Raw genomic sequence first — 288358 nt, 5'->3', positions numbered from 1 at the left:
TTTTGTGCTGAGACTTCACTGACAGGCACAACAACGATTCTCATAGTGTAACATTACATTGCAACATTTGTAACAGAATACTGCTCCATGAGTAGTACTAACCCTCCCTTCCCCACACACTAACCCTCCCGGTAAGTGCCTAAACCTAACCCTCCCCTCTTAGTGCCTACCCCTAACTCCCCCCTCCCCCCGGTGGTGCCTGAACCTAACCCCCCTGCCTGGAGCCTAACCCTAACCTACCCCCTGCGATAAGCCAATAAATGACCCCTCTGGTGATCTGAGCCTCTTTACATTGCATCAGGAAGCGCTGTAACAATACATAGTGCACTGAGAAGTCATCAGAGCGCAAGACATGAAATTGTGTGGACTGCGCATGTGCATGCTTATAGAGTCGCACATGTGCATTACACCAGAAGGAGTGCCTGGTGCCATGCCAGCCTTTATATACGCATTATTAGGGCCGTAGAGCAGTGATGAGCACAGGTGATGGGTAATGCGTGGGCCACGCCCGCCTGGGGAACAAAAATTATGAAAACTACTATGTGCACCGAGGAGTGGGGCATTCTTTACCTTTTGCTGCTGGTCCCCAAGCCTGGGCCAGGGTAATTAGTACCAACTCACCCCCTTGTGAAGCCCTGGAGCAGAATACCATCCTTCTATGCTTTTCCTCCCCTGATAAATTCCAAAGCTCTTTACTGCCATAGTTGCCTAAGGAGGCTGAGAAACTACATCATATGTTAGGAGCCATTGGATAAATCACTGATTGCTCTACAGAATGTCTCATTTTAAGTAACATTAAAAATAGAAATGGCTGAAAAAGGGGTTATTTTTATTTGGATTGGGTCCAGGATGTCGACGCTCAGGTTCCCGGGAGTCAGAATACCGATGCCGGGATCCCGACAGGGTTAGGATACCGGACAGGGTTGGAATGCCCGCACCAGCATTCTGACTGGTGTCGGGATTCTGGCGCTGGCAATCTGAGCTCCGGCATCCAGCACGCCGGTATTTCAGCTGCATCCCCTTCTCTTCATACATCTTCCCCATGTAGCTGGAATTCAGCCGCTAATCTACCTTGATTACCAATATAGATCAGAAATGGATTGTTATTATGTGATGTCCTAAAGGAAGATGAGGGTGTTGAGCACTGACTTCGAAAACTAACGTACCCAGATCATGGGAGCGCTATTCCTGGTCACGGTAAAGCACTCCTAAAAATATCAGCATTAAAATCCCTAAATTGACTTATTCTTGTTAGATCACAGCTGACGATCTCTAGGTGGTGTTACAAATACACAATTATGTACCTTTTGAGATGACAGATCCAGGTAATAAATCTTGTAGCTGAGACAGTGATGGTATAGTAAAACCAGAGACATATGTGATAGGGATTATCATACTCATTATTCCCACCACACTCTTTCTCTAAGTAATTGTATAAGGGCTTTTGGCAGCTGCCTAGGGCACCGTGATCTAGGGGGTGCCACTCAGTCTGCCTATCACATAATTAAGGATGTTAGACATCCTTGTTGTACTCAGTGCAGGCAGGCAGCTGGTGAATTTATAAGCTGCCACCTCCATTGGTGATGGTGTGGGGCAGTAGACTGAAGTTTTCCCTAGGGAGAAACCTTGCACCAGCCCTGTATACGGGTAATACTAATCACACACTGGTGCATATCAGTCACAGGAGCCCAGCATGAATACTTTTTGCACCTACAATGTCGATACCAGGTAACTGTCTTACTACCGTTGATTAGCTCTATGAATGTACGGATTGTGCAATGTGTACGCCCTGTCCGTTGTACAACACATTGTCTGCACAGCAGATGGGATGATGCAATGCAATGCAATGTACGACGCCATGCAGCATGTAAACATTCTGTATATTAGCCATCGCACACCAGACCGTGTAGCGTGTACAGCGTGCGGATGTGTCGTTGCATCACATCATTCTGTCGCTGGCTAAACACATCGTACAGTGTGTACCAGCTTTGTAGATTGTCAATACTAGTATAACGTGAACCCTGGGTGTGCGGATTAAATTCAGGTTCCCGTGGCTATTACATACAGGGCACAAGCAGCACCACTGTATCAGTAGCCCGGAATAGAAATTGCTGAGATTGTAATGTCTCTCATTTCTGATCACTATGCTTTATAGTAGAGGATCTGTATATGCTGTAATCTTCCCTTTCAATGACCTCCTAGCATAATTCTTTGTTCTAAAATCCAATTATTTCCAAGTACGTTAAATAGAGACCAAGTTCATCTACATTACTTTTAATATCTTAGGAATTAAAAAAAAAGGCAAAATGAACATCAGAGAATAATTTATAAACAATTGCTAATAAAAGGCTTATCATTGTTTAAAGATGAACTTTGCAATAACCTCTGCTTGATATAAAAATAAATATATTGTATTTATTTACTACAGCTACATCTACTGGACAAATATAAGAGGTGCAAGCAGCTAAATAAGACTGACTGTCCTAATTATTGTAAAATAAATAAACTAAACAAATCCAAACAAGACAATTGCTGATTTTGTTAACTGTTACAAACTTTTTCTTTTGCACTATTTTCCCTGAGGACAAAGCAACAAGTCTTTTCTAGGTAGGTGGCTGGTAAAATTGTCATTTATATTGTAGTACAAATAACACTGAATAGAGCCTAACTATTGTACTTCCCCTTTAAGTCAAAAGCTTCAGGGTTTTGAGAAATTGCTACAGAGTCATTAAATATCTGTGACATCCTTGCAGAACTGGAGGCTCATGCTGGGTTTAAAGCAGGGGCGTATCTACCCATTGGCCAGGATGGCAATCCTGGCGCCGGCCAAGGTGGGTGCTGTCTGGCGGTGCCACCTGTGGCCAGGTGGCGGACTGCCAGGACTAGAGTCCTGGGCCCGCCCCTCATTCCTATGCAGCGCAGACGTCCAGGGCCAGACAGCCGCTGGTGCTTGCACTTGACGGTGGCTGCCTGCTTTAAATGAATAAAGTATTTATTTTTGTCTTTCAGACAAGGCACGCGTGACGTCATGACGTCTCGTGCGCCTCATCACTGCACTGAGGACCTGCACTCAGCACCTGCACTCAGAAAATTAAGATTAAAAATAAATGATGTAAGTGTCTCTGGTCTGCGGGGGACTGGAGCTGTGGAAGGGGACTATCTGGTCAGACAGAAAGGGGGGAAGGCTGGCCTCATTAATGCTCCTGGCATCCTCCAGTGTGGTCCGGTGCCCGGCTTTTTGTGCAGTGAACTCCACTCTGCTCCATTTCTCCTTGTTGGCCCCATCTTGGATCCTCTGTGCTCTGCATGCTGCAAGCTCCTGTGCTGCAGTACTGAGCCTGATTGTTGACTGGATGTCTGGGGAGCCTGTCCCTGGGACTGGTCACCTCCTGGTCAGACAGAAGGGGTGTGGGGGGGGGGGGGGCTGGATTTGTAGACATAAGGGGGTGCTGGCTGAATTAGAAGGAAGGTCTCTGGGGAATCCGACTGGGAGAGACATGGAAAGGTTACTTTTTTATTATTATTATCTCTATCATTTTTTTTTTTATTAAATAAGTACTAAGTGTACTAAGTGTAATTATTCTGAAAATATGGGGGGGGGCGCCTGTTACTTTGCCAGGGGTGGTCTGACCCCTAGATACGCCCCTGGTTTAAAGCTTCATTTAATTGCATTGTAAAGCTGCAGTTTTACATTTCACATATGACCTCCTGTGACTTCCAGGACTAAGCTGGAAATTACAATGGCCCTGAGCTCCACATCCCAACAACTGAGGCTGACAATGGACACCTATAATACAACCTGCCATTTATACAGAATATAGTAATGTCAATAATGTGCAGCACGTGGTAGCATGGATCCAGTATGATTTACCGCCGGCCGCATGGTAGTGAATAGTATTTTTTCTATTTACTAACCTAACCTCATCTTCCTAAGCCTAACTTCTCTTAGGGGTGCCTAACCCTAACCCCCCTCTAAGTGCCTAAACCTAACCCCCCCTTCCCTGCAGCCTAACCCTAAGTCTCCCGGGGGGTGCCTAACCGTAACCCCCCCTTCCCCTAGCCTAACCCTAACCTCCCCTGGGGGGGTACCTAACCCTAAGTCTGACAGTTGTTGGGACTTCAGCACCTGTCATTAGACACTTGCTGGGATTAGACAGTCGGGATGCCGACGGTCGGCATTTAGACCGTCAGCATCCCGACTGCATACCGGTAGCACAAGCCTACCATGAAATATCAGCAGGGATTGGGCTGAGTATCAGGATATGACAGCAGATATTATTAACCTTAGACAATAATGATGCCACTGAGGCTGTTTCTAATAGATATTGGGGAAAGCACATCCTTATCTAGAAAAGTCGGTACACACTACACCAACGCAGCTGTCAACTGAGCAGCCGATTGGCTGCTCGATATGTTGGGCCAGACATCACAACTGGGAGGGTATTTAAATTGCCCTCCCAGTTGTGATGTCAGTGTCGCAAATCATTGTAAACATATGTAAATGCACCGATATATCTGCATGATATTTCAGCAAAGACTGTGCTGCAGTGCTGACCTGGTATGCCTGTCAATGACATAGTTGACAGACTTAACGAGTGTAGACACCTGCCAATGCACCACCAATATATTGTTTGTCTTTTGATCTAACAATATATCTAGTAGTGTGTAGCCAGCTTAAGAGTGAAGTCAGATAGTAAGGGGCACTGCAGGTGGTGGTGTGTGTGCGTGTGTGTGTGTCTGTGTGCGTGTGCGTGTGTGTCTGTGTGTGTGTGTGTGTGTGTGTGTGTGTGTGTTTGTGTGTTTGCTCTTACACAGTTCTTGGGCTCATTTGGAAAATATGTGGTTGCAGATTCTGATTTATATCCACAATCCCATCTGAGCCACATTAAAGGCTGGGTAAGGTGACTGTGCTGAACAATATTGTAGGGCATGTTGGGGCGTGGCCTCGTGGGAAATGCCGCGAATGCGAGCCACGCACCCGTTTTCATCATGCTGGGGGTTTGCCCAGTGCTCTGGGAGCTGCTGGACAGGCCCCCAGCCTCTTCAAGAGCCGGCACTGTGTATATGGATGACGCGCACATCATCCATTCACCGCTGCTCAGCTATGCAGAGCAGCGGTGTTAGCGGGTCCTCCCCAACTTCCCCCCGCCTGCAGGACAGTGCCTCTAAAACGTGACTGTCCCGTTGAAATTCGGGACAGTTGGGAGGTCTGTTTATATGGCCCAAGGCTGCCCATCATCTAGATTGGTCATTAGTGCCAGTTGTGTCTTGGGGCCCCATTTACAAAGGCAAAGTAAGGGGGAAAACAATAAATACTGAATAAATACTTGTACATATTGCTTCTAGATATGCATAAAAGGGGCTTTTCTGTTTGCTACCAGCATGCACTAATAGAAGGCAAGAATATCGGCGCCACTAGCAGCTATTGGCACCTATAGTGGTGCTAAGTTACCCAGTTATTACTAAAGCTGGGTACACACTGACAGATATATAGCCCATTCCATTGAAGGGATGATATATCTGTAGGGCATCGGTGGGTGTGTTCAGACGATATGTCTGTGAACGACATCGATCGCAGACATATCACATCTGTCCTGCAGCACAGCTGATAGATCTCGCAGATATATCGGAATGTCTGGCTGTGTGTACCGGCGAGCCGCCAACCGTCTGTACACTGGCTACGAGGACCCACCGCAGGGGCGGACTGAGCCGGGTGCCAGGGTGCCATCTGCTCCCCATTCTGGCACAATTTGAGTGATTCAAGACTACTCTGTACTATAATATTTGTAAAGTAAACCAGTAGTGGCTTACAGAAAATGGCTGCCCCTACAGCAGACTTCAAAAACATGGCAGCCACCGACCAATAGAGAGCCAGGTTTCCTTTCCCAGGAACCCAAGGGGCTGGAGGTTTGAACAAGTGGGCGGGGCTTGTCAATGGAGTTTGCAGGACACCGGCTGCCCATTCCTTCCCCAGATTAACTGCTGCTGCCTGTAAAGGGAGAGGGACATTTCATTCTGCTTGGTCCCTACTGACAGCAGGTAAGATTCAGCATTGGACCATATTCGCCTACTTTTGAAAAAGCATTTCAGGGAGATTGTGAAAGTACCACCTATGAGCGTTGTGATAAAGTGGGCGTGTACTGCTACATCTGAGAGGCGTGTCATAAAATTGATTTAAATCCAAATGTAAATGAGCCCCAAAGTAGTTAGTAAGATCTGCTTGGTGATGAAAACACACTGATATTTTTCAGAAAATACATGTAGCCATAGGGATCATTGTGCCTTATAACCATAAATACCGACTATGTTGCCCCCCTCCTTCGGAAGGGGGCAGCCAGGTCGGCAGAGAGGGGATGTGACGGCCGTGAAAGTGGGCTGTACGGGGGGCGTGGTGGCATGATTGCATCATCAAGGCCCCGCTCCCTGCTATACAGTGCAGATAAAACAGGCATTGTATAGTGGGGGGCCGGACTGTGGTGGTCCGGGTAGTGCGGGAGACTTGACTACTTTTCCAGGTGGCCAGGAGCATCCCGGCCATTTCGGGAGAGTAGGCAAGTATGCTTATAACCAATGCAGGGAAATTATACTAATGATCCTATTTGAATGTACAGTATGGGGGTAAGGTGCAATCAGAGAGATTGCTAGACTTTGCAGGGAGACAGGGAGATTGCTACTATTTCAGAGAGTCTCCCTGACAATCAGGGAGAGTATGCATTGGGCACATCATAGTACTGTGCAGCACTGGGCACATCATAGTACTGTGCAGCACTGGGCACACCATAGTGATGAGCAGCACTGGGCACACCACAGTACTTTGCACACCATAATGCTGTGCAGCACTGGGCACACCATAGTACTGTGCAGCAATGAGCACACCATAGTACTGCCTACCCTCCAACATGACCCCTTCCATCCGGTACAAAATGATCTGCTCCTGGACTTCCCACCTAATTGATGATTGCACCCACCTGTGCTCTGCTGAGCTAGTTAATAGATGAGACAGGTGTTTCACCACAGGTGGCTGCAATCATCAATTAAGAGAGAAATCCAGGAGCAGAGCATTTTGTTGTACCTAATGGAACGAGTCATGTTCTGGTACTGTGCAGCACTGGGCACACCGTAGTAATTATAGTAATGTCAGTGATCGCAAATACGTGCTATAGCACATATTTTACCCGGTACTGACAACCGGGACTCACTATTAAATAATGGGCGGGTCCCCAAGTACGCAACGCGCTGTGCTGCAGCGGCGCGGCCAATTCCTGACAGCTACACTCACTGCTGTCATTGAGAGACAGCGCTGTCATTCAAATAGGCGCCGGTCACAAGTAAAACGGAGCTCGCGGACCGGCAGCCAATCAGCAGTGGCTGCCGGGCCGCGAACTCCGATTGGCTCAGTGAGTCCTGTGTCATTGCTGTGCTGCAGGCCCAAGATGGCGCGGTGCAGGATTGTCCTCAGCGTGTGGGGGATCATCATGCTGGTAACTCCCTCACTGCCGTGAAATGTATACCGAGGTGTCCCCTGTCTTATATCCTGTATACGGGGTGTCCCTGCCATAGACAGGCCCGCGGAGAGCCACGGCGGGCCCGGGTAATAGGGGGCATGGCCTAATCCAGGAAGGTGTGGCCACGCCCCCTTCCCGGAAAAAAAAAAGATATGCAGCACCGCCTAGCGGCGCTGCGCGCTGGGGAGGGGTGCGCTCTGTGCCCCCTCAGCCCTGCTCAAAGCCAGGGGGGGCGCGATCAGTGTGATCGCTCCCCCCCACAGGCATAGGAGACGGCTGTGGCTGCTGCTCAGCAGCCACGAGCAGTCTCCACTGCAGCTCAGCACACGCTGTGTGCTGGGCTGCTGTGAGGGAGGGGGAGCGGCGCCATACCCGGGCCCCCGCTGGGCCCCTCAGGAAGCCCGGGCCCCGGTAATCTGTACCCGCTCCCCCCCCTATCGGCGCCCCTGGCCATAGACCCTATTTAACTTTTCATTAGGTTAAGCTTATTTCCCCTTTATTGTAAGGACCTGGAAGTGATGTGAGGTGAGGGCGTAAGTGTGGTTCCATGGCCATAAAGGCCAACAAACTAAAGGTGCATACACACGTAGCGATCAGCCAGCAATACGATATCGCTGGCTGATCATCCTGCACCCTTCCTGGTGTGCTGGATGATCGATATCGATCATCCAGCACACCACCTACTCACCGACGACTATAGTGACCCACGATGAATGATCGCGGGTCCCTATAGTAACTTGCTCGATTTCAAGCAAGTTGACCTACATGCATGGCCGATGGATGATATTGCTATCATCCATACATGGCCGTGCATTGTTGGTCGTCGGTGAGTTGGTAGGGACCTAAAAATGAATGATTTAAATGATAACGTTGTCGTTATCATTTAAATCGCTCATTTATATCGCTACGTGTGTACACACCATAAGAATTTGTCCCCTCGCTGGCTCGCTTCACTCGCCACGCTTCAGCCACGGTGGCTCGCTTTGCTTGCCACAGGTTTATATTCCTCCTCTATGTCCATGTGGATAGTAGAGAATGACGGACAGTAACTGATGACGCCAGGGTCCGCTCTGTGAAGGGCATCTAGACACTACCTTTTTCATTAGGACAGAGAAGCTCCATGAATTCAATCATATTTGTTATCTTGCAGTTACCTAAAGCTGTCTGCTGGCATATTCTCCTAGAACTATCCCATTTACCTCTGAGGAGACCGTTCATATACTGTGTGGCATATGGTATACAGGGCATCACTGTGTGGCATAATTTTTAAAGGGCATTACTGTGGCATAATGTGTAAGGGGCATTACTGCGTGGCATAATTTGTAAGGTTCATTTTTGGGGCGTGGGTCTGTCTCAGGGCACTGCATTATAACACATTTTCCTTTATTACACATTTTAACCCTTCACTGTGTGTCTAATATATATGTACTTCACTTTTTTATTTTCATTCTTTATATGCAGCAGCAGCTGCTCCTAACTATCTCTTTACACTGCACTTTTCTTACTATGGTGGTGCCCTGGGGCGGCTTAGCCTGGCCGGTTTTGGGGGTCCTGCGCTCTGGATTTGAACCTTAGTATGTTAGGGACCTACCAGAAAGAGGTTACCTGGATATGGTGGGTAGGCCCATAAGCTTGGCCATGATTATGCTAAAAACCTCTATTGATTGCAAAATTTTATTGCATTTATATATATATATTATTGATGAATTGGAGTTGTGCACCTGAGATTTTGTCTGTTTCTGTGCCTGCAATTAGTCTCATCAGGTAGCACCTCCCTGTCACGACCCTGTCTAGTTGTCACCTTTTTGTCTTGGGACTTACCCCTGTCAGATCTGTGTGTGTAATTTGCCTGGAGGATTTGCTCTGATTATTGCACGTGGCCTCTCCTCTGTCTGTGAGCACTGCTAGCCCTGATTGGAATCACAGGTGTGGTTCTGATTCTCAGAGCTGCAAAGATGAATACTTCCTCTGCATGTTGTGCCTTCCACCACTCAGAATGCTACTACCAGACCACCTGTCCGTATCCACCAATTGCTGCCAGACCCATGGTATATATATCCTCTCCTGATAGCATTCTGGGCCAGAACATCTCGTCTTCCCGTGGTGTATGGTTCATGCATTCAAGTTTGTCCCTGAAACCTGCTACAGCAATCCCTGGCGCTATCCAGAAAACCTGTTTCAGCTGTACCTGGCAATCCAGTAAATCTGCTGGCAGCAACCCCCGGTGCTTCCAGAAAACCTGTTACAGCCAAACCTGGCAATCCAGTAAGCCTGCTGACAGCAACCTCTGGTGCATCCCGAAAACCTGCTACAGTAATACCTGGCATCCAGACGTCCTGTTACAGCAATACCTGGCCTGTGCTCTGCTGCTAGTCCTACTCCTGGTTGGTCCCTGGCACTCTGTAAACCTGCATCGTGTTACCCTGCCTTGCTTCCTGCTGTGGATCAACTCCTGCCCCTGTTTCCTACCTATTCCCTCCCTGAACCTAAAATTCCCAAACCTACCCATTCCTTCCTGAAACCTGTTATTTCCAATTATCCTGTCCAGCCTGCACCTGAGTTCTAGCCTTTGTCATAGTAATTCCAGATTACCCTGTTTAGCCCTCGTCTCAGCATTACCGACTTTCCTTCAGCCATTGTCACATTCCAGTCCTGAGTCAAGTTCCAAGCTCATCAGTTCAGTCCACGTTGTTCCAGTCCTGAGTCAAGTTCTCAGTTCATCACTTCAATTCAACAAGTCTTCCTGCCGGTCCCAGTCCGATCCCTCCAGTTCCTGTCATTTATCATCAAAGGCAGTTTTCACTGCTACCCAAGTCTTGTAAATAGAGCTATTTACATTATCTGTGATTCCAGTCATGCCGGCCTCCGTTGAAACTAGGGATGAGCGGGTTCGGTTCCCTGAGAACCGAACCCACCCGAACTTCGGGGATCCGGGGCGATCCGAGCCCAAGCTCGGATCTCCCTGTCTGCCCCGGATCCCTCTCCCGAGGCAAAACCTCGAGATCTGCTGTCGGATCTCGAGGTTTTGCCTCGAGCGGCCATTTAAAAAAAAATGCCTTTGCCTTTAATGGGCAAAGTGCTGATTGGCTGACAGAGCCGTCTGTCACGGCTCTCAGCCAATCAGCATTATGGTGCTCATTTGCATGTAGCACGGACTCGTGAGATCCGTGCTACATGCATCTGTGTGATTGACAGTGACACAGAGCACAGATGGGTCAGTGAGACCCGTCTGTGCTGCTGTGTATTTCAATGACACAGATGCACGCACGGACCAGGAGATCCGTGCTACTTGCATCTGTGTCATTGACACAGAGCACTAACGGGTCCGTGAGACCCGTCTGTGCTGCTGTGGTAAATAAAAAAAAAAAAACCTGTGTAAAAAGAGAAAAAAATGGCGTCCTCCCCCCCAAAAAAAGAGCAACCAGCCCCGGGCATTAGTGACCCAGTGCTGGGTGTGCTTAAATACAGGGGACAAACGACATAGGGGTCCCCTGTACTTAAACACAACCAGCACCGGGCTAGTCAGAACCAGAGCTGGTTGCCAAAATACGGGGGACAAACGACGTAGGGGTCCCCCGTATTCTGCGCAACCAGCTCTGGGCTCTGATCCGGTCCTGGTTCTGGAAATACAGGGGAAAAAAATGAGTAGGGTTCCCCTGTATGTTCCAGAACCAGCACTGGACTTTTTCTAGCGGGGGGCTGATGCCACAGCCAGGGGAGCCCTTTCACCGGGCCCCCCAGCCGCAGCATCAGCCCTGTCCGCTAGTCAGCCCAGGCCGGGGATCCCTGGAGAGCTGGGGACCCCCCCAATAAAGGGGTCACCCTCTCCAGGGCACCCCAGGCCCAGGCTGATAGCCCGGGGCTATCCCCGCCACCCCTGGTGGCGGTGGGTGGCGGGTTGATTGTGTGGTGTGGTGTAAATAAAGAATATCAAACATTGTCTTTACAAGTAGAACTGCAAGTCCCAGCAAGCCTGCCCCGCATGCTGGTACTTGGAGAACCACAAGTACCAGCATGCAGGGCATTAAGGGCCCACTAGTACCTGTAGTTCACCTGTAAAAAAATGTTTAAAAAAAACACAGGACACACACACCGTGACAGTATAAGTTTATTAAACATACATACACACACACACACACACACACATGTACACATACTCACCTATGTAACCCTGTAGCATCGGTCCACTTGTCCGGTAAAGTATCCCTAGGGGACCTGTGAAAAAAAACATACTCACCATCTCCTATGCGAGGTTCTGTCCTCTTCGTTCCAAAGTAGGCATCCCCGGACTTGGCAAAAAAAAAAAACGAAAACGCGATCCACGAACTTAGTACCGTTCTATAGAACGGTACTTCCCGAATGAGAGCTTAGCGGCGGGGTATCACCATGGAAACCCCGCTGCTAAGCGTTCATTGGCTGAGAGAGGCCATCTCCCGTCTCTCTCAGCCAATGAACGGCTCCCTCCATTGTAGTCAATGCTGGGAGCCGCAAGGTTATTAAAGTTTACCCTGCGGTTCCCACCATTGACTACAATGGAGGGAGCCGTTCATTGGCTGAGAGACGGGAGATGACCTCTCTCAGCCAATGAACGCTTAGCAGCGGGGTTTCCATGGTGATACCCCGCCGCTAAGCTCTCATTCGGGAAGTACCGTTCTATAGAACGGTACTAAGTTCGTGGATCGCGTTTTCGTTTTTTTTTTTTGCCAAGTCCGGGGATGCCTACTTTGGAACGAAGAGGACAGAACCTCGCATAGGAGATGGTGAGTATGTTTTTTTTCACAGGTCCCCTATGGATACTTTACCGGACAAGTGGACCGATGCTACAGGGTTACATAGGTGAGTATGTGTACATGTGTGTGTGTGTGTGTGTGTGTATGTATGTTTAATAAACTTATACTGTCACGGTGTGTGTGTCCTGTGTTTTTTTAAACATTTTTTTTACAGGTGAACTACAGGTACTAGTGGGCCCTTAATGCCCTGCATGCTGGTACTTGTGGTTCTCCAAGTACCAGCATGCGGGGCAGGCTAGCTGGGACTTGCAGTTCTACTTGTAAAGACAATGTTTGATATTCTTTATTTACACCACACCACACAATCAACCCGCCACCCACCGCCACCAGGGGTGGCGGGGATAGCCCCGGGCTATCAGCCTGGGCCTGGGGTGCCCTGGAGAGGGTGACCCCTTTATTGGGGGGGTCCCCAGCTCTCCAGGGATCCCCGGCCTGGGCTGACTAGCGGTCAGGGTTGATGCTGCGGCTGGGGGGCCCGGTGAAAGGGCTCCCCTGGCTGTGGCATCAGCCCCCCGCTAGAAAAAGTCCAGTGCTGGTTCTGGAACATACAGGGGAACCCTACTCATTTTTTGTCCCCTATATTTCCAGAACCAGGACCGGATCAGAGCCCAGAGCTGGTTGCGCAGAATACAGGGGACCCCTATGTCGTTTGTCCCCCGTATTTTGGCAACCAGCGCTGGTTCTGACTAGCCCGGTGCTGGTTGTGCTTAAGTACAGGGGACCCCTACGTCGTTTGTCCCCTGTATTTAAGCACACCCAGCACTGGGTTACTAATGCCCGGGGCTGGTTGCTCTTTTTTGGGGGGGTGCACGCCATTTTTTTCTTTTTTTACACAGGTTTTTTTTTTTTTTTTTTACCACAGCAGCACAGACGGGTCTCACGGACCTGTCATTGCTCTGTGCCAATCACACAGATGCATGTAGCACGGATCTCCCGGGTTCGTGCTACATGCAAATGGGCACCATAACGCTGATTGGCTTCCTGTCTGCCACTGCAGTGCCACTCCTAGATGGGCCACGTGTTTGTGCCGCCCCCTTGTGTCGCTTAGCATAGTCATCCAGCTTCCTCGGTACAACCTTTTGGCCTAAAAACAATATTGTGAGGTGTGAGGTGTTCAGAATAGAGTGGAAATGAGTGGAAATTAATGTTATTGGGGTTATTAATAGCGTAGGAACAAAAAAAGGCCCATTTATGTGATTTTAGCGGGTTTTTTTTATTTTTTAAGAAAAAATCCAGATCCAAAACACAAAACCCAGAACCCAAAACACGGAAGGGTGGTTTTGGCAAAACCAATCCAGATCCAAAACACGAAGAAAGATCCAGATCCAAAACCAAAACACAAAACACGAAAAGTGTCCGGTGCACACCCCTAGTTGAAACCCGATCACCACCTGAGACAGGTAACTCGCAGACACCAATCATGACACTCCCAGTGTATATATAGTCAGGTTGTGCAGTCCAGAAATCTTTTCCATATACTCCATTTAATGTGCTTTGTTGCACATCTGAGGGAAAGGAGACGCCCTCATTCTGGACTGGCACCCTTCCTTATTGGTTTAAAAGCATGGAGTATAGTAATGTATATGCACACTGTATTAGGCACAATTCTAGGTAAGTCCTACAAGTTATATACTGTAGTGCAATTTTGGTTCATTTTTGGGGCGTGGGTCCCCCTGGATTGCGTTGGTTGGTCTGTCTCAGGGCACTGCATTATAACACATTTTCCTTTATTACACATTTTAACCCTTCACTGTGTGTCTAATATATATGTACTTCACTTTTTTATTTTCATTCTTTATATGCAGCAGCAGCTGCTCCTAACTATCTCTTTACACTGCACTTTTCTTACTATGGTGGTGCCCTGGGGCGGCTTAGCCTGGCTGGTTTTGGGGGGTCCTGCGCTCTGGACTTGAACCTTAGTATGTTAGGGACCTACCCGAAAGAGGTTACCTGGATATGGTGGGTAGGCCCATAAGCTTGGCCATGATTATGCTAAAAACCTCTATTGATTGCAAAATGTTATTGCATATATATATATATATATATATTATTGATGAATTGGAGTTGTGCACCTGAGATTTTGTCTGTTTCTGTGCCTGCAATTAGTCTCATCAGGTAGCACCTCCCAGTGTATATATAGTTAGGTTGTGCAGTCCAGAAACCTTTTCCATAATTTGTAAGGGGCATTACTGTGTGGCATAATGTGTTGTAAGGGGCATGACTGTGTGGCATAATTTGTAAGGGGCATTACTGGTATAATGAGTAAGAGGCATTACTGTGGCATACTGTATAAGGGGCACTACTACTGCATGGCATAATGTCTTATAAGGCGCACTCCTGAGGTGTAACATGAGTAAAGGGCACTGCTGTGTAATGTAATGTAATGTGAATAAAGGATACTGTAGAATGAAAAGCTAAAATAGCCATCCCAACCGATGGACCACAGTGTCCGGCACGGCATCTATTCACACTGCAGAGAGAGCTTTGGGGCAGCCCAGCATCTCCGTGAGTGCTGGGCACACCCCCTACAGTAATGAACAGGGGCGCATGTCAAGGATTTTCTGAGTGACCACATCCCTTTTTCGGGTTTCACACCTATGGCGCCGCCTCAAGTGTCCCTTTCTGACAGGTGCCCTGCCTTCCCTAGCGTGAAGACTATGGAATGCAACAGATACTTGGAATATCTGCTGTGGTCCCCTGTACATACATCCTGGTATTTCTGAATATTTACATATCACCTCCGATAGCGGTTGTTTTCTGGGATATATCGCACATATTCTTTGATAAATATGCCTCTTATTACCTAATGCCGTATTCACTATGGGTTTTTTGTATAGACAAGTCATATCACATGTAGGATCATGGAGGCATTAAACATGCATTTAAGGGGCATGTGGGGAGGTAGTGTAGGTCTGATGCTGTTGGGGGTATCAGATGGGCAGTCTAAGGGTATGTGGGGAGCTCTGAGGAGCATATGGGGAGCTCAAAAGCATAAATTATGATGGAACCCAGAAGTGGTCAGGTAGGACCCCATTTTTTAACGTGGTGTGTGTGCCCGGGAAACCACATATTTTGTGACTCAGCGCAATCACTGAATGTGCAGCACTAGGCACACCATAGTACTATGCAGCACTAGGCACACCATAGTACTATGCAGTACAGGGCACACCATAGTACTGTGCAGCACTAGGCACACCATAGTTCAGGCACAATAGTAAAGTGCAGCACTAGGCACACCATAGTCCAGGTACACCATAGTACTATGCAGCACTGGGCAAATCAAAGTACCAGTGGTGATTGCTGCACCGCAATTTTGCCCACCCGCGGGACACTGTCAATGCACGTGAGTAAAAGGCACTGCTGTGTAACGTGACGTGAATAAGGGACACTGTAGAGTGAAAAGCTAAAATAGCCATCCCCATCGACGGACCACAGTGTCCGCCATGGCATGGGATGGCATCTATTCACACAGCAAGGAGAGCTTGGGGGCAGCTCAGCATCTCCGTGAGTGCTGAGCATGCCCCCTACAGCAATGAACAGGGGCGCATGTCAAGGATTTTCTGAGTGACCACACACCTTTTTCGGATGCTAAAAGTCGCCAGCCAGCCCCTGCCCATCGGTGACTGACATTTCAACTGGTTCGATAAATTTAAATGTCCGCCCAGTTGTGATGTTAGCGCAGACACATCAGCCGAATGATTGGTAAGTGTGTATGCTCTTACCAATCGTTAGGTAGGTCGGTGGGTCACTTATCATCGAGTGTCTTCTCTTCTCCAGAGCCGGTTTTGTCACCTCTAGCTGCTGTAATGTGCTTCTCCTCACGTGAAAAGAGGGAAGCAGGAAGTGATCTCTGTCCACTTGTTATTAAAGATTGTACAAATACATTTCCATACACCGGCAGCTGCTCGCCAGACATCAGGTGAGTCCACTGCAGCTTACAAATACGTTATAGAAGATGCGCTATGCGTCTGTGCTGAAATCTCTGTTGGGAGTGACCTTTCATTCACCCTCTTTGGAGCGGTGCTTCTTAGTAAACAGCGCAATAGCCACTTCCTACTTCGCCACTATAACAGGAGAGGCAGGAGTGGTATTTAGTCACAGTAAATGGAGTTTTAGTACATGTGGTATCTCGGGAACTCTTACACTAGGGAGGATGGGGCACCATTGTGGCATACTATGCTAGTGAAATAGCTAATAATCCCTGCACTAGTCTCTCTATTGATTTATACATTTAAATCCCCCAACGCTAATAACAAACCTCAGGGCCATCACCAACAGCTAAAACACCTACACAAAGCACCCACTTAGTCACCAGATGTTGCGATGTCTTTCTTTTCTCTTCTGCATTGTGCGGAATGGTCTACTATAGTCATTTGATGCCCTCCATGCCTCGCCCCTTCTCTCCCTTAGCTCATATCTACTCTGCCTCATGTCTTTTCTAGACATGTGTGAATCTACATGTCCCGTAGCTCCCTTATATTATGTTTGTACCCCTCCCCTCATTTTGTTTTGTCTCTATTGTTCACTGTCTCATTTCTGTCCTATTATCCATGTGCCCCCTCAAATCATTATTGCCCCCACTAATATCCAAAATATATCATTAAACTCCCTATGGTTGATATGCGCACTATACCTTTCAGACTTAACACAACTAAAAACTTTTCTAAAAATAAACACACGGACAACAGGAGTTGGATTTAAAATGAAAGCTCAAATTTATTTGACATTAGATTATTAATAATTAATATAATATTGAATTTGGGCTATCTAATTAGATAATTAGAAGTTGCCAATTGAAATTGATTGTGAGCTTAAAGTTAGTATGGTGGCAGACAACGAAGAACGGACACTCCCACAAAACACACGCAGAAACAAAAACACATCACCGTTGGTGTTCAACTCTCCAGCATAAAGCACGCCTGGACAGGCTGTGTCATTTCCCGGAAGGGACGTTTCTGGCCTATCATTGAACAAGGAGAGCACACCCATCTAATTTGTATAACTAGAAGCAGACTACCATTCTTTCCACCACAACACACCACAAACAGGGAGAGAGGGTGGGATTTCCAGAAATAAAGAGGAGGAGTCTTTGGATAACAGACCTAATATACCAGCAAGGCCAAACACCCAAGGAACCCTATGGGCTAACACTAATGACTAACACCAACATCATAATTCTTAAAGGTATACTGCTACCACAACCACGGGGTTTAAACTGGCTCAGTCAGATTGCACCTGCCTTACGTTGTCCTTAACTGTCTTCTTTATTATTACCAGTTATTTATATAGCGCACACATTCCGCAGCGCTTTACAGAGAATATTTGACCACTCACATCAGTCCCTGCCCCAGTGTAGCTTACAAACTATGGGCCTGATTCAGAGCCGGACGCTATTTGTCCAGAAAATAGGGGTGGATATTCAAATGAACCGTTCGCTGTTTGCGGTCTGTTCACGCCTCTAGGTCTGAATGAGCGAACAAAACTTGCGGTCGTTTTTTGGGAAACTACGCCCCCTGGCCGCTCGCATCCTACGTCATGTGCGCTATTTATTAGATTAATCGAGTACATCGACCAGGGTATGAACTGCTCGCTATTCTTGTGGTTGGTTTTTGCTACCACAATTTTGCGAGCAGTTCAGGCTATAAAATAACCCAGTGACGTGGTCAATGACGCTGCTGTATTAATTATGCACACCCATAAAACGCCCGTTTTGACCTTTAAGCACGCCTGCGATCGGATCTCCACTCCCCGTTTTCAAGCACCTTCCCCTGTTACCACCCACATACGCCTCATTCTGTCACTCAAATTATCAGGCATTCGCTATTTTGCGAGCACATGAATTTCGTCCGCACTGACTGGTTCGCGCATGCGTATAAAGATCCGTACGCATGCGCAGTTGGGCAAACATCGCTCGGAGCGAACAAGCTGCCGCTTACGAGCGGCTCTGAATCAGGCCCTATATTCTCTACCACACATATAAATTTTTGGTAGGAGCCAATTAACCTACTAGTATATTTTTGGAGTGTGGGAGGAAACCAGCGCACCCGGAGTAAACCCACGCAGGCACATGGAGAATATACAAACTCTGCACAGTTAGGACCATAGTGGGAATCAAACCCACAACCTCATTGCTGTGAGGTAGTAATGCTAACCATTACACCGTCTGTGCTGCTAAAGCTCTGACTTGTCCCCATAGTAATCTACCATGTGCTCCATCACATCTCACACAAAAGTTCACCTTTAGAGCAAAGAGGCTGTAATAGCTGGACCTCAGTATGAGCAGCATGTACTACGCATCACATTTTGGATGGAGTACATCCCGCCACTTACCAGAACAAAGTGGGGTTAATAACGCCAATATGCACTTAGCATTGCAATCACAAAGCACAGAGCTGTCCTTTGCGATGATAGGACTTCCAGTTTTATGACCTAGAAGTCCCTCGGTAAGTCCCTCTGTGCATGCGCCGGGTGACTTGCGCAGAAGGGGACACTGGTAGGAATCCGATTCGATCTATCTGAGCAGTGGTGGAACTAGAGAGTGGTGGGCCCAGGTGCAAGAATATGCTTTGGGTCCCCCTATGCAGTGCCTCCAGTATTGGTCCCCCTATGCAGTGTCCTCAGTAGTGCCCCCTATGCAGTGCCCCCAGTAGTAGTCCCCCTATGCAGTGCCCCCAGTAGTGGTCCCCCCCTGTGCAGTGCTCCCAGTAGTTCCCCTTATACAGTGCCCCCAGAAGTGGTCCCCCTATGCAGTGCCCCCAGTAGTAGCCCCCTATGCAGTGCCCCTTATACAGTGCCCCCAGTAGTGTTCCCACTATGCAGTGCCCCCAGTAGTGCTCCTTATACAGTGCCCCCAGTAGTGGTCCCACTATGCAGTGCCCCCAGTAGAGTCCCTTATACAGTGCCCCCAGTAGTAGTCCCCCCTATGCAGTGCCCCCAGTAGTGCCCCTTATACAGTGCCCCCAGTAGTAGTCCCCCCTATGCAATGCCCCTTATACAGTGCCCCCAGTATTAGTCCCGCCTATGCAGTGCCCCCTGTAGTGGTCCCCCCCATGCAGTACTCACAGTAGTGCCTCTTATACAGTGCCCCCAGTAGTGCCCCATATACAGTGCCCCCAGTAGTGGTCCATTTATGCAGTGCCCCCAGTGTGCCCCTTATACAGTCCCCTTAGTAGTAGTCCCCCTATGCAATGCTCCCAGTAGTGCCCCTTATAGTGCCCCCAGTAGTGATCCCCCTATGCAGTGCCCCCAGTAGTGATCCCCTTATGCAGTGCCCCCAGTAGTAGTTCCCCCATGGAGTATCCCCAGCAGTGGTCCTCCCTATGCAGTACCCCTTATACAATGCCCTTAGGTGTGCCCTCCCTACATATAAAAGACAAACACACACACACACAAAAAAAAACACTTACCTGTCCTCCAGCTCTGCACGTTGGGAGAGACGCCATGACATCTCTCCCATCACCCACTGCGGGAGCCGGAAGGCGGAGCTCATGAGTGAGCTCCAGCCCAGCTCACTTCGTGGACGCAGCAGCCAATGAGTGTCTGACTCTCATTGGCTGCTATAACAGTGTAGTGTGGACTGCTCTCACTGCGGTCCACACTACACTTAAATACTGTGGGGCCCGGGGGACACTGGCGGCGGGTGCAGCGGCGCTGTTGGATGCAGCCGGCTATTAGCCCCTGCACCACAGCAACATTGCGAAGAGAAGCCCATAGGCTTCTATTAGGCAACGCCATCTATATCTGATTTGTTTCTCCTCTAATGATAAAAAGGGTGTGATATGTATTACCGCCGGCCGCATGGTTCAATTCCCGATAGCGGCTGCACGACAAAAGAGGAAATCCCGATCGTCCTAAAGGTAAGTATTTACTAACCTAACCCCCCTAACCCTCCTTAGGGGTGCCTAACCCTAACCCCCCCATTCCCCGCTGCCTAAACCTAAGTCCCCCGAGGGGGGTGCCTAACCCTAACCTCCCCCCGGGGTTGCCTAAACCTAACCCTCCCTCCCCCTAGCCTAACCCTAACCTCCCAAGGGGGTGCCTAACCCTACGTCCCCCCCGGGAGCCCTAAACCTAACCCTCCTCCCCCCGTGGCTATCCGTTGCGGCGCCCGGCATCTGCTCGATCGGGATGCCGGGCGCCCGGTCTCCCGACGTCGGCCCAATGACAGGCGTCTAGATTTACACTCCTGTCATTCGTCCCTAATCGGGATAAAGCAGTCTGGAAGCCAGAGGTCGGCATTTAGACCGTCGGGTTCCAGACTACATCCCATAAAAAAGGCCCTTCTGGCACTTCTGGGAGCAGTGTCATTGTATCACAGCTTTCCCAAGTGTGAAGAGAATAGGAATGGCCCCAGTGATAGAGGAAACACACTGACAACCAAGACACAGACAGCAATGTGTAATAGGGAAGGGGAGATGTGGCAGGGAGGTTATTTAAATAAAAAAGGGTCAGTGGTAAATGGGCATAGAAGAGGGTAATAAAAATAACATTAAAAAGTGGCCACTGCCTCCACTTGGCCACTACAGGCTACTGACCCAAAAACACAGGACTGCTGGCAAAGCAAAGAAAAAATACAAGTCAAAGGTATGCCATGTTGATCATATAAGACAAAAGAACTACAGAAAGCTGACATGGAGCCCTTCTGTTGTAGGTGATGTAAGCAAATTATAGAAGGTGAAGGAGCAAGATGAGGGAGCCCAAGTCCTCCAAGCAAGGTTTCTGTCCTCCCTGCAATCACCATGCAGAGAGGCATGAAGCCAGTGGCATTGTAATAGAGGCAGAGGTGGTTTCCAGTAGCATCAGCTGTCAGAGCAAGATTAAAACCTCATGGAGCCTAAGGCAAAATACTGGTTGGGGGGGGCCATCTCCTTTATTAAACTGTACTTGGTAATAGGTCTCTTAATATATCTTCCTGTTAGCGCATACGTCTGTAGCGAGGGATTCCTGACCGGCAGTGTCCCAAAACTCTATCAGTGTATTTGCTAATGCGATTTTGATGTTGATGAATTGGAAACATAATGCATCAAAAGTTTCCTATTTAGTAGTTCAGCAAAAATTATTAAATTCCAAAAGATTGTACTGACCGGCCATCCTTCTGTGGTATCCGAAAAACTGGGAGCACCACTTACGATAGTATGCCCTAGTATCTAAATATAATGTAATGTACTGTATATGCATGCAGCTCTGCACTGTTTGGCATTGGTGACAGTGGACATTGAGAACAACTGCAGAAGCGGGCAGAACGGACAGTTGACTGGAAATGACAGTGGGCTGCTCTGGCTCACAGTCCCGGCAGAAAGGGTCCAGGACACGGATAGAGACTCACCGGCCTTTGAACAGTGCTGAGGCAGCATTTGGCCTGGTGAGAGCTGCGCTGGGTGACTTAGTGGAACGACGGTAGTCGGCTCTGAATTGCTGGTAATGGAGCTGAGAGAGGCTGCCCAGTGAGACCTGCTGCCTTCTGGATAACAGTCAGGGGGAGGTGGAGACAGACCAGAGGAACCAGCCTTCCTGAGCTAACCTGCTGGGAAGGAGGTGGTACAATAAACGGAGGAGCTGATTGGAAAGGGTAGTGATTCCCCCGTGGAGAGACTTCCATCTCCGGATAATCAGCTTCAGGAGAGATCTGTAAATACACCAAACACTGCCCTGAATTACTGCCTCATTACTCAGCTGTCAGATCTTAATGTGACACATAGCTGCCTATTCAAGTGATCCTGCATTTCCTCACTTTACAGTGCCCCTCTTTATAGAAACTAGAAGACTAGGAGCAGTTACAGTAATTATTCATGAATAAGTGATTGTCTTCAGCTTGCTTATTGCCTTAATCAGCTAATAACTGCAAGTCCCAGCAGACAGACCCAGCATAGTAAAATCTGCCACTGACAACTGTTGCTAACGATAACCTTTTTCATTGATTGCTCCAAATATATGGTGTCACAAAAAGATGGATTTTACGTCCGCATGGGCATAACTGTGCCGAACGTAATTGGTATAAGCATGTAACTTGCCCTTTTGTTGACCTGGTTGTAATGTTACTAGTGTGTGTAGAAAATGACAAGCCTTTTAACTAAGGTTGAAAGAGAGGTTATAGGAAGTTGTGTTCCTGCCCAGCCACAAATGTCCAATGACACTGTTTACCTTGTATGTACAATCTGTCTATTCTCTGTAGGAGAAATGCTTTTCAAATTGTATAACAGAGTTAATGGACTGGCTAGTGTTTACTTATTGCCCTAGGCTCAGGGTACAAGTTGTTAAAGTCTGTGGTTTCCTCACTTGAAGCAGGGTTCAAAGAGTGGAGTTTGGTTATAACCCCACAGGGGGTCAGGCTTACAGGCCAAGGAGAGACAGACCGACCAGCAAGGTGTCAAATCTTTCCCCTAGCCATCTGTAAGAAGTGTCCAGTTCTGTGAACACAGGCCTAATCTCTGAGCTCCAAACAGGATGGAGTGAGCAATGATTAATTAAATAAAATAACCCCTGCTCTGGTGACCAAGAAACCCTGTGTTACAGTCATGCTCCAGAGGTGTATGTTTTATCACTTAAGCCGTGTGCACGTTTACTGACCTAAGCCCACTTCTCAAACTTCAGAAATGACTGGAAGGTAATTAAAATAACCCCTGCTCAAGTGATCAAGAAACCGTGTGTTTCAGTCACCTAAGCAATGGAAGGGTTAAACTACCCCAAGGGAGGGGAGTGACCCAGAGCTGCCTGGAGAAACAGGCATAAATCTGTAACTGACTTCTGGGTCAACGTTCATTTCTGACGGGCTATCATGTGGTACAGATTGAATCGGAGTTCATCACTGCCCTGTCCCCCAAATCACATAAGACAATGGTGGTTTGTTTCTTCCCTTTTATTTTATTTCTGAAATTGTAAGTAACTTGTGTGCAACCTTTTATTTAATTTTATTATGATCTTGTAACTTTTTGTAACTAAGCTTTGAAGGTATTCTTGAATTAAAACATTAATTCTAGTTCTGGAACTGTGGGCCTAATTCAGACCCGCTCGCGAGCGTAGGACTCTTGCAAGCGGGTCGATGGTGCCTAATTGTGCATGAGCACGATGGAGGGAGCTCCGTCGTGCGCATGCACGAGACCCGGCGCGCGACGGGGATTCCGTCGCTCGGGGTCTCGCACCAAATGGGGCGTGCTGTCGATGATGAGCGACAGCACGCCCCCTTTGGTGGGCATGCTGGGGGCGTGGCTGCCAGACGGAGGCGTTCCCATGGGAACGCCTACCGTCTGAGTCCGGCCCCACTGACATCAGTAGTGATGTCAGTGGAAGTGATTTTGGCTCTGATAGAGCCAAAATCACTCCAGGGCTTGTGACAGCGAGACCCTACCGCAGGGCCTTGTCGCAAGCCCGATGGTCGCGATGGTCTTGAACATCGCGACCATCATCATGGACGCTCGCTATAGCTGTGGGTGGTAACCCACAGCTATGTGAGCATCCATGAGGCTGCTCCAAGTTGAGGTAGGAGGGCCATGATTCAGAGCGAGCGCTCTGGTCAGAGTGTCCGGCTCTGAATCAGGCCCTGTGTTTTTATGACCCAAGGCCTAAACTTGGCCCACGTTCCCTATTTCTCTAAGTGTGTATGCAGGTGAGAGCAAAGGTTCACCTTATGCTGAAGCATTAAAGTTACTTTTGCTGGTGGCAGCTTTCAGGTATTTAACCACGCATGCTGAGTTAACTGTAAAAGTCACGGGTGGCAATTCTCAGATTGGCATATCTGGAGAGATAGGCCGGAGGTCCGTGACATATGGGTCCTTCAAACCTTACCAAAATATATTTATTTGTATCCGATCATATCCAAGGAGCATAGGATTACAAATTCGTCAACAGTGCCCCACCTTTACAGAGCTACATAGCTGACCAGCCATTTTTGAACTGAATTGACTGAAACTCTTAAGGTTATAGTTTAGGTTAAAGTAACAACTGTAGTGTGAGGTTATATAATTGCTTAGTCAAGTTATCTTTTGCAAATTGGTAGTACAGTTATTTAAAGTGTTAAAGTCTTTAGCTATTGTCCTGATTTAACCCACTTAATTTGCAGATGAACAGCTGCAGATCCCGCTCAGTCCCAGTAAAATAAATCTCAAATTGTCATGTGTATGTCATCTGTACAAAATTGTATCTACATGTATTGTCTGTTATAATACATTAATGGTATATTTTTGCCATCATTTTAAATAGTTTGAGAGATTGCTATTGTTACTCAATAGAAATTTACTTGACAACAGCCGGCATTGTTTATTATAATGGCACTTTACCTCTGACGCAGAGTGTGACCATCTATTCCTTCTGGTAAGATACCTGAATACCACTAAACCACGCTACACTACATGTCGGGGTATTAAGCCCTCTATGCCCTGAGGCGTTAGATCCTTACACAGATGTTATTGTCTTAACTGACCTTAATGAAGACATGGACAACTGAAGTGGAATCAAAATTGAACAAATATTTATTAAATACAAATCTCTTTGGTGGCGAATGAAAAGCATTGCTATCCGAGCTCTAGCCCACGAATAAACTATGAATGAGGCTACCTGAAGGCCTCTGACGCAACCTGAGCTACGATAGGCTACACCCCCTTTCATTTGGCTTAGTACTACTGAGCCCCACCTCTAGGAAGAAGCCCAGGTCCCCCCTTAAGGGCAGAGACAACTTGCCCTGGGAAAGGCAGGCGCCCCGCAACTACCACTTGCGCCCTGTTGGGCCGCTGAGAAGCAATGCTTTTCCGCCAACGCTAGGTCTAACAGAACCGCAGCACGCCACCAAAACTACAATTCCACCCCAAATGCGGAGAAAAGGCTACACAAAAAAAGTCATGCCCGCTTCATTAAGGTGCACCCCGTCTGAACGAAACAAACTGGGGTCATCATATTTGACATAAGGGTGTTTAATGACAGAACCCCCTCTTGCTGCAATGAAGTTACCAACAGAAGCATTGACTTTCTTCCTCGTCCGGTCTAAGACCGCCGCGCTGTAAGGGCATCGCCACACTTGACGTTGGGTGATGTCAGACCATATTATTCTAATGGGACCCCATCGAGACTGCACCTCTTCTAAATCAGCTTTAATACGAAGTATAAGGCTGATACCTGTCCCTCTCCCCAGATCGTTGCCACCGGCATGCAAAACCAAGCACCCGGGTGTCCCCCATTTTGCAATGGACTCAGTGACAAGTGGAATGATTCCCTCCCATCTAAGCCCCCTGACACCTAACCACCTAACCTCCCGACCGCCCAATAGACCTGCTGCCCTGGTGGATAAATGCGATTGCCCCGCCCAGTAAATGAAGGAATGCCCGATAAACCAAATAGGCGAGCCGTCTTGAGATGTATCTGTAATCAGATTAATCCCAAAACAGTTAATGCTAATCCATTAACAAGGACATACAGGCCAATACAACAATTTCACAACAAACAACACCAATATGAAACATAATTGGGCAGCCGAGGGAAGGAAGGGAGGAAAGGAGGGGTAGCGCGATAATGAGGAAAGGAGCAGGCGACCCAGGCGAAGGTAAAACCATCTAAAAAAACCCTCGGGGGTATAAATTCTTTGTTATTTTTTTTTTTTTTTTTTTTTTTAATTTTCTTTTTTATTTTTATATTTCTTTCTTTATTCATTCATTTTATTTTGTTTCATTTCTTTCTTTATTCATTCATTTTTCATTTCTTTCTTTCTTTCCCCCGAGGTAAAAAAAATTACTTTCGGCCAAATCCCTTCACACCCCCACAATGGTGACGAGTAAAAGTCTGGGTCAACCCCGCAGGGAGCGCATTCCTAGCTGCTGGTGGTAGGCCGGATGTACCGCTTGTAAGCGGACGATTTCCAGCGGCCAAGCGACTGAATGCTGCTAACTGACATGCCCTCCTCCGCAGTGAACGTGGCAGCCCCTATCCTAAAAGAATGAGTGCCGTACGCAGACGTATCCAATTTTAAGGCCAGTAAACAACGCTTAAATACAGCTGAAAATTGAAATTTTGTGAGGGGAGAGGCATTAGCGTACGCCAGCCAGTGAGAACAGCCGTCGGGGCGTAAACTGGCAAACTTAACTGCCAACGAAATGGGGCACGCTGTTGACTGAGGCTGCTCCTTGAGGGTGATCCATCGTCCCCGGCCCAGCTGATCGGTTTTTGAGCGGTGAATTTTGCACAACAGGGAATCTGCCTTAAGGACTACATTCTCCGCTAACATTCCAGAATCCAACGATCCCTTGGATGACGCAACCAGCTTGCAGATTCTAAAGGCCCCGTAAAAAGCCATTGAAAAAGCAACCTGGAACAGGGCTGCCTCGTGTGGATCCGCAGCTACCGTCGTGACTATTTCGACTAGCGAACGCAACAACGAAAGGTCAATGGGCCGCCTCCTATCCTCCTTGGGCTTGTCGCAACGAGCCCATCCTTTCATGGCTTTAGAAACTAAAGGATTTAGTTGGATCTGTTCTGCCATATAGTTTTGAAAAATAAGCAATCCCAGCTAGGGCCGTGCTAGTGGACGGCCTGGATCTGCCTCCTTCGTAACAGCCCCATACAAAAGCGCTAAGACATTGCTATTCTGTCTTACCTGAAGCAACCTCTGACCCGAGGAAGTGCTCCCAATCCCTCCAGGCCGCAAGGTATGCGCGACGCGTAGACTGCGCTAATGCCATGGTCGCCAGCCCTTCTATGCCGGCTCGACAATCTGCCACACAGAAGGAGGACAAATTAAACCTTGCAAACTCGCCTTAGGAGCTAAGCCCCTAAACCTCTGGAAACGTGACAATGCGTCTGCTATACAGTTGTCAGTCCCCGGGACGTGGCACGCCCTAAAACCAATATTCGCCTCTAACCAACGGAGGACCAAATGCCTGACTAAGCGCAAAGCGGGCATGAAAGACGACTTTTGGTTATTAATGGCTTGCACAACCCCCAAATTGTCGCACCAGAACACAATGTTCCGATTACTCAATTTGTGGGTCCAGAGCTCAACGGCAACAATTATTGGAAAAAGCTCCAATAGAAGCATATTAGCCGTCAAACCCGAGGCATGCCAAGCCTCCGGCCAAGGCTCGGCGCACCAATCGCCATCAAAATAAGCGCCAAAACCGAATGCCCCTGACGCATCTGTGAACAGCTGGAGACACTTGCTATTGACGGGCGGGGAGGGCCAAATCCTAACTCCATTAAACTTGTCCAAGAACGACAACCACAAAGTCAGATCGTCCTTGATTTCCCTAGGCAGTCGCAATTTGTAATGGGGTAAAGATATACCCGAAGTGGCCCTCTCCAGCTTCCTACACAAAACTCTCCCAATTGGTATCACACGGCATGAAAATGCAACAACCCTAACAACGATTGAACTTCCCGTAACGAAACCTTATTTGCTGCTATGCAATGACTAATCTGCTCTCCCAACCGCTGAACCTTGTCCCCAGGTAAGCGACAACAGCCGGCCGATGTGTCTATCTATATCCCCAGGTAGGATAAGCACGTGTCTGGACCTTCTGTTTTCTCATGCGCGATGGGCACCCCAAGGGTATGGAACAATGAGTTAACTGAAAAAAGCACATCGCCGCACGTGGTATGACCCGCTGGTCCCACAACTAAAAAATCATCCAGGTAATGTGTAATACCTGCATGACCGGAACCCGTCTGAATGCACCATTGAAGAAAAGTACTAAACTTCTCGAAGAACGCGCAAGAGACTGCGCAGCCCATAGGCAAACAGAGATCCACATAATAAGAACCGTCGAACTTAAAACCCAGCAGCCGGAAAGATTCGGGGTGTAATGGCAACAAACGGAAGGCAGACTCGATATCCACCTTCGCCATTAGTGCCCCGAGCCCAAAACTTCTAACAAGCCGTAGTGCCTCGTCAAAAGATTGGTAACTCAAGCTACAAATGTTAGGCTCGATGGTGTCGTTAACAGACCGGCCGACAGGGTACGACAAGTGTTGTATGAGCCTGAACTTACCCGTGACCTTTTTGGGGACTACACCCAGTGGCGATACGCACAAATTGGGAATGGGAGGTTCAGAAAAAGGACCGACCATGCGCCCCAATCTCAGTTCTGCACCCACTTTTTCTCTGACCACGTCGGGGTACATTCTGGCCGAGCGCAGGTTGCGAGAAGCTACAGCTGTAACAGGTGCTACAACCGGGATGCAAAAACCGTGAAATAAAAACTCTGCAGATGCCCTATCCGGGTAAAAACTTAACCATCTGCTCAACGCTGGCAAACGAATCGGGGACAGAGCCAACTCCAGACTACTTGGCGATGTCGCCGCGAGGGGTGCTTGAAGACCCGACTGTCTTAGTGCAATCTTTGGCGGAGTGGTTTCCGCTGCTGCTAGTACAGGAGTGACGAAAACGACACTTCGCACCCCTGTCGCATTGTCCACTGTTAAAGGCAAAACATTTCCCTTTAACGAAAGGAATGGCCTGCGATTTGCCTGCGACCAGATTCTTATGCTTTGGGGCGCGGTCGGCCACGAATTTTCGCTGCTGCGTAACGTCGAGCCATACTTCAACATCCTTGAAACCCAAAGCCATGGTTTTTTTACCGTCCTGCTTCCTACGAAAATCTTCATCGTAGGAACGCCAGGTGGTGCCGCGGGCCTTAACCTGCATGCCATGAATGAGATGAATGTACCTAAGTACATTCAAGTGCTCCGCCGGCCTTGTCTCTAGGTAACAAGCACCGAAAACCAGCATGCCAGTCATCCAATTGTCATAAGAACGGTACGCTTCTTTGCCCATTCCCCCCGCGGCTTTAGCTGACGCTAAGCCTTTCCTGCCTAACTCCGTAATTGTAAAGATGTCTACATAGCGACCTTTATTAATCTTCTCCTTAAAACGCTTCCTAACACCTCTAGTGATAGCCGTATTGGAGCAATGTACTAAATCGTCCTCCGAAGCCGCAGAGGCTGCTGGCGCCCTGGCTGGCTTAACCCCTACTTCTGTGTCCTTTCCTTTAAAGTGCCGCTCTAGCATGCGCATGAGCTTGCGCGGCCTCTTAGGTGAACCTGAGGTAGAACTAGAATCGCTGGTGCTTGAGCTATTGCTGCCAGGTACAATATCATCACAACCCTCCTCACCAATGCCGGCGACCGCGGCCGTAGCTCTTTATCTGAAGCTTGCGTCTGTGGGGTCTGCGGGGTCCTGAGCGTGTTCTCCACTCTGTTCTCTGGATTTTCGGAAGGGGCTGTAAAAGAAAGAGGAGCGGCAGTATCAACAAGCCCAACCCCGTGTGTCGTATTAGCAGCAGGAACTGTCCCTACAGATTGTGGTTGCTCAATCATATTTAACGACCCGCCGTCTGAAGCAGGGTGTGGGCCGATGAGAGGGGGTTGGTTAGAACTTGGCGGCGTAGCAGACCCCCAACCTGGAGGAGCCCAATAGGGGTAAGGACCAGTCGCAGCAGACCCTTGCGCCAAAGGCTGGTAGAATGTGGGCTAATACGGAAACATTGAGTGTTGCGGTGCGTGCAAAAAGGAGGCTGGCATGGGTGCATGCATCCATGGGGATGTGACCTGTGAAGTGTGTGGAACACCCGACCCACTAAGGCCAGGGTGGGCACCAACACCTACTGCTGGCGAAAATGCGGGAGCGTTAGGGACGAAAGCCTGGTGTGCGACTGCGGAAGTTGCAGCTGGAGCGCAGCTGGTATTAGCATAACTGCCCTGTGAAAGCGCAGGAGCCTGCACCGTGGCCAGACCAGTGAGAGCAGGTGAAATGCTCGCCTGCAGGGGGGCTGCAGATCAGGAGTAGGGGGCAGCGCGTCATGTGGGCTGCCCTCCTGAGGCCTGAGCTGTGGGGGGCCTGATAGGGGACAGCCACCAAGCAGTCTCCCTCATCGTCTGTGGAGACTGCTTGGTGTGAGGGGGGGAGGGGGACCTGCGCCCGGGCCTGGGCGCCTAACATGGGAGCTGGAGGGGGAGGGCGCAGCCCGCTGAATGCGGCGCCGATAACCGGCGTGGCTGGGGCGGGGTCATGTGACCCGCGAGCCGGGAGAGCAGGGGCAGGCTGGCCGGGATTAATTGCTGCGCCCGGCAGCACGCGCGGCTGGTGGGGGGGGGGGAGAAGAGGGAGCCGGCGGGCCGCGCGCGACCGGGCTGCTGGAGGCGCCCGGCGCGGGGACAGCGCGGCTGTCGCCGCGGGCGGATGACTGGGCAAAGGGGGGTTGCGAGCCCGCGCTGCCCAAAACAGGTATGTGGGAAGGAGGTGGAGGGCGGGCGGGCGGGGCTGGACGCTGATAGTGGGTAAGCAAGATCAGCCAGGACAGAGGGGGGGGGGGGGGGCTGAACGCCTGGGAAAAGACATGGTGAGAGACTGTAAATAGAAAAAGAATAGACAGGGAAGAAAGTGGGGAAAAAGGAAGAGATAGCAGGAAGATTGTAGTGTTGAGTGTCAGGGATGAAAAAAGGAATATTAAAGCATTAAATAATGAGAGTCTGAAAAAACAATATGGCCGACAGAGATAACTATGAAATGCACTTAACTCTGAATTTGCAAGTCACAGAGGAAGTAGAAACTGCTTCCCCTTCTTTAAGTATGTGAGCTAAGCCCTCCCCACCAAATCTGTGATAGGCTGTTTTAACCAGCCTAGGCCTGTCAATCATAAGGCAGATTGACATGAAAACCCAATGAGCTTCTCTAACCCCCATATATAGAGTCTTATGTAGCATCAGGCATATGCTGCCTTCAGCTACCTTACACTTCAGTTTAGCTAGGAGGCGTTGGACCTGGCTGGCCCTTTGTCCATCCACATCTCTTTTGAATGGTGGCTACCAGGGCTAGATCAGCTATAGCAGAACAGAAGGAGAAATGTAAGGGATATAAAGTGGGAAAGTGGGTGGTGGGAATTTGAAAGTAAGGAGGAAAAGAGTTCTGTGAGGGGTACAGGAGAAAAGTGGGTGATGTGTAAATGGTACAAGAAGGCGAAGGGGCCAGATATGGTAAGAGGGGTAAAGGAAGACAGACACCCAAGGGGAAGGCAGATAGAATCTGTGCAATGCTTACAGATACATCTAGTAGCTGTACTGAGAGGGGGAGAGAGAACATATCAGCTCATGCTTTCTAATAAACCCCATTGGCTCAAACCGAGCTTTATACCTCAGTACCATAAGCCACAATACCATCAAAGTTTAAAAAGGTGAATTTATTTTTATTGAATAAAAATGTTTCATAAAAATTCTTCAATATATACATATATAAGGTGCAATAATAAATAACAAGAATGCATATAGATATGTTGTCTAATTCATTAGAACACGGAATAAAGTGCAATGGCAAAAAGTGCAATAATATATTGTAAGTCCCCCTGGATCATATTGTTATAAGCAGGTGGTGTGAGTAAACATAAATGAAAGTCCCAGATCCTGAGAAGCCAGGCTGGTTTCACTGCACACCACCACACTTAGCCTGTATCATCTGGCAGAGTCCTCCACGAGGGTTCTTTCAAAACAGCATAGTGGTACTGGCAGATCCTCCTTGATCCTTTTTCAAGTGCAGAATACTATGCCTTCATCCCGCTGTTATTTAAGGTGCTATATCCAGAAATTATGTTTCCCCTTATCCGACATGGCTTCCCGCGGTTTGCGTTCCACCGCGGAAGCCGGAAGGTGTCACAGCTTGTGATCCAAACACTGGAAGTAGATGCTGCTAGTGTGTGGCACACTATCCAGATGGCAGAAGTGCCTCTGTTTGCATCCACCTGGTATCCATAGTTTTACAGCCTGCGTTCCACCACTGTTTTCAATGTATTTTCCTTTGATTGTAGAAATGCTGAGTTTCTTTTTCAATTCGGGTAAATACCAGATACCCCATGAAACTAATATGGTACTGTGTATTGCCATATAGTCCATCCCTAACTTGGCGTAAATAGGAGATACCCTCGCATTTGATGTTTATAAAAATATATCCATAATACATGAAAAAGAAGAACAAATGGAGAGGCAGGTAAGTATGCATATAAGGATAAAATATACACTCTAAAAAATATATATTTGATAAATAAATTAAATTAAAAACAGGAGATAGAATCATGAATTTGCATAAAGGCAAAAAACATAATACGACCATTAAAATTAAAAACATCACTTATTCTAAAAACCATTTTAGCTCAAAATCTGAATTTAATCCTTGAGGCCGAAGGGTATCTAATTTATAGATCCAATGCATTTCTTTTTGTGGAAGCCTCTTATCCAGATTTTTGGCTCTCCACCTCTCCTTAACTTGTTCTATGCCCAAGAACCTTTTAATACTGGTTTCTGATTTATTGTGAATAGTTTTAAAGTGCTCAGATGAAGGATGTCCCAAAAGTCCCTTTCGGATGTTATAAATATGTTTGGACATTCGTATTTTTAAATTTCCAGTGGTTTTTCCCCATGTATATAAATTCACATGTACACTCTAGCATGTATGCTACATTACGGTATTGGCAAGTTATGAAGTTATTACGTTGTGCCAGTACCGCTATGCTGTTTTGAAAGAACCCTCGTGGAGGACTCTGCCAGATGATACAGGCTAAGTGTGGTGGTGTGCAGTGAAACCAGCCTGGCTTCTCAGGATCTGGGACTTTCATTTATGTTTACTCACACCACCTGCCTATAACGGTATGATCCAGGGGGACTTACAATATATTTTTGCACTTTTTGCCATTGCACTTTATTCTGTGTGCTAATGAATTGGACAACATATCTATATGCATTCTTGTTATTTATTATTGCACCTTATATATGTATATATTGAAGAATTTTTATGAAACAATTTTATTCTATAAAAATAAATTTACCTTTTTAAACTTTGAAAGTATTATGGCTTATGGTACTGAGGTATAAAGCTCGGTTTGAGCCAATGGAGTAATATTAAGTTTAACATCTGTCAAAAAGGAGCACCCTCTATTCTGTCAATACTTTACCTGAAGTACTTGAATCTTTAGGTTTTGGTGTGTAACCGGTCAGTTGATGGAAAAGTAAGCTGCAGACTATTTGTTTGCTGCACAATTTTTTCCCCCTTTCTTTATATATTTTAGATAAATGATAGAGAGAAATCTGATTGGTTGCTGTGGGCAACTTTCCAGTATCTCTCCCAAAGGTTTGATATGGCTCCACTTCAATTCAGGACAGAGCTATCCCTTAGTATGTGATGTACTCTCACTGCAGCAGAACTTCTCTGCCCACTTTCATTAAGTACAACAGATTTTCTCATCAAATCCTCAAGCCACTTGTTGGCTTTATTTTTAATGGTCAAAATCTTCCTAAATGCTGTGTCATGGATGGTCCTCTTCACTGTCTGTAGGCAAATGAAATGCCAACTTTTCATATCCACCAACACCAAGAAGTTTGCCATCAAGTCCTGCTTGTGAGTGGGCTCCAGAATAATTCTCTTGTTTTGCCAGCTTTCGCAAACAGTGAATGAAGTGCAAAGTAGAAGGCACCCAAAGAGGTGAATGCTATAATGATCTGGAGATCCTGGGAGCTTAACTTGTTCCCGAAGTCTCAGACTTGGATATATATATGGGATACTTAAGTATCCCCACACAGGGAATACCTGTGCTTAGAATACCGGCACCGGAATTCTGGCACCTGTCAGAATCCCAGCTCCTGCACCCCGACTGCTGGTATTCCGAAGGTAAGTAGCGGGGTTGGGGGGAGGGTTAGACACTAGGGGGAGGGTTAGGGTTAGGCACTAGATTGGGAAGGTTTAGGGTGCGAGAAGAGGGAGGTTAGATTTAGGCACTAGGGGGGAGGTAAGGTACTGGCACAGGGGAGGGAGGGTTAGGACACTTTCAGCCATGTGTCGGTATCCTAACCTTATTGTGATTTTGACCACCGGGATCCAGAGCGCTGGCATCCTGTACCCATCCCATATATATATATATATATATATATATATATATATAGATATATATATATATATATATTCAGAGCTGTATCTAGACTTTTTGATGCCCTGTGCCAGAGAGTGCTTTGGCGCACCCCCCCCCCATTTTTTAAATAGCACCTTGAAAAGGGCCATGGGCTCATGGGGAAGGGCCAGGGAAGAGATAGGGGAGGCCAGGAGATGCTGGGGATAAAAGAAGAGGAAGCTACAAGTGAGAATGATAAATAAACAGGAACATTTACAGGCACAAACAGCGCCCCCTGCCCTGCGGTGCCCTGTGCCATGGCACTGGTCGCACTATCCTAGTTATGGCCCTGTATACATTAGGGGTGTGCACCGGACACTTTTCGTGTTTTGTGTTTTGGTTTTGGATCTGGATCTTTCTTCGTGTTTTGGATCTGGATTGGTTTTGCCAAAACCACCCTTCCGTGTTTTGGGTTCTGGGTTTTGTGTTTTGGATCTGGATTTTTTCTTAAAAAATAAAAAAAACCCGCTAAAATCACATAAATGGGCCTTTTTTTGTTCCTACGCTATTAATAACCCCAATAACATTAATTTCCACTCATTTCCACTCTATTCTGAACACCTCACACCTCACAATATTGTTTTTAGGCCAAAAGGTTGTACCGAGGAAGCTGGATGACTATGCTAAGCGACACAAGGGGGCGGCACAAACACGTGGCCCATCTAGGAGTGGCACTGCAGTGGCAGACAGGAAGCCAATCAGCGTTATGGTGCCCATTTGCATGTAGCACGAACCCGGGAGATCCGTGCTACATGCATCTGTGTGATTGGCACAGAGCAATGACAGGTCCGTGAGACCCGTCTGTGCTGCTGTGGTAAAAAAAAAAAAAAAAAACCTGTGTAAAAAAAGAAAAAAATGGCGTGCACCCCCCCAAAAAAGAGCAACCAGCCCCGGGCATTAGTAACCCAGTGCTGGGTGTGCTTAAATACAGGGGACAAACGACGTAGGGGTCCCCTGTACTTAAGCACAACCAGCACCGGGCTAGTCAGAACCAGCGCTGGTTGCCAAAATACGGGGGACAAACGACGTAGGGGTCCCCTGTATTCTGCGCAACCAGCTCTGGGCTCTGATCCGGTCCTGGTTCTGGAAATATAGGGGACAAAAAATGAGTAGGGTTCCCCTGTATGTTCCAGAACCAGCACTGGACTTTTTCTAGCGGGGGGCTGATGCCACAGCCAGGGGAGCCCTTTCACCGGGCCCCCCAGCCGCAGCATCAACCCTGACCGCTAGTCAGCCCAGGCCGGGGATCCCTGGAGAGCTGGGGACCCCCCCAATAAAGGGGTCACCCTCTCCAGGGCACCCCAGGCCCAGGCTGATAGCCCGGGGCTATCCCCGCCACCCCTGGTGGCGGTGGGTGGCGGGTTGATTGTGTGGTGTGGTGTAAATAAAGAATATCAAACATTGTCTTTACAAGTAGAACTGCAAGTCCCAGCTAGCCTGCCCCGCATGCTGGTACTTGGAGAACCACAAGTACCAGCATGCAGGGCATTAAGGGCCCACTAGTACCTGTAGTTCACCTGTAAAAAAAATGTTTAAAAAAACACAGGACACACACACCGTGACAGTATAAGTTTATTAAACATACATACACACACACACATGTACACATACTCACCTATGTAACCTGTAGCATCGGTCCACTTGTCCGGTAAAGTATCCCTAGGGGACCTGTGAAAAAAAACATACTCACCATCTCCTATGCGAGGTTCTGTCCTCTTCGTTCCAAAGTAGGCATCCCCGGACTTGGCAAAAAAAAAAAACGAAAACGCGATCCACGAACTTAGTACCGTTCTATAGAACGGTACTTCCCGAATGAGAGCTTAGCGGCGGGGTATCACCATGGAAACCCCGCTGCTAAGCGTTCATTGGCTGAGAGAGGTCATCTCCCGTCTCTCAGCCAATGAACGGCTCCCTCCATTGTAGTCAATGGTGGGAACCGCAGGGTAAACTTTAATAACCTTGCGGCTCCCAGCATTGACTACAATGGAGGGAGCCGTTCATTGGCTGAGAGAGACGGGAGATGGCCTCTCTCAGCCAATGAACGCTTAGCAGCGGGGTTTCCATGGTGATACCCCGCCGCTAAGCTCTCATTCGGGAAGTACCGTTCTATAGAACGGTACTAAGTTCGTGGATCGCGTTTTCGTTTTTTTTTTTTTGCCAAGTCCGGGGATGCCTACTTTGGAACGAAGAGGACAGAACCTCGCATAGGAGATGGTGAGTATGTTTTTTTTCACAGGTCCCCTATGGATACTTTACCGGACAAGTGGACCGATGCTACAGGGTTACATAGGTGAGTATGTGTACATGTGTGTGTGTGTGTGTGTGTGTATGTATGTTTAATAAACTTATACTGTCACGGTGTGTGTGTCCTGTGTTTTTTTTAAACATTTTTTTACAGGTGAACTACAGGTACTAGTGGGCCCTTAATGCCCTGCATGCTGGTACTTGTGGTTCTCCAAGTACCAGCATGCGGGGCAGGCTTGCTGGGACTTGCAGTTCTACTTGTAAAGACAATGTTTGATATTCTTTATTTACACCACACCACACAATCAACCCGCCACCCACCGCCACCAGGGGTGGCGGGGATAGCCCCGGGCTATCAGCCTGGGCCTGGGGTGCCCTGGAGAGGGTGACCCCTTTATTGGGGGGGTCCCCAGCTCTCCAGGGATCCCCGGCCTGGGCTGACTAGCGGTCAGGGCTGATGCTGCGGCTGGGGGGCCCGGTGAAAGGGCTCCCCTGGCTGTGGCATCAGCCCCCCGCTAGAAAAAGTCCAGTGCTGGTTCTGGAACATACAGGGGAACCCTACTCATTTTTTTCCCCTGTATTTCCAGAACCAGGACCGGATCAGAGCCCAGAGCTGGTTGCGCAGAATACGGGGGACCCCTACGTCGTTTGTCCCCCGTATTTTGGCAACCAGCTCTGGTTCTGACTAGCCCGGTGCTGGTTGTGTTTAAGTACAGGGGACCCCTATGTCGTTTGTCCCCTGTATTTAAGCACACCCAGCACTGGGTCACTAATGCCCGGGGCTGGTTGCTCTTTTTTTGGGGGGGAGGACGCCATTTTTTTCTCTTTTTACACAGGTTTTTTTTTTTTTATTTACCACAGCAGCACAGACGGGTCTCACGGACCCGTTAGTGCTCTGTGTCAATGACACAGATGCAAGTAGCACGGATCTCCTGGTCCGTGCGTGCATCTGTGTCATTGAAATACACAGCAGCACAGACGGGTCTCACTGACCCATCTGTGCTCTGTGTCACTGTCAATCACACAGATGCATGTAGCACGGATCTCACGAGTCCGTGCTACATGCAAATGAGCACCATAATGCTGATTGGCTGAGAGCCGTGACAGACGGCTCTGTCAGCCAATCAGCACTTTGCCCATTAAAGGCAAAGGCATTTTTTTTTAAATGGCCGCTCGAGGCAAAACCTCGAGATCCGACAGCAGATCTCGAGGTTTTGCCTCGGGAGAGGGATCCGGGGCAGACAGGGAGATCCGAGCTTGGGCTCGGATCGCCCCGGATCCCCGAAGTTCGGGTGGGTTCGGTTCTCAGGGAACCGAACCCGCTCATCCCTAGTATACATATATATATATATATATATATACTGTGTATTAGGGATGTGCAGGCTCGGATAGGTTCGAGTTTGCACGTGGAGTTCGGATTTTTCCCTCCAAAAAAATGGAACTCAGAAAGAGGCAAAACGTCATCTTGCATGGACGAACATCATCATTCCTGGACAAAAGTCCAGGAATGATGATGTTCGTCCGTTGAAGATGACATTTTGCCTCTTTCTGAGTTCCGTTTTTTTGGAGGGAAAAATCTGTGTATATATATATATATATAATGTATAGTGTAAACCAATAACAAAAATGTTACTCAGACATAACTTGTCTTAAAAAATACATCATTAAAACAGCTTATCTCAACAGCCACTACCTCTACTGCAAAAAGAGATGAAGGGTATCCGTTCAAATGTCGACACCAGAATGGTGACATATAACATTGTAACCATGGTTGAGAAAAACTGATCTACAGTAGACTATTGAAAGCTAATTGCTGGTTGCTTGATAGTTGGGTCACGGTGCCTTTAAAGTGTCAATCAAAAGGTTGTTTTGATGCTTACACATGAAATACAGTTATCCAGTTATCTTACGCACACTAGTGATGACAAATTTGGTTGTTTGGTTACATCCAGCGCTAATATGGTTATCACAGAAAGTGCTAAAAATAAACACCAATTTTACTAGTTTTCAATATAAATCTCCTTCAAATAAATATTACCATCTGCCGGAAGCAATTTGGTCGATGAGTAAAAATCCACTGAACAACTTATTCCCCTCTGGTGAATGACATTCCGCCTTGTCTGTGATCTTTTATTGTAAGAAGTCAAAGGTTCATAACTTATGCAAACTTTTATTTATTTAACATATATCATGAAAATAACTCTCGTAAAAAGGACATCTGGTATTTCATGTACCTTGGCTATGTATTTCTGAAGGCAATCTTTCATTTCATAATCTGTACTGTGAACCACGCCAGGGGAACCCCACGGGGCCACTTGTCAAACATTTTTACGTGACAATTTGTTGACAGGTCTGGATATTTTATAGAAATACATATTTAATCTGAGCTAAAATATGTGGAGTACAAATAGAAAAAAGTTATGGCTAAAGCTGCCAACTTCATTATAGGTAAAATAAGACATAAAATCTAGAATAAAACATTCAAGGCGATCGACGTGGTTATCCCCATGCCTAAACCTGTACATGTGCAAAAGACTATTGCTTTATAATTACATAGAAATACGTAACACCCATCACAGAAGGTTTACTTAAAATATAATTTATGTTTGTGATGTAATTAATAATGTTAATTATTAATATTAAGAAGCATGGTTTCATGATAGCCATATTTGAGCACACTTATTTATTTATTTTATTTCCAGTTATTTGTATAGCGCACATATATTCCGCAGCGCTTTACAGAGAATATATGCCCATTCACATCAGTCCCTGCACCAGTGGAGCTTACAATCTACTGTATATTTGCTATCACATGTACACGCACACACATACACACTAGGGTTAATTCTTGTTGGGAGCCAATTATCTTGCTAGTTTATTTTTGGAGAATATACAAACTCCACACAGTTAGGCCCGTAGTGGGAATCGAACCCATGACCTCAGTGCTGTGAGGCAGTAATGCTAACCATTACACAATTTACTTTATTTGTGGGTCAGTCATGAAGCACAAATGAACCATCACTAATTAATTAGTTTTACTTAAAAATATATATATATTTTTTTTTTTAATGTGTGGACAACAGCCCTAATGTGCAGAGCTGGCAAATGCAAATGTAGTATGCCAACAAGAGTAGGCTGGACCATAAACTGGGAATGTGGTGCTCATAATTTTACCCCAGTGTTGTCTTCTAACTTGTGCAATCGCATCTTGTTGACCATGTGTCCAAGTGTCCTGTGTGTCCCCAATCAGATAATTCCACCTTGGCAAATTCTGATTTGCCCCAGTTGGTCCCGAGTCCGTAGTCTTATGAGAGGGGGTTGTATTCATGTTGTCGACAATTACAATGTCTACAGTCGAAAAGGTCAACATGGTTAAAATTGAGGACAACCAACATGTCGACGCCTGCAAAATGTCAACATAGTTAAGATATCGACACGGGACATGTTCAAACAGTCAAAATTTCGACAATTGAAATTTTAGGAGCAGTGTTCTGTTTGGTAGGGTTTAGGGTTCGGCTTAAAATAGGATGTCGACTCGACATTATGTACCAGTCTGGAATTTGTCTGACAACATTTTGTCAGCGTAGACATTTGGTTGTAGTCATTATGCACGTCAACTGTTGTCTGTCGACATATCATACATGTCGACATTTTGGGTGTCTTTATAATGACTGTCAACATTTTAATTTGCGACAAAACATACTGAACCCGGGCATTCTACCTCCTATGAAAAACCCGTGCTGACAGCACCGGACTAACCCCACACTCTTGGGTGGTGGGAGTGGGATAATATAAAGGGAAATTATTCTAATTGGTTTTTTTTGGCTGGCAAACTACAGAACCCAGCAATCCCTTTCATGCCTAAAGTTTATGGGCATGCTTACACATGCAGTGCTACAAACACCATCATACCCATGGCTGACAGGACAAGCTGGCACTTGGAAAAGCACAAGTTTAAGAATTTTAACTTACTTTTATAATGTATATAGGATTAAAATTTTTGATTGGATATGTAGTTATGTAGAATTAATGTTAAAAACCTTGATCTATGGACACAACGTATGAACACTTCATCAGGAAATGCAGCCTCAGTGCCTGAATTAATGCAGCATCATTAAGTGATAGTTACTGAAAAAATGTATCAGCTGCCAGACTAACTCTAGGTGAAAAAGTAGATTTCCTGTCTCATAGCAGCTATGTGTGTTTTCATGAACATCTGTGTCTTCTGGCAGCAATTTGGATGCTGTCATGTCTGTACCTTCACTCTAATTCCCTGCCAGTTGTTCCTTTGTCCTGAAGGAACCAGCTGCTATTGTTTATGCATTGTGCCCAGTCCAGAAAAAAGCTGCACATGTACTAACATCCATTGTAAGCGTGGTCATGTTGTTCAGAGTCATTCATTTCTGCATGCGGTGATGGCACCTACATCCGCTGGGTCCTACCACACTATCACACTGTAGTGCCCCCAGTAGGTCACGTTATGCTACTGTAGTGCCATTAGTAATCTACATTATGCCACACTGTAATGCCCATAGTAATTCCCATTATGCCACACTGTAGTGCCCCCAGTAGGTCCCATTATGCCACACTGTAGTGCCCCAGTAGGTCACATTCTGCCACATTGTAGGTCTCCCAGTAAGTCACATTCTGCCACATTGTAGTGCCCCCAGTAGGTCACATTCTGCCACATTGTAGTGCCCCCAGTAATTCACATTATGCCACATAGATGCGGGTGATAACGTACCTAGATTTGTCAGCCTCAGACTAACACTCTCCTGGTGGTGCTCTGCAAGCAGGTCCTTTGATAAAGCTGTGATTTTGACACAGCGAAACGCATCAGAGATTGGCTGCCACAGACAGGTAAGCCCCCCCCCAACAAGCTCGGGTGCCTCTCAGTGCCTCCCTGTCTGTGCCACTGCAGCAGCTTCTCTCACCGCAGCCCAACACATGCCGCGGTGTGCTTTGCTGCAGTGTGTCCAGGGAGGCAGTTGCCGCTGAGCTCCTCTGCCTGCACTTGATGGGCGGTGGATGGGGGGAATGATGGCACTGATTGCAACCCACCCACCCTGGAACTGCCCATGGCTGAGGGGAGCAAGGTGCCCCCCCCCCCGTTATTATTAATTCATTATTTTTATGTAGGGGGCATGGCCACACCCATATGAATAGGCCGCACCCCTGCAGTACCGGGGTCTGGCACCGCTCTCTACAGCAATGAGAGCAGCCAATCAGCCACTGCAGGAGTTCAGCTGTCTCAGCGTAGCCAATCAGAAACACTGTCAGAACATGCAGAGGTCCTGATCCAGTCATTCACTATGCAACCGCAAAACCCCTGCACATCACAGCAGTCGCCGTTATGGGCAACAAATATAAAGACATTAAAGTGAGTGCGCTGGAGCCAGATAAGAGCTGATTTTGCAGCATGGGTTGTTGTCCCTGCAGCCCCTGCTGCCTACACCACTGGGTCACACATGCGCAGTAACACTACCGGAAGAGAACCGAGCAATGGAAACTTGTAGTATCAGACGTTCTACCAGAAAAATATCCAAGATAATGATTTCAATTTGGCAAAATCATAGATTTATTTTTTTGTGGAGTTACAATATATAATAGTTAACAGAGAAGCCACAGGCTGGCCTTGATTAAAAAAAAATAATTGTAAAATCTCCTTAGATATATCTACATTGTAAATGATTGTGTACTTATAGAATATAGTGTAAGTCTTTAGGTATGTATATGCTCATTTCAGAAAAAACGTTGGATTATTAAAATCATTTTCTTTGCAAATCCTTCATACCACAGGCTGGCGCTAGGCATATATTTAGAAACATTCAATAGATGCATACAGATATGCCTAGCTATATTGTTGCCGCGGCGAATAGCGACTTGCCTAGTGCGAGACATGCGCCCACAAGTGGATATCGGATATGCGCACTGTGTATGCGACCGCACCTCCATAGCAATGCATGGCGTGATCACAGTGTGTGTCATAGAGTAGATGCGGGGAATCACATGGCGCGATGCGTGCGCACTTTTGTGGCACGACCAACCACAGTGTAACTGGGCGCATTCTGTATCTCTAGCCAATGGGCGAGCTTAAGCCACAGTGCCCAGAGGAAGCCCCGCTCCCCTGCAGACAAGATCAAGACAAGATTCCCCCCCTTCCCCCAGAGGCATGAAGTCTTAATCCTTCTGGGAAAGCTTGATAGGTAAACCCACGAGGAGCCATATGAAAGGATAGTGATAGATTACTTCCCTCAAATCACCCTGATCATTATATTGTTATAGTGCTGTCCGTACTACAAGTTCTAATATAGATTGTTATGTTCTGATAAATAATTTTATGCTTTCAATAAAAAAACTCAGTATATAAAGAAAAAGGGGATGTAGTTACCATCTGGATGCCAGCTGATGAAATCCCGAACCGCGAACAGAAGAATGGGCGCGAGAATCCCTACATGAGGGGAGATGCCAACACTGGATTCCCGATTGTTAGTATAGCGGGTCCCCTTAGCTGTTAGCAGTGGGAGGGTAGAGTTATGTTTAGGCACCACGGGGGAGTTAGGGTTAGACTGCGGGAGGGGGGAAGTTAGGGCTAGGCTGCGGACGGGGGGGGTTAGGGTTCAGCAACCCCAGGGGGGGGGTAGGGATAGGCACTAAGGGGGGAGGGTTAGGTTTAGGCACTAGGGAGGGAATGTTAGGTTTAGGCACTAACCAGGAGGTTTAGGGTGCGGGGTAGGGAGGGTTAGGGTGCAGAAAAGAAGGGTTAGAGGGTGAAGGGAGGTGGGTTACCATAATCCCCTGTCGGGATTCTCCGCATAAGTCTTTTGACAGCCGGCATCCCGAGTTCTGGGCTCCTATACCCAACCCGAAAAATAAATATGATCAAACAGTTTTTGGATTCAGTTTCCCTTTGTTCATTTTGGAAATAAAAGGCAGATATTCAATGTATGATCCGTCAGTGATGGCATTGCCTGAGCTTATATTGTTACAGTTCAGTATTATGTGACTGCTCTGACAGACACCTAGACATAGAGCTGCCAAGAGAACATCTTCACTTCCAGAAATCAGCTGACACATTATCCTCTTCCAAGGATAATGAGACATGTTCCGGACAGTGCTTGAGACAGGTATTGTGTTATGGGATTTGGAATGAAAACTTAAAGGATTATAAGTGAGAGAAAAAGAGTACTTAAAAATTAAATAGTTCAATATTTTAAAAATTTAATATTCCATCTATCATATAGGCATTGTATTACGTGCTTGAGAGACTTAAAATAAGAAATCTTCTCATTGAAACAGAAATCTATACTAATATAATAAGAACGTCGTGTCTGTCTGTTTCTTCCAAGTTGGCGCAAAAACTACTGAACCGATTTTCATGAAAACTGCATCATTCTGTAGTGGAAACTCCTAGAAATAACCTACACTTTGTGTCATCTTGATCCGTCAAGTTACGCTAAGCAATAACAAAAGCAAAATGTATCGACATCATCAATGCACAAAGCTATTTCTGTCACGGCCAGGGTATTTCAGCATGGCGCTAGGCGGGTGTTACCTGTGAGGTCGTTGTGGCGCGGGCTGTCTGGTGGCGGAGCTGGTGTCTGGCGGGGGGCTTTGGCTGCGCGCGTTGTTGTGCGGCCCTGTTGTCACTCTGCGCTGGTGAGGCCTGGCGGCGTCTCCGTTCCGTTTGGCATGGGCGCCGCCATCTTGCCTTCTGGCCATGTGATGCGGCTGGCCAATCCTGGTGAGTCACGTGTTCCCTCCGGCCAGTAACAGCACGGCATGGGGTATTTAGGAAGGGTCAGTGCCTTCCTTCTTTGCCAGTGCAACGAGTATCTCAGCCTAGCTGAGAGGGAGTTCTCTGTGCTTTCCTGTTCCTGTGAATTCGCTGTCTGCCAGTCTGCCTGTCAGCTCCTAGTTCCCACTGGACTACCCCGCTTCCTCCATCACCCTTGCCCATACCTGAGTGCCTGAGACTGCTGACATCCTGCGCTTCAGTTCACTACCTGCCAACCTGGCTTGATTATTTTCAGTTCACTACCTGCAAACCTGGCTTGATTATTTTCAGTTTCACTACCTGCACACCTGGACAGCTCTAATTATTTCTACCTGGACATTAACCCTTTTGCTCCCACCACAGAACTCTTGTGCACATTTTTATTTTCCTGGACTTTTATTTACTGCCACATTATATGTCTACTCAAGCACTTATTAAAAATCCTAGTTTTATTTTCAAATCTGCTTCTGTGATCGCTCCTGCTACCACCCCGGGTCCACAAGCAACCCAGAACATAACAATTTCATTGTGGACGAAGCCACGGGCAAAAATTTTTATTTATCACGTTTTTGTTTTTTTGTTGTTTTTTTTACGTAGAAATTTAAATCATAACACTTTGCAAGACATAGCTCCCTGCCCAGCTAAGCCTGTGATCTATGGGGGTGCCTTACTGACAATGTTGTTTTCTGAAAGAACAAGTTGTTAACAATAAGATTCAAATTAGAGTCTCCAGCAAGTATGTGTCATTGTTATATAATCAGAACACTTCACTACACAACTATTCATTGTACATATTTCACCATTAAGGGATTGGTATACATTTTAGATAAAGTGAACCTGAAACTATGGATGCTGAGAAACCAGATGGGCACTTTCGATCAGTTAGATCTAAATATTGCACAGTACTTAGCATGGTATACATCTTTTGCTAGTTATCTTTGTTTGGGTTATTACTATGCATGAACACGTTTGTAGCCATCGTTGATTGACATAGATTCATTGTTTGGAATAAATTGAGAATTTCCAGGGGAAATGTGGAGAGTTGACCAGTCAGGACCAGTTTTCAGACATGCTCTAAAAAATTCCACTTAACTTCTATGGATTATTACATTTGAAGAGACCCAGTTTTAGTTTGGATCATCTATTAACCCCTGGAATGATGTCACCATAGAAGCTTCAAAGACTACAGAGAGGTGACGGAATAGCCACATACAGATTGATATAATGGATTCATACTCTATTACATGTCTACACGAGAAAGTAACGACATCCAGGAGATCTATTTACATACAGTATACTTTGTAGCTTTTTAGATTTTAGATACATATTAGATCTGGTTGAATAAAATGGAAGAGGAAACATTTTTCTTTAGTGTGAAGTTTTTTATTCACAATAATCAAAAGTTTGCCACAAAATGTATTTATTTATTTTGTTACAATCTATTGGAGGTGTCGGAGAAACACTGTTCTACCAGCAGTTGATATTGCCCTGAGGAATATAATGTTGTGAAACACGTCTTGGCATGTGGTCCTACTGTGTATTAATTACTATGCATCAATTCATGTAGATTGTGTCATACTAATGAGGGTGGCTATTATACTGTGACAGGGACCAAGAGACTACATTTGTTTATGTGTGTATGCCATGAGAGCTGATCAAAGACTGCTCACACAAACACCAGTGAATGCAAACACACTGGCTATGTATCTAGTTGTATTTAACACCAGGTGCTGTGTACAACTACACAGATATATATATATACAACAACTCTGAATAATACAGCTTTTATACCTATATTCCAGGTCTGACCCGGAGGTTGGAACAGAGGAGCTCATTCAGACCCGTTCGCTAGGCTGCGCTCGTTCGCTCTCTGCATATGCAAATTCTGTGCATGACCAGCAAGGCAGGTGATCGAACGGCAAGGCATTAGCACGCCCATTATGTTTTGGCATGCAATCACTTTGTGTATGCAGACGCCCACCAGCCATTCTTAAGACGCCCACTTACGCACATCATCTCCAGGAAGTGCTTGAATTCATTGGTACATCGAGCACCATCGGATGCGATCGCAGCGCTTAAGGTTGCCTATACCCGGCCGCAAGCAGTGCGATCACTTCAGAGTGAAATCCCACCAAGTGACGTGTACTATGACGCTGCCTTTTAATTATGCATACCTCTGAAATGGCGTTGAGACACTCAGGCACGCCTGCGTTCACACCTCCACTCCCCCGTTTCCAGGGGTCAGCCCTGTCGCCACCGACAAACTGCTTGTCCTGCCACTCACTCTGTCTATGCGCAGCGAGCGAACGCATCCTGATCTCTCGTATTGGTTCACGCACACGCATTGCGAAGCGTATACATGCACAGATTGCGACTATCGGCCAGCTCCGAGCGTTCGCATCATAGCGAATGGGTCTGACTCTGGTCCAGAGTTTCAAACCGGATATTATATCAGATTGTTCTTCAAATAACCAGCCTAATATGCATAAGGTGTTTACACATATAACACTATACAGGTTGAGTCTCCCATATCCAAAATGCTTGGGTCCAGGGGTATTTTGGATAACGGAATATTCCGTATTTTGGAATATTTGCATATCATAATGAAATAACTTGGGAATAGGACCCAAATATACACACAGAATGCATTTATGTGTTGTATACATCTTATACACACAGCCTGCAGGTCATTTTATACAATATTTTCAATAATTTTGTGGCTCAAGCAAAGTTTGTGTACAGAAATGAAATTCATTTATGTGTCATATACACCTTATACGCACAGCCTGCAGGTAATTTTATACAATATTTTTAATAATTTGTGCCTTAGACAAATATTGTGTAGTTTGAACCATCAAAAATCAAAGGTTTCACTATCTCAGTCATGCCAACAGTATTCCGTATTTCGGAATATTTAGATATGGGAGACTCACCCTGTATTGAGAAAATTGCTGGAGGAGAATCTGCTACAATAGTATGTACAGGTTGAGTCTCCCATACCAAAATGTTTGGGACCAGGGGTATTTTGGATAACGGAATATTCTGTATTTTGAGATTATTGCATACCATAATGATATATCTTGGGAATAGGACCCAATTATACATACAGAATGCATTTATATGTTATATACACCTTATACACACAGCCTGCAGGTAATTTTATACAACATTTTCAATAATCTTGTGGCTCAAACAAAGTTTGTGTACATACATGAAATTCATTTATGTTTCATATACACCTTATACACACAGCCTGTAGGTAATTTTATACCATATTTTTTTAATAATTTGTTCCTTAGACAAAGTTTGTGTACATTGAACTATCAAAAATCAAAGGTTTCATTATCTGAGTCATGCCAAAAATATTCCGTATTTCGGAATAGTCCGTATTTCGGAATATTTGGATATGGGAGACTCAACCTGTAATGTGTAATATAGCCAGCCCTCATAAGAATAACAAATATTTATTGGGTGTAATATATTAACATATTATTGTTGAACTGGATTACCAACATTGAATTAATCAACACTCAATATAACACAGATGCTGCTAATGTACAACAACAAATAATCACACAGTGGGTCAAATTGTTTTTTAATCACTTTATTCACCTTTTTATACACTTACCGTTGTCTTTAAATATTTCACTGATTTAGCTGACATATTTTAATTGTATTCAATAAAGGTTACATTTTATTAATTAGTGCGCCAAACAACGCTTTTTTTCTTCTTTGGCGTTTTAGGTCTTACGGTTGTCAAAAGGCTGCATCCCCTTTAAATATACACAAGACTTTCAGGGGTATTCAATATGAGTGCGATAACATCGTTTTTGCGTTAATATCGCACTTATGACGTCATTATCGCAGGTTTTAGTTTTACACCGTATTCAATTTCAAAGACTTTGATAACTTTTCACCATTGAATAGGTGTCGAAAAAAAGTGCAGAATTGGGGTTTAGGGGTGCAGGTTTAAAAAAAAATAGCTTGCACCCTTCAGAATGACCCCTTGAAACGATCTGTGTCAAAAAAAAAAAAATCGGGACACCCCAAAAAAAGCACTTAGAATTTGGGGGCCAAAAAAAAAATGTTGGGGAACAAAGTAAAAAAATAGCGAACTTGACTGTGGGGGGGTCCCCAAGTATGCCCCAGGTGTTTTTTTCATTGCATCTCCTTGCGGCAGGTGGGTTTTTCATGATTTTTTTAAGTCTCTCTAGCAACTTTAAAATATGCTGACCCCCATTTTCAAGTACCCCAAATTTGCTGGGCATAGTTATTTTTCCCCCCAAAAAAATCTAAATGCTCTTCTGCACCACTTAATTCAAAGTCGCATTTATGCACTTGCAGCGGCTATTAGAAACCCCGACTTCCTTCAGGAGTTAAAAATGGGGTATCCATAGTGATCCCCAAGGTCTAGACATCATTAGGGGGGTCCCTAGAATATTTCCCAAAAATTCCCGTTTTTGTTAACCTTTAAAAAAAAATTGTAAAAATTTAGAAAAAAATGACATAAGGTCCCCCCCCAAAAGCCAAACCAGCCCCAGGCTAGCCAGCCAGTGGTGGTTTCTAAAAATACGGGGAACAAAATGTGTAGGGTTCCACCGTATTTTAGAAACCAACACCAGGCTGCAGGGACTAGTGCTGGTTTTAAATATAAGGGGCAAAAATGACGTGGGGTACCCCCTATATTTAAGACCAGCACCAGACCCAACCGACCGGGGTGCAATGCCACAGCCCAGAGACCCAATCACCGGGGCTCCAGGTCCAAAGCATTACACCCCAAGTCGGTCAGCGCAAGCCGGTGATCTAGGGGGAGTCGGGGACCCCCCAAAAAAGGGTCCCCCCTCTCCCGAGCACCACAGGCTTACGCTGAAGCCTGGGGCTCATCCCTATACCCCTGGAGCGGTGGGTATGGCGGTAATAGGGGGGCCAAATAATGTAACACTATTGTACTTTACAGTGGAACTAAAAGTGCCAGCATGCCTGCCATTTTGCACTTGTGGAACTACAACTGCCAGCAGACATGCGGCACCTGTAATTTCACTGTAAAATAAATAGTTAAAAAAAGACAAAACACACACACCGTGCCCAGTATAAGTTTATTACATACACCTACCCATTCACACATACTTACCTATACCAGATGAATCTGTCCTCTTCTCCAGTAGAAATCCTTCAAATTTGGCCCTGTAAGGAAGATTTCATACTCACCTACATCCAGCGCTGGTCTCCGCAGTAATCCATGGGCTTTTGGGGGGGGACCTTATGTCATTTTTTTTGCAATTTTTTACTAATTTTTTTTACAGGTTAACTAAAATGGGAATTTTTGGGAAATATTCTAGGGACCCCCCTAAAGATGTCTAGACATGGGGGATCACTATGGGTACCCCCATTTTTAACTCCTGAAGGAAGTCGGGGTTTCTAATAGCCACGGCAGGGAAAAACACCTTGCAAAGCTATTTAAAAACCCGACTTTCTTAAGCAGGCAAAAACGGGGTTACCCATAGTGATCCCCCATGTCAGGACATCTTTAGGGGGGTCCCAGGCATATTTCCTGAAAATTCCCATTTTTTTCCTTAAATGGGCTCAAGGGTCATTTTTTGAAAAACAGGGATAATTTTTCTAAGCACTATAGCAAGTGAAAAAAAATGCAGAATAGGGGTTTGGGGGTGTAGGCTTATAAAAAATAGCCTGTAGTTTTGGTAATGTCCCCTTAAAAGGAAATGTTCAAAAAAAATGTCCTACAAAAAATCGCGACACCCTTAAAAAAATAAATTTGTGTTTAAAAAAAAAATAGGGACACCCCAAAAAATTAATTTAAAAATTGGGGTGAAAAAAAAATGGGAAAAAATTGTTTAACAATAGGGAAATAGGTTCAGGGCTATTCTGCAAGAATTATAGCGGCAGGTGCACAAATGCAGAATTTTTAAAAACTTACTTTAGGGGCTTAAAAATATGCTAGTACCCATTTTCATGTACCCCAAATTTGATGGGACCACTTAAAAAAATGAAAAAAATAACCTAAGTGCTCTTCTGCAACACTTCTTCAATGTCGGGAAAAAAACACCTGCTGCGGCTATTTAAATCCCCGACTTTCATTTAAAGGCTAAAACGGGGGTACCCATAGTGATCCCCCATGTTTTTACAACTTTAGGGGGGTCTTACAAATTTTTCATGGAAAAAATCGTAACTTTACACAAATCCAACTTCGGAGGTTCCCGTTTTCGATAATTGTATATTGAATACGGGGATAAGCGGGAGCGCGCCCGATACTTTAACGCAGGTAAAAACTCCGATATGAAACGTTAACTTCGACAGTGAAGTTAGCGTTTCATATTGAATACCCCTCTTTGTGGTGAACACTAAGGGGCCAAATCTAGTTGGTAAAATACTAACAGTGTTGGACTTGTGCAAGGATCCATTATTCCAGTTTTCCCTGAATTTTGAACCAGGATAATAGATCTTTAAGATGTGATGTGAAGAATGTGTAGCCCCCAAATTCACATTACTAAGGAACTGCAGCCTACAGATAGAATGGTAGGGATAGAATGAGTCACAGATGTGGTCAGGGACAGGTGAAAGGTCAGAAATTGTTTTAAATCCGTACAAAGTCGCAGATGAAGCAAACAGAGCTTGGAGCAAGAAAAAGCCGTGGCCGCTACATCATAGCACTTCGTATAAAGATACACAAGTGTACAAATGTCACCCATCAAAGTCATAACTGGATTATAGCAAAGTAGTTTTGTCACTTCCAGTTGTTGTTTTTTTTATGAGAATAAGAGGCACATATTGAGCAAGAAAGTTGTTTTGTATGAGGACACACCTGTATGTTAGAGAAGAATGAGAGTTTAGTTAACGAAAGATAATGTCTATTCCAGTAATCACCACTAGGAGGCAGGACAGACCATCTTCTATCTACATGTGTGCAGTTCATCCATCAGCAACAAGCTTTACAGGAATACTTTCTTTTTTTTTACTACAGTCATATTAAGTCCTAAAAGAGTGATCATTCATTTTCAAATTTCCTATAAACTATTAATAACTTTTCTCAGTTTTATAAATGCCCAGAAGGGATAGATTGAGTCCTTAAAATTATAATATTTCTCAGGCAGAAATGAGTAAATAATATGGCAAAATCTGCTAAGGAATGAGGTTTATTCAGGGAACCGGCGATACAGGTGTCTCCTCATACAAGGTAATGACCGATGTATTCATCTTTCTGCAGAAAGTTAGAAATACTAGACTTGTGTGTAAACCATACTTGCCAACTCTCCCTGATTGTCGGGTAGACTCCCTGAAATAGGAGCAATCTCCCTGTCTCACTGAAGAGTCCAGCAATCTCCCTGATTGCACCTTACTCCCATTATGAAGCTGTTATATAAAAGAAAATACAGAGGTATGTACATTCAAATGGGATCATTATTATAATTTCCGTGGATTGGCTATAAGGCACCAGGGGCGCCGAGAGGGGGGGGGAGCGGGTACCGATCACCCGGGCTTCCTGAGGGGCATGGCGGGGGGCCCGGGTCTGGCGCCGCTCCCCCCTCCCTTCTCTCTCTCTCAGCAGCCCAGGACACAGCGTGTGCTGAGCAGCAGCCACAGCAGTCTCCTTTGCCTATGGGGGGGAGCGATCACACTGATTGCGCCCCCAATGGCTTTGCACCAGGCTGGGGGCTTACAGCAACCCCCTCCCCGGCGCTGCAAAACTTTTGTTTTGTGCATGAGGGGGCATGGCCATGCCTCCTGCGATTAGGTCATGCCCCCTCTGTACCTGGGCCCGCTGCGGCTCTCTACGGCTCTGTAAGGCACAATGATCCCTATGGCTACATGCATTTCCTGAAAAGTATCAGTGTGTTTTCATCAACACATAAATCTTACTGACTGCTTTGGGACTTGTTTACATTTGGATGTAAGTCAGTGTTAGGACACGCCTCTCAGATGTAGCAGTACACGCCACTTTACCGCCGCGCTCATAGGTGTTGTTTTCACAATCTCCCTGAAATGTTTTTCAAAAGTAGGCAAGTATGGTGTATAAGGGAATCACCTGCCAGATAGCAGTCACATTACAGTAACATATAATATATGTAGCTTTGGCTGTTCTGTTCATTTCTAACATTTGAACCTTTATTTATCTATAAAAACTAATGCTTTTTTTAACTGTATTTTTACATTAAAATGACTCTTGTGTTAATTATTTTTTTTGTAAATCACCACCATATCCAGAAGGCCGTACATAGGGTGGTAAACAAGTACATGAGAGACTAAATAAACATATAACGATAACCCTGTAACTAAGGGACATAGGGATTTGCAAGACTTAAGCTAGGTACACATCATACGATGGTGCGAGCCAGCAACGGGGTGATGAGATGTAACAATACATTGTGTGCCATACGATGGTGCAATGTATCGTGGATTGGCCGTACACACTATACAATATGTACGATATATCGTTACGAGCTGTATTAGTACGATATATTGTACAAAACATCATATAGTGTGTACCCAGCTTAAGAGGGAAGATTTCTTTTAAAACAATAAGGGGTATATTTACTAAAGTAGCAACCAATTGGATTCTAGCTATCATTTTCTAGAAGGTTCTAGATTATTGATAAGTAGAATTTGATTGGTTGCTATGGGAAACATCTCCACTTTTGTAAACCCGCACTAGTAAATATACCCCTTAAAAGTACAATTTTCACAAAAACTATTTGTTTAACAGGTTACAGGCTTAGATACATTTTTGCTGTAATTTAAATATCTTATTGAGAAATCAGTAGCACATAGTCTCCAAACTGTATTTATTTGACAATGTGGCCTATGTATCAAGCCATTTTTTTACATAAAATTCTATGTATCGTTTATTACATTAGTTCTATGTACTAATGACACATTGCAGGAGATTTCACAGAAATCACAACACATACACTTAAATTTTTATGCAGCAGCTGCAGGTTGGTAATGGAAGCGGGCACCTCACATTATTAGGCCCCGCCCCCTCATACCATAATGCCGCGATTCGCAGGTAATACGGGACCTGCCTAGTGGCTCCTCCCCCACTTCGCCCGCTGCAAGGGGAATTTGTCCATCAGGGAGGGTTCTAAGTACTCAGAAACCCCCCTGGGTGTGCTAGTTGTGGGTGCCCTCTATGTGTGGGGGCCCCAGGATAACCACCCCTGTTGCCCCACCCCTTAATCCAGCCCTGCACACAGTGCCAGGGAGCAGGTAAGTATGTAGTGTGAGTGCGGGTGAATGAGTGAAAGTATAATAAAGTGTTAAAACCTTCAGTGTGTGTCACGCAGGCACTAGAGGTTCTATAAGTGCAGCAGCTGAGGGGCCGCCTGTTGTATACCCCTGGTATAAAGGCTCCTTCTACTTTGTATATTTTATCTATTTTAACATTAAGCAAATTCTGTTGAGTTTTAAATATGCTATCCAGAGTTCAGCCAATCGAGGGACATTATCTCACATAATTGTCCTTCTTTCTGCCTCTAAATTCCTGATTATTATGGTAAAACCAGAGTGGAATAATTAATGACTTCTCTGGTATTAATTACTGTGTGCGGGGGTCAGAGAAAGAAGAGCTGTATAAATGCACTATAATCACACGCTCTCTCTATGGTTCCCTTGAACTCGTGTAGCTGACAAGTCTAAGAATACTTTTTGGGGGAAAATACAGATGTATGTCAGCTTTTCGGCAAAAAAAATATATATATTTTTAGAATTTATTTATTTAACTGTACTTAAGTAATCTCCAGAAAATGACTTTTCATTTATATTGAATGGGCGCCAATTTGTGTCTTCACACGGATTTCTCAAACCACGGTGCAATAACCCCCCCGCCCCCAATACATGTTTGCAGAGTTTATCTATGTAAGGAATAGTAACTGAAAGAGGTGATCATAAAGGAAGCTTCTGACACAGATTGAAGCTGCACACAGTCAGTCACAGGGGCGTCTTTAGAGAGGAGGGGGCGCATGTGCATCCCCCATCACAGTCCCCCCACTTTTCAGGCCGGCAGCTGGCCGGCCACCGCAGAATAACTAGTCTCTGGGCACTAGAGTGTGCCCAGAGTCTACTGCGCATGCACAGATCGCCGGGGAAATGGCGCGGCCCCCATTTTCCTGGTGATTTCGCACTGGTCATTTTCTGGCATTTTGAGCAGCTCTGAGAGACCCGACGCGGACCTCGGAGAGGTAGGTTTTAGATAATATGGGTGCAGGGTGTGCGGTGCGGGCCCCCCCTAGACCCAGGGGCCCGTGTGCACCGCACACCCTGCACCCATTATAGATACGCCCCTGGTCAGTCATTAGAGTCAGCTACAGGCATTTTTATTTAACGTTCATAGGGCATGATTCAGCAGAGGACGCTAATGCAATTGTAACTGGGATTTCGCACAAAACGCAGCTGCAAAATTACGCTAATATTTGAAAAGCTTACCTGGACATAGGGATGACCACTGCTGCCTTCTCATATGTGTCCGACGTCGCATACCTGTATAAACATCGGTAACATCGGCGCAGTTTAAACAGCCATGTGGCCATTGCGGCAGGTCTGACCTGTCTCATATACTACAGCTCTCCTCGCACGCAGAGAGGTCTCATACTGCAAAAGCAATCACAATGGATAATTTATGCATGCCCATAGAACGGCGTTTAAATGGTCAGACATGTCTGCGTTCACCTAACTGCCCCTCTGTTACCTCCCCCAAATGCTGATCACATAACGTTCACTTTGCAAGTGATTCCTATGCGTGTAAGTATTTGCAAAGCGATTACTACGCATACGCAGTGCGACTTATACTCACGCTCAAAGGTAAATAATCGCACCAATCTGTGTAAATCGCAGAATAGCTTCCGCTGCTGAATCAGGCCTAAAGGGTTAATTTTTTGCCACTGATAAATGGATCTCAGAATATGACCTTTCCAAAATACACTCAGAAATGTTATCTGCAAAATAATGTGATTGTAGCTGTGTAACTATAGGTTTACCAGTATATGCAGCTGTTTGGGGCCTATAGGAGGTGACCTGTAGCGCACCAAGGAGAGATAAACAAGTAATTGCTCCCCTATGTCCTAGGGATCCGCATCTGTCCTTGTAGATGTGAGAGGTGTGGAGGAGGCTGGTGCAGGGGAGTCAGGCACTTACTATACTCCTCATGCTCTCACCTTCAGGACGCTGGATGATGTGATGCATACTTGCCTACTTTTTTTTCTCTCCTCTCCGGGAAATGCCCAGAGAGGAGATGCAGGTGATCTTTCCAAAGGCAGCTCTACACATCATGTGGCCCGGCCCCTGTCGCAGCACAATGCAGTAAATCTCAGGTCCGTGGGGAGGGAGCGAGGTTGAAATTACGTAATAGAAACGTGACATATTGGCCCCGTCCACTCCCTACGGTCCTGCAATTCCCGATATTATTCTCCCCATTCTTCCCACTACATTAGGAAGTCGGCAGGATGTGTGAGATCCACCCACTCTTCCAGAAGAATACCCAAACAATTGTGAGACTCCCTGATGTTCCTGGAGAATAGGTAAGTATGCGTAAAACTGGTCCAGGGATGCAGGTTGGAGGACTCTGTCTGATCCTAATGTATCCTTCCTTCTCAAAGACAAGACGGACATAGCAGGGAAAAGACTGGAACCACCTACAGTACTCAGTTGCCAGATCTGTTATTCATCATTACCAGTGGCGTAAGTTCATCCCAGATGCCCGGAGGCAAGTTATAATTTGGTGCCCCCCTAAAATATCTATCTATCTATACAGTATCTATCTATATCTACAGTATCTCATATCTATATATCTATATATACAATATCTATCTATCTATATCTACAGTATCTATCTCATATCTATCTATGTATCTATCTATATATCTCATATCTATCTATCTCATATCTATATATCTATCTATCTATCTCATATCTATCAATCTATCTCATATCTATTTATCTATCTCATATCTATCTCATATCTATTTATCTATATCATATCTATCTATCTCATATCTCTTTATCTATCTCATATCTATCTATCTCATATCTATTTATATATCTCATATCTATCTATCTCATATCTATCTATCTATCTCATATATATCTTATATCTATCTATATATCTATCTATCTATCCATCCATCTATCTATCTATCTCTCTCATATGCACAAAAACACTAATATAAAATAGCCTAAAGTGGGAAGAATATATTGTTGTGCAATGGAGGAGGTGCCGGTTCTCAGGACTAAACACCCAGGTTAAGTTGCGAGAACCAGCATTCTCTGACTTAACTGGCAACTGTCGGACCAAACAGTGCGCTGAATTGAACAGCTCCGGGACCTCCCTTCCAGGGCTATTCAGCATCTTGCTGAATTGAATCGAGCCCTATATTTGTTGTGTATGATAGTAGATGGGAAGTCGGAACTACTATGTTTGATGGATTATTTTCTAAGTGATAGAGCTTATCCTTCAATATGTGACGTATCCAATGTGTTTATCAGATATCTAAACTAATTCCAAAGTGAACTGTTCATTTGGAGTCTGAAAATAACTTCTGTATCAATTTGAGAGACTTCTAATATATTTAAAAGATATTATGGATAAGCTTTGTCTACAAAGAAATTAAGCAAATCAGCAGTTTGTTTCTGTAATAGCTTTGTTGCATATAGTTGTTCCATTTCTTCAAATAATTGCTTTTGTCGGTCAGATAATAACAATCTGCTGCACTTATTTTTACACAATGTTTCTGTGAATACATTCTTGCCACTCACAAGAGCAATGCTGAGAAAATAAATCTGTGAGAAGTGTTAAGTACTAGTGAATTTCAAATTAAAATGACTTGATGAATATGATTTATAAAAGATGTAATGGAGTCAGTATCCCCATCCCAAACAGAAACAAAATGTCAATATATCTGCCATTGAGCACTAAATTCAACCTAAACTAATGAATTCATGATCAAACAACCCCATATAAAAGTTGGGGAAGCTGAGAGCTAGTTCAGTGCCCATGGCAGTCCCAACTCTTTTTAGGTAGAAAATAAAATAGAATCCTAAATAAATGTGTGATAAAATAAATGTAATACATTTGAAAATACACATGCATTGGTCACCTCCATACATACACCCAGGAATAGAAATGTATTAACTGCAGAAACCAAATCCTAATGCAGGATTTTTGTATGCAAAGACATATCATATGTGAGAAATGACAATACAGTTTTCATGTGAAGGATTTAAGTACATTTAAAAAAAGATACATAATATTTTGAATGTATAATTGGAGAAGCACAATGTGAGGTTTCATTAAAAAAAAAAACAACAACATATGAAGGTAAATTGGCGGTAGGGGACTAGAAATGTGATGAAGAGAAAAGTGACTTGTGGATAATGGGAAAATTATATTTTGGGTATAACTAGTTTCTGGTCAGCGGCAGAACTACTAGCAGAGCAGCCCATGCTGCAAGGGGATCCTGGTAATTCTGGTTCATCTGAGGATTTGTGGTGGCCTAACACATACGTAGTGAAGCCCCAAACAGCAACCTTAGTCATGGAAGCCACAAACAAGGCTTTATGGCACATGCGCAGGGAGGCACATGCCAAGTATAGCACAGCTAAAGTGTCCAAAGCAGATTGGTCACCATCATGGGCCACAAACCCACCAAAATATTCCCATGGCATCCATTGTTTGAAAGTATTGATGGTATCATAATGTTGTTGTATGCAATGTCCTGACATAGTACCATTACATATTTATTAGCACTGACCATTCATCAAAACTCAGGGGCCTATGTACTAAGCCTTGGAGAGAGATAAAGTGAATAGAGATAAAGTACTAATCAATCAGCTCCTGTAATCTTTCAAACATAGCCTATAAAGTGAGAGTTAGGAGCTGATTGGTTGGTACTTTATCTCTTTATCTCTGTTCACTTTATCTCTCTTCAAGACTGAGTACATAGGGCCTCATTCAGAGGCGGTCGGAGGATGCAAGCGGTCGCTCAGAAACTGGGCGGCCGCTTGCATCCTGACCGCCCGCCTGTTTCGGTCGTTAGGCTGTGGGTTAACACCCACAGCTCTAACGACCGCTCCGGTGATGGTCGCAATGGTCAGAGACCATCGTGACCATCGGGGCTTAAGACGAGACCCTAGGGTAGGGTCTCACTTGTCGTAAGTCCTGGAGAGCTTCTGGCTCTGTCAGAGCTGGAAGCTCTCCACTGACATCACTAGTGATGTCAGTGGGGCCTCCCCCAAACGGTAGGTGTTCCCATGGGAACGCCTCCGTTTGGGCTGCCACCCCCCCGGCCCGCCTTCCAAACGTGGCGAGCTGTCAATCAACATCGACAGGTCGCCCCCTTTGGAAAGAGACCCGCTACGACCGGCGCTGTCGGTCGTAGCGGGTCTCACGCATGCGCACGAGGGAGCCGGCTCCCTCGTGCGCATGCGCACTGGCCAAACATCGAGGTGGTCGTAGACCGTATGGCCGCCTCTGAATGAAGGCCATAGTCCCCAAAGTACTCATCGATTATTCCCCACAATGGTTTGATGAGCAGGACACTGATGTTATCCATATGCTATGGCCTCCTTATTCACCAGATATGAACACAATACTGTATTTATGGGATATTACGGAACAACACCACCATCCCACCAACCTGGTATCAGATGAATGACTTTCCCGAGGGGCAGGGGTGCTGCATTAGTCCGCTATGATTCCAAAGTTTGGGAGGCTCGACCCCACAGCACATACAATTGTATTGGTATGCTATTTTATGTCCTCTACCCATGAATCATAGTAAAACATTACAATAAAATTGTATGCAGTCTCATTGGTGCATTTTCTAAAACCATGAAAAGCAATAAATCATTACATGCCTTTGTCTGGCTTCATATTTGATACAGTTCTAATACATGCTAATATATGACTATGTTGAAAAGTTATTATTGTGGTTATTAAAATAAACATTTCTGTGATTTTGTTTGCTGAATAATGATGAACGAACTGGAAAGAGTGTCTGGAAAACAATTAATCTGATGTAGTTTGAGACGGTGCAACAAAGAAAAACAAGGAAAATAAAAATCTTTGATCAGCTGTGAAATTTGTTCTAGGAACAGGCCTGTGCTGGCCGTGCCTCTTCTCCTCTGTTACAGTTATTCACAGCTGACAGGCTTATATTAAATAAAGTTTAAAGTGGTCATTAATAACCACAAGAAGTCAAGAACTTTGAGTCAAATGTATAAACACCAGGAGATGAATTATTTTATATCCCCAAAGATTTGCTAATTTATCTGTATTTCATTTTGAAAGTAAGTAGCCTTTTCTTTTTAAATCAGTTCCTATTATTAGGACTTACAGTATATTCCAGACTCTTCTAATTTCTTTTAGATATAATGCGTGCCACTTTTGCTAGTTCTCCTAACAGTAAGTGGCAGCAGTCACAGGAAAACATAAAGCACATAGCTCTACATGCTCTATAGACAAGTTGGTGTGAGTTTAATCTGGGTAAATGTATGATGGGTCTGTATAAGGGGTTCGTCATATGTCTCCATTCATCATGTCAACATAAAAATGTGGACATAGTCGTTGTGTTATCACTGAAAATGTCAACACATTCATATTGTCGACATTAACCATGTCAAAATTCAGCATATCAACACCCCTCTGAGGAAATCCCAGGTAACAGGCCGAAACACGTTAGAGTTCCTAATCGGTCCTTCTCTTTCAGGAACCCCTCCATTAGTTTTGCCTACAGCACCAAACATCTTCTATGGGATCCATAAATATCCCTTGGTGGATTAATTGTTGAGCAAAGCAGGCAGCAGATACGAGTGCAACAGACACGCTGACCTCTATCACTTGGTGACTCTGACAATAAGAGTGGCAGATCCAAACCACTATTCCACGGTGCAACAAAGATCCATCCTGGGCCAAAGGTGTGGCTGGGACGCAAACCATTACAATTTACACTGCACCCTTTGCAGGCTATTCCCAGGTCCAGCCATTCACACCAGACCCTGGTCTTCCGTGAACCCGGTCTTCCAGCATTGCAGTGGATGCTTGGAGGTGATGTCATCTTCAGGCACTACTGGAGCCAGCCAATCTGCCTGTTTGAGGCATGACCCAGGTCATTGTGACCTGTACCGTTACACAGTCCTTCCAGGGTTCGACGGCCTTGATAGCTACCAGGGTTGGATTCCCAGGTCACCCGACCCAGGTTATTTTTTAAGGACACTTTTACACCGAGCCACCACCCGACAATAACCCTGGTTATTTGGGCAGTGGAAAGACTATTGACTTTTATTAATATTCTTTGGAGGGGATTACGAGTTCATTCTTATGTATTTTTAGATTTTATGTATGTATTCAATGTTGACATTTTCAATGTGTTGTCATTTTAACCATGTCGACACGATGAATGTAGATTATTTGGTGTCGACACTAGGATTATCCACATTGTCACTGAAGACTTCCTGACTGCATACCCTCTACAAGAAAGATATTGTCGAATTATAATATGTGTCCAACCTTTGTAGACAATTGTTTGTACTTTGCTGCCTGCAAGTGTCAGCACTCTAGTAGTGTGTCTAAGATTAACTGAGCCGAGATACAGTCCTCCCCTTTCTGGGAGCAGGATATGAATGGTTACAGGGCAAGAAATCACATCCTGGTTATTGGGCCAACATCAGCAGATTGCACAGCTAATTATACCGGCCATACACCTACACGATTTCGGGCTGATTTCCTGATTTTTGATGAGTCATAAGATGGATCTCGTGTATTATTTTAGTAAGATACGATCCGATGCGCACTCCCTCAGCTCCTATAATCGGATCTTATGATCAGATGTGCAGCCCATAGGTTCCATCGTATCATGTGCAGATCGTGCCGTTTATTTTGTTCATGCGATCCATTGTGCAGCAATTCAAGTCATTTCAATGACTGTTTCCCTTATGAGCCTGTGAGACACAGGATCAATCTTACAACAGATCCTGTGCTAAGAAAAACAACAAACATCCTGCCGGGACTGCCAGGGAGCTCCGGGGAGTCACAGGGAAATCGTATGATGAATCTGATCTTATGTTGGTCGTGTAGGTGTATGGCCAGAATAAGTGTAAGGCAAGTGGATAACAGGCCTTAGTTAGCCAATTCTAGCTGACCAGAATATTTCCACTTCCAATAGTTCTCATGGACGAGAGAAGAAAGGACCCAGTGATTGGACACTGCCATCACCGTGAGTTTCCTTCTTCACTGAGTCTACAAGATGTACCATGTACTTCCACCATCTCTCTCGCTATCAGTGAGCTGCACTTCAGCAATTATCAGGATCACATGACCGTCATACTTCCTACACTCACTGAGGAGCATGGCTGGTGTCTGTCTGGTGTGACAGGGTATAACCTCCCATACCACCAGGTATATTCTCCACACAGAAATGTCATAACATGTACGTCCCTATCTTTGTAACACTTGTGCTGTACAAGTTGGCCTTATAATAAAAGGTGCACTGTAATGGGATGTAGTCAAAAAATTTTGATGTCAACATTGTCAGGCAACATGTAATAAGTAGTGTCAACATTGTCAGAATGTTATTATTATATTGTATTATTATTGTTATTAGTTATATTATATTACTATTGTTATTAGTTATAATATATTATTGTTAATGTTATTAGTTATTATGTCAGACTGTTATTATATATTAGGGTTAGGCTGCGGGGGAGGTTAGGATTAAGCTGTGGGGGGAAGGTTGGGGATAGGCTGAGGGGGAGGTTAGGGTTAGGCACTAGAGGGGGGGTTAAGGGTAGGGATTAGTATTAGGGGAGATATACTCACAGGAACTCTGGAGGATCACAGCTCTGACCCAGAGGTGATGGTCACATGACTGCCGGGACCCAGAAGCCGCACTGGACTTGCTGCAGCCATCGGGAGCAAGGAAAGTCACCGCTGGGCCACTAGGGAAGATATGTCCACATTGTAACCTGTCGACATTTCATCACTGTCTACATAACAAATGTCGACATGGTCAACACTGACATAATGATCATGTTGACAGTCTCATGCTGGCATGATGAATGTTAACATTATGACTGGCGACATACAGTACCATACTCCTGTAAAATGAGTTCTGTATTTGGAGACGGTAGCGCTACAGATTGCCTCAGGTGGTATAGTACGTTGGCTTAATACTCTTTTTTTGGGACCACTTCTTCTACACGTAAGAAGGACCCAATTTGCAGAGTGTTCCAGACCCAACCCCTCACTGTGTAACTCCATTTTACAGTAACATTGCGTCAGTTATTGTCACTGAGACTTTGGAGTGAGATTATTTTGAACGCGGTGGGGCTCAGAGGCCATGAACACACTACTATGTCACACTCTGTACACCGGATCCCCTATGGTGGAGGCCTAATAGCTTGTGGTAGGAAACATCTATTGTACCAGCAAGAGGGGATGTAGGCCTAATAAATCTACATTAGATCAGGTCAACGATAGCCAATTAAACTACTTATAATTTAATGTGCAATGGAATTTCTCAATTTCTATGTTCCAAAGCCCTTTAATGAGATTACGTTGTTTGTCTTATTAATGTACGAAGTGTGAATCAATAGGTCCAATAATAAATATGTTTAATATGCACAAAATGTACATGTACTGTAACTGATGCTTGACAAATACAGTATGTAGGTCAGCCCAGAAGAATGTCAGCATCAAGAGAAGACCCATTTAATTTGTGTGTAGGAACATCTGTTATAGGCCTTGGCTATAATACGCTCAGTGGCCTCATTGCTGGGTAGGTTTCAAAGGTAATAGGTTCCAGCTCAGCTACATGCTTCTTGTTTGGTCTGACAGTCAAACAATTTATTATAAACAGATGCACAACAAGGGATATGTAAAAGTCAAACATTTATTTTAAAACCCTCATTACACAATATCACGTGAGTGGAATGGAAAGAAAATACCCAGTGTTGCTACCACCTTGTCATTTCTGCAATTATTTATGTATGTTGATGTACGTACAAGTGCATAGTCTAAAAACACCACACAAAAGGTCAAGCCATTGCTTGTATAACGAATACATTAGAACTATGTTAGTAATACATCTAGCATGTGACTACACGGATAGAATCGCGTTATCAACTGTTTTAAATTGATGGAACTGAACAGCAGATTTGCTTCAAGGAGCCATGGCCACTGGTCTACTAACATATCTGCTGGTCACATCTGTGGGCTGACTGATGAGTGAACACGTTTCCTGGCCTAAATACCTGCCCAGGTGGCCACTGTTTGTGTTACCCATCCATTTGGTAATATATATATTTTCAGGTAAATGATTATTGTTGTTTACGGTATTTATATGGCACCACAAAGTGAGTCAGAGGGTGCACATAATGTCAGTACAGCAGGTGGCCAATGTTTTCAGGCTGAGCATGTGTCAGAGTCACTCTGCGCTTGTGTCCCGCAGGGAGCAGCAGAATGAATTTAGAGCTGGAGATTTCAGTGACCGTTCCTGGGAAGTGGTTAAAAGAACGCAGATACACTGATAGAGGCAGCCATGTTCAGACAGATAATCTGCTCCTCCATAGGGCTGGGACAATATTTGATGATGCATCTTAATACGCACAATAGCAGATTAATGCCACAGATGGTGGGCATCTCTGTATGAATGCCATCAGCCACAGCATTAATATAAAGATGCAGTTGCACTGCGGCTGCAATAGCGTGTACCTCTGACCTGGTCTGGTGACACCCGGTGCTCACTTTGTACCCCACTCGCGTCTGAAAAGGGGGTGTGGCTTAACAAAAAAGGTGTGGCCTCATGGGAAATCCCTACGGGGGTGTGCCCAGCATACCCGGTGATACTGGGCTGCCCCTGGAGACTAGTGACTGCACTGTCGGCTCCTCCTCTGTGAAGGGAGCCGAATGCTGCAGGAGAATGTCACACTGCAGCACCCAGCTACTGTCAGGTTCTGCACATGCGCAAAACGGGTCCTGCGCAGACGCAGACCCCTCCCCAGATGTATGTACATCTCTGAATCAGGCCCATAATTTACAGCAAAAATAAGTGCACGCCAAAATTAGAGATGTGCGGGTCCGGTTCCCAGAGAACCGACAACAATTGAATTTAGGGGTTTCGAGTCGAACAGAGTCCAAGTTCGGAATCACTTTGGGGAACTGAGGCGAACTGAGTCTCGGTTCCTCTGATAACGGAACTCGGATTTCAAAAAACAAACTCGGGTTTTGGATTGCATGCTAACGTCATTGACGTAATTTTAGCTGTTTTTCTTTTTTTTTACAAAAAATACAGATCCAAAACACGTGATGGTTGTTTTGCAAACCAAAGCGCGAAGATGAATCCGGATCCAAAACCAAAACATGGGGGGTCGGTGCACATCTCTAGTACTTCCATGCATGCGCAGAGTCTCACACATCTAGAGATGCAAACGCCATAATCATGTTCCCCGGCGTGTACTTACACCTGTTCTGGAGCAATCCTTACAGGAGCATATGTGCATATTTGCAGCTAAGCATGCGCCCCATTTGCTGTGCATTACCTATGTGAGAACGCCCACTATCACCGCAGATCTGCTCCTCTAGTCATAAGGTCTGATGGATGAAAAGCGCGCAGTCACCTAAACTCAATCTGTATCGTTTCTAAGAGACCACACAACTAGATTGTGTATACAAAAACGTAGGTATTTTATTTAAAAGAAATTAAATTGGTGAGCTTTAGAGCAACAACATTACGGAGTACAGATAACTTAATGGAAGTATGAGAATTACGTCTTCTGTTACATATAAGAGAAATGGCACATAGAGTGGGTATTTCCAAACTCAATGTGAGGAACCCTCTAGGGAATATTCCATCCTGCTGGCTGTGAGATGACTTATCTGAGACAAATTGAGTCTGGCACTTAGGTATTTCTTCCCTGCACTTTCCCTGAGTTTCCCTGGGTAGCTCAGTTGCGAGATGTGGGAGAGGATGAATTTAGGGAACATGATTCTTTTTTCATCCTTAATACACACGTAGTTGGGGCACACTATACTATACTATACTTGTGGGACTGTGTTTACCACTTCATGTCTGGATGATTTTCTCCTCTTCATGACCAAACCAATGTGAATATTTGGGCAACGAGCCGTTTCATGGGCAATAATGTTTTATTTCTTGGTATACACGAGTGAATTGTATTGTTGTGTATATAACTAATGGCGCTTCCTTTTTGTGCAACAGTGGAATAAAACACATTTAATTTCATCAGCACCAGGTGTAGTGAAAACAGTAAAAAAATGGGGAGAAAGAAATCCTGTGTGCCCCCTTGACCCTGGCAAAAGGCGCCGACAGGTCACAACTAGCGCAATAATCCGGCATTATCTTCAGAAATATATGACATCAGCGCAGGACCGGTGCAAGGTTTCTCGGCACCCTAGGCAAACCTCCTGCCTAATGCGCCCTGCACCCCCACTCACACACAGAGCACCATTACTCTTACTAACACACACATCATACATTTCTTGTTAATATATATATATTATATATAGTATTATATAGTATTACTTACAGTCCACAGTAGTCTTTCCCTTCCCACTCCCAGGCTCTCAGCCCGGGCGGCATCCGTTCCTTGCAAAGCAAGGGGGCGGGCGCAGAGGGTGGCATGTCAGCGGCAGCACTGACAGGCAGGCACCCTGAACCCTGGACATATCGGGGCGGGCAGACATTGTGCTGCTGCACACTGTCTCAGTCACTGAGCTGCGGCTAGCTACACAAGTGCCGCGGCCGACGCTCGTAGTTCACACAGGCAGCCATGATTAATTTAGATATACTGTACTGTCCACAACACAAGCTCATTTATGAAAGGCGCCCTCCAGTGGCCGGCGCCCTCAGGCAGCTGCCTAGTGGTGGTGCCGGGCCCTGCATCAGCGCCACATTTCTGGTGATTACATTAGAAGTATGGCTCCGGCGCCATGTTTTTAAAAATATCAATGGGATAATAATGTGGACGGCAGAAGAACATGCACGAGGTAAGAAACTGAAATGGGTACAGGGCAGTGGCGTATCTATAATGGATGCTGTACACACTCTGCACCCATTTATTGAATACTTACCTCTCTGGACTTCCACGTCAGCAGTAGCATCGCCACCACAGCCATTTTCCAAGTGTTTTGCCATGCACAGTATGGAAATCACCAGGAAAATGGCTGCCGCGCCATTTCCCTGGTAACTTACACATGTGCAGTAGACTCTGGCACAGACTAGTGCCCTGCTGCACTCAGTGTGCTGCCCACCACCTAGTAGAGAGGAGGGGGCCCCGGACGGAGACTGCACACGGACCCCCTCCTCTCTTAATGTGCTCCTGTAAGATGTGGGTCCCCCTGGACTCAGTGGCCCATGTGCACTGCATCCATTATGGATATACCAATAGTGCAGGTAGGTCTGAGATATATAAGGGCAATTGTCATTCTGTTACATACTGTACCCACATTTATCTTGAGGCTACAAAATGTGAGAGTGGCACACAATTACTAAACCCGTTTTATAGATTTAGCATGGGTGTTAGAGGAGATCAGTTTTCTTTTTTTTCTTTATTTCTCTAAAGAAAATGCTTTTATTTTTTTTACTATTTTTGAGGGGGGGGGGGGTCAGTATAGGGAGGACAGGGTATAATCGGATCACCCCTGCATACCATAACTATTTTACCTTACAAGCAAGGTTACACTTCATCTGACAGGGTTAGAGCTAGCTAGGAGATAACCAGTCTGGTGGAATGAAATACAATTATTATAGGAACATTTCCGTATTGTCCCCAGGACGATGCTCCTTAGGCTCATTCGTGTTGGTTTGCTGGTATATGCAGTCACGGCAGAGTCAGGGGATGCAGCACTAATGTGCTACAGTGTATACTGTAAAGATGATTATATTAAGATTTAATATACTTGAATAATATACTTATCTATCTGTATATATAAAAGGCTAATGCTGCTCCACACCTCTATGGGGGCAATTCAGGTGACCCCTTTCAGCGCTCATTGGCCCTCATTCAGACCCGGACGCAAGTGGCCGTTCGTACGTTGGGCGAACGTAAAAAAATATTTAAATTCAGGCACACGCTCGTATTTTCGTCCGCATCAAAACATCCTCCCCAAACTCAGGCGACCCCTCCTCTAACTAACGAGCGTGCCAAATAGCGAGCGTACATCCCCGAAGTGGTTTGAAGGGAACGCACGCACTAGTACTACCCGGAAGTTGGACTGTGACATTTCGATTAACTGCTCGTTTATTCTGCCTACCTCCCTCAATCGTAACATGCCAATCAATATATCAATTAGCTTAATTGTTTTTTTTGTTTTTTTTACACAATGCAATAAACTTTATTTATGTCCGTGTTTGTGTTTACCCGCAGAATACGTACTGCTTAAACATTCGCTTTTAATTGTCAAAATACATGTTAGCCCCTATTAAATAATTGGTCTATTTGTTTTTAGACCCGCATATTTCCTGGAGTTCATTTCTTTATGTAAATTTGCTTACGCATGTCACTGCATTAAGCCTATCATAAGTCTCCACAGATTTCTGGCCCTGTCGAACACATGACTCATACACTAACCAATAGAATTGCTCCTGTTAATTTCCTAAATACATTAGCCAATCATAAAATTTGGGAGCACTTTATCAAAAATGATTTTTATGAAAAACTCCATTGCCATCATGAGAGCCTCCGCATTCACCAGGCGCGAGCTGCTGGTGCTTACGGAGGTGATGGATAGGCGGATCACCAGCCAGCCTCCACCCATCACCAACCGCGAGAAGCGATCCGCATATGCGGAGGTTCGGGCCCGCCTGCGCTCCTTCGGCTCACGCCGCCATATCGGGCAGCTGGAGCACAGGTGGTCGGACCTGCAACGGCGGACGCACCGCTTGCTGGCATGCTTTCGCATGCAGATCGCTGAAAGTAAGTTTAATGGATTGTGGTTTTCATGTTTGTCTTTGTGGCCCTAACTGCATGGCCATGTTTTCCCTGTCTTTCATATTTATTCATTCTCCTCATAATTTTTTTTTTTTTGCTTTTGGGGGTGCATTTGAAATTGTTTTTGTGCGCGGATTTGTGTTGGAACTAACCCCAATTTGTTTCCCATCTTTTAGGGGCCCAGCGAAGACTACGCCATCAGCGTCCCGCCAGACGGCGATCACGGCCACTCTCCCCCACCCCCAGCCAACACTCCAACTCCACTCCTTCCCCTATTCCCCACTCCTCCCCAGCCTTCCTACACCCTCAGCCAGATTTTTCTGGACTCCTTCCCCTCCGTCCCAATTCCCCCTCTCCTCCAACCACCCCTCTTCGAATGACCCCCTCCCCGGAGTCGGTCATTACACCGCCCCGATCTTTGGGGAATGGACCCACCTCCGAGGAGGACAATGGAGGGCCTTCTGTAGCTGGTGTTGGGTCTTCCGGTATGTTGTTTTTTGCAGTTTTTTATCGTCACAAACTGTTTGTATGTATTCTTGTTTTTTTTTGTTTTTTGTGTTTATTTTCCAAAATTAAGTGGTTTTGGCCGATTGCCGTTACCTGTTACTGCTGTTTTCAACATACACATAGCACACCTGTCGGAATTTGGACATAGGCCTTGTATTTTTGCCCTACACCATTTTAGTGTGATGAGTTTTAATGCAGTTTTTTTAAAATGTTTTTTGTTGTTTTTTTTTTTTTTTTTTAATGTGGTTTCACTATTGTTGTATTAATCCCCAAACTTTTCTCACCCACAGAGGAACAGAGGCTTCGGGCCAATTTATCCGGCTGTGTGGCCCAGATGCACAGCAATATCGGGGTGCTGGTGGTCCTTGACCGTATGTCGGTCCTCCTTAGGGAGTAGTTGTTTTTTTTTTCCCCATTCTGTAAATAAATTGTTTTGTTTGAAGTTACGTTCTGGCTCATTCGAATTTGTCAAAACCACATATTGTTTACCCTGACATAAGGAGAGTGTTCCTGCAAGCATTTCAAGTTTTGGGCAATAAGAGTGTGTGTTGTATTTTTTTGTCAAACAGCCACAAGAAACACCTAACAGTACAAATCTGATTTCCCTTTTTTGGTGTAGTCACAATTAGATATTTCTACATTTTACAGGTTCCTAGTTGGTGTGCAAGCAGCTTAGGGCAATATTATGAAGCAAAAGGATTGTACAGGTTTCCTTTTGGTGTTGGTTTGGACCCTGAATAAAGAAAACATTTTTGCTCAAATGGCGTCAGTACTGGATTACCCCTTAGTCAAATGTAACGTGTGTGAACCTGGTTACACTTGGTGGTAACGTTCCAAAAAAGGGACAACATTTCACTCTCAAAACATTTATTAGCAACATAACTGAAAATTCAAAGTGGTCACTCACAAACAAAACACACAGTGATAATCTCAAATACAACACATACCAAAAAACCAACATCACAAAAAAAAAATCAAGAACTGGTTGACGAAGGACCATGCCAACATGATTCCACATATATGGCGTGGCAATAAGTGTTCCAGAATATATCCACAAAATATCCACATACAGGTTTTGTAAGGGTAGCAGGAAGTAGTCATCGTTGGAGTGCCAAAGCTTATGTAAAAAAACAGAAGAGGGAGACAAAAATTAGCCAAAAATTAGATGTTCTCAAACAAACCCAACCACATTAGGTATCAACACTGTTTTTTTGCAAATAATTACCTAAAAAATCTGGCCACCACATCATCGCATATGGCCCCCCCACATACTGACCTCCGACCAACCTCGGGGGGGCCATCCTCAGGTAAGGCATCCTCTGGCTGCATTGGGACACCACTCCTTATGGCGATGTTGTGAAATATCCCACACAGGACCACAATTTTCGAAACCATATCCGGCAAATACATGAGTTCACCACTAGAGCGGTGGAGGCATCTGAATCGGCCTTTTAAAAGGCCGATACAGCGCTCCACCACTTGCCTGGTGGCTGTAAGTGCGGAATTATACTCACTTTGTGGCCCTGGTGTGGGAGCCAAATAAGGAGTGAGCAGCCAGGGCGTGCAAGGGTAGCCACGGTCTCCTGTGAAAACGAAAAGACAACATCAGGCTCACTCTGTATGAAGCTTAACATTGTTATGTACTAAAGGTCTCCACTTACCCAGAAGCCACGCATCACCAGCTTGTAGGTTGTTTAATTTGTGCCATATCCCTGATTGCCGGATGACGAAGGAGTCATGTGCACTTCCTGGTAATTTTGCATTCAGGGACAGGATCTGGAGGGAGGCATCACATACCACCATTACATTCAGGGAGTGATAGTGTTTACGGTTGCGAAATATTGCCTCCAGCCGTGCTGGAGGCTGAAGTGGTATGTGAGTATCATCCACAACCCCTATGATGTGTGGGAAGCCAGCTATTTGGTAAAAATTGTCCTTGGCCACACTAAGGGCACCCATATCCAAAGGCATTTGAATAAAATGATGGAGGTGCTTGAAAAGTGCCTCCATCACTGCCCTCAGGATCCGGGAAAAGGAGGATTGTGAGATGCCCGCCACTATTCCCACCGTTGTTTGGAACGATCCTGAGGCACAGAAATGTAACACTGCCATTAATTGCGTAAGTGGTGGAATTGCTGTAGGACTGTCAATTTGCCGCTCAAGATCATCTGGCATTCCAAAACGGGTGACACGTGTTCGAAATATCTGGGGCCTTGCACGCCTACGATGCCTACGCCTGGGACGAGATTGAGGTTGGTCGGCTTCCGGGAGCAGGGCCAGAACAATCCGACCCATATCAACCTGAAATGACAACACTGGAATGTCAGCCTTTTTACCCCACCCAATAAAAATACATGTAACTTTGCTTGAAAATACCATCCATTGATGCTTACATGCCGGGGTATTGTCATGATATGTTGTAACTGCAAATAATAACATCAAAAATATACATCATTTTATGCTGGCCATGTCATTATCACAAATTTAAGCAAGACAAAACATAAAAGGGGACACACACACATTTGGGCAAAGAGCAAAACGACGTTGCGCACACTACGTCAAATAGAGGCCAAATGTAAGCAACCAATGCTCCAGGCAAAAAAAAACATTTTTAAGGGATGAATACACATTTCACAAAGCGCTAATTATTTTGCAAATACATGGAACAGTAGGAAGTAGTAAAAATGCTCTAATTAGTTCGCAAATACATGGCACAATAGGAAGTAGTAAAAATGCGCTAATTAGTTCGCAAATACATGGCACAATAGGAAGTAGTAAAAATGCGCTAATTAGTTCGCAAATACATGGCACAATAGGAAGTAGTAAAAATGCGCTAATTAGTTCGCAAATACATGGCACAATAGGAAGTAGTAAAAATGCGCTAATTCGTTCGCAAATACATGGCACAATAGGAAGTAGTAAAAATGCGCTAATTAGTTCGCAAATACATGGCACAATAGGAAGTAGTAAAAATGCTCTAATTAGTTCGCAAATACATGGCACAATAGGAAGTAGTAAAAATGCGCTAATTATTTCGCAAATACATGGCACAATAGGAAGTAGTAAAAATGCTCTAATTAGTTCGCAAATACATGGCACAATAGGAAGTAGTAAAAATGCGCTAATTAGTTCGCAAATACATGGCACAATAGGAAGTTGTAAAAATGCGCTAATTAGTTCGCAAATACATGGCACAATAGGAAGTAGTAAAAATGCGCTAATTATTTCGCAAATACATGGCACAATAGGAAGTAGTAAAAATGCGCTAATTAGTTCGCAAATACATGGCACAATAGGAAGTAGTAAAAATGCGCTAATTAGTTCGCAAATACAAGGCACAATAACGCCGCAAAAATAATGTTCAAAAAACACAGAGTTCGATTTTGCAAAAAACAACGTTACATGTGGAAGGCCAACCAAAGTTGCGTACAGACAAACAAGAACATTTCCTAAACAGTTTAACACATGAACTTACCAAGAGCTAATATATAAGAAACCGGACCAAAATGTCTTTGGGGCAGAGCCAAAATAAAACCTAAGAGAGATGAAATGATGGAAAAAACTTATTAGAAAAATCGACACCAGAATGAGAGACAAATTGACCCAAAGTTATACTTCCCCAAACTTACCAAAACTGGAAACGACCAAAAAATTCAAAATTTAAATAAAAGGAACGGAAAACAAAGAAAAACCGAAAAAATAAAAAAAAACACAAAAAACGCAATCTCCGAAACCAGCCAACAATCAACTCCAACCAACGTAACCTCCAACATTCAATAAACGCCACCTCGAGTCGAGACGCCCCAAGCCATAAATAGTGTTTCGTTTCCCGTACACATTAAGGAAGGATCAGAGGAACGCACAATCAATGATGCGGCCGCAAAATAAGGACGCATGTATAAATACGTCACGAGACAAAAACACAATTCTGGTGTATTTCTAGTTTGAACATCACACATGGATACAGACCAGGGAAACAATGGACAACAGTCAGGCGGTAAGTATTTCATGCATTTTGACTCAATGATTAATTATAAACATAATATTGTGCAAGTTGTGAAGTTGAGAATTCTGCAAATTTAGCCAAATAGGTGAGGAGGATGACATGGAAGAGGCTGCTGGGCCCAGTATTCCGGGCAAAGCTGCCAAAAAGAAAAGGCAGCCACAATTCACAAGAAAGGAGATGGAGGTTTTGATTCAGAAGTGTGTGGACATCCTGCCACGGGCAGATAGGAATATGAGTGCAAGCCAGAAGTGGAGAATGTGGGAAGAGGTAGCCGTGGATGTCAATAGGGTGGGTGATTATGTCCGTCTAGCCCGGGATGTCAAACGGCGGTAAGTAAACACTTGACCACCCTAAAACCAAAAACCAAATCAAATAAAAAGTAATGGTTCCAATTTAACCCACAGATGGCAAGACTTCAAATATCGCCTGAAACAAAAAATGGCACACAGGGCTAGGCATGCAAGGGGGACAGGTGGAGGTCCCACCCCTGTGTCATTGGAGTTTACTGATTTAGAAGAGCTGGCACAGGGGTGTGTGCAGCCTGTGGAAGTGTTTGACGTGTCCAACATGGATACGGACATGCCAGACTTTGCGGCTCCTCATGTTGTCCCAGGTAAATGTTGTGATGTCACCAACTGTGAAATGTTATTGTGCCAATATGTCGATTCTAATGTGAGTCTTTTCTAATTTTTCCAACAGAGACACAGGCGGATGAGTCTGCTCCAGAGGGGAGCCTTGGCCGCAGAATTTCTGCTGGCTCTGCAGGGGAGGAACCAGTACATCCGGCTGAGGACCCTGCAGAAGCCAGTCCAGGGCAATCCCCCTCGCAGGCAGTGTCCCTCCTCACAGAACTCAAATTAAAATCGGATTTCCATACGGAGATTCTGCAGAGGATGGACGCCAGTCTGGTATGGGTGGCTGAGGCCCTGGAGCAAAATGCTGCGGCCAACGTGACCATTGGTCAGGCCCTGGCGGAAAATACCAGGGCCAACATCCGCATCGCCACTGCCCTGGAGCAGCTCGTTCGCCAGCACATGGTGGAGCCGACCTCCCTTCCTGCCGGAACATCAGGATCCTCCACCTCTGGCACAACATCAGCCAATCCTCCAAATGTGCCTAGCCCTGTGCCTAGTCCAGAGGCCACAACATCTGCCTCCGGACAGGCCAGCCCGATGACATCCCGGACCCGGTCTGGCGCCCTCCCTCCCCCAGCCAAACGGGCGAAAAAACGGTGACACCATTGGCTACTTTTCCCACACTCCTTCTGTGCTTGCCTCATATTCCTTTCTGGCCAAAACTTCCCTCTCCTTTCTTGTGAATTGTTTTTAATTTTTGCATTTACGTTTACCCAAAAATTATTGTTTGCACAATTAATAAATATTGTGGAACACTGCCGAAAATGTTGGAGTTCAATATGTGTTTTTTTTTTTGGGTGGATACCAATAAATTTACCAGAAATGTACGACTTTGTATTCTGACATTATTGAAAAAATGGGTTACATTTAATCCGGGCACACAAGCCAACAACGTTCAAAATAAAAAATTACACATTGTAAAAAAAGTGCTCGTTAAGGAACGTTTAAAACATTACCTAAGGAGGAATAAACACCTTGCAAACACAAAATGAGGGACCAAACCTAAACATGATGACATTATTGTTACAATAGTCCAAAAACGAACACATTGCGGCCAAAATACACCCCCACAAATGTATGCTAATTGATTGTGTAATCCTGACATTAGCAGCTATGATTTCCAGCTGCGTTCGGTTTTGTGCTATCCAGAAAAACTGCTTTCAAAACACATACCAAGCCGGTTTTCAATCCAACACTAATTGAGTTTCTGACAAGCCGTGATTAATCGATGCTACATCGTGGGGTGCCGGGACGGAGGAGAAGGCCATCGCCACTGTGGTCGAGTTATCCAGCCCCTAAGCTGTGCGAGCATTTTGAAGGGAAAGAGGATCATCCAGTGACGTATGAGTTGGTACGAACACATTTGACGTTCGCATTTGTTAATGTATGTACGCCCCAAAAACGCCTCGCCACGCCTGCGTTTTTCCATCTCCACCCCCGTCAACGCCCAAAAACGGCCTGTTCTGTCAATCACATTTGTCATGTCACTTCCTGTACGCTATTTGATGAACGAGACAAAAAAACTCGTAATCTGCCGTACGCACATGCGCAGTGTAACACCGACGCATGCGCGGTTACTCAACATCGGAACGCAACGAGCGTACTGCCTCTAACGAACGGCTCTGAATTTTGACAGGCTGCTAACTAGTATTACATAATAGACATTATTATTCTTCCTAGCATTTCCTCATAATGAAATTCTTCAGATGTCTAAATTGTCTTTCAAAGTATCTTCTGACATTACTGCACATAAATGACTTCTATGTTGCAATGTGCATTTGTATAGTATTTTTATTACATATGTTCTTATTACTGTATGTATTATGTCCACGCGAAACATGGAGGTAAAGAAAGATAAAATGGTACGAGCGCGGGCACAATAGAATCTGACACCCCAGTTCTATGCATCCTGTCTTTAATATGCTCTTTGACTCTTAGACCTTATCAGAGAATCTAGGTTACTGTTTACATCTGTTTCAATTTAATTTCCAGTCAGAATGTATTTGGCAGTTGCTCTATAAACAATTCAGCTCTCAGCTGGACCAGAATCAGACAATATTGACTGTACTGTATGAAACATAGCCGAGTGGGAATCCATTGAGCACTGTTGATAGGAGAGAGCTTGGCTGCTTTTTTTCTTACAGACTGTGAGATCTGTGATGAGGGAAACTGCAATCTGGTACATGGTATGCATTAAACAGAACATTGTTTGCATTCATGTAATATGGGTGCTTGAGGAACATACTTAAGCATTACATTCTCAGAAACAGAAAATACATACTGTATTTCTGCCTGAGGCACCAAAATCTACATTTTTACTAGAGTGTTTTTTTAATAGGAGTACAACCATGTTATTGTGTATAGGAATGGAACACATTGTTTGCAATTGCTCTGTACACACATCAGCTTGCACGTCAGTGGAACGTCTTCCGCTGACCTCCTCACCCAACATGCGTTGCTGGTTATCACTGCATGTCAAATGTCATCCCGTGATAGTGGCATTTTTATAACTCCAGTGGGTAACCGGCTTCAGTAGATAAATAAGACATCAATTTGGGGAATATTCTTCTAGGAAATGCCATTATGTATCGTTCTTTGCTTATCACGTTGTTTCAGTCCTATCCTGCGCTGATGAGCTCTAACAGGAGTTATGGTTTGCATATTCTTCTATAAACTCATTATATTAAACAGTGACTCCAAATAATGCTATGTAAATGCCATCTCCCAGAAGTCTGTTCTGCTGGTTTTGCTTATTTGCATATTGTTTATAGGTGAGAATCACTTAGAAGATGTAATTATGTAAAAGAGGTTCGGTATATTATTAGAATGCCATCGTGGTGATAATGTTGACAGACATGTCAACATTCAACATGTCAACATGGCCACAGTGTCGTCTATGAATTTCTCAGGTATCTCTAACGCTTAACACTAATGTCGACATTTTCACTATACCGCCATATCATATATCAACCTATTGGCTATGTCGACATTTTCCAGGTGTCAACATGTTAGATGTCGACATTCTGCTGTTGACATCATGAATGTCAACCTAGTGCCAAAATCACAGTAGGACTTGCATACGGCAGCGATACACAATGTATTACTGGCGCTATTTACCATGCCAGTAAAAGAAAAACCCTTCTCAGTGATGACAATTTTCCATTCGCCAATGAAAGAAAGAACGGTTTCCTCACTTCCTTCTTTATGCTATGCGCATGTATGACCAATGTATGACTAATATAACATGTGTATAGCGATATGGCCAGATAGGGATCCAGTCAGTTCTGGATGCCATGTACAAGGTAAGTAACACCATCCTGATATGGTGTTATCTTGCATCAAATAGGAAAGTTATTTAATGATAGGGACAGTTGTAAGGTGACGGGGAAACTACTGCATTATGCAACACTTCAGATTTTCCCATCTCTCCGCACTTTAGTTGTAGTTCTGTGAGAGCTGCTAGCAGGTGTGCACCTTGGTGTGTGATGGACAGACGGTCTCATCATGTTGTGCACCACCAAGCCTTTATGAACTGCACATCCTGGGGCTGATTCAGGGATACAGAAAAGTCTGTATTGTGGATGGATTAGGTCATTTTTTGCACCGTGCTTGAGTCCAAGCACTTTGGGCAGTTTAGAATTGTGCACATTTCAGCCACATCTCGGCTGAGTGGATGTAACTGGGCGGTAGCTGAACGTTCTTCCCATAGGCTAAGTGTTCTGAGGACGTGTCGTAGATGTGCAAGTGGAATTGCGGGCTATGAAAGGCTCAGAGTATGCAAAGCTGTCTGATTTCAAACTGATCTCTTGCACCAAGGAAAAGGCTAGTGCAATTCACCATTGGTGGCGATGACAGCTACTTTTATAAGGGACGGATAAGGGCTTAGAGCACATAATGCGGTTGCATCTGTGGACAAATTATGTGCAACTCGCTCACCGCTCCCAAGTGCATATCTTAAATGATATTGATTGCATCCATTCTGCACATTACACAGAGTAATACAGTAATATGTGGTGCTAGCCATGTGAATGACATTGCCTACAGCTGTAAATAACATCTACATAATGATTTTATTAAATACAGACCATCATATTTATGCTATGGAATTACAGTCAACATAGTTGTTTGTGCTGACATAGTAACTCTTTGTTATACTGTGATTGTGATTATCCACAGAGGACTGAGCTGGCACCAGCTGCAAGTTCATTTCAGCACGTCGCTTAGTACATCAATATATGTATCATTACAATAATTCATTATAAATTATATGTATAAACGTATTTTTAGTACTTTTAAATCATACTCATATCAGTTGTAGCAAAGTCCTATTCATAGGTTATATTATAGCAATGACTGATTTTTTTGGTGTATAAATAAATCAATTAATAGATCCTACACATCATAGCTACACAAATTACCAGTAACGTCGTATATTGGATGCGGTGGTTCATTAAATCTCTCTTTCCTGGCCATGTTAGGAGTCTGGCTAGGAGGCACCATACCGTTTAGGTCTGCATCAGTCCCAATGACACTGTAACCAGGTAGAATGCTCACTCACCTTTACCTAATAGATGTTATATGAAATTGTTCTGGTCAGGTGCGTTTTAAGAGAGGAGGGGGCCAGTGTGCAGCTTCAGTGCGGGCCCCATCCTCTCTCTTGCGGTGCCACAGCGGGTGGTGTAGCAGTAGATTCTGGCTTAGTGCCTGAATCTACAGCGCATGCGCGGGTCTCTGGGAAAATGGCGCTCACTCCGTTCTCCCAGGGATAGCAGTACTGTGCATGTGCAAGTCACCGGGAAAATGTCCGCCGCCTTTTTCCCAGTGACTTTTCCTTCTCTGCAGCACTATCGGAGACAACGGACAGGTAAGTATAAAGGGTGTGTGGTGTGGGCCCCCCTGGACCCTGGAGTCCATGTGCACCGCGCACCCTGCACCCATTATAGATACGGGACATCTCTCTTTTACAGCTCTTGTACTCACTCAGCCACCATGGATCTAATCTGTGGCTCCCAGTGCTCACACACAGGGCCTGATTCAGACCTGCTCGCTAGATGCGGACGCTCGCTCCGAGCATATGCAAATTCAGCTAAGTGACGTCAAGGCAGGCGATCGCACGGCAAGGCATAAGCACGCCCACTATGTCTTGGCGTACGATCACTTTGTGGATTCAGACGCCCACCAGCCTTGGACTAGTTTGCGCACTGCGATGCATTTGCATGCACAATTGCATAACATCGGCCAGGAACGAGCGAGCGGCTTCTTGCGAACAGGTCTGAATCAGGCCCACTGTCTCCAGTTCTCAGTCTTAGCTGGTGCTTCAGTGGGTATTCAGTGGCTTCTATCCAGGGCCGGCTCCAGGTGTTGCCGCACCCTGTGCGGAGAGGAACTCCGATACCCCTTCACCCTGCTCGCGTCCAAAAAGGGCGTGGCCTAATTACTATAGGTCACGCCCCCTAAGTGGTATTTAACATCAGGCTGGGAGCAAGCCCAGCACTCCTTCAGTAGCCCCAGCCCTCTCACTGCACTGAATGGATGCCGTGCGCATCCATTCCTCTTCTCTGGGACCGGCACCTCCACACAGCTGCAGCAGCGGGAGTGCCCAACCTCCCGACCACCAGTGGGACACTTTGGCCGCAGGTGGAACAGCGGGGTAGTACCCGAAAAACTGTTGAAAATCGGGATGGGTGGGAGGGGTGGCCCTCTATGGGGGGAGCCACTGTTTGACCGCACTGGCCAAACAGGCCTCGAGCCAGCCCTGCTTCTATCACCTCACCACTTCAGTGATAACAATTTGCCCAGTCTATTGTCTCTCACAGCAGACCTGCAGCAGCTCACCCTGCTCTGCTCCTCTGCTCCTCGGCATCTCCCACTCTCAACTGGACATGTGCAGCCACAAACACCCTGTCATGTTGCTGGCTTGCCTCAGTTTTGGCGGTAGCAGCCTCCTACAGTATGTTGCAACATCTGTTGGCACCTGTCGGAGCCAGGGGTATCACATCTATAATAAGTGTGTGTCTGTGAGATTTTTGTGTTACCGCTCACATCACGTTTGTAACAAGGACAGTACATACATAGGGTATTCATGGTTCTGACTCGGGGCATCAAAAGCATCTTATCCAGGGCCCCATGCCGTGTTAGTCCAGCTCTGGAAGAAGGAGGTAGAAGGTAGAGAAAGGCACCACCCCCTCCTTTACCAGAACAGCTTAATTTAACATCTATAAGGTCAGTGAGCATTCTACCTGGTCACAGTGTCACTGGGGCTGATGCAGACCTAAACAATGTTATAATTTGGTGCCCCCTCCTAAAAAAAAAAAGGGAAAATAGATATGGTGCATAACTATCTATCTATCTATCTATCTATCCACACACACAAAACACTAATATAGAATATGTGAATTTGTTTCTATTAGACCTATTTACTAAAGTAAACTTGCAGGATATCCCCCAAAAACATTTTTTCGGGTATATACAGCTATGCATTAGTCACAGATAAGATAGTGACCTGTATAGTGCAATTAGCATGAGGCTCAGAGTCCTCCTAATGGAGGTGAAAGCCATCTGATGAGGGGTGGGGTGCACTCCTGATGCCCCAGATAGAGGGGAAAGCCACCTGATGTGGGGGCTTTGAGGTCTGAGTTTGAGTCAAGATACTGTATGACTGCTACTGTGCTGGAACTACAATCACAAAATGCCCAGTCTACTGCCGACTACTTCTCATGCCGGTAAGTTGCTCCACCAAAGATCTGCCCCCAGACTCAGTCGCTGGTGCCCCAGGCCCCCACCTCCCATGCTCTTACCCCCAGTTTCGTCTGGTGCATCCTTGTTGACATCCAGCTCCTTGAAGATCTGCAGCCGCACTTATGCTTGGGCCCGCCGCACAGGTCTGTGGCTAGAGCTTCCACCAGGGAGTAGGATGGGGAGTTGTAGGTGAGGGGGCCGCCAGAGTTACACTGGCATGAGAAGCTGCTGCGGAGCAGCGACATTAATGAGCGGGGACAGGCTATAGATAGATGAAAGCAGCATCTGATGGTCTGACACGGAGCCCTCCACTAGTATATGGTTATGGCAGCTTCTAGGTGCCGGTAAGAGGTGCCATGTATTGGGCAGCCATGAAAGTACACTTCGGGTACATATTTACAGCCCTAAGTGGGGTGAATATATTGTGGGCAATGGAGGAGGTGCCCCTTCAGTGCTAGCGGCCAGGCGGCAGGCGCCTCCATTGTCTCCCATAGTTCTGCCCCTTTTTACTGGTAATTTGTGTAAATATCATGTGTAGGATCTAATAATTTATTTATACACCCCAAAAAATCAATCATTGTTACAGTATAACTTATGAATAGGACTTTGCTACAACTGATATATGAGAACGATTTAAAAGTACTAAAAAATATATTTATAATGAATTTTTCTAATGATACATGTATTGATGTACTAAATCCTGGAGATAGATAAAGTGAACAGAGATATAGTACTGTACCAACCAATCAGCTCATAACTTGTATTTTTCAAACACAGCCAGTAAAGTGACAATTAGAAGCTGATTGGTTGGTACTTTATCTCTCCGTTTTATCTCTCTTCAAGGCATAGTACATCTCACCCACTTTACAACTAAGTGTAATTCAGCTAGCATGAACTGCAAATGGTGATGTGATCACACTCAAATACATACAATATAATACATTACATGCAGCTGTTATTAAAAACATTTGAGAGGTCATTATGTAATTAACATACAAAACAACTATTCGGCAGATAACTGAATCGTATTCGTGTATGTGTGTGTGAGTGTTATGACTATGAAGATAGCACAAAATGGGTTCCAGTCAATAGATCTACACTAAAAAGATCAACAATGTCTAGATAGACACCAAATGGTAGGCATAAGGGAAATATAGGTAGAGACTGGTGCGCACAATCTAAGCAGCCTGAAGATCTTTTGGTGTAGGTGTATCACCTTATGTACCTTTCTTTTTTTTTTAATCACATAATTTTATTGGGGTATCAATACAAGAGAAACAGAAAAAAAAAAACAGTGCAGTCCCCAAGGGGGATTAAGGAACAAAATAAACAGTAAATATTCATCATACAAATAGATAGGTAACAAGTATAATGATATACTGATATTGAAAATGAACTTTTCCTTTTTTCCCTCCTTTTTCTTTGTAATTCCTTAAGAAAGTAGCACAGAACAAAGAAACAAAATATCAAGAGAAGGAAAAAAAAAAAATTATATAAATAAAAATCAGGGAGTGGAGAGGAAGAGAGCGAGCTGGGGGGATAGAATAAAGAATTTGAGAGGGAGAGGGAGAGAAAAGAGAAAGAAAAGAGCAGAGGGCAAATAATTATGAGAGACCAGGAGGGGTCACACCCTGGAAGCCATACCAGGGAGACCAGATTGCGTTAAACTTGTCCACCGTGTTGTGTTGAAGGCTTGTGATATATTCCATTTTGGCCACAAACCAGATGCGGTTGAGGAACTGTTGACGAGTAGGAGGGAGTGGTTGTTTCCAAGAGCTAGCAATCTGATACTTGGCGGCACAGGAGATGTGTAGGGCCAACTTATTCTCATGATTGGAAAGTTGACAGATCGGGGCACACAGAAGCAACGAAACAGCAGTAAGAGGGGAGGCATAGGGAATCATTGACAATATAGTAGATTGGACCATGGACCAGTAAGGGACAATACATGGACAGGACCACCAAATATGGTAGAAAGAGCCGACTTGTCCACATTGTCTCCAACAAAGGTTAGAAGAATTAGGGTATATTTGGTGAAGACGCTCCGGGACAAGATACCATCGAGTGTACACCTTATAAGAGTTTTCCTTAATGGAGACACTAATTGAGCATTTCTATATATTAAGGCGTATAGCCTCCCATGTATCTTCTCCCAGAGAGGTACCCAAGTCTATCTCCCAACAACACTCATGGGTCTCTAGGGGCGGGCTATCCTGATCTAGTATAGAATGATAGATCTGAGAAATTAAGCCCTTTTCCGCAGGTCTATAAATACAAAGGCGTTCCATAGCCGTGGGTTTTCGTAAAGCGTCAAGAGAAGAGAGGGACGAATGGACAAAGTGGCGAATCTGGAGATACTGGTAGAAGCAGGACTGCGGTAAAGAACGTATCTCCCGTAACTCAGTAAAAGAATGGGGGGCAAAATTGCCCAGGATGTGATGAAAGCAGGTGATGCCAACTGCAGACCATGTAGAGATCATATGGGGCGAGTGGCCAGGGAGAAAAAAAGGGTGAAACTAGAGAGGTGTCTGAGGCGAGGGGTGAGTAGACAGAGAGAACTTAGTATCGAGAGAGTCCCATACAGCTAAAGTAAGAGAAACTGATGGGACCAAAGAGATAGAGAGAGGTCTGAGTTTTCTGGGGAGCCACGGTAGGTTTGAGACCGATGGGGTTTTGGTGAGTGCTGATTCAAGATCAACCCATCGTTTGGTTCCCTTTGGAGAGTGCCAGGAGACTAATTGACTAAGTCTAGAGGCTTGGTAGTATTTGGATAACAAGGGGAGACCTAGGCCGCCAACTGAAGTGGTCTTAAAAAGGACTGCTCTACGTATACGAGGTCTTCTGTAATTCCAGATAAATTTACCATAACTTGCCTGTAAAGAAGATAGAACGCGGGGAGGGACTGCCACAGGAAGGGTTTGGAAAAGGTAGAGGAGTTTGGGAAGGACATTCATTTTAATCACGGCTATACGGCCTGTCCAAGAGATAAATAGAGCGCCAGTGTAAAAGATCTTGTTCTATGGCTCTAAACAGAGGGAGATAGTTTGCCTTGTAGAGACCGTGATAAGATTTTGTCAGGTTGACACCTAGATATTTAATAGATTCCAAACGCCAGTTAAAATTGAAATTAAGACGGAGGAGCTCTAGAGACGACCTCGGAATATGGGGGGTAAAGCTTCTGATTTGTCGTTGTTGATTTTATAACCGGAAAATTGTCCATAAAGGGAGATTTGGGAGGGAAATCAAGGGGTTGGTGAGAGTAAGGAGGACATCATCGGCAAATAGAGAGATTTTATACGAGGAGTCGCCTACTTGAATGCCAGAAATGTCTGGGTTCCCTCGGATCTTACAGGCCAGGGGTTCAATAATTAGAGCGAAAATCAGCGGGGATAGAGGACACCCCTGCCTAGTGCCATTTGAGATGGGGAAGGGGTCAGAAAGAAGACCCCCTGCAAGAACCGAAGTAGATGGGTTATGATAAAGGGCCCTAATGGCCTGGAGAAATCTACCATGAAAACCGAAGCCAAGAAGAGTATTAATCATAAAGGGCCAAGAGACTCTATCAAAGGCCTTTTCGGCATCAAGAGCAAGAAGGAGAGAGGGAAGTTTAATAGAGTTTACATGATGTATAAGATCCACTGTACGCCTAGTGTTATCGAGGGCTTGTCGGGAGGGGACGAAACCTACCTGGTCCGGATGAATAAGAGAAGAGAGAATGGGGTTTAGTCTATTTGCCAAGATTTTTGCAAAAAGTTTGAGATCCGTATTTAGAAGGGAAATTGGTCGATAGTTAGTTACCAAATGGGGGTCCTTACCCGGTTTCGGGATAACTGTTATTTTAGCCCTGGTGGTATCAGTGGGAAAAAAGTTACCTTCAAAAATTTGATTAAAAGAGTTTGTGAGATGGGGGATTAGAGAGCTCTGGAATGTTTTATAGTAAGAAAAGGGGAGACCGTCCGGACCAGGTGCCTTCGAAGGTTTCTGATGTTTAAGTGCACAGGTAACCTCTTCCTCAGTTATGGGTAGGTTAAGTGATTCAGAGGTGGAAGCATCGATGTGGGGTAGATCACAAGAAGTCAAGTAGTCAGTAATGGAGATGGGGAGGGGGGGTGGGGACGGATCGTGATCTGTAAGGTTATAAAGATAAGAATAATAATCTTTAAAGATAGAATTGATTTTGGAGGGACTGTATTGAAGAGATCCAGAATGGTCCTTAAGCGCAGGAATCGCCATAGCAACCTTGCGAGCCTTTAAACGATTGGCAACAAGAGTGTCCGCCTTATTGCTCTTTTTATAGAATCGCTGATTCAGCCATCTAAGAGATTTTTCAATTTTTTCAGAAAGAATCGAGTTAAGGGCAGATTTTGCAGTGGTGAGTTGTTTATAGAGAGCATCAGTGGGCGTGCGCTTATGGAGAGACTCCAAATGGTGAACCTGATCTGTGAGAGATCGGAGAAGATGCTTGTGTTCTTTATTTCTGTGAGAAGCAAAGCTAATGATGTGCCCACGAAGGACGGACTTATGAGCCTCCCACTCCATGGGAGAACATCCGGAGCTGGAGACATTAAGAGCAAAGTAGTGCTTTAAGACACCTATAATTTTTGTTTGGAAGTGAGGGATTTTAAGAAGGGTCTCATTCAACCGCCAAGTGGGCGTGATAACCGGGGTATCTAAGAAATCGAGGGAGGAAGTAACGATAGAGTGATCAGACCAGGAATTAGGAATGATACTCGCATCTGTAAGGTGTTTGGAAATGGGGAGACTACATAAAATAAAATCGATTCTGGAATAAGTACGATGGGGGTTGGAATAGAATGTGTAATCCTTAGAAGAGGGATTGAGGGAGCGCCACGTGTCAAATAGACCAGCCGATTTCATATGTTTATTTAGAGTTTTAGATATAGGACAAGTGGAAGGGCGGTTCCGAGAAAGAGACTTATCCAAGGTCGGATCCAGAACAGAGTTAAAGTCGCCACCAAGAAGCAAGTGACCACTTGTACGACGTTTGTACAGTATTTTAAAAAAGGAATTAAAGAAACGATGTTGGCCTACATTAGGGGCATATACTGTGGCGATAGTCACCTCTGTGTGTCCGAGCCTGCCAGTGAGAATAATGTATCGACCATCCGCATCGGTATATACAGATTCTTGGGAAAAAGGTAAGTTATTTTTAATGAGAATGGCCACACCATTATGTTTAGACGTACTGGAGGAATACAACACGGTGGAGAAGTATCTGGAGGTAAGAGAAGGGTGGTTTGGTGAGCGGAAGTGGGTTTCCTGCAAAAGGACTATGTCGGCTTTTATTGATCGAATAGTGCGAAACAGGTGGGAACGCTTTTGAGGAGTATTGAGGCCGCGGACATTCATTGAGGCTATAGTGAGAGGCATATCGGGTCAGTTTTGTGTAGGCTAGGAAGGAGCAGTGGAATGGAAGGGTCCCAGCTCGCAAGGGAAAATGTAGAGAAAAAATAGAGTGAGGGAGAAAATAAGAAGGGGGGAGAAAGAAAAAGGAGAGAAGAAGGAAGGGGAAAAAAAAAACAAAAAAAACCACAACAACAACAGGAACTGAGTACGAAAACCCTACCTACAAAGAAGGAGGAGAATGTACTCAAAAGGTTGGACTTAGAAATCCAGAGAGGAGCAGGCTAAAAAAGCCAAATAACCCTCTAATAGAGTAGAACACAACAAAAATAACAAATAATGTTGACAGTGTCGCAATTAGAGAAAGATATGAATCTCCTAAAAAAGAGAAGAAGAAAAGAACAGAGAAGGATTTGTATGGGATCAGAAGCATCCCCCGGGTGCAGAAAGGGGCGAGAAGGGGAAAGAAGTAACAGATTGGTAATTTCAATCACAAAAAGAGCAAAATTTAGAGAGACATACAAAAAATAAAAACAAGAGAAAAAAAAAAAAAAAGGGGGAGGAAACATATATAGGGTGAAGTTATAGATTACAATTGTAGTAAGGAGAGCAAGGCAGAAAAACGCTACAATATCTCCATGCTCTAAACATCATAAAAGATAAAACATAATAATAATAAACAACTAGCGGCATAACAGATCTGTATTAGCTAGTATCTAAACTGAAAAAACAGCTAAAGATAATATACATATATGGGAAATGGATACATAACATAACACAGAGTTGTCCCAATAATAGCAACAAATGGTAACCATAAAGATTACTATAATTACAAAGAGAAAAAAAAAATGAATAAAGTAAATGAAAATATACAGTAAATAGCATAACGGATCAATATTAGCTAGTAGCTAAATAAAGAGAACAGCTAAAGATATATGTAAAAAAATAGCTACAGAAGATAATACCGAGTTTTTCAGATATTAGTAACAAATGATAACCATATCTAGAAAGTAAATAAATAATCTACAACTCAACTATATTACTTAGAAGAGAGACGAGCAAGAAAGGGGAGAGGTACGGGGAGGGGTAAATACAGAGCGGAAACCAGTAATCAGATCATGGTTGTAAGTTAGTAAAAAAAAAAAAAAAAAAACAAGACTTAAGTGTGAAGAATAATATAGCAGAAACAAGGGACAATTGTTGATGGGTAAGGCACTCACGAAACGTCGGGGTTCCCTTCAGGGGAGGGGCCCGATTCCTCTAGATAGTGAAGCAAGTCCTTACATTCACGAAGATCTCGAATGATAACAGTCTTGCCGTTCAGGTCTACAATAAGCTTAAAGGGGAACCCCCAGCGATATCTGATTCTTCTATCACGAAGAGCCTTGGTTAAGTCCCGAAAGTCTCTTCTCTTGGCAATCATCAGGGGTGAAAGATCCTGGTAGAATTGGAGCTTGGCTGATTCGAATAGGATGTGTGGTTTACCCTTTGTAGGGTTGAGAACGAGTTCTTTGTCCTTATAACTAAGGAACCTCATAATGACGTCACGAGGATGGTCGTTGTCCCTGGGTTTCGGCCGAAGAGCCCGGTGAGCCCTTTCAAGTGGTAGTGAGCGTGAGCCAAGGTCAGGGTGTAGGAAAGCGAAACGTCTATACAGATATGATTCCAGAACATCAGGAGAAACCGATTCCGGGATGTTACGAATGCGGATATTATTCCTACGTTCCCGGTTTTCCAAATCTTCGTTTTTAGAGCAAAGGTCAGAAAGTTCACTGACGACATGATCCATTTCTCTGCTAGTTTCATTTAAGGCTTTCTGAAAACCGTCCTGGCGAGACTCAAGTTTAGTGGTTCTTGCAGCCAGAGTTGAGACTTCAGCTTTAATAGAGGCAACTGCATTGTCGAGTTTGGTTTCAAGAGAGTCCTTAAACTCCATAATGAGGGAGCGAAGAGCTAGAATGTCTTCTTTAGTGGATGGGGTGGGTGAGTGAGAACCATCCTTATCCATGGCAATGAAAGGGGGGGAAGGGGGACCCCTTTGTTGAGATGATTTCGTACCTCTCGTGAAGTGTTGCGAAATATCACTTCCCCCTTGTTTAGGAGTCTTGGTAGTAGATTTCTGCATGTGTGGGCCACCAGTGTCAGGGTTGCCGAGAGAAGAAAAAAAAAAAAGACCCAGAGCCAGTAAATGTATATATATAAAAAAAAAAAAAAACAGGGAAAAAATAAAATATATAGGGGATTAAAGCACCCAGGAGATGGGGGACATGCCCACTTAATGTGTCATTTTATTCAATTAGTCAGGAATGAGGACCTGACAGCTGAGAAATATAGAACTGTGAATAAGTTATATAGCCCTATTCAAACGCAGCCTGATAGTGGGTAGTAGGAGCTTAGTAAAGAAGTACAATGGGTGGAGATATTACAGTAAAAACCACAAGATGGAGCCTGAGTCTCCAAAGTGGAATCTTATATTCTCATAAAGCTATTACTCCTATAGGCATAAAAAGAGCTATATACACACCCATAGATATAGATAATAATAAAAATGCCCCCTGACTGCAATATTCAGGGCTAGTAGTATCACCATGTAGTAAAAGTGCGTGGCCAGGTGAAGTAGGATGGGCTGCAATATGATATGGAGAGAGCACCCAGGGGCCAGGGGTGATCCAGTAGGCCAACAACCACTACCTGCACGCAGGGCAGAGAGGACACAAGCCTCTGACAGTGCCCCAGCGGCGAGCCGCACCGAGGACAACAGACACAGGCCAGCCCACTATCAATGAGCCCCAGGAGCAGGCCCCGACAGGCACACCAGGATTCAGCACAGCTGGGAGGACCAAGATGGCTGACAGTCCCCAGCTCCGGAGGTCAGCTCCGGCAGTGAGAGAGGGTCCAGATCCTGCGACAGGAGGCAAGGTACCTGGGGGGGGAGATCGCAGGTCTCCAATCAGGGCAGCGGATGGTGGTGAGTTAGTGCTGCGCCAGTGCTACGCGCCTCAGCGCCGTCACCTCCGCGATCGTCAGGGAGGCCTCCAAACTCGAGGTCCCAGCTTGTGGAAGGGTGGAGGGCCACAACCCGCGAGGAAGACAGGAGATCCTGCCCCGGCTCCGCGATCGCCACCACCCGATGCGCGCCCGGTGTAGGATACCGGGGAGACGCTCCCAGAGCCAGATGCCAGCAGCGGAAGCACTGCAGGGCGGCAAAGAGAAGGCGAGCGCCGGGAGCCCCTGTGCCAAGCGTCTTCTCGAAATGGCTGCCAGGCCACGCCCCCTTATGTACCTTTCTTAAAACAACATATACCATACAATATCACCAAAAACGTATCCACGGGCGCTAAATAAAATTCTTTGAAAGAAGTCTAGTATGGAGGGGGACGCTACATCACGCATTCTGCCCGGACGCAATATACAAGAGACTAAATTCCGGTCAGAGGGCCTGATTCAGAGCCGGATGCTCTGACCAGAGCGCTCGCTCTGAATCAGGGCCCTCCTACCTAAACTTGGAGCGGCCTCTTGGACGCTCGCATAGCTGTGGGTTACCACCCACAGCTTATGCGAGCGTCCATGATGATGGTCGCGATGGTCAAGACCATCGCAACCATCGAGCTTGCGACGAGACCCTGCGGTAGGGTCTCGCTGCCACAAGCCCTGGAGTCAGAGCCAAAATCACTCCTACTGACATCACTAGTGATGTCAGTGGGGCCGGACCCAGACGGTAGGCGTTCCCATGGGAACGCCTCCGTCTGGCAGCCACGCCCCCGGCACGCCCACCAAAGGGGGCGTGCTGTCACTCACCATTGACAGCATGCCCCCTTTGGTGCGAGACCCCGAGTGACGGCTACCCCGTCGCTCGCCGGGTCTCGCACATGCGCACGACGGAGCTCCCTCCGTCGTGCGCATGCGCATTTGGGTACCATTGACCTGCTTGCGAGCGTGCTGCGCTCGCGAGCAGGTCTGAATGAGACCCAGAGTCGGAAGTTCGGACATGTCCACGTGCACACCAAGGAAGAAAACTTGTGCATAACACGCGAGAGTGCAACTTCCGGCCATAACCGGAAGTTAGGTTCCAAACCTTCGCAAACAAGACTTTTCTGTGGCTTAATACAAAATGTGGAGTTTGGGAACATTGGGAAGATATAGGATTTAATAGCTAGGATAATCCACGTCTGGAATTAGGTCAAATTAGGGAGGTATTATAGTAAGTATAAATACCCAGCAGTGTTGAATCCTCTGTATGCCTTGAGAAAGATAAAAGGTATATCGAAACGCGCTCACTTAAGACTTTGGAGGTGGTTTCTGGGGACACCTGAAGGACTGCATTAATGCTCTTATTGCGCACTTTCTGCGGGGTGGACCAGTACATCTGGTGAGAGGCCATCTGATTTCCTATATGTTTTTATGTATATTTCAAATAAATTGATTGTTTTACACTATATTGGGTTTTTCATCTATCCATATGTCCCAGAGTTATGATTGGTGATAAAGAAGTATCAATATACATCATCTGAGAGTGGGAGTCTCAAAAAAATCAACCCAAAAGCTTATGTGTCTACCTAGTTTGTAGACCTTGTTTCCTGGTACGAATCTATAATTATTATATCATTTGGTACCTATTGAATTTTGACGTTATTACCCTATGTGTGGTTTATGTTTTCTTCCCCCCTTTGAGTAATAAGACTTCAGACTCCAAAGAGGAGGACGTCCAATGTGGGGAATTTCAACATCCTAAGAAGTTTGATTTAGCGCCCATGGATAAATTTTTGGTGATATTGTATGATACCAAATGGTAGACAGTCAATTGATAGACAGGGACAAAAGGTCGACACTAAAAGCTTGAGATGGAAAGAGATAAAGGTGTACAAAAGGTTGACAGGGTCAAAAGGTTGACATTGAAATAGTCAACACATTTTTGGTATCACTGGTGGATACCCTGATGTTAAAAAATATCAGCGGCCCGATGTTTTAGTACTACGCATGCACAACACTCAACCATCGATGGATTAAACATCAATGTAAAACCCATCAACCATCAATGCCAGAGCCATCTATGGCCATCACTACCTTATGGAACTCAGCCAATGCTTGCATGCCCTTTTATTCTGCCTTTGAAAGCATACACAGATGTTAGCGCAATATGCACCTGGATCTTCTTATGAATGGAGGTGTAAAATCTATTTTTGTGCAGTAGAATAAATATGATTCTAGCCAACCACAAGCCGTGACACATACATGCAAATTGTTTGGTTAAAGGATATATATATATATCATTCTTGCCTACCCTCCTGGTATGGCCTGGAGGCTTCCGAAAATCTGGTGGCACTCCTGGCCGCCCAGAAAGGTGGACAAGACTTCCGGGGACGTTGACACAATTTGCATTGAATTGCGTCATCGTGGCTTCAATCTCAGCTCCACGATGCCGGTAGTCTCATCATTGCATAGCTGGGGGCAGGGCAATGACGACGCGGTGGTTTAGTCATGCCCCCAGACCTGTCCACCTCACCACCTCAACTGAGCACTACACACCACTGCCCCAGACCTGCCCACCTCCGCCCCTGCAGTGCTGACCTGGCTGCCTCCTCTAAAGGTCAGTATATATATATATATATATATATATATATTAAGCACACCAAACAGAATTATGACAATTGTGCTTCTGCTCCAGGTCTGAGCTACTTTTCCATAAACCCATCATCCAATACAGGTTTGGTTCAGCATGCGTCAAGCTGTTTAAAACAACTCTATGGATAAAGACACAAAACTTTCAAACCCCCAGGCAGTTGTTTAGCCAATAAAGGATCCTGTCACCTTAATGTCATCTACCATTTCGTGTACCCATGTACTACAAAATAATTTGTCTAATATTTACATTTATTCATATATTTGAAACAAAAACACAAGGCATGATTAGGAACAAAGACATTTTATATTGCTATTGAGAAATACTTACAAATCACCTGGGACACAGAGCAGATGTCAAATATATAAAACTTTAGGGGAAAAAAAAGAGGAAATCTGAAGGAATTAGGAGTTTATGGCCAAATGAACAAAATATATTGAACGAAAGGTTATGAAAGTTGAAGGAACATCTGGATTTGCTTGCAATCATTTAGCATGTAATTCTCCTAATATGACCATAAATAATGGCGGCATATTGTATTTCAATCATGGAAACCTTATTTTAGTCTGGTCCTGCTGGAAATGGGGACGATGGTCATTATAGGGGCTAAATAAATTTTTTGATATCTGGTAGAGATGAAGATCATCTATTACAATGGTAAGAAGCAGAATTGAATATGTATTGTGAATCCAGTGCATTAATCTCATCATCATAAACTCTAAAACCCATGTCTTATTTATTCCCATCTCATATTGTACAACAGAGATGCTTTTAGTGCTTGCCATGCCATAGGTGATTTTAGATGGATAAAAAACCTCTTCACACCTCTATGTTGCTTTGGGAATTGCAATAAAAAAAATATCCTTCAAGCAGACAAAGGATAAACAGTCAGGAGGTGATGACCTGCCTTTGGTATCTGAGATCGGTTCTGGAACCACTGCATTTAGTGAGCTGTGCAGGTTGTTCAAGAATAGTGAGTCCTAGAGAAGTGGTGGAACTCACCCTCCCCCTTGGCGCTTTACTAAAAAAATGGACAGCGCGCATCTTGCTGAAAATGGGCGTGGTCAAAAAAGAAATGGGCGTGTTCATACAATAGTATTCCCAATTCAATTACACCACACAGTAGCACAATCTTGATTCACATAATACCACATAGTAGTGTCCCTTATTCATGTATGACACACAACAGTGTCCCTTTTACACAATGCCCACATTTGTGCCCCATATACACAATGCCGACAGTAGTAGTACCCATTATACAATGCCCACAGCAGTAGTGCCCCTTATGCAAATTAAATGCCCATTGTAGTGGTGCCCCCAGTAGTGGTGCCCCTTATGCAGTGCCCACAGTAGTGGCGCCCCTTATGCAGTGCCCCCAGTAGTGGTAGTGCCCCTTATGCAGTGCTCCCAGTAGTGGTGCCCCTTATGCAGTGCCCCTAGTAGTGGTAGTGCCCCTTATGCAGTTCCCACAGTGGTAGAGTCTCTTATTCAGTGCCCCCAGTAGTGGTGCCCTTTATGCAGAGCCTACAGTAGTGGTAGTGCCCCTTATGCAGTGCCCTCAGGAGTGGTGACCCTTGTAGTAATGCCCCCAGTAGTAGTGCTCCCTGTGTAATGTCCCCAGTAGTTACACCCCCTATAGTGCCGCTTACACACACACACACACACACACACACACACACACACACACACAAAAACAAACAAACAATACTTACCTTAAGCCCTGCTCCTGCGTGCCCCCGGTCCACCTGGCTGCTCCGAGTCCTCTCCCATAGTGCCCGTGGGGGAAACGGAGCCGGATGCCAGAGCTCAAGAGTGAGCTCCAGCTTCTGGCTACCGCTGCGGGGACGGAGCCAGGCGCCCGCTGGTAACAAAATCTTAGCGGGTGCCCGGCAAATGGAGCCTCCCTGAGGCGCTGGGCTAGGGTGGGTTGGAGGAGGTGGAACTGGTTCCGTCTCCAAATAGAAGTTAGAAGTGACGGACCGCCCCGTTCCGGCCCACTTTAACCCCTGGTTAAGACTGAAAAGACGTTTGCAGCTGGCTGGAGAATTGTGATAGCAGTCACTTAGCTGCTTCTTTCACTGTCCACTTTATTAGTAATAAGGGGGCTGTGGTGGTAGATTCTATAGAGGGGAGAAACATTGTGTGGTTATCACATTTGTGTGCATCTGAAGACACCGGCATGGTCTGTATATAATTTGCATATAAGCATTTTTCCAGCCATTTGCGATAGTATGCTATTTTTTCTGTTTTCTATATTTTTACTTGTTTTTTTTACTTCTCAAGTACTCGATTAATGTCTCTCTTACCTTATTGCCAGTCTCTCAGATAAAGATCCCCACCTATCAATTGCTTGTGATAGTGTTCTACCCGCTGTATCTTATAGCTTGGACTACTGGGTTTGGATTTTTGTAACTTATGGCTGTGACTACCGATTTTGGGTATAATTGATTATGGATATGACTGTTTGGTTGTGTTCATACTTCCACTTCTCTGCTGCATTAAACATTAGAGATGGCTATTGAAGGCTTCACCGTCGATGGTCTCCATTGATGCTTCTATCACTTTACATCAATGCAGTGAAGCCATCGATGGAAAACCATTGATAGCTCGAACCATTGTTGGGCATCCCTGCTGTGAGACCCAGCAGTCAGTTAGCCAATCAGGGAAGGGGGCATGGGTGAGTGACTTACTTCCTGCACTGAAAAAAAAAATGCTGAGTCTCTGCCATTGATGACGGAGAACCATCGGAACTCATGCAAACCATACGATCGATGGCCATCTCTATACAGCATACATAGGTAGCTTTACCTAGAGTAGCTTTTTATTGGACTTTTAATCAGTGTTTCTCCTAATTCCCACAGAAGCGTCCCATTCCTGCCATAGTCTCATTCACTGCTTCACTCTGCTCAAGTGGCTTATATACATTGGGCCTGATTCAGACCCGGACGCTAAGAAGCGTTCGCTCGTAGCTGCAGCATTGTGCTCATGCATCGCAGTGCGCAAACCACTGCGAAAGATCGGGAAGCGTTCGCTCGCCCATCATAGACAGCCCAGCTGAATGAGTGACAGGAAAATCAGTTTATGGGTGGTAACAGGGGCAGGCCACTAAAAACGGGGGAGTGGAGGTGCGAATGCAGGTGTGTCTGAGCATCTTAACGCCGTTTCAGAGGTGTGCATAATTAACAGGCAGCGTCATAGTACACGTCACCTGGCTTGTTTTTACACTGAAGTGCTCGTAGTGCTTGCGGTGGGGTAAAGTCAACCTCAAGTGCTGCGAATGCTCCCATGGTACCTGATGTACAGGCTGGTTGCATACACTTCCTTGAGATGACGTGCGCAAGTGGGCTTCTTAAGTCAGGCTGGTGGGCGTCTGCATACACAAAGTGAACGCACACAAAGACATAGTGGGTGTGCTTGCCGTGTGATCGTCTGCCTTGGTGAGTGTATTTCGAATTTCCTGAGAACGAGCGTACGCATCTAGCGTCCGGGTCTGAATCAGGCCCATTGTGTCTTGACCCTTAATTAATGAACTGTATAACCATGGTCGTAACTAGGTAGTTGAAGGCCCATAGCAAAAGTTTGTGAGGGCTCCTATGTACCACCCAAATGTGCAAAATTTATTTTACACATGTAACTTTGAAAAGAACGACGGGCCCCTCTCAGCTCTGGGGCCCCATAGCAGCTGCACCCCATGCACCTGTGGTAGTTACACCCATGTGTATAACATTGCCTTCTTCTGCATACCAGCCATGACTATGACTGCATACTGGTGTAAGAAGCGGAGGCTTTTGCTAGCAGCTGGATTCTCAGCGGTTTTGACCCCAAATTTTAAATGGCAATAATATTAAAGGCATAACATGCCTGGTTTTGCATTTAATATTATTGCGGTTTTACATTTTTAGAGTCAAAACCACAAAGAATCGGCAGCTTGCAAAAGCCTCCGCTTAGAAACTGGAAACATTCTTTTCTAGGTTTACTGTCGTTTCCATATTGCCATACGGTACCGGTTATTTGCGTCTGCATCTTGATCACTAGTCATCGTGAATTCTACCTGGATCATCCCGTGTTTTGCTTATTAAATCGATTCAGTTGTACTATATATCTACTTTGAAATATCACAACTGCCTAATATTTCTTATCTGCATTAAACAGATGTAAAGCAAGGATAGGAGATGGGAGGGAGAAAGGGACCTGCTTGTAAGAGTTAACACACTAAAGAGTGATGGATGAGGTGGAAAATGAGTGGATGGGGCAGGTGTAACATGAGGAGGAAGTTGAGGAAGGATTTAAATATCAATGTATTTGCAGGTATACTACAGGATGTACAGCATATGTGTATCAGATTTTACAAAAAGGTTTATATAATAAATCCATAACTATAAAGGAAGCTGCTAAATAAAACACCAACAATAGCATTGTTTTATCCTATCCCAAAATTTCATAAACATTTGACACCTCAACCTGGTCACCCAATAGTATCAGGTATTTTGTCTGGGATACAACACATATTTTACAAATATTGGACCATGGGAGACAGGCTTTAAGAGGTGTACGATTGACGTACAATCATTATATACCACAATCCACATGATAAAGGGATTGACGTTATTAGAAAAGTATTAACATAAGATATCACCATAAGTGAGGAGAAAACGGAATTCCTCTGCGAGTGTCTGAGATTCGTTTTGAAAATATAATTATTTCATATTTCTAGATGAATGGTTCATGCAGGTGTGCGGAACCGCTATGGGTACAATTTGTGTGGAAAAGCTGGTGAACCTGTACATGGACGACTAGAAAAAGGCGAGAAACTGAAATGAATTTGGGGGTGGTGACGGGTGGGTGGTCGGCAAAATGCAGGCGTGCCAGTGCTTTTGTATGCTATTACAGGGGCGTGCATAAATTAGCCACTGCAATGCCATACACAGCTTGGGCTTTCATTGCGTGCACTCTCCACAAAGGCATCTGATCACGTAAACAACTAATCGACTGGTACAGGTGAGTATGTGTCTAATTTGATAAAGTTTACCTGAGTGTGGATGAGAAAAAATATTGCCCACCTCAAGGTAACTGCAAGTCGTGCAATTGATGCAACGATAGCAGCCTGGCTTACGAGCCAGTAGACCAGTGATTCCCAACCTCGGTCCTCAAGGCACACTAACAGTCCTGGTTTTAGTGATATCCATGCTTAAGCACAGATGGTTAAATCAAAATAACTAAGGTACTAATTAAGTCACCTGTGCTCAACTATGGCTATCCTTAAAACCTGGACTGTTAGTGTTCTTTGAGGACCGTGGTTGGGAACCTCTGCAGTAGACGTTCAGGTTTGGGCGATTTTAATTCATAGACATCGGTTTTCACTACTCAATCAAGGATGTTTTTTGGGCGCTTGTAGCATGGCATTAAAGAAGTGCCCGCAAGAGCTGGTAATGTAGGGTCTTCAGCCACAATGTGCCACAGTTCTTTAGCTGATTTCGTAATCTGTGGACTCAAGGAACTTAATTTATTAACCCATGTAATCCGTTTATCTTGTGGTTTTTTGGGTATTATCTGCAAAGTGTCCTCTCTGGGAATGGCAAGGACACGACGTTTAGTTTTTAGCAACATCGAGGCGCTGCAGCCTCTGACTTTGAATTGTTCCATCATAGGGGGTAGAAAAGTTCATCTTAGTAGCGCTTACTCACCGGCTAACTCATAGACATCAGCCGGGTACTTGTCGCAGTGACAGCGCATCCAGGGAAACTGCTGTGGAGAACTACACTTATCAGCACTCAATAGCCAGCGTACTCACAGTATCCGCCCGCTGTGGCATGTAGAACCACACGTCCCAAGCTTACAGCTCAGCTGTTGAATCCAGCTCCACTTGTACCGCGGTCTCTTTATTATCCACTGATCAATATCAGTGGATATTGATCAGTGGATAATAATAAATTATATAAATGATTACATTCTGTATTAAATATTGATTATATACAAGCGCTCTCTGTTTCTATATATTTATTGACTTAATTAGTACCTTAGTTATTTTGATTCAACCATCTGTGCTTAAGCATGGATATTACTAAAACCAGGACTGTTAGGACCTTTTATTTTTGATGGTTCAATGTACACAAACTTTGTCTAAGGCACAAATTATTAAAAATATTGTATAAAATTACCTTCAGGCTGTGTGTATAAGGTGTATATGACACATAAATTAATTTTATGTATGTACACAAACTTTGCTTGAGCCACAAAATTATTGAAAATATTATATAAAGTTACCTGCAGGCTGTGTGTATAAGGTGTATATAACACATAAATGGATTCTGTGTGTATATTGGGGTCCCATTCCCAAGATATTTCAGTATGATATGCAAATATTCCAAAATACGGAATATTCCGTTATCCAAAATACCCCTGGTCCCAAGCCTTTTGGATATGGGAGACTCAATGTACACAAATATAAATTATATAATAAAACAAATGGGAATACAGTAAGTATTCAGATATGGTGCAAATCATTAAACAAAAAACTTTTCAGCTCCAGCAGGGGCTTAAAATAGAGGCCACACACCAAGTAATGCAAAACTTATCAAGATAGGAGGGACGGTACTCAAACAATTCTATTCTGAAAAAAAATGTTGCTTAGAACGAATGTGGCACTCATTGCTAATGCACCAATAACTAGACATGTAGTTGCCCGAAATACAAAGAGAACAGAATTTTACAAACATTGCCCTGCATCTGTGGGTCTGGAACACTGTTCTTCTATTCTCAGATATGAAAGATGTAAGGATTATCACATTTGAGAATCTGTATGGAAAAATAAAAAAAAAATTAATAGATTGTTCCTATGGTTACACTGGTAACGACTTTCCCTTTTTAGGTAAAATATCCATAATTTCAACACACAACCAAAAGTTATGTTACTCTATCTGCTTTTTTCTTGGCTTGCGCTAGGATCCAACAAGTGAGTCATATATTTCAGAAACCATACTGAGATGTAATTTCCTCAGACTGCTTTGAATGGTTTAGGACAATTTCACATTATGTAATAAAAACTTGCTGTCAATAGCAGTCAAGAAGCCTAATTACATCCCTAGATGTTTAAGAGGTTTGATTAAGGGGCCTTCGAGACATAAGTTCCCCACTTGCGTGAATCTTGCATATGACATATGACAGAAGCATTGTTGGTTATAAATCTACATTTGGGAGAATAACGTTGAGAACTTTGTTAAGTTTATAACTGCTCATATATTTCTAAGATAACAGCAAAATAGATAACTTTAATGCACGTGAGTGTTTCTAACTTTTTTCAACAGATGTTTAAGTTTTCTGTTCCCTTAGCAATATGGAACAACTATATTCTACTACAGAGAAGGAACAACACTTAGAACAACAGATAAATATAAGCAAGTAGATGCAATCTATTCCAGGATGGATTTTGACAGTGAGAGTCCAGAACTTTATTTTTTATTTTTTTTTATTACTTTCTGTTTACTTTTGTTTTATTAACTTAGTTTTTGCAACTGACATTTGGCAAATTCTATAAGCTTAAAGTAATCATATTTATCCTTTTATTTTTTACTCTAAAGACCAAATCTGTCTTTTGTTTTTGACCTTTTACAGATACCTGACCTTTTTCAAATAAGTTGTTGCTTTTTTCATATACCCAAAGTTTTCTGACCTATCTGTAATTGTTGCCCTGAGGACTAGAATGGGTTGAGTCAGAGTTGGTAGCAAATTTAGCCTAATTAAACACGTAATAATGTCGTATTTCTGCCGCTGTGCTAATCCGTAGAGATGCCAAGATCTTCTCTCCCATTGTAGGCTCTGGGATGAGGAGTTGGTTTTTTTACTATCTGCACTGACCGTCCTGGCCCTGGTGTTACCATAGAAATGAGACTCCACACTTGGGGCAGATTCTGTGTCGCATGCAACTGTGCCCGTGTCTGTCTTTTTCCGGTGGCGCATTTGCCAATTTTTGCAAATGTAACTACAAGTCCTTCCCTTGTGTACATCCATGCGCCTGAATGTGCAAAGACTGAAACTCTAACTTTGTAATAAACAAACAGGGTAATACAGGGTAATATTTAGCTTCGTCTAGGTGTAGGTTGGGGCTCCAGGGAGCACCTGCAACCGTCCAGCACCTGGATCATCAAGGAGCCTGCAGTCCCGAGAGGAGGCTGAGGCTATTGTGCAGTAACCCCTTTTTAACCTGGAATTTGGGTCGGGGGCTACCAGATCTCAACCCCATTGGGCTACAAACTTAGGGGCATATTTACTAAAGTGCGGGTTTTTAGAAATAGAGCTGTTGCCCATAGCAACCAATCAGATTCTAGCTATTATCTTCTAGAAGGTGCTAGATAAATGTTAAGTAGAATCTGATTGGTTGCTATGAGCAACATCTCCACTTCTAAAAATTCCACACTTTAGTAAATACATCCCTTAGTACCAGTTACTTGGCTGGTACAAAATAACAAACAATTCTTATCTCTCACACAGGTACGGTAAGCAATAGCATGTATAACTGATGTGTCCTGGAATTTCCAGTATTACTCTAATAGAGACATATAAAAGACAGTATACAAGATGGAGTCACTGGGGTTACACTGGCCCAGAGAGCTGGATGGCATCTGTCCCCGGCCTGTCTGTTCTGCCATGAGCTTGAAAAAGGCTACAGTAGTAGCCGAAACGCGTTGCTGCTCTCCATATAAGCCACTGAAGCTATTACCCATTTGGAACCAGGTGCCGCTACATTGAAAATTAGCCTGCAATTTTTTCCTGTGAGATTTGAACCACCGCTAGACCCTATCAGCATCCTCCGGTGTCCACTCCAGATACGGACCTGAGTCACGTGGCTGCTGACAGAGGTCCCGGCGGCTGTAAGCATGGGACGGGTGCTGACGCCGAACAAGAGAAAAACAAGCGGTTTGCAGACCTGTCGGACATCAATACTTAGCACATCTTGCTGAACTGCACTGACAATTCTCAGTTCCAATCTCCTCTGTGTAAAGGACGGCATGGTCCCTATCTACAGGTACTTATTGACAGCCTCAAATATTTAAGTACCCAGCAGAATTTTGCGTGACTGTCTATTGCACAATAGGGTACTTTTCTACGCGCTATATACAGGCTTACTTCTGGAATATATGGTCAGCCTCATTATCCACGCTTGAGACTGGCCACATCATTTATGACTTTGATACAAAACTGGCATTTTTTCAACGGGTTCCACTAATATCATCATTGATACATTCTTGGGAATCAGTGGCTACAGGCTTTACTAGTGCCTTAATAAACTCACTTGCTACAGCATTATATAGCCCACACCTATACAGGTATATGGTGTAGTCACTACCACAGGAGAGTGTGTATAGATCTGGGAGCCTGATCAACTCCTATATTTGCATGCTTGTCAATTTCCTGTTTGCTACATACCTTTATGAGCTTCTAGCAGGCTGACTAATTTGTCATATTTATTGTGTCTATCATGTGTTTTTGTTTTTTGTTATTATTATTATTATCTTAAGCATTAAATTCTTTTAACATATCAATGTGTTGTTCCTATGTCCCAACATAAATACCAGAGCGCAGTTTCTTTTCTCTATTGTTCTGCCATGAGGACCACTGGAGCACTATGTGACTATGTCTAATGGCTGAGCAGTAGGTTGAGAGTGCTCCCCGGTCTTTCCAATTGTGTTTATAAACACACATACAGTATGGGGCAATGAATGGAACCTTCCATAGAGACAGATGGGGAGTTGCCCATAGAAACCAATCATCTTCTAGCTATCATTACCTAGTACAGTCTATAAAATGATTGCTAAAATCTGATGAACAATTCTCCAACTGCCCTCTTGAGAAGGTTTAATACATCTCCCCCTCAGGCTCAGAGAGGCTGGGCAGCGTTCTTGCTTTGCTGACCGCTTGCCAGTCAGATACATCAATGCAGCTTCTTATGCATCTGCAGTAACCTCCGAGGCGATTTTGTACTGTTAGTTACACGCTGCACTTCCATTAGTGAAACGCCCATTGTAGGCTGAGATAATCATCATGAGAGCGTTGAATACGTAAAACTTCTGATACGTGCACTGCAGCGTACACACAAATATTGTCTACACCTGCACCACTATAACAAGACACAAGAGTTTCTCTGGCCGCACTCTGACTGACCTTTGTCTTCTGCCTGCTCTTTGTCGCAGCTAAGTGGCTCTTCTTCCCTTCAGTGCCATGCCACAACATAAAAATATTCAGTCAGGACCTGGATATTACATGCCAGCCACCAAGGAGGAGGGGGAATGACCGCGGGACGACAGACAACGTGCTGGATGGCACACACCACCCTGCAGTGTCAGGGCCCGCCAAACCTCAGTGCTTCCTGCACCCAGCTCCCTACGGCACTGACTAGAGCGCTTCCTCTGTGTATTATGCAGGGATTACTGCTTTATCAGATGGGGCTAGTAGCCTCACATTTTACAAACCACGTCTATGGGTTTTTTCATCATGGACATTTTTCCATTGCAATGTGCTGGTAGAAAAGCCGGGGCCCTAAAGAGTGGTTAATTTCCTTTTCAAAAATGTTCAAATACAAGCAAAATTCACAGCAATTTGCATTTTTTGTGCTGCAACTCATCCAACCTTAGGAAAGAATTAAGGGTTTTGGGACCAGGTTTAAAACAAGCAGAGAAAAAAACAAGCAAACTGTGTACCCTCAACTTTTATAAAAGTTTACTGATTTTACTAAACTTCCACTTGACTTTTGAATATAAAAGGTACTGTATGGATGTACAACCTATCCCATGACGCTGTGGACTTTTTAGATGCCAATTTACTGAGGAAGAGTTAGATTTGACCCTCAACTCGTTTCCTGCCTCTAAAGCCCCTGGGGTTAATAGAATATCAACTGAGGTGTATACAAAATGTAAAAACGTTTTTATCCTTCGCCTTCTGGGGACCTTTAGAGCCGTTTACGAGGCTGGAGTTCTCCCTCTATCCATGTCTGAAGCCCTGGTGGTTGTGCTTCGGAAGCCAGGAAAAATCAACTTCTGTCATTGGGCCCAATTCAGAGATGTATTCTAACCCAATGGTTAGCGCACACCTCAGATTCTTACAGGACCGCGCATGCACAGGATCTATGCTGCACATATGCAGCCCTCCATATGCGAGTCCACTCACAGTGCCTGTTTGCACTCACCTAGCATAAGCAGTAATCAGGCCTCGTACACAAGGTTGTAATTAGGGGTGTGCAAACAGTGTTGCTGTACAGAGCACAGGGTTCTGTGGGTGGTATCCTTCTCTGCCACTTGGCCTTTGCTTCTGGTTAGCAAGGTGACTGGAATGGCACCCTGCAGCCACTATCCTTTAGATGCCCCAGGCACGCACCATGGCACCTGTGCTACTGCTCGGAGCTTCCTCAGGAGGCTCCGGGCAGTGCTACAAGTCCCGGAGCTGGCTGCCCTGCCCCCTATGTGTGATGTCATGCACTCAGAGGGCGGTGGTGGCACAGATCAATATCTCACCATTGTCCACCGGTGGTTGGCAATGTAACAATGTGATGACCGAGTACGTCTGTCACAGATATTTGGTCTCGGTCAGTTCTCCTGTATTGATATGTGCCTCAGATTTCCCAAAGAAGATATACAAAGTGCAGACTTTATTTGCTGAAGCAATGGCACATCCGTATGATCATAGGATGTCTAATCTCAGGGGTGGTCTGCTGTCTCTGCATATCAAGAGGTCACTGAGAGGCATTCCTTGATCTTATTGAATTTAAGGTGCTGCTGGCAGGTTAAGTAACCTATTAATACCTCAATTAAATTCTAGGATGCTTACTGGACTGAGTGTGAGTGAGATCACAGCATACTAGGTCCTGTCCTGGTCTGCAGCTACTGATCCCAGACTGTCCTCAGACTGGCCCAGGGACACTGCCCATCAGACGGTTTTCACTCAGGAAAATTTGACAGTTCTTTATATTAGGATTTGATTAGTACTAGTTATGGTGTGTGCTCACATGTCCATGGGGGATGGAGAGGAAAGGTAATGGAGAGAGGTCTTACTAGTCACACCCCCCTCCCCTCTGATCAGTTTGCACCTGGTACACAAAGAGCTATATTTAGCTCAGTGTGTACTTTCTTCAGTGGGATCGGAATTTTTAAGCAGGACATAAAATCGCGTTTGAAGCCGTTTGTTGGCTTATGCTCCTGTCACACTCCTGCATACACACTATACAATTATCAGCCCGATCGTACAAATTCCGGTTGATCTGCCCAATAATTGTATACTGTGTACCCAGCTATTTCTGCACGTCTGTCACTCTCACAGATGCATGCAGGACAGATCAGATTTGTTTGCACAGTAGCTATAATACAATATTCAAGTATTTTATTTTAATGGAGTTAGTGTGATAATCCCTGTAATATTCACCATTTACTAGTAATTCTCTCTCAACACTATGCTCTTAATATTATGCATGAAGGTCCTGTTTTAATTGCCCATAGCCACTCAAAGACCTAATCTGCTCATATCTGAAAATTTTGAGAGAGAAATCAAGATATTGTGACAGTCTAATGTTGTTTAATTAATTTGCCTATTCTGTTTGTGTCTCATATATTACTTTGAGTCTTATTTAGAAACATGAATATTAGGGAAAAAAATATTTAAAAAAAAAAAAAAAATTGTAAAAAAGTTTTAAAATAAAAATACAATTAAGTACAATTTACTAAATTTTATTTTCTGTATTCTAGGTGGGGGAAAATAAACAATTTTATAGGTAAAGTTTCAAAAACGTAACAGATAAATAATGGAATATTCAAAGAATTGTCAAAGCGAACTAAACAAAGATATTCAAGAGTAATGAAGAACACCTGTGCCTGAATATCAATCCAAAGCATACACACAATGGACTTGTTAAATGAGGAAGAACCTATTAAAAGAACAGTACAGTAGTCCATTTTACTATAACTGAGGTGTTGCTGTACTAGAGGTTAATCTAAACATGACCGGGAAAATCTTTCGGGAAATTGTAAAAGTAAGTGGAACAATTTTAGGTGTATTTTATTTAGTATCTGACGTGCACAGTGAAAATACAGTAAATTAATTTTAGCTTTTAAATCCTAGATTTGAACCAATGGCTGAATTTTTACTATCCCCCTTTTTTTTAATATATATTAAAAAAAGAAGTGTAATACTATAAAGCTGTGTGTACATACAGATGTGTCCTCATACACCATGTTGCGCACGTTGCCCGGCACGACTAAGCCACTCAGAGTTGTAGCGTATAGTCTTTTCTTTAGATTTTGCGTCTTATCCGCATCGCAGACACAGCAATACACCCCTCAGTGTGCTAGAGATGCTGGACTGCGACTTTAATTGCACAGGAACGCATTTTAAACACGTACAAAGTCACAGATGAAGCACAATGGAAATTGGAGTGAGAAAAAGCCGCGGCTGCTCCATCGTAGCACTTCATATACAGATTCAGACTCAGTCGCACAAATGTACAATTGTCGCTCATCAAATTGATCAGTGTAATATAGCTATATAGTTTTGCTGCCCCGTTGTTTTAGTTGTGCGAATAAGATGCACATTTTTTGCAAAAATGACGCTTGGCACAGCAGAGTCGCCTATGATATGGTGCGCCGAGAGGGGCTGCTTGTTGTGATTGAAACCACAGTGTATGAGGACACATCTGTAGGCAATTAGCACCTCTGTTGATTTCTATCATATGGGCATACAAAAAGGCTCCGATACAATCACACCCGCCTGCCAAAAGCTCCTTCTGTCTGACAGTGCTTGAAATCTCTATGATTCAGGTAGTGGGCTAATTCAGAGGTGGACATAGTTTCGATGTTTGCGCAGTTGAGCGATGATTTGCTTCTGCGCATGTGTGAAAAGTCCTGAAAACCCCGACGGCGCATCCTCTGAGTGTACGCAGAGTCTGCTGTTGCATAAGGAGTCGAGGCAAATCTATGGGTGTTCCTGGGCGGTGAGGGCAAAAAAAAAAAAGGCCATCTCATGGGCGTGTCAGTGTAAGCGGCTGGGTTTCCAAACTCTGAGCCGCAGCCACAAAGGCCATGTATAGATGGAGTTACGAAAGAGACACTGTGCCTGCCATAGGCTGGTGCAAGTGTCGATGGGGCATGTGATGGTGCGCCGATGGTGGAGTGTTTCGAACCATTGGAAGATTTGCACCATCTATGGGCATTAAAAGTGGGCATTTCTGGGCATGCAATCGCTGGCGCTCACAAGGGAGGGCTGAAAATAGCATTTGCATATTACTGCCGCTGTGCGACTCCACAGAAAGTCGCAGTCATGGCTGCAATAGAGAGCATCTCTGAGTCAGACACAGTGTCTTATCTAGAGGTAACATTCTGCCAATTATTCTATAGTATTTGTTGAAATGGGCATATTTTACCAAAGTAAGTAATACAAGAACTGAGAGCCTAATTGAAAAGCGCAGTAATAGTAGCGATGTCTACTGCTTTCAAAAATGAGTTTATGAAAACCTTTTTGACTGTAGACCTGTTCTTTATCTTTTTTTAAGCTAACATACTTTTTGGGACAAACTTAAGGTTAATATGTATAACTTTCTCATTGCAATCTGACTTTGAAACATTGTGCAGTGTTTTAATAAATGTTTTCGGTCTTTCAGCAGTGTATCGGTTGACTGCAAATAGGGAGGCCAATCCCGGGGCTTTTTTTCAATCCCGGGATTGAAGAAAAACTCAATCCCAGGATTGGCCTGCTTTAAAAAATAATGCCCCACGCCCAGCCCCAGTTACTTACTGGTGGGTCTGGTCCACCCGGCGCTGCGCTGCTCACTGTGCCAGCCGGGGGAAGGGGGGCCGGGAAGCATCTGAGTACTCTGCTGGCTGGTCAGCGCTGCTTGGCATTTAAAAAAAACAATTATGGCCAATGTCAGGATCGGGATTGGAGGCTTTCAATCCTGGGATTCAATCTTGCCCATTTTAGCCCCAAATCTTGATATCCCTTCGATACCCGGATTGACCTCCCTAACTGCAACTGCACTATGGCATTTGTTTAATAAAACAGAGCTAGGTGCTCAAATATGTTGCAATCCATAGCAACCAGCCAGACAATTGCTGCTGTTTTGTAAATTGCACTACAAATGTGTAAATGTGATTATTATATAACACCATTATCTTATTATATTTGTAATATTCACTGCTTAATTTTCTATGAATAAAAGATATACCGGTACTCAGAAAACAGGTGCAGACACTCTCCTACAGTTACAAGTTGATAACAGATGTCACGGACCTGGTAAGAGATCCCAAGCATGTATTATGATGCCAGTGAGACAGGGACAATAACAGGCTGAGCGTTATTACTGTACAGAAAAGCAACAGGGGAACGTTAAAAAACCCCAAAAACTCAAGTTTAAAAAAAATCTAATGACTGCACCACATACCAAATTTTGCATTTCAGGCACCATTATCCTATAGAAAAAACATTGAGTGACTATACAGTATGTGCGCTCATGTACTGCATGTAAGGAAAAAAATCCCAATTCCATTACGTTATATTTTGGAGCTCCAGGGGCAAAGTGATTTCGGTTTTTCTGAGAGGCATTAAACATGCTTTGTGCTCGTGTGTGTGTGTACGTCACTGTAACAAGTGTTTTTAGAGGACATTTTATCTCTAAGTAAATGTGCTGAACAGATATATGCACAATGTTAAATTCATTCCCCGTTTATTTAAATAATACTTAAAAATCTCCATAGCACTTCGTAATTTTACATCATTTACAGCATAATTTAATTGAGGTAGTGTCCAAGTACGGTTATATATTCCCATAAGCAAATATATGCCAATATACATATATAATGTAATATAATAAACATTTTATAAATTGTGCCTCCTCCTGGGTCTTATTAGAACTGCATTTTGTTTGTGTTTGTTTCATTAATTTAACATAACATAATTGGCTGGAAAAATACCCAATTCCCCTTTTATTTTTCCCTCCCACCAATCGTACTGAGAGTCGGTCTTTGTGGTCACTGTGATCCTATCTCCGGCTTGGAATGTTAGGTCTCCTGGCTGTAGGCCTTCGAATGGGTAGATGGCTGTGGCAGTGATGTAGTCTCCTCTTGTGCTCCCTGGGAAACAGAAGATATATTAATGACTTATTGTATGAGAAGACATTTCACATAGATATGTATCTATCTCTGTCTGGAAGGAAGATGCATCTAAATCTTTAGTATATAAAGAAACACCACAGCACAGTAGGATATGTAATCTGCTGGCTTATTGGAGACCCACCTTTCTCACAGTTTCCATACTCACTTCCTGACTAATATTGATAGGCTTTGCTCAGCTCACAAGATAGTTGCTTTTGCTGTGCGTGTGAGGGACATGTCGACTTTAATATAAGACCTAAAACAAAACTTGCCACACAATCTCATGTATGTTTGTGATGCAAGTAGCTTTCCTTGTACTAAAGCAAAATAATCTTAATATTGCCTACAGTACACACCAGTTTCCATGTCTGTAAAGCTGGGCATACACTATACAATTTTCTGTCAGATATCTGTCCAATCTGGCTGGTTGGAATGAAAACCTGGTAATGTATGGGAGCAAACGACAGTCGACCATTTGCTCACAAACACTGGAAAATAGCCAAAAATGGTCGTTCAGACAAATTGGTTAAACACACAAATTTAACCAATTTGATAATTTTTTTTGTCCTTTTTTCAGTGTTTAAAACCATATGATCGACTGTCATTTACTCCCATACATTACCAGGTTTTCATTCCAACCAGCCAGATTGGACAGATATCTGACAGAAAATTGTATAGTGGATGCCCAGCTTTAGTTGGAGATAAAATACATGGGAGGTATGCTAGTCCCTCTAATTCACATAATTATGCCAAGCACATAGGAATAATATATATTTATCTCTGTGTAGGCTATAAGCAGACATGGGGTCCTGTGTCTGCTACTGTGTTACCTGCTTTTTGTTATATTTTCGACCCACTCTTAAAACTGGCCACAATCACAATATATCCTGCCCCAATGGTTTCACAATTATTACAACAAGCCCACAATCCCCACTTACTTATTTGTGTGAGGATTATCTAATCTTAAACAGATTGAAGGGAGAGCTTTGGGCAAAGAGGAATATATTATGGAGGAAGAGAAGGAAAACAATGGAAACTCCACTAATTGTGAGACTTGCAAGCACCGCAGTAATAAAGAAAATGTCACTAACACAAAAAAAAAGTGTATAAATATACAATCTACAAATAGAAATGTTAAATACAATGAATAGGTCTAGTATTATAATAGTATATTTATTGCATTCAGTTCCTCCAATCTCTCTCCAGTCAATCAGCATTGTGAAGGAGTAATTCATCATTTGTAATGGCGATACTGGAAATGGAAGCAACATTCACTGTTTACAGCAGCAGATAATGTGACGCGGTAGGAAGCCGATTTAAATATATTTCCTCCCCAGAACAAAACTAAAATAAATCTACTATGATAAACTGTAATGATGTACAATCTAGTTATTTCCCCAATCATGGTTTCACCTAAATGAACAGATTTAAAAATAGACAGATAAAATGGGTTTTGACGAGGACGTCTCACAAGTAATCTATAAAATGCTGTCTTAGTAAAAAGACCTTGCAGTGGCAATTTGTTCTTGTCCAGGAATACAGTTGTACTGACAAGTATTCTTATTCCTATGGACAGAATTGCTTCCGCACGTGCCAGCAGCTGTAGATAATTTGGAAGCAGGATACTAGTCATGTATAATTTGTAGTTGTCTTGTTGGAATTCACAGCAGCTATTCGCTGGGGTTTGCAGATTTCATTTACATTAAAAAACTAATAACAGTAGTAGTGACATCGCATAGGGCAGGAAAGCAATACACATATTTAAACTTAGTTACTAACAGTTACCATACTGAAGTCATTAATTTCACCAACAACAAACACACTGTCTAACAGTAAGAGCCAATGACCATGATAATAATACCCCTTATATCAGTCTGTAGGGTGAGCACGATGTTTCAGCAGACAGCGTGTAGTGCACCATCTCTGCTTTGTGTTTACACACACTTACAGTATGCATCCGCTCTCCTGTCTATTCACACTTACACTCACTTTCACACATCACTTTACACTTGGACACATCGGTTCACACTTACACACAGACTTTTCCAGCCCCTCACAGGAGCCAAGAGAAGTTTGGAAGAGCTTATGTGAGCTGAAGTTTTCTAGATATATCAAACTCTTTATAACTCCTTATAATTACCCTTAACAGCTCTAAATGTCAAAATAAATACAATTTATAGTAATTGAAGTCATTTGCAAAAGAGCACAGCATGTGTGACACCACAGCTTATATTGTTATGGGTCTGTGCCTATACTGGTGCTCGCCCCCACAAAGCTAGTTCATTACACAATACACATAAGCACATCTGGTGTGTGAGAACTTTGGAAGGGTGAAGTCAGAGGCGCATGTCTTACACCCGTGGAATGTCCCTACAAAGCACAGATTTTTTTATGGCATTTGGCGCCTGTCTCCTAATTTGTAACTTTGCAATATTTCTTCTATTACACTGCTTGGTCATCTCCCAATTATGTGACTCCTGAAAGGAAGGGGGCTGCATCCAAAGACAAAGGATATAGAATTGACAGAGGCAGGGGCAGTTTAAGAGAGGGGGGGGGACTCGTGTGCGGGTCCCTCTCCTCTCTACTGCGCTTGCACAGGTCTCCGGGAACATGGCGCCGACACTATGCTCCAGGAGACACCTCTACTGTGCATGCGCAAATTACAGGGAAAATGGCAGCCACAACATTATCCCGGTGATTTCTGTGTGCAGCACTGACAGACGTGGGACTCCGGAGAGGTAAGCGTAATTATATGTAGGCATGCCATATCATTCCTCTAACTCGGGGAACACGTGACTTACACAGGTTCTGTGGCTGATTAAAACCAGGTGAAAAGGAGAGGAAGTCAGCCGGCCACAGAACCTGTGTAATTTGTCGGTGTCCTGTATTAAAGAGATTATGGGCCATATTCAATTTGGAGCTAAAGCGATACTTTTTCGCCGCTGACGTCATTTTCGCCGATTCCACTTTTCCTCGCATTCAATTTGTCCGACTTTTCGCCGGTGTGAAAAGTCAATGCATCAGACCCGGGGGAAAAAGTATCGCCTATGAATAGGTGGCGAGACAAAGTGCAGAATTTGGGTTTTGGGGTGCAGACTTCAAAAAACCATCCTGCACCCCTTGGACAGGCCCCCAAAGGTGATCTGTAATTTTTTTTATTTTTTTAAAAGTACCTTAGGACACCCCAAAAAAAGTACTTTCGTTTATAGGGGCGAAAAAAAAAAAAGAAAGCTGGAGGACAAACTTCTAAACTAGCGAAATAGACTCAGAGGGGGTCCCCAAGTATGCCCCAGGTGTTTTTTGTTTGCAGGCAGTAGCGGCAGGTGGATTTTTAACGTTTTTTTTAAAACTTCATATTAGCAACTTTAAAATATGCTCGCGCCCATTTTCATGTACCCCAAATTTGATGGAACTACTTATTTTGCCAAAAAAAGCCCCCTAAATGTTATTCTTCACCATCTTCTTAAAAACGCAAAATAGCATTATAGATATGTCAATGGATAGAAGCATCTAAAAAGAAGAAGGATATGTGAACATTAACTAAAAACTACTGTATTCCACCTCCTCAAAAGTGGAGTGAATTTAAATCCATTTATGAGCTAAAAACTGACTATGCCCTCTCACATAGCAAAGGCAGGAACATCTTTCAGCATGTGCATACTCCTTCCTTACCGATCATAGGGCCTGATTCAGAGTAGTACGCTAACCCGATGGTTACCGCACATGTCCGATGTTTGGAGGACTGGGCATGCGCAGCAAGTGTACTGAGCATGTGCAGCCCTCCGACTGCGAGCCTGCTCACAGTGTGTCCCAGCCGCAGGCTACGGCATTTGGGAGGTGAGGCGGGGACGTTCCCTAGTAGCGTTCCTGGAAACGGGGGCGTGTCACAGACTTCCTGGCCTCACAAGCTGCCAGGACCCGGCCAGGCTGCGGGAAGCTTTAGCTCCCGCAACCTGGCCAATGGAACATCAAAACAATAGCGACCGATGACCGCGATTGTCTTGATGGTGACCCCAGGCTGCGACCTGGGTCACAGAGCTGGGATCACACAAGTGAAGCAAGGAGGTGTGTGACACCTCCTGCATTTGCATTTTAAATGGACGGAATTGCACAGCCGCTTACAATTCCGTCCATCTCTGAATCAGGCCCATACAGCCTGATTCAGCTTTGGGAATAGAGTAAGAATAAGCAAGTAACTGTGTTCCTGGACAAACATTGTTGCAATGCAAGGGGTGCAAATACTTAAAAAAATGTTTTGCATGCAGGGTAAATACTGGCTGATTTTGCATGTAGCCCACAAATGCTGCACAGCTTTATTTTTACACTGCAACTTAGATCTGTTAGGACGCGACCCTCCCAAATCTAATCTCTTTGCACATGTTACATCTGCCCCACCTGCAGTGCAGCGTAGTGTTATCAAGATGCACAGTTATTTGCTGTATCTCACTCTATTCCCAGAGCTGAATCAGGCCCATACACTTATGTTCAGTAAGATCGGGAACATGCGCCAAATACAGTTTTGTGAGCTCACAGTGGCCATTGTGGTGAGGGTTCTTGCTCTGAGTGGTCATTGTATGTGTGACTGTGAGAACAGCACATAAACAACATTTTACCCATCATTACGACAGTGCATATTTAATACTGTATATACAGATGTGTCCACATACATCTAGCCTCCTTGTGCATTACACAGCCCTTCTAGTCGCGCCAGACCATATTTTTAGTGTGACTTTTTCGCTTAAAATGCATTGTATTCCCAAAGATATGAGAATAAGAACCACAAGCAGCTTGTGCTGAATAAAATGATATGCGGCATGCCTATATTCTGTGTGCTACGTTACAGGGTCACAGCCGCTGACACTGTAACATAACATTCTGCATGCAGATATAACCGCAGTCACACGCAGAATATATGCATGTTTATTTTAAGTGGGCATTGAGTTATTTGCACTTTGCAATACTTACAGGCATATGGGATTGTGTACAACTAACAATAAAATGTATATTTTGCTTTTCAATCATAGCTGCCTATTCTCCTGGGAGGTCCAGGAGACTCCAAATTTTTGAGGAGCTCTCCCAGATTCCTTAGAAAGTAGACCAGCTTTCCATATCGGTCTGTTTCCCAAGAGAAATGATGGGGCCCCGGGTCTTCATTATTAAACTCACAGAGGGCCACAAAGTGGTTCACTGTGCCACACCCCTACATACCTCGTCATCCCGGGGAAAAATAAAGTCAGCAAGTATGTTTTAAAGAGGTTAGCATCTTAGTATCTATTTAAAAATGTATAACCTCAAACCTGGTTGTTTGTAGTGGCAGATGTAATTGGCTTAAATAACTAGTTTACTGTATGCCTTAAATCATTACTCTGGGATAAAAATAGCTTAGAAAAATGTAATTTATCATGACAGTATGTCTGGATTGTTGGGTCAGTACCAGACCAGTACTATGTGTTTCTGATTCAAGAGCTCAGAATACGTATTTTTTTACATCCTTGTTGTAGTAATTAATTAAGTTATAGTTAGTGTTGCGACTCCGGACAACATGGACTACAATATCCCACTCTCAGAATGCTGATAGACAGACGCAGAAATACAATAAGTTTATAGATCTATTCCTATCATGTTTGCAAGGAGTTTAATTAATAAAGATTTTCAGTCTATTTTTCTTAATTTTTATTTTTGAAAAGATGATGCCATAAAGCAATGGTAAATATGCACAGATGTATAGGAGCACTCCAGCCTTACATAACAGCTGTACTATTAACATTCATAAACACAAGAATTAGGAGTGAACAGTGTTGTTAAGAAAAAAAAAAAAAAAAAAAAAAAAAAAAAAACCTTTGTAGCGATCCCTACTGTTTAACATGATCCTATATGACTCTAAGGGGGTGATTTAATTATTATAGCTTCCGGCTAAAGTGACTGGGAGCCAACCTTCTCCCGTGCTAAGTGCCAGGCACGCTGCAGTGAAGGCAGCAATAAGTGCAGCCTCCGAGCTGATCGGCCAAGACAAGTAGCTCCCGGTCACTTTACACGGGTACTACAGGGACGATAAACAATTGAATCGCCACCACCAGTTCAAGTCCTGAAATGCCCTATTTCAGGGAAAGACAGTGGGCCTGATTCAGACCTGCTCGCGAGCGCTGATGTTGGCCAAGTGCACATGCGCAGGAGGGAGCTGGCTCCGTCGTACACATGCATGAGACTCGCATAGCAACAGGCAAGCCGTCGCTATGGGTCTCGCTACAAAGGGGGCGTGCTATCGATGTTGAGTGACAGCACACGCCCTTTGGTGGGCGCGCCGGGGGCGTTGCTGCCCATACGGAGGCGTATCCATGACATCACAAATTATGCCAGTGGGAGTGATTTTGGCTCTGATAGAGCCAAAAGCACTCCAGGGCTTGCGGCAGACGAGACCCTACCACAAGGATCTCGTCGCAAGCCCGATGGTCTTGACCATCGCGACCATCTTTTTGGCCGCTCGCTATAGCTCTGAATCAGGCCCAGTGTCTGACTCAGAACAGGACGGACATAGGCAAGAATGTGGAAATTTGCTTCCATGCACCTTATGCAAATACTCGCTGTTTGTGTCCGTGAGGATAGATCCGTGCAATAGATATAATGTTACTATTTACTTCCATGGAACCTACCAATTCTATTTCATTTACTGATTTAAAATGGCAGAGTGGGGATATGATAAGGAGGACCAATCAAAAGCTGCAATCTCTTTATTGCAGCCCTATAGTGAACGATTCGCTCACGCAGCTTAGCTTCTCTAGGAGAAGAATCACGGAGACATGGTGTTGTAGTTGTAGTGTAGCTTTAAGTGAAATTGATACATTTTTATATTACAGTGTAACACATGCAAAGTTTACTAAAAAAAAACCCACAATAAAATAAGATGCTGTTGGGATAAATTCAGTTTGAAGACATTAACACTTCCGAACCTATTGTATCTACTATCATCTTCTTACAGAGTTCAAATGACCAGGTCACTTTAACAATTTATTTTAGGAAACCAAACCATTTATATATATGTACTGTATGTGTCTTACTATGTCTTAGTCACATTTCATGACTGCCTCCCTAAGTCAGCGTACCTATAATTAGGTGACAACGTTATTATCTCACACAAGATGGTGCTAAAGTGCCACATATTCTATGTGTCTCAGGAGTTCTATCCCATCACATCCGCAGGACTGTTACTAGCCATACCGGCTAGTACAAACATAGAATATCCAACTGTATTTATTAAAGTATTGCTCAATAAATAAGAGTTTGTTCTAACAAAGAATAGAAATAATATAAACGGATATACAGGGATATAATTTGTAGGGGGACACAAGAGAGCAAGTCCAGAAGCATAGGGGAATGGGGCGCACCACAACCCCTGCACCCATATTAGTTAAAACTTACCTCTCCGAGGTACTGCGCCGGGTGTCAGCGCTGTACAAAAAGCCGGAAATATGGCCGCCGCTGCCATTTTTCTGGCATTTTGTGCATGCGCAGTAGACTCCGGGCATACTCTAATGCCCAGATTCTACTAATGCTCCAGTGGTCGGTCAGCCGCGTCAGTCGGCTGCCGGGAAGAGTGGAGGGGGCCACGGACGGGGAATGTACATGGGCCCCCTCCTCTCTAAAGACGCCCCTGCATACGCACCTTGATGGCAGTGACATGCGGTGAGGTAAATGGCTGGGGAGGCACTGGCTGGTATCAGAGCCAGATTTACACATACATATATGAACCAGAGGGATCATGTGAGCATTATACAAAGGTGCAGCAGTATATAGTGCTGGAAACTTGGTGAGTTTTGATCAGGGATGTGCGGAAAAGGAAGACAGGGGAGGCAGTGCCTCACCTGACATACACTTTTTACTCCAGAGTTTTGACTATAAAAATCATTAGAATACAAATATATTTATAATATTTTCTGTAATTACTCCGGAGTATACCTAAGTATGACAGGAAAGGCTCTGCCTCACCTCACCGCACTTCCCTGCTTGACGGAGAATACTAGAGCAGACGATTTGCTCCGCATGTGGCCCCTTCTTTGTCTGTGAAATGGGTGCTCCTGGGCGGCAGCAGGGAGGTTCATGTGCATACACACAGAACAGATATGTCTTGTGGGAGCATCAGGAGAGTGTGGTGGGCGCATAGGCAAACTTCCGTGCTTGTTTGAGGTATGCGGATGGAAGTGGGACGCCTGTTTCTGAGCTATCTTTTGACCCAGTATGGAGTGGCTGTAAGTGTCGATACCATGATGGCTGCAGACTCAAAACCTGTGGGTGGAGCGATGTACTGTGTATGCATTGAAGCTGCAAGGATAATTGCATTAGCAAACGTAAGTGTGGTATATCTGTCAGCCACAGACATTTGCAGACTCTGAATCAGGCCGGCTGTGTGTAATGCTGTAAGAAGACGATTTAATGTGTTTTCTTCTTACTATAGCAATTCACATCAGTTTAGTAATATTTCTATAATGTTCCTTCTTGAAATTTGAAGATTTTCCAGCAGGATTCCTGAAAGAGGACTGAATTGCACATGTGTATGGACTTATTAACAAATAAGCACTCTATAGGAGGTTCTCCTGATACATTCTACCGAAGAATACAGCTTCCATAGAAAGTTGTTTTACTAACTGTAGTATACACTAATGTTTAATTTAGCTGGAAGTACTTCCCATCCACGAATGATCTAATACAGTGGTTCACAAACTTTTTTAAATCACGGTGCCCTAGACTATCAGCATTGTTTTCACGGCATCCCTAAGCCAAAAGTTTGTTATTGAGAAATTAAAAAAAAAAAATGTAGTGTACTAGTAAAGTGAAGTAAATTGTGCTGACCTGTTATTCTTAGGTTCAGTTATTTGGTTGTGGACTGGTTTGCACTACTTATTATTTATTTACCAATTATTATTATAGCACGCACATATTCTGCAGCACTTTACAGAGAATATTTTGGCCATTCGCATCACTCCCTGCCCCAGTGGAGCTTACACTCTATGGCCCCGATTCAGAGCCGGTCGCACTGACAGAGCGCTCGCTCTGAATCAGGGCTGGTCTATTTTTTTTTTTTTTTTTTAGAACGGCCTCTTGGCCGCTCGCATAGCTGTGGGTGACCACCCACAGCTATAGCGAGCGGCCAGGAAGATGGCCGCGATAGTCAAGACCATCGGGCTTGCAACGAGACCTTTGTGGTAGGGTCTCGTTGCCGCAAGCCCCAGAGAGATTTCGGCTCTAACAGAGCCGAAATCTCTCCCACTGACATCACTCGTGACTCCCCCGGCCCGCCCACCAAAGTGGGCGTGCTGTCACTCAACATCGACAGCACGCCCCCTTTGGTACGAGACCCGGAGCGACGGCTTGTCCGTCGCTATCCAGGTCTCGCGCATGCGCACGACCGAGCCGGCTCTGTCATGCGCATACGCTCTGGGCCACCATTGACCCAGTTGAGAGCGCTGAGCGCTTGCGACCGGGTCTGAATCAGGCCCTACATTCCTTATCACATGCGCACACACATACACAATAAGGTTAATTTGTATTGGGAGCCAATTAACCTACCAGTATATTTTTGGAGTGTGGGAGGAAACCGGAGTACCCAGAGGAAACCCACGCAAGCACAGGTGCACTTCTGCTTGTCCACGTATTTAAATTACATTGACCATAAATAATTTGTCTTGGTGCAGGACCAACAACCTGAGGCACCCTTGCAAGTGTCTTGAGGCACCCCAGGGTGCGTAGGCAGTAGGCACACAGTTTGGAAACCACTGATCAGGTTTTTGTAGTTGCACATAGAAGACATCCTACCACTGCATGTGGCTGTAAGGTGGCACAGCGGTTAGGAGACGCTAACTACGTTTATACAAAGGGATAAGGCTTCAGAAGAGCAGTTATAGCTCGGATACCAGTGGGAGTCACCCCTGTATTATGGAAATTGACTAAGAGACATATGATGAAAGGGTACGAATATATTGGAATGTTAGTATTGATGGTGCATTTTGAAATTTCGGTGGACTTTCCTATTAAAGAGCAAACCAATTCTTGGCAGTGTGCGATCTGCAACTGTGCACATCACTGAGAATGATGGCACACCAACATCACACATTTTCCTGCGTACCTCTATTTGTGCCAATATAACTATTACTTTCAAATCTTTAGAAGTTAATATTTATTTAAAAAGAGCATTTAAAATAACTTTACATAATAACCAAGTTTAGGTGAAATATCATGATGTGGTTTGTAGTTCTATAAGGTACACTGGTTGTGTGTAATGTACATAGATGCACATGCACAGTACCAATGTGTCCCTGGAAATCCCAGAAAAGGACTACCAAAACGAACCATAAAAGGTATACCATGTTGTTGCTTACGTGTGGCTCCGTCGCATAAAGGGGCGTGGTCATGATTCTTGTGGGTGTGGCCTAGCACTGTTTAGAATGATGCTGCAAGTATCTATTCAATTGCTGCTCAGCATAGCACAGTGAGAGCATGCCCCCCTCCCAGCAGGACACTTCTGCCCGTGGTGAGGTGGCGGGACAGTGCCTGAAAAGCAGGACTGTCCTGCCAAACTCAGGACATTTGGGAGGCATGAATATCTCCCTACTCCAGCAGACAGCAGTTTCAAACTCCTCTCAATATATTCTCTATGCACATTTCACATGTTCCCCACCTGTATGCAGTGCAGCATGGTTTTACCAAGATGCAAAATTCCTTTTTTTTTGCTCATGCCTCAGAATCAGTACAGGGGGTATATTTACTAAAGTGCGGGTTTTTAGAAGTGGAGATATTGTCCACAGCAACCAATCAGATTCTACTAATCATTTATCTAGCACCTTCTAGAACAAAATAGCTAGAATCTGATTGGTTGCTATGGGCAACATCTCCACTTCTAAAAACCTGCACCTTAGTAAATATACCCTCTGGTGTCTTGATGGGATCTTAAAACAGGGTTAAAAGCTACAGTCGTTTGAGCTACTGTATGTCACAGAGTACGGACAAATGTACTATCTGTATTGGTATATTCAAAGTAAATCTGCCAAACGGTCAGTCACTCTGTGCCTCCTGTATCAGATAGGCATGGCACATGACAACCTTAGGCAGAGGAGCTAAAGAGAGCATGGTGAACATATTTATTTAATCTTAGTAATTTCATGAATACGCCGCCTTTGGTATATATTGCACTGCAAGAGCTTTATGCTGCCTACACAATGATTGTAGAAAAAGAAAAACGTTGCACATGTATGACACACTTGCATAGGTTCGTTTTTAAAGCAGCAATAAAAGTTTTAAATAATATTCAGTGCTAAGGAATATGTGCTGAGATTTTATCGCTTTTCCTGGGCAAATTTGTCTTGGTTTCAATAGAAGCTCCTAATCCCAATGTTTTACCTCCCTGCAGTAAAAGACATCCACACTGCAGACTGGAGAAGATAATTGAGGATTGGATTACAATGAGCTGTGTGTTTTACATCCCTGCCGAAGACTTTTTTTTTCCTGTTATAGAGGTTTATATTGTGTACAATAGACCCAGCGACAGAACTGTGATTCATTTCTCTGCAACCGGAATTTAGACTTAAAGAATAGAAGATATCAGAGGAAACAAAGGCAGCCCCAGAATACCTGGAATCATTATTCTTTCAAGCTGAACCAGTGTATTTAAAATTTCAAACATCCTACTAAAGAATCTTAAAACAGGAGTATCCAAGCAGCTGTAACAAAGATAAAAGTGGAAAGTGCCCAAATACTGAGACTGTTTTAGAATTTTGAGAAACACTTAAATCCTTAGCAAAAATGAAGTACACTCTGAGAGATCACAGAAATAATGGAGGATTATGGCGTCTGGTTAGACACTCCTCCATTATTTATTATTGACACCCATGCATGTTCCCTGCTGCTGAAAGTGTGTATATTGTGAGAAAATGGTTTTATAGAAAGACAAAGTCATGTAATGGCTTCATTGGCATCAATAAATATCTAATTCTACCATATCACCTTCCTGCTTCCAAACATAGGAGACATGTCCTGCCAGCTCTCTTTTGGGACCCAGCTTCATAACAGTACAGTACGGTGAAAAAGTCTTTGGTCAGACCAGTTTTAGCGCTTAAGGGTATATCCAATTAGGTGCGAGAATAGCGAAAATCCCGCGCCTGCTGAGTTTTTCCCGCAGGTGTGGGGGTTTTTCATTAATGAGCGGGGCTGGATTTTTTTTTCTCGCAGCCCCAGAGCATGACCAATTTTTCCTAAAATCCATATTTTTAAGAAAAATGGTCGGGAATTGCTCTGGACCCTGCCGAAACCCCCCAATGACTAATTAAGCTATTGGAAGCTTCCAATTAGCTTAATTAGTCCAATGGATACTCACCTTCTGGCAGTGCTGTTCTCTCTTCTGCATCTCTGGCATGCTGAAGGCACTTCCCCTGACGTCAGCAGACTGGGTGAGCATGTGAGAGCGCTGTCATGACTGTCAATATGTGTGTGTGACCCAGTGACCCCCTGTCATGAGTGTGTGACCCCGTCCAGTGTGTGACCCCAGTGTGCTGTGCAGCCACTTACCTCACTCTGGTCAGCTCTTCCGGTGCAGCAGACAGCAGCAGACAGTCTCGGGAGGGAGAAGCAGCAGCCGGGCACAGCAGAGACCGGAGCCGCCGGAACAGGAGAGAACTTTGTTTTTTTTTTCATGCTGAAAACCCTGCATGTGTTTTTTTAAGATTTGATACTGCGGGTATTGGGAGCGTGCATTCCAGCGGTAATCCAAAATTGGTTGCCAGGTGATTTTTTCGGGGTAAACCTTGTGGCCAATAGAATATGCCCCTTAGAGTTGGCAACAGTAGTGCCATCGTCTGTATGGATAAATATTATTGTAATGCCATTCAATTGGCAATGAGTATTTCACCAACATCTGATTAATTTGATTCCTATAACAGAAAAAGAGAATTTTCTTCTACAAATCCATGAATTTCCCCAGGAAGGAATATTACAATGTTATAGACCACAACTTTAGGAAGTGGGTGATTAGGAGTTATTCCAATATAAGGTATGAGTTTATTTTCTTTATTTATAAATCACTGAGACAAAGAGCTAAAGCAGTCTGCAACTTGTAACACCACTGTCTTACTTGTTACTCTTCATACTGCCAAGTGATATAATAAAGGGCCAGATTCAAAGATGGTTGGTAATGCATCCACCGTTGCAGCCATTCTCGCAGTAGCGTTTGTGGAAATATGGAAAAGCTAATCTCATCCTTCCTTTTGTGCGGGACGGTGTGAATAGGAGCAGTGGTCTGTGCATTTGCGATAATATGAGATATGGTAAGAACTTACCCTTGTTATCTCTATTTCTACGAAGTCCATAGGGTTCCACAGGATACCTTGGGGTATAGGTGTGACGTCAGTCGCAGGGCACCAAAGAGTTAAGCTTTCAGCCTCCCAGGATGCACTAGGTCCCCCTCCTATACCCCGCCCCCAGGCCAAGGCACCTCAGTTAGTTACCAAGCCATAGGCCGGAGGAGGAGAAGGAAGAGAGAGAACAAAGATCTGGACACATACAAGAATCACATTCTCACCAGAGGGAGACGGAAAACCGGTGACCAGAGCAAAGCCCATCTGCAGCACAGGTGCGACAGGGCGGGAGTCCTGTGGAACCCTATGGACTTCGTAGAAATAGAGATAACAAGGGTAAGTTCTTACCATATCTCATATTTTCTACTTCAGGGTCCATAGGGTATCCACAGGATACCTTGGGGATGTCCCAAAGCAGTATCCTTTAAGGGTGGGGACGCTCCTGTGCAGAAAGGAGAATCCGCCGCCCGAAGGAAGCATCCTGAGAGGCGAAGGTGTCAAACCTGTAATACCTCACGAAGGTATGGACAGAAGACCACGTAGCAGCCTTGCAGATCTGAACTGCCGAGGCACCACGTCAAGCTGCCCACGTGGTGGAATGAGCCTTCAGAGAAGGAGGGACCGGTAGGCCTTCATGAAGATAAGCTTCAGAAATAGCCATACGGATCCAGGCTGCCAAAGTTTGCTTTGAAGCAGGCCAACCCTTTTTACAGAAGCCATAGAGGACAACAAAGCGTCCGACTTCCTAAACAAAGAAGTGCGGTCCACATAAGTCCTTAAGGCCCGCACAACATCCAAAGAGGCCTCACCCACGGAAAGACCCGGTGAGTTAAAGGCCGGAACCACTATTTCCTCGTTAACCTGAAACTGGGAAACAACTTTGGGGAGAAACTCGGGCCGAGTGCGGAGCACTGCCCTGTTCCCATGAAAAAAACCAAGAAAGGGGGTCTACAAGAAAGAGCCCCTAACTCAGAAACACGTCTGGCTGAAGCAACGGCCAGAAGGAAAACAGTCTTAGCTGTTAGCCATTTAATATCCACTGAGCCCAGTGGTTCAAACGGCGGTCCTTGGAGAGTCCTCAGGACCACAGCCAAATCCCAAGGCGCCACAGGTGGAACAAAGGGCGGCTGAATACGGAGAACACCTTGCATAAAGGTGCGCACATCCGGGATTGTAGCAATCCTACGGTGAAACCAGACAGATAGGGCCGAAACCTGTACCTTCAAAGAAGCAAGGCGAAGCCCATGATCTAGTCCCGCTTGCAGGAAGGCGAGAATCCGAGACAGACGAAACTCCCGCGGTGCATAACCTCTCGGTCGACACCACTGGAAGAACGTATGCCACACGCGATGGTATATCCTCGCGGAAGACGGTTTCCGAGCTCGTAACATGGTACACAGCATAGAGCTGGCAAACCCCCAGGACCTCAGCATGGCCATCTCAACAGCCACGCCGCCAAAGACAGCCGAGTCAGGTCCGGGTGAAGACAAGGACCCTGAGACAGAAGGTCCGGTCGTAGCGGCAACCGCAGAGGACTGTCCACGGACAGACCCTGAAGGTCTGAGAACCAGTGCCGTCTGGGCCACGCGGGAGCTATCAACAGGAGCGTCCCTCCTTCCTGTTTGAATTTCCGGATTACCCGTGGAAGAAGGGAGACCGGAGGGAACAGGTATGCGAACCTGAACGTCCACCGGACGGACAGAGCATCCACCAGAGACGCCCCTTCGTCTCTTGTGCGAGACCCGTACACCGGCAACTTGTTGTTGTGCCGGGACGCCATGAGGTCGATTTCTGGAAGACCCCACCTGTCCACCAGTAGTTGAAAAACGTCCGGGTGCAGGGACCATTCCCCTGGATGAACGTCCTGGCGACTTAGAAAGTCCGCCTCCCAATTTAGCACTCCCGGGATGAAGACCGCTGATATGGCCGGAAGATTGCGCTCCGCCCAAACCAGGATCCGAGAGACCTCTACGAGAGCCGCCCGACTGCGAGTTCCTCCTTGCCTGTTTATGTAGGCCACGGTGGTAGCATTGTCCGACTGGACCTGCACCGGGTGACCCTGGAGAAACCGCTGTGCCTGCAGGAGAGCATTGAAGACCGCACGGAGTTCCAAGATATTTATTGGAAGCTCCGCTTCTGTCGGTGTCCACCTGCCCTGGAACAAGTGTGGACCCGAAACTGCTCCCCAGCCTCGAAGACTGGCGTCCGTTGTCAACAGGACCCAATTTGGAACCCAGAACGGACGTCCCTTGTTGAGGTGGGTCATCTTTAACCACCACGCAAGGGACAGGCGAACCTCCGGGGTGAGCACAATCGTCTGGAACTTCAGAGACTGAGGCAGCCCGTTCCACTTGGACAGGATCAGGTGCTGCAGAGGTCTAGAGTGAAACTGGGCGTATTCCACCATGTCGAACACCGACACCATGGAGCCCAGTAACCTCATCGCCGAGTGTAAGGACACCCGGCGGCTGTGCAGACAACTGCGCACCCTTGACTGTAAAGCAGAGATCTTGTCCTCCGTCACGAAGATCCTTTGCTGTCCCGAGTCCAATAAGGCTCCAAGATGCAGAATCCTCCGAGACGGGATTAGAGTGGACTTCTGCCAGTTAATTAGCCAGCCGTGCCGTTGCAGCAGTGCAATGGTCAGGTCCAAGTGGTGTAACAGGAGCTCTGGAGATCCTGCCACCAATAACAGGTCGTCCAAGTACGGCAACATGCGGACTCCTTGCAGCCGCAGAGAAGCCGCCATGACCGCCATAGCGTCCTGTATGTCCAATGACACCATGTAGTCCCCAGGTTCCAGCGCCAGAATGATGGACCGTAGGGTCTCCATCCGAAACTTCGGGACCCGCAAAGACTTGTTGAGTGCTTTGAGGTTGAGAATCGGACGATATGACCCATTGGGTTTCTGTACCAAAAATAGATTTGAATAGAAACCCTGGCCCCTCTGGGAGAATGGAACAGGCACTATAACTCCAGCCTGGAGCATAGTGTGCAATACCTTCCGCAGCTCCGTAGCCTTGTTCCGGTCTGATGGTAGACCCGTGGTGAAGAATCGAGCCGGGGGTCTGTGCCGGAAGGAGAGGGCGTACCCGTGAGAGACCACCTCCAGAACCCAAGTGTCTGTCGTAGTGAACGACCAACACCGGGAGAACTGCAGCAGGCGGCCTCCCACCCTGGGATCCCCCAAGGGGAGACCCGGACCGTCAGGCCGCAGGCTTGTCATCTGGCTTGGGGGCCGGACGTCTGGTACTCCATGCCTGTTTCCGGGGCTTGCCCGATTTCTTAGGGCCAGCCTGTCGAGGAAACGACTGTGGTTTGGGCCTGCCCTGGGCCCTAGATGACCGAAAGGACGATGGTCCAGAACCAGAAGGAGCAGCGGCCGACGGGAGACAAGCAGATTTGGCTGCCGCCAGCGTGGCCACAATCTTATCCAGATCCGGACCGAAGAGAACTTCTCCGGTAAACGGCAACGCTTCCAGACCTTTCTTGGATCTGCGTCCGCCTTCCAGGATCGCAGCCACAAGGTGCGACGAGCAGCTACCGCTGCTGAAGAAATTCTAGACACCAGAGTACTAATGTCTAGAGCCGCCTCGTTGATGTAGGTGGCCGAATCACGGAGATTGCCAATCAACTCCGCTTGTTCGGCCGGACAGTCGGATTCAAAAGAAGCCTCTAATGAATCCGCCCAGCGCTCCATCGCTCTGGCAACCCAGCAAATGGCCATAGCCGGCCGTGCTGCCCCCCCTGCAAGGGAATAAGCGGACTTCAGGCAGATTTCTACCTTGCGGTCCGTAGCATCCTTAAGGGAGGACATGGATGGCATCGGCAATGTGGCACTACGGACAAGACGGGTCACGTGAGAATCCACCTGTGGAGGGGATTCACACTTAGCAAAATAATTATCCGCGAACGGATAAGCCACCGCCAGGCGTCTCTGCGGCTGGTATCTTTTGCCAGGTTGTTTCCACGCCTCCTCTAAATGGTCCACCAACTGACCCGAAAGAGGAAAGACTGTGGCATCGCCCTTCACATCTTTGAAAAAGGCATACTTAGATTTAGCCGCTGGGGGAACTTCGTCCTCAATCACCAAGGCTGTGCGGACCGCCCGAATAAGTCCAGGAATATATACTTTGGACTTAGCATCAGCGTCCTTAGTATGGAAAGGTTCCTGATCGTAAGGATCCAGAATCTCCCCATCATCAGACGTCCCTTCGTCATCCTCATAAGGAGCGGACAGAGACGCCACCGGCCTTTTATGAGGCCGCATCACAGACTCCCCTTGCAATACATCCGACAAGTGCTGTAAAGAACTCGTCAGGGAGTTAACCCACGCTGGCTCCTGAGAACCCGGGAGCGGGGAAATAGGGAGACTGTGGGGTACCACCAATTGTCGTGGGAACCCCTGCATGGGTGACGACACCACAGACTGCTGGGACAAACCCATCGGAGTAAACGCGGGCTGCGGAGCTAACTGGCCCACTAAAGCTGTTAACGCCTGAGCGAAACAAGCCCAGGGCGGCTCCTGTACCGGTGCTGTAACCGTAATAGGCCGCGCCATGGACAACACTGCCGGCAAAGGCCCTCCGCGCTACCCTCCCCCTCCGCTAACGGTACTTTGCACGTGGTACACTGTAGCCGGAGGGGAAAATCACTTTCAGACATGATGGCACCACGTATGTGACCTCTCTCACCAATTAAGTATTAAATAGGCGAGAGACCACCCTGCAGCACCGCACCGCAAGGGCTTTAGCAGAAAGAACAGGGACAGTAATAAAGCTGACAGTTTAGAGAAGAATAGTTACAGGCAGCGCTAGCACAGTCACATACAATGCAGAGAAATAACAATTCCTGCACTAACAGCGCTGATCACTCAACTACACAGACACAGGGCCTGGTAGGACACAGCGCTGCATACACAGACCTGAGCCACAGCGGAGGAGAGGTATGCGGGGGGACCCAGACCACGATGCTTCCTTCCAGACTTCCAGCAGCGTTCACCATGCGTTGCAGAGAAGATGGCCGCCGAGGAGCAGAGAGAAGCTGGCCTGGGGGAGGAGCGCTGACACAGGACCAGTCAGCACAGTGCAGAGAGGGCTGTGTGCAGCGGGGGAGGCGCCGGCTGTGAGACAGGGAAGGCGCGCTCCCCTGGCATGCATTTAACCCCTGGGACGCCGCAGCGCTACCGCTCTGCTGCGGTCCGCTGTCCCAGGGGGTAGTGGAAGCGCAGGTTGGTCGCCTGGCTCCACGCTGCAGCCAGTCCCCAGGGAGCCCCCTGCCTGGGGACTTAGGACCATGTGATCAGCGGGGACCCACCGCGGGACCCCACTGCTTACCTCTGTCCCCCTTGAATCCGGCCATGGTCCGGAGCATCTGGGGTCACCGCTAGCTGTGACCCCAGACGCCCACCAGCATCCCCGGATCAGTACCGGCGTTCTGGTACCGGCGGGGTGTAGGGAAGACAGCATGGACGTCAGGACTGACTGTCCATGCTGTTCATCCAGTTGTGCAGCCACAGCTGCATGAAGAATAAGCTTCAGGGGCTCTTCTAGCCCCCACTCCAACAGGTGCACCCGACTCCGGCCGGGCACCAAACTAAACTGGGGTGCCTTGGCCTGGGGGCGGGGTATAGGAGGGGGACCTAGTGCATCCTGGGAGGCTGAAAGCTTAACTCTTTGGTGCCCTGCGACTGACGTCACACCTATACCCCAAGGTATCCTGTGGATACCCTATGGACCCTGAAGTAGAAATGGAGTTTGTAAACACACAGACACTGACGCACCATTGCTGCTGTAGCCTAGGGTCTACTCCAGCTACTCTCCTCATATACAGCTAAACATGACCCCTGAAGCTGTGGATCTGCGATTGGGAATGCAGCGGAGTTCCCAGACACGCCGGTGACACTACCATGAAATGGTTGCGCTTTGCGATCACTTTAGGTCACCTCCCAGTCTCCTCCTGATATGGCCAGAGATAGCAAACCCCTTCTCAGGTCTGAGCCTATGCAACTGTGAAGGCATCGCTCACATTGGTTCACGCGTACGCAGTAAGGGTATTTATGACTCTTCGCACAAGCGCAATAGCAAAACATCGCTCAACTGTGTAAACATTGGCACTGCGTCAGTCTATTAATCAGGCCCAAAACACTAGGGGAATATACAGGACCATACAGATACAGTCAGATTGCATAGATACTTATTTTACACACTGCGTTGACCTTGGAGCCAGTTGTCAGAGAAGACAGTGTACGTGGCGAGTATATATCCTCTTCATTAAATGTTATGCAGGAGTTAGGCTGTTAAAGCCAGCAAGATGCCAAGTGTGCTTGCAATGGATTTATTGAGTGCTCATTGATCTAAACAAAACACAGGAGAAGGTGCAGCCAGCGATGACCGTAATCAATCGTAAACAAAAGTCCAGGAATGATGATGTTCGTCCATGTAAGATGACGTTTAGCCTCTTTCTGAGTTCCGTTTTTTTGGAGGGAACAATCCGAACTCAACGTGCAAACTCGAACCTATCCGAGCCTGCACATCCCTAATTATATATATATATATATATATATATATATATTACACATACACACATATATATATATATACATATACAGACACACATAAATATATATATATATCTATACACAAATATACACACATACATTATATATATATATATATATATATATATATATATATATATATATATATACACACATATATATATATACACACACACATATATATATATACACACACACACATACACACACATATATATGTATACATATACACATACATACACAGACAGCATATAGATGCCATATATTAAGTGAATTGTTAGAAATCTAACAAAATAAATAAACATTTTTATATATGTATGTTTTGAGATCTATCTTTTCAGCCATAACAAACCACTTTTTAGAAATAAGCTCAGTACCATTACTGCATTGGCCTTTATGCGGTTTGTTTTTTTTGAAAACTTAGGCCCTCATTCAGAGCCGTACGCTCTGAGCAGAGCGCACGCTCTGAATGAGGGCCGGCCTCCATGAAAATGGAGCGTCCTTCTGGACGCTCGTATAGCTGTGGGTCACCACCCACAGGCTATACGAGCGTGCATTTTGATGGCCGCGATGGTCGAGACCATCGAAATTGCGAGCCGGAGCCTGCGGTTGAGGTTTTCAACCGCAAGCTCCGGAGTGATTTTGGCTCTATCAGAGCCAAAATCACTCCCACTGACATCACTAGTGATGTCAGTGGGCCGGCTTTTGACGGGAGGCGTTCCCGTGGGAACGCCCCCGTCAGGGAGGCATGCCCCCGACACGCCTACCAAAGGGGGCGTGCTGTCAATCAACATTGACAGCACGCCCCCTTTGATCGGACACAACGAGCGAAGGACTTTCCTTCGCTCGTCGCGTCTGGCGCATGCGCACGACGGAGCTCCCTCCGTCGTGCGCATGCTCAGTCCAGAACATCGACCCACTTGCGAGCGGACAGCCGCTCGCGAGTGGGTCTGAATCAGGCCCTTAGCCTTTTAAAGTATCTTCTGCTATTAAGAAATGGTGACGTTTGTTTATACATTAATTTTTTATCAGCGCCTGAATAATTGGGAAAATACTATTATCCAAATACATTTATGTAAGGTAAAATACATATGACAGCAAAGTGAAAAATGACAGCATAGTAACAAATAGATGAAAGGTGCAATGTCCGAAACGGAAAACATTGATATATGGGTTTAAAAGCCCAATATTTTATGGTGACATGAAAACCATCCTCTGAAATTGTGCTTTTTTTCCTGAATACAAAGCATTATATACGTCATTATCAGATAATGATCCTAACATTTAAATCAAAATGCTTTCAACCATAGTGCCATTAACAGGGGTTTCCCCTGGCAAAGACCAAAGATAATCCAGATTAGCTTTTTAGAGTGGGCTTCCCAGGCTGTCACAGGGAGAAAACCATCTGCTCATTCTGTGTATAAATAGTGATTAATCCAGCTCAACACTACATTAAATATAAAGAAAAAAAATAAATAAAAAGACAGCGGACTTTGATTAACCAGGTCCACAGGGGAAAAATCTATGTCTGTTTTAAATTTCCCCAGTAACATTCAAATCTGAGGATGGAATTTATTTTATTTTTTTTTAAATTAATAACAGTAGGAAAAGGCATAATTATAGTACAATGCAAAAAAAAAAAAAAGGCGCAAAAACCCGGCAAGACGGGAAGCCTATTCACAGGTACTAAAACATTTGTGTTTAATGCAGTATTGTTTGAACTATGGGCCTGATTCAGAGCCGGACGCTCCGACAGAGCGCTCGCTCTGAATCAGGGCCGGCCCTCTGGTTTTGCAGAACAACCTCCTGGCCGCTCGCATAGCTGTGGGTGACCACCCACAGCTATAGCGAGCGGCCATGATGATGGTCGCGATGGTCAAGACCATCACGACCATCGGGCTTGCGACGAGACCCTTGTGGTAGGGTCTCATTGCCGCAAGCCCAAGAGTGCTTTCGGCTCAAGCAGAGCCGAAATCTCTCCCACTGACGTCACTTGTGAGGTCAGTGGGGCCGGCCCCAGACGGTTTGCCCGTCGCTATCCAGGTCTCGCGCATGCGCACGACGTAGCCGGCTCCATCGTGCGCATGCGCACTGTGCCACCATCGGCCCGCTTGCGAGCGCATAGCACTCCCGAGCGGGTCTGAATCAGGCCCTATATTTGTTTATATATCAAAAAAAATTTAATGATTACTTAATTATTCTAAAATATATATTATAAATTACGTTTTATATTATAAATAATATACTGCTTATGTGTTCGTGTGCATGTTTTTTGTTTTTTTAAACTACGGAATTGAAAATCCAGATTTGGCCTCGCGGTGGATGGAGACTGCAATGGTCTCCAGATGTAGGCTCCTTCAATGCAGTTAAATCTACTACTGCACTTTTACCCAGGGCACTGGGCAGTGTATGTCCAGAGGGGGACTAAGTGCAGGAGTATACTAGGCAGTGCCACTCCTTACCCAGCCATTAGTCACACCACGCACTAGTATCTGCAAGGAAGAATCCTTTCTCCAATCACCTGTACTGCCGACATCAACCCCAAAGGCACTTTAGCCTCCGCTGTCTTGTGCTGTGAAATATGAAGCACGAAGAAAGCTTTTACCACGGAAATCTCAGCTGGAAGCAATCCCATTAAAAGTTTAGATTAATTCTTCCATAGAAAAAGGTGTACTTCTATGAAATAAGAAATGCAGAACATAGCCATTCAAAATGATAGATAAATCTAAATGAAAGCTAATTAGACCTAAATATTCATCTGCGAAAGATTACGTCCCATGAGTCACGGATTTAAAGAGATGTGAATATTAAACAGACCGACAGACATGTTACTGTACCAACAGGTTTAAAATAGCACGATGACGGATGCCGAGACCAATTAGAGGAATCTTTAACAATGGCAACATCATAGACAGTATAGAACGGAAGTGGGATACGGTGTTCTTGCTTCTATTAGAGCGATCTATAGACACAGTAAAGAATGTTTATGAAAGAAGAAAAGCGCAGACCAGCAGTACCTGGCACTCACTGCTATAAATGGTCACAATTCCAAATACGTCACACAACGGCATTGGCCCTGAGGCCCAGTGAAGTTGCGGCTTCGTCATGGATGCAAAATTGGAAAACCAACTACAATAAGGACAATAGGTGTAAAATGTGATGCTCAGGATTAAGGGGCTCTGATTCAGAGATGGACGAATTTTGTTACACAGCAGCTGTGAGAAAATATGCAAATGTCGCAGCCACCAGGATTTGTATTATACGCAGTTACGGTCACAGATCGCACCATTATCAGAGTTCTGGGTAACCCTGTGGTTACTCAGAATGGCTGCCAGTACTGTATGGTGTACATGATCACAGTCTCAGGCACCGAGTCGAACTGAAAATGGTTGCGACACGCCTGTGTGTTCGACTTGCCACTCCCCCGTTGCCGCCCGCAAATAGTCCCTGCCTGTCAATCACTTTGCCAATAACTCCTCTCTGCGGGCGACTGTAATGAAACTTGAGGCATGCGCAAACCACTGATAATTGCTCAGCTGCGTAAACGTCAACACCGCGTCCATCGCTGAATTAGGCCCTGAGATTAAGGTTTCCCATAGAACTAAACTTACAGGAAACAGGGCAATGATAAATCCTTGTTAGTGTTGATGTCATTTAAAAAAAAAAAATAAGGAAACCAGCTGTGCAGGTAGTCTGACCATAAACGTAGGGCTCAAGTATCTCTAGTAAATCTACTTAATATACCACTTCCCTTAACTGGTAGTACAGCAGACCGCCCCAGGGCTCCCTTAACACTAAATAGTCCCTGTTGATATATTTCCAAGCTGTGGACATGTTAATGCAGAGCCTGTCAGCTTTTGCCTCACAGTCACTACATAATCGTTGTAAAATTATGCACATAGAGGGTTTGCCACTTAAATAAGTTTACAAAAGGTCCTGCACAGCTGGTGCCAGGAATACATACGATCACAAATGAAAATGTAGACCTAATGTAAACAAGATCTCAGGTCCTGACCCGACAGGTGTCTGCTTAAGGGGTTACATATGTACCATGGCATGCCTACGCTGCCCATTAAAGTGTCTGTGATTGTGCACCTTGGACTGATTATAGCTGTACAGACTCCTGCTTGCCGTCGGACCAACGTTGCCTTGACACCTGCCTGAGATTTCACTACTCAGGTTAATAGTTACCTAGTTTCCTCTCTGCAATATTAGCAGACCTGAAGGTAACCTTTACATTGTTCTCTTGTATGAAACATGCAACTTTATGGGCATGATGATCCCGAATTACATCCGCAGAAATATAATCGTATATTTACCCATAATAATAGCTGTACATTCGGTGCCAAAGAGGGTTGCAAAGTGTTCGTTGTGAGCTGCTTGAAACCTATTAGATGCTGAACAATATATACCTCCCAGTATATATTGGTCAGCATCTATATATACCTCGAAGTATAGATTGGTCAGCATCTATATATACCTCCCAGTATATATTGGTCAGCATCTATATATACCTCGAAGTATAGATTGGTCAACCTATTAGATGCTGACCCCTCAAACCTCTCCTAGTCTGACATTGTCAAAACCAGCAGTTCACATTCAACGTCGTTTCTATGTAAAACTCTTTCTAAATTTGGGTTTATTCATCTATGCAGGGCAACAGCCTAATATCCTCATTCATAACTAGAAGCTATTGCAAATACGTTATGTATGGGATAATCTCTGCAGAGAATTCCCTCTTAAGTACCAGGTTGAAAAATAATTTGGGTACATTTTCTGTGCTTATTTATAGATGGTGATGTAACAGACATGTTAATCCATCTGGTGGTCCCCTCCTGGCTTTTCATTTTTATTTATAAATACATGTCAGATGACTACATGGAGAAGCGACAGGGAAATAATTCAGCTCAGGATTAGCAGAATGACAAGTACTTTATAGGGATACTTTGTAGCTGTCTGCTGAATGTGTATAGGACCAGCTACATCCTTGCCTGTAGCGCAGCGAAGAGCGCCATGCGCGAGACACACCCCTGCGATCAGAGACGCGAATGTGAGTCTCCATAGGATTGAATGGGAGATGCACTCCCACGTTCGGAGACACGCATTCGCGTCTCTGTAGGATTGAATGGAGACACAATCCCGCGATCGGGGATGCGCCATAGCATATTGTGGCGCATAACTCGATGCGCGCGCACGTTTGTGGTGCGATCAGTCAAAGTGAATCTGTGCGCATCTGTAGCAGCAGCTTATGAAAAATATGTTTACATTATCCTGTTTAGGGTCTCCTGTAAATCAAATGATGTCCGTCCAGGTGTCACTATTGCCTGTGGGGTTTCATCATTGTCACAAGGGTTCTTTGGTGTAGTATATTAAAGTTACAGGCACGTGTTCTTCTTCATTACTCAAAAAAAAAACATACGTTAAATATGTGTGAAGTCACCGTGAGGTATAGAACAAAATGTAGTGAACAAAACTTTACAACTTTAATTGACTGGAAATCACAACGGCAATGCAGCATTGTTAATAAACATGGAAGAGATAGTAGGAATGGTGCAGCGCTGGATGTACGCCTATTGGTGGAGTCTACGGAGCAGGTTGTCGCATTATGAATGAGCCAGAAATGATTGTATGATAGTACGAGTATGAATATTTGCGTGCATTTTAATTGCATCTACATAACTAGAGCGACATAACACGGCTGTCATGGGGCTGTATTATGAAGACCAAGTTTAGTGAGGGCATGTCGACATTTCTGCAGGTTATGAAGTCCTGGTTCTAAGTAGGCAGCCCAGACGGTGTAATGGTTAGCATTACTGCCTCACAGCACTGATGTCGTGGGTTAATTTGCCACCACGGCCCTAACTGTGTGGAGTTTGTATATTCTCCGTGTGCTTGCGTGGGTTTTCCTCCGGGTACTCTGGTTTCCTCCCACACTCCAAAAATATACTGGTAGGTTAATTAGCTCCCAACAAAATTAACCCTAGTGTGTGTGTACGTGTGTGAGGATGTGATAGGGAACATAGGCCCTCATTCAGAGCCGTACGCTCTGAGCAGAGCGCACGCTCTGAATGAGGGCCGGGCTCCATTTTCATGGAGCGTCCTCCTGGACGCTCGTATAGCTGTGGGTCACCACCCACAGGCTATACGAGCGTGCTTTGTGATGGCCGCGATGGTCGAGACCATCGCGACCATCGAAATTGCGAGCCGGAGCCTGCGGTTGAGGTTTTCAACCGCAAGCTCCGGAGTGATTTTGGCTCTATCAGAGCCAAAATCACTCCCACTGACATCACTAGTGATGTCAGTGGGCCGGCTTCTGACGGGAGGCGTTCCCGTGGGAACGCCCCCGTCAGGGAGGCACGCCCCCGGCACGCCCACCAAAGGGGGCGTGCTGTCAATCAACATTGACAGCACGCCCCCTTTGATCGGACACAACGAGCGAAGGACTTTCCTTCGCTCGTCGCGTCTGGCGCATGCGCACGACGGAGCTCCCTCCGTCGTGCGCATGCTCAGTGCATAACATCGACCCACTTGCGAGCGGACAGCCGCTCGCGAGTGGGTCTGAATCAGGCCCATAGATTGTAAGCTCCACTGGTGCAGGGACTGATGTGAATGGCCAAATATTCTCTGTAAAGCACTGCGGAATATGTGTGCGCTAAATAAATAGCTGGTAATAAATAAATAATAATAAAGAAGTGTAAATTACACCTGTTTGGAGGCTTCTCTCTGCATGTAGTATAAGGTAGGTGCGCATGCACACCGATAATATCCAACCAAGCATATGTACAGGGGACAAGAGAACAGCAAGATGTGTACAACTCTGCATATAGGCAGATGTATGAATTGTTTCCGTGCACGCAGTGCTGTGTAACTCTGCATCAGGCTATTGACTTTAATGGCACTGTCTATACCTATACTGAGAAAGCTAAAGCCAAATAAAATCTAACATTGATTTTATTATCATCCGGAGCCACATTTTCGATATACTGTAAAACATACAGAGTAGGAGTCTGGAGCTGTGTCTCCAAGCCAAGAGAGCAGCTGGTACACGGCTGCAATCTGGTAACAGTGAGGGAGGCACGTGCCACCACTGAAGACATAAGAGGGGAGTGGTGCCATCAATATATAGATGGAGAAGTACAAAAGGACACACAAATGAATCTTGGATCAGGGTGGAGCTCGGATAACAAGATGAATACAGGCTTTCATTGAAAAATACTGTCTGACAGCTGAAGTGCTAAGCTCAGCTGGGATCCAGGGCATTCATACTCACGTTCATTCATATTATAGCTGGAGAGGTCAGGGTAGCTTCTCTGTGTAGGTCTCGCAGCTGAAAGACATATACTTACATTACACCACCCTGCTGAATAAGGTTAATGATAGGTGGTAACACATTTGTATTATACTGTGTACCGTGAAAACATCTGTCTATCTGGATGACATATTCTATTACTCACCTAACATGATTAAGTTTAAATACAGAACTTTACACAATCATTCGGGTTCTAGAAGCAGTGACACAAGTTACCCTATGCTTAAAAAAATTAATTTGCTTTAGGAGAAAATGAAGTGCGAGGCCTGAAACTAGTCGGCTGCGATGGGCCATACATTGTACCCCATTATGGCACATTTGAGGTACCCCATCATTGCTGACTTTGCAGTGTAGTGGCTACGGTAGTATGTGCATAGCTGTACATTACGGTGATGTCCGGCAGCACATCGCCCCTACTTGAATTGACCGCTAAGAAAGAGCAGTACATGTCTAGAAATAACTTGAGTGTAGGTGCTATGGGACATACTTTAAATTAAAACTTAATTCTGGTCACATTTATTACTGTTAACACTGGTTTGTCACAACCAAAAAAACAATACACCACCATTTCCGCTGGTAACCATTGTTAACCCCCATGACACAGCTGTGATACAATTGGGAACCTTTGTTAATATTCACATAGACAGTCATTCTCTATGCAAATCAATAAAAGTATAGCTAAACACATTAACAACCTACAGATTCGTGTTCCATACAGCGACTTTATTTTATGCCCTGGACGTCGTTCTCATTATCTGGTCTTATTTGTATGCATGGAGGAAAGAGCTTTTCATTGTGTAATGTCATTCTCCAGTAAATATTCCGATTCTCTTTGTATGGGAAACTACACAGCACCACTTCTCATTCCAATATGCTGATGTAAACCAGTACACGTAGTACTGTGCCCCTGCCCGGGAAGCAGCCGTGAAGCCGATGGACGGAATCCCGACCGTCAGCTTCCCGACTGTCTAACCCCAGCAAGGGGTTAAATGACAGGCGTCGACATCCCAACGCCTGTCATTTTACCTACGCCAGGAGCCCGACACCCAGCATACCGATCGAAGGTAAGCCAGGCGCGGACAGCTGCACGGGGGGGTTAGGTTTAGGGTTCCCGGGTGGGGGGGGGGACTTCGGGTTAGGCACCCCCCCGGGAGGTTAGGTTTAGGCGGCGGGGAAGGGGGGATTAGGGTTAAGCACTTGGGAGAGGGGGTTAGGGTTAGGCACCCCTAAGGGAGGGTTGGGGGGTAGAATTAGGTTAGTAAATACTTACCTTTGACGAACGGAATTTCCTCCTCTGCCGAGGTGCCGCTGTTGGGATTTGCGGCCAGCCGGTGGTAAATCATATGTATTCCCTGTGCCCCTTCTCTAGGTTGTATGTGTAGTTAACCCTGAACATCTGGCATTACTCTGTATTTATCAGAAGCTACACAGTACTGTTAGAGTTAGAACAGCATACATAACAACTATATTTGTATGAATGACTACACAGAACCACCCTTATAGCAATCAGTATAGTAATTAAGGCACAAAACTAATATATGGATATCACATCCATTTTAGGTAAATGGTTGAGAGCCCCTGAGCGGATGGAGAAAGCGCTCAATTGCATCCTAATAATCCTGCCCACAGCACTGTATGTCTAAGGAAGTGCTACACAGATAAATGGGATCAGAAGTTTGACTGCGCCGTCTGGCTTAAAGAAATATGTACCATCTCTATAAATAAGAAATAACATTGCATGGAAGTAATGGAACTCTACATGACCTCCAGCAAAAATAAGTATTTGCAAAAGAGGATAGATGTGAGTGTCTTTCTGTTTATGTACACTGTTAGTGTAATGTACTTCCAATGAGAATGGCATGGTTACTATTAACACTACAAAAGTATCAAAAATGAATATAAGGAGGGTATAGCAATCAATAATTCTAATCACTATCTTTACTTTTTATGTATCAGTCGGTAAAAATTGCCAATCATACCATAGGTATTGCATTATGGTTTTATAATCACCTAACTCCCTTTTTAGAGCCATGCACAGTCGTAGCAAACTTCTTGCACATGAATCCTAACCCAAATGTAACAATAACATGCACTACAGGACCAAAAGTATGTGGACACCACTTCTAATTAGTGTGTTTGGCCATTTCAGCCACACCCATTGCTAACAGGTGTTTACAGCTGTGCAATCTCCATAGCAGTAGAATGGATCGTACTGAAGAGCTCAGTGACTTTCAACATAAAACGGTCACAGGCTCGGCGACAAAGGGGTACAGGCTTGTACTTGTACCAGGCCCCGAGATTCTGAGGCCCCTTAGGAATCTCGGGAGTCCAGTGTATGCGTCCCCCTTGCCTGTGCTTCTGCCATATTCAGCAGGGCACAGGCACAAAGAGGGAGTACAGTGGCTGGCGCCGCAGGACTGGAGAGGAGCTGAGCCGTCCGCGAAGAGGAACAGCAGGCAGCAAGTGTGTGCTGGGTTGGGAGAAACGGGGGTTGGAGGGGCTGGAGATAAAGTGACACAAGGGAAGGATGTAACTGAAGACCTGAGGGCGGGGAGACACAAGGGGTTGTGCTGAAGAGACACAGTGGGAACAAGGTTAAGATACACAGGTAGTGATGGGGCTGAGAGAAGATGAAATTGAGAGACACAGGGATAGTGCTGGACATGGCAGAGGTGGTGCTGGAGCAGCATGGGTAAGATTGAGCCTTGAGGGCGGGGATGAGGCTGGAGCAACACAGGCGAGTATGAGCCTGGAGAGACATGGGGGGATAATGCTGAGAGACTCAGACGGAGATGAGAGACATAGGGAGGGATTACGCTAAGAAACACTGCGGTTGAGAGACACAAAGGAGATGAACCAGAGGCAGAAATACAGGGGTGTTGAGACTAGATAGAGAGAGAGAGAGACATAAAGGTGATGAGGCTGGAGGCATAGGGATGGCGCCCGAGAGACACATTGGGGATGGGGCTGGAATAGCATGGACGAGGATGAGGCTGGAGCAACACAGGCGAGAATGAGGCTGGAGAGGCATGGGGGTAACGCTGAAAGACACAGGCGGGAATGAGGCTGGAGAGACAAAGGGAGATTGGCCAATGGCCGATCAGCCTGTACCTACAGGGGAGGATTGGGGGGTGCCAAAAATATGAGTGTGCTGGACACCAAGATTTCTCCTGTATGCCCCGTTTCCATCAAGTCAGCTCAAAAATCTGCTCTGCTAGAGAGGCCTCTGTCAACTGTAAATGCTGTGAAGCGGAAACATTTTGAAGCACTAACAGCTTAGCTATGAAGCAAAGGCCACAAAAGCGCACAGAATGTAACTGCTGAGAGCTGAAAGTGCCTGTCCTTGGTTGCAAAACTCTAACATGTTCCAAACTGCCTCTGGAAGCAAAGTCAGCACAAGAACTGTTTGTCGGGAGCTTCATGGATTGGTTTAACATGGTCAATCAGCTGCGCACAAGCCTCAGATTACCATGATCACTTACAAATATCAGCTGGAGTGTTGTACAGTACACTACCATTGGACTCCGGAGTAGTGGAAACGCATTCTCTGGGAGTAACAAGTCATCATCTGGCAACCTAACGGATAAACCTGTAAAGTTCGGTGTAGGAGGAATGCAGACTAATGGTGCATACACGCGGTCAGATTTTTCTTCAGATCTGAACGATAACTATTTAAAAAATCGTTCATATCTGAAGGAAAATCTGACATATCTGACATGCCTGAACGATGAACGATACACGTTCCCGAAGGTTGGATAACAATATCTGACATCTGATGTGTTTGCCTTCAGATTTGGACGATTTCAGTCATTTTAATGTAGTTAAAAATCGTTCAAATCATTCAAATCTTTGGTAAAATCGTTCATCTGACAGATCTAACAAAGCTGACCGTGTGTATGCACCTTTATCGCCCAACATCGGTGCATAGTGTGGCTTAATGGAAGTAGAGACTGTTGTAGCAATAGGCGTGGGAGACAATCAACTCCAAATCAATGACCGTGGTTCTAGAATTAAATGTTCAACAAGCACATATGGTTGTCATATTTGGGTGTCCACATATTTTTGGCCATGTAGTGACTTCATTGGTCTGGGAGAGCGCTACCATCCAGCTGCCGATAGCGGTAAGACATACTCTCTCCTATACAAATCATACGGAGAGAAGGATATTCCATGTCTGCCGCTTAACTTTCATCTGTGCCGACGGACACACTCTCCTACGGGGAGACTTCACAATATACTAGAAGTCTCATATTACACCTGGTTTCTACTTAAGTCTATTATTGCTGGGACGCCAGCAGGACCTAATACCATTTCTTACACCTACAGGATAAAGACAACCATACTAATTACTCATTTCAGGTGTCAGAATGCAGTATTTTTGAACTATATGTACAAAAGACACATTCAGCAATATTCCATTTTTTGATGTGATACAATGGAACGGATGTGTTTCTAATTATTAGACACATGCTTAATAGAAGATCTACCTTCTGATACAAATATTTATGCTGCTACTATTCATCCATTTGTTTCCTTTTTTATGTCCAGTGTCTTTACATGTTTCATGTATTGTTTGTATTGTGTGTATTAATTTTTCAGAAGTAAAAATATTTTTATTATACAGTGTGTGTCCCATTGTATACAAGAAAATTTTATTTAGTCATATGTGATTACAGCGCAGTGCCTGTGTCGTTGTACATGTAGTGTAGCATACAGCATCAGCCATTATGTATAAACAGAACCTGCTACTTACCTTCTGTACCATTTCCAGCTGGGTGAGAACGCAGTCTACTTGACTTTGATGACATTTCTTTGGCCTTTAAAACAAATGAATATATATAAATAACATGTTATTCCCAACTGTTAGTAGAAAAGAAAACACACATACAGTATATGAGAAAGAAGGAGGCTTTTATCAAACACAAATAGACAATCTATTTGCAGTGTAGTGTTAATATGTAAAGAGACTTCTCTCAATGACCTGCTGTGACTATGGTTACAAAATGTACTAACCTACCTTTCCCAAGAGCATACGAAAATGTGGGTGCTTTATTCAGCCCTCACCATCTAAGAAATTTTCAACGCCCATACCCACCTGAACACAGCACGTGGCCATTTAAAAGATATCCTAGGGGAACATTCTATTGTAACTTAGACATTAACTTAACCCTGAGGTTCCCAAACACGGTCCTCAAGGCTCCCCAACAGTTCAGGTTTTAGAGATATCCATGGTTGAGCACAGGTGGGTAAATCCAATTTACTGATATATACATATATATGTAGCACCTATCCTTGTGTATCAACACCTATTTCCCTATAGATTGTAAGCTTGCGAGCAGGGCCCTCTTACTTTTATGTCTGTCTCTTACAACCCAGTTTTGTTCTATTAATGTTGTTAAAGCGCAACGGAATATGCTGCGCTATATAAGAAACTGTTAATAAATAAATAAATAAATAATAAAATCTCTAAAACCTGAACTGTTGGGGAGCCTTGAGGACCACGTTTGGGAACCTCTGACTTTGGGCTGATTCGGAGTCAGATGGATCTCTTCATAAGGATGCACTTGCTGCATATGGTGCATTTTATTACATACAGAGAATTATTTTACATGCCGAGCATTGTATTACATAACGTGCATTCAATTACATACCGCGCATTCAATTACATATGGAGCATTCTATTACATACAGTACGGAGCATTCTATTACATACGGCGACTTCAAACCTGCTGGAAATTCGCAGGATGACGCCAGTTTTTAAGAAACGGAGACTATTACATTCCCTCATGGTGTGAGGGGTGGGGGAACAGAAGCAAGGAGGAAGCAACAGATGAGGAGATAAATCATGCAACGAGCAGGGTCCCACAGCTGCACGTACGTAGTGGTCTCGGGCTCCTATTAAACTAGTTTGGGAAAATTACGATACTGAATACACCTCTATATGAATCAAAGTTAAAGCATCCACACTGTTTAGTACGACCATATTGCTCTCACACAGTTCAGTTTATCAGGCTCCCTATTGCTAAAATGGTAAGTTTAACATTACTCGAATTGTATTGTAAGACTCATTTCATATGACTTCTCATACTTATGTTCAAGTGTATCACCATTCAAAAACCTGAAAGCCTGCTGTTTGCTCTGGTGCATCTGCAAAGCTTGTTCCCACAGAGACATCAAAGACCCTTATCGTAAAAGCTATTGCTTCTTATTCGCTCTTGATAAGATTTTGTAGCACTAAAGTTCTTCAGGAGATTAGTAATCATCAGAATGTAAACCACATTGGACACTGGTGAGAAGAAATCTTTAAAAAATTAACTTGTACTAGAAGACAGAGATTCCCTGTTAGACGTTTAGTGAAACAGATGGGAAAATGAGTCCTCTTCTTTCCACCTGTATCCTCTTACCAGTGAGAGTGAGAACGCCTTAATATGTTTTAACCATGAGGCAGATCGAATCAATTAGCTCCATTCAATACGATAACTGGAATTTTAACAACAGAAACGTCTAAGTTCATAGCCATATGCAACAACTCATATCCCACCTTCTTTTGCTCTCTGGACATTTTTCTCATGTTAATACGCTGTCCCTCATTTTCATATTTTTCAGTGAAAGAGTCAAGAATTTCGTACAGTTCTTCAGCTTGAGCAGGTCGGGGAACCTCACCAAACAAAATCTCAAATGCCCGGATGTCCTCCTGACAATAAAATCTGCAAGAAAGGCAATTATAGTGTCACAGCTATAAAAGATAAATGTCCAAAAGACATGCCATAATAATAATACTGAGCAACCTGATAGCTGTGAAATAGAAGAAATGACAAGCAGGTCTGTATTTTTTGGGGAAGGTATGACATTTAATAGTTTGTGGTAGTTTTATGTGAAAAACCCAGCATGACACCTAGAATGTGTATGCAAAATATTCTGAGAAAGTAAAAATGTAAATGATGTATGATCTATGATGCAGCCTGGGATTCATTAAGCCAGGATTTACGTACATTATTCCATAATGGATTACCAAACTAGTGGACTGTGACACTGTGGCACAGCTTGCTGCACCACGGATACAAGCACACAAGGAAGACTGTTGATAACGCCATGTGCAGACGTCAAGGTCTATTAGAGAAGAGCTTTTTCCAAATTTTAAAAATATTTATAAAATTCACAACACATGCCTTTATTAATATTATATTTCAGTATTTCTCAATAGGATTTCTCGCATTCCTGTTGGCAAGTGTGCATAGCAAGCACCAACTTCACAGTGGAATTAGGTAAAGATGCACATGTACAGTAACATACGTTCCGTATTCATGAAAGTATTCTTCAACCCAAGTTGGTGGCATCACAAAATTAAAAAATAGGGCTCCCATGTTATATAAAGGAAACTGGTACACACTAACCCTGTGACACATCTGAATAATGATTGCTGGAATATTAGGAAAATCTATAAAAAAAAAAGGTTACCCAATAACTTTTACAGTTGTGTTACACCTCCAAATCTGTCCCAATCTCCACTCTGGCTCACAATTAGTCCTCTCGTTTCTGCTGTACCCAGTCTAATTTAGAATGTAAGCTCTGTGAGCAGGGCCTGTCCAGCATTTTCTCTACTGTTATGTTGTGTACTTTACAGTGATCACAAATACGCAATATATTGCTTATTTTACCCCAAAATGGCTAACTAGGACCCATCTTTAAAAGATGTGCGGGTCCCACAGGACGTGCTATGATTGGGCTCTGTGCACCAGCACCATAGCCAATTGTTCGCTGCCTTTAGTGTTTCCCCAGCCAATCGCAGCCTGCAATGTCTCCCTCCCTCTCTCCCTGAACGCCAGCGCAGCACGCCGCTTTGCCATTTCCTCCAGGTCAGTTTCCAGTGGTGCCTCTGCATTCTCTGCACGGCGCACTGACCCCGGGAGCCGCCACCAGCACCATGTACCTGTGCTGCAGCACCTGGCAGAGACTGGCCCCACTCACCCAGCACAGTGCCGCCAACCCTCCTCCTCCGCAGAGGTGAGCGCAGCTCTCACTCTATCACTGCCTCATGATGTGTGCTCTGTGTACGGGCAACGACCCAGTATGACACCCCATGCCTGCCTACACTGCCCTGGCCGGCATCTGTGCCTGGGGAGACGGTCACGCGTATGCAGGCTTTCACCCTGTATGGTAGGGATGTTCACATGCAGACTAGCCTACTACTGAGCTCATTGTGATACCATTGTGTGTAGAAGTGTTCATCTCCCCCTGCAGTAGTGTGTGTTCCCTGTGTCTGCAATGCAGCGCTGCAGGCCTTATATAGAAGATATTAACTGAGCTTGGTATATCCTGGGAGGATCAGTCTGCAGTTTAATTTAATGTAGCACTGCCCATAGCACAGTCTGTGCTTAACCCCCTTTTTCCCCCAGCTGCTATCAATTCTTACCTACTCCCAACTCCCAGTACTGCCGGTCCCTAACCACGTCCTTGCCCCAGCTGTTATCTACCCTTACCCCCTCCTTCTTCCCCCAAAGACCAGCACCAGCTGCTATCTACCTTACTCCCTCCCTACCTCCAGTACTGCCTACCCCTAACCCAATCCTTGCCCCCCAGTACTGCCCAAGCTGCTATCTACCCTTACCCCCTTCCGTACCCCAGCACTACTCGTTGCTAACCCCTCCTTGCCCCCGGTCCCTCCCCAACTGCTATCTACCTTTGCCCCCAGTACTGCCTGCCCCTAACCCCCTTCTTGACACAATGCTGCACCAGCTGATTTCTACCCTTACCCCCCCCTGCCCCCAGCACTATCTGTCCCTAGCTCCATCCTTGCCCCCAGCACTGCCCCAACTGCTGTTTGCACTTACTCCCTCACTGCCCACCCTTACCTGCTCTACCCCCACTTCTCGCTGTCTCAACCCCTAGCTCTACCCCTACTGCTGCTTGCCCTTAACCCCTTCTACCCCAACTGCTACCTGCCCCCAGCACTGTTCCAACTGCAGACAGCCCTCACCCCCCATAATAAGTGTTGAGAACCAGAAACAGTAAAGTAGGACCTCAATTCTTTACAGTGAGGAGTTCCTGGGACCCACAATTTTTTTTCGCTCAGTGTGATCACTGCCTTATATGTCCCTGTTTTATGCATCTCCTGTTTTCAACACTATCTGACGATGGAGAACACGGTGGCAAATTACACATCTACAATCATAATAATAAAATGTGGAGCAAAATAAGGAAGGAGGACGTCCAAATAGTGAAGTGCTGCTACATAAAGCTTATCTGGAAGACAGAGATGATCTTCATCATTAAAAAGACTTCTTGTGCTCCAAAATAAATAATAATAATAATAAACTTACAATGTATCATTACTAGAAATATATAATTATGCAAGCTTAGGAAAATATACATTAAGATAAAGCAAAGACAGCGTATCTGTATTGCTGAATAGGTAGCCAACCTTTATGGAATCTATCTAGTTCATCTGTAATGCTCATTGGCTTGGACAGCAAAGAATCCAAGTGAAAGGATTGTTAGGCAGAGCTTCCAAGCTCATCATATTAATTATTTTGCCTGTTCACAGACTTCCTGAATAAATCAAGAAATTGAGAAGAAAATTACAAAGACTTGTTACATTTGGGATGCGGTTAAGATCCTGACAAGCAGGATGCCGCCTGCCGGAATTTCGGCATCGGAATCCTGATCGCACCGGCGCCGAAATCCCGACATGACTCTGGATGCCGATGTCGGGATCCCGGCAGACAACATCCCGATCGTAAGGACACTGGGGAAAGGTAAGTACCAGTGGCGGGGACGGGACGACTTAGGTTTAAGCGCCAGGGGTGAGGTAGCGTTAGGCTATGGGAGGGGAGAGGTCAGGGTTAGGCTCCGGGCAAAAAAAAAATATATATATGACCACAAATTTGTAGTGCAACTAAACTTTTGCTGAGGTTACAGAGCCAAAATGCGTAAGAACATGAAGTGAGCACTGGTCTGCCTCTCCTTGCTATACCGTTGAGGCAGGAGAGATGCTAGTTTTTCTTAAAATACAGCTCTCATTTATATGCAATTGTACACTGTTGTAAAAGCATTATAAATTACACTATATACAAGGCCTGATTTAGAGGTAGACGAGGTGCCGATGTTTGTGTAGTTAAGCGATTTGCTACTGCGCATGCGCAAAATGTCCTGGAAACCCTTACGGTGCATACATACCACTGATTGTACGCTGAGAATGCTGCTGCGTATGGGATCGCTCCCATCTCAGTCATGGGAGGTGACTGGGAGGCAGCATGAAGTGAACGTCCATGGCTTTCCACTCCTCTCATGGGCGTGTCGTGGACGAGTCAGTGAACGTGGCCGTGTTCTCAGCCACAGAGGCCATGGTTAGAAAAGTTCAGAAGGAGACACAGTGCCAGCCATATGGATTCGTAAGTGTCGATGGTGATCACGGTGGTGGCGCATTTGAAACCACCGGCAGATCTGCACTGTACACAGCATTGAAAGTGGGCGTCTCAGGGCTTGCACTGTCTGGCGCACATGAGTACACAAGGGGAAGGCTGAAATAGCGTATATGCATATCACCACCGCTGTGACTCTGCGAATGCATTAGCATGCACGTGTAAATCAGGAACACAATTTGGTATTCCTTTTTCTGAGATCCGAAAGAACATAATTAAGCTATATCCATCATTTTGATATGAGGAACCTTGTGGACCTAAAGAATAAGTCAGATAAGCCTATCATCTCTCTGTCACCATTGGACACCCGTTATTTCCATTCTCTTTACTGGATACAGATCAGTTAGACATGTTGCTGTCAGGACTCAGCAGATGGCTCCCCATCATTTACCTGTAAGATGGGTGCCTTTCTTCCAACAGGGGTCTGGGCATCCCTGCAGCTCTATGACAGTTGCACAGTGCTCCAGAGTTCAGGCCCGCTTTGTCTCCAGTACTTTTCCCTCCAGTTCTGTGCACTGGACGCAGCCATCTTGGAGTAGGTCAGCTGGCCATCAAACAACCGATCGTGCAACAGGATCATGTGATCGAAAGCTGCCAATCCCAGTGCAGCAAGTGGTTTAAAAGGCCTTACTGATGCACTCACAAATTGCAGTGCAATGTTGGACATACCCTGCGTCCAGCTGTTCCCTGAGAGATCTTCTCCTGATCCTATTAACCCCTGCAGCACCAGTTCCAGCTTGATTAACCCCTGCAATACCAATCCAGCTTGGTTATCCCTTGCAGCACCAGTTCCCGCTTGGTTAACCTATGCAGTACCAATTCCAGCTTGGCTAAACCCTATAGCACCAGATCCAGCATAACCGTCCCCAGCCGGTGTCCAAGCTGGCTGGTCCCAGCATGGCATAATAGCATAACTGGTCTCAGCCCGGCATACCAGCATTCCTGAATCCACTCCGATATGTAAGTTACCAATCTCAGCCGAGAATATCCGCACAACCAGTTTTAGTCCACACCTCATGCAAAGGAGCTATATATACATACGCCCGTCCAGCTTCCACCAGTCCCAACATCATCCCTGGGAACACAAGAATTCAAAAACAGTTGCATTGCTGCACAGCAATTACTTCAAATGCATGTAGTGTGCTTGCGTGGCAAAAACTACAGGCAAAAAAACATGCTAATGAATAAGTGAGGTCCTGCTTTGTACCAGTGCCATACCGGGGCACTACCTGAGCTGATCGTCGTCGCCTTCCACCCCCAGACACGTGACTTCATTATATCACAGTATTGGAGGTTGGGAGCAGGAAGCTGGGCTCCTTTACGGGCAGTGGGGTGCCCCTCTAAGCACCCTAAATCTGGAAACAGGTGTCATCAGGACAGCGACCTTGCCTTGTGCCCCGGGCAGTAGAACCAGTCGCACTACCCTCGGCATGGTCTTGCCAAATGTATGATCACCAGCCCTAACAAAGATCCTTACCCTAGCCCATGCATAAACCATACACCCAACCTTATCTCAAAGGGACTTTAGAGCCTCTGAAAACAATGAGTCTGTTATACCTCACATGAGTAGACAAAGTGTAACACTCCGACATACGGAGATTTCTTATTCTCACAGTATACAGCACTGTCCACTTAAAATGATCCAGGATGCTCTGGACAGTAAAGGCTGAGGATTGTACAAGTGAAAGCAGTATACATTATTCATCCATCAAAGATGCATGTAGAGTTTAGTAACTAAATATAAGTGAAGGCAGCTATTGTAATAACGTATGGACACTTTTGTTTTGATCTATACGTGGCTTGGATGTTGATCTATTAAAACCTCAAGATACAATAAAATAAAAGATATTTGAAACCCTGGCATGCTAAGATCTAATTGAGGACTGATTACCTTTAGGAGGGATTAGCCCCCTTATCCTCTTGTACCCAGCAATGGACTGTGACAGCTAACCCTGAGAAGAAGTGGGAAGAGACAGCAGGAGAGACATCCTGTCAGCATCAATAGCTATTGGTATTTGCACTTGGAACAGATTGTGAACAAATTCCTGGGTACAGTAAAAACACCAGGGACTATCGAACGTATGGAGGGAGAAAAACTAGTGCCTGGATCGACAAGGGTTGCGTTACTGGTAACCTGTGGAAAATGCATTGTATTTATTTTGCTGCATATAATATAAAAATACTGGTCTCTGCGTAACTCTCTAAAAGGAAAATTTGTTATTCATTTATATATACTTCCCAAGGGTTGAATTAAACACTGTAGAATTCTGAAGCATTAAGAAACTGTATTTCAGAATAATAAGCAGTTGATAGAGCTGGGAGTGCATGATATAAAATACAGTGTAAGCCAGAAGCATTCCTCTGCTGACCACTGACCGTTAAAAAAGTGGTTCTTATTCCCAGTATAGGCAGCAAGTTTGTGGAATGCAACAATATTTAGGCTATTAGGTCATTATGAACTAGTGACATCACTGAGGGATGAGCCATAAAGTGCTCCAGGTCTCAGTGGCATTACTGGTTCCAAGTGAATTGAATATCCATTCCACCCACAAAATGATTGGCCCCTCTCTGAGTCGGCAACACATACACTTAAATAAGTAAGGGACCCATTTATCAACGCGTTTTATTATATGCAACGAGTTTTAAAACTTGTTGTGTATGATAATGGTGCTCCAGCCAATCAGCTCCTACCTGTCATCCATTTGAAAAATGACAGTTGGGAGCTGATTGGTTGGAGCGCCATTTATCATATGCAACAAGGTTTAAAACTCGCTGTGTATGAGAAAACACGTTGATAAATGGGCCTCTTAAGTTAGGGCAGATAAGGTCTGTGAAACTCACCAGGTACCTACCTTTCCAATTAGAATTAAGACGGGTGCTTATATTAGTGCCATGACGCCCAATTGCGCATCCCACCACAGGCAAAGCCCGCACTTACTTGCGATTGGTTTCTTTTCTTTCAATCAAACCAGACCCTTCCAAAGATATTCCAGCAAACAATCCTCGTGACTTGCAGTATGTGTATACAGCTGCTGAACTCCGAATGGCGACATCTCCCTCCAAATTTCTGTAGAATCAGCATTACAATAGTGAACACTAAGCAATGTGCATCACCATTTTGTAAACAGGGACAAAAAGCAGGAAAGAAACAACGGAAAGTTCTTACTTTTCATGAGATATAACCATATACAGGTTAACTCTATCGCCTGGCCAAAAACATTTATACCAAGACATTACCACTGTGCTGCAGTTTAGCAAATGATCATTAGAGAGTCATAAAACAGTTTTATCCGTATTTCAGTTATTACTATTTGTAGTGACAGCATATTAATATCAAGATTGTCATGAAGAAGGATTGCGTGTCAATGAGTTGTCACTAATGAAGTTATGGATATAGATAGATTAATATATATATATTTAATCTATATATATTGGTATCGAAGAATTGGCACTCAGTCAGTTCAATGCAAAAGACGTTGTATTGGTCAAATGTTTTCAGGGTAACTACCCCAACATCAGGACGGGTTGTTACCCAGAAATCGTTTGACCAATACAACATAGTTTGCATTGAGATGACTTAGAGTGCCAATTCTTCGTTACCAGCATCAAAGACGCAGTATCGAATCATCTGCGTGGCCATCGGTGATCTGGGCAACCCTCATGTTACTCAGGATGACTGTGAAATTCAAGCTGCTGAAGCCAGTGAAGGATGCAACCACTAGCTTTAGCATGTATAGAAACGAGGCCGACACTCTGTTTTCTATAACACCTTCTGTTCTGCCCACAACCGCTAGTAGCCAACGTTGCTGGCGTTTGGGGCACTGCGGGCGACATCGCAGCCCCAGATCTGCACATGCATAGTGCGGCTTCTGTGCATGCGCAGACCCAAAAACATCTAAGATTAGCAGAGACCATTGGGTTTGCGTACATTTCTGAAATAGGCAATGTGTACTGAAGGCCTAGGGATTGTAGTGTTTGTATGAGAAGAGAGTGGTCAACAGTGTCAAATGCAGCACAGAAGTGAGTAATGGTCTTTAGACTTTACAGGGAATTGGTATGAAATACCACCGGCCGCATGGCCGGCGGTTCGATTCCCGGCAGCCCGACATCAGCAGAGATCCTGGCAGCGGAAGCCCGACAGCGCTGGAAATCCCGATGGTGGATAGGTAAGTATTGTCTAACCTAACCTAACCCCCCTAACCCTAATCCTCCTTAGGGGTGCCTAACCCTAACCTCCCCCCCAAGTGCCTAAGTCCCCCCCGGGGAGCCCTAAACCTAACCATCCCCCCCGCGGCTGTCCGCTCACGGCGCTGGGCATCACTACGATCGGGATGCCGGGCGTCAGGTCTCCCGGCGTCGGGGAAATGCCGGGCGTCAACATCTAGACGCCCGGCATTTCACCCTTGCCGGGATATGACAGTCGGGAAGCCGGCTGCCGGTATTTAGGCAGTCGGCTTCCCGATTGCATACCCTTTACAGTGATCAGCTCATTCTCCAAGTCAGTGCTGCCTCTGCGGAGTGTTGATAATGAAAGCCGGCTGAAGTGAGTCCAATAAGTTGAGCGAGTGAAGAAAGTGTGTGAAGCTAGTGTAGGAAAGTCTCTCAAGTAGTTTGGAGGGGCATGGGAGCTAGGAGATGGAACAGTAATTTGAGAGAAAGTAAGTGTCAGAATTACTGCATGCTTGATGGAAAGCTACCAGTAGAGAGAGATTACAGATTTTAGTTAAGGTTGGGATGAGCACACAAGACAGAGCTATGCTGATATGTAAGGGTATATGATCAAGAGGGGAGGCAGTAAGGTAGGAAAATGAGAAGAGTATATATACTTCATCTTCATTTGAGGGATCACAAAAGGTGCCATGGGGTTCAGGGAATTAATTGAGCAGGTTGCTGCAGAGGGAGAGCATACCATTTCCTTTTGGATCTTATCAATCTTGTTCTTGACATAACAAGCAAGTTCTTGTGCACTGAAAGTAGCTGGTGGGCAAAACACAGTAATAAAAAAAGGGGAAGGTAGGAACGAGAACAGATGGAATCTATGACCAGCATTGATATGGAGCCACCTTATCTTTGAGCAACAGAAACAAGCCCAAAGTCACCTCAGACCAGAGCAGGGGTAACACTCCTAGGACACTCTCTTCTGGATGCCAAGGACGCCCCATCGCTTGTCAGAAGTGATACCGTTAACACCCAGTCACTCACTAGTACACTGAATTTTAGGTCACTGGACACATGGATTAAAGTAGAAACTTTTGCCTAAAGTACATTAACTCACCACTAGTTTATTGCATTTTCAGACATAGTAATTTACATTACATTAAACTACTACGTTACATTAAACTACTCAATAAATTTGAGGTGTAGACAATTACTAAAAACAACTGTGACATACTCCTTGGTTAGCACTGCAGCCATGGGTTCCAACAGCTTCTCTGTGTGAAGCTTGTATGTTCCCCCTGTGTTTGCATGGATTTCATCCATGTTCTCAAGTTTTCTCCCATACTCCAAATACATACTGGGTTTTCTCTGGCTGCAGCCCAACTTGGACCCTGTGAGAGTGTTACTGTGTGTGTGGGATAGGGGTTTTTACAATGCAAACTCCAATGGGGCAGGAACTGATGTGAATTATTAAATATTCCCTGTACAAAGCTATGTTATATATGGACACTATAGACACAATAATAATTCAATTCTTATACATTAATGCTTGTGATAAGCAAATAACATTGTAAATAATCATGTGTGTAATATATTTCATTCAATTTTAATTTAAGTCCAACCTTTGTTTCCCTAATAAAGGTGAACCCTTTAAATGAGCCTAGTGTGATTTCGGAGCCTTGTGATGGCCGGGGACTTGCCTCTATCTGGGTAGGGATGAGCCACATTTCCTCCCTGGAGCAGACACTGAGTATCTTTCTGTATCACACTGCCCAACAATCAGTACATGTACAAATGAAAGAGAGCTGGCCAACACAGAGGATTACAGTGTTGGCAGAAGGCATGTATGGCAGTAAGCACTTTGGGTAGCAAAAAAACAAAAACTGTAGTAAGTAACTAGAACAAATTGTAAATGTCACTTTTAGGTGACTTTGCCAAACAAGGGTACAAAACCAAAGAAGCCCCAGTGCCCAGAAAGCAGAGTTATCTAATAGTCTGACTTTTAGGTATATGTATAATTTGTCACAACCCACTGCACAAATAAAATATTGGCCATGCATACAATAGGTCACTCACTATCCTACTGAAAGTGCAACAAAAACAAAAGTAATGATAATAAAAAAAAAAAAAAAAGCCAAAACATTGGAAATATGTACTTTGGGCCCGATTTATTACGGATCGCAACTGCAACAGTGTACGCAGATCGGTCGATGGTGCGTACTGCGCATGCATCACAGTGTGTGAGTTAGAACTGCGGTTACTCTGCGTTCACCTACACAGATACAAAGCCATCGCAGACAGAGGGACGGGAAGTCAGCGCTTGGGGTGGTGGTCGGAGAAACGCAGGCGTGCCAGTCCGTTTGAATGCTGTTGCATAGGCGTACATAAATTAGCCACCGCGATGGCATACACAGCTTGAGTACTCACTGCATACAATGAGGTTATCAATTTCTGAGTAAGGTCAGACCTATTGCAATTGTGCGCGAGTTCTGTTACTCGATGTATACGCAGGATTGCAAGGCATTATGGATATGTGAAAGCGGTAGTGGGCATCTCTATGCTGGCTTTGCGCATCTCTATAATAGCTATGCACTTGCAGTCATTAGCATATTTTCGCATCTGGGATAGCAATAACGTTCCAAAATGAATCAGGCCCTTTGTGTGTATAGCATGAAAATCTAACACCACAATCGATGCCTGATGTACACAGAAATTAAAAGATGAAGAAAGTATAGTTTCGTACAACAGGAACATCCTTACCTTCCTAAAGGTCCAATGGCGACCGTGAAATTCCCCCCAAGTGTTAAGTTACCTCCTTTGGCAAAAGCCTCAACTGCTCTTTTGTGGTTCAGGATAACTACTAAATCAGACACCTGTAAAATCAAAATAAGTTATTCTTTATTAAAATGGACATATGATAGAGAAAACACCTGTGTAACTCCCTTACATTTCTGCTTTAAATACTCCTTAACTGTACAGAACGCTTTGTACAAAAAGCATATTAATGCTGGGGCCAGTGCACAGTTACACATATGCCCGTTTTGCGGACGGATCACTACGCATGCTCCATAGCCGTGCAAAGTCATACGCCTCTACAGTATGAGCGGCTTTGAGTCATACCCATCTCACTTGCAAACCCGCTTATGGGTGAATGGGCGTAACTGGGCGTTAATGGGGTGTTTAAGTTTAGTGAGGGTGTGTCGAACGCATGTAGACAGAATTGCAGGCTATGCTGAGTTTCGCATATGCAAAGAACTGTCTATTTCCGGTGGATCTCTTGAACCAGGTATAGAACTGCTGCAAGTGTGCACTAATAATAAAGACAGCTATTTCACCAGCATTTGGATAGTGGCAGTGTGGCCGCCAAGATGCACACAACACAACATACAGGTGAATGTATACATTGAGTTCCGCGCGCGTAGTGAGAGTATAATTGTGGCCGACTTGCTTGTAAATCTGAATCTGCTCCAATATAACCATGCAAACTGGGACAGAATAAGAACCCAATTCGCAATTCCTTAAATTGCAAAAGAGAACAATGCAGTGATACAGAAGGTACAGGCATATGTTCTAAACCAGTGGTTCTCAAACTCGGTCCTCAGGACCCCACACAGGTCACGTTTTCCAGGTCACCCAGTAGGTACACAGGTTTATTCATTACTCACTGACACATTTTAAAAGATCCACATGTGGTTATAATTATTTCACTTTTGATTCTGTGAAGAGACCTTGAAAACATGCACTGTGTGGGGTCCCGAGGACCGATTTTGAGAACCTATGTTCTAAACAATGCATCTGTCACATATATGGGGTGTAATCTTTCAGATGCACTGAATGGACCAATCACACATCCAGTTTCTCTGAGGACACAGAGATGAAGTTCCTTGTGGGTGGCAGTGAATATGGGGCCTGATTCAGACCCACTCGCGAGCGGCTGTCCGCTCGCAAGTGGGTCGATGTTATGGACTGAGCATGCGCACGACGGAGGGAGCTCCGTCGTGCGCATGCGCCAGACGCGACGAGCGAAGGAAAGTCCTTCGCTCGTTGTGTCCGATCAAAGGGGGCGTGCTGTCAATGTTGATTGACAGCACGCCCCCTTTGGTGGGCGTGCCGGGGGTGTGCCTCCCTGACGGGGGCGTTCCCACGGGAACGCCTCCCGTCAGAAGCCGGCCCACTGACATCACTAGTGATGTCAGTGGGAGTGATTTTGGCTCTGATAGAGCCAAAATCACTCCGGAGCTTGCGGTTGAAAACCTCAACCGCAGGCTCCGGCTCGCAAATTCGATGGTAGCGATGGTCTCAACCATCGCGACCATCACAATGCACGCTCATATAGCCTGTGGGTGGTGACCCACAGCTATACGAGCGTCCAGGAGGACGCTCCATGAAAATGGAGCCCGGCCCTCATTCAGAGCGTGCGCTCTGCTCAGAGCGTACGGCTCTGAATGAGGGCCATGGTACAATAAGGGCTCAGTACAAAAGGGTAGTGATGGTACCACGTAGGTCATTGAAAAGCATGGGGCACACAGCTACTCTAAACTGGTGAATGACCATTGCCCAAGAGCAAAAGACTCTTTCAGAACCAGAAATAGGGGGTGTTTAGTTAAGATAAATGGTAAAGGCCAGTATCGGTGGTCAGCAGCTGATTGATCCATATGTTTCATGTCTCCACCTCACACTGTCTCCCCTCATCTCAACCACATACTGTACCACCCGTACCTACACATAAATGCCAGTCACGAATGGTGGCTTTGAAAATGGCAGCTGATAATTACAGTACATTGCCTACCAGCAGACACAATTGTTATTCTGCTACCTTTTGCATCAATCACACCTCTTAGATAGTAAGATCATTTGGGAAGGGCGATCTTTACCCTCTGTTGCATCAGTCAATGTATGTTATTTGTTTCTCGATTTCCTCAGAGCATACTGTACTTGTTGATTTTGAAATGACCTCTCCGGGAGGACTGCGGAGAGGGAGGTCCAGGTGGGTGGCCAAGATTACGCGTTTCATAACAAATCACATCCTAACATCGCCTGCCCCAGTCATTTCAACTGAGAGTCACCAAAATGCAGGAAAATCTGCTACTTTCTCAGCTGGAAGGAGACTCTCCCCCAAATGTGTGGAGTATTCCAGAAGCTCCAGTACTGTTTGGGAAATTCTCAATAAAAAATTGTTCTGTATTTTAAAATATAAAAGTAATACACTCAAGATGTAATGTAAATCATTCATTTATCAAAGGGAATAGGGCTCATTATCATATCTCCCTACTAATCTAAAGCTGGGCATCCACTATACAATTTTCTGTCAGCTATCTGTCCAATCTGGCTGGTTGGAATGAAAACCTGGTAATGTATGGGAGCAAATGACAATCCATCATATGGTTTAAACATTGAAAAAAGGAATTGTTCAAATTGGTTAAATTCCTGTGTTTTAACCAATTTGTCTGAACAACCATTTCTGGCTATTTTCCAGTGTTTGTGAGCAAGTGGACGACTGTCATTTGCTCCCATACATTACCAGGTTTTCATTCCAAACAGCCAGATTGGACAGATATCTGACAGATAATTGTATAGTGGATGTCCAGCTTTAGGTGCAACAGCCAAATCTGATGTTACATATTCTTGGAGAGGCTCTGCCCATACTTATGAAGGGAATCAGTATGATTTAGGTCCGGCGGTTCAAATCCCGACGCCGGAAGACCGGAAGTGAAGATCCCGACGGGGTGAGTAAATTAACTAACCCTCTCCCCTCCTACCCCTCCTTTAGTGGTGCCTAAACCTAACCCCCTCCCCCTAGCCTAATTCTAAGAGGGGTATTCAATATGAAACGTTAACTTCACTGTCGAAGTTAACGTTTCATATCGGAGTTTTTACCTGCGTTAAAGTATTGGGCTTGCTCCCCGCTTATCCCCGTATTCAATATAAAATTAACGAAAACGGGAGCCTCCGAAAGTTGGATTTGCGTAAAGTTACGAATTTTTCCTTAAAAAAATTGTAAGACCCCCCTAAAGTTGTAAAAACATGGGGGATCACTATGGGTACCCCAGTTTTAGCCTTTAAATGAAAGGCGGGGATTTAAATAGCCGCAGCAAGTGATGCAGAAGAGCACTTAGGTTTTTCTTTTTTGTTTCTTTAAGTGGTCCCATCAAATTTGGGGTACATGAAAATGGGTACTAGCATATTTTGATATCCCTAAAGTAAGTTTTTAAAAATTCTGCATTTGTGCACCTGCCGCTATAAATCTATTCTAGAAAACACCTGCCGCATACTTGCAGAATAGCCCTGAACCTATTTCCCTATTGTTAATCATTTTTTTCCCATTTTTTTTTTTTTCACCCCAATTTTTAAATAAATTTTTTGGGGTGTCCCTATTATTTTTTAAAACTTTTTTTGACACAATTCTTTTTTAAATGTCATTCCCAGGGGTGCAGGCTATTTTTTTTAAGCCTGCACCCCTAAACCCCAATTCTGCACTTTTTTTCGACACCTATTCAATGGTGAAAAGTTATCCCCGTTTTTTATGAAAGACTTTTCGAACCTGCGATAAGTCTTTGAAATTGAATACGGTGTAAAAGTCAAACCTGCGATAATGACGCCAAAAGTGCGATATTAACGCAAAAACGATGTTTTCGCTCCCATATTGAATACCCCTGTAACTCTCCCGGGGGTGGGGGTGGCTAACCCTAAATCCCACCTGGGAACCCCTAACCGAACCCTCCCCCGCGGCTGTCCACGCCTGAAGCCCGGCTTATCTTCGTTCGGTATGCCGGGCGTCGGGCTCCCAGCGTGGGGATAATGATAGACGCCTATCATTAGAAGCCTGCCGGGATTTGACCGTCGGAAAGCCGGCGGTCGGCATTTTGACCGTCGGCCTCCTGACTACATACCTTATGCAGGATGGACCCTATGTCTCCAGTATCACACTAGTATTTGTGTTGCCGCAACGCCTATTCTGGTAATGTCACCTAAGGATGGTATTACCAGGACAAAAATTTTTTAAAACCTTCATGTGCACACTAATAGTAAGAATGATGATGTGTGCTTTAGTGGAGGCACATGACAGAACCCTGAAATTAATGATGCAGTGCTGTTACATGCAGCATATAACGCTACATTGCGTCATCATACGCCGGATCGTGCAGTGTGTACAGTGCACGCAATGTATCGATACATCACATCGTTTCATCGATGGGTCGCAACGTTGCATAGTATGTACCTGGAAAAATACAGTATCTGGATTTTAAAATGTATTCTGGAGTACATGACACATTTACAAAATATAAATTATGTGCACAATAAAAACCTGAACAGCCTCTATCCAACAAAAACAACAGGGAATTATCCTCTGTGATACATAACTTTAAGCACAATTGCAGTTTACTACATTTTAAATATATTCTTTGTTGCTACAAGTCGTCCATTCCATGGGTGACGCCTGAATCAGTCGCTTGTAAAGAAGCACTCACGGGGGGCAAGGGTAAGGAGGGGAGGTGCACGTGCATGGATCTTACATAATGTAGCAAAATTGCTGTGTAGCCATTTATATTTTGTGTTATGTTGAATATCTAGTGTCAAGTTTGTAACCAAAGTTATGGCAGCTGTGTAGTTCTATAAAGCTGCAGTATGAAAGGGTTCTATACCCAAACTACCTACACAAATAGGTTAGAGCCCTTCAATAGGTTTGTACCACTGCGATAATTATACAACACATGGCTCACAAAGTGGATCTGTCCATTACATACAGTGGATCAGACCTAACACACAGATGTGCTCATACAATTGTTTCTGAGGGTGCATCTTGTGGTGAACCTATTTTAAGATGAGTGCAACTTTAATTCTAGCGTAGATACATTTGACGCAATAATATGTCCATCATTATCATCATCAAATGAGAAGCATGCACCAGGCAGAAGGGACCAGTGAGGATACACCACCTGAAAAGTGCACCTTACAGATAGGTTTTAGTCAAATTCGGATACTTCTTTATGGTAGCATTGCATTTCTACGCTCTGAACTTACACGTGATGCCTTTGACTCCATTAAATTAATTATCTGGGAGTGCCAGTTCTTCCAGGACACAAAAGAGTCACTCAGAGGCTTCTATTAAAAGGTGAAACAGTGGTGCTTTTATTTCAACATTTCGGGGGAAAGACTCCCCTTCCCCCCAAACGTTGAAATAAAAACACCCACAAACCCCCCCCCACACATAACCCGTATACCAAAATACAGACTAAGACATACCTGAACCCTAAACATGGATATCAGGAAACAGGCTGACGTGATCCCGACAGCCGGCTTCCCGACTGCTTTATCCTGGCGTGGTTTAAATGACAGGCGTCTATATCTTTGTGGCCGGCGGTATTTCATACCGATTCCCTAAACATACCCCAAACATCTTCAAGGTAAAAGCAAATAAACTGTGCGGCTCACAAGCCAACCCTTGTCTAGATGTTACCCTCTGTCCCGAGAGGTGAGTGCATTTAAACTGCAATTTAATGGTGCATTGGGCATATATGCTAGTGTAGGGACATACAGAGAATTGAGATCCCTCGACGATGGTTTACATCAAAATAAGAAACAAATGCCCCAAGGCTTTATTTGCTATATACACCCAGATTTGCAGTATATTATTCTACCCCTGGTATATATAGTGATACCCTGGCACCTTATTCAAACTGCAAAACGGGCACAGGATTCATAAGAAGTGGGCGACTGCATCTAATATGTCACTGACGAGACTGCAAGATGGTATAAACCATAGATTTGTTTTTCTTTTTTTGAGACTATGGTATCATGCACAGGATTATATAATTATTATTTTTTTAACATTACACAATCCTTTACTTCCTTTATACCAGGAGTGGGGAACCTTTTTTTCTGGCGAGAGCCATTTTGATATATAGAACATTATTTGTGGGCACGGTGCAGGCCACGCCCCCTCTGTGTGGCATCACCGGTGATTACAGCAATGCCCGGAGCATCCTGATAATGCCCGGGGAGCTGTAAGGGCAGCGGTGTGACCGTCTGAATTGTCCTAAAGACGCTCCAGGCGGCAATGCTGCATAGAGTCTTCCTGCAGGGTGCCATTCTAGGCACCCCCCTAGCCAGATGAGGCTAGCAGAAAAAAAGCTCAGAGGGCCAGACCAAATGATTAGCGGCCTTTATACGGCCATCGGGCCTGAGGTTTCTCCCATCCCCGCTTTATACTCTACCATAACCGTTTGTTCATCGGGCCAGATTCTGTTACATCCCTATATAATGAGTTCAAACCACATTTGCGCTTTTCTTCAGTGCATGTTGGAGCGTACAACCTAGTGTGTCCAAAGAGCTATTTCCTAGCCTAACCCAAAGTGTGTGTAATGTGCTATAGGCCATGCTGTATGCCTGTGCATAGGTTAAAGTCAGAGTGTATTTTCCAGCAGAGGAGGAGACCTATTCGCTTTGGAGAGAACTGGGGACATAATTCCAAACTAACCAAAATCATGATCACATCATGATGATCCCCACAATTGGCCTGATAGAGGTCACACACACAGCTCCATGTGCGGCTGAACCTCACGTATTGTAGCACACTGCGCATGCATGGTAGCAAAAATACATATACGTATGACCGGACAATTCTGAGTTGGACTTATCTTGGCCGTTCCATACATGAAATGGGCGATTGTGGGTGTGAAATAGGTGGACTCATGGAAGAGAACGTCTTGTGGGAGAATAGCCACCTATTCTGAGCAGAGCATATGCTGTTATCATTTGCACCAGGCATGGGGTAGGTGTAAGAGCTAATGATGGTGGTACATACACCTGAAGATGTGCGTACAGTTTCATTAGCATTCGGTTAGCAAAAGATCAGCATTACAAATGGGGTCGCATACGGAAGCCGCGTGCAACGCAGAATCAGGCCCATTGTGACGGTGAAAAAGCTCAACTTTTACAGAGCATTTTGCCTTGCTCAGAATTCCTCAATAAAATGCTCCGGCATATTATATGTAGTATATAGTCTATGAGACAGTTCAACTGTACCCTTATTATGAATACAGTATGTATAGAAAACAGCGTTACTAGTTTTAAAGTAGAATACTACTGATCAATACACAAAGGATATATTGCTAATTTTACTGATCAGTGCTAGAAAAACAAAAACAGAACAAAACCTCTACTTCCTAATCCATGGCCCCCGCACGAGGTGACTCACTTCTCAGCCTGTGACATCAATCAGATAACTTTGCTATTGACTTGCAAGCGCTCGTCTTACCTTGTTACACACTTGTTAATGTTTTTTGAAACACTGCATACTGTAGGTTATTTCAGGAACGCTGCTGGCAGAAGTTGCAGCTACAGAATATAGAATTTATCTTTGCTAATTACATCACTAGTAATCATTTACTGTATCATCACTATTATTTGAACCAAAATGATCTAAGTCCAGCACTTCACTGTTTTAGTACATCCAGTGGCCAACATTACACCAAGAAGAACGGTATTGTGAGGAAGGGGGCCCCCTTAAGCCACAGGTTCTAAAACTCAGCCCTCAGGACCCCAAACAGTGCATATTTTCCAGGTCTCCTCACAGAATCACAAGTGAAATAATTAGCTCTACTTGTGGATCTTTTAAAATTTGTCAGTAAGTAATGCATACACCTGAGCACCTACTGGGTGACCGGGAAAACGTGACCTGTGTGGGGTTCTGAGGACAGAGGGCCTGATTCAGAGCCGCTTGTAAGCGGTCGCTCGCTCCGAGTGATGTTCGCACATCTGCGCATGCGTATGGGTCGTAATGCGCATGCGCCAACCAGTCATTGCGGTCGGAAATTGTGCGCTCGCAATACAGCGAGGGGCTGCTAATTTGAGTAACAGAATGAGGCATTTGTGGGTGGTAACAGGAGAAGGTGCTTGAAAACGGGGAGTGGAGATCCGAACGCAGGCGTGCCAAACGGTCAAAACGGGCGTGCATAATTAACAAAGCAGCGTCATCGACCACGTCACTTGGTTGTCTTTTAGCCTGAACTGCTCGCAGTGATTGCGGGAAGTAAAATCTACCACAAGCACTGCGAGCAGTTCAGACGCCTTTCGATGTACTTGATTAATCTAATAAATAGCGGAGATGACGTATGATGCGAACGGCCAGGGGGCGTCTTTACAAAATAGCGAGCGCATGTTTCGTTCGCTCGCTCAGACAGAGGCGTCAACAGACCGCAAAGAGCGAGCGCTCAATTTAAATAGCCGGCCCCTTATTCTGAACGACCGTTCGCAAATAGCGTCCGGCGCTGAATCAGGCCCAGAGTTTGAGAACTACTGCCTTAAGCTAATGGAAGGTGAGAGGATTTCAGCCTTGGGGGATAGCAACTTGATGATCTACTGCAGTGGTTCTCAAGCTCGGTCCTCAGGACCACACACCGTTCCAAGTCACCCAGCAGGGGCACAGGTGTGTTCATTACTCATTACCGATTTTGAGAACCTGTGATCTACTGCCATCATCACAGGCACTTTCAGCATCTTTTCTACAAATTCTATCATTATGACTATTTCCAGAATCATGTACTGTACATGCATTCACTCTTGAATATTGGGTAATTGTACACTTTTGCCTGCCAATACTATTACGTAATTTGAAAGCATTGACAAGTCTGAAAATGTCATAAAAAAAATATATATATATATATATATATTTTTGCATATTTGTACATTTTATTTATCTTTTTAAAACACTGACAAGTTGAGTTTGTATGCATTAGCCACACCAGTAAATAAAGGTCTTGTTGGTCTATAGGAATGTGTGTCATTATCAAAATATGTCGATTATATCCCTTTGATGTTCTTTTGACATGTGAAGCAAGGGATTGCACTTTAGTCTTATAAAAACCATTAATGCCTAGTTCAGCTTGATGCAATCAACTTGTGTGGTTCATTTCAACTAGACTGTTTTCCGCCTTATGAACCTCATCAAAGCTTGACAGATTGCGGATACACACTGACATGTAATATTCTCAGGTAGTCTCTAATGACCGGGAGCCATATACGTTATGCAGTAGTTTGCAGGAATCTATGGCTTGCAAAGCTTTATTTGTCCAAGGGAATAGGATTGCCACCTAGCAACAGCAGGTCATTGACGGCAGGGAAAATAAGAGTTATGGTAGACTTACCTTTGTTAACTCTTTTGCTTCGAGGTCCATAGGATCCACAGGGATACCATGGAGTGTAGGTGGTTGGAGCTAACCGGGCACCAAACAGTCAAAGCTTCAGCTCCCAGAATGCCCGGGCCTCATCCACTTATACCCCACCTCCAGCCAGTTTTGTGAAAAAGCCCAAGGCAGGAGCAGGAAAAAGGAGAATTAAGAACAGTACACACGAGAAACACTCTCACAGAAGATGAGGGAATCGGTGACCAAGAGAAAAATACCCAATGAAGCCAGGTGCATCAGGGTGGGCACCCTGTGGATCCTATGGACCTCAAAGAAAAACAGTTAACCAAGGTAAGTCTACTGTAACACATTTTCTTCTTCAGGGTCCATAGGGATCCACAGTGATACCATGGGGATGTCCTAAAGCAGTTTCGCCTAAGGGTGGGGACGCTCCTGAGCAGAAAGGAGAATCAGTCGTCCAAAGGAAGCATCCTGAGAGGCATAGATGTCAAAGGTATAGAACCTGAGGAAGGTGTGGACGGAAGACCACGTGGCCGCCATTCACAATTGTTCAGCAGAAGCGCCACAGTGAACCGCCCACAAAGGTCACACGGACCAAGTAGAATGTGCCGTAACCATGTTTGGAACATGAAGATCAGCTTGCCTGTCAGCCTGAGAGATTGTCATGCAGAGCCATCGGGCCAGAGTCTGTTTATTAGCTGGCGAGTCCAGTCTGTGAAAGCCATACGAAAAAAGAGAATCAGATATCCAAAAGGAGTTGGTACGATCCAATCCACATAGATCAAAAGAGCACAAACCACATCCAGGGAGGATTCACTTGCAGAGAGTTCCGATGACTGGAAGGCCGGAACACAATCTATTCATTCAAATGGAATTGGGATACCACTTTAGGAAGGTAACCAGCCTGGGTAAAGAGGACAGCTCTGTCCAGATGAAAAATCAAAAAGGGGAGCGACAGGAGAGCCCTGCCTAGTAAGATTATCTGCGGTCAGAGCAGATAGCGAGGAGAAAGAGCGTCTTCACTGTCAGTCACTTGAGGTCTAGAGTCTAGAGGTTCAAAACGGAGGAGCCTTTAGAGCCCGGAGAACCAAGGACCAATACCATGGGGCCACCAGAGGGACAAAAGGAGGTTGAAGGTGGAAAACACCCTGCAGGAACGTTCTAACATCAGGCAGGGGAGTGATACTTCGCTGGAACCAGACAGACCACAGAAACCTGAACTCTAAGGGAGGCCAGGCAGAGGTAGAGGTCTAACCCTTCCTGGAGAAATGCAAGAACCCAGGAAACCCTAAAAACCTTAGGGTCATAGCCTCTGGGGGGAGCACCATTAAAAGTAAGAGTGCCAAACTAGGCTTATGCACCCTGAGCATCATCTGGACCACAGAGCTAGCGAAACCTTTGGCTCTTAAGACGGGTGATTCAACAGCCACGCCGTCAAAGGCAGATGAGGTAGGTCTGAGTGCATGCAAGGACCCTGTGCTAATCTGGCCATAGGAGGAAGTGGAAAAGGAGTGTCTATGGAGAGACCCCATAGGTCGATGAACCAGTGGTGCCTGCGCCAGGCTGGAGCCATCAGTATCACCGTGACACCTTTTTGCTTGAATTTTCGGTGAACCCTCGGGAGGAGGGAGATCGGAGGAAAGAGGTATGCGAGATTGAGGTCCCACCGCACTGCTAGAGTGTCCTTGAAGGTGGCTGAGGGGACTTTGGTCCTGGACCCATACCTGGGGAGCTTGCGATTGTGACGTGAGGCCATGAGGTCTACATCTGGTAGGCTCCATTTGTCAACCAAATGTTGAAAGCCCTGTGGATGGAGAGCTCATTCTCCGGGGTGTACATTCTGACAGCTTAGGAAGTCCGCTTCCCAATTGAGGACTCCGGGAATTAACACTGCGGAAATTGCCAGGAGATTATGTTCGGCCCAGACCAGGGTGCGTGCTACTTCCCGCATGGCTGCCCAACTTCACGTGCCTCCCTGATGGTTGAGGATGGCTACTGCAGTTGCATTGTAGGACTGGATCTGAACTGGCCTGCCTCATTCTTTGCATTGCTGAAAGCTCCAGAATGTTTATGGGCAGGCAACTTTCCTGGGTTGTACACCGACCCTGAAAGTTATGATGACCGGTTACTGAGCCCAATCCGCGAAGGCTGGCATCTGTAGTGAGAAGCTCCCAATTTGGAATCCAGAAGGGACGACCCTTGTCCAGATGGGACGTCTGCAGCCACCATGAAAGGGAAAGTCGGACCTCCGGAGGATCATCTGGGACCGAATAAGATGATACTGCCAGCTCCACCGGGAGAAAATCAGTTGTTGAAGGGGCCCTGGAGTGGAACTGGGCGTATTCCACCATATCGAAGGTGGATACCATAGACCCTAGGGCCTGCATTGCTGAGTGAATGGATACCCTTCGATTGCGGAGCAAGTTGCGCACGCGCAAGTGCAGTGCCGAAATTTTTTCCGCTGGCAGAAAGATCCTTTGAATTTGAGAATCCAGGAGTGCCCCCAGATGTATCATCCGTTGTGTCAGAGAGATGGAGGAATTTTTCCAATTGATGAGTCAGCCGTGTGTTTGCAGGCAGTCCACGGTCAGCTGGAGATGGCAGGGCCCAAACTGGTAAAGTTGCAGGACAGCAAACCATAGGAACCGTTAGTGGGTTGGAGTAATACGCACATGAAGGTATGCCAGGACAATTGATTGTAGAGTCTCCATGTGGAACTTGGGCACTTGAGATTCAAAATAGACCAATGAGACCAGTTGGGCTTCTGAACCCCCCAAAAAACAGTGGAATAAAAACCAGTTCCTCGATGACCCGAAGGAACCAGTATTATCACACCTGAATGCAGCAGGGAGTGAATGGCTTCCTGGAGGGCCACGGCCTTGATGGGGTCTGACGGGGGACCTGTACAAAATAATTGCTCGGGAGGACGCCTCAGGAAGGTGAGGGCGTACCCCTGAGACCAGCACAGGCGCCCATTAGGACGCCCAACACTGCTTGCTCTAAAAAAAACAAAATAACTAAGAAATAATAAAAATAAAGCTTGGGGCTGCCTAATGCACTAAAGGTGCAACCAGCTCCTGCCAGCACCAAACTCAAACTGATCTGCCTTTGGCTGGGGTATAAGTGGAGAAGGGCCAGGGCATCCTGGGAGCTGAAGCTTTGACTGTTTGGTGCCCGTTAGCTCCAACCACTTACACTCCATGGTATTTTATTTACTTCCCTGCTGATGGAGCAGCAAAGCCACTTGTGCGCTCTGGCACCAGCACAAAGGTCACATGCACACCCACGCTCCAAAACAAGCAACAAGAAGGTGGATACTCTTGCCTGGTGTCAGCCAAGACCAAACAAAGGCAAATAAGAAACTTTCGTTTTATGGAGAAACAAAACATTTTTATTGACAGGAACTTAACTGTTGTCAATAAGGCTAAAGTGCATTCAACCAAGACCACAAAGAACTTCAGAAAGGTAAAGGACAAACTGTGGAGGATGGAAACAAGGTATCCCATTTGTTTCTCAACTTCTAGATCTATAAAATCTTTTTTTTTTTTTTTTTTAGGACAGGATTGTGAAGAGTTAAATCTTAATGTGCTTCTGGACCAATATATGCACCTTTGGAAGGCATATAGTGAACCAGAGAAAAAGGAGATTTGAAACTCATCACCCTTATGAATGTAACTTACTACCAGTAGCATATTTCAATTAGTATTGCAGTGATACGAATGAATCTGCCACTGGTATTCAGCATTGCTCACCTCTCCAGCTAGGTCCGGCAAAGTCCAGCGACGATCTACCTCCTCAGTGGTGTCTTCTGCTCTGTTGCTGGCAGCCTATATCTGCCAAAAATGGGTTTTTGTGTTATGCTCTTGACACTTTCACCCGGTGGGTACCCGGCAGTGCCTGGAAGGCTCTACTGAAGCTGGAGAGGATACTGCGGGGTACCCATTACCGGCAATGGGGACTGTATCGCTCTTGCCATGGAAAGAGTGATAAACAGCGATATTCTTAGATTATTGCCGTTTGTTAAATATTGAAAGTAGGATATAACAATTTTTAGCACTCACTAAAGGCGTTGGGTCTCGTTCATAAATATTACCGCATAACAAAAAACAAATAGCTACAGCAATTGGGTGGGAAGCTGTTGCTTGATAGCTATCCTATTCCCTAGAATAAACAAAGTTTGCAGGTCATAGATTCCTGCAAACTACAGTTTGTTCATCAGGAAGCTTGCCACCTAGCTACAGCAGGTGAGCAGATTACCACATACTGTACCTGGTGGCTGTACAGAGGAACTTGATTTATTCTAAATCAGTAGACCACCAGTAATATTTAGCAAAGGTTCTTTCCTACGACCATTGGGTTGCATGCATAATCGTATGTAGTGACAAGCCCTTTGAGGCAGCTTTAGTAGCCACCACACCACACAGGGAATTACTAAAAAAAAGAGCTGTGTGGGATGTCTATGGTAGAAAGAACTATGGGCCTGATTCAGATCCGCTCGCTATATGTGTTCGCACACATCACACGTTCGCCATCAGCTGCCAAAGTATGCAAATCCCGCGATCGCACGCCAAGGCATTAGCACGCCATGTCTTGGCGTGTGATCGCGGTGTTTATGTAGACGCCCACCAGCCTGTCTTAAGACGCCCACTTTCCCTTACCAATACACATCATCTCCAGTAAGTGTATGCAACAATCGGTAACATCGGACCCATACGCAGCACTTGTGGCTGACCATACCCTACCGCAAGCGCTTCAGTGTGTAATTCCACCATGTGAAGTGTACTATGATGCTGCGTCTTAATTATGCACGCTTCTGAAACGGTGTTAAGATGCACAGACACGCCAGCGTTTGCACACCACTCCCCCATTTCCATCGACCAACCCCTGTCACCACTCACGAACGGCTCATCCTGTAATTCAATCTAGCGAGGCATCTATCTGCAAGGGGCGATCGCTTTGCGATCACATGGACTGGTTTGCATACGCGCACTGCCTTGCATATGCATGCGAACGCAGCCTAGTGAACGGGTCTGAATCAAGCCCCAAGTTCCTTTGTAAGGCCAAACGCCACATTTATATGATATGGAGTAAGTACCTTCCAAGCTGCTTTGCCGCTTTCAGTTCTAGGAAATTTATATGCAAGAGAGATTTGCTGGAGACTATTCTCCCTTGATTGCTCTGTCCTGAGTAGAGGCTCCACAACCCTAAAGGGATGCATCCAAGAATACCTTGAGGACTGGGGAGGCTTGTATGAGATATCTTGGGGTTCAGATAGGTAACAAGCACCAACTCTGTATCTCGAGCCCATCAGTAAGGAAGGTAAAAGGTAAACGATCAACCAAATGGATCTTAGATTAAAGACTAGCAGTCTGAAAGTAGCAGTCTAGGGGGAGCCTGGGGGCAGCTCCACCATCTCTGAGAGTGCTGGGCACACTCCTTTCTCCGAGACTCCGCCTAATTTTTGGCCGCACACACAATGTCCCGCATCGAGAAACACAAAAGTTGGGAGGTGTGGTAATGCAACCTTTAATATTGATAGTGTTAGGTAGGTCAAACGCCATTTTGGCTAAAGAAGGGGCAAATAATATAAAAGTAGCAATGGAAGTTTCCAGTGAAGGCAGACGTTCAGCATTTGATGGAGCAGAGGAATTGGGAAGGAGAGTCCATTAATAAAAGAGACGCTTCTCCTCTTATATACTATTATATTCTGTGTAGTAAGAGACACTTCGCTATATATGTCCTTACACAGCTTTACTGCCATCGCCGGGCGTCTTTTTTGCCAAAAATAAGTGGCAACGTGTTGCAACTAGGACGCACCAGCTGACTGTGCTAATTAATTTCATACAGTATGTGACACTTGTATTTCTGAATGCGACTGAGTCTCTGAATCTGTATGTGAATGGCTACAATGTAGTGGCTGCAGCTTTTTTCATTCCAAGTTCCGTTGTGCTTCATATACAGACTCAGGTGCACACATATAGACAAGTGACACATACCAAATTAATCAGCTTGTCATCCTAAGCACATCACATTGCGACTTAAACAAAAAAAAGATGTCCGGTGCTAGCAGAGTGGGTGAGCTGAAGAGACGGAAGATGGTGCTGAAGAGATGCGGGGGTAATGCTGGTGAGATGAAGGGGGCGATGCTGAAGAGATACAGGGGGCAATGCTGAAGAGATGCAGGGAGGGTTGGTGATGAAAAGACACAATTGGGGTTGGTGTTGGATTGATGCAGGGGAGAATGAGATGCAGGGGAGGGGGTGTTGTTGGAGTGACGCATGGAGGATGATGCTGGTGAGACATTGTGGGGAGCTGGACAGATGCAGGTGGATGAAGTGGTAGAGATGTAGAAGGATGGTATTTCTCCAGGACATTTGATCAGGGAAGTTCACATTTTGCACTGCCCCCAAAATTCTATTACTATTCATTATCTGGTTGAACCTCTGTTGTATGAAGATGACATATTATTACTACACAAACGGGTGGATATCTTACCACATGATCTCGTAAATCCATACTGTATGCCGGCTCAAGACACTGTCTGCCTAGAAAGGTTTCAGAGAAAGCACCATATAAGTAAGAAAAGACTCAAGCACAGGAGATACAGAAGTGTAACAAAAAAAAAAAAGTGACAGGAGATATGAGTTCCACCACCTCTCAAGGACCACTTTAAGCTCTGGTTTATGGGTAGTAATTCTAGGAGGTAGGGGTTTCTTATTCTTACAGACTGAAGTGTAATGGTTGCAAAAATCATCCTGTGAGACAAAACATGAAGAATGTAGGGAAACAATCCTACAAAGGGCAGTGGAGGAATAATACGAGTTATGGTAGACTTCCCTTTGTTAACTCTTTTTCTACGAGGTCCTTAGGGTCCACAGGACCTACCTTGGGGTATGTGGTTGGAGTGAACCAGGCACCAAACAGTCAAAGCTTTAGCTCCCAGAATGCCCTGGTCCTTCTCCATATATACCCCGCCCACAGCCACAGTCATTCAGTTTGTAAACAAGCCCAATGGCAGTAGCAGGAAAAAAGTAATGGTGCATACACACGGTTAGACTTGCTAGATCAACGATGAACAATTTGACCAACGATTTCATGAACGATGAACAATTTCTGACAGTATTAAAATGAATGAAATTGTCCAAATCTGTCTGCAAACAGTCGATGTCCGATATAGTTATCTAACATGCGGCAACGCGCATTGTTGGTCTAAGCATGCCCTAAATGTCAAAGATATGAACAATTTTTACAATCGTTATCATTCATATCTGATAAGAAATCTGACCGTGTATATCCACCATTAGAACAGTACACACGAGAAACACTCTCACAAAAGGGAATGAGGGAATCAGTGACTAAGAGAAAAATACCCACTGAAGCCAGGAAAGTGGAGAAGTACAAATGACAGTAGAAACACTCTCACAAAGATGAGGGAATCCGTGACAAGAAGGAACAGATCCCAACTAAGGCCAGATGCGTCAGGGTGGGCACCCTGTTACCTCGAAGAAAAAGAGTTAAAAGGTAAGTCTACCATAACTCTTATTTTCTTCCTCAGGTTCCATAGGGTCCACAGGAACTACCTTAGGGATGTCCTTAAGCAGTTCCCTTAAGGGCGGGGACGCTCCTGAGCAGAGAGGAGAATCTTCCGCCCAAAAGGAAGCATCCTCGGAGGCAAAAGTATCAAATGCATACAATTTGATTAAAGTGTGGACAGAAGACCAAGTGGCCGCCTTGACAACTGCTCCGCAGAGGCGCCATGTCTAAACACCCACGATGGTCCCACAGATGAATCGAATGTGCCGTCACCGTGTTAGGAATAGAGATCAGACTGTGTATAAACCTGAGATATAATCATACGCAGCCACTGAGCCAGAGTCTGCTTGTTAGCTGGCCAGCCTCACTTGTGAAAACTATACAACACAAAAAGCACATCTGATTTCCTGATGGAGTTAGTACGATCCATGTAGATACGAAGAGCTCGAACCACATCCAGGGAAGCTTCACCTACAGAAAGGTCTAAGATTGAAAAGGCAGGAACTACAATCTCTTCATTCATATGAAAACGTGATACCACCTTCAGAAGGTAACTCGCCCGTGTACGGAGGACAGCTCTATTCTGGTGGAAAATAAAAAATGGGGAGCGACACGAAAGCGCTGCCAAATCAGAAACTCTGTGAGCTTAGGATATATCGAGGAGAAAAAAGGTTTTCGCTGTCAACCATTTGAGGTCCACTGTGTCCAAGGGCTCAAAGGGAGGAGCCTGCAACGCCCTGAGAACCAAGGATAACTCCCACGGTGCCACCGAAGGGACAAAAGGTGGTTGAAGGTGGAGAACACCCTGCAAAAATGTTCTAATATCCGTCAGGGTAGCGATTCTGCACTGGAACCAAACTGACAATGCAGAAACCTGAACTCTCAAGGTAGCCAGGTGAAGATCGAGGTCTAGTCCAGCCTGGAGAAAAGCAAGAACTCGGGAGACACTGAAAACTTTAGGGTCATACTCTATGTGGGAACACCATTGATAAAAAGAATGCCAAATCCTGTAATAGATGCGGCCAGAGGAAGGCTTTCTTGCCCTGAGCATTGTCTGAAACACAGAAGCAGAAAAAACATTTGCTTTTAAGACAGAAGATTCAAGAGCCATGCTGTCAAAGGCAGACAAGGTAGGTCCGGATGTAGGCAGGGACCCTGCACTAACAAATCCGGCCATAGAGGAAGTGGATTGTCTATAGATAGACATATCAGATCGGTGAACAAATGGCATCAAACAAATTGATTATATGTTTCTGTAATTCCTTGCAAGAGGATATCACTCAAGAATGTTAAAATCAGCCGAGGATAGAGTGCTAGCATTACCAAGGGTGGATTGTTTGCAACAGACCAGAGAAAGGATCGCGGAAATAAGATGTTGTAATCATGCCAGTGTACAGGTGTGGAAGGAATATTAAGGTCTATGTAGCCCATAATGATATATCACGCCTCAAGGAGAGTAATCCTATGAATTTTCTAACATGTAAGCCAGGCACTCACAAAAGTGTGGGATGTAGCTCTCTGGAAATAGGAGACACAGTTGCACATCCACATTCAGGCAAGAGGTTCCATATAAAGTACCCACTCACCTGTTCCAGTAAATTTGTTATCTAGTTTATTAGAGGACCCTGCGGCTTGTTACATATATATCGGGGAAACCACTCGCCAGTTCAAAGAACGAATGGCGCTACACAGGTCTGCCATCCATGCAGCGATTGAAGGAAAGGAGTCAGATCAACCAGTTGCTAGACATTTCCGTGACCATAAACACGGATTGTCTACAATAAAGTATAAAATGATTGATCATGTGCCCTTACAGCTTAGAGGTGGTGATTGTGGTCGTGCATTGTTGCAGTAAGAGTCCAAGTGGATTTATATATTTAATACTGTGCAACCTCATGGTCTGAATGTAATGCTGTCTTTATGTTTTGTGTGACAAGATGATTTTTCCAACCATACTTAGTGATACTGTGGTTCTCCTTACCAGGCCTTTTTCTGTACTTTATTAGTGATCTCAGTGCATTTTTCTCCTCACGTGTCTCCAGATGTCACTGAAACCACCCCACCTGCTTCCAAATAACACAACACTTGCCACTCTTACCACCCCACATGCTAGAACACATGCCAGTCTGACCTCCCATGTAAGTGCATAACTAGAACTTTGTGGGCCCCATAGCAAAAATTTTGAAGGGCCCTCAATGCTTCTAGAGACACACCTCTATCTGCAGAGCTCTACCTATTAATGCTTTCATAGGTTGACAGTCAAAATGTCAACAATGTAATTTCAGCCCATCACTAACCTTCACCTATATTGCACCCTAACCCTAAGAGAAGCCTAAACCTACCTGCAGCCAACCCTAACTGCAGCCTATTCCTAACCACAGTAGAAAAAGGAAAAAACAGTTGCAACGGTCTGTGTACTGGGAATTCTCGTTTGGTAGAAGGGAAGGGAATTGGGGAAGGATTTATGCACTGGACTTTGTTTTATACAGTATATTAGTAATCACTCTAAATCAATATCGATATACTATACCAGCAATGTTGTAGTGTCACTGAAATAATGTCCTTGTGCGTAATACTGTGTTGGTGGTGCTCCCAGGAATTAATATAATGCTATATTATATTTGGTTTTGCACAGGTAAAGAATAAGAAAACTGCCTTTGTGGGGCACTCTTATGTTAACAAATCTATGATATGTTTATGGATATTAAAACATACCTTTTATTCAAAATATACTTGTTAATATAGGTGACGGATAATACCGTCAATACACCAAATATGTTTAGGAAAAAGAAGTTAAATTCTAATATATTCACTTCATCAAATATCTTCTAGTTCGTAATTATATAAAAAAAATGTCAAAGTTTAGTATTAATGCGCGAAACTCAGCACAATTATTTATAGGTTATTAGTGTGTATATTATAGATTTTTGTTCAATAACTTCAAATGCTACCTGAAGGAAAAAGAAATATAACCAACAGGTGGTTTTATAGTCAAAATAGTTCTGATATATGTGCTTTTCTAGCTGCAAAAAAGGGACATGAAACAATTATAACAACACAATCCAAGTTGCTAGGGGTTACCTAACAATATTCACAAATCCCTGTAAAGTGACAGTCAGTTGTAACATTGCTATATCCCTAGAGGTAACAACGATTATAGAAATGAAAAAGGATGTTAAATTTCAGAATGATAAGAGACATAAGAACGTGTAGTTAAACATCGTGTCAAATCAATCTTCCATATAATTGGTAATCCAAAGCACTAAACAGTGTATGCATGTAGATCCTTGTCTTAGTCATTCTTATTGCACACGTCTCCTGAGATATACATAGTAAATATCAATAATGGCTCACTGTCTATATTAGTCAATATCTTATTAGACAGATTAGCAACTTTAATTGACTTCAAATAACTTTCATAAATTTGCACTGGTTCCATGAGGCTTATCGAGCATGTGTCAATATTGATTTTTCATAATCATGCAGCAATATGTGTTTTATATCAGCAGATTTTAAAATCTCATCTTGAAACTGACTATTTTACTAGGAGGGTCCGCACAGCCACATCATCCAAACGAGAATGAAATTGAAGATATGGTTCATATCATTTGCTGCTGTAAACAGTTAAACTTATTTCCTTGCTTTATGCAGACAGGTAAAAGAAACAGGTTATATTACTTTATCGCATAAGAATAAGTGAAAGTAAGACACAAAAGTGCCCCCCACTTCTGCTTTCACTTGTTTCACGCATTGTTAATACTAGATCTGACATTTTTTTCATATAATTGCAAACTGGGAGCTATTTGGTAAATGAATATATAAGAATTTAACTTCTTTTTCCTAAACATATTTCGCCATTTTGTCTGTTTATTGGTGTATTGACTGTATTATCAGTCACCTATTTGAACAAGTATATTTTGAATAAAAAAATGTTTTACTATCCATAACCATATCGTAGATTTGTGAACATAGGAATGCCCCACAAATGGAATTTTCTTTTTCTTTGCCTGTGCAAAACCAAATATAGTACAGATTGAGTCTCCCATATCCAAATATTCCGAAATACGGAATTTTTGTACTGGGAATTCTGTCTGTACAGCTGTTCACAAGGTCGGGTCTGTATCCCACCAAAGAGGTACAGTATACAATAAAGCCAAATGGAGTGCTAGTAGAGAGAGTCTATTTACTATATAGGAGGCCTTTGATACATTTATTAAAAACACTCAACACACAAAAATAATATAGCTATGTAACACTTGTATTTCATAAAATTGCCAAAGCAGTAGATTGTTAACGGCATTGTTTATATGGTGGGGAATAAGTGATATTCAGGAAATCCCAAGTAGACTTCTAGACCAAAGTACCTACAAGGACAATTGTCCAACGGGAAACAGTGGATGGGGGGGTTAGGAGGGGATAGAGCAGGAGAAGGGAACGTGGGTGGGTGTGTGTGTGTGAGAGAGAGAATGGGGGGGTTGGAGCTGTTAAGGGAGAGAGCAGGGAACCTGTGTTGGAGAGGGGGGTGAGGGGTGAGTTAACGCGGATGAGGTGGGCTTTGAGCTGTGCTACATGTGTCTCTTTCTGTGACACTGTGCAGTTCTGTCTGAGTGGGAGGGTGGCGGGAAGTGGTGAATGAAGGAGCTCTGTCTCGCGCGAAGATATCCTATTCTCAGTTACAGAAGCGCAGAGCTTCTCCAAGCCGTGGGCCTCTGACCAGAGCTGTCAGGCTGCCAGTGCCTGTCAGAAAGTATAGTGAGTGATGGGCTAATTGGGCGTGGCCACATCGGCATTCAGCCACACCGTCCAGTCATAGGAAGTCACAGTTTACATATTGGGCTGTTAATCATGAAATCGGTAAAGGTGATATAACAGGTAATTATAATGATAGATTCAGCACCTACATTTATACAATGAGGTAATTTTTACCATTAATTCGGCATCTAGTCCTATCCCTCACCATAACCGCAGCCTAACCCTAACATTATTACAGTGTTAACATTGTGATTATCAACATCTTGAAAACTCCAGGCCCCAAGCATTCTGGGATAATAACAGATGCCATACTTGTATCCTATTAACGTAGAGTGATACCAGTGCTGGGTGGAATAGCCTGAAAAACAAACTACTGGTTTTAAAACAAAATGAATACGACCACCCAACCATCAGCATATGTCAATCAATGTGGAGGATTAAATGATTTGAGAGCAATTGACATTTGCAATGAACTTCCGTACATTACACTCCTTAAAATAATTTAAATATCAACATTTGACACCTAACTAAACACAGTCAATGCATTTCTCAGTGTTATTTTTGGATAAAATGTTGGTTTTGAATTTCATATGTGATATTTACATTATGTCCTCTATAGAGTAATAAGATTGAACCTGCTTATATTTATTTATTCATTTTTGCTGTGTATTACATTTAATATAAAATTGATGAGTTTGCCATTCTACTATATTAACCCTACAAATCTCTGTTTTATCACTTGTTACTACCAGTAGCTCACGGTCTTAATTTTAGTAGCTCACCTAGATGCAGTACTGCTGAGTCAACTAGGAGGAAGTGACCTCTGACGAGTGCTCCCCTGTGGTGTCAACAAGCCACAAGAAAGCACGTCAGGGGATTTCCGCAGACTCTACAGCAATCCCCTGACATGCTTCTCCCGTGGTTCCACCCACGGTGTCTACTCTACGGCGGAGCGAGCAACTCCCACCCTAGCAGAAAATCACACAGCAGCCCTGCCTATATCTTTTGCTCCTCTACTGCACGTACTTCCTTGGAGCCGGTAATTAACAGACAAATGTGCCTGTGCTTAAATTTTTATTTACAAACTACAACAATATCACTGTAATAATTAAATGCATTGTTATTTTCTATAAAACATTTTTTTCATTTTCATTAAATGACCTTCAATTGTTCTGTTATTAGCCAGATTTTTATTTTATCCAATTTTAGTAGCTCTTCAGGAGGATTCATTTTTCTAAAGTAGCTCACACCCCAACTAAGGTTGGCGACCACTGGGGTAATGTTTACACATTTCCCTGGTGGACATTTCTGCAGCATGCCTGAGCGCAGTTCTAGTCCCCAGAGACAATGGGTAGTAGGCATGCAGCTGGACGTGTGCCCAGATACAGAATTGTAAAACAAAAGTAGACCGCTAATGACAGTGGATTCAGAAGATGCAGTTCCGGTAGTGCCATAAAATACAGCCTACCATTAACATAGACAAGCTAGTCCAGAGGTTCCCAAACTTGGTCCTCAAGGCACCCCAACAGTCCAGGTTTTAAGGATATCCGTGCTTGACCACTAGTCGCTTAATTAGTGACCACAGCCAATTATCATAGGATAAACATTACGGAAAGCTGATTGTGTTGAGAGTTTGAACCCCATTTACTCCTACACAGGGGAGATTATTATCATTCTGTCATGAAGATGGGCCTATATTAATGTGGAGGTCTAGGGCTTTAGCCTCATCCTCTCCATTGTTAATCTTTTCCTGCCCTGATATAAGTGCCTGAGCAGGATCCAACAGTCTGTTCTTCTTGGACATAGAAAGGAGATAGGAACCATTAACTATGGTAATAGAAAAATAATGTAATCAACCAAATATCCAATGCAGGGAAACTGATTTACATTTCTTTATCATGAAATGCATATTGGATTCCTTTCCTCTTCTGTATGCATTAAATTCAGTACTTCGTGTTGAGTTTGTTCTATTTTCATAAATAGTAAAAAAAATGCAGAATAGTAACATTCAACATAAGCCACTTGAGCAACAAGAGAACATACAGAAAAATCAATTTAGAGGTAAACAAAACTACTCAGGTGAAGATCACAATTGTAGAATAATATATTAACAAGTAGATACGTAAACTTGGCAAAGTAACAGTATCGCGGGATCGGACGACATACAGTCTAGTGTGTACTCGGCATTAGGAAAAACAAAAAATAATAATAATCTTGCAGAACTCAACTTTGATAACAATATAAAGTTCGAAAACAAACCGGTAACTTTCCTGTGATTTGACAGCACCACCAGCAGGAAGTGGAAGTATCACAGATAAATATAGATAGGACAGTGGGTAGACGCTGTTGCGTACCACTTATAACAATATTGGTTAATCACTGGTAAATAGATATAGAAAAACTGTTCCTCAAAATAACAACGTGACAATTCCTAGCATGAGAACAATGTTCAGATTGAATTGTGGAGTTTTACTTATAGGAAATTGGAAAAGTTAAGTGTGCTGGTCTGCTGCAGCACAGAGAACCAGATGTTTCTAGGAGTTACTCAGCCGGAAGTCTGTCTGGTGTGCCGTGAAACAGATTTGCTCTAATCAAGCCCTCCTGGATTTCCATTAAGACAGTGATTAGAGATTCGTGAGATAGATATCAAAAGATCAACTAACTTCATTACAGGCACATTATTAGATCTCATTTACACATCTGACTTTCAGAACCGGACTAAATTTTAAACTACGTCAAATTAAGGTGATCAGAATAAACGTCTTGAAATAATGTTGCATTTGCAGCACCCATTTACAATGAATGTAAGTTGTATTATTATTTGATAATAAATATTTTACAGTAACTATTGCTTACACAGCCTGAATAGCATATGTATCCTGTTACTATGCACAATGGGTCTCATTAGGTCGGAGGAGTGATTGCAGCTAGAAATTGCAGTTTCACACTTTGGCAAAACCATGCTGCGCTGCAAGGGGGCAAATTTACAATAGGTGAACAGGTTTAGAGATGGGAGGGGGCAGGTCGCAGGATGTAGTCACCATCCAGATGCAGACAAGGTCGGCAGACAGAATTCTGCAGCCGGAATCCCGACAGCAGTCAGAATCCCGACAGTGAGTATTAGGGTTAGGTTTAGGCTGCAGGAGGTGATGGTTAGGGGAAGAGTTAGAATACTTACCTGCATGTGCCAGGATTTCCACCGTCGGGATTACACTGCCAGGATTCTGCTGGCATTATCAGCGTCAAGATCACGTACACAACCCCCTAGCGCAACTAATTCTCAAACAAGCATTTTACATTTGCACCCTTTGTGCTACAAAATGGTTTGCCCATGTACAAATTTGCAACTATTAGCTGGATTTGCCCCTATAAACTTGTGTTTAGATTTAATAAAACAAGATGTATAAAAAATGTTTAATGTTTAAGCCCACAATAAAATGATAACGTTATACCAAATGCAATTAATATATTACAAGCACCAGTAGTAGACCTACTTTTGCTGTTAACAGTTGGCATTGGCTTACCAGGGACATGAAGTCTAAAGGCCCCCATACATCTGCGATGTATTGGGCCAATTCCCTGATCCCCAGACGCTGGGGCATCAACATGTTGGATTTCACCGATTTGCCAATCCCAATCAAAATATAATTGGGATCAGCAAATCAGGGTTTTTTTTTTTACATGAAGAATTTTACAGATTCCCATCGATCGCGGCCAATCAGAATTTTCAAATCGACGGATCGGTGGTTCAGGTTCGAAAGGGAATCTGAGAAATGGCCGGCAGATGTATGGGGTCAATTCAATTAGCGTCGAGTCCCAATCTCACTTTGGAGTTATCGTTAAAAAAAAAAAGTCCGCAAAACAAATGCTGAGATTTGGGATTATTTTGGAGGGTTTATGAGTACTAAGCAACCAGTGGCAAATTCACTTTTACAAACTTTGGAATACAGTTTTTCAGACTGTCGTTGGGGCTTGAAATGCAGATTAATCAATAGTGTCTCAACTAGGATTAGAGGGATAACAACTGGGCCTCACCACCATATGATATGCAGGTTCACACTTTAAAAAGTTTCTTTCAACCTCTATGTGTCAAAAAAAGTGCCAGAGCAAACTGTTTATCAATGAGGCCATTCCGGGTGTTTCCACTGCCACTATGAGGGTCAGACATCAAAGACAGAAGGCAGACAGGTAATGATGGAGGCCCAGACAAGAGTAACAGTCTAAGGGAACAAGAATTGAGAGGCATGGGAATAAGTACAAGTTAATGAGGGACAGATGTGCACCTTTGGAAAGGTTTGCCCGGCAGGCAGAAGAACTATGTAAACGTGGTATGTATTGTGTTGGTGAAATGATCTGGAGGGGTAATGTCATGGGGTCCCAACTAAGATTTAAACTTTTGCATGTTCCCATGGATTTAAATGAACACTAAGTCAAATTGCAACTTATTTGTAATTAGAAAGACCCACAAGTTACATTCTAGTGTCTAAGCAACTTGTTAGAATTACACAGGAGACATACTTATGGTAAGGATAATAAAGAGCACAGCAATGGGTCACTATTAAAAATAAAATATGACATCCAGTATATATATATATATATATATATATATATCTATATATATATATCTATACACACACACACACACACACACACACACATACACACACATACATACATACATACATAGTCAGGTGCATAAATATTGGGACATTGACAGAATTTTCATATTTTGGCCTCTATTCACCACCACAATGGCTTTGAAATGAAACAAACAAGATGTGCTTTAACTGCAGACTTTCAGATTTAATTTGAGGGTAATTACATCCAAATCAGGTGAACGGTGTAGGAATTACAACGGTTTCTATATGTGCCTCCCACTTTTTAAGGGGCCAAAAGTAATGGGACAAACTAAACAATCCTAAATCTAACTTTCACTTTTTAATACTTTGTTGCAAATCCTTTGCAGGCAATTACAGCCTGAAGTCTGGAACGCATAGACATCACCAGACGCTGGGTTTCATCCCTGGTGATGCTCTGCCAGGCCTCTACTGCAAATGTCTTCAGTTCCTGCTTGTTCTTGGGGCATTTCCCTTCAGTTTTGTCTTCATCAAGTGAAATGCATGCTCAATTAGATTCAGGTCAGGGGATTGACTTGGCCATTGCATAACATTCCACTTTTTAGCCTTAAAAAACTCTTTGGTTGCTTTTGCAGTATGCTTCGGGTCATTGTCCATCTGCACTGTGAAGCGCCGTCCAATGACTTCTGAAGCATTTGACTGAATATGAGCATACAATATTGCCCGAAACACTTCAGAATTCATTCTGCTGCTTTTGTCAGCAGTCACATCATCAATAAATACAAGGGAACCAGTTCCATTGGCAGCCATACATGCCCACGCCATGACACTACTACCACCATGCTTCACTGATGAGGTGGTATGTTTTGGATCATGAGCAGTTCCTTTCCTTCTCCATGCTCTTCTCTTCCCATCACTCTGGTACAAGTTGATCTTTGTCTCGTCTGTCCATAGAATGTTGTTCCAGAACTGTAATGGCTTTTTTAGATGTTGTTTGGCAAACTCTAATCTGGTCTTCCTATTTTTTTGGCTCACCAATGGTTTACATCTTGTGGTGAACCCTCTATATTCACTCTTGTGAAGTCTTCTCTTGATTGTTGACTTTGACATATATACACCTACCTCCTGGAGAGTGTTCTTGATTTGTCCAACTGTTGTGAAGGGGTTTTTCTTCACCAGGGAAAATATGAGATATGGTAAGAACTTACCTTTGTTATCTCTATTTCTACGAAGTCCATAGGGTTCCACAGGATACCTTGGGGTATAGGTGTGACGTCAGTCATCGGGCAACAGAGTTAAGCTTTCAGCCTCCCAGGATGCACTAGGGTCCCCCTCCTATACCCCACCCCCGAGCCAAGGCACCTCAGTTAGTTACCAAGCCATAGGCCGGAGGAGGAGAAGGAAGAGAGAGAAAGAAGATCTGGATACACACAAGAATCACACTCTCACCAGAGGGAGACGGAAAAACCGGTGACCAGAATAAAGCCCATCTGCAGCACAGGTGCGACAGGGCGGGAGTCCTGTGGAACCCTATGGACTTCGTAGAAATAGAGATAACAAAGGTAAGTTCTTACCATATCTCATATTTTCTACTTCAGGGTCCATAGGGTATCCACAGGATACCTTGGGGATGTCCCAAAGCAGTATCCTTTAAGGGTGGGAACGCTCCTGTGCTGAAAGGAGAATCCGCCGCCCGAAGGAAGCATCCTGAGAGGCTAAGGTGTCAAACCTGTAATACCTCACGAAGGTATGGACAGAGGACCACATAGCAGCCTTGCAGATCTGGACTGCAGAGGCACCACGTCGAGCTGCCCACGAAGGACCCACAGACCTAGTGGAATGAGCCTTCAAAGAAGGAGGAGCCGGCAGACGTTCATGAAGATAAGCTTCAGAAATAGCCATACGGATCCAGGCTGCCAAAGTTTGCTTTGAAGCAGGCCAACCCTTTTTACGGAAGCCATAGAGGGCAAACAAGGCGTCCGACTTCCTAAACGAAGAAGTGCGGTCAACATAAGTCCTTAGGCCCGCACAACATCCAAAGTGGCCTCACTCACTGAAAGGCCAGGTGAGTTAAAAGCCGGAACAACTATTTCCTCGTTAACATGAAACTGGGAAACAACTTTGGGAAGAAATTCATGCCGAGTGCGGAGCACTGCCCTGTTCCCATGAAAAATCAAGAAAGGGGGTCTGCAAGAAAGAGCCCCTAAATCAGAAACACGTCTGGCCGAAGCAATGGCCAGAAGGAAAACAGTCTTAGCTGTTAGCCATTTAAGATCCACTGAGCCCAGTGGTTCAAACGGCGGTCCCTGGAGAGCCCTCAGGACCACAGCCAAATCCCAAGGCGCCACAGGTGGAACAAAGGGCGGCTGAATGCGTAGAACACCTTGCATACAGGTGCGCACATCGGGGATTGTAGCAATCCTACGGTAAAACCAGACAGACAGGACCGAAACCTGTACCTTCAAAGAAGCAAGGCGAAGCCCATGGTCTAGTCCCGCTTGTAGGAAGGCGAGTATCCGAGACAGACGAAACTCCCGCGGTGCATAACCTCTCGGTCGACACCACTGGAAGAACGTATGCCACACGCGATGGTATATCCTCGCGGAAGACGGTTTCCGAGCTTGTAACATGGTACGCACTACAGAGCTGGAAAACCCCCTGGACCTCAACATGGCTGTCTCAACAGCCACGCCGTCAAAGACAGCAGAGTCAGGTCCGGGTGAAGACAAGGACCCTGCAACAGAAGGTCCGGTCGTAGCGGCAACCGCAGAGGACTGTCCACGGACAGACCCTGAAGGTCTGAGAACCAGTGCCGTCTGGGCCATGCGGGAGCTATCAACAGGAGCGTCCCTCCTTCCTGTTTGAATTTCCGGGTTACCCGTGGAAGAAGGGAAACCGGAGGAAACAGGTAAGCGAACCGGAACATCCACCGGACGGACAGAGCATCCACCAGAGACGCCTCTTCGTCTCTTGTGCGAGACCCGTACACCGGCAACTTGTTGTTGTGCTGGGACGCCATGAGGTCGATCTCTGGAAGACCCCACTTGTCCACCAGTAGTTGAAAAATGTCAGGGTGCAGGGACCATTCCCCCGGATGAACGTCCTGGCGACTTAGAAAGTCCGCCTCCCAATTTAGCACTCCCGGGATGAAGACAGCTGATATGGCCGGAAGATTGCGCTCCGCCCCCATACCAGGATCCGAGACACCTCTACGAAAGCCGCCCGACTTCGGGTTCCTCCTTGCCGGTTTATGTAGGCCACGGTGGTAGCGTTGTCCGACTGGACCTGCACTGGGCGACCCTGGAGAACCCGATGTGCCTGCTGGAGGGCATTGAAGACCGCACGGAGTTCCAAGATATTTATTGGAAGCTCCGCTTCTGTCGAAGTCCACCTGCCCTGGAACAAGCGTGGACCCGAAACTGCTCCCCAGCCCCGAAGACTGGCGTCCGTTGTCAACAGGACCCAATTTGGTACCCAGAACGGAAGTCCCTTGCTGAGATGGGTCGTCTGTAACCACCAGGCAAGGGACAGGCGAACATCCGGGGTGAGCACCATCGTCTGGGACTTTAGAGACTGAGGCAGCCCGTTCCACTTGGACAGGATCAGGTGCTGCAGAGGTCTGGAGTGAAACTGGGCATATTCCACCATGTCGAACACCGACAGCATGGAGGACAGTAACCTCATCGCCGAGTGTAGAGACACCCAGCGGCTGTGCAGACAACTGCGCACCCTCGACTGTAAAGCAGAGATCTTTTCCCCCATCACAAAGATCCTTTGCTGTCCCGAGTCCAATAAGGCTCCGAGGTGCAGAATCCGCCGAGACAGGATTAGAGTGGACTTCTGCCAGTTTATTAACCAGCCGTGCCGTTGCAGTAGCGCAATGGTCAGGTCCAAGTGGCGCAGAAGGAGCTCCGGAGATCCTGCCACTAATAAAAGGTCGTCCAAGTACGGAAACATGCGGACTCCCTGCAGCCGCAGAGAAGCCGCCATGACCGCCATCACCTTGGTGAACACACGCGGTGCTGTCGCCAGGCCAAAAGGCAACGCCCGAAACTGGAAGTGGTCGCTGCGGATTGCAAACCTGAGGAACTGTTGATGGCGCAAAAGAATAGGGACATGCAGGTAAGCGTCCTGTATGTCCAATGACACCATGTAGTCCCCAGGTTCCAGCGTCAGAATGATGGACCGTAGGGTCTCCATCCGAAACTTCAGCACCCGCAAAGACTTGTTGAGAACTTTGAGGTTGAGAATCGGACGATACGACCCATTGGGTTTCTGCACCAAAAAGAGATTGGAATAGAAACCCTGGCCCCTCTGGGAGAATGGAACAGGCACTATAACTCCAGCCTGGAGCATAGTGTGCAAGACCTTCCGCAGCTCCGTGGCCTTGTTCCGGTCTGATGGCAGACCCGTGGTGAAAAATCGAGCCGGGGTTCTGTGCCGGAAAGAGAGGGCGTAGCCGTGGGAGACCACCTCGAGAACCCAAGTGTCTGTCGTGGTGACCGACCAACACTGGGCGAACTGCAGCAGGCACCCTCCCACTTTGGGATCCCCCAAAGGGAGGCCCGGACCGTCAGGCCGCAGGCTTGTCATCTGGCTTAGGGGCCGGACGTCTGGTACTCCATGCCTGCTTCCGGGGCTTGGCCGATTTCTTGGGACCAGCCTGTCGGGGAAAAGACTGTGGTTTGGGCCTGCCCTGGGCCCTATAAGACCGAAAGGACGATGGTCCCGAACCAGAAGGAACAGCGGCCGACGGGAGACATGCCGATTTGGCTGCCGCCAGCGTGGCCACAATCTTGTCCAGATCTGGACCGAAGAGAACTTCTCCGTTAAAGGGCAACGCCTCCAAACCCTTTTTGGAATCAGTGTCCGCCTTCCAGGATCGCAACCACAAGGTGCGACGAGCAGCCACCGCTGCTGAAGAAATTCGAGACACCAGGGTACTAATGTCTAAGGCCGCCTCGTTGATATAAGTGGCCGAATCACGGAGATTACCAATCAACTCCGTCTGATCGACCGGACAGTCGGAATCAAAGGACGCCTCCAATGAATACGCCCAGCGCTCCATCGCTCTGGCAACCCAGCAAATGGCCATAGCCGGCCGCGCTGCCCCCCCCGCAAGGGAATAAGCGGACTTCAGGCAGATCTCCACCTTGCGGTCCGTAGCATCCTTAAGGGAGGACATGGATGGCATCGGCAATGTGGCACTACGGACAAGAAGTGTCACATGAGAACCCACCTGTGGAGGGGATTCCCACTTAGCAAAATAATTAACCGCGAACGGATAAGCCACCGCCAAGCGGCTTGTATCGCTTGCCAGGCTGTTTCCACGCCTCCTCTAAATGGTCCACCAACTGACCCGAAAGAGGAAAGACTGTGGCGTCACCCTTCACATCCTTAAAAAAGGCATACTTGGATTTAGCCGCTGGGGGAACTTCGTCCTCAATCACCAAGGCTGTGCGGACTGCCCGAATAAGTCCAGGAATATACACCTTGGACCTAGCGTCAGCGTCCTTAGTATGGAGAGGTTCCTGATCGTAAGGATCCAGAATCTCCCCATCATCAGACGTCCCTTCGTCATCCTCATAAGGAGCCGACAGACGCCACCGGCCGTTTATGTGGCCGCATCACAGCCTCCCCCTGCAACACATCCGACAAGTGCTGTACAGAACTCGTCAGGAAGTTAACCCACGCCGGCTCCTGAGAAACCGGGAGAGGGGAAATAGGGAGACTGCGGGGTACCACCAATTGTCTTGGGAAACCCTGCATGGGTGACGACACCACTGACTGCTGCGACAAACCCATCTGCGTAAACACGGGCTGCGGAGCTAACTGGCCCACTAAGGTTGTAAGCGCCTGAGCGAAACAAGCCCAGGGTGGCTCCTGTACCGGTGCTGTAACCGTAATAGGCCGCGCCATGGACAAACACTGCCGGCAGAGGCCCTCCGCGCTACCCTCCCCCTCCGCTAAAGGTACTTTACACGTAGTACACTGTAGCCGGAGAGGAAAATCACTTTCAGACATGATGGTACAAAGTATGTGACCCCTCTCACCAATTGTTTATTAAAGAGGCGAGAGACCACCCCGCAGCACCGCACCGCAAGGGCTTAGCAGAAAGAACAGGGACAGTAATAAAGCTGACAGTCAGAATAGAAGATACAGGCAGCAGCGCTAGCACAGTCACATACAATGCAAAGAAAATCAATTCCTGCACTAACCAGCGCTGATCAATCAACTACGCAGACACAGAGTCTGGTAGGACACAGCGCTGCATACACAGACCTGACCACAGCGGAGGAGAGGTATGCCTCCGTCCAGGCTTCCAGCAGCGTTCACCATGCGTTCAGGAAGATGGCCGCCGAGGAGCAGAGAGGAGGCTGGCCTGGGGGAGGAGCGCTCCCACAGGGCCAGTCGGCGTGTTGCAGAGAGGGCTGTGTGCAGCGGGGGAGGTGCCGGCTGTGAGACAGGGAAGGCGCGCTCCCCTGGCATGCATTTAACCCCCGGGACGCGGCAGCGCTACCGCTCTGCTGCGGTCCGCTGTCCCAGGGGGGTAGTGGAAGTGCAGGTTATATACCTGGCTCCACGCTGCAGCCAGTCCCCAGGGAGCCCCCTGCCTGGGGACTTTGGACCATGTAACAGCGGGGACCCACCGCGGGACCCCGCTGCTTACCTTGCTGTCCCCCTTGATTCCGGCCAAGGTCCGGAACATCTGGGGTCACCGCTAGCTGTGACCCCAGATGCTCACCAGCATCCCCGGATCAGTACCGGCGTTCTGGTACCGGCGGGGGTGTAGGGAAGACAGAATGGACGTCAGGACTGACTGTCCATGATGTACATCCAGATGTGCAGCCACAGCTGCATGCAGGAAAACTTCAGGGGCTCTTCTTAGCCCCCCACTCCAACAGGTGCACCCGACTCCGGCCGGGCACCAAACTAAACTGAGGTGCCTTGGCTCGGGGGCGGGGTATAGGAGGGGGACCCTAGTGCATCCTGGGACGCTGAAAGCTTAACTCTATGGTGCCCGATGACTGACGTCACACCTATACCCCAAGGTATCCTGTGGATACCCTATGGACCCTGAAGTAGAAATAATTCTTCTGTCATCCACCACTGTTTTCCGTGGTCTTCCGGGTCTTTTGGTGTTGCTGAGCTCTTCGGTGCGTTCTTTCTTTTTAAGAATATTCCAAACAGTTGATTTGGCCACACCTAATGTTTTTGCTATCTCTCTGATGGGTTTGTTTTGATTTTTCAGCCTAATGATGGCTTGCTTCATTGATAGTGACAGCTCTTTGGATCTCATATTGAGAGTCGACAGCAACTGATTCCAAATGCAAATGTCACACCTTGAATCAACTCCAGACCTTTTACCTGCTTAATTGATAATGAAATAATGAGGGAATAGCCCACACCTGTCCATGAAATAGCTTTTGAGTTGATAGTCCCATTACTTTTGGCCCCTTAAAAAGTGGGAGGCACATATAGAAACCATTGTAATTCCTACACGGTTCACCTGATTTGGATGTAATTACCCTCAAATTAAATCTGAAAGTCTGCAGTTAAAGCACATCTTGTTTGTTTCATATCAAAGCCACTGTGGTGGTGAATAGAGGCCAAAATATGAAAATTCTGTCAATGTCCCAATATTTATGCACCTGACTGTATGTATGTATGTATATATATATATATATATATAATTTTGTATTATTTGTGACCTTGATAACGATGCAATAAAAGCATTGAAACATCGGTGATACCCCTCTGTCCAGCGTTATCTTTATACCGAGTGCCACCGAGATGCAGATGAATCTATTTGTATTCCCTTGCGGGGCATACCAGCAGAGGGTACCGGGCATTATTATATGTGATTTGTTGTGGAATGTGCCACCCTTATGGACTAATATTTACAGTATATATATATGTCAAATAACAACGATGTCCTGGTACAATAAACACACTATTTAAAAAGTGTCAGAATCATTTGAAAAGGTCATATGCATAACTGTGATAACTATAAATACGTTACAATGCTCAAATACAGTAAAAGCAGTATATTGATTTGAAGTGTGATTCTCTGAAAGTCCTGCACCCTTAGAAAAGAAAATTCTATGTATGCACATAAAGCTTACAGTAAGTGTATGATGCATTTTCCATATTGTGTACAATATCTAAATGTAAATCACACTTAATGGATCCAAGCGAGCCTGTGCCGCAGACGCAATCAGCTTTCCTACGCAGGCTGCATGTGATTGGCTGAGCAGTGATGGCTTGTCTGGGCCAAATCATTTCAACTTTACTTTCCAATGTCTAGGGGAAGAAGTTGATGACGATACTGATGATCCTTTATTCTATGCTCCAAATGCATCCATACACCAGCATCTATAATACACTAAAACACTGTATTCTGCCATGCAGTGCTATGTTACGCAGTTAAATTTGTGCCTTTATGAATAAGGATATGTTAATTAGAAATTCTGAAAGAGAACATAAATGGATATGATGCAAAATACATTTATCCATAGCGCCGTACATGGAAAGTTACAATAAAATAAAAAGTACAATATAAAAAAAGATGAAACAGATAGTACAGGGGCAAAAAAAATTCAAACAATGTGATTATGCAACAAAATGAGAAACAGTTATTAATAGTCAGTGGCCCTGTGTCTGGAAAGGGCAGAGAGAAGGGATCAGAATCACTGACTGTAAGTGGGAGTGCACTGGAGATAAGAATAGTGCAGGATGAGCGGGTGGAGGGCCCTTATCATTACAGCTTACAGTCTAAAGGGGCCTTTCCATTACATGACTGAACAATCCGACCAAAAACAGGAGGTTTTGGTCGCATTGTTCACAAAGTCGTGTAATGGATAGCCGGCAAGGACCAGAGATGTGCGTGCACACTGGGTCCTTGCCGACCCAGACTGTATACTGAACATTCCCGTCAACCTGACGACGCTCCTCAGGTTCAGCATTTTCAGAGATAGGAGGTCGGACTCCTGCACTGAATGACTTTCAGTGAACGCCGTTCAGTGCGGGCACTGTACCTCGGCGACCTGAAGGTCTGAACGCTAGACGTTTTAGTCTTTCAGGTCGCCTAGTGGATAGGCACCTTAAAGGGTCGGTGGATGAAACTGGGCAGTGAACTGGGCAGAGATGAGAAGGGAGGACAGTGGATACGAGTCAAGAGTGTGAGGAGGGACTGGTAGGTTTTTAATGAAGAGGAGAGGTCAGGGCATGTGAAGCAGATTTGATCATCATTAGCATAAAACAGGGCTCGACAAATCCCGGTCGCCATGGCGACCAGGATTTTAGTCCTGGCGACTAGGTTTTGCAATACAAGTAAAGCGAATTAAAAAAAAAAAAAAAAAAGCTCCTCCGGAGATGGTTACAGCAGCAGGAATGTGCGTGCGTGTCACAGGAGGAGGAGACGTGTGTGTGCGCCCACCACACTAAGTCAGTGTGGCTCCGCCTCCTCCCTCCTGCAAGGCAGCATGTATGGTGAGAGAATTCACCAGAGCCTCCTCACCACAGCGTGTAAGTGGGGGGGGGGGGGGAGACGGTCGGACGGAGAGACCGACCACCATATCCGCGCTATGACTGCCCACTAGAGTGGATGGAGCCCACCTGGCCTGACTGTTGCTGCAGGACTGCAGTAGTTCGACGGCTGCAGCATGGTGCCAGGGCCACCGCGGCTCCCCGGACTCACACCCGCGACACCAACTTTGACAGGGAGTCCATGCTGACCCAGTCCAACGGAGATCAGGGCTCCAAATTTTAAAGTAAGTGGCCGAGACCCTTCCTAGCTCCCACAGCGTGGGGTAGATAAGCATGTGGTATGGCTGTGGGGGTGGTTTGTCTGGGGGTAGCAGAGCAGCGGTGTGGCCACGGGAGTGGTTTGTTTGTATTTAGTACTTTCTGATACCACATTAATGTAAAAGTTAAAAAAAATGGTACGTTATGGCGGGAGGAGTGGAGCTGTGCAGAGCAGCAGCGTGGGTAGGTGAGGAGGCACTTTTCTCCTGGTGGGTCATATACCTTTGTCCAAATTCTATTTTTTTTATTATATTAATGTGCATTTGGATCCTACTGTGGAATAATGAGAATTTGTGACCTTGTGTGTGGCATAAAATGTAATATGTATTTGGGTCCTACTGTGTGCCATAATGTGCATTTGAGACCTACTGTGTGCCATAATGTTCATTTGAGACCTACTGTGTGGCATAATGTGCATTTGGGACCTACTGTGTGGCATAATGTGCATTTGAGTTCTACTGTGTGCCGTAATGTGCATTTGAGACCTACTGTGTGGCGTAATGTGCATTTGAGACCTACTGTGTGGCGTAATGTGCATTTGAGACCTACTGTGTGGCGTAATGTGCATTTGAGACCTACTGTGTGGCGTAATGTGCATTTGGGACCTACTGTGTGGCGTAATGTGCATTTGGGACCTACTGTGTGGCGTAATGTGCATTTGAGACCTACTGTGTGGCGTAATGTGCTTTTGGGACCTACTGTGTGGCCGGTATAGGCATGTGGCAGAATCTGATGACCAGTTAAGAAGCATGTGTATTGGTCTGATGGCATGTGGGGAGGTTGAGGGGCATGTGTGTTGGTCTATACAAGTTTTCATTTATTTTGGTCACGGACGTTGGTCAGGCTTCTAAACTTTTAAGCTGGTTGCTAGATTTTACAAAAAATTGGCGAGCCCTGGCATGAAAGGTGGTACAGCAGTCTGAAGAAGCTGATCACCAAAATAGGAGGAGTATAAACAAGAGAGAAGGGGTCCAAGGACAAAATCTTGGGGAACACCAACAGGCAGAGGAAGAGAAGGAGAGTTAGAGATAGGAGACTGAGAAGGAGCTGTTAGAAAGGTAAGAGGACAGCCATGTAAAGGCAGTGTCACAGAACGCAAAGTAGTGTAGGGTTTGAATTAGTATGGAGTAGTCAACAGTGTCAAAGGCACAAGTAGGATGAGAATGGAAAATTGACCCATAGACTTAGCAGTGTGATGGTCATTGGGGACTTTGGCCAGCGCAGTGTTTAGGGAGCAGAGGGAGCAAAATCCGGCTTGATGTGGGACAAGGAGGTAGTGTAAGGAAAGGAAAGTTGATAGGCAATGGTAGACCCTTTAAGAGTTTGGAAGAAAATGGGTCAAGGGAGATAAACTTCTGCCCTAAGAGGGACTTACTAGAAAAGATAAGAGATTGGCGAGGTGGGATCAAGTTTTGAGAGATGGAAAAAATTAAGGGTTGTGGATGACAAGAGGAGAGTGAATGGTCTTCTTTGCCAAAGGTGTGAGAGATTGATAAATAGTAGCAGTTTTGGAGGAAATGTATGTAGCATAATCAAGTGGCGTGAGTAGTGGCTTGGGGGGAAGGCAAAGGAGGGAACTGAAGGTGATGAAGAGGCGACAGGGGTTGGAAGATTGAGTGGAGATGAGGGGGTTTGAAATAAGGAAGTCAGAGTGACAGGTATTTTTTCCAATGATATTCCATTGTACTGGAACATTTTTGAAGGCAGCGGGTCAGTCCAGAGTGCCAGGGTTGTGGTAAGGACTATGAGAGATATAGTGATGGCCAAGGCAACAAAGTCCAGAGCAGACATCAAGATGGGGTATAAGAGGTAAGCACTCATGTTGGGGCAGGAGATGGGGGGAAAAAAAAAAAAAAGAGTCCAGGAAAGAGAAAAAGTGTGTAGGGTCCGAGACAATAAGGTTGCGTCTCGCGAGGGTATTCTTTAGAGTGGAGGAATGATAAAGAGAGGAAGAGGAGATAATAATCAGAGAGAGGGAAGAGGAATTTGAGGAAACCCAAAATTACAACTATGGGAAAAGACAAGATCAAGAGTATGAGCCTGATTCATAATGGATCGCTATTGCGATTGCAGCTCCGTAATCACACACAGGTCTGCTGCGAAAATATGCTAACACAATGCCATCGCACTGCCAGCATAGAGATGCCCACTGCCTCCCACTACTGCTATCTCACATCGGCAATACCTTGCAGTCCTGCGTATACATCGATAACATCGGCCCCTCACGCAGAATTACAGCAGCCCTGACCTTACTTATAAATTGCTTACCTTGTTGCACGCAGTGAGTACTCAAGCTGCATATGCCGTTGCAGTGGCTAACTTATGCACACCCATGTAGTGGCATTCAAACGGTCAAGCATGCTTGCGTTTCTCCAACCACTCCCCCGTCCCCACCCCCAAACGCTGACTACCTGTCATTCACTCTGCAATGGCTTACCCGGCTCTGCGTAATCACAGTGCGGTCGTAGTGTAGCCTATGCGCATGCGCAGTATGCAACAATCGCCCAACTGCGTGTGCTGTTGCAGTTGCGATGCATAATGAATCAGGCCCTATGACCAATGGAGTGAGAAGGAGAAAAAGTCCATTCAGTAAGGTCGAGGGAGAGAAGTTTAGAAGTGGAAGAATCTATATGGATCACCAATGGGGATATCAAAATTCCCAGGCTGAGAGAGGAGAAGTTAATAGAGAGAAAGAAGAAGATTGAGGAGGGACCTGTGGGGCAGTAGATCACCGCATCCTCGGTGGAAATGGTGGAAGAGGCGGATAGAGTGGACTTCAAAAGAGGAGAAGAAGACAGAGGTCTTCAAGGGAATGACATGAAAGGTACACTTGGGAACACCACACCACCAACCTGGTGGTCAACCAGAGTGGACGTTGTATGAAACAAGAGAGCCGTCCAAGAAAGAGCAGTGGATGATGTAGAGTTAGGATGGGAAATTCAAGTTTCAGTGATGGCAGGAAGATTGAGGGAGTTAGATATAAAATGGTCATGACCAGAAGTTAATTTATAACATCTATATTTGGTAATCTTCAAGGCACAAGAGGGAGAGAGTGAAGTGGGGAGATTAGAATGAAATTGGCCAGGTTACTTTATAATGCGGGAGAGTAAGGTGAGGGCTAACGTGTATAACCTATTACACATACTTTTAAAATAGTGTTGGAAAAATTGTGGAGTTACAGTACGCCACGTTATAGTAAGAAAAATGCAAGAAACATTACATAACCTGAGTCATTACAAAAAATACTATGTACTATGCTTCCTCAACCCAAAGTCAGACAGAGTGCCTCATGGTGAACCTCAGGCTCTGTGAGATATTTCACCATCTACTTGGAGAAGAGGACGTGAACGGCGCATAGGACAGGTATGTTTTTTTTTTTTTATAGGTACCCCTATGGATTACTTCGGATACTAGCTGAGTAGTGAGTATGTGTGAGTGTGCATGTATGTTATAATAAAAGTTAACTTTCACGGTGTATATTGTTTTTACTTACGTATTGCTTTGGTTGTGGAACAACAAGTGCCAGCGGGCCCCTAATGCCCCGCATGCTGGTATGCGGGGGAGGCTTGCTGGGACGTGTAGTTCCACAACTAAAGACAATATTTTACCATTTATTTTACACTACACACCAACACTATCAACCTGGCACCCACCGCCCAGGGGTGCCGGGGATAGCCCCAGGCCATCAGCCTAGGACAGGAGTGTCCTGGAGAGGGTGACCCCTTTATTGGAGGGGTCCCCAACTCTCCAGGGATCCCTGGCCTGGGCTGACTAGCGGTCAGGGCTGATGCTGCGGCTGGGGGGCCCGGTGAAAGGGTTCCCCTGGCTGTGGCATCAGCCCCTGCTAGAAAGGGTCTGGAGCTGGTTTTAAATATAGGGTGAACCTCACGCAATATTTTTAACCCAATATTTAAAACCAGGTCTGGCCCTGGTGCTGGTTCTTAAATTATGGTGGAACCCTATTCATTTTCTTCCCCATCATTTTAGGAACCAGGACTGGCTGGCAAGTCTGGGGCTGGTTAAGATTTAGGGGGGGACCCTATGTAATTTTTTTTTTTTTAGATTATTTAACCCGTTTTTTACAGGTCTTAACTCACAAGCAGATTACACATATCTCACTGATATGTGCAGGCTGCTTGCTCGTGTGAGTTTGGAAGAGAGAAAACACTGCAATCTCGGGTGAGTATCTAAACCCTCCGGACGAAAAAACTCGATCTGCTTCACCATCAAAAAACTCACTTCTTAGTAAATTTGTGAGTTATTAAAGAAAAAACTCACCCAAGTTTTGGTGAAGCAGAATTTAAAAACGTAAAAACTCGACCACACTCAAATCTTAGTAAACTGTATGAGATTACATCCGTCAAGCTAGTGATACAAATTACCACCCAGGTAATGCTTTCAATCAAATGACACATGCTCAGTGTATTTATTACTTTTAGATCAAATGTAAAGACTTATTGACAACGCGGTTAGGGTGAGTGGCTTTAAATAAAATTGCAGTGAGAAACCTGTCACTTCATTACAGTCACCCGCAGGATGATGATGAGTATTCCTGCAGAGTCCTACAGGCAGCTTTCACTCCAGTGTCAGAACATCATCTTCAGTGCTCTGTGTGCATCTGTCTTCTTTACATAATGTATGACAGAGCCACGGAACATCGTGTAATGACACCTCATGCTTTGTCTTGTGTTTGTCACAAAGCTGATGTAGGGATCAGTGAGTTAACCACTTCATGTTACAGTTCAACGTTATTTCAAACAAATCCCAGTTCAGGTCAAAAGGCAAGGAGGTAAAACTAAACATGTAGATTGCAAGCTCTATGGGACAATGACCTCCTTTAAGGCTCATGTTTTCACTTTTATCATCAATCTCTTACATACTCTTCCAAGAACGTGGGTCATACAAGCTTCATGGATTGCTTATGAAGCACAGGTTAACCATTGGAGCAACCTTGAAATTGATTGATCAAGACCAATGTCCTTATGTCACCCATGTATAAATAAAAACAAATCATTATTTTTAAACAGAAAGTTCCCCTTACCCCAATGAGTACATTCAGAGATGGACGCAGAGGCAAAAATAAAGCAGTTGAGAAATGTTTTGCTACTGTTCGTGCGCCAAAAGTCCAGAAATGCTGCACTATGCCCACGCGAACCCAAGTATCCCAATGCCGTTCACAATTGCGCATGGAAGACCTAAACTGATCGCAGAAAGGGGCCGTTTCATGGGCGTGTTATGGGAGTGTCACAGGTCTGTCATGGAACACTGCTGCGTTCCCAATCACAAATCCAATGCTTCAGAGGCCATGTTTAGCTGGATCTGAAAAGAGTAGCTGGAGTAGACCCTAGGCTACCGCAAACATCGATGGTGTGACCGAAGTTGCGTCAATGTTGGAGTGTTTACAAACTCCATAGCAAATGCACAGACCGCACAGCCTGAAAGGGGGCGTCTCACCGCTCGTACACTACATCGCACTGTGGGGCAGAAAAGGAAAGTGGAGATTAGCATTTGCATATTCCCACAACCACTAATGAGAGACTTTACCAACCATCTCTGAACCAGGCCCAATGTTGGGAATCGGTAGCAGGGACTATAGGGGGTGCTGAAGATACACCTCTAAGGGTATATTTACTAGAGTGCGGTTTTTTAGAAGCGGAGATGTTGCTCATAGCAACCAATCAGATTCTACTTAACATTTAATTAGCAACTTCTAGAAGATAATAGCTAGAATCTGATTGGTTGCTATGGGCAACACTTCTACTTCTATAAACCTGCACTTTACAGTCTGCTTAAAAGGCTGGAGAATTCTGTCATTTGGATGTAACCGAAACAAAGACTAATTGGGAGATGTACTAAGTCTTGCAGAGAGATTAAGGGCCCGATTCAGAGCCGCTCAAAAGGCTTGCAAGCGGCCCGATGTTAATGAACTGCGCATGTACCGCGTCCATCGTGCGCGAGCCCCGCTGAGCAACTGAAGTTCAGTCGCTATGGGGCTCGCAACAAGACGGGGCGGCTGTCGATTGTGATTGACAGCTCGCCCCGTTTTGTGGGCGGGTAGGGGGGGGGTGGCCGGACAAACGCAGGAACTCCTGGCGTTTGTAGGGCGGACTAACTGACATCACTACTGATGTCAGTAGTGGACTTCCTTCTCTATTAGAGCAGGAAGTCCACTCGGCCTTGCGGTAGCTAGACCCTACCCCAGGGTCGCGACGCAAGGCCGATGGTCGCGATTATCACGACGGACTCCTGGCCACTAGCAGAAGCTGTGGGTGGTCTCCCACAGCATTGCGAGCGGCCAGAGAAAAAGAAAAAAAAAAAACATACGCCCACATTCCCTGCGAGCGGCCGCCAGAAGCGAGTGGCTCTGAATTGGGCCCTAAGTACCAACCAATCAGCTTCTAACTGTCATGGTACAGGCTGTATATTGAAAAATGACAGTTAGGAGCTGATTGGTTGGTACATAGGTGTCTATTTACTAAGCCTTGGAGAGAGATAAAGTAGATGGAGATAATGTACTCTACCAACCATTCAGCTCCTAACTGCCATTTTTCAAACACGGGGCCTAATTCAGACCCGCTCGCGAGCGCTGAGCGCTCGCAAGCGGGTCGATGGTGCCCTAATGCCCATGCGCGAGACCCGCATAGAGACAGCCAAGCTGTCGCTATCGGTCTCGAACCAAAGGGGGCGTGCTGTCGATGGTGACTGACAGCACGCCCCCTTTGGTGGGCGTGCCGGGGGAGTTGCAGCCCAGACGGAGGCGTTCCCATGGGAACGCCTTCCGTCTGGAGCCGGCCCCACTGACATCACAAGTGTTCTGATAGAGGCAAAAGCACTCCTGGGCTTGCGGCAGCAAGACCCTACCACAAGGGTCTCATCGCAAGCCCGATGGTCGCGATGGTCTTGACCATCGCGACCATCATTTTGGCCACTCGCAAAAGCTGTGGGTGGTCACCCGCAGCTATACGAGCGGCCAGGAGGCCGCTCTAATTTTGGGTAGGAGGGCCCTGATTCAGAGCGAGCGCTCTGGTCAGAGCGTCCGGCTCTGAATCAGGCCCACAGTCTGTAAAGTGACAATTAGGAGCCGATTGGTTGGTACTTTATCTCTGTCCACTTTGTCTCTCTCAAAGGATTAGTAAACAGACCCATTTATCTCTCTCCAAGGTTTAGTACATCTACCCCTAGGTCTTGTTCAGATTTTATATCTATCAGGTCCAGAAGAATACATCCAATGCAGGTGCTGGAGCGTTGGGTATCTCAAGGTTTATGAGGACATTCATGATTCCACTAGAGGTCCGGTACTGTTCTTTCAGTAGAAAAAAAAGATTAAAAAAAAAAAAAAAAAAAAATTGTGAATTTATCTTAAACAAAAATGTAAAATCTCCTTTGTGAAGATTCCATTCCTGTGGTGAAGTTTTTGCTCTGCTTATAGAAATAGACTCTTCAAACAGTATTGATCTTCTATAGTCAAATAAACTCCCATTATATTTACGAGTAACTTTGGCACTTACTTCAATTCCGATTTCAAATCCTCCGCCAAGCCCGGCTATACCAATGGCAGATGGGGCAGACCATCCTAATACAAAGATATGCCACATCAGTGCACTTTCAATATACAAGGCAAAACAAAAAAAAAAAATTGTCTCCATGAATACAATTTTTAACCATTAAAAAACTGAAAGAAAACTCTTAAAAGAAGTCAACACAATTCCTAAAATGAAACAAACACATTTGACAGCTGCTAGTTGCTATCTAGTATGATCAGCCTCAGTAAGTACTGTAATCTCTTAATCATGCAGGGGATGTAGTTTAAATCCCGATGGTCAGGATGCTGGTGCCGGAATCCTGACACTCATCAAAGTCCCGTCGCCAGCTTAAGAGGAGGGTTAGGGTTTAGGCACTAGTGGGGTTAAGAGGAGGGTTAGGGTTTAGGCACTAGGGGGAGGATTAGCGTTAGGCACTAGGGGGGGAGGTTACGCTTAGGCAGCAGGGAGTGAGGGTTAGGTTTAGGCGTAGGGTTAGGATACTTACCGACAGGTATCTGTAGCCTAGCCCTGTTGGGATGCTAGCGTCGAGATTCTGACTGCCAGGATCCAGAGCGCCAGTATCCCGTACCTAAACCCTCATGCAATAAATGTTTTGAGTTTCATGATATTCATCCACGGAAAAAAAAAATTTTTTTTCTTTTTTCTTAATATAAATTAGATTCATTCTCTGTTGGGACTTGATTTGTTAACATTCTTAAATTCAGAAAAAACATGCATCAATTATGCACACAAGATTGTATTAATTAATGGTCAGCATTTTTTATGTGGTTAAGCGCAGAGCTATGGTCTACGACAAGATAATTACTTACTTCCATCTGCAAGACGGGCTAATACTATTCCACTTCCTCCTCGAGCAGTCACCAAAAAGCCCGCTTTTATTACAGATAAAATGGCAAGGCCTTGTGCTTTGGCAATGACATGAGCTGTGAAGAAGCACAATAACAGCATATTAATGGAAACAAATACTGAAAAATGTGAGAAAGATACAAACGAGCAAACACAGAGAGGAAGCAAAAGACAGACAAAAGGATATATTTACTTAAGTGAGTTTTTAGAAGTGGAGATGTTGCCCATAGCAACCAATTAGATTCTACTTAACATTTAGTTAGCACCTACTAGAAGATAATAGCTAGAATCTGATTGGTTAATATGGGCAACATCTCCACTTATTAAAAAAAGTCACTTTAGTAAATATACCCTAAAGCAGGCATGGGGAACCTCAGGCTCGGGGGCCGTATAAGGCCCCCATAATCATTTGGTCTGGCCCTCTAAGCTTTTTTTCTGCTAGCTTCATCTGCAGCCAGAATTCATGCAGCAGTACCGCCTGGAGCGTCCTTAGGACGCTTCAGATGGTTACACCGCTGCCCTTATAGCTCCCTGGAGCATCCTCAGAATGCTCCGGGCATTGCAGTAATCACCGGCGACTATTGCCCCACCCCTGTGTGAGATCACACTGAGGGGGCATGGCATGCACCAGGCCCACGAATATTGTTATATATATCAAAATGGCCCTTGGCAGAAAAAAGGTTCCCCACCCCTGCCCTAAAGAGTGAATTAGAGAGAGATAAAAGAGCAAAAAAACTAGAAAAAGAGGAAAAGTACTAGCAAGAACCATGCAAAGAAATAAAACTACAGGGAGAGAAATATAAATACACACATACACCAAGATAGAGAGAGAAAAAACAGAGGGAGAGAGAGAAGCCAGGGCCGCAACTAGGGAGGGGCTAGTGGGGCACGTTACCGGATTGGAGGGTGCACGGCCTAGAGTCCCAGACTACTCTGGTTTCTAACGATATACAGTACCTTTGATTTATCTCTGTTCTCTGGTTTTGGCACCATTTTGCTGTGAATCTGGTATAGTGCGCATCCGCCTCTGACAGAGTAAGGCTCTACCAGTCTCAGGGACAGCCAGCTAGGTCTCTTTCTGTAGTAACACGCTAGGGGACAGTCCATCTTACTAGGGGCAGGATGGGCGGCAGGGTGCCATATACCCCCGAGCCCGGTACAACTTTAGTACTACAGGGCTGCCCACAGCAGCATGTACATGGCAGGCTGTGGGTGGACGGAAGGGAGATAGGGAGGATGCTCCCCGGCCGCTCTGTGACAAACTCGGAGCAGCCGGGCATCTCTGCCTCCATGAGCTCCTCTCTTTCTCAGGTGCGCAATGGCGATTGAGACATGGCAAGCTGCAGGAGGGAAAGCTGCTGCCACGAGACTGTCCAAAGTATATACGGTGGCGGTGCTGTGACCAGACTTTTTACTATGGCACAATGTGTAAAGGGCATTACTGTGTGGCATGATGTGTTATGAGGTGCATTACTTAGTGTCGCATATTGTTTAAGGGCATGACTGTGTCACGAAACCACACACCCTTTTCGGGAGTGCATGCAGAAGAACGCCCTTTTTGTTTTTTGTTTGGGTGAGGGGAGGGGTGCCAAATTACTGCTTTGCCCTGGGTGACAAAAATCCTAGTTCCAGCCCTGGAGAGGCATAGGGACGAGAGATAGAACAATCGGTCCTTGGAACACATCTTGCATTATCTAATGCATATACTGTGGGTAAATATATTTTTCAAGTCAACAGTGAGCTCTGGGTGCTGGTGAAAGAAAGATTTTTGTTGAATTCATGTGAAATGTGTGTTGTGTTATCACTGCTAACCTACTTGTGTAAACTTTCCTATTGTGTACTTTGGTGCAAAGATGAACATTTGGAGTCTCCCCTTTATAAACTCAAGTACCATACATACCGGGAATAATTTTATCTGGTCCAGTTCTAGAACTGATTTCAGTAAATTCTCTTAAGATTTTGGCAGCTTTTTTAGCTTCAGACTTCAAGTTGGAAGGAATAGGATTATTCACTGTAAAAAGAAAAATACATAGCACATTACTTTGTGTGAACATAATCGGATAGTACTATGGCACTTGGTTGGTAAGATTGTATTAAAAATGCTAAAACTTGACAAGGATGGCAGAATGTTCCTCAATGGCTTCTGACACAAATTAATCCCTAGAGTAAGTCCGTGTCATCTATATGATAATTTCAGAAGGTCTGTCTAGTCTCCTTAATGATCGCATAGTGGAAGTCTGGGTGTGCCTGCCACTGCGATGGTGATGGGATAGACCCTAGGCAGATGCCGGACCCATACAGGCTAAGTATAGGGGAGGGACAGACTGGAGGGTGGGTTGAGGAGGAGAGGGGGGGGGGGGCGAGGTGAACCACCATATCCCAGGTCCAACATACTAGTAGGGAATAATAATGAAAGATCTACTTTGCAAAGATTGTGTGCATGACTAGATATTCTCTATAAAGCGCTGCTATAGAAATTTAAGATAGTATAATGTTCCAAATATGCGCAAATAATGACTGCGAGGTTCCTCACTTACCCTCTAAATTCATGAAACTAAATACAATTAAACAGTTTCACCCTTCGGCGCTATCATCAAAATACAATGTCTCTTACATTTTTGTCTCAATAGAGACCATACATCACACTGAAGTCCTCCACTCTGAAATCTTCCTTTTCTTTTTTCTCCAATTTCAATATGATATAATAAGATGCTCCTGAGGATGGACACTGTCCGAAACGCGTTGAGCAGGTGACCGCTCACGGAACGCTGAGATTGGGGAAACTGTGGACTAAGTGAGGGACTCTTTTGGCATCCGGAACCATTGGTGTCTCTTCACCCAACATCGACCATTGGGATCCCCATCCTGCCTTTCCCATGTGGTGATATTATAGGCTGAGTCTTAAGCTGGCCACACACTAGACCAACTTTCATCCAACCAGCCAACTAGTTGATTGGTTGGAATGAAAACTCGGTAAGGAATGGGAGTAAATGATGATCAGCAATTTGCTCCTAAATGCCAGAAAACAGATGAAAATGGTCGTTCAGACAAGTTTGAACAAATTGTTTATATCAAACATTTAACAAACAACAGTTTTTGTCCATTTTCCGGCGTTTGGGAGCAAATTGCTGATTGTCATTTGCTTTCATCCCTTACCAGATTTTCATTCCAACCAATCAACTAGTTGGCTGGTTGGATGTAAGTTGGTCTAGTGTGTGGCCAGCTTTATTTTTAACAATGTGAGTGTTCTATTGTCTCACTAAATTATCTGTGATTATATACAGTATTACACTATTTATGGCCATCTTTTTCCTTTGAGCTATCCACATTGGAAGTCGAAGACTCAAATTGGGAACACTACATGCTGTTGGATCACTTTAGTGATGTGAGTGTCCATTTGTCACAAACCAATACATGTATTTTTTACAATCAGTATTGCACTATGTTTGGTATTTTCTTCTTTTGAGATAATCGATCCAAAGGAATTGGAGTTGGAACTTATTATATCATATTGTAATTGGAGAAAAAAAGTAAAGGAAGATTTCAGAGTGGAGGACTTCAGTGTGATGTATGGTCTCTATTGAGACAAAAATTTAAGAGACATTGTATTTTGATGATAGCGACGAAGGGTGAAACTGTTTAGCTGCTATAGAAATGTTAATAAATATGTGCCTAAACCCTGGGTCTTTGTCGGTGTAAACGGATCATCCTGGGTCCAGTGACCCGGGGATCCGACCCGGCTGGCTCGCAGGGTTGAGCACGGGTCGTTCCTGCGTCACCCTGCAGTGTAAACGGCGCAACCCGGGTCATCGCCCGATTAGCCAGCTTCAGTGGCGCTTGGAGACGACATCATCTCCAAGCATCCATTGCCGGGCCAACCAGAATGGAGCAGTGCACCCCACACGCCCTCCCTGCCTCTTGACCTCTGCGGAGTAAGGTAAGGAGGTCGCGGAGGGGGGATAAGAAGCGCTGCTCACCTGCACCGGAGAGCCGGCACCATGTGAACGGTGCCGACCCGGGTCAGCGCCGCGGTGTAAAAGGGGGTCTGTCCCGGGTCTAATGTAAAAGGGGTACAAACTCCACAAATAACAAGAGATATGGTATGAACTTACCTTTGTTATCTCTGTTTCTTACAGGTCCACAGGATTGACCTTGGGGTATAGCTGGATTTGGATCCACTGGCACCACGCAGTTAAAGCTTTGCTGCTCCCAGGATGCACTGGGTCCATCCTCCTATATACCCCACCCCAGCCACAGGCACCTCAGTTGGTAAGTAGCCCAAGGCCGGAGGAGATAAAAACAGAGAGAAAGAAGACTGGAACACACAAGAACCATACTCATGGAAAGGGAGACGGAATACCGGTGATCAGCTACATAGCCCATTTGAAGCCAGGTGCGTCAGGGCGGGCGCCCTGTGGACCCTATGGACCTCATAGAAACAGAGATAAAGGTAAGTTCTTACATATCTCTTGTTTTCTACTTCAGGTTTCGTAGGGGGTCCACAGGGTTGACCTTGGGGATGTCCCAAAGCAGTTCAACTAAGGGCAGAGACGCTCCTGTGCTGAAAAGAGAGGCAAAATTGTCAAACTTATAGAATCGCAGAAAAGTCTGTATGGAATACCAAGTGGCCGCCTTACACAGCTGAACAGCTGAGACGCTATGGCCAGCAGCCCACGAAGGACCCACAGACCGAGTGGAATGAGCCTTAACAGAGGCTGGGGCAGGTAACCCCGCCTGGGAATAAGCCTCACAAATAACTAAACGAAGCCAACGGGCCAAACTTTGCTTGTTGGCAGGCCAACCCCTCTTATGAAAACCAAAGAGGACAAAAAGAATCAGACCTGCGAACGGAACTAGTGTGATCAATATAAACCTTGAGAGCACGGACAACATCTAAGTTAGCCTCACCAGCCCAGAGATCAGGTGACGGAAATGCCGGCACCACAATTTTCTTGATTAATGTGGAACTTGGAGACAACCTTAGGGAGAAAACCGGGACAGGTGCGAAGAACCGCCCTGGCCTGGTGAAAAATCAGAAAAGGCGAACGGCAAGAGAGTGCACCTAGGGCCTAATTCAGACCGGCTCGCGAGCGTAGGACGCTCGCAAGCGGGTCGATGGTGCCCTAATGCGCATGACGGAGGGAGCTCCGACGTGCGCATGCGCGAGACCCGCATAGCGACAGCCAAGCTGTCGCTCCGGGTCTCGCACCAAAGGGGGCGTGCTGTCGATGGTGACTGACAGCACGCTCCCTTTGGTGGGTGTGCCGGAGGCGTGGCTGCCAGACAGAGGCGTTCCCATGGGAACGCCTACCGTCTGGGTCCGGCCCCACTGACATCACTAGTGATGTCAGTGGGAGTGATTTTGGCTCTGATAGAGCCAAAATCACTCCAGGGCTTGCGGCAACGAGCGTCTTGACCATCGCGACCATCATCATGGACGCTAGTATAAGCTGTGGGTGGTAACCCACAGCTATGCGAGCGTCCAAGAGGCTGCTCCAAGTTTAGGTAGGAGGGCCCTGATTCAGAGCGAGCATTCTGGTCAGAGCGTCTGGCTCTGAATCAGGCCCCTAGTTCTGACACCCTTCTGGCTGAAGCAATTGCCAGGAGAAAAACAGTCTTAAGTGTCATCCACTTTAGCTCCAACGACTCTAGAGGCTCAAACGGAGGACCCTGAAGGAACAAAGGACCACAGCCAAATCCCAAGGAGTCACTGGTGGAACAAAGCAAGGATGAATCCGGAGGACACCTTGGAAAAAGGTACGGACATCAAGCAGAGTAGCGATTCTACGCTGAAACCATACAGAAAGTGCGGACATATGAACCTTCAATGAAGGGAGGCGTAAACCCAAGTCCAAACCAGACTGAAGAATGCGAAAATCCTAGAAACCCGAAACGCTTGAGGATCGTAGTTCCTGGACTCACACCATTGAAAATAAGTATGCCACACCCTGTGGTAGATCCTGGCGGAAGCTGGCTTACGAGACTGTAGCATTGTGCCAATGACTGAGCTGGAAAAGCCCTGGGCTCTCAAGACTGATGTCTCAAGAGCACGCCGTCAAAGACAGGCGACCCAGGTCTGGGTGTAGGCAGGGTACCTGGGACAACAGGTCCCTACGTTGAGGCAGAAGAAAGGGAACGTCAATGGATAGACTCCGAAGATCGGAGTACCAGGGAAGTCTGGGCCAAGCTGGTGCCATCAGCAGAAGCGTGCCACCGTCTTCTTTGAATTTCCGAAGGAACCGAGGCAGCAAGGCTATTAGAGGGAAGAGATACGCTAATCGAAATGTCCACTTCACTGACAGCGCGTCCAATAGGGTTGCGCCGGCGTCTCTGGTCCTGGACCCGTACACTAGCAATTTGTAATTGTGACAAGAAGCCATGAGGTCCACCTCCGGCAGTCCCCACTTGTCCACGAGCAGTTGAAATACCTCTGGATGAAGGGACCATTCCCCGGGAAGCACATTGTGACGGCTGAGGAAGTCCGCTTCCCAGTTCAGAACTCAAGGAATGAAGACTGCCGAGATGGCCGGAAGGTGGCACTCCGCCCAGGACAAGATGTGTGACAACTCCGACATCGCTGCTCGACTGCGAGTTCCTCCTTGACGGTTGATGTACGCCACTGTGGTGGCGTTGTCGGACTGAATTTTAACTGCTCTTCCGTGAAGAGCGTGACCAGACAACTGGAAGGCCCTGTACACGGCCCGAAATTCGAGAATATTGATGGGAAGAACCGCTTCTTCCGCTGTCTTACGTCCCTGAAGTGAAAGAGGAGCCGACACCGCCCCCCAACCCCGAAGACTGGCATCAGTCGTGAGAAGGACCCAGTCCGGTATCAAAAAGGGGCGGCCCTTGGTGAGAGGAGTTGTCTGAAGCCACCAGGTCAATGATAGGCGCACCTCCAGAGGCAATACAAGCATTTGTGTCCTGATTAGATGAGGCAACCCGTTCCACTTGGATAGAATCAGCCCCTGCAGGGGCCTGGAATGGAATTGGGCGTACTCCACCATGTCGAATGTCGACACCATGGACCCTAGAACTCTCATTGCCGAGTGCACTGATACCTGGGAACTCTTTAGACAACTGCTCACTCGCAGTTGTAGAGAGGCAACCTTCTCCGAAGCCAGGTGGATCCGTTGCTGACGGGAGTCTAGAAGGGCTCCCAAATTAACCATCCTCTGTGATGGAATGAGAGAGGACTTCTTCCAGTTTACTAGCCACCCGTGCACTTGAAGACAAGCGATCGTCAAATGCAGATGTTGTAAAAGGACCTCCGGAGAGCCGCCCAGCAATAGTAGGTCGTCTAGATACGGCAGAAGCCATATACCTTTGTTGCGCAGATGTGCCGCCATGACAGCCATCACTTTTGTGAACACCCTCGGAGCCGTGGAAAGACCAAAGTGTAGAGCCTGGAACTCGTAGTGAAGATGTTGTATAGCAAACCTCAGATACTGCTGGTGTGAAGGGGCTATAGGAACATGGAGGTAGGCGTCCTGTATATCCAGGGAGACCATATAATCCCCCGGTTCCATAGGCAGAATGATGGAACGCAAAGTTTCCATCCTGAACGTAGGCACTTTGAGGTACTTGTTCAAAGATTTCAGGTTGAGAATGGGCGGATGAGACCCATTTGGTTTCGGAACCAGAAATAGAGAAGAGTAGTAACCCGTCCTGCGTTGAGATGGCGGAACGGGAACAACTACCCCTGCTTCCAGCAAGGACTCTATGGCTTCCTGGATCAACAACGCATTGGTCTTGTCTAGGGAAAGGCTGGTGCAGAAGAAATGCTGGGGGGTCTGTACCGGAAGGACAGGGCATACCCCTGGGAGACCACTTCTTGTACCCGAGCATCCGTGGTCGTATTGCACCAGCATTGGGCGAAGGGAAGAAGTCGGCCTCCCACTCTGGGATCAGAGAGAGGCCCGTCTCATCAGGCTGAAGGCTTATCCTCGGGTTTGGAAGCCGGACGTCTAGTGCTCCAGGCTTGCTTTTTTGGTTTAGGGGCAGTCTTGTTTGACGACTGTCTCGGGAAAGTTTGACCCTTGGACTTACCCTGAGTCCGAAAGGATGATGTCCGAGGTTTAGAAGGTGCAACAGCTGAAGGTAAGAATGCCGACTTAGACTTTGCTAAAGTCTTAACAATTTTGTCAAGGTCCGGGCCGAACAAAATTTCCCCATTAAAGGGTAAGGCCTCTAAGCCTTTCTTGGAATCCGCATCCGCCCTCCAAGATTGAAGCCACAAAGACCTGCGAGCAGAGACTGCTGCCGCAGACACCCTAGAAGTAAGGAGACTAGCATCTAAAGATGTTTCCCCAATATAGGAAGCGGCATCCCTCATTTGACCAATTAAAGCTCTATGAACTTCCTGAGCTTCCTCAGGAAGCGTATCCTCTAGTACATTGGCCCAACGCTCAATGGCTTTAGCCACCCAAAAGATGGCCATGGACGGACGGGCCACCACCCCTGAGAGAGAATAAATGGACTTTAAACAAGTCTCTACTCTCCTGTCCGAGGGGTCCTCTAAGGACGAAATAGACGGCATAGGTAAGGTAGCACTTTTGATGAGGCGAGTGATGTGAGAATCCACCACCGGTGGAGTTCCCCACTTCTTGCAATGACTAGCAGAAAACGGATAACTAGTTCTTAAACGTTTCTGCGGCTGAAACCTCTTACTAGGTGACTGCCAGGCCTCCGCCATATGATCACTCAGTTGGTCAGATAAAGGAAAAACAGTCGACGTCACCTTCGCCTGCTTAAAGTTTGGATATTTGGACTTAGGGGCCGGAGCATCATCCTCAATATCTAAAATGGACCGCACCGCCCGCACTAACGCTGGGACATTAATGGTAGACCTAGTCTCCACCTCCTGAGCAGGGGAATCTGAATCAGAATCCTCATGCAATTCACCCTCATCCGAGGACGCGTCAGAGTCTGATAACTGCGCAGACTGGGATGACGGAACAGTGTGTTTTGACGCCTTGTAAGGCTTGTCACTACGCAACATGGATTGAAAAGCCGAAGAGGAGGCCGCCAAACTCTGTACAGAATTGGAGAACACATCAACCCACGGTGGATTAGCTTGCGGGTGACCTTGAAAGGGATGACGGATTGCTGCGTCATAGGAGGAGACTGCACATACATAGGGAACCCCGCATATGGATGAACTGTCTGAGGCCCAGGGGGAAACTGCAACAACTGCGGTACACCTGGAGAAGAAGGGATGGCTGGTTGTGTTAAACCCCTATGGGAGAGGGAGGTCGGAACCGCCAGACGGTCCACGATGGAAACCAGCACTTGGGGAAAACATCGCCCAAGGCGGATCCTGTCCCGAAGTTGCGGGATTAGAGGGACCCGGTAAAAGACGGCACCTAGCACACACACCATCCTGCGCTAAATCCTCCATACTACCCACTGCAGCGCAGCATCTACAAGTGAGCAGACTGGGAGCCGCCGAACGCTCAACTTCCTCATGAGACATGCTAACCAATAGATATGATATATACCCAAAGATATATAGCAAAACAATCCGAGAAGCTGGCACTCAGAACTGTGCAGCACACAAGTCCACAAATATGGCAACGTGTAGCACACAACAGTATGTGACCGACCTCACAAATACGTGATTTATATAAGTGAGATCATTGACAAAGCCCTTCCCATGCACACCTGCCAGGGCTGGAGGGACAGGTATAGATTGACAGTAAAGAAATAAAGCAGATACAGACAGGACTAGCAAAAGTCACATACTATGCAGAGTTAAACAGCCTGCACTTGGTCACTATAATCAACCTGCCCAGATTCAGTGTCTGGGAGGGCTATAGCGCTGTGTACACTAACTTTTAGGAGGGGAGGGGTACACAGGGGGATCGACCACACACCGCCTGAGAGATCTGCGCTGCCCACCCAAGCAAAGATGGCCGCCGGAGAACTCAGTGGGGGAGTGGTCGCAGGAGGAGCAGCTCAGCAGTGCCAGAACACAGAGCTAAAGGCACGCTGAGCTGAGGGGGCACTAAACAGGGAAGGCTCTCTCCTCTGGCTAGCGTTTAACCCCAGGGACACCGGTTCCCGCTTCCGGCATGGCATTCCCTGGAGGTCTAGTGGTCTCATGGGGTATGCCTACTAGAGGGGGAGCCCACCGCCACTCAGCTAGCACCTCCGGTCTATCCCCAGAGACCAGAAGACTGCACTTAACAGGCTGAGACACGCGGATCACCGCAAGCAGTGACCCGCGGCTTACCTTTTCCCCGGCGGTCCGACAGCAGTCAAAGGGAGAGCCCAGAGCCCGGCTAGTACAGACTCTGGGATCCAGGCCGCGATCCCCAGATCTGTACTGGCGTCACAGCACCAGCGGGGGTGAAGGAGCGGCAGCTTAAACGTCCAATGGACAGTCTGAAGCTGCTACTCAAATATAGTAAAAAATTTAAAATAAATTAAACTAAAATGTAAGCTTAGGGGCTGTCCAGCAGCCCCCCTGCGTTAGGGTGACCCGATTCCGGCCGGGCACCAACTAAAACTGAGGTGCCTATTGCTGGGGCGGGATATATATACACGAGGATGGACCCAGTGCATCCTGGGAGCAGCAAAGCTTTAACTGCGTGGTGCCCGTGGATCCAAATCCAGCTATACCCCAGGGTCAACCGTGTGGACCCCCTATGGAACCTGAAGTAGAAATAGGTCTATAAAATGTATCAGCTTTGCATTTCGCTAATAAGGTACATCTGTTGTGGGCAGAAAATAAAGAAGGCTGAATGTTGATAATTGTGCATTAGGTATTCAAGTGATGCTCAGGAAAGAGATAAAAGTAGAAAGCAATAGAGAAATAATTTTTGCAGAGAGGATTTGCTGAATTGATAGGTTTCAAATGCAGTGATTAGTGACTACTCTGCTGGGAGCAACTTTCATTTCCAGTGCTGGTGGCTGATGGGGAGGGAAGGCATTGAACATGGGTGAGTCAGCGAAAGGAGTCTATCTCTGAAAAATTGATTAACTGTTTAATCTGTAAGTTTATAAAGGCAAGTGCGTCAGCACAATGCCATTTGCATTAGGACTAAACAGAAATACATTTTCTTGGCTGAATTTTAGGCAAACTGCTCTAGAAGACATTAATTGGTTTCATATTCCCAAGCTTCTATATGTTTTCCTGGATAACGTATTAAATATCATACAATGATATTAAATGTAAAAAAGTACGATTTCCTTATTATCGTCTCAGGCGACTTGTTAAAAAGAAAGTCATAATTGAGATAATAATACTGCGTATTAGATAGCTTGCCAAATAAACAGGAGTGTGAATTGCCGAGAGTGGAACTCACCGCAGCCCTTTGCCAGCAGCAAAATTAGAAGACGTCACAGGTTATTAGATGCTTGAGACTCTATAAAACTAATTTGTCTTGCTTTGGAAATTAAAAGCCCACACAACAAGAACAAATGCTGAACAACTTTCAACTATTAATGACTTATGGTGCGCCTTTCCGAACTGCAGAATATGTTGGTTTTGCATAGGTGCAGCTAGGCAATCTGCTCTGTGCAGGTCACATTTTCGCCCTTGGTAGATGGCTCCATAAACAAGCCCTGCATCTACTTTTATAGTTAGGTGAAAGACTCTAAAGAGGTTCATTGTGCCAAAGTGTAAACCTCACATCATAGTAATACTGTGCCTCATACTTCTCTAGTAGGGAAGCCAATCCAGCCTCATTTTTTAAATCCCGGGATTCGGTATTGAAAAAAATCTCAATCCTGGGATTGAGTTGATCATTGAAACTATTATTATTCTGTATTTTGTGTAACAGACAGTGTGTGTCACACATTCACTTAACTCACCCTGCAGTCTTATACTGGCAGGCAGGCAGCAGGCTCGCACACCAGGCAGCCAGTCAATCATCTCCTCTCCTCCAGTCCTCCTCCTCCCCCTCTCAAGCCGCACTTGCGCACCGCTCGCCTCAGACAGGGACCAGGTCCAGGGAGTAAGCCAGGCCTCCATTTAACATAGCCACCGGCTGCCCACAGCAGACTCTAGAGCACTGTGACCCTTATGACGTCACACACAGCCGCACAGCGGTAGGAGGCCCGTGGGCAGCATCTGAGCTAGTACTCAGCACGGCCCCCAGGCTGAAGAGAAGATGCGCTGTCCGCATCTTAATCCTGAAAATTTCATCCAGTCCCGGGATTCAAATTCCAGCGTTTTTTCTCGCTGATCCCAATCCCAAAATTGGCTTCCCTACTCTCTAGCACAAATCTGTTAAATAAATTATACTTTTCATTTGATTGTCTAGATCAAGAGGTATAGGATGATAATTAAACATTGTATAAAAGGGAAACTAAATACCCGGTTCAGCGTGGAATGATCTCTGGGAAAAGGCTAAAATTTGTCATCTCTTCTGTAAATCTTGCATTCTATTTTAGCCTAAGGTGGATATATCAGTAGGTCAGCCAGATGGGTAATAACTGAACAAGGACTACACTTTACAATGTAGGACGTAAATGCAGAGAATTCCTTTGTTAATTTCTTAAAAGTTACAATGTCTAGTGATTAAAAACCTCACATTCTTGGGAATCGCAAGAGGGTTTCAGAAACCCCTGACGTAAAGGCAGGAGAGCTCTCCTCTATGGAGATTACAAGGGTGAAAAACTGGAGGACGTCACATTCTTGCAGTTTGTATGAGTACAAGTTTGTTCATTTATTTTATTTACTTTATTTTATAATTGAAGTCATTTTAGTTTGTAGAGAACAAAAGGAAAGATGTATCAAAGCTTGGAGAGAGACAGTAATAACCAATCAGTTCCTAATTGTCACTTTACAGACGGTGTTTGAAAAATGTTAGGAGCTGATTGGTTGGTACTTTATCTCTCTCCAATCTTTGAAACATTTCCCCTAAGGAGCCTATGGCCTGCTGTTTGCATATAATACGATGTAGAATATATGCCCGCATTACAATCTCTTGCTAAAGTGGGTCGTGGAAGGAAAACGTGTGATCCCTGATTTGCATATACAGTGTCCTGGCCAACCTGTGGCCCTCCAGCTGTTGTGAAACTACAAGTCCCAGCTATTATGCATAATATCTTTGTATGTACTTTTTATAAAAAAAAATTTTATTTCCATTAAGCATTGTATTTTTTTCATATTAAACATCTTTTAATAAGTTTATGTCTCTCTATTAAGTAGTTCATGTGCTGAAACAGGGGAGCTCACCTGAACAAATGACACATCTGACTAAGGGCCTGATCCAGCATAGATCGCTATTGCAATAGCGTTCGCAGATGGACGATTGTTGCGTAATGCGCATGTGTATGCACCGTAGTGTGAGTGCGTGAGTTAGCATTGCGATCACTCATGCAGATACAAAGTCATCGCAGATGGAGGGACAGGATGTTGGCGTCTGGGGGTGGTGATGGTGGAGTGGTTGGCGTGCCTTTCCGTTTGAACGCCGTTGCATGGGCCTGTATAAATTAGCCACTGCATACGCAGCTGGAGTGTTCACTGCGTGCGGCGAGGTTAGCAATTTCTGAGTGAGGTCAGACCTCTTGTAATGGTGCGTGAGGGGCCAATGTTACTCAATGTTCCCCACGTATACGCACGATTGCAAGGTATTAAGGATGTGCGAAAGCGGTAGTGGGCATCTCTATGCTGGCTTTGGGCGTCTCTGTGATGGCTTTGCGATTGTAGTCATTACCATATTTTCGGTAAGTTGCAATCGCGATCCGTAGTGAATCAAGCCCTAAGATGTGAAAGTTTAGTTGATATAAATCAAGGAGAACTGAAGGCTTCCTGGGGCAGGAGTGTCCAACTCTTCCACCAAACCTCAGTGGTGGCAGAATTTGGATATGGATTGTGAGCAGGGGGAGTTACAGGGATTTTAATAATTTAGACAGACCAGGCGGTTATGGGTCATGATAATGAGGGAACCATCAGCACTGTCTTTATTACACATCCATTGTGCATTTCAACTTTTTGATTTTAATGATGCAAAGTGCCTATAAATGCTCTTCTCCGCATTTGGAACATGCGAAATGCATTCCCTTAAAAACACTAGATGACACCCGACCTCCATCAGCTCAGACCTGGCACAAAATGTTACTTGTTTTTATTGAAAGAAAATGGTTGTATGCCCCTTCGAAAAGCAAGGACCTCCCCTATAAATGTCCCCTCTCCACTCTTTTAGCCCTTTCAACAATCTTGAACCACAATAGATGTAAACCATACCTCCTAATATTGGACATATCTAAATCAGGCCACGGCCCTTGAAAGGAGTAGGGCCGTGGCACTTTAGGTGGCATGAGCCAAAAGGCTTGACCACGCCCCAGGGGACACAAGTGCTCCAAATCGCTAGGCATGGCCAGCTCAAACAACTGCAGTCTCATCTATTTGAACTGCATTAGGTTCTATCAGTGCACTATTTTAAAGATGTGGGAAGAGCTTCAGCTATTGTAATAGATAAATAGTTTTTTCAGGGTTGCATAAAATTGGATTTAAAAAAAAAAAAAAAAAAATGGATTTGATTTAATCCGATTTTTTTGTTTTAAATAGATACTTTTATAAAAAAAATTTTTAAAGTAAATGTTTTAAACTTTTAAACGTTTATTTAAAACATTTTTTTAATAAATCCTATTTAAATCAGTTTTTGATTATTTTTTTTAAATCCAATTTTATGCAACCCTGAAATTTTTCATTATATATATATATATATATATATATATATATATATATATATATCCCTGACATCATGTTGTTAAGGTAACTTGTGGTAGTTGATTGCCTTTAGATGGGTTTGTCTACATCTGTCTATGCTTTTTTGGTAATTGGGGGTGTTTTGTTAATTGGGGTGGGTATATGTATGTTCTATGTATTACTTGCATTTGAGTCTTGACAAAGATCCAGGCTATAGGCCCAAATAGTCGACATTATGCTGTTCCCATGTATTCTATGGATTAATTAAAGGATATTTTTATCAAGTCTGGTGAGTGCACCCCAGAGTTTTTTCTCATATATAATTGGATTTATGGGACTATGGCCCTCATTCAGAGCCACTCGCTAGCGGCAGTACGCTCGTTCCGAGCGATGTTCGCACATCTGCGCATGCGTACGGTTTTTAGTACGCATGCGCGAACCAGTCAGTGCGGCCGAAAATCGTTGGTACGCAATATAGCGAGGGCCTGCTATTTTGAGTGACAGAATGAGGCGTATGTGGGTGGTAACAGGGGAAGGTGCTTGAAAACGGGGAGTGGAGATCCGAACGCAGGCGTGCTTAAAGGTCAAAACGGGCGTTTTAAGGGAGTGCATAATTAATACAGCAGCGTCATTGACCACGTCACTTGGTTTTTTTTAACTCAGAACTGCTCGCAAAATAGCGGTTGAAAACACCAACCACAGAATAGCGAGCAGTTCATACACTGTACGATGTACTCGATTAATCTAATAAATAGCGGACATGACGTATGGTGCGTGCGGCCAGGGGGCGTTTTTATCAAATAAACGAGCGTATGTTTTGCTCGCTTGTTCAGACTTAGAGGTGGGAACAGACTGCAATTTGCGAACGGATCATTTGAATAGCCACCCCTTGTTTTTGAACGAACGACCACAAATAGCGAACGGCTCTGAATCAGGCCCTATGTCCTATATGGGTTGGTTACCCCAGCAATAAGTTTTGAACATATCGTGAGTGCGGACCTTCTTTGGATTATCATATATATATATATATATATATATATATATATATATATATTGAGGTTACATTGTCATTTAAATATCAGCGCTGCACATAATGTAATAAACAATTCAGTACACCGATAGACAGATACATGCATAGACAAAATAGATAAAAAGCAATTATTCACTTGAGCCACAAAGTATGCTATACTGGATAGATTACACATGCTGAGCAAGAGACTGCATATACATAATGGGAAATTTTGTGCACAATATAGCTATACTGAGTTAAGCTCACCTGTCAATGGCAAGGCATCTCCTGTAGGTGAGCCCCCAACCACTGTGACAAAAACCGCACACAGGATGTCTCATACAGAACACCCAGGGGAAGCAGTCTGTGTTCCAACAGATGCACGTTTTCCATTTACTTTGAGACTATCATTGCTAGGAGAGATGTCAAGAAAAATCACGAGGCCAACTATGAGCTTAATTAACATGCTGTCAGCTTGTGATCTTTGGCTGACTGGATGAATTTTCTGCATGATACCAGAGCAGAACACGGAGACATGCAGTATAATCAGCTAGCCGTGATGGCAGTGTGGCCTTTTCATTCTCACATGCTTGGGAAGAATGGGAGCATTTACAAAATATCAATCTAGAGATTGGGCAGAGAGTTCCGATGGTTTTGGCAGAGTTAAAACCTCACTAGGGCTGGTTATGTAAACTTTATGCATGGAGACTATATTTCAGATGACATCTATGTTCCTACAGGAGAAATGACAATGTATAATTTATTGGCAAACCACTAATTCAGCCCAGTAATAATTGATGGTTCTCAAGGTTAGATTAAAATTCATTGAATGTAGCAGCTCTCAGTGCGCAGATCATATATCAAACTGTAGTTGGTCAGTAGCACACTTTCGGTACTTTCCAAGGATTTAAATGAAGAGCCATGTTATGTGTGTGCTATCTGACCGAATATGATCAAAAGACTAATGCAGTTTATTCCTTCTGTTTATTCTGTGATTGTATTATAGTACTGTATATACCACTCATGTGGAAGGATTACCACCTAAAATCTGTATGCAGTCCCTGTATAATCTTTTTAGGTATTTAGATAAGTAAGTATTGGGTGGAAGAGCCTGTTCTTGCCTGGTGCCAGGTATGCAGATAGTTGTGGGTGTGTTCTGCTTTTGAGATATCTTTTCAAGTGTTAAGGAAGCTGTCAAGTCTTGTTGTGGCCACAAAGAATACAAAAAAATGAAAACTCACTGGGTCTACACTAGATTTGCATAGAAATCCAGATGCACACTAAATACACATCAATAGTCAGATCCACAATAACTTAGCACAAAAATATGTGAAACTTACTGTGGATCCTGGAGTTTTTGCGGCTGATTCTAAGTAGGGCGCAGACTATACTGTACTTGCGTCTTTTGCTACAGTCACGTCTGTGACTTTATGCAAATACCACTGCAAGGTCCTTCCCTGAGTGTGAATGTAGTGTGCATCCGCCCTTCTCAGTATATTTAGTATGGCAAGTTCCAGGTGTGTGTGAATGTAGTGTGCATCCGCCCTTCTCAGTATATTTAGTATGGCAAGTTCCAGGTGTGTGTGAATGTAGTGTGCATCCGCCCTTCTCAGTATATTTAGTATGGCAAGATCGGGCTGTGTGTGAATGTAGTGTGCATCCGCCCTTCTCTGTATATTTAGGGGTATATTTACTAAGATGGGAGTTCTATTAAGAAGTGATGCTGCCCATAGCAACCAATCAGATTCCAGGTATCATCTTCTAGAAGGTGCTAGATAAATGAGAAGCAGAATCTGATTGGTTGCTATAGGTAACATCACTTCTTAAATAGAACTCCCATCTTAGTAAATTTACCCCTTAGTATGGCAAGATCCAGGTGTGTGTGAATGTAGTGTGTATCCGCCATTCTCTGTATATTTAGTATGGCAAGATCAGTTTGTGTGAATGTAGTGTGCATCTACCCTTCTCTGTATATTTAGTATGGATCCGGCTTTAACCCTATTCCTGGCAAACATAAGGCAGCAGATCTAAAGATACGGTTGATTCTATGACTACATGCATGCCACTGTAAAAACTATATATTTGTTCACTTGTGAAGATTTATTTTTGAGTTGTCCTCTCATCATTCAGTATCAAGTGGATCTTACACCCCCTATCACAATATAAATGTATATAGAGACAATTAGGGTTAAATTTACTAAAGTGAGAGTTTTTAGAAGTGGAGATGATACCCATAGCAACCAATCAGATTCTAGCTATTATCTTGTAAAAGTTGCTAGTTAGATGCTAAGTAAAATCTGATTGGCACATTGGTGTGAGACGTCCCAGAGCGTTGCTCCATCTAAAGATAGATTTACATAATTAGCGCACATTTGCTTAACCGTAATGCTAAAAAAAAAAAAAAAGGGAGTGCAATATATGTAACCCTTCACTTTTATTTTTCGGTACATCTGAACAGTGCTCTCTCGGAATTTGACCACCACAGACTTTTACCCTATGAGGTCTGAAAACTGAAAAGGCCACAACCACTCTCCACATTAGAAATTGCTAGATGACATCCATTTTAACTAGCTACTTTTTGTTAAGCAAAATATATTTTAGCATCTTGCCTAACATTTCACTCATCAGATACCTTGTGGATGGGTATCCTCCAGTTTACATTTGCTATTACTATCACAATGTTGGTACTTTCATTGATTAGTTTCTGTAATACAAGTTAGGCAGAGGTAAATTTAAAAGGAATCTGGTCAGAATTTCAACCTTTTTTTTTTTTTTTTTACAGTTTTTCAATAAAAACTAAAATTGAAAAAAAAAGTCAATTACATTTAGTAACAAAATAAAACTCTCAATGAAAATAGAATGGAATATCACAATAGTAATACATATTAAGATAGAAGCTTACAAAATATCACAGATTAAATCATCATACAATACAAAAATGACAACCCCGGTAAGGTTCCCATGGAAAGGGGGGGGTAGGAGTCATGGGGCATGACAGAGAACCCAGCAAAACACCAATAAAAATATAGACAAAATCAAAGTGTATGCTAAAAGAAAAGATTTTGATAGATTCCTTTAATAATATTGACTTTTTAAAAAAAGGTAGACAGTCAGAATGTTGACATGGACTTTAGGTTAACAACCACTATGTTGACATTCAACATGTCGACATCAGAATCTTGACATACTTTTTTTGCTTATTTTTAGGGTTAAGCTAAAATAAGCAAATAACTATGTTGACATTCTGCTGTCGACATGATAAATGTAGACATTATGAACTTGTCACCATATTGGTTGTCTACCTAAAGTTCATGTCGACATTCTACAACTTTTCATACCACACCCACATTTAAATTGATGGTTTACAAACTATTTAAGCCAGACCTCCTTGCCTTTATTATTTTCTTAAATACAGTACATTTCAATTAAGTTTTTTGTATGATCTATCAACTGAGACAGGGGAAGCCAATTCATTCATATCAAAAGAACTAGTGAAATACACTAGATTACAATGCAAACAGGGGCGTAGGGAGGGCGGCTCCGGTGGAGCACAAGCTCCAGGCGCCGAGAATGATAGAGGGCGCGCCGCAGCCTGACTGGCGCGGCACCTACAGCCCGGCCGCCCGCGGCTCTCAGCTGTCAAACAGTGACAGCCTAAGCCGCACGTAGGCTTTCTTATGCTGCGCTCCTGAGGCGAATGTTGCGTGTGACGTCACAACGTCACACGCACCACTCAGGTCAGGAGCGCAGAATGACGTCAATCGGGGAGATAGTCTAGAGAAGGGAGTGTGGAAAGAGGAGCTGCCCGGGAGGCGCCTCACAGAACCGCACCGGGGAAAAAAAAAAAAAAACTTCTAGGTCTGGCTGCACTTAGGCTAATACATATGTAACATATAATTTATAGGGGCGATTAGTGAGAGGGGGTAAAGTCAATGACAGTGCCCAGTGCCCCCCCTCTGATTGTAGCAGGTCCCCATACCTTTAGTTAAATTTATTATTGCATCCATAAGTCAGTGTCCTGTTAATCATATATCAGTGGGCCACTGATATATAATCAACAGGTCACTGACTGATGGGTGCAATAATAAATATAAGGGATCAGGAACCTTCTACAATCAGTGAGGGGGGGGGGGGCACTGACATTCATAAAAAATTTACCATATAAAAAAAAAATGCATTTACTATATGAAAATAAATGTATGTACTACAGTATGTGAAAATAAATGTATTTACTATATGAAAAAAATGCACTACTGAACGCAGATTCCCAATTATCAGGAATCTGCGCGTGTGCAAGCCCCATTCTGTGAGCGTGCAGAATGGGTCCTGCTTAGTCGCACGCAGACCCTTGAATGCCTTTGCCTGATTGACAGGCAGAGGCATTTAAGGGGAGGGGCAGGGTCGGCTGCCGTTCCAGGAAACGGGGTGTGTCCGCCTCTTTTTCCGGGAGTGGGCAGCCCAGGGACTGCATGGACGTACGCAGTCTTCGGGGCTCGCATGCCGGCCAGGCAGAGTAAGCTGAGACTTACTCAGCTGGCTGGCCGCCAGCGCCATTCATCATCGCAACCATTGTCCACCGATGGTCGTGATGGTGATCTGAGCCTTCGACCTCGGTCGCAGTGCTGGGATCGCAAATGCAGCAGGGGGTCATACACCTTGCATTTGCATTATTGCAAGGATCGCCTGCGTGCTGCTTTACAATTGAAATCCTTGCTAAATCAGGCCACTGTGACCAATTTAGGATTTTAAAATTCAGTACAGGGGATGGGGAGCGCCGAAACATACCCTTGCTCCGAGCACCATGGAACCTAGCTACTCCTCTGAATGCAAATAAAGCATATCATTAATAGTGTTCACTCTAGCTCCGGCGGCAGGCAGGGTGCCGGAGCTAGAGAGGGCAACTTTGTGCGCGCGGGCGAAAAGGGGGCGTGTCTATAAGATGCGTCCCCTTTTTCATCATACTTGGGGGCATACCCGGCACTTACGGACATGCCGGGCAGCCCCCAAGCGCTGCAGACAGGGAGAAGAGATGCCGGGCGCACGCGCCCGGCGTATATTCTCTGGCGGTGACCGGGTCACCGCACATTTCTCCACCCGCGGGACACTGCATCCCGCGGGTGAAGACTGCACCCGCAGCCTGTGAGGGCAGGGTGCTTTTTGCCCTCCTTCTGGAGGGCAGGGTGATTTTTGCCCTCCTTCTGGAGGGCAGGGTGCCGCACCCTGCTAAAACAGCCTAGCGGGAACGCTAATTAAAACATGGAAAATAAAAGAATCATACAGTACAGGCAGCAATTTGAAGGTATTACATATTATTGTAAGAGAAGTTACAAATAGGACTCCTGTGATAAAAGGGAAATTAAATTATTTTTTGAGAGCCCGTCCGTAATAGGTGCCAAGTGGAGATATTCAATTGTGGCGCCAAAATGCACCGTGTCTAACAGTCTAAAGTATTATGTAGCGCCGACTATCTGAGGATTTCTACTTGCCACCTCAGGACAGTCCGAGCAGATATTTGGCAGTTTGCGGCACTTGTGTCCGCTCGGAGCGACAACTGAATAGCTCCACAGGGCGTCAATAAACACTTGATTTCAGTCCTAAATGTTTCTTAAAAACCCAAAAATATTAATTGATAGTTGCATTCAAAGTAGGGATGTGCAGGCTCGGATAGGTTCGAGTTTGCACGTGGAGTTCGGATTTTTGCCTCCAAAAAAACGGAACTCAGAACGAGGCAAAACGTCATCTTACATGGACGAACATCATCATTCCTGGACAAAAGACCAGGAATGATGATGTTCGTCCATGTAAGATGACGTTTTGCCTCGTTCTGAGTTCCGTTTTTTTGGAGGCAAAAATCCGAACTCCACGTGCAAACTCGAACCTATCCGAGCCTGCACATCCCTAATTCAAAGTGGCTTCTAAACACAGTATTTTCAAAGCATTACATTAACAGCCACCATACTCCTTTTGTTCCCCCCCCCTTCAAATTAGGTGACCTCTAGAAGTCAGCCGACAAGAGGCTGACCACCCGCACAGGTCACTTGATTCAAAAGTGATATCAGCTCTCAACTCACACAATGAACATTAAAAGTAATCCAGTCTGTATAAGCTCATGAGATCTACCAGAACCAATGGGGAAACTGAATTTTAAATTGTAATTTTCATTACTGGCAAAGAAATAGTAAAATACATGTATATATAAAGTGTTATTTCTAAAAATGCTTGCTATAAAAATAGGATTTGTGCACTGGTATGTCCTTGGGACATCTGATACTGTGGCAAAGGAAACGCTGTACTCACCGGTCAGTTTGTATAATGAATAAAAAGGGTATTATCTGACTTGCGGCATCAACCTGTGGTTGGTGCAGCAATACGCATTGATGAACAGGGCTATCAGCAGCACTATCAAGGCACTTCTGATTGGTGGATTGTGTACTTAAATGTGGAGGAGTGTGAACTTAGTTACATTTTATTAAGGAAAATTTTACTTTCACAACTATTAATAACACTATCAAGACAATATTCTCTCTTGTGTATATCAGGGGCCTTCAATCCGTGGCCCGTGGAGCTGTTCCCCGTGGCCCGCTGATGATGTGCAGGCACACCCTAATGTCACCCCCTCCAGGCCCGTCCGCACTACACAGTAACAAACACATCGTCGCCGGCGCGCGCGGGGGGGGGGTGTTTATTTTTGCACCCACCGCCAGAGCTCACTCATGAGCTCCACCTTCTGGTTCCCGCAGTGGGTGAAGGCAGTTCCAGATTAAGGTCCATATGGGCCTGGAGCTGAAATTTATGAAGGGCCTATTGTGTGACTGCAGGGGGGGGGGGTGACCGGCGCTGCGGTGGTGGAGACTATTCATGTGGGGGTGTGACCAGGTCTGTGCGTATGTGGTCTGCATAGGCTAGTTGCATGAAAAGGAATTGGTATGAATCACCGCCGTCCCTAAGCCCGGTGGATGAAGAACCGATTCCGGAAGGCCGGCAGCTGAAGATCCCGACAGGGGAGGTAAGTAGGCTATCCCTACCCCTCTCCCCTACTAACCCTCCCTTAGGGGTGCCCAACCCTAACCTCCCCACCCCGCACCCTAAACCTAACCCACCCAGGGGGGGCGCCTAAGCCTAACCTCCCCCCCGGTGGTGCCTGACCCTGACCCCCCTAGCCTAAACCTAACCCTCCCTAACCCTAAGTCCCCCCAGGAGTCACTAATCCTAACTCTCTCCCCCTGCGGCTAAGCGCTCACGACGCCCGGCTTACCTACGATCGGTATGCCGGGTGTCGGAATTTTGGCGTGGGGCTGATGATAAGCGTCGGTATTTAAACGTCTATCATTAGTCCCATGCCAGGATTTCACAGTCGGGAAGCTGGCGGTTGGCATTTTGACCGCCGGCTTCCTAACTACATCCCCTTGAAAGGCATAGCTAGCGCCTATCTTTAGCCAGTTTTCTTTATAGTGCAGCTATAACAAGTTAACAAATAAAAATGTTTTTTGTGAACATGTCTGCCTTTCTTGAGGGAATGGGTATGATATACCGTCGGCTGCATGGCCGGCGGTTCGATTCCAGTCAGTGTCAGCCCGACAGGAGCAGAGTGCGACGCAGCGGAAGCCCGACAGCGCTGGAAATCCCCAACCTAACCCTCCTTAGGGGTGCCTAACCCTAACTTCCCCCCCAAGTGGCTAACCCTAATCCCCCCTGTAAGTGACTAACCCTAACCACCCCCTTCCCCGCTGCCTACACCTAAGTCCCCCGGGGGGGTGCCTAACCCTAAGTCCCCCCCGGGGGTGCCTAACCCTAACCCTCCCTCCCCCTAGCCTAACCCTAACCCTCCCGGGGGGTGCCTAACCCTAAGTCCCCCCCGGGAGCCCTTGTGATTCTCTGAGGAGACCTGGAAAACATGCACTGTTTGGGGTCCTGAGGACCGAGTTTGAGAACCTGTGGTTTAGATTAATAAAAAAGAAAAATATCTAAAATTGTTCACTGTTTATTGCCATATTTCTAGAAGTGTTTATCACACATCACTAGCCACTGAAGAAAATGATAAATGAACTGCTTTCTTAGCTGTAGCCTTTTTCAAAAAATTAATAGCTGCAATGGCAATACTGGTCTAGGGTGTTAAGGGTGAACTTACTGCTTTGCAGTTGTGAATACATGAAGTACCCTCCCTTGGAGCACCACTATTATACTAAATAGCCCACCGTCAGGTGAGTCTCCAGCTGGTCGTCTTCTAATAAGGACGAAACCTGAAACCAGTTATATCTCCAAACACACATTTCTGTCACCTTCCAAGGAAAAAGACAGTCTGAGACATGCATGTAGGCATATATTAAATTGGCTGTGCATCCACTTTACAAGTAACAATCTGTAGCATTAATGTGGGGGTTCGTGCATCTGCAAGATGAAACCCATACCGTTCATTGAATTTATGCCACCCTCCGTGACTGTCATCATTAGTATCAGCACTTGCACCAGACCATGCTGGATGCAAGAGATGCATCAGTAACAGGCGTACCAGACCTGTACATATGACACAGATTCACATGGCGCTTTAGATATATGTCCACAACACGCCCATGAAACTCCCACAAGTGAGGTTGGTTACATGTGCTTACATTGTCACTTCCAAGTTCCCGGCCAAAAATGCCTTATTTCACGGAAAGACAGATCTGGAAATGTTTTGTCTGACTAATGCCGCATATCCACTAGACGATATATTGGGCGTTTTGAACGATAATGATATCGTTAATCGTCCGCAGTATCGTCCAGTGGACATGCCGTCAACTACTAGCGCTGTCAACAACCAGCGATGCGCGCTCCTGTTGGTCGTTGACGAGGTCACCCATCGCCGAACCTGCTGTCCAACCGGACGAAATAGTCAGGTTGTGCAGGTTCGGGGATGATGGAGAGTTCTGGCACTGAACGATTTCGTTAATGATATCGTTCAGTGTGTATGCTCAATGTCGTTAATGACATTGAGCACACCACTGACGTTGACCCACTAAACGTTATCGCTCATGGAGCAAATCATTTAATGTATATGTGGCATAAGAATAATACGGAGATACGAAGAAAAACCTTCCATTTACATCTGCACATGTGCTGCGAGCAAACACTCGCCATCTATGCCCTTGAACAGAGCGCTCGCAACCGGGTCGATGGTGGCCCAGAGGGCATGCGCACGACGGAGCCAGCTCCGTCGTGCGCATGCGCGAGACCCGGATAGCGACTGGCAATCCGTCGCTCCGGGTCTCACACCAAAGGGGGCGCGCTGTCGATGTTGAGTGACAGCACGCCCCCTTTGGTGGGCGGGTGGCTGTCCAGACGGAGGCGTTCCCATGGGAACGCCTACCGTTTGGGGCCGGCCCCACTGACATCACAAGTGATGTCAGTGGAGAAATTCCGGCTCTGTTAGAGCCGAAATCTCTCTGGGGCTTGCGGCAACGAGACCCTACCACAAGGGTCTCATCGCAAGCCCGATGGTCGCGATGGTCTTGACCATCACGACCATCATCATGGCCGCTCGCTATAGCTGTGAGTGGTCACCCACAGCTATGCGAGCGGCCACGAGGCCGTTCTTTAAAAAAAAAAAAAGACCGGCCCTTATTCAGAGCGACCGACTGAATCAGGCCCAGAGATCCGTCTGTCTCAGAATCAGGCCCATTATGTGTATGGATGGATGGATGGATTGCTGATGCGAACGGTACTCCATAGTTCAAAAGGGTTTGATATATTAATTAGACAGTTACAATGTTGACAATCATCATGTAAATGATGTTGACATTGACCATGTTGACATTCAGCTAGTTGACATGGATGTTATGTCGACATTGTAACAATGTCAACATGCAGGTTTTCTTCTCCTGTCCCTAACCCCAAACCTGCTGGAAATGTCACCTTATGACAAAATCAACAATGTCTATATTCTGATGTTGACTTTTTGCAGGCATCAATATTAATGAGGTTATCAGTGCTGTTGACATTGTAAATGTTGACCACCAACATTGCTTTATTTCTGGTACTCTACCTACATTGGACTACTGGAGCGTCCATCTTTTTTAAATATATATCTTAAATAAATATATCCGAGCCGGACAGAGCAGCAGATAAAGAGAGGTTATACATTCACATACACACACGCATATATATATATCTATCTATCTATATATAAATATATGTAGATATAGCTTGAGAGAGAGAGAGAGATAGGTACATAGATATATCTTGAGAGAGGGACATGCATACAGCCCAGGTTAAGATTACAACAGAACAGTGTCAGACATTGCACCAACCTGTTGATTTATGTGACAGGACACATGACACATGTGTCCTGTGTCTTGGTGTCCCTCAGCCTGCTATTTTCACCAGTAGCTCAGCCTGCGCGGCTCCACTTTTATCATAATTTTAGTGCCCACCTCCGGCTACCATCAGTTGCCAAGGGAGAGAGAGGTGGACAGGGAGTGGGCGGGGCTTTGGACGGCACGGGTGGGCGGAGCTGCGGGTGGGCGGGGCTTCATACTGCCGTGGGTGGGCGGGGCTTCAGCTAATGTGGTTTAATAGACGGACTTGGGACTTTCGGGTGGTGAATGGACAGATCTAAGGACAGCCAGGGTTGGAGATTTGAATGGGCGTGGCTAACGAGTGGGTGGGGCTTTGCAATGCCACCGGGGGCAACAGGTAAAAAAAAAGCATTTTCTAGAGATTATACTACACTGGTTCACGTGGGCCTATTTCCATTGGGGGCCTGGAGCTGTAGCTCCACCCGCCCCATTGTTAATCCGGCCCTGGGTGAAGGGGCAGACATCATTAAGTCTCTCCCGTAGTGCAGAGCGGGCCGAGAGGACGGAGAGGCGGACAGCGGCGGGCGCAGGTAAGAGGGGTGTTTTTTTGTGTCTTTGTCCTATGTAAGGGGCACTGCATATGGGTGGGGGGAGACACTACTGGGAGCACTGCATATGGGAAATACTACTGAAGGCACTGCATGGGGGGACCACTTCTCTATAAGGGGCACTGCGTAGGGGGGGACCACTACTGTGGGCACTGCATAGGGGGGGACCACTACTGGGGGCACTGCATAGGGGGGGACCACTACTGGGGGCACTGCATAGGGGGGGACCACTACTGGGGGCACTGCATAGGGGGGCAGTTATGGGACATATTTGTTTGAGGATGGGGGCAACTATCTGACATAATTAATGTAAGAGCAGGGACAGTTATGGGGCTTAATTATAATTGTGCGTGGAGGGGGGCCATTCTGGGACATAATTGTGTGAGCACGGGGGCTGAGTATAAATACAGCAGCATAGCTTAGTGGCTATCGGGCTTCATTGAAATTTTTTATGTGGCCCGCACTGTCTTAAAGGTTGAAGACCCCTGGTGTATATGAACCTATTATATTGTGGTACAAATTGGGTGATGTGACTTTGTACACCAGGTACAAATAACACGTCTTTATTTATCTGAACACACGTGGAGATGTGTCCAACTCAACATATGCATGTTAATTGTAAATATACACATGCTTATTGATATTTTACCTACATATGTTCTGTGCGCTTTATTTGTCTACTTATAAATAAGCACCACAATCAACTAAACAAATCATTAGTTGACCAGTGAGGCACCAGCGTGGGGTTATGTTGTTATAACTTATGTGCTTTAAAGTTATTTAGACCATTCTGCAAATCACTACTGTAAATTGCCAGAGACATCTATATGAGGTCAAAGAAACGAAAAACTGGTCTGTCGAGTTTGACAAGTTACAGTATATAGCTATGAAAAAAAAGGTCTACATCATCATCATCATCATCTCCTGTTCGTCTAGATCAGGGGTTCTCAACTCTAATCCTCAGGTAATACCAACAGATCATGTTTTGAGGATTTATTTAATCATACATAGGCATAGGTGAGTTCATCTATAGTATTTTTGTAGGGCCAGTAATTATCCCACCTGCTTCTACAAACAGAAATCCATAAAGACCTGACCTGGTAGAGGTACTTGAGGATTGTGTTTGAGAACCCTTGGTCTAGATTTTGTCAGCTTTAAAGTTGGGAGGCCAATCTGTAGGCGGGAACAATTTGTAGCCAATTAGATCAATGCAATACCCACAGTAACAGAGTATTTCAGGAGATGAATCATCTAATCTTGTGAAACATCTAGGGAGTGACATGATGAGAACGTGAGTGTAGGGAAGTTACAGACTCTGGGTTAGACAGTGTAAGGACCAGGTTCTTCCAGCAGCAGAAAGCATGGACAGAAGGTAGCTGCGAAACTGACGCAGGGAAATATTGGGCTCACATGCACCTCAATATGTCACACGACATTCCTTGAGAAAGGTGTTTTGCACTGAAACAGCTGTCGGGTCACCCATACAGTATGCGGGCACAATAACACAGAGGAGAATGATGGTGCTAATGTAGCTTAAGTGTGCGTTATATGTGCTGTATTGCTTGGCCTGTTGACCCTTTATGGCAATACATACTTTTGATACTTTTTACATAAATATTAGCTCACGGTTCACTGATTTTTGTTTTTGTTTGCTATATTCATGGATTTTTATTTACCATGCACCCTATTTTTTCAATGATGTCAACATTGTTGACACCCTTGAATCTTAAGCATATCATGTACAACATACAGACCTGGAACCACCTGTAGTGATGGTTTCAACCTGTATCATACGCCACACATTAAACCAAGAAGGACTTTATGGGCAAAAGCCAAGGAAGACCCCACTGCTGAAAAAAAACACAGAATCTAGACAAAACACAATCCTTCTGGGCAACTGTTCAGTGGATAGGTGAAACCAAAATAGAACTCTTTGGTGATGCAGACTAGCGATTTGTTAACAGGAGACAAAATGAAGATTTTAAGAAGACAAATACCTTACCTTCAGTTAAATATGTTGTGAAGATGTTTTGCTGGCTCTTGTAATGGAGGCTATAACCGTATTGAAGGAATCATGAAATCAGAGGATTACTAAGGCATTTTGTAGTGAAATCTGCTACCCAGTATAAGAAAACTAGGTTTGGGTTGAAGATCATGGGTACTCCAGCACGATAAAGATCCAAAACACACATGCAAAAGCACAAAAGAATGGTTGAAAAGGAAAAATGGACTGTTTTAAACTGGCCAGCAAGATCTTAATCCAAATTAAAATCTTTAGACAGAGCTGAAGTCTGACATTGGGAAAAGAAGCCTACAACATTCGAGAGCTTCAACAAATTACAATTGAAGAGTGGGAGAAACTACCATCAGACATTTACAAGAAGCTTACAGATGGCTATGGGACTCATTTATCATTCTATATTAGAGTCTATATGCCAGAAAACACCTGTTTCGGGGGGTTAACTGCAAATATTTAGTTTCCCCCAGATGTTTGAAAGAGAGACCACAGCATGTCTCCGATACCTGCTGCGATCCGTCCATTCCCGCTGGCAGCCGCATTCCCCATAGGATGGGATTCCAATGCATCGGAATGTGATGTATTACGGATATTGGCCTCCGCAGTTAAAGCCATCTGAAGATGGCGTTAACCGCTGTAGCCTATGGGCTACACTGCGCATAATTAGCCGGCGGACGGTTCCCCCAGAATTCCCCCTGGCAATGGCGGCTGTGCGCAGTAGCACTGGCAGCTCTCCGGGTACATCACAGGGACAGGCTTCTATCAGAGCCCGTCCCTGCATGTGCCGGATGATACATGCCAGCGATCATGGGCGGTAATGCCATGCTCAGATCGCATTACGATCATTAATAAATGTGGGCCTGAAAGACATGTTTGGAGGCAGTTATTGTTGCCAAAGTGTGTACAAGCAAATATTACATGCCTTTAATACTCTACAGTCATATTTATTATTTCGTCTTTGACATTACTACATGTAAGTTGAAAAGTCGCCCCATAGAATAACTATAACTAGAATATCCAGAAGGCCTTCTTAGGACAGGTTTGACTTGTACCTAGTTTGTCCTTTTAGAGGAACAGAATATTCTACATACCGTTGCATTAAACACCCCACAGAAGGTCATTTACTATTGCACATGAATTTCCCACTTTTGCCCTCATTCCTCATACACGATAAGGTTACCACTGATCTACAAACGGAAGAAAGTTACATGTTCTGGTATTTGACTGTCTTAGCATATTGTCATTTATTCATCTCTAATTTTATTTTTTACAAATCATAGTTATTATGCAAAGCACAATTTCCAGCTTGCTTCTCTGTCAGACCAAAGCCTAAACTGAAAGGAATGTATTTATTTTTGCTCGCATACACAGGGTTTTGAATGCATTAGCAGTTAAATAACAAATAACGCAAATGGGGACTCCTTTGGTAGCAAAATACTTGCCGTCTGTGTATAGGACTGATGGAATATTGAAAAGCAAATCTACTTGGTACTGCTAATTTGCTATAAAGTCCGCGCAGCCGTCAGTGAGGAATTAACCAAAATCCGTGAAATAGTCCAGTGCTTTCATCATGCAAATAATAATTATACTATACATCTATTTTTGCAGCTTGGATGCCTTCCGTGGTAAAAAATAAACTAGGAAACAACATATACAACACTCAAAACAAACTCCAAAATACACATAACATACAAAGCTTATTCTGATCAATACAGGTTTTTTTTTCCTACTATATATCCGGTTTTAAAATTGTAATAAGGGAATCGCTCTTAAAAAGGCTGAGCTCCAAAAAATGGGGACTGCTAAAAGAGAGATATTTCGGTTGGACACAGGGCATGTTACCCAGGCCTACCTGCAGCTCACTCTTATACCCCTTTCAGACAGACGACGGGAAATACACAGATCTATCAACCTGTGGATTTCCCGGATCTTAGGGTCTCATTCTGACCCGCTCGCGAGCGCTGTACGCTCGCAAGCGGGTCGATGGTGCCCAAGTGTGCATGCGCACACCAAAGGGGGCGTGCTGTCGATGTTGAGTGACAGCAAGCCCCCTTTGGTGGGCGTGCCGGGGGCGTGGCTGCCCAGACGGAGGCGTTCCCATGGGAACGCCTACCGTCTGGGTCCGGCCCCACTGACATCACTAGTGATGTCCGGGCTTGCGGCAGACGAGACCCTACCACAAGGGTCTCGTCGCAAGCCCGATGGTCTTGACCATAGCGACCATCTTTTTGGCCGCTCGCATAAGCTGTGGGTGGTCACCCACAGCTATGCGAGCGGCCAGGAGGCCGCTCCATTTTTAGGTAGGCCGGCCCTGATTCAGAGCGAGCGCTCTGGTCAGAGCGTCCGGCTCTGAATCAGGCCCTTAGTCCCCAACCCTTGTACAGAGCAGGGTCGTGGACCCGGGACTTCTTGTTCATGGTTTATGCATGACTTGATGTCCCATCCTCTGGTGTAGCTCCGCCCACCTCTGACTCATCCCGCCTGCCTATTTTGTCAGTACCGGGTCCAACAATTTCGGACTGTCATGAAGTGATTGACACCTGGGTTGTCATTGATTAGATCACGCGGTGGGGGTTTCCAAAAGATTGTGGCTAGATCCTCTTCAGTTACCGGACTCAGTTACAATCCACGTGGACATAGGGCCTGATTCAGAGCCGTTCGCTATTTGTGGTCGTTCGTTCAAAAACAAGGGGTGGCTATTCAAATGATCCGTTCGCAAATTGCAGTCTGTTCCCACCTCTAAGTCTGAACAAGCGAGCAAAACATACGCTCGTTTATTTGATAAAAACGCCCCCTGACCGCACGCACCATACGTCATGTCCGCTATTTATTAGATTAATCGAGTACATCGTACAGTGTATGAACTGCTCGCTATTCTGTGGTTGGTGTTTTCAACCGCTATTTTGCGAGCAGTTCTGAGTTAAAAAAAAACAAGTGACGTGGTCAATGACGCTGCTGTATTAATTATGCACTCCCTTAAAACGCCCGTTTTGACCTTTAAGCACGCCTGCGTTCGGATCTCCACTCCCCGTTTTCAAGCACCTTCCCCTGTTACCACCCACATACGCCTCATTCTGTCACTCAAAATAGCAGGCCCTCGCTATATTGCGTACCAACGATTTTCGGCCGCACTGACTGGTTCGCGCATGCGTACTAAAAACCGTACGCATGCGCAGATGTGCGAACATCGCTCGGAACGAGCGTACTGCCGCTAGCGAGTGGCTCTGAATGAGGGCCATAGAGCGGAATAGTAACCTGTGGCAAGTGAAGCGAGCCACCATGCCCTAAGCATGGCGAGCGTAGCAAGCCTGCGAAGTCACAAAAATCTACTATTGCTGGCAGAGAAAAAAAAATAACAGCGTTGTCAGGGCATGGAACCGCACTTCCGCCCTCACTCAACGTCGCGTCCCGGTCCTTTAGCTGAAGGAGAACTAGGAGGTACAGTTTTCTGAACCCAGACCTCCTAATAGTACAGGTTTTAAGGATATCCATGCTTGAGCACAGATGATATAATCAGACTGACTGAGGTAATGTATTAAGTCACCTGTGCTAAAGCATGGATATCCTTAAAACCTGGACTGTTAGAGCGCCTATGGGACTGGGGTTGGGATACCCTGGCCCAAGGGGATGCCTCCCTGTACCCTCCTCAAAGGAAATGATACTGGGATTGCTGATGTATACCGGTTTCCGCATCATGTCATCCCCATACACACAGTAATAGCCGTGCTACAATAAGAAGGCAGCAACCCAGATGTGGTGGCAGCAGCCGGCTGGTACTCACTTGTGGCGCCGCGCTCGCCTCCTCCCGCTGCACTGGCTGCGGGCCTGCAGCAGCCGCCGGCCGGGAGTGTGCACACAGGTGAGCGGGGGGGAGGGGCTTACTGCACCTGTCACCCTCCTCTCACCCAATGTCCCGATATTTTATGCCATGTTATCTAATGACGACGCACCACCACCTAAGGCGGGGAGGTCACAGGGCTGACACCCAGAGGCCGCCCAGTGACGACACATTCCAGGCAGGCATTACGCTGGCCGCCTAAGTGCCGTACGGCGACTCCCCGCTGCCTCTGTCTGTGCTGTGTGAGGACCGTACGGAACATGGCGGCCTCCGGGAACAAGTCCGTGCTTTTCGTGTGTCTTGGTAAGTGGCGGGTTCAGCCGGTTCCCGGGCACATCAGGCAGAGGCTGGTGGTGGTGCATGCTAGGACTTGTAGTTCCCAAGCGGTGGGCAGCCTCAGTGTTTCCCTCCTAGCACTGTGTCAGGAGTATAGAGGAGTTTATCGGTGTAGTGTAGTCAGCCTTATTACACGGGCAGTTGTATAGTCTGCCTGTCTGGCCAGTGGTTGTTGCATGATTATTAATAGCTATTTTTTGTTACTATAATTTAAAATGATGTACATAAATGCATGCATACATAAAGGATAAATAAAGGATGATGAAAATACATACACACAGGCACTATTGCACATGATCATACAAAAGTTCAAGACTGAAGAAGTAACTTCTCTAAACAGTATTGGTGCATACACACGATCAGATTTTTCCTTCAGATATGGACGATAACGATTTAAAAATCGTTCAGTCGTTCATATCTGAAGGAAAATCGTTCATATCTGACATGCCTGAACGATGGATGATCAACGATGCGCGTTCCCGTTTGTCAGATAACGATATCTGACATCTGATGGGTTTGCAGTCAGACTTGGACGATTCCATTCATTTTAATGCAGTCAAAAATCGTTCAAAACTTTGGTAAAATCGTTTACATCGTTCAAATCGTTTAATCGTTCAGTCGTTCATCTGACAAATCTGACCGTGTGTACACTCCATAATGGAGCATACACACGGTCAGATTTGTCAGACTTGTCAGATTTGTCAGATGAACGATTGAACGATTTTACCAAAGTTTTGAACGATTGAACGATTTTTGACTGCATTAAAATGAATGGAATCGTCCAAGTCTGACTGCAAACACATCAGATGTCAGAAATCGTTATCTGACCATCGGGAACACGCATCGTTGATCGTCCATCGTTCAGGCATGTCAGATATGAACGATTTTCCTTCAGATATGAACGACTGAACGATTTTTAAATCGTTATCGTTCATATCTGAAGGAAAAATCTGACCGTGTGTATGCACCATAAGTTGTACAGTACATTTCTCACAACACAAACTGTCAGCTTTAAATACACTGTATTGCTTATATAAGGTGATGCCCTATCCACGTTATGCTTTTATAAAAGCATACGTTTTACATAGACTCCCACCTCTATAGTACATATATAGTGCTCCCTCATTATACTATCCTGTATATAAAACCACTGTTTCTTACCAACATGTGTAGGGCTCGATTCAATTCAAGGCGAATTGAATAGCGCCGGTAAGGAGCTCCCGGATCTATTCAATTCAGACTTAGGACTTCTTCTCGCATCCCTCCTGTGGTACAAGCAGAAATCTGACAAAACTACAGACTCGATGCTGTTTTCTTCCCTTAGCACCGCAGAGACGGCATCGCGCTGGGCAGTTTAGTCGGAGAATGCCGGTTCTCGTGACTAAACACCATGTTTAAAGCGCGAGGGGCGTGAGAACCGGCATTCTCCGGTAAAACAGCACGCTGAATTGAATAGCTTCGGGTGCTCCTTCCCGGCGCTATTCAATTCACATTGAATTGAACCAAGCCCATAGTGTATGCTACACTAAACAAACTGGGACCATGAGTTGACTCCGCGCTTGCATGGGTTTTCTCCCACATCCCAAAATTATACTAGAAGTTATCTGATGTCTGGCATAATGAACCCTAGTGAGTTTTTGTTTTGGATTTTATTTTGAGGTTTAGAAAATATAGGGGGAGATGTATAAAATCTTGGAGAGATATAAAGTACCAACTAATCAGCTCCTGTCACTTTGCAGGTTGCATTTGAAAAATGAGTTAGGATCTGATTGGTTGGTACTTTATATCTCTCCAACGTTTAATACATCTCCCCCCATAGACTGCAAGGTCCACTGATGTGAATGTGTTCTCTAAAGCGCAGTGTGATATAAAGATTAATAACCATACATACAAGCTGAAAACAGATCTGCTCATGCAAGAAAAGTACTAATATTTAATATTAGTGCCTTCATTTTCCACAGAATAGATAGTGAGAATAGACACAGGGGGGAATTCAATTACTTTTTGTAACCGATCTCCCATCTAAAGTGACAGGAGATTGGGGGATGATATTCAATTGATTTAGGTGCCCATGCCTTTTTGTGCATGTCGTGGCAAAAAGCATCGCGTTTAGACGTGTAAAGAGGTTAAACCCGTGCAAAGTCCTCGATAGCGTGCTCAAACCCCAAACTTTTTTGCGATTTCTGCTCAGGACTGTGCGAGCAGAAATTTGTGCCCCTACGGCATTGAATTGCTTTTTTCGGACGCCCCTTACTACCAGACGAGGGCGAAAACCATTAAATTCTCCCCCACTGTCTAACATGGGTATCTATATATCCCTTTAAAACAAGGATGATCATCCAACTGATGTGGCTCTCTAGAGCATTTATGAGGTGGCACTCTGGACCTCATTCAGAGTCGGTCGAAGCGGCCGCACGGTCGTACGGCACCGATGTTTGCTATACTGCGCATGCGTTAAGTTCGCAATGCGCGTGCGCAAACTAGCCGCTACGATCAGAAATTTCTCTCCTTGAACACAGCCAGGTCGGTAGTTTGAGTGACAGATTGAGGCGTTTGTGGGTGGTAACAGGGGAAGGTGCTTGAAAACGGGGGAGTGGAGATCCGAACGCAGGCGTGCCTAATTAAGCGAACGGCGTTTTGTGGGAGTGCATACGGTTTATGGGAGTGCATAATTAGCAAAGTAGCGTCATGGCACATGCGACATGGGAGGTTTTTACACTGACATGATCGTAGAGCTTAAGAGAGGGTATGGTCAACCTTAAGCTCTACGACCAGTTCCGATGGTTACCGATGCTCGCGATTAATCCTTATATGCCCGGAGATGACGTGTAATGCGTACGAGAAGGGGGCGTATTTTTTGGTATTCCGGCCGCTTCCTCCCCTCGGTTGGCCAGTAACCGATCCGAACTTAGGGACGCAACTTGCAAGGGAATCATTTGCATATCCGGCCCCTTTTCCCGTACGACCGTGCGGCCGCTTCGACCGACTCTGAATGAGGTCCTCTATCTTTTAGGAATTCCCATATACTATGTTGGATCACATCTTTTTTTTTATAAGTAGTATTTTTTTTTTTTTTTAGAACAAAAACATACAGCTATAACAGAAATATATCCCTCTGCAAGTAATCCATTGGCAGCACCGCTTTACAAATATGCATAGAAGTCTAATTAGCTTTTGAAAGATTTAGGTACAGTATTACAAATTTATGTTGATATTTTTCATACCTCTCACTATTCTTGTTGGGCACAGACCTTGCAGTTATTGTAATATAATGCTTTGACTTGCATAATAACTAAATGTATAAAGATCGAGAATGTATGGTGATAAAAAATGCCCAGACTCCAAAAACTTTGTGAAACGCCTATAAAATGTATGCTTTTTAAAGCATTCTGTAATAGAAAGCATAACTTTCACTATGGCCATCACCTTATACAAGCAATATGATGTAGTTGAAACTGAAACCTACTATAATCTATAAAGGTATTTTCTACATCAGGGTCCATAGGGTATCCACAGGATACCTTGGGGGTATAGGTGATGACGTCACGCATCGGGCACCATATAGTTAACGTTTTCAGCCTCCCTGGATGCACTAGGGTCCCCCTCCTATACCCCGCCCCCAAGCCAAGGCATCTCAGTTTCGTTTGGTGCCCGGCCGGAGTCGGATGCACCTGTTAGAGGGGGCTAAGAAGAGCCCCTGAAGTTTTCTTCTATGCAGCTGTGGCTGCACATCTGGAAGTACAGCATGGACAGTCAGTCCTGACATCCATGCTGTCTTCCCTACACCCCCGCCGGTACCAGAACGCCGGTACCGATCCGGGGATGCTGGTAAGCATCTGGGGTCACAGCTAGCGGTGACCCCAGATGTTTGGGACCATGGCCGGATCTAAGGGGGACAACAAGGTAAGCAGCGGGGTCCCGCGGTGGGACCCTGCTGAACATGGTCCAGAGTCCCCAGGCAGGGGGCTCCCTGGGGACTGGCTGCAGCGTGGAGCCAGGTACTAACCTGCGCTTCCACTACCCCCCTGGGACAGCGGACCGCGGCTGAGCGGTAGCGCTGCGGCGTCCCAGGGCTTAAATGCATGCCAGGGGAGCGCGTCTTCCCTGTCTCACAGCCGGCGCCTCCCCCGCTGCACACCGCCCTCTCTGCATACGCTGACTGGCCCTGTGGCAGCGCTCCTCCCCCAGGCCGGCCTCCTCTATGCTCCTTGGTGGCCATCTTTGAGAACACATGGTGAACGCTGCTGGAAGCTTGGAACGGAGGCATCGCGGTCTGGGTCCCCCAGCATACCACTCTTCCGCTTGGTCAGGTCTGTGTTTGCAGCGCTGTGTCCTACCAGGCTCTGTGTCTGCGTAGTTGATTATCAGCGCTGATAGTGCAGGAATTTATTTTCTTTGCATTGTATGTGACTTCTGCTAGCGCTGCTGCCTGTACTTTCATTTTCTTCTGTCAGCCATTTCAACTGTCCCTGATCTTTTCTGCTAAAGGTGATTGCAGGGTGGTCTCACATTATAATAACAAGTATCAGTGAGAGGGGTCACATACTTACCATCATGTCTGAGAGTGACTTTCCTCTCCAGCTTCTGTGTACTAAGTGCAAGGTACCAATAGCGGAGGGGCTATGTCGGCAGTGTTATTTATTGGCACAGCCAATTACTGTCACGGCACCGGTACAGGAGCCGCCTTGGGCTTGTTTCGCCAAAGCGCTTACAACCCTGGTGTGCCGGTTAGCTCCGCAGCCTGCGTTCTCACAGATGGGATTGTCCCAGCAGTCAGTGGTGTCGTCACCCATGCAGGGTTTCCCGAGACAATTGATGGTGCCCCACAGTCTCCCTATTTCCCCTCCCCAGGTCTCTCAGGAGCCTGCGTGGGTTAATTCGCTGACAAGTTCTGTACAGCACTTGTCGGACGTCTTACAAGGGGAGTCTGTGTTGTGGCCGGTGGCGTCTCTGTCCGCTCCTTATGAGGATGACGACGTGACGTCTGATGATTGGGAGATTCTGGATATTTCGGACCAGGAACCTCTCCGTACTAAAGAGTCGGACGCTAAGTCCAAGGTATATATTCCTGGACTTATTCGGGCAGTCCGCACAGCTTTAGTGATTGAGGACGAAGATCCTCCGGTGTCCAAATCTAAATATGCCTTATTTAAGGATATTAAGGGTGACGCCACAGTTTTTCGTCTTTCAGGTCAGTTAGTGGACCATTTAGAGGAGACGTGGAAACAGCCTGGCAAACGGTATCAGCCGCAGAGACGCTTGGCGGTGGCTTATCCGTTTGCGGATAATTATTTTTCTAAGTGGGAATCCCCTCCACAGGTGGATTCTCATGTGACACGCCTAGTCCGTAGTGCCACATTGCCCATGCCCTCCATGTCTTCCCTGAAGGATGCTACGGACCGTAAGGCGGAGATCTGCCTAAAGTCCGTTTATTCCCTTGCGGGGGGGGGGCAGCTAGGCCAGCTATGGCCATTTGTTGGGTAGCCAGAGCTATGGAGCGCTGGGCTGATACTTTGGAGGCGTCTTTCGATTCCGACTGCTCGGCTGAGCAGACAGAGTTGATAGGCAATCTCCGGGACTCGGCCACTTATATCAATGAAGCAGCCTTGGATATCAGTACCCTGGCGTCTCGGATTTCTTCAGCAGCTGTAGCTGCTCGTCGCACATTATGGTTGCGATCTTGGAAGGCGGACGCTGATTCCAAAAAGGGTTTGGAAGCTTTGCCTTTTAATGGAGAAGTCCTATTTGGTCCGGGCCTGGACAAAATTGTAGCCACGCTGGCGGCAGCCAAATCTGCATGTCTCCCGTCTGCTGCAGTTCCTTCCAGTTCAGGTACGTCGTCCTTTCGGCCTTATAGGGCCCAGGGTAGGCCTAAAGCACAGTCCTTTCCCCGACAGGCTGGCCCCCAAAAATCGGCCAAGCCTCGGAAGCAGGCCTGGAGTACCAGACGTCCGCCCCCTAAGCCAGATGACAAGCCTGCGGCCTGACGGTCCGGGCCTCCCTTTGGGGGATCCCAGAGTGGGAGGCCGCCTGCTGCAGTTCGCCCAGTATTGGTCGGTACCACGACAGACACTTGGGTTCTCGTGGTGGTTTCTCACGGGTACATGCTCTCCTTTCGGCACAGGCCCCCGTCTCGATTCTTCACCACGGGTCTTCCATCAGACTGGAACAAACCCTGGGAACTGTGGAAGGTTTTGCACACTATGCTCCAGGCTGGAGTTATAGTGCCTGTTCCATTCTCCCAGAAGGGCCAGGGTTTCTATTCCAATCTGTTTTTGGTACAGAAACCCAATGCGTCGTATCGTCCGATCCTCAACCTCAAAGCACTCAACAAGTCTTTGCGGGTGCCGAGGTTTCGGATGGAGACCCTACGGTCCATCATTCTGGCGCTGGAACCTGGGGATTACATTGGACATACAGGACGCTTACCTGCATGTCCCTATTCTTTTACGTCATCAACAATTCCTCAGGTTTGCAATCCGCAACGACCACTTTCAGTTCCGGGCATTACCTTTTGGGCTGGCGACAGCTTCACGTGTATTCACCAAGGTGATGGCGGTCATGGCGGCCTCTCTGCGGCTGCAGGAAGTCCGCATGTTACCGTACTTGGACGACCTTCTGTTGGTGGGAGGATGTCCAGAGCTCCTTCTCCGCCACTTGGACCTGACCATTGCGGTACTGCAACGGCACGGCTGGTTGATAAACTGGCAGAAGTCCACCCTGATCCCGTCTCAGAGGATTCTGCACCTCTGAGCCTTATTGAACTCCGGACAGCAGAGGATCTTTGTGACAGGGGAAAAGATCTCTGCATTGCAGTTGAGGGTGCGCAAGTTGTCTGCAGAATCGCCGTGTGTCTCTGGACTCGGCGATGAGGTTACTGGGCTCCATGGTGTCAGTATTAGACATGGTGGAATATGCCCAGTTTCACTCCAGACCTCTGCAGCAATTGATCCTGTCCAAATGGAATGGACTGCCTCAGAGTCTAAAATCTCAGACGATGGTGCTCACTCCGGAGGTTCGCCTGTCTCTAGCCTGGTGGTTGCAGACGACCCATCTCAACAAGGGTCGTCCATACTGGGTGGTGAATTGGGTCCTGTTGACAACGGACGCCAGTCTTCGTGGCTGGGGAGCAGTCACGGGTCCACACTTGTACCAGGGCAGGTGGACGCAGGCGGAAGCGGAGCTTCCAATAAACATCTTGGAGCTCCGCGCGGTTTTCAATGCTCTCCAGCAGGCACATCGGGTTCTCCAAGGTCACCCAGTGCAGGTCCAGTTGGTCAACGCTACCACCGTGGCCTACATAAATCAGCAGGGAGGAACCCGAAGTCGGGCGGCTCTCGTAGAGGTGTCCCGAATCCTGGTTTGGGCGGAGTGCAATCTCCCGGCCATATCAGCAGTCTTCATCCCGGGAGTCCTAAACTGGGAGGCGGACTTTCTCAGTCGCCAGGACGTTCATCCGGGGGAATGGTCTCTGCACCAGGATGTCTTTCAACTTCTGATGGACAGGTGGGGTCTTCCAGAGATCGACCTCATGGCGTCACGGCACAACAACAAGTTGCCGGTGTATGGGTCTCGCACAAGAGACGAAAAAGCGTCTCTGGTGGATGCTCTGTCCGTCCAGTGGACGTTCCAGTTTGCTTATCTGTTTCCTCCGTTTTCCCTTCTTCCACGGGTAATCCGGAAATTCAAACAGGAAGGAGGGACGCTCCTGTTGATAGCTCCCGCGTGGCCCTGGAGGCACTGGTTCTCAGACCTCCAGGGACTGTCCGTGGACAATCCTCTGCGGTTGCCATTACGACCGGACCTTCTGTCACAGGGTCCTTGTCTTCACCCGGACCTGACTCGGCTGTCTTTGACGGCGTGGCTGTTGAGACGCCATGTTAAGGTCCAGGGGGTTTTCCAGCTCTGTAGTACAAACAATGCTAAGGGCTCGGAAACCATCTTCTGCAAGGATATACCATCGAGTGTGGCATACGTTCTTCCAGTGGTGTCGACCGAGAGGTTATGCCCCTCGGGAGTTCCGTCTGTCTAGAGTGTTAGCTTTCCTACAGGCGTCTCTGAAGGTGCAGGTGTCTGCCCTGTCCGTCTGGTTCCATCGTAGGATTGCTGCAATCCCTGATGTGCGCACCTTTATGCAAGGTGTTCTCAGAATTCAGCTACCTTTTGTTCCACCGGTGGCGCCTTGGGATTTAGCTGTGGTCCTGAGGGCTCTCCAGGGACCGCCGTTTGAACCACTGGGCTCAGTGGACCTCAAATGGCTGACAGCTAAAACAATTTTCCTTCTGGCCATTGCTTCGTCCAGACGTGTTTCTGACTTAGGGGCTCTCTCCTGTAGACCCCCTTTTCTGATTTTTCATAGGAACAGGGCGGTGCTGCGCACTCGTCCTGGATTCCTTCCCAAAATTGTTTCGAGTTTCCACATGAACGAGGAAATCGTTGTGCCGGCTTTAAACTCACCTGACCTTTCAGTGGGTGAGGCCACTTTGGATGTTGTGCGGGCCTTAAGGATTTATGTTGACCGCACTTCTTCGTTTAGGAAGTCAGATGCCTTGTTTGTCCTTTATGGCTTCCGTAAAAAGGGTTGGCCTGCTTCAAAGCAGACTTTGGCAGGCTGGATTCGTATGGCCATTTCAGAAGCGTATCTTCATGAAGGCCTTCCGGTTCCTTCCTCTGTGAGGGCTCATTCCACTAGGTCTGTGGGTCCTTTGTGGGCTGCTCGACGTGGTGCCTCTGCAGTCCAGATCTGCAAGGCTGCCACTTGGTCCTCGGTCCATACCTTTTGTGAGGTATTACGCGTTTGACACCTTTGCCTCTCAGGACGCTTCCTTCGGGCGGCGGATTCTCCTTTCAGCACAGGAGCGTCCCCACCCTTAAAGGATACTGCTTTGGGACATCCCCAAGGTATCCTGTGGATACCCTATGGACCCTGATGTAGAAAATATGAGATATGCTAAGAACTTACCTTTGTTATCTCTATTTCTACGAAGTCCATAGGGTTCCACAGGACTCCCGCCCTGTCTCACCTGTGCTGCAGATGGGCTTTACTCTGGTCACCGGTTTTTCCGTCTCCCTCTGGTGAAAATGTGATTCTTGTGTGTGTCCAGATCTTTTTTTTTCTCTCTCTTCCTTCTCCTCCTCCGGCCTATGGCTTGGTACGTAACTGAGATGCCTTGGCTCGGGGGCGGGGTATAGGAGGGGGACCCCAGTGCATCCTGGGAGGCTGAAAACTTTAACTCGATGGTGCCCGATGCCTGACGTCATCAACTATACCCCCAAGGTATCCTGTGGAACCCTATGGACTTCGTAGAAATAGAGATAACAAAGGTAAGTTCTTACCATATCTCATATTATTATTAGTCACCTCTGGAGTTATATGATCACATTGCTCCTTGGTGACTTATGATATCCTTGTTTCATACTGGTATTACAGGTTCCATTATAATTCCCCAGTAACACTGACACTTAAAGTGCTTTTTTTTCACACTGCTGACCAATATGTCCTGTTGCTTACCAGCTTTTGAAGGACATTGTATCTAGGTGGTCATTTTGTGCGCCGAGGATAGGGTGAAATAAATGGGCAGAGGTCTGGCAGTAATTTGGACCTGGCGACACCTGATGCTTCTAGCGATCAACCACTCGGACTGGAAAGCAGGGACCACAAGTCCTCCGCACTGAGGAGCAGGTGACTAACCCCAAACCTCAGAGAGGTAGGGAGATGTCAAAAGTGCATCTTGCTGCTGCTCTGTGGTTGAAGAGACTTGGACAGGTCATCTTCCTCCATTATGTCAAGTGGAACCTGTATAATTCAGCATTGTTTATATGTAAGATGTCATAAACCTCTGCAAGCCCTGCTTGTGAGAGATACTCTAGTCTAGAGGAAGAGGGAAATGCTGAGACAATAGACTCTAGTTGGACTTCGATGGGGAGTTGCAATTAAATCTGAAGTTTAGGCAATTTGCAGCTGTGCACATAGCAGATAATTACAGGAGGGAGAACCTTGTTTAATGTTTTCACACACATCTATAGGGTGTAACCAAGAATTAGCAAAAATTTCCTGGCCATGTTGTATTATCCAGTGTTCCAGTGTTGCCTTGCAGCCTATTGAATCACAGTGGACATGGGACTGGTGCTGATCATGCAGTGGAAGTAGTATCTAGTTGTAGAAAGATAAGCTATCAGGAAGGAGTGGGTTTTAAGAGATTTTACGACTACCTATTATATCTGTGTATTAATAAATATCAATATTCTAAATCTTGCCATTGGCAAGAAAACGGAGGAACTGTGTTGACAAATACATATTCTGGAAACTGGTCATAACCAAGGAGAGAATGAAAGTTTAAAGGTTTTTACAATTTGGTTGGGGGGTTTAAACAATTCTAATATGGATATAGTCACCTAATTTAACATTTTCGAAACTGAATGCATCGCATTAGTTGCATCACTTTAAATGTTTAATTACCATAACATGAACATGCATGTTGCCTTGTTTTATATGCCGTACTTAAGTTTAGGTGCAATATTTGCTCTGCTCTTAACTATTGCGGACAATCGGCGTTTAGGTTTTCAGTTTATTGCAAGTCGCACAGCAAGTGTCTGGTTGCTGTGGTTTCATGCACACTGTCCAGTTTTCACGTATGAGACCTACTGAATATAGACATTTGATGAGAGCAAGGTGTGTATGTGTGTGTATATATCTCTCTCTCTCTCTCTCTCTCTCTCTCTCTCTCTCTCTCTCTCTCTCTCTCTCTCTCTCTCTCTCTCTCTCTCTCTCTCTCTCTCTCGTATAGATATCTGCTAAATTTGCTAGCATTTTTATCGGGCAGACTCCCTTGTGTGCAATTGTGCTGGAACTATCCTGTAATTTGAATTAATATATTTAAAATATAAATATATATTGTAGTTTTTACAAGTGAGTGACGCTATTGTCCAGGTATGTCTGCCAGTTAACGTTCCTTTTGAAGAGACCATTATAGATGGTAGACTAACAGGGGATCTGGGGCTCAGATACCTCCTAACGAGATAATTTGCAGGCACAAAATGTCCTCCCACAGCTTGAGATTTTTGTCACTTTTCAGGTTGGACGTAAGCCCAAAAACCCACTTTGTGGATCAAAGACCACCAGAATCCACATGTTAGAATTTAAGCATCGAGAATTCTATATTGTTTTTTAATGACTTGTTTTAAGTTTCCCTGTAGTCTAGTCTTACATTAGATATTCACCCTACTGTGCTACAATGTTAGATTCCATAACCTGTTTACAATGTGTGGCTGGTTGTTATGCACTTTAATGTATAGCAGCTGATCCACCAAATGCCCACCTTAGGGAAAGAGTGTGGAGTACAGCAAAACTGATTTTTATTAGAAATAAATCTAAAAATCTGTAAGTTGTAGTAATAATGTAGTAGATGAAGGCAAAAGTAAAGCTGCATACACACGTAAAGATTTTCTGTCCCAGCCATCCAACTAGTTGATTGGTTGGAATGAAAATCTGGTAAGGTATGAAAGCAAATGACAATCAGCAATTTGCTCCCAAACGCTGGAAAATGGACAAAAACTGTTGTTTGAACAAATTGTTTAGATCAAACATTTAACAAACTTGTCTGACGACCATTTTCATCTGATTTCTGGCATTTAGAAGCAAATTGCTGATCATCAGTTACTCTCATACGTTACCAGATTTTCATTCCAACCAATCAACTAGTTGGATGGTTGGATAGAAAATCTTTACATGTGTATGTAGCTTGAGTTACACTCTACTAAAAATTATTTTGATTTTATTTATTTTGGGGACAATTATGAGCTCAGTGTGCGCGCTTCATTGATTTTTGTCACTGCACCACTATTAAACATTTAATAGCCCATCAACAATGCCAAGAAGTTTTAATGCGAACTTCAAGTATTGAAAGTTAAGGTGACTCTGCGGTTTGTATTGATAAACCTTAAATGTAATCATTCATGCTTGGTTGGCAGTCTAAGAGATGCCCGATATAGCGTCTACATGGGGGTATCTCTAACATTGGCGAGTGCCTGGAATGGGTCCCTGTGATTTCACTTGATGGGACAAGGGGCTAAACACTGCTGTTTTTTTTGTTTTGATTATGTATTTACAATTTTAATAAAAAAATAAGCTGCTGTATTAAGCACTTACAATAGTTGTCCAGTACTGTTTTTGATAGTTATGCAGTATTTTTCCCTAGCTATGTTATTTGTTTCTTTAGTTGTTTATATCATCTGGTTTTGCACAAGAAAATGCCTAAAGATGGATTAGGGTGGAGTGGGTTGAATTAGTCCTAGGAATGTGGAGTGGAACACCGATTACCCGCCCTGTTAACGACAAAGTTTGTAATCTGATCTTAGCACCTTAGTTATGCTTTAAGTTTTGTTTGATGGCAGTGCATACAACACGATACTAGACATCCTAATGCATTACCCTGGCAGTCTTCAATAAATGGCTCTGTCTTTTTGAAATGTGTGAATAATGTACTGTTGGTTGTAGTATTAATGTGTTTTTTGTGCTTCTGTAAGAACTTCCCTACCTGGCCATCAAAGGTGTTTATCTCCAATCTAGTGTCAGGAAATTGTAAATCTGAACAACCATGCCTTAAAGGAATAGTCCCTTGACAAGTATCCACTGCAGGGAATTCAATTGTTTTATCGCACCCTTTCTACCTCTAAAGGAGAATGGGTGCAATTTTTCAATTGTTTTGGGGCGCCCATGCATCCATCCTTGCCCAGATAGACAGGGTTTAGCCGTGTAAAAGGGCTAAACCCGTCTAAAGTCCTGCTTTGGGCACCCAAACTCCCGATTTATTGCACATTTCTGCACGTCTGCCTGGGAGCCTGCTAGCAGAAATGTGTGCTCCCAGGGCTGTTCGTGTCCCCGAACAGAGTAACAATTGAATTGCTCTGTCAGGCACCCGGTGCCGCCGACGAAAACAGGATTTTGGTATTCACCGTTAAATCTGTTTCTCAGATTCCACAGGGGACACTGGAATCAAGACTGTGGGGTATAGACCGGTGCAGGGTGGATCCGGCACTTTAAGAATTTAGAAGTGTAACTGGCTCCTCCCCCTCTATGCCCTCACCTCTTCAGTTTATAGAACAAAGCCGAGAGGAGAAGGAGGAATAACATGACATAAGTAGAAAAAAAGATAACCGTAACAATCTGCAAAAACACAGCAGTCACACTACAACAAAAACAGAACATGTGGAATCAGAGAAACAGATTTAACAGTGAGTACCAAATTCCTGTTTTCTCCTTCATTCACAGGGAACGCTGGAGTCGAGATTGTGGGGACGTCACAAAGCCACCCAGACGGGAGGGTGAGCGCTGCGACACCTGCAAAACTGGACGGCCAAACTGCACGTCTGCAGCTTGTCGAACCTGTAGAAACGATCAAACGTATGAGTCCCCTACTAAGTAGCCACTCGGCAGAGCTGAGAAACAGAAACTCCTCAGGCATCCGCCCAAGATGGTCCAACAGAGCTCGTAGAATGTGTTGAAATGGAAGCTGGTGGGGACAGAGACGCCGTTAAATAAGCCTGAAAAATAGTCAGTTGTATCCAATGTGTCAGAACCTGGTTAGAAGCAGGCCAACCTCATTTAGCTGCTTCATGCAAACCAACAAGGAATTGGACTTGCGCAAGGTAGCAGTCCGGTTTACATAGATGAGAAAGGCGCGCATCACATCCAAGGAACGTGAGGATGGAAGGTCCTCCTCCAACACCGGGACCACAATAGGTTGGCTAATATGAAACGAAGAAACCACCTTAGGCAAGAAAGCAAGGCAAGTACGCAATACTGTCCGAGCGGCATGAAAAATCAGATAGGGAGAGCGGTATGAAAGCGCTCCAAGCTCCAAAACTGTCCTTGCTGATGCCAAAGCCAGCAACAGGACCATCTTCCAAGAAAGATACTTCAAATCAAGTCTGCAAAGGTTCAAATACGGGTGACTGAAGGAAAGAAAGGACTAAGTCAGGATTCCAAGGGGCCGTCGGAGGAACAAAGGGCAATTGAATGCGAAGGACTCCTGTAAAAAGGTCTGAACCTCAGGAAGCAACGGCAATTTTCTTTGAAAGAAAATGGATAGAGCCGAATCCTGAGCCTTTAAGGATCCCAAGCGAAGGCCCGCATCCAAACCTGACTGAAGGAAACCCAAAGAACCGCCCAAACAAAACTGAGGTATGAAACACTCGTATTTCACACCATGCCACATAGGCCTTCCAAATCCGGTATTAATTGGCCGAGGCCACAGGTTTCCTAGCTTGGATCATGGTAGGAATAAGCGCTTGTGGAATCCCCTTCCGCTTCAAGATCGCGGTTTCAACGGCCGCGTTGTCTAATGCAGTCTGTGTAAGATGGGGTTGAAAAAGGGACCTTGTTGAAGGAGGTCCGGACGAAGAGGCAGCAGCCAAGGCTCTGCCGCCAGTCTGAGAACCAGGCCCTGCGAGGCCAGTTCAGAGCTACCATAATGACCCTGACCTTCTCCCGCTTCATGCACTTGAGCACTCGAGGCAGAAGGTGAAAAGATGGAAACTGATAAACAAAGCTGTCGGCGTATCCGCTGCCAATGCCTCCGGATCCCGGGTGCAGGAGCAATAAAGTGGGAACTGATGGTTTTGTCTGGATGCCATGAGATCGATCTGGGGCCTGCTGAATCAGTTCATGGAAAACCTGAGCATGAAGAGCCCAATCCCCTGGATGAAGTTCCTGGCGATTTAGGTAATCAGCTTCCCAGTTGGTGACACCTGGAATGAATACGTCTGACAGCACCGCAGCATGCCTTTCTGCCCAACGGAGAATGTGGCATACTTCCCTCATGGTTCCTCGGCTTCGAGTTCCTCACTGTCGATTTATGTAAGCCGTGGTTGCGTTGTCTGACTGGACTCGAATGGCTAGCCCTTGTAGAAGAGGAAGGGTGTTGTACACTGCTCTGAATTCCAGAACGTTTATCTGAAGAAGGGCCTCCTGACCCAACCAACGGCCCTGGTAATGATGGTCCAGAGCCACTACTCCCCAGCCTCTGAGACTGGCGTCCGTCGTCAGAATAACTCAGTCCCATATACCGAAACTCCTTCCGGCCAGGAGATTGTTTGACTGTAGCCCCAAAGAAGGGAAATCCGTGTCTCTGGAGACAGCCGCACCAAGCGATGTATGTGTACATGAGATCCTGACCATTGGGACGAGCTCTAGTTGGAAGGTCCGAGAGTGAAAAAGACAGAACTCTAAGGCCTCAAAGCTGCTACCATCTTGCCAAGAAGTCTGATACAAAGATGCATGGAGACTCTCTGGGGTTGAAGGACGAGTCCGACTAATTCCTTGATTCTCACAGCTTTGTCTTCTGGAAGAAACACCTACTGAAGAGTGGTGTCCAGAATCATCCCCAGGAATGAGAGACTCTGTGAAGGAACCAACTGCGACTTTGGAAAGTTGATAATCCCCGATGCTGAAGCAGAAGGTGATAAGTGGTAGAAAAAGCCTTTTTGGTGACTGAGCCTTGAGCAGAAGATCGTCCAGACACTGGATTATAGTTAACCTCTGAAGTCGAAGAAAAGCCACCATGGTGGCCATGACCTTCGTGAATACTCTGGGAGTATAGTCCGAAAGGAAGAGCCCGAAACGGATAGTGTGTATCTTGAATAGCAAATCTGAGAAACGCTTGGTGTGGCTCCCAGATGGGAATGTGTAAGTAAGCGTCTTTGATATCCAAAGACACCAGGTATTCCCCTGGTTCCAGGCTTGCTATCACAGAGCACCGAGATTCCATCTTGAATATGAATAACGTCAAGTGAGGATTTAATGACTGAGCCGTCTGGTTTCGGAACCACGAAACGATTCAAATAGAAGCCATGATTCCTCTGGTGTCTTGGAACCAAAACCACCACCTCTGAGTCTAGGAACCTTGTGATTCAACACCTCTCTCTTAATTTCCGAGGTCGGAAGACCAGTCTTGAAGAAACGATGAGGAGGATGGATCAAGAAAATTTATACGGTAACCTTGTGAAACTAGATTTCAGACCCAGGCGTCTGAACAAGTTTCCTTAATGCCACTGGCTTGTGGGCAATTTTAATGTCCTGACGGCGAGGGGGGGCAGATGCACCTCCTGTTTGAAGTCGCAGAGGAACCTCTTGCGCTTTGTGGGAACCCGAACTTAACTAATAAGGCCTCTGTTGTAACAGGGTTGACGAGGAAGATGATGGTAGAAAAGTGGATTTGCCTCCTGTAGCCTGAGAGATCGTTATCCAACTCTGGTCCGAAAAGAATATACCCAGTGAAAGGTAATGCCTCCACCGCCCTCTTTGGTTCGGCATCAGCTTGCCAAGAACAAAGCCAAAGAGCTCTGCGAGCCACTATTACTGAAGCTTAAATCCGGGATCCAATTAAGCTTCCTTCCTGGAAGCCTCACCAAGATAGATGGCTGATTCTCTAATATGTTCCACTAAAGTAAGGAGTTCTGATCTTGACGTTCCAGAACGCAAACCTCTTGATAACTCTTCAGCCCATCGTTCAATAGCCTTATTGACCCAAGATTCTACCAAGGCCGGATGAAGGAGAACACCGGTGTATATGGATTTTAAAGTTGTTTCCAACTTGCGGTCATCGGGCTCTTTTAATGAAATGACTCCCGAACTGGGAGGGTAGTTTTCTTGGAGTGACGGAAAACCGATGAGTCCTCCGGAGGAGATTCCCATTGAGTCCTATTGTCTGTAGGAAAAGGATAGGATGAGAGAAAACGCTTGGAAATCTGGAACTTCTTGTCCGGGTGTATCCACACCACCACCATCTGATCATCAAGTTCCTGTGAAATTGGAAATGCGATAGCTGATCTTTGTTGTTTAGCGAAAAGGGAAGTCTGAGCCGGAGACTCCTCATCCGAAACCTTAAGTATCTGAAGTACCACTAAAATGAGAGCTTCTAGTCCCAGAGGACTCTCCAACTCCTGAGATCCTCTTCCGGAAGTCTCTCTTCCTCTGAATCCTGAAGGAGGTCCTCATCTACTATGGATATTAGGTCGTCTTCTGACTCATCTGACCTGCAGAATCGCTCGCACAGCTCTCTTTCTGGATGGAGGTTGTGGTGGCGCAATCTGGACTTGTAAACCAGAACCCACCACCTGAACTAAACTTTCCAAAGTGCGAATTAAGGCCTGAGCCCTGGCCGGCTCAGCTAATTTTCTAGAAGCCTCCCTTTCCTTACGGGACTAGATAGATCCGACATGATCCCAGCAAGTGTCGACCAAGGGGCAGAAGTGTCCTGGACCTGGGAAGTCCTCACCCCCAGTCAGAGTGTAAGGTGGGGTAGAGAAAGGGTTCTTTGTCCTGGAGAAGCAGCTCCGTCCCTTCCATAATGGCTGCCTCCTGTGAACTGCTCAGCGTACGGCTCCAGGCAGCTCCTATCATCGCTTTTTAGGAATAACACAGCCTCTCCCCTGTTAGTGGGGAAGGCTGGGATTACGTACACTGCCATGCCGACTGTGCTTTGTGGACTCGGACCCAGCCGCACACAGCTGCGATGGGTCCCCTGCTCTCTCAGCTGAAAGCAATGGTCAGGGACCCAAGCGTGTGCCTCAAGAAGCGGTGGTGGTTCCCTTGTTGCAGGCAGACAGGGGGGAACTGTCTGCCTGTGACAAGGATTGAAAGGAAGAAGAAAAAAATAATAATTGGAGTGAGTGCCCAGGGACCTGCTCACTTCGATGCACTTTTCTAAAAACTGAAGAGGTGAGGGGCATACAGACTGATAATAATGGCAACAGGGCCATGATTATTAATACATAGGCCCCTAAGACCTATATGAATTCCTACCTATCTATACACCCTAAATGTCGCTATTTAGCGTTATAGGTCGCACAAGAAATAATTGCTTTCCAGACTTGGATTGTGGTTCCAAAGCGCAAAAAGATATTATTCACCAAAAAGCAGATAGTTACACGCTGTGATCTAAATACAATTAGCGCAAACAAATTATACAATCACAAGGTACAGTCGAATACATACGCTTGCGCTCTGGATCCAGATCCCCGGCATTAACTATGAAACCTCCGTCAACCTAAAAGAAAGATGACTGACTACTAGATCCAGGGTGCTTGCATATATACCTTTGCAGAGATAGGCAATACAATAGAACAAGTTGGCATAATCCCATTGGTTCTTCTTCCTGGTTCTTCTGTTACGATACAGTTCATAGGTCAGTTTGTATTGTCACAGTCCAGCCTCCAACAGCTCTTTGTGTCCATTTTCCCGCTGAAGAACAAGTCTAAACTGGCTAACAAACATAACATCACAGAGTACATTTCAATGCCTAACTCTCTATGATCCATAACTTGTAGACACGATCTCCCTGCCGATGGAACCGGAGATCTGCAAATTTAACAGTGGTTCAGAATAGCACCAAACACGGTCTGCTTATCATGTACTAAACCTGAGATCTTAAATACAGTCGCTTTATTACATACATAATAATAATAAAACCTTGAATATTAACCTTAATGCTAGGGAACCTTTTTATGTAAGTGTACAGTGTGTAAGTGTAAGGATATTTAAGAAAAGACGCTAGTTAGCATTGTGCATCTACGTGTTTGTGAAGTACACCGTGGTACGTGTTTTGCAGGGTTGTTCATATTATATGTATTAGTAAATGTATGTATTTATATAATGAGGACTTTTAACATTGTTCTTTTGCGTGGAAATTGCACGATGCTAAATAATAGCATCGCCGTATGTACTTATAATGTGTGAGATTCTCTAAAATGGCGTTGTGCGGCCATTGACAAAATGGCGTCTTGTTGCCATTCGCAAAATGGCGTTGTGCAGATTTTAATTTTAACAGATTATGTCTCAGCCAATTATCCGGCTTCGACACCTATTTCCATCTATACAGATCATTATGGAGTGACTTTATACTGGCACAAAAAGTTGTAAATATGTGAAATGCTTGTCACAATACTATCTCTAATTATATCTTTTTTTTTCTGTAGGTAACATTTGTCGATCTCCGATAGCAGAAGCTGTATTTAGAAAGTTGGTAATTGATGAGGGTGTATCAAATCAGGTAAGGGTTTGTGTCTTCGTTATATGGATCAGGAGGAAAAAAATGTATGAGTGTTTTTAGTATACAGTGGAGTGTGGTTCTCCACCCATAATATAAATTACACCTAAAAATCTATTCCACCTATCCTGCTATTGCGACAGTGACAGAGTGATCTCTTGGCTCCGCATATGGGAGCTCAGCTGGTTGTTGTGCAGAGCTGAGGGGCAGTGCAGTCATTGCCAGCATCTCTGGGTTTAAAGTCATACTTTGTGATGGGGAGCTGTAACACCGCTGCGGGTAAGGTGCACTTCTCTTTTAACTGCTTGCTTATGTTATTATAGTTGAGGCTAATTCTTAGTTTTCAATGGAATTAAGAAAACACCAAATGTTACTTACATGGGAATTGGCAGGTCCTACAATGCATCTAATGGCCACAACAGGAGACCCTCTGTTCAGCTTGGGCAGCTCTCTTCGGAATAACGCCTGTCATGTCAAGGTATCCCCTTCATGACTTTCCTATTTAAGCAAATGAGGAACTTACATGGGAGTGGCTTTGATTGCCCACTTGTTGCTTAGACTAGACCCGCCCCATAGGATCTTCTGCTCTCTGGTTCCTGATACTACAATGGCAAGTGATGTTTGGTGTTCTATTTTCTTTTCTCGTTTAGTTATTGAATTTCCATCATGTAACAGTTTTCCAACAACATGCACTTGTTGATACAGCAGTGGGATACAGTTCTGTTTTGCAGAAATATTATAATACCTGGATTGAAGCCACCTTCCCCACATTGTGTCAAATTTAGACTCAGGCTTTCGAGTAATATACATGTGTTTCTCATGAAGTGGAGTTAGCCAGAGATTTCCATAACCTAAAATCAGGACCTAAAGGCGCCATACAGGTTCTTGCTATAACCACCTTTGCAAGGACACAGAGGACTTGATTCAGTAATGAACAGAATTGCAATTCTGTCCTTGCAGATATAGTAATGCAGCATGAGGCAGTACTTCTCGATACTTATTGTACAACACAGCATCGGATAATCAGCGGGAACATCAGCTGGCTAAGTGACCCATGGGGTCATGCAAGCCGGCCGCTGCAGTTACTACAAAGAGGCCAGGAAATCTCAGTGAGCCGATGGCGATCCTGGCCTCTTCCCTCCCCAGCGGCGTCACGCCTCCGTTTCAGGAAACTGAGGCCGTCGCTGCTTCCACACACCCACAAATGGCAGCAGTCTGTCAATCACTGACAGTCTGTTGCCGCTTTGCGTGCGATCACGCAGGACCCGTACTGCACATGCACAGTACGGGTTAGTCGCCTGCGCAGAGTCCCGACTATCGGGAATCTGCGTTCAGCAGTGCACTGCTGAATCAGGCCCAGGGATTGAAGACCTACTGAGTAGTGTACATTTAACACATCAGGAGGTAGAATTCCAAGAATACACACACTGGGTTTTAGTAGAGAAGAGGGAACTCCTGTACTAGCAATGACTTGAGTAACACACCATAGACCATTCCCATTAAATGCAATCGGTGCCCCAGGGAAGGTTCCATTTAGGACAGGTATCTGTAGCTCTTCCAGCAAGTCTCCTGATTCTAACCGGCGTGAGGTCGGTTCTATGCAGGATAAAAAGTTGTATTTGCTGAAGCCAAATAGAAGCAATAGAGCTTCAAGGAGACACCAAGGCAAGAGACCATGGCTCCTATATCTGCTACTCATTTATCTCGAAGGCCAGGGAGGTCCTTGCATTGATATGCAGCCAAAAGAAAATAGTACATGCAGGACACTAGCCTACCCAAGGGATGATCAAACCTTTTAATAGGAGAATCTAAGATAGGTGGAGGGGAATTAGAAAACTGGGTGGACGAGGCATGCCGTAACTGTAGATCACTATAGAAATAAGGGGCGGGCAAGTTAAAGTCACTACATAAGCGATCGAAAGACTTCACGACAAGAACTTCCACAAAGGAGTGTTTGGGGCACAAGCAGGTAAAGGAGTATGACCCGTAGACACCTGAGACACCAACATATACACCACTGGGTCATCCTGCAGCCACACGCGCAAATGAGCCAACTGAGCAGAAAAATAATATAACTGAAAATGAGGAAGGGCCAGACCCCTTATAACGTGATCCAAGAACGAGATTTCATCCTAAGCTATTCAGGGGCACAAAGTCTTGTGGAGTGTTCGTAACTCATATATCCAAGTATTTTAAACGTCGTCAAGGGACGCCAAATCTTCAAGTTCCTACACTAGTGTAAATGCCTAAAGCTGGCCATATGCCAGACTAACTTTGCAATGTCAGGCTTACACAAAATATAACACCTAGCACAGAAGCCAAGAAGTTTGGACCATAGGAACATCCTTCAACTGTAGGCATGCTATATCATCCCTTTAATTTGGGACACATGTGATTTACACAGGTTCTGTGGCTGATTAAAACCAGGTGAAATAGAGACTTGAAGTGAGCCAGCCACATAATCTGTGTAATTCACGTGTCCTGAATTAAAGGGATGATATGGCAAGCCTATCCGATTGATAAGAGGCTTTCCAGCAGGCCTTCTGGCAAACTCGTGGGGACATGTGTTTGGTTTCAGCAATCGTTCTCTTGTTACTACCCTCCCATACAAGGCACTGTTTTGACATACCAGGCTCTTGTCCCTTAAGCCACAGCTTCCCAAACTCCGCCATTACAGTCCATGTTTTAAGGATATCCATGCTTCTGCACAGGTGACTTTTAATTAGCACCTCAGTCAATTTGATTTAACTTTCTGGACTCAAGCATGGATATCCTTAAAACCTGTACTGTAATGGCGGAGTTTGGGAACCTCTGCCTTAAGCAATTCCTCCTATCTCTGTTAGTGTTGCATAGTTCTCTTGGAGGCCTCCATTACGGGATGTAGTCAGCATCCCTACGTGCAGGATACCGACTATAAAATACCGGAGCCGGAAGGTAAGTATCGGGGTTGGGCACTAGGGGGAGTATTAGGGTTGGGCACTCGGGGGATGGTTAGGTTTAGGCAGCGGGGAGGTTAGGGTCAGGCACTAGGGGGGGAGGTTAGAGTTAGGCACCAAAGAGGGAGGGTTAGGGGTAAGGGTTAGCGTTAATGACCTTACATTGTAGTCGGGATTCTGACTGTCAGGATGTCGCTGTCTGTATTCTGAACGACTGCATCCCAACCGCCAGGATCCCATACCCAACCCCTCCATAACAAATGCACGTCCAATACAGTTGCTTCGTTTTGGAGAGCTGCCTGTTCTAGAGAAAAGCACAGTTGTGCCCCATCAGTCTTGAAATCTTCTGTACATCATCGGTTTTCAAGAAGTGTTTCTTGATTTGTTTTGAATGTGCTTTGATCCTCAGAATGAAACTACTGTGACCTCCCAGACCTATTTTAAAATCTATGGAGAAACTTTTAGGGCACATGATTGCATTAAGATTTATTTAACTATCTCTTAGCAAAAGGTGATTTAATTTTGTGTGTGTGTGTGTGTGTGTGTGTTTTTATTTTTTAATTTTAATTTTTTTATATGCAACAATAAGAGATCGATCCAATTACGTGCGTAGGGGGTGACTCACCAATACAATGGCATAGAAACACCGGCCACAGCAATTTGCCCCCTGCGTGACCCGATCTCGCCCCGGACTTGCACATTTTTGTACGTAGCCCTATAGGACTGTGAACAAAAATGTGCTAGTCTGTAGGTACCGTAAGTGCGGCATTCAGCCGCACTAACTCGTAGGTGCGCACTTAATGGGGTCGAGCCCATAGGGTGGTATCACATTTCCGCAGCACACGAAACTGTGGTATTGCTGATTTTCCTACCCAACATCGGCTCACCTTGCCCCCGCCTCTGTTGTGTTTTTTTTAAATATTTTTTAGATATTTTTTTTCCTGGTTACACTGGTCCTCAAAGAGCCGTGAAAACCATATTTCTACTTCAGGGTCTATAGGGTATCCACAGGATACCTTGGGGTATAGTCGATGGCAGCAGACATTGGGCACCTCAGAGTTACTTTTTCAGCCTCCCAGGATGCACTGGGGTCCCTCTCCTATTCCCCGCCGCTTCTTCACCCCGCCGGGCCAGAACACCGGTACTGATCCGGGGATGCTGGCGGGTACCAGGGTCTCAGCTAGCGAGGACCATGGTATTCCAGACTGTGGCCGGATTCACGGGGATTCAGCTAATCGGTGGGAACCCGCGGTGGGATACAGACGATTGTCTTATTTGTCCCTAGGTAGGGGGCTCCCTGGGGACAGGCTGCACGCGGAGATACAGATACTGATCCTCCGCTTCCACTAGACCACCAGGGACAGCGGACTGCAGCAGTATGGAAAATGCTCCAGCGTCCCAGGGTTAATAGCATGCCTGGGGTGTGTGCTTTCCCTGTCTCACAGGCGGCGCCTCCCCCGCTGCACAGTGCCTTTCCACAGCGGTCTGGCGGGCTGTGGCAGCGTTTCTCCCCCGGGCCTGTCTCCTATCAGCTCCTCGGCGGCCATTTTATAAAAGTGGCGAACGCTGCTGGATTCTGATACAGGGGGCATCGCGGTCCGGGTCCCCCGCATACCTCTCCTCCGATGAGGTCAGTGTATGCAGAACTGTTTCCTACCAGGCTCTGGGTCTGCGTAGTTGATCATAGTGATTGTAGTGCAGGTTATTTATTTCTGCATTGTATGTGACTATATGCTAGCGCTGTCTTACTGTACTTCACTTCTGACTGTCAGCCCTTTTGCTATCCCTGTCTTTCTCTTCCTTGCGGTGCGGTGCTGCAGGGTGCTTATTGCCTCACAGTTAAAATGAAAAGTGTTTTTCTTTGTGGTGTGTCACATACACCTCATTTACATACACTCATCCTGTCTGAGAGTGAACGTGATTATTCTCCTCAGCTAAAACGTACCACATGCTCCATACTGTTAGCGGAGGGTGATGTGAACACTGAGGGTTTCTCACATTTATATAGTATATGTCTTTGTGAGAAGTGGTATTGCACTCTGCCATATTTATGCAGTAAGTTCCTGCGGCTTCACAAGCATCAGGCAGGACTATTATTTTGCTTTACTACTATAATGTGTGGGTATATATATATATATATATAATATATTTGTATATGCTATGTGGTCGCATTATACCCAGTGCATGCTGTGTGCTATTACCATGCGGTTGTGCCTGCAGGTATGACGTACACCCTGCTATTCCACTCTACCTGTTATGAGGCAGGTACATGAGGAGAAACCGCTAATTCTCCCTCCCTGGTAGTTCACGCAGTGTTCACAGTAGTGTCTCTCTCTACCTTTGTACAGAGACTGACTACTAACTCCAGTCCATGTTGCAGGGATTTCCCTTAAGCCAACATGGGGCACGCTTTAGGCGGAATCTGCATATTGCGCCCTTTCGCCTACTCTTTGCTTCGGCGATGAAGTTTCGCGTGTATGCCACGCTAGGTAGGCGGTCTGGGATTCGCCAAAGCGAAACTTTTTCGCCTCCGCGATATTTTTTCACCTAAGCGAGACCTTTCCGCAAATGCGAGGTTTTATGTGTAAAGGGTATTCTGCGGAATTCCCTTCGTCAGTGATATCACAGGAATGTTAGCTGCAGGTTATCCATTTCCTGTAGTTCATTACATGCCTAGTACTGCACCCTTACTTATGTTCTCTGGAATGCTACGTATCGCAAATCGGTACTTTGTTGGAAGTCCATATACTCCCTTACAGGGTGGGGCTTCCAGACCATATATGACTAAGCTGGGTCGCCAGAGAATGGAGCGGGGTAGATGCCTTTGATCCATATATGTTAATGAGGCAGCCTTGGTTATATGTCTCCTCACTTCTAGAATTTCCTTGGCAGCAGTGGCAGCATGCCACTCCCTGTGGTAGCGCTCATGGAGAGCTGATGCAGACTCCAAGAAAGGGTTGGAATGCTTACCCTTTAATGGTGAGGTTCTCTTTGGCCCTGATCTGGAAAAAATTGTGAGCACTTTGGAAGCAGCTAAATCCGCATGTCTACCATCGGCCCAAGTTCCTTTTGGCCCTGTTGGGCCCAGGGTAAGTCCAGGGAACAGTCCTTTCCTGGACTGTCAGGGGCCAGGTAGACTACCAAGTCAAAGAAACAGGCTTGGCGTATCAGATGCCCAGCTTTCACATCTGCTGGTAAGCCCTAAGCCTGATGGGACGGGCCTCCCCCTGGGGGACCCCAGGCTGGGAGGCCGACTTTTTCAGTTCACCCAGTGCTGGTATCAGACTACTACAGACACTTGGGTAGGAGAATATAGGTCTCTCACGGGTATGCCCTCTCCTTCCGCAGAAGGTCTCCCAGACGGTTTTTCACCACAGGCCTTCAGTCAGTTCAAGAGAAGGCCCTGGAATTCCAGGAAGTAGGGCACTCTATGCTCCAAGCGGGGGTTATAGTGCCTGTTTCGTTGCCTCTGAGCGGAACAAAGTTTTACATCCAACCCCTTTCTGGTTCTGACACCCAATGGGTTCTAACGGCCTATTAACCTCAAGTCCCTCAACAAGTCTTTGAGGGTCCCTTAGTTCAGGATGGAGACCCTGCGTTCCATCATATTGGCTATGGAGCGTGGGGATTTTATGGTGTCCTTGGACATTCAGAATGCCTACCTGCATGTCCCAGTTGCTTTAGCTCACCAGCGGTTCCTCAGGTTCACAGTGGTCAATCAACCTTTCCAGTTTCAGGTACTGCCCTTTGGCCTTTCCATGGCATCTCGGGTGTTTACCAAAGTCATGGCAGTTATGGCAGCCCACATGCGCATGCAGGGAGTCCGCCTGTTACCCTATCTGGACGACCTTCTGCTATTAGCAGGGTCGATGGGGTACTTCAGTGCCTTCTGCAATGGGCAATATCTGTGTTGCAGAATCACGGCTGGCTGATAAACTCGAAGTGGTTCCTCACAGACAACGAAGGATCTTTGTGACTGAGGAAAAGATCTCTCCGTTACAGGCAAAGATTCATATTTGTCTTCAGAGTCACCAAGTGTCCCTTCACTCGGCAATGAGGTTACTGGGATCCATGGTATCGAAGTTCACTCCAGACCTCTGCAGAAATTGATCTTCTCCAGATGGAATGGGTTGCCCCATCGCATAAAGACTCTGTCAATGGTGCTTTCTCCAGAGGTACGGCTGTCTCTGGCCTGGTGGCTACAGACGTCCCACCTCAACAAAGTACGCCCCTATTGGTTCTCATACTTGGTCCTCCTGACGACGGACACCAGTCTCCGAGGTTGGGGGGCTGTGACAGGTCCACACACCTTTAGGGAAGGTGGCCGACAGCAGAATCTGCTCTTTCAATCAACATATTGGTACTTTGAGCGGTATTCAGAGCTCTTCAGCAAGCTAGACTAGTTCTCCCAGCCGTCTCGGCAGTGTTCATACCAGGAGTCCTCAACTGGGAAGCAGACTTCCTCAGCCGTCAGGATGTGCATCCAGGGGAATGGTCTCTTCACCAGGAGGTGTTTTAATTCCTAGTGAACAAGTGGGGCCTTCCAGAGATAAACCTCATGGTCTCCTGACTGTGTACGGGTCAACAACAAGAGACGAGGAGGCTCTTCTGGTAGACGCTCTGTCAGTCCGGTGGACCTTCGAGTTTGCGTACCTCTTCCCTCCGATCTCCCTTCTTCCTCGAATACTTTGGAAGTTCAAGCAAGAAGGAGGCACGCTCCTGTTGTTGGCACCAACATGGCCCAGACGTCACTGGTACTCAGATCTTCCGAGTCTCTCCATAGACACTCCGATACTGTTGCCTCAATGTCCGGACCTATTGTCTCAAGGTCCTTGCCATTACCCGGACTTGGGTTGTCTGTCTTTGACGGCGTGGCTGTTGAGACAGCTCTTTTAAGGTCCAGGGGTTTTACTAGCTCTGTAGTTAACACCATGCTCAGAGCTCAGAAGCCTGCTTCTGCAAGAATTTACCACATAGTGTGGCATACTTTATTTGAATGGTGTCGCCCTAGAGGCTATGATCCTCAGGTGTTTGGGATATCCAGGGTTTTGGCTTTCCTACAGGCGGGTTTAGATCACGGTCTTCGCCTTGTTTCCCTGAAGGTGAAAGTTTCTGCCCTGTCAGGATTGCTACTCTTCCTGATGTCCGCACCTTTATGCATGGTGTACTTCATATTCAGCCTCCCTTTGTTCCACCAGTTGCTCCTTTGGATTTGGCTGTGGTCCTGAGGGCTCTCCAAGGACCGCCATTTGAACCACTGGGCTCAGTGGATTTCAAATGGCTTACAGCTAAGACTGTGTTTCTTCTGCCCATTGCTTAGGCCAGAAGGGTGTCAGATTTGGGGGCTCTCTCATGTCGCCTTCCCTTTCTGATTTTTCATAGGGACAGTGCAGTGCTTCGAACTCGCCCTGGTTTCCTACCTAAGGTGGTATCTAGTTTCCACATTAATGAGGAAATTATAGTGCTGGCCTTTAATTCCAAAGACCTCTCAGCTGAGGAGGCCTCCTTGGATATGGTACATGCTCTAAGGATTTATATTGACCGTACCAATTCATTTCGGAAGTCTGTGTCTTTGTCCTCTATGGTTTCCGTAAGAAGGGTTGGCCTGCCACTAAGCAGACTTTGGCAGGGTAGATTGGTGATTTCTGAGGCTTACATTCATGAGGGCCTTCCTGTACCATCCTCTGTTAAAGCTCATTCTACTCGGTCTGTGGGTCCTTTGTGGGCAGCTTGTCGTGGTGCCTCTGCTGTTCAGCTCTGCAAGGCAACCACGTGGTCTTCTGTCCATACCTTTTGTGAGGTATTATGCATTTGATACCTTCACCTCTCAGGATGCTTGCTTCGGGCAGTGGATTCTCCTTTCAGCACAGGAGCGTTCCCACCCTTAAAGGATACTGCTATGGGACATCCCCAAGGTATCCTGTGGATACCCTATGGACCCTGAAGTAGACAATATGAGATATGGTAAGAACTTACCCTTGTTATCTCTATTTCTACGAAGTCCATAGGGTTCCACAGGACTCCCGCCCTGTCGCACCTGTACTGCAGATGGGCATTGTTCTGGTCACCGTTTTTTCCGTCTCCTTCTGGTGAGAATGTGATTCTTGTGTGTTCCAGACTTTCTTCTCTCTTTGTTCTACTCCTCCGGCCTATGGCTTGTTATGTAACTGGATTGCCTTGGCTCGGAGGCGGGGAATAGGAGAGGGACCCCAGTGCATCCTGGGAGGCTGAAAAATTAACTCTGAGTTGCCCGATGTCTGCTGCCATCACCTATACCCCAAGGTATCCTGTGGACCCCTATGGACTTCGTAGAAATAGAGATAACAAGGGTAAGTTCTTACCATTTCTCATATTTTACCATGTTACCATTCAGTCAAGTAATGCTCAGACCAGAACTTTGTGGGTATATTTACTAAAGTGCGGGTTTATAGAAGTGGAGATGTTGCCCGTAGCAACCAAAGGCTAGATGTATGATGCCACATCTGTAAGTAATATAGCCCTTAATTTAGCGCACTTGGCTTGCCTTAACACTCATTTTGCGGTTTTCAAAATAATCCAGTTTCATTTTGGGCAAACCTTTATCTTGAGCATCAACCCCATATATTTTGCTTTTGTTTACATGAAAACTATAACTTGTGTTTACATTTATTTTATTTATTTTTTTAAACTTGTTGTATCCTTGTTAAATTATTTTTATAGAAAGTGTACTAAGATGTGCAAAGCATGTGGCACTGGTTGTAAATACTTTTGGCACTTGGCGATTCTATATCCTTGGCTGCAGTCCCTACCAGGGGTCTGACTTGGTGTATATGTTTCCTCACAAAGTGAAGGCTGCCATTTTAATTGTTGCACTGATGTACTGGTTGATGCCACCTGGCTGCCTTCTCTTGGCGTACTTTGTAGTAGAGCCACATTTAGATCAATGAGAAAGTGTGTGTGTTGCAGTAGTAAAATGGGATTTCTGTATTTCCCTTCTAGTGGAGCATAGACAGTGCAGCTACATCTACCTGGGAAATAGGGAACCCGCCTGATTACCGTGGCCAGAGCTGTATGAGGAGGCACGGCGTTTCCATGAATCACACCGCAAAGCAGGTAACGCACCTCGCACCGTCCTGTATTGAATCCTGTCTATTGTGTTTTGTGTTGCAGTGGTCGATAGACAGTGCTGCTACATCTAACTGGAACGTGGGTTGCTCCCCAGATTCAAGGGCCATAAAGTGCTTAAAAATCCATGATACCGAAACATCGCATAAAGCTCGACAGGTATAGGACAGAACATTTTATTTTGAGTCTCCAACATTACACATTTCTCTATTCACAACTCTGGGAGGGAAGTCTTTGTTTAGTGTGTTTGGTTGTTTTTTTGTTTTTTTAATAGGGATTTCCATTTTTACGGGTATAGCCCTCAATGGACTTAAATTGCTCACTATAGGGTACTTCGCAGGGAGAAATCTGCACCTTTGATTGCTGCACTGGTGGCTCCTCTAGGAGCTTTGATGGTCAGTGCTGCAGGCAAATCCTGAAGCTATAATCCCTGCTTTATGCTTCTGGAGTGCGACATTGCAGCAGTAACCTGGATTTATGTTAAAGGGAACTCGACTACATATTTTTTCCATTGTATTTGTCTAATGTTAATATTTTAGAGGTGAATGTTTTAAATATTCCTATTATATGATTTTACCAGGCATCTATGATTGTGTTATGCTGGCCATACACGCTACAATTATCAGGGTGATCCGCCTGATATCGGCGAATCGCCCCGATAATTGTAGCATGTGGGGTGGCGACCGAGGGTTATATATTGCTCGGTCAGGCATGCCGAATTGTCAAGCATGCCCGTCCGATGCGATATTTACCGGTAAACTGTCGGCCGCATCGGGCAGTGTATGCCCAGCCGCGACCGACAAACAGACATTTCCTGTGTTCCTTCCTATGGAAGGAACAGGGAAATGTCTCCTTCCCCGGGGGCGGAGCGCGGATGTCGGGCTGATACACTGTGAGAGAAATCTCAGTGTATGCTGGCGACATCTGCAGCTGGCAGGCTGCCAGATAAAATGTCTGTCGGTCTGACAGACATTTTATCTGGCCGTGTATGCCCAGCAATAGTAAGTGTGCTTACAGAACTCTCCACTTAGTATTTTTCCAGTGTTTCCTATTTGTTCCCCAGAATGCCTTTATATGCTCCCATATCTTTCACTGTCACTGTATTTGGGGTGTGACAATAGTCTCACAATCACTGTATTTGGGGTGTGACAATAGTCTCACAATCACTGTATTTGGGGTGTGACAATAGTCTCACAATCACTGTAATTGGGCTGTGACGAAAGTCACACATTTTATACTTTATTCCTGCTTCCAGTTCTCCCCCTATTCACCTCAGCCACACCATGACCAGGTTTTCTTCCTCCTTTTATCCTTTCCCCCTTGTCTCCTCCACCTCCTCCTTCCCTTATCTCTCCCCATTTGTCTGCCTTCCTCCCTCTCCTCTCCCATTACTCCACTTTCATTCCCTTCTACCCCACTATGGTCCTACTACCCCACTGGTAATCCCTCCACAATTTTCTCTCCATGTCACCTCACCCCACTTCCATCCACATCTCTTTAAACTCCCTTCCAGCCCACCACCTACAGGTTCCCTTCCCAGCACTGGTGCCCGCACAATCTCTCCATTCTATTCATCTATGTCCACCAAATTAATCTCACCTACTCATTACAGCAAACTTATTTATTTTATTTATTAACAGTTTCTTATATAGCGCAGCATATTCCGTTGCGCTTTACAATTGGAAACATTGATAGAACAAAACAGGGTAATAACAGACAGACATAGAGGTAAGAGGGCCCTGCTTGCAAGCTTACAATCTATAACTTGATCTCATTCACATCTCTCCAACAAACACTTTCACTCTATCCTGTGCCCTCTGGAATGCCAGATCGGTCTGTATTAAACTGGCTCCCACCCATGACCTTTTCATCTCCAACAACTTGCATTTCCTAGCCATCACTGAAACCTGGATTTCACCCTTTGACACCACTTTTCCTGCAGCTCTCTCTTCTGGAGGGCCTCGCCTTTTCACACCCCTCGGCCGTGGGGTAGTCATGGTGGTGGTGTTGGGGTCCTTCTATCCCCTGATTACTCATACTCATACCCTCTGAACCATCCCTTATATTCTCTTCATTTGAGGTTCATGCTATACGCCTCTTCCAACCAGTACACCTGCTTGTAGCTGTCATCAACCGTCCCCCTGGCTCTCCCTCCAAATTCCTTGACAACTTTGCTTCCTGGCTCCCTCACTTTCTCTCCTCAGACCTTCCCTCCATTATCCTAGGTGACTTCAATATTCCAATTGATATCCCCACAGAATCCTCTGCCTCCAAACTCCTTACCCTCACATCTTCATTTGGTCTCTCCCAATGGTCTTCACTCATCATTGTGATAATTCTGATTACTCCGATTCTCCATTCCCCCTCTCTGATCATCACTTTCTCTCTTTTAACTTATTCCTCTCTCCTTCCCCTCCTCTACCTCCTAAGGCCACCATCACTAAACATTTAACAAACTTGTCTGATGACCATTTTCATCTGTTTTCTGGCATTTAGGAGCAAATTGCTGATCATCATTTACTCCCATATGTTACCAGATTTTCATTCCAACCAATCAACTAGTTGGATGGTTGGACAGAAAACCTTTACGTGTGTACCCAGCTTTAGTGTAACATTGAGGCTATTGAGTTTCTTTTTTTTCCCGACCTGACTTGGCTTCTTTTCTCGCTTCTTTTCTCTTCTTCTATCTCCTTCCCTATGCAATGCCTCCCTTACTTCTGCTCTTGACTCTGTTGCTCTGGCTATCACTACTCGCCCTCGCAGATCCACATCACAACCCTGCCATTCCAAATGCACCAGATACCTGCAAAAATGTTCACGAACCGCCGAGCTACAGTGGAGAAGATCCCGCTCGAAAGCATACATTTTAAATGGAGAAAATCTGCCATCATCCTACAGTGCTTCCCTCTCTAAACGGTCATATTTCAAGAACCACATCTCCACCGAGTCAACAAATCCCCAGCGTCTCTTCACCACCTTCAGCTCCCCCCCCCCCCCCCTGCCCACCCCCTCCTCGCTCTCTGCTCTTGACTTTGCTACCTACTTTATATCTAAAATTGATTCCATACGTCAGGACATCATATCCCACCAGTCCCCCAGCCTTCCGCCTCCTTTCCCGGATTCACACCTCCCCATCCATTTTACCAACCCTGACATCCCTCTCCCCTGTATCTGGATCTTGGCCCTCATCTGCACCCCCCCCCCTTGACCCTATCCCTTCACGTCTCCTCCCTTACCTCTCTCATTGTTCCTGTTCCCATTTTACCCACCTCAATCTCTTCCTCTCTTCTGCATTCAAGCATGCCCTTGTCTCCCCCATTCTTAAAAACCTACCCTTGACCTTAACACTCTCCAACTACCGACCCATCTCTCTCCTCCTATTTGCCTCCAAACTCTTGAGCATATTACTTACAACCCTCAGGAAAGTCAGCAGTGACCTCCTTGCTGCCAAATCCAAGGGCCACTACTCTTGTCTCATTCTCCTTGGCCTTTCTGCTGCTTGTTCGACACTGTGGACCACCCTATCCTGCTGCTAATCCTTCACTCCCTTGGTCTACGTGACATTGCCCTCTCCTGGTTTTCGTTCTACCTCTCTAACCGATCCTTTTGTCTCCTCTCCCCCACCCACAGCCTCTTACAGTAGGTGTTTCCCAAGGTTCTGTTCTTGGGCCCCTCCTATTTTCCCTTTTATACGTCCTTTCTAGGTGAACTCATCAGCTCTTTTGACCTCCATTATCATCTCTATGCTGATGACCTCTCCCCCTCCCTCCTCACTCGCATCTCCAACCGTCTCTGCTATCTCTTCCTGAATGTCACAGCAATTTCTTAAACTTAATATGTCTAAGATTGAGCTGATCATCTTTCCACCCTCCCACATAACCTCATTTCCCACTATTTCTTTATCAATTGATGGCACAACTATCTCCTCTAGCCCCAAAGTGCGATTGCTTGGGGTTATCCTGGACTCCTCCCTCTCCTTCAAATCACAAATTCCGAACCACTCGCAGTCCTGTCGTTTCCATCTCAAAAATATTTCCAAGATCCGACCCTTTCTCACCCAGGATGCCACTAAAATCCTTATACACTCACTGGTCATATCCAGATTGGACTACTGTAACCTTCTCCTATCTGGCCTCCCCAACTCCCATCTCTCTCCTATCCAGTCTGTCCTCAATGCTGCTGCTCGGCTCATCTTCCTCTCCAAACGTTCTACATCTGCCTCCCCCTCTCCTACAAGCCCTCCACTGGCTCCCCTTCCCCTTCAGAACCTAATTCAAAGTTCTCACACTCTCTTGCAAAACCCTCACCCAATCCTCTACCATTTACATCTCTGACCTCCTCTCCCTTCACTCTCCTGTCTGCCCTCATATTTCAACAAATGCACGCCGCCGCTCTCAACTGTTTACTTCCTTCCATTTGCCCGTGCTGCTCCTGACCTTTGGAACTCTCTTCCTCTCCCCTTCAAACTCTTCACCTCTCTACAATCCCTCAAATGGGCTCTCAAGACCCACTACTATATCAAAGCCTTCCAGCTCTCATCCTAACTTGCTGCTACATGCTCCTTCCTCCCCACCTACCCCATCTGTGTCACTCCTGTTTGTCTGCCCCACCCCTTTAGAATGTAAGCTCTTACGAGCAGGGCCTTCTACTCTCTTGTGCTTCTCCTTACTTTACTTTCACTTACGTCTTACTCCCCACTAGGGCACCTAACTAGTTTTATGGTGGCTAATGTAGCAATGTATATTGTCCATGTCCTTGTCCTGCATTTTTATTGTAAGTTACTGGTCACTTATTTGTATATGTACTATGTAAGGTGCTGTGGAACACTTGTGGCGCCATATAAATAAACAATAATAATAGTCTCGCTGTCACTGGGGTGTGACAATAGTCTCACTGTCACACTATTTACATTTATATATGTAGAAATCTATACGCACTAACAAACACCAAAGTGCACAGCATCTCCAAAGCTATGTTTGCTCTGCGGATCAGCCATTACGTGCTTCGGTAGGGACTTCTATAGCCAACAATATGTGCCTAACAAAAGTAGACCTAATACAGATGACCAGGAATGTAGGATACGTTCACAGTGTAATAATGGAAAATGAAGCCTGTTTGGATGTACAGTATGTCTGGCATACAAGCACATGACTAATCTAGTATTGTTTTACATGCAGATCACAAGAGATGATTTCCTCAACTATGACTATATTCTGTGCATGGATGAAAGTAACCTAAGGTGGGTACCTGTTATGTTGTTGTAGTGGTTGAGAGATGTATATATATATAATTTGTTTTTTTGTGTGTGTGTGGTATAGCTTTATGCAGTGTGGTTTGGTTTGATGTCATATTAAGCATATGCTACTTCTGTCCCTGGGTTGCAATGAGAGATCCTTTATTAAAGATCTGTCACTAGAACTTTTTCAACTGGTTAAAAGGGAACATATTTTAATTTGTAGCAAGACTCTCAAGCGGACATGTAGTTGTAACACTCACTCCCCATTGTGGGCCAGTCGCCCATTAATGCTGCATACACAGCGTACAGATTATGCCTTTAGGTGACTGGAGTATACATTCCAACCATATAGTTTCCAAGCAACAAAATTGCAGATAGTGTAGGTTTCACTGGGTCGGCCAATGGACCGATCCTGGCATAGGCTCTCTGCAAACTTCTGCTTCATCAGAAATGCTGGTTCTATTAATGCAATTAAAAAAATAAAATAAAAAAGTGCATCAGAAAGGCTTGTGATAGATCATTTTAACCCATCAAGGAAGTGCCCGAAGAACCTCAGTTCACTAATTTGAGTTCTTTGTGTGTGAGTGAGCGCTCCCCTTCCAGGAACCTCAGAGTTAGAGGTGTTACAGTGGATAGGTTAATGCAGTGGTTCTCAAACTCGGTCCTCAGGACCCCACACAGGTCACGTTTTTCAGGTCACACAGCAGGTGCACAGGTGCATTCATTACTCACTGACACATTTTAAAAGATCCACAGGTGGAGCAAATTTCACTTGTGATTCTGTCAGGAGACCTGCAAAATATGCATCGTTTGGGGTCCCGAGGACCAAGTTTGAGAACCTGTGCGTTAATGCTATGTTGCATATAATGAAGCCTTTGAACTAGGGGTGTGCACCGGCCACTTTTCGTGTTTTGTGTTTTGGTTTTGGATCTGGATCTTTCTTCGTGTTTTGGATCTGGATTGGTTTTGCCAAAACCACCCTTCCGTGTTTTGGGTTCTGGGTTTTGTGTTTTGGATCTGTATTTTTTTGAAAAAAAGCATAAAAACAGCTAAAATCACAGAATTTGTAGGTTTTTCTGCTCCTATGCTATTATTAACCTCAATAACCTTAATTTCCACTCATTTCCAGTCTATTCTGAACACCTCACACCTCACAATAGTGTTTTTATGTCCAAAAGGTTGCACCGAGGTAGCTGGATGACTATGCTAAGCGACACGAGTGGGCGGCACAAACACGTGACCCATCTAGGAGTGACACTGCAGTGGCAGGCAGGATGGCAGTTAGAAAAACTAGGCCCCAAACTGTACATAATGCAAAGAAAAAAAGAGGTGCAAGATGGAATTGTCCTTGGGCCCTCCCACCCACCCTTATGTTGTATAAACAGGACATGCACACTTTAACAAATCAATCATTTCAGCGCCAGGGTCTGCCACACAACTGTGGCTGAAATGATTGGTTCGTTTGGGCCCCCACAAAACAAGCTGGCAATTAATGTGTCCCTGCACAAACTGGCTCTACGGAGGCAAGATGTCATCCTCATCCTCCTCATCCACCGATTCCTCACCCTCTTCAGTGTGTACATCCTCATCCTCACAAAGTATTAACTCGTCCCCACTTGAATCCACCACCACAGGTCCCTCTGTACCTTCTGGAGGCTGGTCTCCCTGGAAGAGCTGATAATTCATTTTGATGAACATCATCTTCTCCACATTCTGTGGAAGCAACCTCCTACGCCTTTCGCTGACAAGGTTCCCGGCTGCACTAAACACTCTTTCGGAGTACACACTGGAGGGGGGGCAACTCAGGTAAAATAGAGCCAGTTTGTACAGGGGCCTCCAAATTGCCTCTTTTTCCTGCCAGTACAGGTATGGACTGTCTGACATGCCTACTTGGATGCTGTCACCGATGTAATCCTCCACCATTCTGTCAATGGTGACAGTATCATATGCAGTGACAGTAGACATGTCAGAAATTGTTGCCAGGTCCTTCAGTCCGGACCAGATGTCCAAACTTGGTCCTGCCTGCCCTGCATCACCGCCAGCGGGTTGCTTAGGATACCTAAGTTTTTTCCTGGCAGCCCCAGTTGCGGGAGAAAATGAAGAAGGAGCCGTTGACGTGTCACGTTCCGCTTCAGCTGACAGTGTGTTCACCAGCAGGTCTTTGCACCTCTGCAGGCTTGTGTCGGCCGGAAAGAGAGACACCACATAGGCTTTAAACCTAGGATCGAGCACGGTGGCCAAAATGTAGTGGTCTGATTTCAACAGATTGACCACCCTGGAATCCTGGCAAAGCGAATGAAGGGCTTCATCCACAAGTCCCACATGCCGAGCGGAATCGCTCCGTCTTAGCTCCTCCTTCACTTTCTCCAGCTGCTTCTGCAAAAGCCTGATGAGGGGAATGACCTGACTCAAGCTGGCAGTGTCTGAACTGACTTCACGTGTGGCAAGTTCGAAGGGCTGAAGAACCTTGCACAACACGGAAATCATTCTCCACTGCGCTTGAGTCAGGTGCATACCCCCTCCTTTGCCTATGTCATAGGTGGATGTATAGGCTTGTATGGCCTTTTGCTGCTCCTCCATCCTCTGAAGCATATAGAGGGTTGAGTTCCACCGCGTCACAACCTCTTGCTTCAGGTGATGGCGGGGCAGGTTCAAGAGTGTTTGCTGGCGCTCCAGTCTTCGGCACGCAGTCGCTGAATGGCGAAAGTGGCCAGAAAGTTTTCGGGCCACCCAAAGCGTCTCCTGCACGCCCCTGTCGCTTTTCAGAAAATTCTGCACCACCAAGTTTATTGTGTGAGCAAAACATGGGACGTGCTGGAATTTGCCCAGATGTAATGCCCGCACAATATTGGTGGCGTTGTCAGATATCACAAATCCCCAGGAGAGTCTAAGTGGGGTAAGCCACTGGGCGATGATTTCCCTCAGTTTCTCTAAGAGGTTGTCGGCGGTGTGCCTCTTACTGAAACCGGTGATACACAGCGTAGCCTGCCTTGTAACGAGCTGGCGTTTCTGAGATGCTGCTACTGGTGACGCTGCTGCTGTTGCTGCGTAAGGTGATACATCTACCCAGTGGGCTGTCACAGTCATATAGTCCTTAGTCTGCCCTGTTCCACTTGTCCACATGTCCGTGGTTAAGTGGACATTGTGTACAACGGCATTTTTCAGGACACTGAGGACACTTTTTCTGACGTTTCTGTACAGTCTCGGTATCGCCTGCCTAGTGAAGTGGAATCTAGACGGGATTTGGAACCGGGGACACACTACCTCCATCAATTGTCTAAATCCCACTGCACTAATGGCGGATACCGGACGCACGTCTAACACCAACATAGCAGTCAAGGCCTCAGTTATACGTTTTGCTTCAGGATGACTGCTGTCGTACTTCATCCTCCTCGCTAAGGACTGTTGGAGGGTCAATTGTTTAGTAAAAGTAGTGGTGTTCCTACTTCCTCTCTGGGATGATGAACGACTCCCAGCAGCAGCAGCAACAGCAGCAGCGGCAGCAGTAGGCGTAGCAATGCAGGATCCTCCGGAGGAATCCCGGATAGGAGAGTCAGTCATGCCAGTGATATGGCCTGCAGGACTACTTCCGATCCTGACTAAGGAGGAAATTGACGAGGAGGGAGTTGACGGTGTGGTTTGCAGGCGCTTGGATACAACAGGACAACGGGATTTAGGTGTCCCTGGACTGCTTACGGTCTGAGCCAAAGTTTCTGAACTTGACAGTAACTTTTTATGAACGCGCTGCAGGTGCCGTATAAGGGAGGATGTTCCTAGGTGGTTGACGTCCCTACCCCTACTTATTTCACCTTTACATATGGTACATATGGCAAGACAGTTGTTGTCCGGATTTGGATAGAAATATTGCCAGACCAAAGAGGTGGAATGTTTGGTCTTCTGCCCAGGCATGACCGTGATGGGCTTTTTCATCCCACGGACAACAACTGTCTCCCCCGGAGCCTGATTTAAACAAACCACATCACCATCAGAATCCTCCTCGCCAACTTCCTCCTCAGCGCCAGCTACACCAGTATCCTCATCCTGTTGTACTTCAACAGTGACATCTTCAATTTGCATATCAGCAAGTGGACTGTGGGTGCTCCTTTCAGCACTTGCAGGGGGCGTGCAAATGGTGGAAAGAGCCACCTCTTCCCGTCCAGTGCTGGGAAGGTCAGGCATCGCAACCACCACCACACTTGGACTCTCTTTGGGGATTTGTGATATCTTCTTAGAAAGCACAGTTCTTCGCTGTGCTTTTGCCAGCTTAACTCTTTTGATTTTTTTAGTGGGAGGAGTGCTTCCATCGTCATGTGAAGCTGAACCACTAGTCATGAACATACTAGGGATCGACCTTAGCCGTTCCTTGCCACTCCGTGTCGTAAATGGCATATTGGCAAGTTTACGTTTCTCTTCAGCTGATTTAAATGTCTTTTTCAAGGTCATTTTCCTGAACTTTGCCATTTGGGATTGTATGTGCCCTCTACTATGACATTGGGCATCGGCCTTGGCAGACGACGTTGATGGCATGTTATCGTCTATGTCATGACTAGTGGCAGCAGCTTCAGCACTAGGAGGAAGTGGTTCTTGATCTTTCTCTATTTTATTTTTATCGGAGAAAGTTTGGTCCTCCATTTATGTTATATCGATTTGATATATACGTGCGGCTAAACACAGAAAATAAATTTTTTTTTGGTTCGGACTGGAGTGTACTTTGTGGGTTACAGCACCCTTTAACGGTCAAGCCAGCCGGCCCTTTACTTATGACACAGGCGCACTCTTGGCACTACTTTGTTGATGCACGTGCGGCTACTGCGCACACAATTCACAAACACAGAAAATAATTTTTTTTTGGTTTGGACTGGAGTGTACTTTGGGGGTTACAGCACCCTTTAACGGTCAAGCCAGCCGGCCCTTTACTTATGACACAGGCGCACGCTTGGCACTACTTTGTTGATGCACGTGCGGCTACTGCGCACACAATTCACAAACACAGAAAATAATTTTTTTTTGGTTTGGACTGGAGTGTACTTTCGGGGGTTACAGCACCCTTTAACGGTCAAGCCAGCCGGCCCTTTACTTATGACACAGGCGCACGCTTGGCACTACTTTGTTGATGCACGTGCGGCTACTGCGCACACAATTCACAAACACAGAAAATAATTTTTTTTTAGGTTTGGACTGGAGTGTACTTTCGGGGGTTACAGCACCCTTAACGGTCAAGCCAGCCGGCCCTTTACTTATGACACAGGCGCACGCTTGGCACTACTTTGTTGATGCACGTGCGGCTACTGCGCACACAATTCACAAACACAGAAAATAATTTTTTTTTTGGTTTGGACTGGAGTGTACTTTCGGGAGTTACAGCACCCTTAACGGTCAAGCCAGCCGGCCCTTTACTTATGACACAGGCGCACGCTTGGCACTACTTTGTTGATGCACGTGCGGCTACTGCGCACACAATTCACAAACACAGAAAATAATTTTTTTTTGGTTTGGACTGGAGTGTACTTTCAGGGGTTACAGCACCCTTTAACGGTCAAGCCAGCCGGCCCTTTACTTATGACACAGGCGCACGCTTGGCACTACTTTGTTGATGCACGTGCGGCTACTGCGCACACAATTCACAAACACAGAAAATAATTTTTTTTTGGTTTGGACTGGAGTGTACTTTCGGGGGTTACAGCACCCTTTAACGGTCAAGCCAGCCGGCCCTTTACTTATGACACAGGCGCACGCTTGGCACTACTTTGTTGATGCACGTGCGGCTACTGCGCACACAATTCACAAACACAGAAAATAATTTTTTTTTAGGTTTGGACTGGAGTGTACTTTCGGGGGTTACAGCACCCTTAACGGTCAAGCCAGCCGGCCCTTTACTTATGACACAGGCGCACGCTTGGCACTACTTTGTTGATGCACGTGCGGCTACTGCGCACACAATTCACAAACACAGAAAATAATTTTTTTTTTGGTTTGGACTGGAGTGTACTTTCGGGAGTTACAGCACCCTTAACGGTCAAGCCAGCCGGCCCTTTACTTATGACACAGGCGCACGCTTGGCACTACTTTGTTGATGCACGTGCGGCTACTGCGCACACAATTCACAAACACAGAAAATAATTTTTTTTTGGTTTGGACTGGAGTGTACTTTCAGGGGTTACAGCACCCTTTAACGGTCAAGCCAGCCGGCCCTTTACTTATGACACAGGCGCACGCTTGGCACTACTTTGTTGATGCACGTGCGGCTACTGCGCACACAATTCACAAACACAGAAAATAATTTTTTTTTGGTTTGGACTGGAGTGTACTTTCGGGGGTTACAGCACCCTTTAACGGTCAAGCCAGCCGGCCCTTTACTTATGACACAGGCGCACTCTTGGCACTACTTTGTTGATGCACGTGCGGCTACTGCGCACACAATTCACAAACACAGAAAATAATTTTTTTTTAGGTTTGGACTGGAGTGTACTTTCGGGGGTTACAGCACCCTTAACGGTCAAGCCAGCCGGCCCTTTACTTATGACACAGGCGCACGCTTGGCACTACTTTGTTGATGCACGTGCGGCTACTGCGCACACAATTCACAACCACAGAAAATAATTTTTTTTTGGTTTGGACTGGAGTGTACTTTCGGGGGTTACAGCACCCTTTAACGGTCAAGCCAGCCGGCCCTTTACTTATGACACAGGCGCACGCTTGGCACTACTTTGTTGATGCACGTGCGGCTACTGCGCACACAATTCACAAACACAGAAAATAATTTTTTTTTAGGTTTGGACTGGAGTGTACTTTCGGGGGTTACAGCACCCTTAACGGTCAAGCCAGCCGGCCCTTTACTTATGACACAGGCGCACGCTTGGCACTACTTTGTTGATGCACGTGCGGCTACTGCGCACACAATTCACAAACACAGAAAATAATTTTTTTTTTGGTTTGGACTGGAGTGTACTTTCGGGGGTTACAGCACCCTTAACGGTCAAGCCAGCCGGCCCTTTACTTATGACACAGGCGCACGCTTGGCACTACTTTGTTGATGCACGTGCGGCTACTGCGCACACAATTCACAAACACAGAAAATAATTTTTTTTTTGGTTTGGACTGGAGTGTACTTTCGGGGGTTACAGCACCCTTAACGGTCAAGCCAGCCGGCCCTTTACTTATGACACAGGCGAACGCTTGACACTACTTTGTTGATGCACGTGCGGCTACTGCGCACACAATTCACAAACACAGAAAATAATTTTTTTTTGGTTTGGACTGGAGTGTACTTTCAGGGGTTACAGCACCCTTTAACGGTCAAGCCAGCCGGCCCTTTACTTATGACACAGGCGCACGCTTGGCACTACTTTGTTGATGCACGTGCGGCTACTGCGCAAACAATTCACAAACACAGAAAATAATTTTTTTTTTGGTTTGGACTGGAGTGTACTTTCGGGGGTTACAGCACCCTTAACGGTCAAGCCAGCCGGCCCTTTACTTATGACACAGGCGCACGCTTGGCACTACTTTGTTGATGCACGTGCGGCTACTGCGCACACAATTCACAAACACAGAAAATAATTTTTTTTTTGGTTTGGACTGGAGTGTACTTTCGGGGGTTACAGCACCCTTAACGGTCAAGCCAGCCGGCCCTTTACTTATGACACAGGCGCACGCTTGGCACTACTTTGTTGATGCACGTGCTGCTACTGCGCACACAATTCACAAACACAGAAAATATATTATTTTTTTAGCACTTGGGGGGAGCACCCCTGATGGACAGAGCACCCCCTGGACAACACTACAGCACCCCTTTAGGACTGGGACACTGCACAGGACTTTGGAACTGACTGCACAACACAGTCCAGCCAGCCCCTATGGACTTTGAAGTAGTGGACACAGCCCCTATTAACAACAGCAGCACAGCACAACACAGCCAGCCCCTATGGACTTTGAAGTAGTGGACAACAGCAGCACTACACTACACTACACTACACAGCACTAACTCCCACCCTCCCTCTTCACTGTCCACAGCCGAGTGAGAAAATGGCGCCGACGCGGGTACCTTATATAGGATCCAAAACCCGCGAGACTCGGAAGGCGGGATGATGACGTTTTGCCTCGATGTCAGATCCGAGTCAGGCGGGAAAAGTCGAGCCTGACTCGGATCGGACTCGGATCGGGGGGGCTCGGATTTCAGAAATCCGAACCCGCTCACCCCTACTTTGAACCCTATTAGAGAGGTGTGTGCCAGTAAAAAGCTCTTGAGGGAAAGCTCTGCAAGCCGTGGTTATTCATGTATGTTACTGTTGTCCACTAGGTGGCACTATTTTACTTGTGTTCATTTCTTCAGTCCATCATTTCTGCAAAGTGAGATTACAAAATTGGTGTTGAGGTAAATTCCCCAAAATGTGGCTGCTTTCACCCTGCAACAGCAATCATTTTAAAAATGAATATGAATAATATGAAACAATCAGTTGCACTGGCTCTTGGGGTTAAACATTTGTAAAGGGTGTTTGTATATTGGTCTACTTTTGGAAACAGTGGGGTAGATGTATGAAGCTCTGGAAAGTGACAAAGTGCAGAGTGATAAACGACCATCCAATCAGCTCCCATCTGTCATGTTACAGGCTGTGTTTGAAAAATGACAGTTGGGAGCTGATTGGTTGGTCGTTTATCACTCTCCACTTTATCACTTCCCAGAGCATCATACATCTGCCCCAATTTCTCTTGTGAACTTGTTTCCTGTAAAACCAGCACATTTATTTGGGGGTTTCAAGTCGATGAATAATCATTATGTCCACATCTAATCACAATGTACAGGGATTTGACACTCTGTAAACAATATTTTTCTTAAACTAGTTGGATGTTCGAGGGACTGACCATCGGGGCTGTGCAGACTGACAGAAGTCAGACTTGGTATCATGCACTGTGGCTTTTGAAGACTGTTGGGTTTTTTTTTTTTTTTTTAAATAAAAATCCTAAAAACAAGAAGTAACAAATAATCATTTTGTTTCAGTGTTTCCCAAACTGTGCGCCCTGGCACCCTGGGGTGCCTCAGGACACTTGCAGGGGTGCCTCAGGTTGGTGGTCCAGCACTAAATCAAATTATTTATGTTCAATGTAATGTAAATATGTGGGAAACAGAAGCGCAGACCTGTCCCCATCACATAACTGACAGGTCAGCACAATTTACTTCACTTTACTACTTTTCATTTTTTTTCTGAATTTCTCAAAAACAAACTTTTGGCTTAGGGGTACCGTGAAAACGATGCTGATACTTTAGGGCGCCTTGGTTCAAAAAAGTTTGGGAACTACTGGTGTATAGGGTCTCTGTGCTGTATGTTTTCTAAAAGTGACAGCGGCTATAGGGGACCATAGATTACCATTTAATGCTACTACTGGTAAACCAAATTGGAGAAGTGGCGTTTTTATTAAACTTCTAGCTGCATATGTAATAAAATATATACAGAATGTACACAGTGCTTTGCAATAGTCAAAGAAAATAAAATTCATAACTTGGAGCAACAAGAACCGTCTGGAAATCCTAGGATGAGAACCCAGCTCTGTATTATCAGGGCAGGGTTTGCTGACAGGGTCCATTTTTGTTTTCAACATTTTTTTTTTTTTAGTATGGACCTGTGTACACATTTCATAGGGGAACCTCCATTTCTCTCTTGCGCTAGACTGATCACAATGAAGGGGCCTATCCATTAGCAGATCTTTCTCTAACGATGAAAGACAAAAGATTATCCCTTGAAAATTCCTGGGGCTGCGGTGACAGATATCTGTCACGTACATGACAGCTTTTTGCAAACGACGAATGATATTGCATGACATCATTCAGGGAGTGGATTTTTTTCTCTATGTTTCTATTAATTTTCATAAAAAATATCGTTAGTCTTTTACCGCTTATAAACTGACAGATATTTCTAATATCTGTCAGCGATAAGCGATAATTGACCAACATGTTGGAGAGATGAAAGACACAATTTGTCGGCCGCGGGAGTGTGCATCTGTCATCGTTCAGGACTTATCCATGACAGATGAATTGAACGACTGAACGATATATCGTTCAAATTTATCTGCTAATGGATAGGCCCCTTAACTGTTTTTCTTATGGGCTACAGGAGATTGTTCCATCACCTGCAGCCCCTAGTAAGGTGCATATTGAACAATTTGTACCTTGCTAATATCAAATTTGTCTTGATATCTCAAATTATTTTTGGAGCCCCATCTTCTGGCATTGTGAGTCAGAACTTTGCAGACTGTTACGATACAGACTTTTAATCCTGCACTAAGAGTTCTTGTTGTTTAGCCATTTGCTTTCTATGCAATGTGTCCCAGGTTTGGAACTGTTCTGTTCTATAGCACAGCATGTTACAGTATAGAGCAGCGCCATGCATAGTAACATTGTACCCACTCAGTCTCTGTATTTTCACCTGACTAGTACGTCCCACTCTTTCCTGTTTTTGTGGAAACTAGTGGTCCATGAATAAGCTATTATTGGTCATTTGTATTGGTTGACAACATATTTTGTTGGCATAGATCAAGAAAGGGTTTTTTTATTTGCTCCCCTGATTTGTTGCAGGCACTCGTGGAGATAGGTCAGGTGTTTGGCCTCACACCGCTGAAGCTACATTGCAGCTAATGTTTGATTTTGTTTTAGGGAAGTCTGAAAACCATTATTGGCATATTTACATTTCCTGAAACACATTGGTTGGTAACTGAAAAGACCTAATGCTGTCCTCTCCTCTAATTTTTCTGTCTAGTGGTTGGTAATTTGGAGCGCATTCAGACCCGCTCGCTAGATGCGTTCGCTCGCACCCAGCGTATGCAAATCCCGCGCGCGCCCCAGCAAGGCAGGTGATCGCGCGGAAAGGCATTAGCACGCCCACTATGTCTTGGCGTGCGATCACTTTGTGTATGCAGACGCCCACCAGCCATTCTTTAGATGCCCACTTGCACACGTCATCTCCTGGAAGTGCATGAAACCATTGGTACATCGAGCACCATCGGATGCGAACGCAGCACTTGAGGTTGCCTATACCTTTCCGCAAGCACTGCGATCACTTCTGTGTGAAATACAACCAGGTGACGTGTACTATGACGCTGCCTGTTAATTATGCACGCCTCTGAAACGGCGTTGAGACGCTCGGCCACGCCTGCGTTCGCACTTCCACTCCCATTTCTAATGGCCTGCCCCTGTTACCACCCACAAACGGCCTCTCCTGTCACTCATTAGGCTGGGCTGTCTATGCTGGGCGAGCGAATGGTTCCCAATCTTTCGCAGTGGTTCGTGCATGCGCAGATTGCAAATATCAGCCAGCTATGAGCAAACGCATCCTACCGAGCGGGTCTGAATTAGCTCCTTTGTCCCTTACTAGAAGCATTTACCATGCAGGTGGGGATTTGTTATCAACCTTTAATTTTCCCATTGTTTTTAAGTTCTATGATCGTACTTCTTATTGTACTTAAGTTTTTGTTTGTTTGTTTTTTCTTTGTCTTGCAGAGATTTAAAACATAAATGTAACCAAGTGCAAAACTGCAAGGCTAAAATCGAACTTCTTGGAAGCTATGATCCTCTAAAGAGGCTTATCATTGAAGACCCATATTATGTAAGTTTTTGTGTGATGTGCTAAATTTTATTTTGCTGGGCCCAAAACATTAAGGTAGATCAGTATTCTATAAATATATTTTTCTAATTTATTTATTTTTGTTTCATTTTACTAATAGTATTATTATTATCCTTTATTAGTCAAACTTGCATCACATCATTCCCAACACCACTCCTCACACCCCTTTGTAATAAGGGGAGGCAGTTATATTGCCGGCGGACGGGATGCAGGCCGTCGATATACCGACACCGGAATCCCGCCGCACGGCAAAATGCAGACGCAGAAACCCCCTCAGGAATCAGGATACCGGCATCTGAATCCCGACAGCTGGCATCACAATCGTAAGACTGCGGAGCCAGGTAAGTCTGAGCCGTGAGGGGAGGGGGGGGGTTAGGTTTAGCCACCCCCAGGGGGGACTTACGGTTAGGCACCCCCTGGGAGGGCTAGGTTTAGGGTTGGGAAGGGGGGGATTAGGCTTAAGCACCACCGGGGGGGTTAGGTTTAGGCACCACTAAGGGAGGGTTAGGAGGGGGAGGGGGAAGTGGTAGGCATGGAATACTTACAGCCGCCGCCGGTATTCTGACTGTTCGGGCTGCCACTGCCAGGATTTTAAGCCGCCGCTGTTTCATACCCATCCCGTAATAAGCAATTGGAGAGCTAATGTGACCAGTCTCTTTAACAAGGAGCATTTATTTATTTAGGCCATTTTGTTTGTCCTTTTTTAAAGGTCGAACCACAAACCACAAGCGTCTCGCTGCTCCCTCTGCCTAGGAAATAGCATGGCATGATTGGCGCTATATGTAATTCTGCATGTCTGCTCGTGTTGCTTCTCTGCCGCTTTCTCTGAAGTCGCAGCTCTTACAATCAATGGTGTGCACCCACTTTTGTGTCTACCTGAACTATGTTTTTTATGAACGCCCAATAAACTGGCCCTATGGCCTTATTTTGTGGACCACAAACATGAGGGCTACCGCCTTCATGTAACTGATGCATTTTCTTTTTGTTGGAGGGGGGGGGTCTGTTTAACAAGAATGTTTATAAGGTTTCATGATTTTTTTTTTTCTACTCTACAGGGCAGCGATGAAGATTTTGAGACCGTCTACCAGCAGTGTATGAGATGCTGTAAATCCTTTCTGGAGAAGTGCTCTTAGTACTGTACAGAAGTCACATAACCTGTATCCGTATAATGACAGTACATTAGTCTCGTATCTTACCATGGAACTAGGCCTGATGTATAATTTATACAATGATGTTAAAGTATGTCCTGTCATTCTCTGAAGTTTTTCGGGATGTTAAATCCATTGCACAATACTTGTTTTAATCAGGCATTCATTGAATACTAAAAATGGACAATAAAGCAAATACAGTTTTGCAGAGGCTTGCCTAATCATTATTAATCTATACTTAACTATTTTATATATCTTAGTACATGGTTAAATGTGCATACTTTTCTTTACCTTGTCCATTCATGTTTTGTTGCTCAAAAATGAATATAATAATGTCAGTCCGTCACTCACTGGATTCCTGTTTGATGTGTGCGCGTTGTTGTGAAGTTATTAGTGAGAGGATGTCTTGCAAAATTTTTCAAAACTTTAACAGTTACTTTTACTTTATTGAATAACATTTTTCACTACAATTTTATTGTGACATTTTCAATTTAAAACCTGGAGACTCCCAAATGTTTTTTTTTTTTTTTTGTTCTTTTTGACATTTTTACAAAAACCTCTTGGAAATTTGTTGTTTGCCTATTTAATCCCTTTATTGTGAAGCTCTAAAGGTGCCCATCCACTAGAAGACAGGCAGAAGACTATACGATTACGACATTGTACTCGCGCAGTCGTTTGTCAGTCTGTGATGTGCCTACACTGAATGAGCTGTCGTTCAGTGTAGGCACAATCAATCATCTGCAAACATGCTCAACCTGACATTTTCCACATCAGGCTCCATAGGGTATCCACAGGATACCTTGGGGTATAGGTGATGACGTCAGGCATCAGGCACCATAGAGTTAAGTTTTCAGCCTCCCAGGATGCACCAGGATCCCCCTCCTATACCCCGTCCCCGAGCCAAGGTATCTCAGTTTCGTTGGTGCCCGGCTCGGAGTCTGAGCACATGTTTAGAGGGGGGCTAAGAATAGCCCCTGAAGTTTTCTTCAAGGCAGCTGTGGCTGCACATCTGGGAGTACAGCATGGACAGTCACTGCTGACGTCCATGCCGTCTCCCCTACACCCCGCCGGTACCAGAACGCCGGTACTGATCCGGGGATGCTGCTAAGTATATGGGGTCACGGCTAGCAGTGACCCTAGATGCTTCGGACCATGGCCGGATCCAAGGGGAGCAGGTAAGCAGCGGGGGTCCCGTGGTGGGTACCTGCTGAGCACATGGTCCACAGTACCCAGGCAGGGGGCTCCCTGGGGACTGGCTGCAGCGTGGAGCCAGGTACTATCCTGCGCTTCCACTACCCCCTGGGACAGCGGGCCGCTGCTGCGGTGTCCCAGGGGTTAATTGCATGCCAGGGGAGCGCGCCTTCCCTGTATACAGCCGGCGCCTCCCCCGCTGCACACAGCCCTCTCTGCGCTGCCGATTGTTCCTGTGGCAGCACTCCTCCCCCAGGCCGGCCGCCTCCTCTCTGCTCCTCAGTGGCCATCTTTGTATGGTGAACGCTGCTGGAGCTGCTGATCGGTGGCATCGCCGTCTGGGTCCCCCGGCATACCTCTCCTCCGTTGACTGCAGATTGTGTATGCAGCGCTGTGTCCTACCAGACTCTGTGTCTCTGTAGTTGAGAAACAGCGCTGATAGCGCAGGGATTGATTTCTTCTGCATTGTATGTGACTTCTGCTAGCGTCTGCTGCCTGTACTTTCACTTTCTACTGTCAGCCATTTTACTGTCCCTGCTCTTACTCTGCTAAAGCCCTTGTGGTGCGGTGATTGCAGGGCGGTTCTCCCAATATACTAACGAGTATCAGTGAGAGGGGTCACATACTTACCATCATGTCTGAGAGTGAATTTCCTCTCCAGCTTATGTGTACTAAGTGCAATGTACCAATAGCGGAGGGGGGGGTAACGCGGAGGGGTTATGTTGGCAGTGTTATTTATTGGCGCGGCCAATTACTGTCACGGCTCCGGTACAGGAACCTCCCTGGGCTTGTTTTGCTAAGGTGCTTACAACCCTAGTGGGCCAGTTAGCTCCGCCACCTGCGTTTTCCCAGATGGGATTGTACCAGCCGTCAGTGGTGTCGTCACCCATGCAGGGCTTCCCGAGACAACTGATTGTACCCCACAGTCTCCCTATATCCCCTTCCCAGGAGCCTGCGTGGGTTAATTCACTGACAAATTCAGTACAGCATTTGTCGGAAGTGTTACAAGGGGAGTCTGTGTTGCGGCCGCATAAGCGGCCTGTGGCGTCTGTCTGCTCCTTATGAGGATGACGACGTGACGTCCGATGATTGGGAGATTCTGGATCTATCTGACCAGGAACCTCTCCGTACTAAAGAGTCGGACGCTAAGTCCAAGGTTTATAAACTGGCAAAAGTCCACCCTGATCCCGTCTCAGAGGATTCTGCACGCGGAGCCTTGTTGGACTCCAGACAGCAGCGGATCTTTGTGACGGGTTAAAATATCTCTGCTTTGCAGTTGAGGGTGCGCAGTTGTCTGCAGAGTCATCGGGTGTCTCTACACTCGGCGATGAGGTTGCTGGGGTCCATGGTGTCAGTTTTCGACATGGCGGAATATGCCCAGTTTCACTCCAGACCTCTGCAGCAATTGATCCTGTCCAAATGGAATGGACTGCCTCAGAGTCTAAAATCCCAGACGGTGGTGCTCACTCCGAAGGTTCACCTGTCTTTAGCCTGGTAGTTGCAGATGACCCACGTCAACCAGGGTCGCCCATTTTGGGTGGCGAACTGGGTCCTGTTAACAATGGACGCCAGTCTTCGGAGCTGGGGAGCTGTCACGGGTCCACACTTGTTGCAGGGCAAGTGGACTCAGGCAGAAAAGGAGCTTCCAATAAACATCTTGGAACTCCGCACGGTTTTCAATGCTCTCGAGCAGGCACATCGGGTTTTCCAAGGTCACCCCGTGCAGGTCCAGTCGGACAACGCCACCTCCGTGGCCTACATAAATCGACAAGGAGGAACCCGAAGTCGGGCGGCACTCGTAGAGCTGTCCCGCATCCTGGTCTGGGCGGAGCGCAATCTCCCGGCTATATCAGCAGTATTCATCCCGGGAGTCCTAAACTGGGAAGCGGATATCCTCAGTCTCCAGGACGTACATCCGGGAGAATGGTCTCTGCACCAGGACGTCTTTCAACTTCTGGTGGACAGGTGGGTTCTTCCAGAGATAGACCTCATGGCGTCACGGCACAACAACAAGTTGTCGGTGTACGGGTCTCGAACAAGAGACGAAAAGGCGTCTCTGGTGGATGCTCTGTCCGTCCAGTGGACGTTCTGATTTGCTTATCTCTTTCCTCCGTTTTCCCTTCTTCCGCGGGTAATCCGGAAATTCAAACAGGAAGGAGGTACGCTCCTGTTGATAGCTCCCGAGTGGCCCAGGCGGCACATTCCTTCAGAGTCTGTCCGTGGACATTCCTCTGCGGTTGCCGCTACGACCGGACCTGCTATCGCAGGGTCCTTGTCTTCACCCAGACCTGGCTCGGCTGTCTTTGACGGCGTGGCTGTTGAGACGGCCATGTTAAGGTCCAGGGGGTTTTCCAGCTCTGTGGTACAAACCATGCTAAGAGCTCGGAAACCATCCTCTGCAAGGATATACCATCGTGTGTTGCATACGTTCTTCCAGTGGTGTCGACCGAGAGGTTTTGCCCCTTGGGAGTTCCGTCTGTCTAGAGTGTTAGCTTTCCTGCAGGCGGGGCTAGACCATGGGCTTCGCCTTGCTTCTCTGAAGGTGCAGGTGTCTGCCCTGTCAGTCTTGTTCTATTGTAGGATTGCTGCAATCCCTGATGTGCGCACCTTTATGCAAGGTGTTCTTCGCATTCAGCCACATTTTGTTCCACCGGTTGCACCTTGGGATTTAGCTGTGGTCCTGAGCGCTCTCCAGGGAACGCCGTTTGAACCACTGGGCTCAATGGACCTTAAATGGCTGACAGCTAAAACAATATTCCATCTGGCCATTGCTGCGGCCAGACGTGTTTCTGACTTAGGGGCTCTCTCCTGTAGACCCCCTTTTCTGATTTTTCATAGGAACAGGGCGGTGCTGCGCACTCGTCCTAGATTCCTTCCCAAAGTTGTTTCAAGTTTCCACATCAACGAGGAAATCGTTGTGCCGGCTTTAAACTCACCTGATCTTTCAGTGGGTGAGGCCACTTTGGACGTTGTGCGGGCCTTAAGGATTGATGTTGACCGCACTTCTTCGTTTAGGAAGTCGGACGCCTTGTTTGACCTCTATGGCTTCCGTAAAAAGGGTTGGACTGCTTCAAAGCAAACTTTGGCAGGTTGGATTCGTATGGCAATTTCAGAAGCTTATCTTCATGAAGGCCTTCCGGTTCTATCCTCTGTGAGGGCTCATTCCACTAGGTCTGTGGGTCCTTCGTGGGCAGCTCGACGTGGTGCCTCTGCAGTCCATATCTGCAAGGCTGCCACGTGGTCCTCTGTCCATACCTTTGTGAGGTATTACGCGTTTGACACCTTTGCCTCTCAGGATGCTTCCTTCGGGCGGCGGATTCTCCTTTCAGCACAGGAGCGTCCCCACCCTTAAAGGATACTGCTTTGGGACATCCCCAAGGTATCCTGTGGATACCCTATGGACCCTGATGTAGAAAATATGAGATATGGTAAGAACTTACCTTGTTATCTCTATTTCTATGAAGTCCATAGGGTTCCACAGGACTCCCGCCCTGTCGCACCTGTGCTGCAGATGGGCTTTACTCTGGTCACCGTTTTTTTCCGTCTCCCTCTTGTGAGAATGTGATTCTTGTGTGTGTCCAGATCTTTCTTCTCTCTCTTCCTTCTCCTCCTCCGGCCTATGGCTTGGTACGTAATTGAGATCCCTTGGCTCGGGGGCGGGGTATAGGAGGGGGACCCTGGTGCATCCTGGGAGGCTGAAAACTTAACTCTATGGTGCCCGATGCCTGACGTCATCACCTATACCCCAAGGTATCCTGTGGAACCCTATGGACTTCGTAGAAATAGAGATAACAAAGGTAAGTTCTTACCATATCTCATATTATCGTCATGTTGACCAGCATGTTTGCATGATGATAGATGTCTAAACGACCAATTTTTTTAAACAATTTGCAAACAATTATTGAATTATATTGTAATCGTTCAATCGCTCATTTTAATAGTCTAGTGGGTAGGCACCTTAAGTTTTACACTGTTGAAAAGCCATTGCCAAATACTGTATATGTATTAGGATATGGGTGCAAAGCAAAATCAGTGTTTTAAATGAGCACAGGGCCTGATTCAGAGCCGGACGGTCTGACAGATCGCTCGCTCTGAATCAGGGCCGGCCGTATGGTTTTCAGAACGGCCTCCTGGCGGCTCGCATAGCTGTGGGTGACCACCCACAGCTATAGCGAGCGGCCATGATGATGGTCTTGACACGAGACCCTTGTGGTAGGGTCTCGTTGCCGCAAGCCCAAAAGTGCTTTCGGCTCTAACAGAGCCGAAAGCACTCCCACTGACATCACTTGTGATGTCAGTGGGGCCGGCCCCAGACGGTAGGCATTCCCATGGGAAAGCCTCCGTCTGGGCAGTCACGCCCCCAGCCCGCCCAACCAAAGGGGGCGTGCTGTCACTCAACATCGACAGCACACCCCCTTTGGTACGAGACCCGGAGCGACGGTTTGCCCATCGCTATCCGGGTCTCACGCATGCGCACGACGGAGCCGGCTCCGTCATGTGCACTGGGCCACCATCGACCTGCTTGTGAGTGCATAGCGCTCGCGAGCGGGTCTGAATCAGGCCCACAGTTCAAACCAACCAAATACTGTCTAGTAAAGTTTGTCTAACAAAACTCTCTGTACAACAAGGAGACTTACGAGCGAAGCAACAGTCTCATGGAAGGAGCTACAGAGCTCACTAGCTCAGTGCTAAAGGTCAACCAGTCATGTATATCAAGTACTCTGCATGACGCTGGCTTCAGTGACAAAGGTAACAATCTAACACTGGCCACTCCTAAAAACCACCTCATATTATAGAGGCAGGATTATGTCGTGGGGCTACTTAAGACTGGTCACCCTGTTACAGTAAAAGACGAATAGGCTGTGCAAAACAACACTAGGAAATTCTACAAGAGGACTGTTGTCTGCTTTAGAAAACTGAAGCCTGTACAAAAGGTACCGTAATCCCAAGCACAATGCCCAACTGATATGAGGAAGGCTAGAGTGAATGTCCTACAGTGGTATAGTCAAAGCCCTGATCTCCGTCCATGTGAGAATTTGTGGCCGTAGTTGAAAATGGGAGATGCATAAATGTCCTCCAACTAACCTGAGCCACCTGGAAGAGTGATGCAAAGTCTCTCCAGACCGGCGTTGAAGTAAAGCTGGCACATAATCTTTCTCAGCAGACTTACAGTGGCTATTGCTGCAAAAGATGGTGGCTCTACAAGATAATATACTGTGGGGCCTGATTCAATGTTGTATGCTAATACTGCTGCGTCTGTGCATGCAACAGCGATGCAAAAGTGGAAGCCGCCGGGAGATGTATTGAGACGCCGCCTGCTGCTTTGCAAATCCAAGCATTTGCGTACAAAGACGCAGCTTCGGTCGCAGATCATTTGATTGTTGCAGTCCTGGTTCCGCAGTATGGCTGTGGGAAGAGAGATGCTGGAGCCATGTTTCCTGCATACGGGATTGCAGTCGCATGCTGAGACACCCCTGAAATGGTCGCAACACGTCTACCACAGTCCCTAAGGTCTTTGACCAGAATGCTGTCTTGCAGTATTTGACTTCAGTGAAGGCTTCCCGCCAAGCCTCATTCTGGGAATGCACATGCGCTGTCCTTGGACCCGCTCAGTGCGTTTTGATGGCTACTATTTAATCAGGGGCATGATTGTGTTTAACCTGTAGCAATCAGGACTTAAGTGTGTAGTTTGTGCAGCTCCAAAATGGATCAATAACTCATAAAATACAATATTGCAAACCATAAATACATGATCAACAGACATCAATTGCACATTTATTGTAATGATTTCATCTTAAAAATTGTCTGGGGCAACTTCATTTTGATTTTCACATATTTATGTAAATGCTATTTTATAGAGGCCTTCTGCAGTCGGATAACCTCATTAAAAGTTCATACTCAGTATAAATATATTATCTAAATAATGCCTACATTTTATATATATATATATATATATATATGAATTATATTTGATGAAAGGGTAAACAATCTAAATGTTAATTTCTAGTTTTGTTAAAAATAAAAAAAATCCTAAATATTTTGCCACCACTGGACGACATTATTTTTCTGCAGTGTAGTAGATTATTATGCCACGATCACACGACAATATTTTTAAGGTGGCACAGTTTCAAAGAGGGAACTCCAAGTCTGTAGGTGGCAGACATGGCTGCCATTCAGCACACCTATCCCTCAGCTTATGATTTATTTATTTTTTTTGTGTAGTCTATGGCAAGCCCTGCCCCCTCTGTGATGGTACCAGCACAAAAACATTTGATAAAGTGTGGCCTATTCACCCACCAATAGTCCAGTAAGTATACATTATACAGGTTGAGTTTCCCATATCCAAATATTCTGAAATACGGAGTATTTTTTTTGCATAACTGAGGTAGTGAAACATTTTTGATGGTTTCACATCAAAAACTTTGTTTAAGGCACAAAATTATTAAAACTATTGTATAAAATCACCTTCAAGCTGTGTATATAAGCTGTATATAAAACAAATGCATTCTGTGTTTAGATTTGGGACCCATTCCCAAGATATCTCATTATTTTATGCATATATTCCAAAATACCTCTGGTCCCAAGCATTTTGGATATGGGAGACTCAACCTGTATTAACAGAAACGTGGCATTGCTAAGGATGAGTTGGAATTAGGGGTGTGCATCGGCCACTTTCCGTGTTTTGGTTTTGGATCTGGATTGGGTTTGCCAAAACCACCCTTCCGTGTTTTGGGTTCTGGGTTTTGTGTTTTCTATCTGTATTTTTTTTTAAAAAAGCATGCAAACAGCTAAAATCACAGAATTTGTGGGTTTTTCTGCTCCTATGCTATTATTAACCTCAATAACATTAATTTCCACTCATTTCCAGTCTATTCTGAACACCCCACACCTCACAATATTGTTTTTAGTCCAAAAGGTTGCACCGCGGCAGCTGGATGACTATGCTAAGCGACACGAGTGGGCGGCACAAACACGTGGTCCATCTAGGAGTGACACTGCAGTGGCAGACAGGATGGCAGTTTGAAAAACTAGGCCCCAAACAGTACATAATTCAAAGAAAAAAAAGAGGTGCAAGATGGAATTGTCCTTGGGCCCTCCCACCCACCCTTATATTGTATAAACAGGACATGCACACTTTAACAAACCAATCATTTCAGCGCCAGGGTCTGCCACACGACTGTTGCTGAAATGATTGGTTTGTTTGGGCCCCAACAAAACAAGCTGGCAATTAATCTGTCCCTGCACAAAATGGCTCTACGGAGGCAAGATGTCGTCCTCATCCTCCTCATACACCGATTCTTCACCCTCTTCAGTGTTGTGTACATCCTCATCCTCACAGAGTATTAATTTGTCCCAGCTGGAATCCACCACCACAGGTCTCTCTGTACGTTCTGGAGGCTGGTCTCCCTGGAAGAGTTGATAATTAATTTTTATGAACATCATCTCCACATTTTGTGGAAGCAGCCTCCTACGCCTTTCGCTGACAAAGTTCCCGGCTGCACTAACCACTCTTTCGGAGTACACACTGGAGGGGGGGCAACTCAGGTAATATAGAGCCAGTTTGTACAGGGGCCTCCAAATTGCCTCTTTTTCCTGCCAGTATAGGTACGGACTGTCTGACATCCCTACTTGGATGCTGTCACCAATGTAATCCTCCACCATTCTGTCAGTGGTGACAGTAACATATGCAGTGACAGTAGACATGTCAGAAATTGTTGGCACGTCCTTCAGTCCAGACCAGATGTCCAAACCGGCCCTTGACTTATGAGACAGGCGCACGCTTGGCGCTGCTGCTGTGTAGATGCACGTGCGGCTACTGCGCATACATTTTGCACACAAACAGAAAAAAAAGAATTGTTTATTTTTTGTGGAGTGCACTTTGGGGGTTACACCACCCTTTAACAGACTTATGGGACACAGGCGCACGCTTGGCGCTGCTCCTTTGTTGATGCATGTACAGTGCACACAATTCACAAGCACAGAAGAAAATGTTTTATTTTTGTTGGAGTGCACTTTGGGGGTTACACCACCCTTTAACAGACAGACGCACGCTTGTTGCTGCTGCTTTGAGGATGCAGGTGCGGCTACAGCCCACACAATTCACAAAGACAGAAAAAAAAAGAATTTTTTATTTTTTGTGGCGCGCACTTTGGGGGTTATACCACCCTTTAACAGACAGACACACGCTTGTCGCTGCTGCTTTGAGGATGCAGGTGTGGCTACTGCGCATACATTTCACACACAAACACAGAAAAAAAGATTATTTTATTTTTGTTGGAGTGCACTTTGGGGGTTACACCACCCTTTAACAGACAGACGCACCCTTGTCGCTGCTGCTTTGAGGATGCAAGTGCGGCTACTGTGCGTACCAGAGCCGTAGCTAGACTTTTTGGTGCCCTGTGCCAGAAAGATCATTGGCGCCCCCTCATTCTTCAAAGGGACATAATGCACCCAAAAAAGGGCCATGGCCTTATGGGGAAGGGCCAGGGAAGAGATAGGAGAGGCCTGGGGATGAAATAAGAGTAAGCTACAAGCAAGAATGATAATAAACAGAAATTTGACAGGCCCAAAGAGCGCCCCCTGACCTGTGGTGCCCTGTGCGATGGCACCGGCCGCACTACCCTAGCTACAGCCCTGGCGCACACATTTCACGCACAAACACAGAAAAAAAGATGTTATTTTTGTTGGAGCGTACTTTGGGGGTTACACCACCCTTTAACAGACAGACGCACGCTTGTCGCTGCTGCTTTGAGGATGCAGGTGCACCTACAGTCCACACAATTCACAAAGACAAAAAAAATATATATTTTTTGTGGAGCGCACTTTGGGGGTTACAGCACCCTTTAACAGACAAGCCAGCTGGCCCTTTACTTATGGGACACAGGCGCACGCTTGGTGCTGCTCCTTTGTTGATGCACATGCAGCAACAGTGCACACAATTCACAAACACAGAAAATTATTTTTTATTTTGTTTGGAGTTGGGGGTTACAGCACCCTTTAACGGTCAAGCCAGCCTGCCCTTTACTTATGACACAGGCGCACGCTTGGCGTTACTTTGTTGATGCATGTGCGGCTACAGCGCACACAATTCACAAACACAGAAAAAACAAAATTATTTTTTTTTTGCAGTGCACTTTGGGGGAGCACCCCTGATGCACAGATCACCCCCTGGACAACACTACAGCACCCCTCTAGGACTGCAGCCTTTTTGGGACACTGCACAACACAGTCCAGCCAGCCCCTATAGACAGCTCTTACGGACAACTGACTGCACAACACAGCCCAGCCAGCCCCTATGACAGCAGCACAACACAGCCCAGCCAGCCCCTATGGACAACAGCAGCACAACATAGCCCAGCCAGCCCCTATGGACTGAGTGGTCACAGCCCCTATGGACAACAGCAGCACAACACAGCCCAGCCAGCCCTAGCTCCCACCCTCCCTCTTCACTGTCCACAGCCAGAGTGAGAAATGGCGCCGACGCGGGGAACTTTTATAGAATCCAAAACCCCCGAGATGCGGGATGATGACGTTTTGCCTCGATTTCAGATCCTAGTCAGCTCATCCCTAGTTGGAATCCTTCTCAGCATTTTTAATGTACATGCTGAGGTCGAGTCACTCATCATTTAGCACTAAAGTGTTTAGTAAGATAACAAAGAGCCGTGCCTTAGTCCAGCTCTAACCATTGTGACTACTATGAATATTCTAATTGCAAGCAAATGCAATGACTTAACATTGATAGGTAAATTAAAAGCACGTTTTTCCTATAGTTGATCATTTAATGTTATTAAACTGTAAGACGGAATTTTCACTGTAGCTTAATCATGCCTTTACAAAAAACACTATCAGATGCCAGATGAATTATTAAATTTTTTTTGAGGCTGAATGGAAATACAACATGCAGAAGTAAAGTAGTAATAGCTAGTTCCATTGGTTGGGATCTCTGAATTGTTCAGGGTTTTAAATGGAATGCAGAGCTGAAAAATAATCTGCTGGTGTTTTAGGGAAGAGGGGGGGGGGTTCCCAAATCTGATTCCTAGAACTTCCAATTCAAAAGATGTACAGCTAAATTTGCTAAATTTCGCAAAGTATCCCATTTCCCAGGATGATAAATACAGATATAAATGAATGCAGAATACAAGCTTGTATTATTATCATCCTTTATTTATAGGGCACCACAAGGGGTCCACAGCGCCTTACAGAGTACATAAACCGAAACAAATGTGACACAAAATACAGAACGTTTCAGAACATGGACATTGTTTATAGACATTGCTGCATCAGCAGTCATAAAACTCATAGGCATCAGGGCAGCAGAACCCAAAGCTTGGGTGCTGTTGAAGGCAGTGGTGAGGATATGGTTGTAGAAGCGAGGGAAGGAAAAGCATATGAGGGAGGAGGTCCCTGCTTGTGAGAGCTTACAGTCTAAGGGGGGGTGCAGACAGATGGGGGCATGGAGTAGTGGGTTAGATAAGAGCTGGAAGGCATTGATAAAGTGGGTCTTGAGAGCCTGTTTAAAGCTTTATAGAGAGGTGGAGTGTTCCCATGCTGGAGCGCAGCTCGGGCAAAATCTAGGAGGTGAGAGTGGGAAGAAGTAATGAGTTGAAAAGAGGAGGGCAGGCTGGAGGGTGAAGGGGAGACGAGGTTAGTGATGTAAATGGAGGGTGAGGGCTTTGTAAGTAAGTGTGAGAAGTTTGAATTGGTTTCTGAAGAGGAAGGGGGAGGCAGACTCAGTACGTTTGGATAAGATGATGAGCCGGGGTGACACATTGAGGACAGATTGGAGTGGAGAGAGGTGGGAGTCAGGCAGGCCAGATAAGTGGAGGATGCAATACTCCTGTCTGGAGATGATCAGTGAGTGGAATAGGGTCTTCGGTGTCTCCAGGGTAACCATACTGATGCTGAGAATAAACTGCATATATATTTTATACCTTTCATGCATGTTTTTATTTAACCATACTAAACTCAAACAATGATGCAGAATATCAATATTTTACCAATAATAATTATACTTTTTCATATTGTACAGTAAATCTACTTGTTTCTCTTGTGTAAATATATCTTACCAGTAAAACCTTTACCTGTTTAGTAACTTACAGTACAGCATGTAGTGTTTTTATAGCTTGTTGCTGTGATTGACTTACCTGTAATAAGATTACTGAGAATTAAACTGGGTACACACCAT

General features: G+C 45.5%; 2 protein-coding genes across 3 annotated transcripts; one reads left to right on the top strand and one right to left on the bottom strand.

Moving 5' to 3' along the window:
* Positions 1 to 106720: 106720 nt before the first annotated feature.
* Positions 106721 to 228682, bottom strand: SH3YL1 (SH3 and SYLF domain containing 1). Its single transcript, XM_088448852.1, has 10 exons — positions 228505 to 228682; positions 198054 to 198164; positions 196117 to 196230; positions 195272 to 195336; positions 151709 to 151821; positions 147729 to 147857; positions 140911 to 141076; positions 139123 to 139186; positions 134331 to 134387; positions 106721 to 107143 (listed from the first exon to the last, which is right to left on the bottom strand). Coding segments are annotated over exons 1-10 (1014 nt in total). The 5' UTR covers positions 228506 to 228682; the 3' UTR covers positions 106721 to 106949.
* Positions 228664 to 276192, top strand: ACP1 (acid phosphatase 1). Of its 2 annotated transcripts, none has more exons than XM_088448853.1 (6): positions 228664 to 228864; positions 247873 to 247946; positions 258029 to 258142; positions 263161 to 263222; positions 274711 to 274816; positions 275890 to 276192. In XM_088448853.1, exons 1-6 carry the CDS (start codon positions 228822 to 228824, stop codon positions 275965 to 275967), a joined length of 477 nt encoding a protein of 158 aa, XP_088304979.1. In that variant the 5' UTR covers positions 228664 to 228821; the 3' UTR covers positions 275968 to 276192. The 2 variants fall into 2 exon arrangements, with proteins under 2 accessions (XP_088304979.1, XP_088304980.1); XM_088448854.1 differs by lacking the exon at positions 258029 to 258142 and adding an exon at positions 257858 to 257971.
* Positions 276193 to 288358: the final 12166 nt, after the last annotated feature.

Source organism: Taudactylus pleione, unplaced genomic scaffold (assembly GCF_031769625.1).
Source record: "Taudactylus pleione unplaced genomic scaffold, aTauple2 ptg000468l, whole genome shotgun sequence".
Classification (NCBI taxonomy): Eukaryota; Metazoa; Chordata; class Amphibia; order Anura; family Myobatrachidae; genus Taudactylus; species Taudactylus pleione.
Note: the sequence above shows the minus strand (reverse complement) of the source record. Positions and strands in the feature narration are given on the sequence as shown.

What these genes read in the sequence shown, in the direction of transcription:
- SH3YL1 (XM_088448852.1), bottom strand. An exon ending in AGCCCGTCTTGCAGATGGAA is followed by an intron (nt 195,337 to 196,116) that starts GTAAGTAATTAT and finishes TCTTTGTATTAG; the next exon opens with GATGGTCTGCCCCATCTGCC. An exon ending in GATTTGAAATCGGAATTGAA is followed by an intron (nt 151,822 to 195,271) that starts GTAAGTGCCAAA and finishes TTGATTTTACAG; the next exon opens with GTGTCTGATTTAGTAGTTAT.
- ACP1 (XM_088448853.1), top strand. Translation starts at nt 228,822, where the DNA reads ATGGCGGCCTCCGGGAACAAGTCCGTGCTTTTCGTGTGTCTTG. An exon ending in CGTGCTTTTCGTGTGTCTTG is followed by an intron (nt 228,865 to 247,872) that starts GTAAGTGGCGGG and finishes TTTTTTCTGTAG; the next exon opens with GTAACATTTGTCGATCTCCG. An exon ending in ATGGATGAAAGTAACCTAAG is followed by an intron (nt 263,223 to 274,710) that starts GTGGGTACCTGT and finishes TTTGTCTTGCAG; the next exon opens with AGATTTAAAACATAAATGTA.